The sequence below is a fragment of the Tinamus guttatus genome, unplaced genomic scaffold (genome assembly GCF_059628265.1).
Source record: "Tinamus guttatus ecotype Peru unplaced genomic scaffold, ASM5962826v1 Tinamus_guttatus_pri_ptg000327l, whole genome shotgun sequence".
In the NCBI taxonomy this organism is placed as follows: domain Eukaryota; kingdom Metazoa; phylum Chordata; class Aves; order Tinamiformes; family Tinamidae; genus Tinamus; species Tinamus guttatus.
Genome location: NW_028288861.1, coordinates 7,121,141 through 7,409,498, shown reverse-complemented (window position 1 = coordinate 7,409,498; position 288,358 = coordinate 7,121,141). Strand labels below are relative to the sequence as shown.

At 37.8% G+C, this 288,358-nt stretch overlaps 3 protein-coding genes across 3 annotated transcripts; 1 reads left to right on the top strand and 2 right to left on the bottom strand.

Annotated features, from left to right (window-relative positions):
• Positions 1–24,994: 24,994 nt before the first annotated feature.
• On the bottom strand, positions 24,995–80,109 carry TTC6 (tetratricopeptide repeat domain 6). The gene is given in 33 exon segments (XM_088529231.1): positions 24,995–25,133; positions 26,176–26,401; positions 27,854–28,024; positions 28,199–28,351; positions 29,731–29,941; positions 31,629–31,702; positions 33,732–33,851; positions 34,851–34,906; positions 34,909–34,944; positions 34,947–34,962; positions 35,543–35,683; positions 36,214–36,363; positions 37,640–37,774; positions 39,783–39,943; positions 40,670–40,746; positions 41,832–41,914; positions 43,262–43,412; positions 44,536–44,656; positions 45,130–45,299; positions 46,904–47,040; positions 47,461–47,636; positions 50,012–50,141; positions 52,062–52,545; positions 53,524–53,951; positions 54,679–54,751; positions 56,690–56,778; positions 57,834–57,938; positions 58,383–58,533; positions 65,119–65,328; positions 68,529–68,668; positions 73,432–73,518; positions 74,299–74,382; positions 79,288–80,109. Coding segments are annotated over 33 exon segments (5,505 nt in total). The 3' UTR covers positions 24,995–24,996.
• A 10,720-nt stretch (positions 80,110–90,829) lies between these two features.
• FOXA1 (forkhead box A1) lies at positions 90,830–94,652 on the top strand. The gene is made up of 2 exons (XM_010212796.2): positions 90,830–91,097; positions 93,271–94,652. Exons 1-2 carry the CDS (start codon positions 91,026–91,028, stop codon positions 94,531–94,533), a joined length of 1,335 nt encoding a protein of 444 aa, XP_010211098.2. The 5' UTR covers positions 90,830–91,025; the 3' UTR covers positions 94,534–94,652.
• A 26,285-nt stretch (positions 94,653–120,937) lies between these two features.
• Positions 120,938–264,467, bottom strand: MIPOL1 (mirror-image polydactyly 1). The gene is made up of 11 exons (XM_088529291.1): positions 264,387–264,467; positions 252,239–252,431; positions 250,172–250,301; positions 247,840–247,945; positions 236,139–236,268; positions 230,163–230,196; positions 229,733–229,903; positions 209,372–209,479; positions 164,644–164,738; positions 140,353–140,583; positions 120,938–121,328 (listed from the first exon to the last, which is right to left on the bottom strand). The coding sequence occupies exons 1-11, from the start codon at positions 264,403–264,405 to the stop codon at positions 121,262–121,264; spliced, it is 1,284 nt and encodes a 427-aa protein (XP_088385417.1). The 5' UTR covers positions 264,406–264,467; the 3' UTR covers positions 120,938–121,261.
• Between the last annotated feature and the right edge of the window lie 23,891 nt (positions 264,468–288,358).

Sequence of the window (288,358 nt, the reverse complement as noted above, 5' to 3'; positions counted from 1 at the left end):
TCTATTCCAGTCCCACACAGTCACTGAGTGGAGCTGGTGTTGGAGCTACAAGCAGTTAACCCCATGACATCCAAGCACCCACTGCCCAGCCTGGGGACTGGTGTGGCAACAAGGAGATCAGACATTCAGGGAGAGCAAAGTTAGTGCCCACCAGTAGCATCATGTTGTGCCTCTGGGAGGGCCCCGTAATCTCCAGATAAAAGCTTACACTTGTTGCATCCTTGCCACTTCCAAGCTACCTACAGTTTATTCATTTCTCTCCTGTCTCCAAATCTGTTGGTATACATCCACTAGGGAGACAGTCCTTCCAGAAACCAGGTATTAGAGGAATAATATACCATCAGATTTACGAGAGAAGCCAACAGCCCTACTGGCCATCACTGATGGCTCTTTCTTCTCATGCACACAAAGTAGATAAAGCAGCAGCAGGGCAGTTGAGGCTATGCATAAGAAAGTGTCTGTGCTTAAATGCTCTGCTGAATCTGAGCCTTGAGAATTTTCCCCAGACTCCTCCTGCCTGTCTCCTAGATATATCTGTTTACTTTCTGGGATGCAGATGTAATAAAAGCCATAGGTGTCATAGGTACCTCAGTGCCTTAGACTTAGTTCATTTGACACCAGAGCCCAGGAACAAGGAAATAAGACTGAAATAATGCATGTGTTTCACCTGGATATGTGCTACAGTACAAGGAACAAAATACAGGAGGTCAGCAACTTAGTCAACCAAAGACTTAAGGCTCAAAAATGAGCTGAAATCAGTGAGCAGAGAAGATTCAATGTAGAGGCTGCATCAGAAACACAGGGAAAATTTTAAGGTAGTAAAAATATTTCTGGCTATCATAGAAATAGTGCACTATATACACCTATAAAAGGTCATTACTGCATGAGTCTTTTTGATCAAATGCTCCTTTAAAATAATTTAGATGTAAATGCAAGGGACACGACCTAAATCCTGACAGTGCCTTGCCACTTTACTGGTTTTGCAATTCTGTTCTCCGAGTGAGCAAGAAGGCAGCTTCCTCTGCTATGCCAGGACAAGCTAAAGCAAACATCACATCCAGCTGACTGTTTCGTTAAGAAGTCACAGAGGAATAAGCTACCTACAGAAATTCTGAAAGCTGTCTTTCAGGAAAAGACCAACTGAAAAATAGAGGGGATAGGATTTTCACTTGAAAGTCTCTGCTTAACTCATGACTTCCCAAAGTGGCCAGTAAAATACATGGAGAGTATCAGCTTTGTTCTGGCTTTTCTATGCGGTCCCTATGGGGAAAAAGAGTACAGATTGCAGATAAATGACGTGTGCTTTACTCTAGATGCTTATAAAGGAGAGGTCGTTTTAGATTAGATTTCTATAAAATCCCTCTCTGTGGGAAATGTCATATTGCAATGCCCCCCTTCCCTGCCCCCTGTAGCATTTCATAAACCCTCTCTGCAGGAAACTATGTGTTTCAGCTGTCATGTTGTTAAAACCTCTCAACCACTACGTATTTTAGCTCGATCATGATATACCCAGCTAAAACTGTTTTGTTCAATATAATATGTTTTCTTGTTCTTATAGTTATATGTTAATTTTTCAAATGTCACATTTTGCCGGTAAGAGGAATAACATTAGAATTGAAGTTGTATTATGAGAACTATGGTGTCATTTTCCAAGTGGATGGAAAACCAAGTGCAATAGCATGATATAGAAGGCAGTACTTCCCAGACTGCTAATAGTGCCTTATATTCATTACCAAAATATTAAAGTTTGCTGCCAAATTTATTGCTACACAAGAATATTGATATGTCTGCTATAACTTATAATTTAAGATATGCATTCCTGAATTCAAGTAGGCCACTGTTTTTCAAAATAGCAGATACAAAGAAAACTACCTGCATGTGGACAGTTATCTTTTGCTTTAGTCTGTTTTCTAGAAATTATACTCACGCAATGTAAATATTTGCTTATTTTCTGACATAAAGGTAGCTAAATAAAATATTATTTGAGAATCTCAGAATTTTATTTTTAACTCATTTCCTAAACTGCACTTCACATTTTGGGCCTCGTCCCATTGCATGGATACCAAATATATCATAAAGGAAAAAAAATCGCTACTTTTCTATACCTAATGATCCATCTTCCCCTTCTCCACCTTGAGTATAGGCTCTTCCTGCAAACATAACTACTGCTTGAAGAACATTCCTCCTCAAAGCTGACACAGGTCATGGACACACAGAGCAGGAGTCTGGAGGCACTGTATTTGCTGCCCAAAGGAGAGAAGAGGGATGCACCACTGATGATACCTTCCTCCCTTCAGACTGTGACCTCTGCTCAGTGCTTGCTCATTTTACATAATTTTCACACTCATGTATTCTTGGGCATGTTATTCCCTTCGTGACCTACCTGGTCATCTGCATTTGGCCGTTCCCAAGAGCAGTGACTTGCAGGCTTCAATCCAAAAGACCCTCTTTGTCTTAGTGTTGCTTCATTCACTTCAGTCACTGGTTAAGCAAAACTTGTCCACGATGTGAGTTTTTGGAACTGTTGGGAAAAGAAAATCCATCCTGAGGCTCCAGTCTCCTTTGTCTCTTGGGTAGGATTCCCACTCCACCAAACCAGAAAGAGATAACCAAAGCTGTACTTTTGTACAGGGGACATTGACTGTTTTGGGTCAGGATAGACACTATCATCTCCCGCATGCATGAGTTGTCATTGAGCCCCTGTTTTGAACTGGGCTAGCTTCAAAGCAGTGACCTAGCAGTGACTCATATGTACTTTTCTTTGAAATGACAACTTGCTACTTTCACCAGATGAACTGTACCTGCCTGAGTGCTCCCCGCCATTGAAAATGCCTCGATGTAAGTGACTTTTTAAAAAGTGCTTTTTACTCTTGTCCCATAGTCTGAAAGCCCATTCATCAAATTTTTCACTGTTTCACCTTCATCCCATAAATCAAAGTGAAAGGACATGAAAGACAGTCATCTCACAAGTAATGCTCTGAATTGGGCTATGATCCTTGTCTATGAAGAGATGATGGATTATTGTACTTCTGATTAAGTGATGGTTCAAGAGAGACAGAGTTATTACATGTTACACTTCCTCTAATGGTATTGAAAGTGAAAAATATGACTCCAGACTATCCCAAGGGCTGTTAATCTCATTTAAAAACAAACTAGTCATTAAAAGCAAAAAAAAAAAAAAAAGAATGAAATTTCACATCCCATCAGCTAACATCAATACGTCTTTCATAACAATGTTCCTCTGATATGAAAATCCACAGGCAGATAGCTGAGAAAATCCTCCATGACAACTTAGTTTTCTAAAAGATTTTAAGGAAGTAATATCCTTTTGGTATTTTTTTAAAGTTTCTTTTTATTCCCCAGTCTGTACAATTCACTGTCATTTACAAGCAGTGCCTTGTATTCAGCTACAGTTTCCATAAAAGTAATCTCCAGGACATATCCGAGGTGAGTTTTCAACTGTGTTTTCAGTTTCCTGTCCTTAGGAACCTCTCCTAAGGTTTCAGGAAATCTCTGACTTCTCTACAATATCTCTGATTATAATTCACCTCAGAGCATCAGTTGTTTTTGTCTCATATGTGGAGAACAGTTTATTTCCCATCTTGATTCTTAGCACATTGACTTAATTTGCGGAGGCAAATCAGCCAAGTGTAAAATCAAATTATTTAAGGAAGATTATAAGATAATAAGGTTGTCAGCATTATTACTCTAATCATTGTAATGTGCAGAATATTGCATACTTTCCATTTTATTGCAGAAAATATGACCATGTGTTAGTAAGTAAACTGACTAAAATTTTCCAGTGGCAGAAATACAGTGGTCATACATTTCCCTTTCCTAAGCATTTCTCCCTTTTAAACTGCATACAGAGAAGGAAAATTCCAACATGCAATTGCATCAAAAGGCATTGATTTACAGGACAAGGTTTAAGTGACTTTGAGTCATTCAGAGCCCAGTAATAATAAGTCAATGAAATGGCTCTCATTGCTTTTTTGTATGCCTGAGAACTCATTACAGAAAGTAGATCCCAGTAAGTCTAGGGTCTGATCTTGGAGTAACATTTCGAAGTTTCAATAGGGCATCATCATCACAACGAATAGAAAATGCAAATCTTTGAAACTTTGCTTCAATGGAATATCCAGACTGAGGCCATTTATAGCATAAAATAGAAATTTCTTAACTAATATTGGTTGCATATGACAGTAAACCACTAAGGAATAGGTGAGGATAAAATCATAGAAACAACATTTGCTGCATAAATAATGAAGTTGCATTGGATTTTTCTGTAAGATGTCTCACTTCAAAGACTAACTATAAAAATGTCATGAAAAAATAATTGATAAAATTAAATATATGAGGGTTCAAATCACAACCTTACCCACACTGACCTTGTTCGGTTGAATGCATGCAAGATAATCCTGTATGAGAGCTAGGCGTTCTGTTCTCTCACAGATTTATTGTTTTGTCACAGACTGATATGGCATTTTCAATATTTCTATTTTGGAAGGACACAAAGCAGCACAGGAAAAAAAAAAAAAGCAAAAATTTTCATTGAGAATGTTAATGCAAAAGTTCCCATTCCAGCCATTGGCTCCCCTAGAGATACCAACTCTCTATTGAGGTACCATACCTCTGTTAAATGGTTTGCAGAAATTTTTCATGGTGTGCATATTCACATGGGTGAATGTGAATGTCTTCAGTTAGGAGATTTCAACATGAAGGACTTTCAGTGGAATTTCAAAGTTGCTTAAAGTCACTTTATCTTACTCACAGAGTCCTCGCAAAGATTGGTTTTCACCATAGATGCTTTGGTTAGTGAAATTAGCCAGACTGAACCGTTAACCTTCCTAGCTGCTCCTTTTCTTGTACTAAATAGAAAATTTCTGTGTGCAATAGAAAATTTGCTGTGTGCAAAACATATGAGAATGCCGTGCTCCAGGCTCCCTTCTTTTCTTTTTCCTTCTTTCTTCCGTGTTTTATAGAAAATACAATAATATATCAGGGCTTGATGCAAAGTAACAGCAACAAAAAGGCTATTTAAGCCTATCAGAAGCATCAGGTATGATGGTATACCTGCCAAACAGCATGAAGCAGTAAGAGATCAGAGGTGGTTAGAGCCAACACTTACATTTAATAACATACATGATTCATTGGGCCAGAGATGAAATAAATACTTTGCTCGGACAGTCAATAAGTAGAGTCAGACAAATCACAGCACAAAGCTAATTTCTAACTAGAATTTTAAGTAATTGCTGTTTATCGTTTTGCCAGCCACAGACTCTAATATCTTTGGGGCTTGTCTGAAACAAACAAGTGATCAATCAACTGCTACCCATAACAAATTATTTGCTTTTTATTTGTAAATAAAATTTGGGTAGGTGATTCACCAGTCACAGAAAAACAGTAAATATCATGAAATCAGGTGCTATCCTTGCTAGCTTGCTTTGCAGATCCTAGATCTGCCCAAATTGCAGAGCTATTCTTTCTTATCCTCTGACCCTTCCTGTTATACTTTTTAGGCTATATCCTCAAAGTTTGACCTCTGGACAAACACAAACCAAGCCAGTCAGGAAACCCTTCTAACAGAACTCAAAACCTTCAAGAAATGGATCAATTCAATCCCCTTCTAAATCAATGAATAGGTTTCCCTTGATTTTAGAAAGCATTAGATCAGTCCTAGAAGTCACAGTCCCCATCTGAGCACTCCTCCTGTATGCTCAAATCAAGTAGCAGTTAAACTCCATCTTTCCTGTCCAAAGGGAATGTCCAAGCATACTCCCAAGTGGTGATACCTCTTATTGAATCATTCAGCAATTAGTTTTTCTAAGTCACTTGTGCGTACTTCTAGAGACTCTGATGTGGAAAGGAGAAGCCTAATGGAAAATTCCTTGTGGAAGAAAAGAAATGATTAAATATCTCCAACCATATGCATAAAAACATCCATTCCATAGTAAATAATCTAACAAAATATTACTATGTTCCCAGCTATGTAATTCATTGAACTGGAAAGATAAAAGATCATGAGTGTTACCCAGAAGCATACGTCAGATATATACAACTGTTTACACTGAAACTCCTGTTTAGTCCTACAGCAGGAATTATACTAGTAGAGAGAAATTAAAGGAGTGTATAATAAGTGGGCATCCCTCCTGAAACAAGAAACAGCGTCACCTCATTGAGACTATTACAATACTACCTATACTGGGAAATAATACACTCTGCCACTAAAATAAGATCCTCTGGATCTTTGCATATAACCTAAACAGAGAGTGTTTTTACTTCTATCCCTTGTAAAGTCATGAGATAGAGTTACTTTATCCTATGGTCTTTCAGGACAGTGACAACACAGCTTGTGACAATAAAGGATTTCAGTGCCTTGCACCCATGTTTTGTCTTCGCTGCAAATTTTTTTTTTAGTCTTTCTAGAGATTTCAGTCTTTGCTCTAAAATCTCTGTAGCTCAATAGGAAGCACCCTCCAGAAGAAACTTCAGTTAATGGTTAGAAGTACCGACTTTGCCTAATTTTCCCTCTTCCCTCTACATCAAAGAGACAACACAAAGGCAAAATCTTTTTATTGCAACCATGATAGTCTCATTCGTTGCTGGAACACAAGCATTTGGAATTCTTTAACAAGCCATTACCACAAGGCTGTATGGAGCTCAGCTGGAGTAGCTGCAAGTACATTTGGAAAGTACATTTAAAAATTCCAAAGTTTGAAAGCATGTTTTGGAGATTATATAAGCAGTCTGGTGAGGTGGTTGTAATCCCTTTGCTTCTCATGGCAAGAACATGCACCGTCTATTTCTAAGGGCATTCCTGCTTAGTGTCTGCTCTGTTATTTTTAAGTAGGTTGCATGTTAAATGGTGTGGGTATGCTCCACCTATAGCTTTCAGTGCTCTTCAAGTGCATCTAGTGTCACAATAACCCAATAAAAAAAACTGAGGTAAACAGGTCTAATTTTTCAACATGTGAAAGGCCTAACCAAAGTACTTCTGACTGTTGGGTCATTGCTTAATATAATCCCCATATGAAAGTGGAAAGACCTTGGTAATATTCCTGCTCATTGTATCTATCTTATTCTCCTCTTACAGCAGGACACAAAAATGTGAGGAAAGATGAATTTCTGTTTTAGTCTGAGTAAGTAGAATGGGAGATGAGCCAATATCATTATCTAAAAATAAGAGGTTTGGAAAGTTTGTTTAAAAATCAAGGTAAATTCCTAAAGATATAAGAATCTGAATGTTTTATCACCATCCCCTAAATAAAGGAAGCAATAGAGCAAGAATTTGTTTGGGCTTTTCTGAAACTAGATTTATTTCATCAAAGGAAAAAGAATGAAAAAAAAGAAAAATGTCTGTTTTGGTACAATTCTAAAACTTTTTTCATTATTTTCTTAGTATAGTCATTGTGCTAAAATAATTGTTATTTTACTACTCTAGCCAACTCTAGCCATCCTGCTTCTAAAAATACTTTTTTTTTTTTAATAAGAGACCAAAAGACAAAACACTGGTGATAGTTCAAAAGTGATACCCAAATTAAAAAACTATAATAATCTAAGTGATTCTCTAAAACCCTGTAAAAGACCAGTCAAAAAGAATCCTCATTTATGAGTATTTATAAGGCTTCAGAGAACTTCATGGTATCTTTGAAGCTCATTCCATGGATGTTGCCATCTGAAATCCCAGTATGAGTAAGACATGTGGACAGATGAAGTTGGGTGACTCAACATTAAGATTGGATTACTGTCTTTACTGATGACTTGAAAGATATGATAAACTGCCTGTTAATTCAATCCAGAGAACTGGAATTTTGTAGGTTGGAAAATATAAATGAATCACATCACACAAACAAAGCCACCTTTTCAAGGCTCAGACTGCTACCTCTTGCCTTCTTAAACCATGTGAGGTGCAAAGCACCAAAGCCCATTCCCATCATGTGGCCAAACATGTATCTCATGTATCAGGATTATAGCATCATAACAGACTCATTCAAAATGACTGTGGCAGGCTATTACAGACTACTACAGTGACAGAAATTTAAAATATTCAAGAATAGGAGTTGTAGTAAATAAATGACAATAGCGAGAGGTGAGAGTTTCAAGTTCACTTTTCAGATCAGCTACAGACTTGCTAAATAGTTTTACATAACTCACATAAACTGATGTTTTTGAATTGGATGTCCACACTTACATGTTAAATTTCACAGCTCCAAAGTTAATATTTCTGGATATCTAATACCCACTGCATTTTGAAACCTCAAATACACACTTAGCAATGTAAAGTTAAAGCAGTTTTACTTGAAAAGGAGTGTCTCAGCTTTCATGCTAGACATCATATATAGAAACTAAAAGATCTGTTGTGTTGGCTGAAAAAAAATGATGAATTAGTGATGATAATGGTGGCAATAATGACAAAAAGATAAAAACATAAAAATGAAATAGTGTACCAAAATGTTAGTATTATAACAAGCATCACACCGAGGCCCTGAAGAAAGATCATTCTATTTGACATAGCATTAATGCAGCCATTAGAATGGTAATTTAAATTGTGTTTGCAGTACAATATTTTCTGCTGAGAATATTTGAAAGTGTAAAAAATACACCAGATGCAATATTTATTTAAATGAACAAGTAACTATCTAGATGAAACTAGAAGGAACAAATAGATGTACATAAATGCATGCATGGACAACTTGACATGCAAACATAAAACCAAAGCTGAACACTTACAACCCTAGAACTGCCTAAATATAATCAATTGTAAGTCACACATCATAATAAACAGCTCTTCACTCACTAGACCAAGAGAACAACTCAGATATTTTCTGATTTTAGACCCTAAATTTCATAGCATTATCCTTGCCATTCCTCAAGTATGCTACATCGGTAATGAGAATAAATATATTAAAAATCAAAACACATAACAAGTATCTTTGAAATGCTGACTATGTAATTGCTAGAAGGAAATCTAGAAATATATATATATATTTATACATACTCTGTATTCATAGTCAGGGAACTAGATACTTTGCTCCTTCAGGCTGTTCCTCCCAGAATTTCTCATACAAGTAGTATTAGAAATCCCAGCGATGCTCTGCTTTGATGATTTGCATTTGTAAAATGACACTGTAATAGGTGTGCTGACATCTGTCATTTAGAGAAACTCTGAAAACACCTCCAGATTTCAGTGAAGGTTGTGAAACCAGCCTCTTGCAGCACCTGTAATCATGAACACACAAGCAGAACTAAAACTGTCTTTGCATGTCCAACCTCCTCTTTGGTTATTCCTAGAAAATATCAATTAAGCAGAGCTGACCTATCCAACTTATTCAAAAAATACTAAAAAACTCATATACTAGAAATCAAACATTTTCTCTTTTTCGCAAAAATAAATTTTATGGAGTTTCAATGATCTCCAAATAATTACAAATACTGCTAGCTTAAAAAAAAAAAAAAGAAAAAAAAGAAAAACAGAAGACAGTGTCACTATCTTTTTCAAGTGCATTAGGATTTTTGAATGGGAACCTGGATGTTTTGTCAAACTTTTATTCCTACTGCCAATAGGAAAAATTGATACTTAGAAATCAAGAATGTTCACATGAAGAGAGCGGCACAGTTTTACACCAGTAAGAGATCCAGTATTTTCTTTGCCAGAGTCTCTGAATTACGTAGCATGCAAGACAGAATTTATCTTTACATCTGCCCTTTCTGCAATACACTGCTGACACATTCAGAATCGCTCCAGCAAGTACTCAGCTTCTTCCCTGCACCTGTATTTATTGCCACAACAAATATGCCCTTTGAGCCCACACAGTAGTTGAAATCTTCCATATTTTTATCTTTATAAACCCATCAATTTGTGCTTTTTCTAGCTACTTTTTCCAAAGATTTCCTCTTCAGCCTGCATCCACTTCAAGTCTCCTTTCTGATCATTTTTGCAGCTTCTCTGCCATAAACTTTATTTTTTTTTCGTATCACTACTACTTCCATGTTTACTTCTCAGACAGGTGTATTGCAGAGTGCAGCTTATGTACCTACATCTTCCTTTTGCTTCCATTTCTGCTTTGAAAACAATTGTAGAAGGTCATGCAGACATTTTATCCTCCCTTTGAATCTGGATTGCAATATCCCCATTCCCAAAATAATATAAAGATTCCATACATTGCCCCAACATCTGCTCTTAAGTAATAATTTTCTCTCTTCTCAACAACATTTATGAATCTAGTGTCTGAAAGAAACATGCTACAGTTATTCCTTCTAGGCAAGTTTAACAATCCTTTCTCAACGTTGGGAAACACTGACTGGAATTTAATAATAGATTTATCAGAGTAGAGTTTAGGTCTCTGCCCAATGCCCTTTCTTAGAAAACCTACATCATTTTTATCATTTATGTGCAAATCCTATGCATCTACCTCTCCACACCCCACAACTCTTCTACTTTATCCTCCCATGCTCGCAGCCAGAGATCATCCTTTATCTAGGTCCTTCTGGGACCTTCCCTTACGGGAGAAGCTCTGGTGCTACATGGCAGCCAGAGTTTGTGCCTTTAGTGGGAACCTACTTAGAGGACACACAGTTTTCACATCATCCACAACATTGACCATCACACGATAGAGTCACTGCTGAACTGCATGTGTCCATGCCTGTGTGTGCCTTGTCTGACTTCATTTCACTCTCTAAAAATGGCACCCTCTGAAGTTATCATGCAAGCTTTCTTTAAGCTTTACCTGAGAATTGGAGCTTCCAATACAAGGCAAGTTCTCTTGTTTTTAGAAAAAGCAAATTGTTTTCTTTTGTACAGTAGATTTCTTCTTGGTTGAGTAAAGCATCTCTGGGCCCTCTTAGAATTCTTTGCCTTAACTGATGTATCCTATTTAAAAAAAAAAAAAAAAAAAAAGGCGCGCTACCTGCTGTGACTAAAGCTGCAATTCCCACCAAGAGGATTCCTCTATATTCTTGATTTCAAAAGCTTGCATAGATTTGGATATTTTAAGGGGAGATAGGCATGTCAGCAGTTTAAAGAATCTCAGTAGTCATTTCTCTTCACCTTTAGAGACCTAAATACTTTTGAAAATCTGGATGCTGTCATTGTGCTCACATAAGCAGGTACATTAAAGTAAGGTAAGGTAAGAAGCCTATCCAGTGCAAGTACAATAGCACGTATTTCACAAGCAGAGTAATTGAACACAGTGATTTTCATGTTATTCATGGTTGTTAAGGACCAAGATGTGCTTCATGTGCCACAGCTGTCTCCTGACTCATGTTTTCAAATAGTCTTTGGAGTACTGAGATTTCTTTCTCTTTGCATATCTCTAAAACATTCTGTTGTCTTTGTAGATATGCATACTACACACAGAACATCCTTGGTTCAATGCAGAAGATATCTGTAGTGTAGAAACATTCATTTCGCCTATTTTTAAGAATTCCAGATTTGTTACCCATATTTATTTCCTGGTGTAAATTAAGATAAGCAAAGTTGTCTAGAAAATAAGGAATTAAAATAGAAAACCAGCACAAAATCACTTATATAATTGTGCTAGAATGGGCACTACATATCAGGATGAGGAAAGTGTTAGTTTTAAATTTGTTTTTGTTCTTCAGTTTTGGTTTTATTCTTTCTCCTAGATGATTAATGGTTTCAGAAAGAGTCCAGTAAAAATCTTACGTGCATCTGTATAGCAAATGCCACTATGTGTGTACTCTTATTAAGAGACCAGACTTTATCTTTTCGGAACCCAGTCAAGAGCATAAAGGAGCCTTCAGAAATTGAGATTCTGAGTTGCTGAAAAACTTCGGAGGTGATGCAGAGTGAAAGACCCCTGGTTCACCACCTGCACAGAAGCACTGGAAAAATTCTGATAATTAAGTTGAGGGATAAAAACAGAGCAATTCTCCATCCCTGCCACTGAAGGTCTGCAAACATTAAGTCAAAGAGAAAGAGAGTCAGGTTTCTTTTGGCTAGAGGTTAGGGTACTCGATCACAATCATTGCTCACCAGTTTCAGTACATAAACAAGCAATTATCTCTAAGTACATGCTCAGTTTATCTCATAGCCTATCTCCCAGTATTAATTTTTCACTGTCTTGAGTCGTTTGTGTTTAATAAGGTTTAGAATAGCTGCTCATTTGGATTTTCCTATGAAATTATGTCTTTTTTAGCGAAAGCTATCTTTGGTATAGTTACATTAATTGATGGCCAATTGATTTGCTACTCCCCTTATGTCAAACATCTGTTCCATTAAAAGATTTTTCCTGTATGTTAGATACAAAGTTGCCCATTTCCATCTGTCTGTCTTACTCTTCCAATTCCATCAGTGACAGATATACATCATTAGTTTCACTTGATGATCCAGGATTGGGCAAATAGAGCTATTTCCAGAGATGATTATAAGGAAAATATTCAATGAGTTCTGGTGCTGTGAGGACACCTAGTGAGCCAGTTTTGCATCAAGAGAAAATAACTTCCTCCAATACACACTAAGAACATAAATATTTTCATCAAAACTTTTATTGCAGCAAGATGCTATTATTGCTGTTTGTACTACAGCATTTTTAGAGTGAGATACCAATTGCAGCACGCTCTGGAAGGTCTCTATATGCCTTTTTTTTTTTCCCCCCTCTTCAGGAAAAAGAGAAATCCGTGTCTCAAAAGCTTACAGTCTAAGGGAAAATTAGCTCACTCTCGCACAAGTATTTGTACAGTCTCTAGGGACATAATTTCTTCTCCTTGTTTTACAAATTTATCTTAATAGTGTTTCTGTGACTACCACAGCACTATGATGGGAGGTTTCTCTTGAAACAGGAGCCTTCTGGAGGGGATCCTACAGTTTGTCTAAGCGACTCTGCTTGTGACCCTGGTGGCTGCCAATGGGGAGCACAGAGTAACAGAGGCCATTGACAAGCAGAGCAAACATGTAAGACAGCCCTAAGGTAGAGGGATGGAGCAGATCACATGAGCTTCATGCCAAGTGCACAAGACTTGACAAGACTGAGTTTAGGAGGGAGAAAAAGACAGCGGTGAGACCCAGTGCATCATGTAGCAACCTTCTGAATTCAATTAACAGGGCATGTGATAAAGTGCAGCTTGTACTTCATTGCTTTTTGTTTTTGTTCTGTTTTGTTTTTCTGAGCAGAGTGTGACTACCATAACTTAATTTGGTTGTCAAAATAAAACGTGATTTTGATGACTTAGCTCTATTTATTAGAATGAAAAAGAGGCAGAAAGCCATAACTTAATAAAATTTAAGAAGGAAAACAGTTGAAAAAAGTCTACTACACTGAGCCTACTTGCAGCAGTTGAGAACTTAAAAGTTTGGAAAAATACTGCATTCAGCTTTTGTAGACAAAATTTCCTTTTGTACAGTACATAATGTTTTCATTAAATTGTGTACACAGCTGTCCTTCCCTAATGTTCTTTTTGTTCCCTACCCAGGCTGTGAATGTATCGTTGAAATACTGCATAAGAGGACACCTGAGACTCTTCTGCATTAGTAACACTCCAAAGACTCTTTATGGCACAAGTATTAGGTGATAGGGCCTCCAATTTCCACCTAATTATTGTGCAAGCTGATTTCCCCAAATCCTCACTATTTTTTTTTTAAAAAGTTGCCAGATAATGCAACAAGCTTAATGAAAAAGAGAAATTAGCTTCAGAAAGAATTTTTGCCACATTCATGGCATTCATTCACAGAAATCCTGTGAAAGGAAGAGCACAAATGGATAAATGCTTTGCTAAATGCTATGACCTAAGAGTTTACAATTCTTCCCTTTTTTGAATCACCCAGAGACACTTTCAAACAACCACTAGCTTAGTAAATTATATATCTGCCATTATTACTTATCAAAATCACTTATTCTAGATATATACTAAATGTACTAGTATACTATTAGAGAACAGATGAGTTAATTTATGCTCTTGAAAGAGTTAATTAGATATTTCTGAAAAATATCTTTCCTAATATTTTATGAAAACCATTCATTGAATAAAGTGATATGTATATGCAAATAATAGACAACAGCAAATAAGGTATAGACATTGTGAAAACATAAATTTTCATTTCTAGCATATAGGAATTTAGTATTGAATATTCCCACATGCTTCCTTACCAGGATTGTTGGAAAGCATTTTGAGAAGCTTTAGAAAAAGGGATTGATATTGACTTGATTTATGCAATTATGTTAAATATCTGAATGACATTGCCATGGTATGTTATTTGATGAGTTATTTTGCAACCAGCAATCTAAAATAAGCTTCTATTATGGTACTGCTTCTAGACCAAGTCTTTAAAGATCTTTAAGATAATCTTTAAAGATTATCTGCAAACATTCACAATTGCTTGAAGAAGGTAATTGTTGGGAAAGAAGAACACTTATGAGAATTGTTTCAGAGATACCTTTGGCATGAATTTTCACACCAGTAGTCATGATCACTTAGATCACCCAGAAATGTTAAACCTATTGCTAGTATAGAATTATAATTAATGAAAAGCAAAGATTAAAAAGAAGATAGAGACAAAATTAAAACACCTAATTCCCATATCATCAACATTCAGTGTCTCCTCCCAGTTTGTTAAACGAAGTAAAACCCCCACTAACCACCATCAAAACATCCCAGTCTCTACATTATCTGAAAGAAACCCAATAGATTCAAATTCAAACCTAATCAGCTACCTAAGTTAAGCTGGCCAGTCCATTCCTAGAATGTTGGTTCACTCCAGCACCATTACTATTTTAAGTAAATTCACATCTGATTATATCAAAATACTTATATTCCCTCTCTGCTTTATGAAACTACTCACCATCAACCAAACATCCCTTAATACCAACCACTGGAAGTGGAAGCATAGAGCAACAATTCTTTTCCAAAGATGAATGCACTATTTACTCTTTCAAAATTGTACTAAATTCTGTTGTAAAAAGAATGGGATGCAAACAATAACCTTCAAATATACCTGCAGTATGCAATAACATTAATCTCCTGTCTATTTGTTATTTATGAATGCAACAGTCTTAGGATTTCACTAATTTCATTAATTTTAATGGAGAAATCTTACATTCAAGTTACATAGAAACCTCAAATTTTTCATTGCCAATGCCCTTTATCAAATTTTAATACTTCTCTTTGCTGAAATAAGGCAGGTAAAATTCAAACAGGAAAATAACTGTGCTAGATTTTGAAGCAGCTTTATTTGCTGATGTTCATAAATAAAAGCAAATATTTTCATCAACATAAAAATCTGCTTATCACAATGCAGTTAGTTTCGATATCCCATAGATATTTCTCCCTATGATGCAGAATTCTTACTGTTTTATTTGTTCTTGTCACTAGGTCTCTTCTCATATAACCATGATTTTTTTCCTATTCACTACAGCTAATTTGCTTCATTAGCTCAGACTCAGAGCCCGAGTCTGAAGAGAACCATCTGGATCACAAACTTGAAAATGAGACATGAGGATAAGCATTGAAAAAAAGGAGGAGCTTTCTCAAACTTCAGACGGGGCTTTGCTTTAATATTTCTCCTTCGCCATAGCCATATTCTAACACAGGGAAAAATAAATTGTCCACAGAAAAACAGATATGGTAAAATCATATATGCCTAAAAATTGCTAGTAGAATCAATACAGAACTTAGTGACACCCCATCACCACCCCTAAAACAAAACAAAACAAATAATAAAAAACCCCACACACTCACAATACAGCATCAAGAAAAATAAAATATTCTTTGAGCATATGGTATAAAAAAACCATAGGTTTGAGTAAAATATTTAAGAGAAACTAGTCCCACAGTTGAATGAAAGACTTTGTTTTTACGGAATATTAAACAAGTTTAAAAGCTTGCAACAATTCAGAAATTAAACAGAATTATTAATTAGAATTGATAATTCAAATGAAATTTCATTTTATTAGACTAACATTTACTTTAGTACAAACCAAAATATTATGCAACTTATTTACACTCCTTAGAACTTTTTCAATAAACTATCACATATCAAAACAGAATTGTTTCAAAGAAAAGTCAAATCATCTTGTTTTGCAAACATCAGAACAGAATGCAAATGAAATGTTTTACTTTGTTAGGCTTTTTTCATCTGAAAAAGAACTCATGGAAATGGGCATGCTTTCATAAAATGACTTGTTTTTAAACAAAAACATTTTAGATAGGAATTTTGTGACAAAGGTTTTTCTGATTAGGACTAATCATATTGTGTTTTAATGAAAGTCAAATTAGTAATTATCTACATACCAGATTTTCAGATTTATGTAGGCATCTAAACACACAGATAGTCCCCAGCTGGGATATTTTGAAGTACATACATTACTTTTGAAAATGAGAATTACCCTTCTAATCCATTCAGGTACTTTGGAGAATTTAAATCTACTTTTATTATCACATTTTGAACTATCCTAGTTTCACTTTAAGCTCAACAGTTTATTTTTTTAATTATATTTTGCTTGAAGAAAAATTGCTTTGGGAAATCCTGGCAACTGTGTCCAAGGACAGAAGGCAGGAAAGCTTCACCATTCATGTTAGACTGCATTCCTACTTGACAACATAAAGCCACATCAGTAGCTGGACTAATGGATCATTAGGGAATGGCTGGGATATCAGCACAGTTGGCTTTGCAATACTCTTGGCTTCCTTGTTGGTTCTAAACAAGTAATCCATCTGTTGTTATTTCCAAAAGTTAGAGGAGGAACTAATAACCAGAGCTTGTGAGCTGCAGTTGCCATGAACCCACTGGCTGGACTCAGCTGGCTGCTCTACAAGTAATCCTTATTCCTGGCCAATGGACAGAAAACGCTGCCAGCATTCCTAGAATAGCCAGTTTGGCTCATCTACATAGGTTGCTATGTTTCTATTTTTGCAGTATTTCAGAGCACCTCAGTCATTTTGAGTGTAGTAAGAATATCTTTGCAGAAAGATGCAAAAGTAAGTTTTGTTACTCTACAAAAAAAAAAAAAAGAAAAAAGCTATAGCATAAGGAATATCAGAAAATATGGCACAAAATTTAAAAAAAAATGATGGAAGAGAGAGTGTGTGTTAATATTATAAATTCCAAGAAGAAATATTCACCTGCATCTGCACAGGCCTGTATGTCTTCGTTCATAAGCCAGCCACAGTGTTCACACCACTAACTCCATGTTCCTCTTGTAGGTTCTGCTGGTGTGCAAAGCCTCATAATTTAGTGTCCAGCCATCTTGTTCCAGCCACATCAGCACACATATTAACATCTGCCCTTGCCATCATAACCCTGTATTTCTGCATACAGCCTGCATGACCTCACCTAGACAGGTTATCACCTCTTCAAGAGGACACCCCACTGGTGTCCTTCCATTTGCATTCACTTGCCTTTTCCAGAAGGAGAGCTACATGGTCACCAGCAATCAAAAAAGGTCAGGAGTTGGCTCTGTGCCTCCCTTTGATTTGGTACTGACTCCGTGAAACACCACGCAAAGCTTACCATGACACAAGTGCTTTAGCTGATGGAGCTGAAGGGCTAAAAGCACAGAGGTCAGGAATGGACAGATGTTCTGCCATCATGCACTCTGAAATGATTCACAGAAAACAACTGCTTAGAGAGGTATTAAGGATGCACAATTTCAAACACCTAAACCGTGCCAAACTGCAATACTGTTACAGAGGCAACTACATGGTTGTTGGAAATGTGGATGCTCACAGTCCCAAATCCCAGACAACAGCAGCAAAGAGAAAAAAAACAGTCTGCAATTTGTCAAAGGTGGTTACGCATAATCTGTGTTTAAAAAAAAAAAAAAAATCCATCAACTGTAACTACAAGCAATAAGTCAGTCCTGAAGCATCATCCAAGATCTCTGCTGTGAGAGAGTGTCTCATGACTTGCTACAAGCATCTCCTGCCCTATCTTAACATATCAACCTCATTGGGACCTCCAGTCCTTGTAAGACTTTGAAAGATAGCTACTGTCCTGTACACCTGCAGCAAAAGAAAACTTCTCCTCATTAGAATTATAGCTGTTAGATTCCCCTTCAGACCTTTCACACAACCTTCTTCCAAGAATTCACACTGAAAAAGGAGAGTATCAGTAGAAAAATGTTGACTAAGTAGAGCGCAGTCACACCCACATTGCTTGCAGTGATACCTTTGACACAATATTTAAATTGTCACAAAAAGAATTCTGTCTCCTGCCCATTTCTTACACACATGGTGTTTATCTTTTGCATATGCATTAGAAGTTTTCCATTTAAATTTTAAAAACTGAGAGGCTCTTTTCAGCGGCGCCGATACAGAAATAAACATTACGTTAACGAGATTGGACAAGTCAGAAAATTTACTGTATTGGTAGAGAATAAAAAGAAGTTTCTCACCATGAGCTCATGAAAACAACCAGAAGAGAAGCTCAGAATATGAGATAATGCCATTACCACAAAAAGAAGCTAATGGTTCTTGTACTAATTAGCTATCTATTGATACTACCTTAAAACATTTGTTCTGTTTGACACACAGCTTTGCATATAAAGAGCAAATCTTCAGTGATTCAGGTTTCCTTTCTTTATTTCATGGCTTTTGAATAGCTCTAATCACAGTTCAAATACCATTTGGAAAGCCTCAAGATAAATAATTTTTACTTTTGTCCAGATAACTGGTTATTTAAAGACTCTATTATGCATTTGTCATTAAATCACAACACTTATAGTCAATAATTTCATGGGCCACAAGCTTTTCCCATCCATCATCACATAAACTGGGGCTAAACACAAGGCTTAATATGCACAAACTGTGTTTTATTAGTACTTTTTCATCTCTTTCCTGATGGAGACTGGCTATTAATATTATTCACTTTAGTGCTGACATCTCCTATAGCTATAGTTAATATCATGCTTCTCTTTAATCACTGGTTGCACCAGTTCTGTGTAAATTTGGATACTGGGAAAGTCATGGAAGAAGGTGTTCCGAGTTTCCTTTTGCAAACAAGAAATTATAATTTATCTCACAATGAGCAATCCAGCAGCAAGGTTAAACACATGGAGCCGATTTTAGAACAATTTCTCATCAGCTTTCTGAGGAAAGAAATCCATTACTAAATCTGGAAAAATGCAACCAAATGAGCTATAATAAACCTATATGTTGAGTTCTATATGAATTTAAAAAGAAACAGCGCCAACCTGAAAAATAGATTTTTGAAAACCTGATCATTTGTTGCACAAGTATCTGCTGTGCTGGATACAGTTAGGATAGAGGAAGATCCCTAAAAAAGCATCAATGACCAGAGAGAGGAATGGCGGATGCAAGAATAGCACTCTAGTCTTCAATACTTGAAATTTGGAGAGGAAAGGGATAACTAGAAATAGCAGAATTCTTCTCTGCCCATGGAACACGTTCTTCATCTCTTCTGTGCACGATCTTCTCTATAATATGCAGGTCTATTTTGGGAAATAACCCTCAAGTAAAATAGCATATGAGCTTCTACTGTATTTTCTATTTCATAGGTACTAAATGAAGTTGAATATGCCAACCAGTAAAAACTCTTTTAAGAAACTTAATGCCGAGCTATTTCTATGCTATAAACTCACATTGCAGGAATAGGAAATAAACTCCTTGCCAGTGTCATCACTACCAGGTCAGATCAGAAATACCTCATAAATAAAAGGTCATTTCCAAAGGCAGGTCAATTACAACATCCTGGTTCTCACAAACACAGGGGAAAAGAGAGGAAAAGGGAATATTTGTTACTTCTCTATGGCTTGTAGGGATGACTCAAAATTTAGTGTTTTTGTTTGCCTTTTCCTCTCTCCGCTGAATACAGTGAATTCTAAATCAGGCTTTTAAATGTCTTCATGCACATTTGTACATCTCCTTACCAAGTATATGATACGGCTCGTCGGTTAAGGCTGTCACCCAGCAGAATATCTAGGCAGTTCTAGAAATACCTGATACCTGCTCTCCTTTTATTAGATTTGTCAAAGACTCTGGAAGGTCACAACCTCCAGTTGCTTCTTTAAGATAAAAGATGAAAAGCTTTAAGCAAGAGCACTAATCCTTTTCTACTTTCTGCAAACAAGGCATTGTTTCCACTTGGAGAATGGGACAAAAAAAGGGCAAGAGAGGGAGAAAGTCCCCAGGGTGTGGCCATTTTTTTTTCTTTTCTGTTTGAATTCCGAAAGAGAACAAGGATAAGCAATTTCCCTTTGCAACAAAAAGAATTCACTGACCTTTTGCAATGACTCGCTGTAAAATATAGCCATGGGGAGCAGTTGAAAGGTTCCACAGTTTGCCTTCCCTTTCGGAAAGCCTCATTTTATCAAAAAGTACCTCAAAACCAGGAGAAAAACCAAGACAGGAAAGGTGCTGCTATTCAAGGCTTGTGCTGTGCATTAATCATATTACCTTGTGCATATAGTGCATGTGTGTGCACGCATGCACACGTGTGTATGTTATTATAGATATATGTAATCTAAGAGCTTGTGAGGCACGATAATCTGTTATTGTTTTTATATAAAAGAATTCCATATAACCTATGAAAACGGAATAAGAAACATCAGTATACAACACTACCTCCTTGGAATACTTATTAGATCCAGCAACTGCTGTTTGTAACTACAAATGATATCGCAAGGAGCAGTAAAGCTCTTCCACTTCAGATTCCAGACTGCCATCTGCTGATGGTTTTACTTAAATTCACACTTGATCAACGGCCTAGTGAACAAGGTTACTTAATACACCTCTTCATTCACAATATCTGTTTTTCAGAGCATATTTTTCATGCACATTTATTCCTGTATATTTTTTTCCCCTGATACACTAGGAAATGACTCAGGCTGCACAGACATTGCATTCAAGGTTTGGTCCATGCTCAGCTCAAATCCAACATCAATCCATATCCACACAAGCACTGGCACAAGCTTTATGCATGAGTTGGAGCAGAGGATATAACTTGAGTCAATACTGCTTTTAGCCAGAAATATACTTCGCTTCAGCATGGTAGATGAAGAAGAAAGAAAAATACAGGTTTCTGAGGTATGCTTTTTAGGGGGAAAAAAAGTGTTCTTTGACATAAATATAATACAGAAATTAAGGTTTTATTCATCTTCCTGTCTACTTTAAAACAAATTTCACTTTTATGTGCACACCTAAAATACAAGACTAGAAGCTGAAAGCTCTCCTCTTGAAAAGAGTCATTAAAAGATCATAGCAGCAGCTGTAAGACTATCTTCCTCTATGCAGCATAGCTGTCAGTCTTTCCTCACCTAAACGCACCAAGTCAGCAATGCATTATCATTTGTTAAGGTCTTGAAGCCCAAGGAAAGTTATTGAAACTCTAAAAGGTCAGATGAAAAAGAGACTATTTACATTCATTACATATTGACAAAGCAGTTTCCTAAATCATCTTTACTTTTTAGAAGAAAACCTGAAAGTGTTAATGTAGTGCCTCTGAAGTTAATTTTCTATCACAGTAATACATAGCTTGGTTTACTTTCACTTGTTTTTCACTTCCATCCGTAGGTCAATCTCGTCAATTGGTGTCTCATCCATATAGACTTCAGTGCTATGAATTCATTTTGTGAAATGACTGCTCTTACTGTAAGTGACTCATTGGGAAAAGAAATTTATCTTTTTCCTCAAACTTCCTATCTCAAAGTCCTCTCTCTCTTTGGAAAACAATTTGATACATACAAACTATCCAAAACTAAGAAAAGCAACTGACGCTGACGTTCAGCTTTTTGTTCTGTATGCTGTCATGAAAATTTCTAGTATGTCACCTTAATTTTAATTTTCTTTATTATGGTCTTTCACAGTAAGCTGCAAGCAGGTACGTACATCTCAAAGCTGAGCCTAAATATTTTCCACCAAGAATTTTAAAGGATCATTTTATAACAAATTTTTATCTAGTCATTTTATAAAAACAAGAGACCTTGGAGGCACTGGAAAACCAGTCAATATTCATCATTTACAGTTTGTGAAAGAACAAAATGCAAAATTTGAATCTCTTCATTTTTTACTCACTGCATACTGCACACTGATTCCCACGTTCCCCTCTGAGATTATGTTATTAAACTGGAAATACACTACAACTATTGATTTTTTTTTCCTGATTTGAGTTATAAAGTACATTAGATTTGGTCTGATCTGAAACTAAGGCCTGATCAGTAACTTCAGACAAAGGTCTACTAAATAGCAAATGAAAAGCAAAAATTACTTCCCTAAATTTAAAATATTTTCCCTTTAAGAAGTACCACTTTGTTAAAATTTTCAATGGAGGTAGTGAAAGATCTGCTTTAGCACACTTTTCATGATGCATTCCATCCAAAAAGACATAAATTTTAAAATATTTAAAAAGAATGTTTTAACATTTCAGCTGAAATGTGCATACACATAATTTACTATTGTGAGAGATTATTACAACTCCCTATTTACTTATTGGGAGCCAAATGAAAATAGTCTCTTTGGTCCTTGCTTTTATGACTTCTTCCCAAGGCATCTAATAGCACCTTCTGCTAAGCAAACAGTATTATTTATTTTTCTGTAATACATCTATTATCAGTATTTTAAGGTGGGAAAAAGAGGACTAAAAGAAGGAGGAATAAAACAGGTTTTATAATAATTTAAAATAATCATATTTTAAGGATTAGGAAAAAACAAATCTACACTATCCAGAATTTAAAAATATACAGTTACAACAGGCAGAGGAGAGATGGCAAAAGCCCATTTTTTTTATATCACTTCACCAACAGTGGGTCATAACTGATTATATCATTTTGATAAAAGAGATTGTATCAGATTGTTCAGTTTTTAAATGTAAAGATAAAAAGTTTTTAACATTCAAGAAAAGTTAAACTAAAATAAACCTACTGAGTGATACAAGAAAAGAATTCAGCAGAAAGGTTTGACCTCTCTCCATTCTGATTTAACTTTGATGATGCACTATACATGATGAGGGTATCACTAGCTCACAACTCATCACCAAGTAATTCATAAGGAGGTCAAAGAAAGGAAAAGGCCATAGAATCATGCATAATTTAGCAATTTCATCAATAAACAATTCTTCAGATAATATAAAACTGAGAGAGGAAGGTGGGGAAGTAGAAAAGGAGCAAAAATACCATATTTCTGCATGACACTGACATCATCTTGCAAGCTAACTTAGATTATGTGTATATACAGGAAATTAGTAAATACTCCCCAAATTGCATCAAAGGCAATCACACACAGAAGTATAGTCATATACTTATATACTCATATACTTATACCACATACTCTGTCCATTAAAGTTAAACCACTTGGCTATGTCATGATGCCTCAAAAAGATTACAAAAAAAGAGAAAGAAGGAAATGAATATAAAAGACGGGAATAACAGTAAACTTATTTATAAAATTATCCTTGGGTTTCACAAATTTAGTTTTAGTAGCAGAACAGTCAACATGGAAGACACAAAAGTAAAACTTCTGAAGAGTAATATTCATTACAGGAAGGTGTGCAATTACAATGGTTTAATCAGACCTGGCATAGTTATTCTGCTTTAGCTCTGGAATAATCACAAATAATTTTTTCTATTGTGTATCACGGCCTACCAAGATTTCTCCCACTCCAGTTATGAAGTGTGATAATACTAAAACTTCTAAAGGCTATTACTAGGAAATATTTTATTGCAAATTACTAGAGAACAACAACAAAAAACATTGCTTTTTGATCTTCCCACAGTCACACATTATAATTTGGTTTCAAGAAAAAACTCATACCAAATAGATTTCTAGTAAGTAAGGCTCTGATGCATAATACTATAGAAGGAAATACTAATATGTAACATCCTACGACCTCTAAATATTTTAATTTAGCTTTTAAATTTCTACTCATTTTAAACATAGAGATACTAAGCATGAACAAGTAAATAGAAAGTAATTTTAGAACAGATATTTCTAGTTTTCATAGATCTTAACTACGAAGTATCTATTTCAGTCAACCATATTATGACGGATCTTCTAAGTCATCATGCTAGATATTATTAAACAGCAAGATAAGAGGGGAATCAAGGAGAATAGGGATGGAATCAAATGCTTTACTGGCTCATCACCTATGATATTCTGAATTTCCTTTCCATAGCAATTTTTTTCATTCCAAATATCATGGCTGGTGACAGGCATAGGAACTTTTACAATGTAATGGGATAATACAAATGTAAAAATTTAGATATCAAAACAAAGCTAAGATTCCAATCACTATCTGTCACATCAGTTAAACATACATTGCATAGGCATGCGAGAAAAGGTATTATACGGAAATAGCATATAAAAATGTCCTAAACAGAGAAAATAAAAGGCAACTCTTTGTCCAAAGCAATGACAATTTTTTTTTACTTCTCAATAGCAAATAAATGAAAAAAAATATAGATTTCGAACAGTACAAAAAAGGTCAGTTATAAAATTATATGGACCTATAAGATTCTTAGATAATCATTCCATATGAATTAGATTATTTACTTCTGATTTTATTGCAAAAGGGAATAGGAAAGCTTATGAAGAGGAGTTGGAGAAAAATCACGAAGAAAGTGAGACCTGGTTGCTGGTCACTAGCATTTGGCAGCTGAGCTGTTACTTCCCAGGTGTTTCTGGTGACCTGGAACCTATCAATTACATATCAATCAAACTATCAATGACCATTACTGTAAGCATTTACATTTGAGGAGAATTAGTCTTTTTCTTCCTTTTATAATCAGTATAGTTGAAGCCTTTTGCTTATAAATTCCTCTCACCTCGCCTTCATTTTCTGCATGACACAATCAATTTTCTCTTGGCCTTAACAAATAAAGAATGACCTAACACTCATAAAAATTAAATGCAGCATCTTAAATAACTCTGGCTGGTTTTGCACTGAATCAGGAACATTTAGAAAAATAAAATGCTTATAGAATATATGAAAATAAAGTTAGATTATTAATTTTTCTTTCATGGAAGATTTTTTTTTAACTGAAAATCTGAGAAATCAGTAAATTGAAGCCACATTGTAGCTTCAATAACTTTTCAAATGGAATTAATCTGTTCTTGAATGCTGATTGCTTGTTTGTAGTCATCTATAGCTTCTTTCCTGAAACCCAGTTTAGCACGGATATCAGATCTAAATTTATACATCAAGGCATCATTGGGTTGAATTGACAATGCTGTAAAAAAATAAGAAAAAGATATTCAGGTATTTGTTTTTACATTATTATATGATTATAAGGTAAGCATGTACTAGACAAAAGCTCATGTCAGAGCCCAAAATCTTTCCAAATAGGTGTTCATAGTCAGACTAATTAACTTTACATAAAGAAGCAGACAACTTTGTTATAATATTTATACTTTTTTTTCTTTTTTCTTTTTTGATGGTATTTATGAAACCCACTTAAATATTTCCCCAACAGTAAAAACTATGCTTTCCTTGAAAGCAGGTGCAAAATCTAAGAGCAGAAAACTATAAGTATTAATTTCTGGGATATAGGGAGGAATCCTTGGAAGGTAGCTGAATTTGGTGCTAATAGCAAGGCAAGCAGGAGTAATGGGAGGAACATAGCTTAGTCATTTGAACTAAAGATTTGTATTTTATTAAGACCAGGATAAAATTTTATTTCAGCTATTGTTCTCAAAGAAATATGTCTAATCCCAATATAAAAACCTCACCTCAATTATGTGAAAGGCAGTATGAGAAAGAATTGATTCATGTTCAGATACTTCATAAGAATATACTCAAAATAACTCTAGCTTATAGAAGCCAAATGCTATTAGAAAACTTGTTACACATAGAACACATTCACAAAATCCCACATTTGTATACAAAACAAGCTATCTGTATGTTCTCTTCCAGTCACCTAGATTTTTCAACATACCCAAATTCCCCAGACGTTTTAAGCACAGTGTTTTTCCACAACTTCTTGATACAATTTCATTTAAAAGCAGGATTCTGTTCAGCTGCTATGATACACATTATATAAATTGCTTTCTCTTCTATCCTGCATACTCTTATTAGTTTTGAGAATCAAAAAAATATCAGCAAATTTACTTAACTTCCTCTTTTTAATAACATCATATTATCTTCTCATCATAGCTAGAAAATATACTAAAAAATAAGGCTACTTTCTAAACTATGAAATAAAGCCAAGTAATTTGTTCTCATAATTGTTAGTATGTTACCAAATGTAATTAGGTCTGGTAAATAAAAATTACCTGTTGAAATGTCTTTCTCAGCTAGCTCATATTCCTTTAATCCATAATGGAGATGTGCCCTGTTAAAATACACTGCTGCAGAGAATGGACAGAGAGAAACTGCCTTCTCAAAGTCTTCTTTTGCTTCTTTAATATTTTTTAATAATGTATTTGTAATAGCACGATTCATAACAGCGGATTCGTTTCTTGGCTCAAGTTGTAATGCCTTGGAATAATAGCCAAGGGCCTACGAAATACACAAATTAAGGATAAAATACACTGTTAAAATCAAGGAACTAGATAATGTACAATGTCTAAATTCTTGTTTATTTTTTAAAATTATTCATGCTTATAAATCTTTATTCATTCTGCTTAATGCTCTTTGCGCCTAGAAGAGAGAGGCACGGCACCAGCATGTCTATCTACAAACAGGTCAATGTACTATCAACACCCAGATGGACTTCTGGGGAATATATGCTCATGCTGAATTACAATTATATTGCAGGAGAAATGAGCTACATACTAATACGATTTGAATGTACACACTATACAACTTGAATTAAGTTAGAATATGAATTGATAACGCAACACATATTCTTGAACATCTTCATAACCACACAGCTTCTTGAGTGGAGTAAGAAATCAAAGAAGCAGAAGAGCAAGAACAGCCTCTGGAAGACCAATCATGGAAAAACAATCATGGATGTAGAAGAGAATGGATGTACGGCAGGGGAAGCCATATGCAGGGCACTGAACATGCACTCCTTACGTATTTCTGGTTCAAGTCTAATCCTCAAAGAGTCTGACTCAGAGAAAGTTATCAGAACATAAAACTCTTCTCCTACATATATCTATTTCTTTTGCAGAATGAAGACGAATTACCTACATTTAGAGTCTTTTGTCAAGCATGTACATAATGCACACCTCAGTACATATACTGCAAGCTGAATTGCTTACAGACGCAAAGCTGGGAGAGAATTAATTTGAGTAAATGAAATGTGCTGAAGCATCAGCACCCGTCCTGGGTTTCCACAGCTGCTGGACCACAAAGTTCCAATCAAATGAAAGAGCAATACTCAGCCGAGGCCCGGGAGTGTGGCAGGAAGACCAAAGCAGAAATCAGTGCTGAGACTTCCTTGGATAGAGAGAAATAAATGGTCATTGCCTTCAAGCAATTTTCCAAGCCTCCTTGCAAGAGGAATTTCAGTATCCAACTCTTTTGTATTTGAATATCCCCACTGTATTTAAGCAGAATGAGGTAATTTAAAAATGAAATTACAGTGGCAACAGGAGAAGGATCCAACTTCTTGATTTAAGCCTATCAGCAGAAGATTCTTTTCATTCTCATGGTGCCGTAGCGAATCTGGGAAAATTATTTAGTCTCAATTTGCCATAATTTAAAAGGCAGCTATGGGACATAAGCAGGTTTTACTGAAATAACAAGAGAGTTTACATATCTCAAATATTTATAAATTTTTGAAATGCTTATCATAGCTGTCATGAATTTCAGTTCATGTATAGACATAATAAAACATCCAGAGGTAGGACAATTATTTGTTAATAATTGCTACAGATTTCTTAATCTCCCATTAGAAGATAAAACTATGAAATTCAATGAAAGAAAAATTCAAGTTAATTATATTTATAATTAGTTTGGTATCAAGGAAAGCAGTTCTGAAGATGATATAGAGAGAATTACCTGTGAAAACTGTCGATTACGGAAGTAGATATTTCCTGCATTGAAATAGGCTAAAGCATAGTCAGGTTCAACAGCTATTGCATTTTGATAGTCCCTCATGGCACAAGATAGGTATCCCATAAACTGGTTGATAACACCACGATTTGTTAGCAGTGCAGCAGTGGTAGTGAGCTGAAAGACAAGAATGGACACATAGTTATTTAGTTCACATTTTTACTCTAACTTTGTTTCATTAAAAATGCAATTGCACCTTCTAATATAAATTGTCAGCTCTTCATATACAGCATTGTCTGGCTTTATAAGAACTGGCTCATTTTCCTAAAATCACGTTAACCTAATATTTACCTTTAATGCAGCATTTGTATCTTGAAATGCAGCAAAGGCTTCTCCCATCTGAAGACAGACCGAAGCTCGTCCATCATATGCAGCATGGCATTTTGGATCAATGTCAATAGCAATTGTAAATTGGTTCCAAGCTTTTTGAAATTTTCCAAGGGCCTAAAATGAATTGTAGTATGTCCATAATAATAAAGCATATGAAATGCCAAACAACATACTAATTTAGAGCAGAAGCATGTTTGTATGCACAAATGCACTTAGCTAAAATACAGGAAAATAATGCATTCAAATACCTTGTTAATTTTGCAATACTCATTCTCCTTGTAAGTATACATCTGCAACAACTGCTTTTGCTGCCATATTACATCCTCTCTAGCACAGAATCATAGAATGCTTGAGGATGGCAGAATAAGCACATTATTCAAATTAAAGCACATGAAATGGAACTCTGGCACACTATACTTCATGAAGAATGTTGCACCATCAAGAAAGTGATAGATTCTGGGAGCATAGGGCTCTTGGGACCATAGTCAAAATGTAAACACTTTACCTAATTTACAAGTGGATTAAGTTAAGGGGGAAGGCCATCTTGTTACCTACAACAATATAGATGTTCCTGTATTTAAGCTACAAAGGCACAATCAGGCTAAAGAAAAGGCATTAAGCGAGTTTAGGCACCTCAATTAAGCACATACCACATTATTAACTCTCTGGGCTGCCCCCTGCATCTAAGCTGTCCAATTCCTACCTATGTCTTGTTACTTACCAAGGCAGTAACTATAGGTTTTCTATTACTTAATACTTCATAAAACACTGCAAAAATATTAATTAGAATTCAATTGCATTGGCAAAGCTGTAAAATAAAATTTGCATGAAACCTATTCAAAATGACCCAACAAAAGACACTGGAATTAGTCACTGACACTGGCAAAAATTAATTCACAACAATATTCACAATTCAAGACATTTCAGGAAAGCAGGTAGTATAATGCACAGTAAGAAAACCATAGGAATTATATATGGAGCAAAAAAAATTGTCACATGATATTACATACCCCTCTGTTAATACAGGATTGATCATTTTTGAATATATTAAATAGTTTTCAGAGATTATTTTAGATATGTCCTTTTCCAAGGAATTTTAACAGATTTGCTAGCATTATATTTTGTAAGGTTGTTTTATACATAGTTTTGTCAAAATTTTGGCCACTTTTTATTTCAATAAATAGCTCATAAACACACAAAAAAATCATAGTACTTGATCAGAGGACCATATAGGTGAATCAAATGAGTGTAAAGTAACTTGATATGTCATTATTCAAGAGCAAACATCCAACAAGATTAGGCACAAATGTGAAAAAAGAATAATAGTCTGATCATTTACTTAAAACCAAAGGAGCCTCCACAAGAGTCTCCATTTTACATATGGACTATTTTATCCTATCAATCCCTTAAATCTTTTACATTGTATAAATACATACACACAAATTTATTTTTATCTTCTTTGATTATGCATATTATTGACAATGAATTTTTACCTGCAAGTTGTATCCTAAGCAAATTCTGGCTTTCACACACTTCGGATTCAAGTGAAGTGCTTTCAAGAAGTCTTTCTGTGCTTGTTTACGATCAGGCTCTTGTCCGTTTTCCATGTACGAATTTCCTCTTCCAACATAGGCATCCACATAAAGGGGGTCTAGTTTGAGAACCTGGTTAAATGACTTCACAGCTTCTTCAAACTCATTAATTCTAAAAATAGAAATATGACTATTAGGTCTGCTTACATTTTTACCTATTTTATAAGATCCTCAGCTTATGAATTATCAGCAAGTACTACCACATAAATACCTCAGAAAACAGCTCAATTCTTACCAAGGGACAAAACTTTTTCTTTTTCTTAGTTTTGTTTTCTCTATATGCGCTTCCCTGATATTTATTAGATCAGTGAAGGCAGAGTCTAAGATTTTGCATTTTGAAATCCTTAGTAAGTCTCATTAGCTTTTGCTGGGCCAAGTTTTCACTTTTTCAACATTTCTACTCAGCAGATTCTAATGCAGACTTTATTCATGCTGTCCAAATGTCATGACCACACATACTTTTTTGTTAGTTTATTCAGACACAGCTGTTCTGCCCATAAAAAATTTATTTCTTGTATATGCCTTCTGTTTTTTTTTTTTTTCTCATACCAGCTCTTGACCATATCCAAGCTATGATAACCTTGCAGTGTAAAAACAGCCGATATTCAGACATAGACCATTCTGCCTAAGAGTAGCCAACTATAGAATTCTGTCCTTAGCCTAAGATACGAAACACATTTAGAGTATACCAGCCAGGAACAAAAAGCATTTAACAAATTAAATACCAAAGAATGCTAGTATTTTTCTTCACATATAAAGCAAAGATATTAATATGTACACAGTCATTTAACCAAGAAGACACTGAAAGATAAGAATGTGTTTTAATATAAGCTAAATTTCCAGATTCTAACTGAACCACAGTTGTATTTCTTTATGAAAGGAAGAAAGATTGAATTCATATGGCTAACATATAGCTTTAAGGGTTATAAACCAAAGGCTTTCTTCGAACACAGCACTTTACACCAGAATAAATCAAGACATCACGCTAAACACGTACATGGACAGTGAAGAACATTAAGAGGTTGTGGGATGAATCTCAAAATGAGCTGTGGCTGAGTTGTATGGGTCTGCAGATGACATATATGCAGATGATAGATGCAGAGAAAATCTATAATAAAATAGATAAAACTAAACTAACTGGCACAGAGATATGAAAATTTCTGTTGTATCATAGTTACTGTTTTCCAAGATGATCATTTATGGACTCCAGCTGCCACCATGATAAATAGGCTAAAATACTGATGTACTTAATTCAGCCAAATTTTATCTATTTTAATAATCTAACAAATATATTTTAATCTTTAATAATAAATTTCATTTTGATGAAATTATATTTTGGAATGTCAAAATAAAAAATTAATGCAATGAAAAACCCTGAGGCTTTCGCTTTGCTTTAAAGCATGAAGTGCAGATCTATTCAGAAACTGTATCCTAACTAATTTTGAACAAAGTAACACAACTTTATGTTATTTCCACTCTGCTTCAAGGGCAAGGATTTATGTCTCTCCTTACCTCCCATAATTCTTTGTTCTTCAGTAATTTTCCTGGATCTATTTTACTGCTCTATTTCCTTTTGATTCTACCAGAAGCAAAAGCTCCAAAAAGGGAATTTTAATTCTAGTTGTTACACTTGAAAAGTACTCAATTTATTCTTCTTTTTCCATTCCTCTTAGATACTCACTCTTCTTCCTGTTCTCACTGTGCTCAAAATCCAGTTCTCAGTGTGCTGAACTAGAGCACCCAGTGCAGCAATTGCACCCTATCCCTACTCAGCATCAAACAAAAACTGCCTATATTACCTGTGATAGCAGATTCCAATAGCTTGGAAGATATGACTATCAAATGGACTGTGCAAAGCTGCTTCTTTGAAGTCCTGAAAAGAACAGACATTAAAACATATAAATCATTACCTAAGTCATTATTTTTAAGTATACATATTGACGTATTCAACTATATGCTATTTCAATATAACTGTTGCAGTAATAAAATTATCTAGGTACTTTCACGATAATATTTTCTGTAAATAACTTTTTTTCAAGACTTTTTCCTTTTACTAACACAAAGAACATTTCTCAAAATGAATGCAATGTTAATGTATGTGGTTCAACACAAAAAGTGTACAGGTACTTTTAAAAGCAATACTTCAGTTATGAATAAGGAAGCACTTTAGGTCGCTACATGGCAAAGCAATCAGCATGTAACAGGAGTGGTTTAGCTGATGTATCCATGATTTACAGCTACAAATATTTTTTATTTGTTCAAATTAGTATGGTAAAATAGCAGGTCTGCCGCTGAAAAACTACTGAGACGCACTGCTCCAATCCACCAAAGCCTTTCAAAGAATTCCCAGCAAAGTGAAGAGGATTATTCATATGTGCAATTTGAACTATACTCTCTGCTCTGCATAGAGAGCAGAGCAAAAGCAGAATCCAAGTTCCAAAGATCAGGTGTGGTTAACTCTACCCAAAGGTGCTATTCTGACAGGTTACCCCACACTTACCACAATCAACCAAGACAGGCAGTTCCATTTAGCAACTCAGTTTTTCTATAGATTAAATTATACTTTTTTTCTGTTTCTTCCAGTGCACCCAATTCATATTAGAATATATTCAATTCAATTAGCATAAATCCCTGCTTAAACAATTATATTTTAATTCAACAAGCACTATACATGTATACAGGCATATTTCTTGCAATAACATATTGAGAGAATTGATTGAGAATGCCTTGTGTGCCCAGCATATTTATCTCTGCTTCTTTCCTTAAATTAGCTATAATGGTTTTGTGTCTACTGTCCAACTATCTGTTTGTAAATTTGCCTTTTGTTCAAATAAATTTTTGTTGATTCTAGTGGTTCTGCCCCATTTCCAGAAACCCCCAGTCTTCTTTCACTGCTCTTTGCTTGCATCATCTCAGGCTCTCATCTGAACTACTCTGATCAATTGCATCTTGAAGTATGAGAGAAAGATGAATAAAACAATAGCTCTATTTCATTTATTTCTATGCAAGTTCTATCAGCTGCAAAGGGCTCTTGTCATGTATATCCAATGGAACATTTCTGGGTCACTGGAATGGGATTCATATTCATTTTTCAATCTATATTTGGAAGTAAGAAGTATTATTCTATTTTAGGCTGCCTATGCTGAAATTCATGGTATCACAAAGATATCAGAATTTAGTTATTTGACCACAATGGAGGCAACAAATGCCTCCGTTTTTCTCAGCTCCATTAAGAAAAACGCACTTTGCTTTAAATGAAATAAAAATTCAAGCTTTTTAAAATTCAAAACTTTTTAAAATTTCAAAAATAAGGAAAAAAGCACAGGTTTGAAAAAGTGATGCTTAGCCCTGTTACATTTGAAGACTGCTATTGCTATACCCGATGGAATTCCAGTAAGTGAGAGAGTCACCTACATTGTGAGCCAGTTTCAGGATCAAATACTTCAAGAAAATTAACTCAGGGTTTTATCCTTCCTTCCTTTCCAACAAAAATGGTCATTTATCTCCTCCCCTCCACACACACAGAGAAAGGGAACCGGCCCACTTAATCTGAATCCTTCTTTTACAGAGGCTTCTGCTATGAGTTTGTATGCATTTGCACTAAACATAAATTACTTCAATATTAAAAAAAAGAAGAAAAATCAAGTTCTTGCTTATGAAGTTTTGTACAATTTCCATACATAACTCTAGCCATATAATATTATTGCAAAACAGGTAAAACTGCAGTATTTTTGCATTCTTCACTGCCAGAGCACCGTTAGGTGTTTAAACAAATAAGAACTGTGCACAGACTGCTTCTGAAGAAAGCAAAAACCAGCAGATTGGTCTTCTACTCAGCAACGGAAATACAACTGATAGAAAAAAAAAATCTAAATATCCTGTTAACTAGAAGGATTCCATACCTCACATGCATTAGCATAATCACCAAGTTCCACATAGAGCAGTCCACGATTAATTAACACCTTCAAAACTATTTCCTTATTCAGTTCAAGCAAAAGAAGAATTCCATAATCTTTCAAAGCCTAAGAGATAAAATGTATTTTAAGCAATAACTTTTCAGGGGGGTGCCTGTCTGTGTTTCTTTTGTGCCTTTGGCACAAGTAAAGCCAGAAGCAGAAACATTTAGGGGCAGTCAAGAGAAGTTGAAATATGTGAATGATGCTCATCAAATCACTACTTTGATAAAGTCTTCTCCTAGATCTAGTCCTCAGATTTTTCAAGGGATATCAATGTCACAATGTGTAATTAATATGACTATAAAGAAAAAAAAGAAGAAAGGAAGGGAAGGAAGGGAAAGAAAGGAAGAGAGAAAAAGAGAAAGAAGAAAGAGAGCAAGAGAGAAAAAGAGAGCGAGGAGAGAGAGAGCGCGAGAGAAAGAGAGAGAGCTCGAGAGAGAAGAGAGAGAGAGAGAGAGAAAGAGAGAGAGAGAAAGAGAGAGAGAGAGAGACAGAAAGAGAGACAGAAAGAGAGAGAGACAGAGAGACAGAGAGAGACAGAGGAGAGAGAGAGACAGAGAGAGAGACAGAGAGAGAGACAAAGAGAGAGAGGAGGAAGAGAGAGAGAAAGAGGAGAGAGAAAGAGAGAGAGAGGAGAAAGAGAGAGAGAGAGAAGAGAGAGAGAGAGAGAAAGAGAGAGAGAGAGAAAGAGAGAGAAAGAGAGAGGAGAGAAAGAGAGAGAGAGAGAGAGAGAGAAGAGAGAGAAGATGAGAGAGAGAGAAAGAGAGAGAGAGAAAGAGAGAGAGAGAGAGAGAAAGAGAGAGAGAGAAAGAGAGTGAGAGAGAGAGAGAGAGAGAGAGAGAGAGGAGAGAAAGAGAGAGAGAGAGAGAAGGAGAGAAAGAGAGAGAAGAGAGATGAGAGAGAGAGAAGAGAGAGAGAAAGAGAGAGAGAGAAAGAGTGAGAGAGAGAAAATTCTTGAGAAAACAATTTCTTTCAGGAAGAGATTGAAAGAGATTCGAATTCTGATTAACTGTCAATAAACAGCTATTATGAACATGAGTGATGTGAACATGTGGAATACCATACCTTTCTGAAATCCTTTATTTGATTATAAGAGACTGCTCTGTTATAGTATGCCAAATGCAGGATTTGTTGAGGTCTATAGTTTTAGAAAGATCTCAATTGCAACCTTATATGTCTGCACATGTAAAAACAGATTGTATAAACTATAATTCACAATTCAAAGCACTAAATATTCTTGCTTAAATAATAGCCTATTGTAAAATTTGATTTCATAGTTTTGGTTTGCTTTCAGGATTGGAAAGCATTCTACTTTTTCAGGACATTCATTATGGACTAGTTATTGCAGTCCTTTTCAGTGGGAATGCTTTTGCAGAAGCTCTATCTAGACAAAGCCAATATTCTTAGTATTTACTTATATCATATTCATTTAATGCAATACATTATCAATCATTCATTTTACTAGGACAAACAGAAAGTGGCTTCCAAGGGAAAGTAATCGAGTTAGAGTTCAATTAAATCAAAAAGTTAATCGAGTTGAATTTCTTCCTTTCAACAGCAACACTAGTTTGCCAAGCTCTTACCGCTATTTAGGAATAAAGTAGGATAGATTATCCAGATCCTAAGGGAGCTACAGACACCCTCCTCTATCACCATCCTATATCCATGGCACACTCTCAATCCCTTATCCCCCATCATCAAGATGAATTGAACTTGTGTATTACATTCAAATATAGAACACTAACCGATATTCCTACCTTGTTTTGATACTTTAAAGTTCCTCGGTAAAAATAAGCTCTCACACTGCTAGGATTAATTTTGAGAGCCTCATTACAATTCAGAATTGCCTTAGAGTATCTGCCTTTACTTCCATAGTAAACAGCACGACTCATATATGCCTGTAGAAATAGAGACAGAATGTGGTATCGTGTTGAAAAGTTGGTTTTTTTACAGCAGACAGATATTAAAGTAAAAAATTGATCTTGTGAACTATATTCATATGAGAAAAAATGTAGGATTATCAATAACAGTAATGAAAAGTAGCAAGAATATTGAAGCAAAAAAAAAATGTGTTCAAATAAATGAGCTAAGAACTGAATGAAGGAAAAGTCTTCAGGTTTGAAAAAAAAAATCCAAAGAAAGGATATTACACAGGCAAACATATACTAAAAAATAAAACCCAAATGATGAGTAAACTATTTCTTAATGGAAATCATTGAAGCTGCTTTGAAGCAAAAGCAGTTTGTTACAGCAAGATGGAGTATGTGCTCTGATATTCTTACATCTGACATTCTGAAAAAAATAAAATGAGCAATATGCCGGCTGGCAGATTATAAGACGTGTACACATAAATGCAGAATGTGTCATTCTTTGAACTCATTCTAAAGTGACTCACAGAAACAAGTTTTACCAGGAGTCTTGATATTACCTCAAAATGTGATGGGCAAAGTGCAAGTGTTCGATTGAAATCTTGGATACACTTAGCTTGTCCAAGCTGCATTCTACAGAGCCCTCGCTGATAGAAAGCATCAGGATAACTTGGATGCAATCTGATCGCCACACTGAAAGCCTCACAGGCCTAGATGGAAGATATATCATTTGGATTAAACATGATGCTTTCATACATAGTTTAAACCAGTTGCTTATCTGCCTAATTTGTAGATAATCCTAATTTATGCTGTTGAAACTCAACATAGTGCATTGCTTTTTAGTGTTTTCATCTGTTTACTACTACTAAAATTTTTATGATATTTAATATCCCAAACGACAAAATCATAATCACACTGTGGCACAATCTAATCAATTTAATAATCTTCTCCTCAGTGAGACTGCAGAGGTTTTACCAAACACGTGGTCTTCTGCCTGTGAAGAACTGGAATAGTGAAGTTACTTATTACAATGGACAACGAATTGGCTAACCTACATCTCTTTTAAAATCCATCTAGATTGTTTTCTCCCCTATACTGCACATTAGCTTACAAAGTCATGGTCTTTTCTGGGATCTACAGCTATAGTACTAGATCTATATTGACACAGAGAGTCATCTTTTGTGATTGTCATGTGCTACCACATTAGACATTTCAGATGCTTCCAACAAATTTCTTCCAGAGGAATATTATGACTGCCAAATTTAGAGGCAGACAAGGAAAACAAATGGTTCTCCAGGCCAATGAAATTCTGATAATTCAAATATCAACATAGAGCTTTTTAATAAATAAAAAACTGAAACATATTAACTAAAATATTGAAATAAAAACATTGGCATGAACCCACATTTGGCATTACACTGACAGGCTTTCAATATGACCTTCAAGAAAGAAGTTTAAAATATTTATTTTACTAAAACTAGGTAAATATATTTTTCTTAGGAAATATAAGTAGGCATCATACGTAATATAAGTAGGTATATTAGGTATCATACATTAGATGAAGGCCAAATAGAACCAAGTAGGGGTGTTTTGAACAACAGCAATATAGAAAACAATTATGCAATCAGTGCTGTAACTCAGAGAATATTCCAGGAATCTTCTTGTCCAAACTTAGTGCCAATTCACTAAACTATTCATACTCCTCCATAGACAGTTTTCTGTCTATAGCATCTGTGAAAAAATAGATACAAAGGTAAGAAATTCATGCTGTTTTCTGTTCCATCAGAATGTCAGCAAATGATAACATTAGTGCTGGAAAAATGATTCACAAACCTGCAAGACAGTCTACTGTGATCCACAAGCAAAAGGTTTGTTAAAGGCAGTGGAGACTGCTTAATATATTAAAATCCTTTATTCAGCTTTTGTAGCTGTTGCTTACAGATAGTAAATTCAAAGATCAACAAAGTCTTTATAACTGATACTAACCTTCAATAAGTTTACTTGCTCTATATAACACAGGCCTATAAGATAATGTACTTCTGCAGCCTCAAATGTATTAGGTAGGGTTCTTCCTGAGGTAATCAGAAGCTTTGTAGCAATTTTAAAACTTTCCATAGCATTCTGCAATACAAAGTGCATAGTTGTAAAGCACTTGACTAAAAGTCTGCAAAGTCAGTTATTCTTAATTCTGTTCAAAGGTTTTCTTAGTCTTTGGAACATTAACCTATAAATGACTAGTCTGGTGCTCCCTTCGTGTTACTGGACATAGCAATACTCTAGATGCTTCATTTAAACAACAGATCAGAAAAAAAAATCTTCATTTATATGCTGCAAGGAACTAGTGTACACAACACAGAAATAACATTATTCATTTATACGGTTATTTATAAAAATAATTAAATATAACTATTCATTAAAGAATTTTACATATAATATATTTTCTCTATTCAGGAAGAGGTACAGCTTTTCATGGTGTCTGGTAATAATGAATATTTGATGCTAATTTCCTATGTAAAGACAAATTATTTATTCCATATACAACTTGCAGAAATTTATTGTCCATTAAGAAACACATTTAAAAGATCAATCTTGCACAGGCATTAAAGCAATTTAACTTAAGATGGTAGCATCTCAAAACCTTCATGCCTCACAGATGTGGGCAACAATTTATGAATGGTTTTGGTTCAAAAGAGATTTAAGGAAAACAACCAACACATTAAAACTAGTTCAAGATAAGCCATTCCTCAAGGGCCAACGGCAGGGAAAGAGACCTCTGAGACAATATCTTTTTGGACCTCCCAAAAATAGTTTTGTCCAATGGTTGAAATTTTAAATACCAAGAAGTGTAAAAGAATTATAGCATTTTTTCTTAAATGAGTCTACCAAAAAAAAGGTATTTGTTCAAAAAAAAAAAAAAAAAAACAGGCCTGAAATCCCCATGCCTGATACCTGCAAATAATACACCTGCCTAAGTTGTTATCAAGACAGTTTTAAACCATATAGGTCAGCATTTCCTGTTAAAAACCTTTCTCTTCCTACTCTTAAAGAGGTCTGATATTTTAAGAAACAAAGAACTCTAGATGCTTGAACTCACATATGATTCTACTGGCACAGTTGATTCTCAGAGCACTATAGCCTTAAGTCTGAAAATTTTCCCATACTAGAAGAATTCTGAAATTCTTTTCTAGGAGAGATAACAGTGCAGGTCTTCACGTCTGGGAGAAGCACACTGAGAAATCAAGAAATGGCTCTCATACACATCCTCTTAACCACAGAAGTTGAAATGGGTTGGACTGAAGGGTATTTATGACCGCCATCTGAAATGCCACCTGACATTCTTCTCTCAAGGACAGCAGAACCAATCAAGTTCTGTCATAGTTTTAGATATTGAGATATATAAAAAATCTAATGTATCAAAAAGACTGAATGGCCCAAGAGGTTTTATCTGGTTTAAAAAAAAAAAAAGGAATTTTTTTTAAGTGTATACCTGACAACCATTTTAAAAGAAGTTGTAAACACAGGTTAAGAGCAAAAAAAGAAAGACGGTGCAAGCTGAACACATAACTCGATGGAGAGGTGGAGTAAAGGCTTTCTGAAACTAGCTCTTGTTTTTTTCTATTATATTTAGAATAACAGGGCTCTGTACATTTTTTATAAAGAAGTAGGATTGCACCAAAAACAAAGGTTAACTGCAGGAGCCAGATGAGTGACAATATTAGTTAAACTCTATGACATAAGAATTTTAAAAAGTTGAGAAACTAGCTATAACTGTACAACACATATTCAGTTTACACAAACAAATTAAGCATTTCTACTGCATTTTATTACACAAATATGCTAGACATACTTCTGCATCATTTCATTTCAAAAGAAGCAGAATTAGGATATATAATTGACATCAACCTACATAATTATATCTTTTAATATATCTTCTTAAATGTTTTAACATTAAAATAGCCTAATTATGCTGAACGATTAATGTGCGTGATGGAGTCTTACTTGCCTTCTATAACTTAAACAGATACTGCAAAGTCTTACTCATGTAATAAGTTATCCCATAAAATACTAAAAGAATACAGAAACAAAACACTGACTTTCTTGGCACATGTATAATGTAAATGTTTCTAACCTTAGTTTTCTTGGCTTTCATTTGTATTTTTCCTAGGAGAACATACATGGAAGGCTCAGGCTGAACTGCAATAACTTCACATATACAGTCTATTGCTTTATTCTGATTTTGACAAAATGACTGAATGAGAGCTCGCTGAACAGGCTGAGACTTGAAGGATTCTGGAAGAAAACCAACACTGTTTGCCTTAGCAGTCATAAAAATATTAACTAATTTCATACAAAAGTTTGAAAATTAATAGTCAGTTACCAGCAAGTGCAGTTCAATTGCTAAATATGTGTACATTTTTACCTTTATTTTCCCATATATAAGAAGGCTTTCTCCACAGAAGTAACACCATGCACTTACTTTGCTTTTACTTTTTATTTTGTCTTTATTTTTATACCCTGTGTATTCATTGCTGTTCACTACCAGAGACAGGAAACTGTTTGACAGAGTGTGTTGCAATATGGACAGCACATAACAAAACAACTATACTGCAATATTTTAATTGTTCAAATGCACTGAAAAGGTTCAGTCATAAATCTATGTCTTGTCTTGTAAGGAAAGATTACATATAAGAACAAAAGAGAATCCTTACTCAATATTTCTTTATGTTAGGAATCAGGAGGAAATAAAAAATGGCAGACACACAAAAGGTACCAAAAATTTGAAATCACACATGATACTGCTGGTAATAATGTACAACAATATTATTTTAAGGCTCTAAACATGCAAACAAAATACACTAGAGAACAAGAATTTTAGCTGATTCATGGTAAATAGCCTTAAGTTTAAATTTTTAAACAATTCCTTGCTTACATGTATGCCTGGTTCATACATATATGATTCATACACAGAGATTCATGTATACATGGTTCACAAATCCCTAGGCAAATTGACATTACCTTCATCCATTTCCGCAACTTGGTGAATACATAATCCTGACAGCTCATATTTCTTCATTTCCATTAAGTACTTCCCCCTATAATGGAAAATTTGTTGGCTGCAGTTAGTAAAGCTATCTCCAAGCCCTTTTTCCAAAATTCAAGTACTGCTGGAATAGGTAAAAATCTACAATTTGCTTTCTTTAGTATAAAAAGAAAAAATAACGTCATCAAATAAAAAGAGGTTTTTGTTCTTTGTTTCCTTCATGAATATCTTTTCAATTTTTAATTTCTTTTTAACAACACAATGCCAAGAAATTACACATGTTTCTATGTATAATTCCATATAACTTTCCACATTGTGAGAGTTACAAAAATACTTTTTTTTGGATTCCATCCATCAATCCTTTCAAGAATTGTCACAATAAACTTAATTTAGCTACTTCCAAAATCCACCACAGACTGACAGCTGATAGATACGGCTGATTTCAAAGAGCAGCAGAGCCTGTTCAGATATAACCATCAGTAGAAAGTATTCTGCTAGCCAAACAACAGTCCTGGAGACAGCTGAGCAATCCCACTTTTGAAAGTGGGAAAGGACAGCGTTATGGACTGAAACTTAATAAACAATGCTCTCAATCCACCAAAGGAATTACGTTCAAGAATTTCCTCTTCAGTTGTTCTGGTTTGTCAGGGTAGGAAACAGCTTTATGTAAGCATTTTTAAACTTGATACAAGATCAATTCTTCCCACAGGGTCGAGATTGGGGGAGAAGGGAAAGAAATTTAAACAGACCTGGACTCAATCCTTCATATTCTTTTTATTATGTGGATGACAAATCAGTGAAAAAAATCTATCCACATAAGGAAAACATTTAAAATTATTATTTTTTTTTAAGTTCAGATTTGCAATACTGACTTTATGACTATTTACTTGCTTTTATATGGAGTCTATATGCACTTTCATGAGCAGAATAGTGAATATAAAACAAAGCCACTTCCTCAAAGTTTACAACAGATATGAAGTTCTTCAGGTTGAAAAATGCATTTTTTGTACTCAAACATACTCAGAGCAAATTACAAAGGATATGAGGGCATTAACCAATAAGATTCCAAACTGGATTTTTTTTCAAAAGTGAGAAACCTATGAAGACCTGAACCAATTGCTTTAATCACTTTCCTACCTTAATATGTATAACTGTGATTTGTTTGGATAAAGATGAATGGCTCGATTTATATCCCTCACAGCATCTTTTAAATTATGAATCTGTAATTGAGAAAGTAAAAAAAAAAACAACAACTTGATTGCTAATATAAATGCAGTTTGAAGCAAATTAACACAACAACAACAAATTAATTTGAAGCAAATCATGGCTCTGCGGGATACAATGTACACATGATACTAACTCATTAGGTACATATGTCCTCTGCACAGAAACTCAGATTTGTTCTCGCTAAAAGGTCCAACACAGGCATCCTGCTTATTTCTATACACTGTCACAGAGCAAAACCAAAAAACAGTTCCTTTATGGTTGCAAAATCTGAGTATGTAGACTCTGGGCTACTGGGAAGGACATTAGGTTTTAAGATCTGCAGGTGCTACATCCTGATGAATCTTGGTTGCTGCAATAAGCCTAATCATTTATTTCCAAGTGGCTGTGCATGAAGTCCCCATCACTTTCATTTAGATGCTGAGCCAATGCATTCCCTTATTACAATGAAGGATCCGAAGACTGACACATCCATCTGGGATAACTGCTCTTCAAAACTGTCATCAAAGCATATATAATGGAATGCACCCACTGAGCTTTATTTACCTGCTATATTTATTTCTGTTATCTGAACTCTGTAAATATAACTACCAAAGCAATCTGCGTGTTGGTAGATGACTTCCAACACAAGCTATGATTAAAGACCAAGAAACCAAAAACAGAGATAACTGATCAAACTGGATGGTTGAGCTACTCAGAGCTAAAAGTAATTTCTTTTAGATAGGCTATGAAAGAAAATGAACAGTCCAAGCAATCTCTCCAAACATTATGGAAACAAATTAAGCATTGTGAGGTACAACAGTTTATTCAGTTCTGCCACAGACAATCTCAGAAATTGTCACACTTCATTCTTTGGACTCCTGTGGATCTCAAATAATTGCTAAGAAAATCTGTTCTGAAATCCTATGCAGGAGTGGAAAACACTCGGGTTCACAAGAATTTAAAGTTTGCAAATGTTTTCTATTTGTAGTGAAACAGATTTAACTTTCCTAAAAAATAAGAACTCAGAAGAAAAAAAGTTTAGAAAAAAATTAATTTCAAATATTTTTATTTCAAAATGTCTTTTATATTTCAAAAATACATCTTAAAGCACCTTAGATGTACACTGACCTAAAAAGGTAAAATTAAAGAAAAAATATCATTGCTATATCATTGCATCACATCAACAGTAATTTACAATAGTTACAATATGTTTGAATATACAACAGTGATGATGACTACTTGAAACATGTTCTAATATCTTTGTAAAACCGAGGCATAAGTAAGTGTCAAAGTACTCACACAACAATAAGTACAAATAAAGTAATACTGAATATCAAACAACAGCAAAATGAACATCTTACCGTATGATATGCTTGGGCTCTACATATATAGGCTCGAACATTGAGAGGATCAACTTCAATGGCATCAGTAAATAGCTGAATAGCTTTGTAGTACTGATCCAGATGTAACAGCATTATCAAACCAATGCTTAGGTAAGCTAAGATGACAGATCTAAAAATGGATTTTTCCTTCTTTTGTTAATGATATCACATGAAACATCAGTGCATTTGCAATAACTTCAACCTTTATGCCCTTTACAACACATATATTTTATAAAGCTAGACTCTGAATTGCACATAGCTCATGCAGCGATCACAAAACACATTACTATCAAATACTAATGTAAGCATATATACATAGTGAATGACAATACCAGTATTAAACCACCTCATTCAGACAAACACCCATTAGAATAGCTTCATTACAGGCTTTGGTAAGTCTGTTACATTTGACTACATGTTAGACACTGATCACCAAAGCCAGCACTTCAAATGTGATTTGTGAGGAAGGGGTGACAAATTTGTTATGATATCTGGACCTGGAATAGCTCTAGTTGGTAATTTTATAAGAAAACACCAAGAAATGCTGAATTCTTCAACAGTAAAAAAATCATTTTTGCTTCAGAAGACTCTAACAAAACACAGACATCTTCCATCTAGCCTGCTAATTCCTTTTTTGACATTTCACTTGGCTGGCTGTTATCAGTCTGTGTTTCTAGGGTCTGCAGCAACTTCTAAGCCTCCTCTAGCAGAATCACCCAAGAGGAGGAGCTGAGGGCATTTGGACCAGCCCAAGGCCTAAAGATTGGACATGGAAGCCATTCAGCTACCTACTGTCAAAGATTGCAAGCAGTAACTTTTATTTCAGCAACACCATCTATTTGCTTTTGCTTAACAAAATATTGTGCCATTTTATTTTGAAATAACATTTGGCTTTTTACTTACATTGCAGAAAATTTCTCTCTCGAAAGACTAATAAAATTATTCAAGCACAAATGATCAACTGTAATGAGGAGTTTTCATCTTTTGTCTTCCAAAACTTAGTAACTTACTTGTCATGTTTTCATATAAGATAAAATAAAGCTAAATTTTAAAATAAATTAACAAATATTTTCATTTACACAAAAGCAGATGAGGCAAAGATACTAAAATAAGATGACATAATTGTTTATGTCTGCACTAATTCTAATCTATTTTCAGATATCACTTATGATTCTATTTTCCTTTAGTATTGCTTTTATGCTCCCAGTTGATCAGAATATAAACAAAATATATTAAAGTTCAAGTCTAATCACCTGTCCAATGCCAGCACGCTTTCAAAGTCACAGATTGCAAATGACCATTGACACTGTTCTGCATAGATGACCCCGCGATGAAGAAAAGAACAAAAATTTTCCTGAGTGTCATTGATGAGCACTGTAGGAGGAGAGGAATAAAAATAAGTGTTCAGATATTCATATATATTTCTGTTATTCTATATAGCTTATCTGTACATTAGTTCTTAATATATCTTAGGAAAAAAATCATAGATAAAGCATTTTAAATCATAACACAAAACATTTAAAATGGCATAAAATGCCTTCAAGAACATAATTACACTTTCCAGCTACCTCCACTCAAAGTGCTAAAGAGAAGAAGGAACGCTTCAGGGAGCCAAAGGGAAAAGAACTGAAAGGGTAACAATGGCAAGAGCCAAAATTCAATAACAATCTTAACAGAAATCAAAACAAGCAAGTTACTACAAGTGCTGGGTGGTTATAGTCCATTTCAATACTTACGGCAGGAAATAACTGCAATATTTTTGATATCAGAATGTAGTAAATATTAGCAAATAGTCATTTCTCTTTTAAATAATTAATGCATTCAGCACTAGAAGAAACACATAATACCAGAAACACTGAAGTCCTGCAGAGCTCTTTTTGGATCAACGTGTCGTAGTATGCAGCCTCTGTAGTAGAACGCTAACCAACAGAAAGGGTCTAGATGAAGTGCTGCTGATAAGTCTTCTATTGCATTTCTGTACTGCTGCTGTTTAGCATATGCCCTTCCTCGATACAGCCTAGTTAAAAAAGATTCTCTGTAAATACAATTTCCCTATTCTTCCCTGAAATTCAAGGCACTAGCAATATATTTAAACAAGATGAATCACAAGCTCAGTGGAAAAGTGTAAGTAGTGTGAATAGACAACAGGTAAAAAGCATGAATAGACAACTATTTTATCAACGCAAATTATAAAGCTTACATTTTCACATTGCTGAAGTTAGTTTTCACTGTTATCCAATGTGCCTTAATGCCACATCCCACTTCTACATAGAATTGTTACATAAATTTATACTATTCCTTTTTATATACAACATAGTAAAATCAGTTCTTCCAGAATTATATCATGTGCTTAATTCTACACAAACACAGGGTAATGACACTCTTCACAGAGCCCATACATGCACATTTGAGCCTCAGTGAGTGCATGAATTTCAGAAACTTCACTGGAGCTTCATGATACTTCAAGATACTGTGTCCTTGTCAGAGTTTTCAGAAGCATTAGTAAATTACATTAGTAATGCAAAAACCGTACGTCAGAAGAAAATTTTGCCCAACTCCGAGGTTCCCCATGATGAACAAGATGTACTGGCAAGTAACAGATACCCCTGAGGGTGTCCTTCACTAGCCATTTACGTTCAGTTTGGATGGGATTCAGTTCCCAATTAAAACATCTAAACTTAATTATCTATTTGTAGATGTCTATAACATATGTTAGGTGTCTGACTTTCCATTAAAGGTGATGAAGATTGAATCATCCAAGAAGATGGGAGCAATTCAGTTCATCCAAAAGTTCCCCCTTTGATCAGAAGAATACAGCTTCAAGCTTTATGGAAGAGCCTGGACACATACTCAGGCTATCTAGAATCTAGTGACTATCAACTACATTGCCCACAACCATAAAGCAACTCAGAAACCTACATCCCAAAAGACAGCATGTTGCCAGACAAACTGAGGTATCATAATCTAGTACTGAATCTCCATTTTCATTTGTACTTTGCATTCATGAATACAGCTTGGAAGACGGAAAGAATGTAAATCTTTGCAGGAACGATTTAAAAACGAGTTATATTTATTATTGTCAAAGTCATAAGAATTTTTCTCAATCTGTAAAAATCAAAGGCAAAAACAATGTTCTAACTAAATTCTAGGAAAAAAAGATAATTCCCATTCACATAATCAAAATTTTCACAGAAATCATTAATTCAGCAAAATGCTAGAAGTGTCAAGGCAACTAATGGAAATTAGGCACAGAACCATTTAATCCTTAAGGACATTCTTCACTTTGAGTATGTATTTAAATCCAGTTCTTCCAAGGAAAGCATATATTCATGTACATAAGTCCAAAAGACTCTATATTTGCATAACTCCAGTGGGATCTGAGCACATGGTTCTGTGCTTAGCTAAATTAAGGTCTAGGGACTAATCCAAAGTCATTAAAGCAATACAAAGATTCCCCAATGACTATGATGGCCTAGAAGTCTTATTCTATTTCTATTAGATATCTCTTTAGAAATGCAGTTGCTTTATTATGATTTAATGCATATTCAATCTTCTACATATTAATATTATTGTAATAATCCACTTAAAATTCAAATACTTCTGTCAAGCTATATATTATACCTTGCCTGAGCATTCATAGGGTCTTCCTTGATCACAGCAGTAAAATCCTGGATAGCTGTAGTAAAAATTGAACGGTCAAAGAAATATATTCCATGTTTCATAAGTGCATCTGTTCTTTTTGGGTTATACTGAAAACACTATGACAAAAAAAATCATTATTTTATTCATTATTATTTCTGATGATTTAAAATCTTATCCAACAACCAAAAAATACATTCTTTCATTCTCAGATTTCTGTTTTTATTCTCTTGTTCTTTAATTTCTTTTCTCATTTCTGTTAACTGTAAAAGTGAAACAGAAAACCAATGATGCTAGTTTATAACTGCCTCACAATTTGTAGACATTCAGTAATTTACTAAATTATCTGACAGGAGTAACAGAAATTACATATTCATATTTACTCCACAGCATGATATTTTTAAATTATTTTTGAAAGGATAACTGTTCTCCAAACTACTTGCCAGATATATTCAAATGCAGTTAAATATATTAAAGTTATTGCACTAAATTACACAAAATTACTACATTATTGTAATAATACAAAAAGGTGAGCTTACTTTGGCATAATCATCCATGGCCAATAATAAATCATCTTCTTCAAAATACAACTCAGCTCTCTTGAAGTAAGTATCATCATCGGTGGGGCTGCATTGTATTGCTGAACTATAATTGATGATTGCCAATGTATAATCCCCCATTTTTTTATAAATTTCAGCCTTTGACAGGTATGCATCTGAAACATCCCACAAACATATACAAGGCATTATTTAGCAGTCACAGCAATATGTCATCTCCTTACAGGGAAATGAATACAACTAATAGAAACAGAACAATAAGATCAGGAAGCCCTGTTTTATTCTGAGCAATAGATCCCAAAAGTTTGGAGCTGTGTGCTCAGTCCTTGAGCCCATAGAGCTCAAGTACCTGATAGCTCCTGTAGGATTCCAGGGCACTCTACAGAATCCCAGATATTCTCAGACATTTTAGGCTGTGAATAATAGGGCCTTTACCACAGATCAATATAAACAAGAGATGTAGTTTAAATGGGCCCACAAAACAGTAGTATATTGTGTATATTGCCAACCACAAGCTTTTCCAAACCTCTTTTAACAAACTTCTAATGAAGGAAGATTAGAGTAAAAGCCAAACTTGCAATAAAAATCAAACAGTCATAAAGCACAGAAACAGACCAGCAGAGATCAAATGCATTAGTATTCCTTTAAGTGCTAACTTTAGCGAATAATAGAAATTTTCCAAGTGATCCACAGAAGTAGGACAATCCCATTTTCATGTTCTATTGTAGGCCACACTCAGTACAGAATATGACAAAACACAGAAGTACCCAATAGACCCTGACAATTTGATAAACAGCTCTTCCTGAGCCCTGATCAAGGAAGCCTGGTTCCCTATTGCTTTAAACCAAAGCATAAGCGGGACCTGTCAGAGCCCTGGAACAAAAGAATGAAAAAAAAGTCTCTCTGGTCCTTGCAGGTAGTTAGCAAGAACCCTGATGCACTGAATTAACCTGTAACAGATGCAGTGCAAGCAACAGTGACAGAGGCTCCTTTCCCTCCCCATCAGTATGGATCTGACACAAGAATCCCTACTGCAAACATAAATTCATATCTTCAGGAACTCTCCCTGGTGTAAAATTCCTCTCATATTATCAGTCTCTATTTTAGGTTCCTTGGCTCCATGACCCAAATCAGAAAAACACTCAAAACTCCACTGAAATAATGATAAGCCATCTTGTAATTTCCAGCCTATGTTTATTCATGAAAATTTATAATGATTTCATCTTCTGCAGGTGTCCTTCAATCTATATATTTTTCCCCTTCATGACATGTACCTGACAATGTGACCTTTCACAAAAACATTTATCTACTACAGCACCAACTGACTAGCTATAGCTATTTAAACTACAGATTGAGATTATTTAATAAATGAACTCTGTTCAAAAGAGTAATATAGCAGCTTTAAAACTTAATATATTGCTTAGCTATCCTTTGGATGTTCTGCACTGAGAAAAAAGGTTTCAGTAAAATAGTATCAGCTTTGAGTTATTTGAAGAATCATTAAAAGACCTCTTAATGTTAAGCCACTTTCCATTATCTCTGAAAGGTCATAGAGAACAGGGCTGATGCCTGCTTGATCAGGGAGGTTAGACTAGATGATCTCCAAAGGTCCTTTCCAACCTTAATCATTACTCTCAATCCTCAATACTTACTCTCAGGCCTTACCTTCTCCAGGCTACAAAACTAATCTCCCTCAGTTTTTCCTTATATGTTACATGTTTCTGGATCCCAGCCACTTTAGTGGCCTTCTAATGAACTTTCTCATTTTTCTCTCTCTTGTACTGGGAGTCCAAATTGAATACAGGATTGAAAGTGCAGCATCATGACCATGAAAATATCAGAGAATCACTTTCCTTGACCTGCTGGCCACATTTTCACTAATGCATCCAGTGTAGAGTTAGACTTCCTTGCCACAAGGATGCACTGGTGACTCATGTTCAGCTTGCCCAGGAGGATCTCCAAGTCCGTTCCTGCAGAGTTCCTACCTAGCTGCCAGGCTCCAGTCCACAGCAAACATTCACAACACTTCTGAGAGCCGGCCTTTAGAAGCTGGGGATCAAATCCTGTTCTTTTACTTGGTCTGTCAACTACATGGGTTTTTTTTTCCCCTTGTAAGCTCCTCCTTCTCAGTTTAAAAGATACGGCTGAGCAGAGCTGAAAATATACTTAATATCACACTGCCTCCATTACAGGATTGCTTAACAGCTTTCTGCATTAAATTAATGGATAAAATTGCCATCAAGGTGTTTTTTGTTTTGTTTTGTTTTTTGGCTTTTTTTTTTCCTCTTGGACTTTTTTTTTAAACACACTATAATTAAACACCTATTCTTGTCCCAGAAATCTAACTTCTGTCCTAAACCTTTGAAGATTCCTGTCTGCTTTATAATCTTTCTATAATACAGATAAATTCACTGATACAAGGTTAAACATGTGCAAAAGTATTTGCAGAACTGGGACTAAAGACAACTAGAGAGAAAGCACTGTGAAAAACAACTTGCTTTAAAAGTTTGGTTATGCTTTCATAGAAACTTGCCTGCATTATTTTTGTTCCATTTGCTTATGAAATTCAGGTCATCCAAAGCAGCAGAAATTTTTTCTTGAAAGAGGTAAATCAAATGTCTATGCCAGTAAGCATTAAGTAGTAATGGTTCTAAGCTTATAGCCTATAACAAAATATGAAAAGTAAATTATTATTATTTAAATTGTGGAAGGAAGTTTTAAAAGTGGTCAGAATAGCACACTGGAAATAAGAAACTAATTTTCGCATAGATTTTCTTGTTGTTGTCTCCAGAAAGGTCTAGACCAGCGAACTTCTGTTAAGCCTAAGTACCTAACAAGTTTGACTGATGGCATTTATTTAAAGAACTCGTACTTACCCATATGCAGATTCAAAGTCTATGCTACCAGTATATTTAGTGCAAAATATGAAGGAGCCTTGGATATTATCAGGTTTATTTCTTTATCTGAATTACTTCAAACTGTGCTGTTATGATTCTTTTAGAAACTATAAATACTTCCCTAAGTATTTACATACTCTATATAAACTTTAACAGAAAACACTTGATGGAGATATTATGATTCAAATAATGTATTTTACATACATTCATTATGCATAGAATGGACATTTACCAGGCATGTGGAAATAATATATACCAATAAATATATATGGAAAAAAACATATCTGAGACTAGTCTGCTACAACAGTAATTCTCACATTTTGGTCTGTGAACCGTTTGTAGGATCCATAAAAAACTGAATGGTGTTTATATATGTTCTTGAACAGAAAAAGAAACAATAATGTTTTCACTACGATATGTGACAGCTTAGAAAAGAAATGCTTGGCCCATTGGTCCAAACAGATTGGAAGACCATTTAGGTCTGGAATTTTTAGCCTTTCAGATACTTTACCATCTCTTTCTAAGGTTCTAGGTAAATCAAAAGAAGCAAGAAAAATCATTAAGTTGCTATAAATATGATAAATTATCTGGCCAGATAGATTCTGTGACAGATCATGCAGATTACAAGTGCATAAAATGGGTACCTACATCCCTTTATAAATAAATAAATAAATAAGGATTTATCTCCAAGAGAAACATTAACAAAAACAGTTTTATAAAAGAAGAGTCCATTGCAGGGCAATTTTGAGAAAGAGTAATCAATATGAAGCCAAGACAGAATTAGATGCAGCTATATTGAATGTCATTCCTCTGTACATTTGCTACTGATTTATTGAGCTTTGCATTTTAACAAAACAAACACTATTTAGTTCATTGAAAGGTGCTTTTTGTAAATGATGTTTTGAGCAAGATTGACAGTTCATTGGCATTCTACTCCCCAAGAGCAATATCAACACAAAAGGACTAGTTCAGAGCCGCATTATCAGGTACTGCTGGCCAAGGACCATGAAACCCAAAGCAGCTGGTCCCCCACAACCTCCCAAAACACCAAAGGCTGTGTCAAGAGCTGATACCTGAAGATGCTGGCTCCAGAAGGAGGACATCTTTTGCTGTATGAGGTTATATACAGTATTTTGGGATGCCTATCTGATTACATCTACCTTTAATATAGCTATCTGTTAAATGACAATGAAAGTATCAGTCCCAAAATACAACACGTGACTTCTCTGCACCAGCTTCACAAAAATATAGAATTGTACCATTGCTTAGAGATGCCTTTGAAAGCTTTCATAGCTGCCACTTTCACATGATATACTTCAAAAATATTATTTTCATTACTGTTTTTTCAGCAATGTTTTTATCTTGTTTTGCTTATTTTTTTTTCTTTAGCTGTGCAGAGTCTCAGGCAGAGGTAATGTCAGGTTTTGCAGCACAATAAAGGAAATTTAAAAGTGTTAAAAAAATAAACACATATACGGAAGAAACAGCATTATTGTATAAAATACTAGCGTGCAGTGATATTTTTAATTATGCACTAGAAACACATTGATTTTCAATGTGAAGGACATTCAGCTAGTTACCAACTCTCTTATGATTCTAATTACCTCCCCAGGGAGAAGTCAAATGCTCATTTTAAAAAAAAGTCTTGATAGGAGAAAAAAAAATGGCATTAAATTTGCAACTTACTTTTTCCAAGTCATCCATAGCCGACTTTAATTTGCCTAGCTTTCTTTGTATTGCTCCACGCCGACAATAGTGAACAGCCAGGGGTTGCTCTTCCTTTTCTATTAGCACTGTCAGGCGTCTTACTTCTTCCTCTAAATCTCCAACACTAACCATTGCATCCTCAAGCAGAACAGGCTGTATTGAGTCAACTAATTTGCCTTGTAGATCTGCTTCTTGCAAGTCCACCTTCTCACTTCCTTTGAATAACTTAATACTGGTCTCAAAAGCAGTCCTACTAGCAGGGAAAGTCTCCTCAAACCAGCAGTTCCATATTTCACTGACCCATTTGTGAGCAGAAGTTTCTTTTGGAATCCCACCCCTCACTTTTACAAACTTTTCAAAATCTAAGATGCAAGGGATACTGGCACTACGATATTGTCTGACTGCCAAAGATACCTTGATACTGCATTTATCATGAGTAGGGAGTCTTCCCAGGGATTCACATCTGAAGGAAAAAAAAATATTAAAATTAATTAAAGGTTCCCAGAAGTATTAACAATACCAAATTGCAATCTGCCAGGCAACTATTCAAGTAACTATCTTTGCTATGTTGACAATAATTTTCTAACTTCTCAGCCATTTATGAAAAAAATTACAAAAATCGTGCTGAGTGATTCACGTTTCCATTCAGCATTTACTGCACTTGCATACTTATCTCCTCTGAAAACTTCTAATTTAGGCTGACAAGGACAAGGCTGAACCTAAGAAGGGACCAAAAAGCTAGGAGACCTGAGCATCAATGTAAGTACAAGGCAAACATATAACATATTACTACACACATAGACAGCATCTGTTTTTCTCTGCAGCTCATAGGTCAAGCACAATTATTTAACACCCCATGCCAAAAAAAATGGCAAGAGCATTAATGTTATCTTATGCTTTTCTAATACCTGATTACCTTCTAAGACAATGTCTTCTTTATGTCACAGAATCACAGAATTCTGTATCCCACATGCTAACACATAAATAGTAAGTATCCACTAGGAAAACATTTAGTATGATACATTCAGTATGAACAAAAGTAAAAAACCATGTTTGATATGAACTATGCAGTTTGTGGTACAAAGGAGGTTAGTCCAGCCTAGCATTTAAGTTTCCTAAATACTGAGAATTTCTCCCTTGTCTTTCAAACAAAGCTTGAACATCTTAATCATTCAATTTTGTTAGATCTATTTCTGTTGTTGCATGATGTAACACTTACTGTTTAAAGTGCAATATGTACTAAATATCCTATAACCCCTTGAAAAGTATGTATTTTTTCTTTTCACTGAAAAAGAAATATCCTAAATAACTAAACTATTATTACTAAATTTAAGGGTAATATTTAATATTCAAAAAGATAAAATAAAATATATAATTAAATAATATCACTATAAATTAAAATATATTAGTTAAAAAGCAATACACATTATTTAAAGAAAACCTTTTAAGAATCCTTGGGGGTTCACTTAATTTCTTAATGACAGCTTCTAATTTTCTAGGGTCTATTGTTTTCTTTGATTTCTTTGTTTTCTTTCTTCCTGCAAAAACAGGGTATTTAATCCCAGTCTTCTGAGATTTCTCAGCAAGAACAGTGGCATTCTCACTATCTTCTTGGCCAGTTGAAGCAGGTGTTTTTTCCACTGGTGTATCTGTCTGCCCTGACTGCAGATCATCACAGATTTGTTTCAGTAGATACGTGGTAGGGAAGTTTTTTCCGATGTCTGTCTCAGCCTTTGGCTCAGCTATTTGTTGCTTCATAAACTTCAGCTCTTTCATGCTGGTTTTGAAACTAGCTGACATCTTTAACATAGTGTCATCTTTGAAAGTAGTCATCTCTGGAGCAGACACTGACCTTCTAATAAAACTTATCTATTAGAAAAAAAGGAAACTTAAATTATTTATATGGCCATTTGAAGTAAGATTTATGTACTACCTTTGTTGAGCTTTAATAGATTGGATTTTGTTTTGCCGTGGGTACTACACAGCTGAAAATAACTTAATAGCAGGAGGATGAGGGAGGGGGATGGCAGAGATCAGCATACCTCAGGATACGTGTCGAAAATAGACTCAAAATATTAATTCAGTGTTATCTGAAGCTGCAAAAAATGGCTAAAATACATCTTCTCTAAAAAATATCATAGCAAGTTTGAACTAGAAGCCCCTTTATAGGAAAGCTGAGTTTTAAAAACAAAAATGGGTGCCATTGGTAGTGCCATTTACAAAAATATGAACTGAGATATATTTATGAAGTCAGAGGAAAAGATAGAAATACTCCATAAAATGCTTAGAATTACAGTCGTGTTGTATGGAAGCAGAACTAAAGTCTGAACAGAAACATTCACCCCTGTACTTTGTGTCCTCTTCCCGCATATAAGGCCTATATTCAAAAATCTGTAAATTTAATGGGGGGCTTCTCAGTATAGATGTTCTCCTATTTTGAAATTGAGAGATTTAATATAGCAAATCCACTTGAAAGAGATCTTTGAGGACCTGATTTTTGCATTTAGTAAGAAAATATTAAGTTCAATTCAGTGGAAGAATTGCTTCTACAACCACCATAATTTGAGAACGTATATATGTGCATATAAAGCAATACCTCTAACTTCTCACTGTCAGAAAAATCTGTCAAGGAATGGCTTCTTCTCAGAAGAAGTTTTGCCTGTAGATAAAACAAAAAGTGAAAATAAGTCTGAATTAGTGTGAGTCAAGTATCATACAGCTTTCAGATAAACTTGGCTTTTAAGGGATAAGACTACTAAAAATAACGTCCAAAGAAATCTAAATTTTCCCCCTACTTTGGCCTGAATGGAGTAAGAGTGCATTTATCTATATTTCCAGATGCCTTAAGCCCATTTCCATTGCCAGATGTCCAAAAATCCCAGACACATCCAATGTACTCATACAGACTAACCCTAGAGAGTAAGTGCAGTCAGCTGGATGCTTTCAGGGGTGCCCATGTTCTATACACACGCTGCACAGATACTCTGTGCATGCACAGCAAGTTCAACGACCTCAGAACACACTGTGAACATGCCAAACTGTTGATGACCTAGACTAAATTTACTGGATGATGTCTTTCCAGTTAATATGTATTAGGCAAAACAATTCCTGAAAGTGCTAGACTCACTGAGCATTGATTCCCATTACTTACATACACACATTTATGTTCTCTAGAGAAATGGCTACCAACAGCCTTCAGCTCTGCTGCACAGTTCCAAACCAGTTTATAGTTATGAATACAGCTATAGCATAGTTATGAATATAACTATAATCTCCTTGTGCCTGAAGTCAACCACGATACAAAATTCCAAAAAATGTTATATAAAACAAATTTTATTTTGCAGCTTCCTGGCTGCAAAAGGAGATAAGCAGAACCACAGAACATTTTATTTTTGATATATTGAATAAGGTTCTCATTATTTCTAGCCAACATCTACAAAAAGTGTTCACACTATCAAGTGTTATTTACCATTATCAAATTTATTGTTCTGCTCCCATGCCATCTATAAGTCACATTCTCTTGAATGAGAGATCTCAGATATTCATAGCCACTATTAAACTTGATTTCAAGGCCAAAGGCAAATATGCCTTGCCCAGAATATATGGCCTTCAAATAGGAAACGTTATTCAATTACCTGGATAACTTAGCTGCATTAATAGTCCATCACTGCAGATGAAACTCCAAATTACAACAATATTAAACAGCACCTTCTTTCATTAAAGCATATCTGGGGGCTCAGCAGCAGTAACACTGTGCTAGCCTCGATTGGTCCAATTCTGAATGCAGATACATCCAACTGTGTATTGGTCTTCCACAGTTCCAACCAAGGTCGCAGTAGCACCTCCAGTTTCAAGGTTTCACTTGTGTTTTAACTACAGAAACACTTAGTTCTACCTCAAATTCGCTAGTAAAGAAAGATTCTCTGTTTAATTCTCAGGGCGTCTGGGTAAGCTTCTACCACCTTTCAAACTCTTTTGATAGAAACAGCTAGCCCCGGGTAAACACATTTAACAGCATAATTTGCCACTTGCATGTTCTCTGTGGAGCTTATGCCCATTCCTACATTGCTTCCAAGAACTAGATCTAAGGTGTATGAGATGATCAGGATTCTGTTACCACAAATACCCAGACTACAGCCGAAAGCAACACTTCAACCTGCCACTGGTAAATCAACCTTGCCTATCCTTTAATATTGCATTCTGAGAAACTCTACAAAAATTCCACATAATGGGAAACATCTCTTGTGCTTCCTGATTCTCAGAACTTTTTAGACGATTGGGTAAAGTTGAATATCCAGTAAGCCACCCTGTTAAGAAATGTCATGTTCCCAAAAAACTCTTACATGACAAACTTTCCTCCCAACATAATGCTATCATATTTAAAAATAAGAAGTCTTTAAATATGCAATGATTCTTTCTACATGTGTATCTTCCTAAGTCTTAAGGGATATCAACACATGGCTAACATCAGTAGGCTAATATCAACATCAGTAGAAGTTCCAACATCCTAAATTAAGTATGGTCTCAGGTTTAAAAGGAAGGTTTAACTTTTTCCATTCAGAAATTAAGAAAATTTAAATATACTGTAATACAATACCAGATCAATATGGTAGAAATCATGATCTCCAGGTTTGAACTCTTCATCTTCCTCATGATCAGTGAAATCTTCAAATACAACACCTTCAATAAGATTGCTCTGAAATATTAATATATGTACATATTTGAAAATGTAAAATACCATTACTTTAGCCAGCTATAAAAAACACAGCAACATATTAATAAGTAAAGCCTATATTTGGGCTAAAGATTTATGACGATCAAGTCCAACATTGCAGAAGTCAGGTATTCTGCACTTCTGGCAGACAGACACTGGGGTATATTCTTTAATGGGATCAAGATTTACATGGTGCACAAGGGGCAAGAACATGAGGGAAGCAGTTATTGCTATCAGATTCTCTAAGTTTTCCCCTGAAAACTTGGCAAATTATGTCATCTAGCATTAGTCCACACAGCAACATCACCACAGCTCAGTGTAGGTATAGCAAGGCAAGGAGATGGTGGTACAGCAGAACCATGTCAGGTTACTCCTGCTGTCAGTTCATCCATGCAGAAGAAAAAGCCTTTTTTTCTCTTGCACCGGGGAGTGAAGTTGTATCAAAATATAAGTTTCTCTGTAACCTTTCCCCTGAGAAGGTGCAGAGTGCTACTAATACCTGCACTACACAGTAGGCATGCCCTTTTATGTGTCTGAGCCCCCGCTCATCCAATGTGATCAGATGTGATCAGAATGGAGATTCAAATCATTCCAAAAGTCAGAAACAGTATTTTTCTAAAATGGAATTTACTAAAAAGGTAAGATCTTTTTATCCCATTTTAATAGAAATCACTGTCAGCATAGCTGAAGAGAGCCATTATGTAAAAGTAGCTCTCTGTATGAAGAGACAAAAGGAGAAAGATGTTATTTACTTCAATTAATTAAAATACAACAAGTAGGCATTACACAAGAAAACATAATAAGAATACGTACTACTAGAACCTTAATTTGCATTTGCAGAAAAATATACCACAGCAATATTATTCAAAGCATTATTACAGACTGCACAATGACTTACCAACTGTGCTTACAGAATGCAGAAATTTTAATAAAATAGCAGGATATTATAAAACTGCTAGAGATAACAAATATGTTAAAAAAAAGATGTGTAATTCTGCCAAACATGAGAACACTGAAAATACATTTAAAATTTTTACCTTATATGTAGGAAATAAAATTTCCTTCATGTAAGAAATGGGAGCAGCAAATTTTGGTGGAGCTGGAGCCCAAAACATTTTTAAAGCTTCTGGATAAAGGGAAACCTTCAAAAACAATACAGTTCAGTTACCAATTAACAACAAACCAATTTATAAATTTCTGTATTAAATATGAACACAACTATCATGGAATAAAATTCCAGTCATTACTAAATATGATTTTGGAAAACAAACAAAACAATCATCACATGTAATGAAATTTTGAAAGGTACAGGGCTTCTCAGCCTGAATCAATTACCTACCTTGCTCTTTTCATTTTTAATTTGTTACTAGTTAGCATCTTAGCCTTTGTTGTATTTCAGAAAAAAAGAAATAAGACCAGACACACGATATTCTCCATCATATACATTTTACATCACATGTTGTCAAATGCAGAAAAATCAGTAGATCTTTATTTTATAGATGTTTCATACAACAAAAGAACAAAACCAAAAAAAAAAAAAAACTTTTCAGATTTTGTGTCACACATTTATTAAAAATATTTCTTACTTTCTCTCCTAGCAGTTCCAGTTGTGGCTTTTTAAGACAATGTTCAGATATTTTTTGCCATTCTGTTCGACTTTTTGATGTATAAGGGGGAAAGGTATGGATGGTATCCTTTTGGAATTGCTCTGAAATAGGAACACCTTCATAACAAATTCTGCAGCAACAGATAAGATAAAAATAAACCTTAGATGTCAGATATTAAAAGCACAGAAAATATTTGCTGTTATTTAAAGACAAAATTAACTGAAATTTGAATCAAATTGAAAATAATTAATGAGTAAAATATTTTTTCTTAGAAGAGAAAAACTGAAGAACGGAATGACTTAACACACAACAGTAACCTGGTGCTAAGATTGTAATTCTTAAAGTTACATTCCAAACAACTTCCAGAAGCCTCTCATAATCAGATCCCAGGTGTACATTGCGCAAAGCCATTAAAAAAAAAAAAAAAGGCAACACTAAGGTCTAAGTCAGCAAGAAAAGTATTACAGAAGTAACTTCAAGCACAGTAAATACAGCATTTAAGTACTTATGATCAACTATATACTTAAATACCAGGGAACTTATTTCAGTAGGAATATCTGGCTGCTTTTCAATAAGATCTTTTGTGATTACACTGGGGATTGGATTCTGATTCTTTTTTGTTTGCTCATTTTTATAAACTTACTCAAGAGGAATATTTCATATTCTAAATTTACAGTATGAAGTAATTATACATCCTAATTTCTTAGCTACAATTGTTTCAAATGAAAAAATATTGAAAACATTTTTACACAACACTAACTGATAAATGCACATATACACACACTTACACATAATTATATAATTATTCCTTTTTTCTTTTACCTCTATTTCCTTTGCTACCGGCATGTGAAAAGAGAAATTTAGATGTGAAGACTATTACTACTACTAGATCAGTAAAACTATTTTAGAAATTAGAAGCAACAAGTCTATTAATATTCATCATCTGACAAATATTTTTTACAGGATTTATGCACAAAATGGTAACAGATAGTTTTACTTTACAGAGAGTAGAAATTATGTTTATATTTTTTGTCCTTGATTATTTTATAATACAAAAAATACTTAAGTTTTCACTTATATACTGTCTTTACTGTACCAGTAACTATAAGCACAGAATATAATAAATGGAAAAATACATACTACAAGCACTCACTTTCATTTACTCAGGTATCCGTAAAACTAAAATACATTTTACATTGAACACTTGAGTTTTCTCAATACATCAGCATATGCCAACAGTGACATCTACTGGCGTTATTCAAGTTTGGGGTAGTTTTTCTTTAAACACTAATAATACTAATAAAACCAATAATAAAGTTTTCTTTCTGCTTTCATGAAACAATGGGGATGATTTCTATTGGTAGTAAGATCCTTGTCACACGAACACCTGCGATAGGGGACTGGATTTGCATTTACACTAAGGGTAGTGTATTTCCTTTGTAAGACCTATTTAAACTATCACAGCGGTGTATATGAAAGGGGCAGTGGTCTCAACATAACAAACCATCCTTTTTAGCAAAAAAAAAAATGCCTTCCAAATTGAAGTGTGTTTTAATTTTATAAATGAATCTTTTAAAATCAGCAGTAGACCAAAGAGGTAGTTCCTGCCAAAGCAGGAATCATCATTTTGGAAGTAGTTGAGCTGCTTTCTGGAATGCTCAAGTGGAGGTTGCAGTAAAAACACCTACTACCTATCAGAAACAAAAACAAGAACTGAGAACCTAACTCTTGGTAAGTGGCCTTTCTAGTTTTTCCTTTATGCCTAAGTCCTTAGAGGTTCTCAACTTCAAGGTGGGAACCTGCATAAAAGGAGTACCAAGTAAAATTATTTGAGATATAAAAAGGTAGAAAACAATTAGTTGAAAGATACGTCAGCATTTGGTGGTAAGTGATTTAAGTGACAAAATTAAAAAAGACTGTCTATTATTTAGACATTTTTGTAACAAACAGTTTTTAATTCAAAGAGTCTATACTATGAAATAAAATGCAAGCTAATGTGAAGCAACATTCAGACTTATCATTTCTGGGAAAGAGAAACAAAATGAAGGAAAGTTCCAAGCAATAATAATATTGACCTAATATTCTGATCCACTGAGCCATTCTGTTTTCATCTGTTAGCAAAAAAAAAAAAAAAAAAAAAAAAAAAAAAAAAAAAAAGTAAAATCAGAATGTCTCAGGAAGATGCGGGTATTCTGCTAAAGGGAATCCTTCCAAAAAACATAAAGCCCCCAAGTCTGTTAAAATTATCTGCTTCTGACAAATATCCTGCAGTTTGACTTTCCAATTAATATCTTCATAAAAATATATTCTGCTTGCATTTGTGTTCATAACTAAAAAAGTAACATTTTTAAACTTCAGATAACTGATGCCTGTAAAATATACCAAGATAAAACCGAGAACAGAAACAAGGGACTTCAGCTCAACCCCAGGACAGAGACACTTGCAAAGTTTGCATTTTAACAAATTGATGCACCCTGCTCTGCTATATTTTTCATAGCAAAGACAAAACCTTAAAGCAAAATAATTATTGCTTCTTGATCTCATGGACTATAAGGTCCTACCATCACAGGCTTGCTTGGAATTTGCTACAACCAAACAGATCTCACAAATCTCAGAGCTAGTACTGAAAATCTAAAGAAAATAGATCTACTGCTATTTAAATAGCAAAGTCATTTGAATTTTACTACCCACTATACAAATATCATGCTTAACCCTACTTAGATTATTTGCAGTTGTGAAATTAGCCAAATGCAGGGAACTGATCAGTAATGAAATGTGGACAGCTACATTCTTAAAGATGCCTAAACTAGTGTCATATAAATTATACCTGTGACCTTCAAAGTTTACACAGGAAGCCCGTTTTAAAATTAAAAGCCGATGAGACTGGAGTGCCACTAGATGGCAGTGCTCCAAAGAATTTAGTTTTCTAAACTCCGAGTATTAAATGAATTCAGTAAAGGAATTTCAAGCACATGCATCCTTCTTAACTCTCTTCATCGGAGGACAATGCAACTCTCCACTGAAACTTTTCTTTCCAAAATCTCTAGTGAATATTATGCAAAGCTCAGATTCCTCCTCCACTTCCTTAACCTGTTGGCTGCCTCTTGAAAACCAAACCATTTTCTTCTGGATATCCTGTTCTACCATAGCCTCTACGGCCCTTCTCTCCTACTTTTACTCACCTTTAACTGCTTCAGCTTTCTGTGCATTTCAAGGGATTCTATGCTCCAGTCAAATCCCTTCCTCCTATACTCTATATTTCTAACAATGTTGTAGACAAAAACCATAAACAGGTATCCTCTCCATGATTATGAATCAGAGCACAACCCATTAATCCACTCCGTACAAACAAAAAGTCAACTTATCTTCCTCCTGAGATGTCTAGATGCCAGCGCTAGCTCAGCAAGGCTGAAATATAATGATCTCATGAGCCTTTCCCTTCTCAGCCTCCCTCGCTACGGCATCCCCTCACACACCCGAGCTCAGAACCTGGGTATCATTCACACATGTTAAAGGCTTTTTTAAATCATCCTAACAAGCTAAAAATCTGGTATCTAATTTCATATCTCAGTTGCTGCAGCTTCCCTTCCTTAGTCTAGTACTAAGGCTAGTATAACTCTTCTGCTCACCTCCATTCAAAGTGCTATTGCAAAGATCATAGTTCCTTGCTTTGAACATATCATCCCATTGTTTGAAACAACCAAAAAAAGCAAAGCTAATTCAGATATAAGCTGCTTCTCTGCTTTCAAAACCTTCACAACCTTTTCTTTTTCTATCATCTCTAGACCAGTAGAGATGTCACCTTCTATTTTTGAGTGACTTCTGACTCCATAACTGATATCCTACATATCTTTTTTTCCTCTTGTTTTTAACATCTTTTTGCCTTTTCCCATGCTGCCTCTCACACTTGAGGAAAAACTTAAAAACTTAATACAGCTTATTCGCCCTTAAAATGTCTCTTCCACTGTGACCTACAAAATATTTAATGGAAATATTTAATGGCTGGATCACTGCTATGCTAAAAATCCTGTTCCTAATACTGATCACTGTCCTTATTACATCCTTATACTTTATCTGTATCTGTCCAACAAACAAATATGTAAGTAATGCAATGAATGATATCCATATGTACCCAAATTTCTGCCAAATATAGATATTCACATTGACCAAAAGGAAACATCAGTGCATAAGCCTTGCATCCTTATACAAAGTCATGTTTGTTGGGTAGGCTAATCTTGATTGTATTAAAGGAAATCAAAATCTACCAACTTCTGTATGGCAACTTCACAGACTCACATCTCAACGTCAAAGAAAAGCATTATGATCACCCAACCTGACCTTTTGAATAATACAAATAAAAGAATTTCACCAGTGTTTCTGCATCAAGCTCTTTCTTCATCACTATGGCTTTATCAGTATCTCTGGTTGAAAGTCAGTGTACACCCCAGAAATACATCCAGGCTTGACTTAAAGGCTGCAAGTAACAACTCACCCATGAGTGAGCTATTCCAGAAGTTGCTCCCTCTGTTATTATATATCCAAATCTTCCATCTACTCTCAATTTGCCTAGACTGAAATTTCAGCTAGCAGTTTGCAATGCTTTTGTCTAGCAAAACTTCTTCAGTCAGAAACAATATTATGCAGGTAACAAGTTCATCTCAATATCAGGCAGGTAACATCTCAAGCCACCTCTTAAATCTCTTCTATAAAAAACAACATAAGGCTCTTTTTCAAGGTCTTAATGAAGGTATTAAAGCAAAGGAGAAATAACACATGAGTCAATGCTTCTGTTTGCTCCACCACAATGCTATTTGGACCACATTAAGCATCTAGACTCCACACTAAGCACAAAACATTCCTACAACTTGCATATGGAAGAAGAATCACAGATTTAACCCACAGGAAATCTGTTGCCCTTCTCTGGAGCTTTTCAGGGGCTGCTAATGGAAACATCCTTCTATTTCAAATCCAAGGTAGATGCCTCCATTCTTTCAAAGAAGGGCAATGGGATTTTTTTTCCCATTGCAGGACAGTCAGGGTGAGCGGGGAAAAAACATGTGGCAATTTCTACCTATCTATGATAATCCACTATTTAAAAGCACAGACAGGAAAAGAAAATCTGTGGCCTATCAGAGGATTCAAACCTCAGTCACCATTAGATTATTTGACCATTGTGGGTAGAGGAAGTAGTAGAATTGAGCAAAAAAGAATGCAGAAGTTCTGCAGGCAAGAGAGAGAACAAGTGGTGGCATGACTCTGTATCTCGCAGAGTGCTAGAGCACTTGCCAGGAATAGAGGAGCCCCGTATAATATTTCTACTTCGATTTTTTTTTTCTGTTGTAGCCAATATTTTACCTTCTGTATTTGAAGCTAGCTAGTTCATAAAGTTTGGCACAGCCATCTTCAGGCAGTTATCTATCAGACCATGAAGCTCCTCCTTTCGGGATACAATCTCCCCACCTACAAAGCATGACCTCTATTCCCTATTCTTATCCTTATGACCTTGGATTTGTCTGCACTAAAATGCATGTTTTTCAAGTGAGCCCTATTTAACAAGCTATTCAAATTGCCCTGTAAAACAGACTATCTTTATCCTTATTTATCACTCTACCATACTTTGGGTCACCTACAAATTTTATGAGCAATTATTTTATATTTCTGGGGCTGGTGATATACAAGAAATTAAGTAGCAAACTGTCAACCTGAAAGATCACGGCGAAAAACTTAGTGCTCTCATTCTATGGATGAATTCTCAAGATGAATTCAACTAAGAAAAAGAAAAAAAAGGCAAAACATGGACTCAAGTAATAAGCAATGAAAAATGAATTATTCCTTATATTCATTATCCAGCTTTATTTCACACTATTTTAGTGCAAAATATGTCAAAAAAGACAAAGATTGAGAAATTTGTAGGTCAAATATAAAAATTGGCAATGGAATAATATGTGAGTAGGCATATTCTGTCAGCAAATTTGCTGACAGATCATCTTGTCCGATATGTTGCATTGACATTTTTAATGTGATTTTTTCCACTCAAAAATAACGTAACTAACGTTCGTCTTATTCTAATCCAGTTCCTGATACATTAAACACATAGGAGCCTACAGTTGTCCCATGGGCACCCCTTCTCTATGCAAAGAATACCAGGAATCTATCCAAGGCCCCAGTTTTGTATGTGCTTAACTCTGTGTGTGCTTTGAACCCAACAAAACTACACTCAATTACCTAAAGCTATGCTGGTTCCTAAGTGCTTGTAGAATCAGGCTTGATGCAAATGGTCTCTGTGATAAAGGGCTAGTGGGTCTGGACTTTAAACTTTTTGCTTTTGCAGAATTTGACATTCACAGAAAACCTCTATTTGTTCAGCATTTGTGATTTCAATGGGACTTCTCACGTGAGTGGAATGAAGTATCAACATTCATAGATTTATAACCTAAACCATGACATATCTTTTAAAATATAACTACAAAATATGATTTATTTTAAAAATAAACAGCAGACCTTATATTCTGAACAAGATATAAGCCTTTTAGCCTTAAGGTTAGTACTAATTATTTTAAAACATACCTGCCTAAATAAGGCAATCTTTTTTTTCAGTAATTTTCTTTGCCACTTCTATTAAACTACTAAATATTGAACAACCAGAAAAGTTATTTCTTAACAATTAGTTCTTTACAAAATCAAAAAAAAAAAAAAGAAAAAAGTAAGTTCATACCTTTCCCTTTCAGCTTGCTCTTTCATATAAATATTTTTTGAACAGGTGGGTTCTTCTTCCTTACTGTTCAGATCCTCTGCTGTAAATACGACATTGTGACCTCTTCTGTCTAAGGTATGACAGATTCTAGAAGCCAATTGCAAATCAGGAGGCAAAATAAAACTGGGAAAAGCAGTACAGAGACGATGAATCTCTGGATGATGTTGACCTCTAGAAAGGAGAAAAAGAAACATCTATATATTATAAATTTCTATTACAGATGGAGAAGTTTGTTTGTTTTTACAAAAGACAGAACAAAACATAAAATGGTAATTTTAACATAAAAAGTAAATACAGAAGTCAAAATTTTACTTTTCTAACTTAAGCGCATTTACTTGCTACATTGAACATTTAGCCCAAGTACATAATGTAGGTTTATGGCTTAAACTGGGTATGTGAATAAATGTCACGTTAAAATGTTACATGTAGGTTCATCTGCAAACTCTCTCCCCTGACCAACTACCTTGTAAATACTCTTAAAACTCTGAATTATATTTATGACATGCTATCGCTTGAACTTTTTCTTAACTTTTCAATTAAGCTGTTGATTTTAGAGGAAACACAGTGTCTTTGGCTATCTTTGAAAATTTAAAACTAAAAAAAATCTACCATTTAACCCTCCAATCCAAGCTGCACTAAAGGTGACGAAAGTCTATTGACTTCAACAGGCCATGGATCAAGTTCTAAAAACAGACTCCAGCTACTGTATGAACTCTACAAAGTTAATAAATGTCTAACGTGCAGACAGTTATGATATGAAGAGCAGCATATGGAAAGTGTCTGAGATGCAAAAAAATCAGCAATGCATCCCCAAATATATCCTACTTTTAATTAAAGTTCTTAAATGCCTTCACATGTTAAGAGAAAATACCAAATGAAAATGGTTAAAATTCCACTTTGAAATTACACTACATAGTTTTCCGGTTTAACTAGTTTTCTAAGGTTCTCCAGAAACAATGACACTTTCAAAAACTTCTTTGCTTTTTTTTTTTTTTTCCTGAAGAATATGCTTTGTACCATAAAGATATGGTATAAAGGGGAGATCAGCAAGAATTCCAATTAAATAAGGAAAAATACAAATTGAATTTATTATGTGACACCTATTCACACTACAAAAATAATATTTTATATTTGCTTGCCTGAATAGAAAACAACGGTAAAAATTTGACATGCAAGGAGGAAAAACAAAGAAAAACAATGTAATGTAACATATTCCTCTCATGCTTAAGAAATTTTCCTATAAAATAGAGATGAAGGGTTTTTAATGTGCTTTTTTCAGTAAATTTGAGGTTCACTTTTCCTTTCTTGAGAAATACTTTTAAAATGCTTTTTCTTAAGCCATACAGCTTAATAGACAGAAAAGAGCACAGTTACTTAGATCTTCAGCAAGAAGCAACTTGAACAGATCCTACAGTCCAACGCCTGCTAAAATCAGTGCAGTCTTACCTGAATAAGGAGAACAACATTGAGCTTAGGAAATAAAACGTAAAAGTTTTAAAAATGAAATGTCCAGTTTGAAAAGCAGGTCATTGCCACAGTACGCAAGACTGATTACGAATTAAGGTAAACTCGCAGTCATCCCATGTAATTCAATGGATAATTTTTAGGAACTGATTTCATACATTTTGCAGCATAAATGGAAATAAATAACTTATTTTACATGGAAAATCAGAGATTATCATTTTAACAAGTAGATCACATTCAATTTAAAATTAGAAAGAATATTTTATACACATTTTTAAATGGAAAAAATATGCAATCTACATATATGGTATATGGTGTTTTATCTCATGCTATAGCAACTCATTTTACTTTGTCTAAAATACAATTTCAATGTAATTAAAAAATAAAAATAGACAGCAAACAGGTTCCTAAACCTGAATTTTTCACTCAGAGTGATTTCTATAAACAAAGGCATACAGGATTATTTGAAACCTACGCAAGCACTTTTTGTCCACTCTTTTATTCATTTAAAATAATTAATAAAATCAGTAAAGTTTAAATGTATCCTTAATTGGATTGTTTTCTTACTACTTTTGCATTGGAGTTTATTGTTTCATTGAATGAAGAAACTAAATGTTTTATCAATGTAAACTATTTAGGGCATGCTGCAGCTAAAGGTGAATGTTTTTACAGCACACACTCTCCTAAAACAGACTATTTATCATTCTTTGAAAAAAGGGGACATGAAAAAACAATACTATGTGTGTGGCCTACATTGCCTTCACTTAATGCACTAAATACAGGGTTTTTTTAGAAAATCATGCAGTTTCTGCACTGTTGATAATGTGACAGTAACTATTTATTGAAGGTAAAATACTCATTGTCTGTTGTCAGTATTTGTTTTAATATATAATCTGGCTAACCAAATGATCTTTAAGCAATGCAGATAAGCAATGGCATGCAAAGGGTCACTTAAATGCCAATTTGACCGTTTCATAAACTTAAGCATTCTTTTCCCATGACTATTCCCAGCTACTTAATTGAAAGTATTATCCATTTACAAACTTTAGACCTGCCATAAAAAGGCTCTCTTCTGTGTCCAATAGACCTTTCAGGACCCTAAGAACAACAAAAGCTAATAATTAAAGCTTCTTCTTTTTTTTTTTTTTTTAAACCTCAATAAAGAGAGAAGTGAAGAAGCAACTTATGGTACATCTAAACAAAGCTAGTCATAAAGATCTTACTAGCACAGAAGATCATAAAACTGAAGAGTCTCCCTTGACATGGCATGGACAAGATCAGTTAAATTGGAGCACAGTCTGTACTACTTTTCTGATTTGCACTCCTACGGCAGAATGACAGATGCCACCTATGACAAGAGCAAGGGAATAAGCATTTGCCCTTAAATTATAGCTCTCCAAGTAAAACCTCCTGAATTTCACACAAGCACTGACTGTAATACAAATTCAAGTTAATGAATTTTTAATACATCTTGTCTATTTAAAGATGATAGCTTACAGCTGGCATTGCTTATATTAAATTTGTGGTATTTTCCATTGTTTGTTTTTAATTATTTTGATTAGATTATGCTTGGAATTGTATGGACAAATTCAAACCCCCAGTAAGCAACTTGGATTTCTGCTGCAGTCAAGTAGTTTCATCTGCATACACCAGGACTGAATAGGCACTCCAGATTTTACAAACTGTAGATCAGAACTATTTCAAAGAGATAAAGATCAAGTTAAAATCAGAGATACCAAAATGAACTTGATAGTTTGTATCAAATCATGCTTAAAAACTGTAAAGTGTTCAGACCCAGAGTTCTGAGGGTGGCCTTTCTTCTACTCCAAACGTGTCCATCATGCTGAATTTTTAACTTAATGTTTAATATTATTTTCATAATAATGAAATAAGATTTTTAAAATTACTTGACATTTGAAGTTTGAGGAGGCTGCAAAGGTGAAGGTTGTTGTAAATGGTGTTCCTCTTGTAGCTGTCTCTGGTTTTCCTGAGATTTCATGTTCACTATTCTTCTTCCTTTCACTTGCATCACATTTGAGAATGGAATCTAAAAAGTACATGAAGAGAAAATAAAAAAGCTAAAGAAGCTATCTAAGGTGTTAAGTAGCTTCTATGGATATTTTCACACCCACTGTGCAGGAGGACCGGGAGTGAAGGCAAAAAAGCAAATTTGACCATCTGAGAAAACAATTCAACAATTCAGCTAAACTAGAGTAGTTCAGATCCATTGGCCCTGTAGAGATCATTGTCTGCTGCAATTCAGGATATAAGATATACAGTAAAGTAAGATAAGCAACATTTCCAAAATTTCACTTCCGAACAGGATAAAACAGAAGCTTCAAGTAAAATTTAAGCAGACTACAATACCCCTGTAAAGACGGTGCTTCAATTTTCTGAGGTCCCTGTTTACTTTCTACATTCTTCAAAGTTGCAAGGAATGAAGTGTTTGTTTCAGAAAAGAAAGGAACATTTGAAAAAGACAGTTGAGATTCAGATTCTTGAATTTGCAAATCTTGGGAAGACTGATGCATCATTTTTGAAATCCAGCAAGAGGGAAGGAGGGAAGTAGCGAAGGAGGAAAGGAGGGAAGAAAAAAAAAAAAAAGCAAAGCAAAGGGAAAGAAAACAGTTAAAAAGTTTGATAGCCAGGGTGTTAACATTGCTAAAATAAGCATTGTGAAATATGTTAAAAAGAGGAAAAAAAAATCAAAATTATGCTACTATTCAAAACTACTCAAGTTAAAAACGCATGAGTCAATCTAAAATTTTCTTCCATCTTTATGCAAACTCAAAACAGAAATATAAACCATTTCTAAAAGTTAAAACTCCTCAAGATACATATGGTTTAATGGATGAAGCTTTCAGAAAAAAACTCCTTCAGGGCTATGTTTATTCAACACAGGAAGTTCAGCAGCAACAGAGATGTAAGGAATTCCTACTGCTTCCACCTACAGCTGCTCATTCCTATTTACTAGAGCTCCACCTGCTCAGCGTGCCAAAAAAAGTTTTTCACACTGCAAACCAGGTCAGATAACTGATCCACGTTGAAAAACCTAATGCCACCACCCCACCAAAAAAATGTGAGGGGGAAGGAGGGAGAGAGCAAACCAGGTCCCTACCTTTCTTTATAGTGCCTCCCCCGCAGAGATTTTGTCAGGAGGCAGCTCACTGTAGTCCAGGGGTAAGAGCAAATGGCAGGAGAAAGGAACTTCTTAAGTTGGAGTTGCTGCCAGAATGACTGTGCCATAAAACCCAGCCTCAGAATCTTTATATCTGTGATATTTTTTACATATTGCTTTCTGAAATCTGTTAAATATCTTCTTAAAACAGATAGCAGTGCCACTGACATTCTTCTAAACTGCAGTTAAATGCTTGCAAACACAAACTTTACAAAAAATAAACCTGCACATGCATGGCATAACAATGAAAATTATTTTTAAAGTGTTTTGTCTTGAAAAACTTTTCTCTCTCAAAATTAAAATTAAGTCCTCTTTTTGCCCAGCGCTCCCTGATAAATTCAGGTTATAATTCAGTCAGCTGGACTCACAGAAATGTATACAAACCCAGAAAAAAAAAACTGTTTTTTTCAATCACATATCTGGTTAAATTAATCATAAAAGGACAAGACATTACTCTTTGTCCACTCACACAATTTAGAATAGAATAAAACCAGGCATACTGTCTATGTTTACTGGTAAGTTCAGCAAGATCTTCATATCAATCAATTCATGAAAAATATGGCAATATTCATCATTCATAAAGAAGAATATAAAACAGCAAGTAAAAGATAACTGAGAAGTATAGAAGACATCTAAATATATAATTACCATCTGAAAAGGTATACTTAGACTGTTTTAATGTATTAGTTCATTTCTTCCATTGTCTGAAAACACCACCACTGGTTACATTAGCATTACACTTACATGAAGAAATTCAGACAATAGAAGTCAGACATTGGCCGCTTACTGTAGAAAATGGAAGGTGATCAAAATCAAATATAGAGAATAGTCTAACAAAATAAGGAATGTAAAAAAAGTGAAAATACTACTTAAAAACACACATGCTTAAATGGACTGTGATAATAATCCAAGAGCAGGACTATTGCTTGGAGATTTTGAATGCCAGGTAAATGTTTCTGTCATGATTCTGTCGTGCCCAATTAAAATAATAATAATAAATATAAATATAAAATAAAACTTCCCATCAAGAGTTTTGGAATGCCAAGATACTCCAGTACTTTGAAATATGCCATGTAAATTATATAACAAGTAACGGAAAATCCTCAGCACTCGTCTTGATGTATCAGACATCAATGTGACTAATAAAAGGCTGCAGAACAAAAACTACTGTAGCTGCTATTTAAAAGACAAAAAAAAAAGTTCCGTTATCTTGTATTTTCTGTGAAACAGACAAGTAACATGCAAAATTATAACAACTAATGAAAAAGTATGTATTCTTTTGGTATGATTTTTTGTGTATAAGCAAGTTCTCAAGATCATCAGCATAATCAATCGATCTCGAAAATTGTATGGACCCTTCAGCCCATTAAGAAAAGCAAAATTATTTAAAAAAAAAAGATAACATTAAAAATGCCTTTGAATACTAAAATGTATTAAATTGCTCTCATTTCTTATATAATTTGTTCTGCTAATGATGGGATAGAGCATTTAGTTAATACGTATGGGTTCTGAAACACAAATGAGTTTTTTTCTTTCTGTACTACTGTCTTCATCATTATTTCTGCATGTAATAGGGAAGGCATACACTTTCAAATTAAGTTAAATATTTAAATTGCTTAGTACTTCTGTTAAGCAGAACCAAAGTACTCCTGTTAAGTAGAACCAAACTTATTTTACCTTTTCAAATGCCAATCCTGCAAACCACTTTCTGTTGTTAGATCAATGAACACACACTAATAGGTGTTGTTATAACATCACTACTGTAGTACAGAAGTGTCATGCTGCCCAAAATAGTACTGTCTAAAACACATGATCACAGCAGCCTAGGCCTGTTGAATTAACTGTGAAAGTGTTCCACTGGCAGAAAGTGTATAACTTAGAAGTAATAAATAATCCAACTGTTTGAGAGTGCTACAGAGCCCACCATCAGTAAGGTTGTACTGTGTCTGTTTACACATCATTTGGCGTATTCATTTTAGTAACCAATAAATGTAAAGGTACCATCACAGAGTATAGTCTTAGAACTGCTTACATAAAAGATCATTATAAATATTAATTATATGGAGCATTATAGTTAAATAGAAATGGCACATAGGATTTCAACTACTCAATGAAAAGTTACTGAAGGGTTAAAAACACTTATTTTTGGACCTGTAGACATAAAAATCCTACATAGTATTCTTTTTAAAATTTAGCAGATTTTAAAAAAAATATTATAATTTTATTTTTAGTCAAGTCAGTGGAAGAAAGCTAAGGAATCCATCTAGCAGAAATAACCAAGGTAGCACTGCCTGAGTGCTCCTTTGGGAAGGACAGACTGACAGCAGGACTGCCACCATCCCTCCGCCTCCCAGGCCATGTACCTCCTCCTGGGTCTGAGGTGCACAACCCAAGGGAACTGCCCTGTGGCCCCATGCTGACACGAACATCGCGTGCAGTGGCAGTGGGTTTGGGTTCACGCAGCAGCTGCTGGGCAAGCCAGATCCTTGGCTCCTTGGCAGAAGAAGAGCAGCCAACTGGAACCGCTTCGGCTGTTATCACCAGGTCACCTCAGCCTCCACTGCATGGTCATTTTAGCCTCATCACAGAAAGCAGCACTGGAACTAACGTTGATGTTGTCCTGCAAAACATTCTCATATCTCCACAGTTCCTTAGCTCTTCAGAGTAAGGGGCATGCCTCCTAGGGTTTCACTAAGTCTCACTTTGATCTTACATTGACTAGCCCTTGAAACAACCTACTCTGCAGCAATATTACCACCAATACTTTCAGATCTTTTTTTAAATCCTTTATTCATTTGGTTTCTATTATGACTTCTTTTCAAAATCCACATATGCCTTTCCATGTAGCTTGTACTCCTCTCATTTATTTATGGTTAGGCCAAAACCATCTAGTATTTCTTCACATATAACTATGTGATACAAATATATGTAATTTTTGTTTTTCCTTCACATAATGTTGTAGCAAACTGCAGTACTTTTGTTTTGCACTGACCATATGATACCCTTAAGGTACAGCAATCATTCATGTTAAAAGTTGCAGAAAGAACCAAACTAGGGTGTGGTTTTAGTGCCTGTTGGTCCTCTTGAAATACCAGAACCCCAGGAACTGACAACATTCGAGAAAAGACATTACTTGGCCTTAGTAACAAACTTGTCATCAGTAGTCCTGTCTCTCTAAACTTGTACGTGCCCTCTGTTAAAAAAATAATAATTATTATAATAATTAAGAAAAAAAAGCTCAATAGATTCAATATCTTATTGACAGTTTTTCTAATGGGTAAAATACTGCAAGGCAAAAGAAAAAAAAAAAGGATGTTGAGTACTGTGATATTTTACAGGAAGGCATCCAGTTGTTAAATGTAGATGGGAGTCTATGTTGTTTCACTTGTAATCTTATTTCCAATCTCATAATTAGAAGCCTAACCCAACATCTGACCGAATGAACCTTAATTCGTTTTTTCCTCTAAGCTTAAGCTGCAGGACCAGTATGGAGACCTGTTTTATAGGAGAGTCTTCTTTTAAAGGGCAGGTGGTGAGAAAAAAGCTTGCAGAGCTCTACATACTCTAAAGCATCAAAACCTTTAAGCATGGGAAAACTATTGCACTCTCGCAATGGCACTAAACCAGCTTACCTGTTTCACTTGCTTAATATCTGTTGACAGTTCCTTAGGCTGAGATTCATTTTCTCCTGCTTGAGATTCTTTTTCAATTACTGGTGTCTTTTTAGGGAACTAAAAATTCCATCGAAAAGGGAAAAGCACAATATTTTGTCAAAAAACCCCTTTGTCCTACCTGGCAAATTATTCATATGCATATATGAATATATATTTATTGATAAGAAATTATTCATTCACTGTACACATGTATTTTACGGTGCAGCTGGAACACTGCAACAATTTTATCTTAAGCCAAATGTTTCCTCAATGGCCAAATGTATTTACACAAATAAATACAGTAAAAGGCAATGATTAACACTAAATAATAATATTTATAAAGATTTCTTATAAAAAAAAATCTAGTCTGTTTCTCCTACAATACTTCCAAAACATAAGTAGATATACGCATCATAAATATATATCAAGAAATACATGATCCTTTAAAGTGAATGAATTATTAGTACCTCTAAATACTGCCCAAGCACCAAACATATCTATTTTTAAGTGTTTAAACTTAAAAAACAGCTTGAATGCAAGGCATAGAATGACCAGCACTAGCGTGTATAAGTATAGATGAACTTCTCTTGACTCCAGGGCCCTAATCCTTGTACTACTTAAGCGGAATTCTGCACAGGTAGAGAAACAAAAAGAAAAACAGGAAAGCAAGAAAAAGAAAGGTATACTTATGATTAATGAAGTACTAAAATATTTTGAAGCACAATTTCATTTCCCTCAGTTTTATCAGTTTAAAATATGAACTACCTATCTTAACAACACTGCAAGTAAATAGAAGAACAAATAACGTATTATATTTTAACATTCCTAGATAATGCAGAATGTTACCAGACTTGGTTGGCGAAAACTTGGCAGCACTCCTTGGCTAGCTCGAGGTTCAGTTTTCTCTTCCTGATGTTCAACTGGTGCCTGCTTTACAAGCAAAAGAAGAAAATTAGCATTGAACAAGAATGCATAATGGATTATTCACACTACCTTACAGAACAAAATGCCATCAAAACAAAATATATGCATGGTTTAAAGATTGCAGTCTTCACTATATATTTGGTTTGAAAGCCTCAGCTATATTCATAAACAAATGACCTTCAGCTCATATTTTGCAAAGATTTACACACATGCTTAACTCATTACAGTTAATGACTTCTTGCTTAAAGTCGGTTAAAAAGCAGACTGCAGTGTTCTGTTATTCATATCCTCCTCAGGAGGAAAACAGTAACTGCCTCACTAGGAGAAAAGCTACTACAAAATTTAGAGTTGTTCTCAGCTCTACTAAGTACTGCTATCCCTGGTCAAAGGAAACAGTGCCCCATGTCCCCTTTTGGCTCCAGTACAGCAATACTAAAAAAAAAAAAAAGGGCAACAAAACCCCACACCAGCTCGCCAGCGAGATGCCAGCTGTAAGGGCAGTGCGCTTCCCGAGCGCGGCCAGCACACACGCAGGTGGCTCAGCACACACTTTACCCTTTGTGCCATGTACTGCCTTGCAGAACCAAGTGCTCAAGATAGCAGCAACAAACAAAAGCATTACATTTATAAAGTTCTCACAAAACTGCTACATAAAAAAAATTCTAAGTATTCCAGTATTTCTAGGAAAAAAAGAAAATCACAAATAAATGCAAGAACTCGTTTAAGATGTTAATTGAACATATGCTGGAAATAATCCGTAGCTTCCTGAAAGGGAAAACTTGGGCTGGCACTGCAGTTTCATTTGCCATTTCCCTGTGAGAACCTTCACTGGATTTCTTTTTCTATTGAATGCATTGTGCACCTAAAAATCTAAATATCAATTTTCTTAATGTCTAGGATTTTTTTATGTTGGACTAAATATAACATACCACATAAAAAGCATATACCAATTCTTAACATTGCAAGTTTCTCTTGCATATTACAAAATAAAAAGGAAACAGAAAAGGAGTGTTCAAGACGAGAAAAAAAAAAAAAAAGATAAGTGCATATACTACCCAAAATATGTAAGCTAAAATACAGAAAAAGATGTGGTCTTTCAGAATGCTGCATACACTGGCATCTTTTTACCCAAAGCCTTAGTAATTCATCTACATTTGGCAGAAGAGCGAATAAGCAGAAAAGCTCATACAACATGTTCTTTTAATCCCTGTGACATCAAGGATAAATAAATACAGTAAGGATAATAATCCCTCAGCCTTAAAGGAATAGATTTGATGATACTATCTCAAACTATAACCTTCCTCCTCTTTGCAATATGTGTTTCAAACATGGTGAACGCCATAGCCTGTTAACCATCCCCTCAGCAGCCTTTCCAACATCCAAGAGTGTAGCCAAGTGTAATTCTTGCCCTGTACATCTTATCATCCTGCTTATCGTTCCTTTCGTCAACCGCATCAACTTAGTTTCTAAACCATGACAGGATTTGTAAGTTACAACCTTATTTTTGTTGTTGTTGTGTCAAAACAGACTTATATGAACAAACGATGCCTCCATCCTGTTTAAGACATTCGTGCGTGTTAGGTGACTGCTTCCCTTTGCTGGGTGGGGCGTTTTCCCTTTTGTCCACTCCCATGGGAGAATTGCAGGCACAATGCCACTCTGTTATTTTAATAAAATTATGTGTACTGTGCATATATGTACTATGGGCAGTGTGTTTGTATTAGCAAGGCCAAAGAGATGTGATCTAACTTCTGGAAAGAAAAGCGTTGAGAACTGCAACATCTCTTGATTCCTGTGGGAATCTGTTCTAGAGGGTTCTGCTGATTCTTGAGGAAGCTGTTCCCTCAATAATTTAACCTAATGATGAAAAAAACGACCTATTGTGCTTTAAAGGCAGTTTTATTTGCCATAGGCTTCCTCCTGTGGGTTTAAGAAGGTAAGTACCTTCACGAGAAAATGCTCTTATTTCATGAGAAAACATTTTAATATTTCAAATAACATTAATGTTAGTGATTGTGTGTTTGTTGCTGAAAATATTCACTGAGAGTCTTCACATACAGAAAATTAATATTTAATAACTGTAAATATATCTCTCAAGATATTTTGATCTAGTATTTCTTTGATTCCTCATTTAACACTTGCACGCTATTACAATGAACAATTTTCCTATCTGTTTTGATGATAGAAATCTGTTACCAGTCACAAAAGACCTGATGAATGACAGAAAGCAGTCAGTCTAGGTATATGAACCTGCAAATTACTTAAAACATTTCTTTATCATGGCAAACTTAAACAGATTATTTATATACATGCGTACATAATGTCTAAAAATTACCCTTTACCCCTTTGACAAAGCTCTGGACTCTGGGAGATTGCAATCCAGCTGATCAAAATCAATTCATTCTCATACTATAACAGCACCTCACTGACCTAATCAGGATTAGGCCTCTTGGAAAAAAATAAAATAAAATAAAATAAAAATAAAATAAAATAAAATAAAATAAAATAAAATAAAATAAAATAAAATAAAATAAAATAAAATAAAATAAAATAAAATAAAATAAAATAAAATAAAATAAAATAAAATAGGAGCAATGTGAGTTAACCGTTTCAGAATTTTTCATTCGACTGAGATAGGTGGGGTCCGCTGCTGAGGACTGAGCAGCTCCCTTCAGCAAGTGGCAAGAGACCATCACACTCCTCTCTATGCCACAAGAAACCTTCCTGAGCCCAGTCAGCACTGTGCACTTCCTGAATTCATACTGGAAAAGCTGCCTCATAATAAAAAGTATCATGGTCTTGATCTAGCTATTTTTTAATAGATGCACGAGCATGCCTGCAAGAAGTACATTCCATGAATCCACTGTAAGCGAGAAATCAGAAAACTAATAGGAAAAAATAAAAAGATCTATTAGAGAAAAAAAAAGTCTCAGGTTCATGTCCATGAAACTTAGAGATGCAGCTTAGAGCACTTCGAAGGCAAAAACACACAAACAAACAAAGAAAAAAACTGCTTACCAGAAAGTAACATATGATCTGTTACACATTTTAAATCTCAGATGAAATATAAAAGCATACATAGCAAATACTAACTAAATAAGATTACACTAATGAATAAATACGAACAAGTCTGTCTCTTCTTAACTTTTAACAATAATTAGTTTTCATTCAACCACACTTGAGGAGGCATTAAAGGAAAAATCTCCTTGAGCCCTCACGCTAGAGCGTAACTGACAAGAGCTAGAGATATTTTTATATGAAAAATGAAACTATATTTTATGTTGGCTTACAGCTAGCACAGTGCATTTCATAGCTCTTATTTAACAGGAGCGTTCAATTAGCTGCTATTTTTCCAAACCAAAAATATTCTTCTAGTTACCACCTTCACAAGCTCATATGAGCTACCAGAAAACTGATCTCTGAAAACAATAAACTAACTAAAGATGATGAGCTGCAGGATGTTTTAAACTGAAGACCATGAAAATGCATTTCCGCAATGAATAAAAACTCACTCCTATGGGTAATAAAGACAACAGAGCAAGTCCAAACACTGAAAGAGATATTACAATTATGATAAAAAATGTACTTTCCAACAGAAAACATGGTGGGAATCATTATTCGTAACTGATTTCCCTCAAGGTTACCAAAGGAAACACAGCTAAATACTAATGCCCCGCTGAGCTGGGCATTATATGTGAGCCACTCCTCACATAATGCTCTTTTCTTTTCCTATTTCTCTATTCTTTTCCTACATATGTCTGTCTCATTTAAAATAATACATTTCTTACTTTTTTAGAGAAAGTAGGTCTTGAAGCTCAGCGTAAAGTAAATAAATCATGCATAATAACAAAGGATAGTCAGATTCTTCATTCCATTTAAAAAGGTCACTTAAGTTCACAAGATAGCTGCTGCAAATGCCCTTGATTAAAAAAAAATAGTGATCAACAAGAGTGTGATTGATTCTCACTAATGCAGAGAATGAAAGCTACACTTTACATTCTTTTATGATCATGGAGGATCTCGCTTAGATGATATTTTGATAGGAAACAATGTTCACTGTTCTTTCCTAAAGCACAGGCACACAAGCTTTTCCTCAGTCTCACACACTTCCTTGCAGAGGCCATGGCTGCTCAAAAAAAGTCCTTCAGTCTTCATGGGTCTCATGGGTTCACCCCATGGCATCTCTATAACAGCAAATGTTGGTGTGGATAGCAAGTGCAGTACTGTTTCTCACGACACGAACTTCAGCCCTCCTGGAAACAGAATAAAACTATCTATCTTGCTCAGAGGGGAAAAAACAGACACCTGATAATAAGTTATAAGTCTAGATACAAACGGAATCAGTCACTTCCTGGTGAAAATCTTGGACAGTCTTCTGTAACATCAGCCCAGTGCCTAGTCTTATTGATAGGTCCTGCTGTAATTAATTGAAAGGACAGCAGTTTACAGAGTTTGCTTAACTGTGACAATGCAGAGTACTCTTAGTAAGACTTTCACAAAGGTGAACGATAACAACTAAAAGAAGGATACTCTATATTCCAAATGTGTTTAATGCACTTCTTCAGCTGTCAGACTGAAACACGTCATCTTAAAACACGGGAAAAAATAATAATTGGGAAGCAAAACAAAGCAAACAAACAAACAAAAATTAAAAAAATAAAATATAAACAATAGATTACAACTAATACCCAAAAGAGAACATTCATACTGGCCAATTTTCTTTTTAGGGGACATCAAAAAATGCAGAAGAAACAGTGAAGCGCATGCTATGATATATTCCTGTCTTTATCCATTTGTTTTGTCTGGCTTCTGTGTTATAACACATTGTAGGAGTTGAAAAAAAATATACAACTCTTATAAAAGTAACGTTTACCCAACAGAAAAATATTGTTCTTGTTCTGGTTCACCTACTTCCATTTTTCTGTTGTAGTTCTGGCCAAGAACACTCTCCGGGAGTTCTTTGATCGCCTGCTCTGAAGGAGAAGGAGAAGTAGACTGCAGGGAAGCAATTATTTCATCAATAGACCTTGCAACCACTTTCACAGGCGATGCTGGTGTGGAAGTAGGCTCTTCAGGTTTGCTCTGCTGGAAGTTCTTCTCGTATATTTTTGAAGTGTCTGGTCTGGTCACATCTTTAGCCTCTTCCAACTGTTCCTGAGCGGACCTCACACTTGGCTGCTTGCTTCTTTTTCGCAACATTCTGCCTGATTCACTGTCTAGATCGTGCTGATTTGCTTTTGAAACCTCCGCACTTCTCTTCTTACAGTCTGCCTTGGTTAATTTTTCCTTTTTTGAAATATTTTTATTTGAATTAGAGTCTGTAAAACTAACTTCATGACTACCTTTAATCACAGTTTCTATTTCTTCAGTTCTACCGCTTCTTAAATTCTCTGGGTTCATCTTCCGTATATGCACTCTACCCTGTACTTTACTAACAGCTTTTGTCTTTTGTAATGAGCTGGGGGAGTTATTAATTAACGGTCCTGCATGAAAATTAGATCTGCAATAACTCTGCTTTCGAGGTGGTGCTGGGTGCTTAACCATAGTTATTTTTTTAGTGGTACCTGCTAACGATGCTATTACTGGCAGCTTTACAGTTGTACTTTCATGGCTACAGCTGCCATTTTCTCTGCTGCCTTTTTCAGAGCTACTCCTCTGATTTTTATCAGCACTATTCTCTTCCATAGACTTAATTCTTTGAGCCATCATGCTAAAATTGGAAGTTTTTTTCATGTCTTTTACTTCAGAAAATACCCTTATGAACTTTCTGTGAGCCTCAGAAGAACCAATGAATTAATTAGGAATATTTTTATTTGTACTCCTGCTAAGCTTATGTGGACTCTTTGACCTCAGAAGAGGGGCACTGTTCTTAACTGATACGATTCATCTGGTGTTAGATCTTCCAGTAAGTCCCACCGAGATCCCCTGCACGCAGCCTCACACTCCTTAGTGATATTCAGCCCCTCTGGACAACTCAGTCCGAAAGCGCTTGTGTCCTCCGGGAATTTTCTCCTGCTGTCAGTAGCCTGTAAGATAAAATACAAACAGGGCTTTGTGTTACGAATACAGCACCCAATCCTGCAAAATGAGTTCATTTGGGTAAGGACCCCAAGGATTTCAACAAGACTGGGCAGAGGGTGTATGATAAAGCACCAGGAATGGCCACCAGCGCTTTGGCTACACAAGCCACCCAGGCATTTCTATCCTGGGGAGCCATACCCTGTAATTCAGACGAATCCTTCCAGCAGAGGGGCAATAAGAAAGGGTAACTGGAAGCCCTTACGGTGGGGATGCCCCCTGCAGACACGAGGACCGCGGGCCCTTCCACGCACCTCTCCCTGAGCCCGCCCAAGGCCCGACCCTGCGGCGGGAAGCGGCCGCGGCCGCCGCTCCCCCGGGCCGGGAGGGGCAGGGACGCGCTCCGTCACCTAGCAACGGGGCCGCTCCCGCCGCCGCAGCGCCCCCGGCAGGCGCGGAGGCCGCGGGAAGCGGGCGGCAAATGGCGGCGCCGCGCGGGGCTCCCCCGGGGCTGAGGCCCGGCTGGCCGCGGGGGACGCGCAGGGGGAGATGAGGGTCGGGGAAACGCTCGGGCTTTGAGATGTGTGTTGCTAAAGACCAGCGTCTGGAGGGAGGTCGTTTGCGCCGCGATGGCCTCATTTCTGTGCATGGGAAACGTGGTTCTGCTGGTGGTCACTGCCTTCCCAAGGCTTTGCCCTGAAATCTGGAAATATAAAGTGGCATTGATGGGATTTTGTGCATCGGGCAGTGCAGCCACTTCTTTGCAATTACATCTATTATTTTTCCTAATTGTCAAACCTGAAGGCAGAGATTGGAGTTGAAAGCCAAACTCAGGTAACTTTGCCTCATCATCGTCATCAATAAAGTTTCTGTCATTGTGCTGTAATTTAAAGTGCTCAGGATTGCTCACAACACCACAGACTTCATCTCAGGCTCCATAAACTGACCAGATTTGCAGTGTTGACATGAGCAAAAGTCTGAAGTTTGTTTTGTGAGTGAAATTCTGCATCTTTCAGTTTTACTAGCCCATCCTTCAAAGAACAGACATATTAGCTATGCCTGGTGAAAGAGCTGTGAAGTGGATGTGGACCAAGAAAATGTGCAACCATTTCAGTGCCCAATAAATTTAGGGATGAATGCAGAACTGCCAAAGCCATCAAACTTTATGAAAGAAATAAAAATAAAAACATTATCCACTTATGTCTTTCATGGAGATTTAAATATTTTTTTTCTTTTTTCCTTTTTTTTTTCTGTTGCTACAAAGCTAACTGATTAAAGCTTTGTAACTCGTTTGAACCAGGAAGCCTATGTAGCTTTTTTTTCTCCCTCACATTTTTCTTTTTCCTTTCCAAAAAGATCTGTTTCAAACTCCTTAAACAGTAAGTAATGTCTAAACAATTACCTAGAACAACACCGATCAGTCCCAGAAGAGAAGGGGCAGCCTGGAATGTCAACATGTCACTATTCAGACAGCACATTGTTGTTTTCTCTGTTGTGTTTCAGTGACACTGAGGCTCTCCCTACTGTTGGTGACCACCACTATGAGAGAAAGTAAAAAATATGAGTTACAGTCCTGCCTCATTCTCTCTTCTTAGCCCTGGTTTTCATGTCAAGGTTTTAGAGAGATGGTTCTATCCACACAAAGTCAACTGCATCACTAAAGCTCAACCGAAATTAAGATCTATCTGTCTTGCCAGCTGAGCTTGGTTGAAAGCATTCAAAATAAGAATGGCTCTGGGGAGGATACCTGTATAGGGAACATGAAAATGTATATAAAAGTTAAAAAAAAAAAAAAAAAAGCTTAAGATGTTAAAAGATAGAAATCTGCAAGGAATGGATAAATGTAAACCAAGTTATAAAGGCACAAGCAGTGTTACCGCCAGCTTATAACTCTGCATGTGGAATGACAATCACAGCTAGGCCTACTGTGAGCAGATCAGCAACAACACAGACTGTTTGCTTTGAGACATTAATTGTGAGTTCATCAGCTCTAGGTATTTCCTCTTGCTTTCATTTCTAAGAGCATGGGGGTGTCTTCCATCTCTTTAAAGGGCTGACATTCTTCCACTGCTGTTTGCTAGGCTGGGATTTTCCTTCAGTGCAAGTCAAGCAAAATGATTGCTGAAAGGACTCCACGAGGGAAAACATATGTTCATGAATATAAGACAGCTAGTAAGACTGACTGGATTATTGCTGAGAGAAACATTACAAATTTAGGAATGATAACACAAATAATATTCCATACCTCCTAACTCTGAGCTGAAGAGAAGGCATTCTACCGAAATTAACCAAATACCTTGAGCCAACTCTCAGAATTAGTGGAGAGATGCTGGAATTGACTGCTTCTGGGAGCAGGAAAGAGAGTCTGCAAAATAAACGACTGGATTAGCAGCCAAGCAAAAGAACAAGGATAAGATGGATGGAAAAGTCAAGAGCAGTGGTAGTAGTATTGAGCTGTATCTATGTAATACTAATAAGCATGTCAGTAGGATCAACTATTGCGCTGTCTGGGTGGTAGCAAATGATTACTGATTCATTTCTGAGGGAAAGAAGAAAAATGGCTGTAAAACATACAGCTGAAATGATAATCACAGAAGGTGAGTTTCACCTAAGTCAGTGTACGGTGGGAAAAAAAAAAAAAAAAAAGGCAGTGAATAGTTAGCAATCTTCCTTCTCCCCCTCAGAAACAGATTTAATTTGGGGGAAAGCAGAGGATTTTGCCAACAAGACTGACTCCGCTCTCAACCTCATGTCACACAATTTCTAAGTGTGACTGCAGCCACACAGCTGCACACTGTTTTTATCTCCCACTGTGCTGCTGCAAAGCCTTCTCCTTTGAGAGTGTCACTGTGTTCATCTCCCCTTGCACTTCAGAGATCCTTGCGTAAAAAGTCCCTAGTGTACAGGAATACAGGGAAAGCTTCTTGCTTTTCCTCAGGTACTAGCATGTGCTGATTTCTTAATCATCAGAGCGATGGTTGAAGCCTGGTGTATCTTTATTAACATGAAGTATTTAGTTAAATGGATTAACTCTTCTCTCTGTAGCTTGCAAAGTCCAAAATTTAATCAGTTGCTGAATCCTTATATCCAGAAAATGGATCCAGATTTGGAAAACCTTCTACATATTTAGTCCCTAGATACACATTGTTACTCTTCTTAATTAGGCCTCATGAGATCACTAAGCCTTCTAATATCACATAAATTGTATCATCTAGGTTATTAGTCTGTTATTTTTACAAGGAAGGTTTTGTTCTTTTTAAGAGGAAAAGTGGCTGTTAAAAGATTGTTCAGCTGATTGGAGAAAGTCTGAAAACACAGCTTCTTTCTGCCTAGACTGGCTGTGGTTCACACTGTGTAGAACGTCCCACCCTGGTGCACATCATTGACATGTCCCAAGTTCATGATGAATGAGATATAGATGCATGTAATCCTGCCCAGGGTTTGGAAGGGAAGTGGAGCATACAGTCAGGAGGAGTTGCAGTGCTCTCCAATAGATACCTTGATCCAAGCAATTACAAGCCAGGATATCAGGGTGCGTATGGAATACGTACACCCTGGCACGGGCTGTCCAGCAGTGCCGGAAGAGTCCCTGGAATGCTAAACAGCAATCATCTAAAGGAAAAGATAGTTAAGAGCATAGCTGCTTTGCTAGTTTGCCTGTGACTTGCAATGGGATCCTCACTAGACGTTTTACCCAGCTTTGGCATTGTTCCCCAGCTGGGCATGAAATCTTTTTCAATGGAAAAAGTCTAAAACCCCAATAGCCCCTCTGAAGGATACTGATCTTACAGATACAGATACTACAGCCAAAGTGCAAGTCCACTTGTACCTCAAAACCGCAGTAAAATTCCTCAAAACCATTCACCAATGCAACAGTTCTAGTTGGGCACACTTACACGAACAGTTTCGCCATGAGGTCTAAGTAACATTGTCCCATTTTAGAGACCAGGAGGTGGAACACAAATAGCCTGACTGACTTTCCTAAGGCCACAAGCAGAGTTGGTGGTGGATTCAGAACTGAATTCATGACTGTTGTTCCAATATTTAAATAGAAAATCCAAAGTAGGAATGCTCAGACTGCTGTTCGCTCTTTGAGGCATTGGCATGATTGTTTTAATATTTTTGGCACATATATATGTATATATACATAGAGAGAGAGAATAGCCACAAGTACTCATGGGAAAAAAAAGCAAATTAATTAATTATTATATTATAAGATAAAGAAAGTGAATGATGAATTATGACCCCTGAGCATGTAGGACACAAATTTTCCTGCCAGTTACCCTGTGATGATGGTAATCTGTAGCAGAAAAGCAAGGTAAAAAACTAGAGTGCACTAATCTCTTAAATCAGTCAAGATAATTACTGAAAAAAAAATCCAAGGATTTGATCCAACTCAAATGAAGCAAATACTATTTTTTCCCACAATAATCAACCTGTATTGAATCCACTGTGCAGCAATAGAAAGGTTTAGTACTGTAAATCATACATTCAATCACCTTGTGAGTGCTCTAAGCGTTGTCATTCTCCTAACCACTGTATCGTCTTTGATCCATAACAAATATGCTCACCCAGCCTCTGCTAATCTCCATTGTGATTGTAAGATATCCTTATTTGCCTGCACTATACCAGCAGAAATAGTTAAAATTTTCATTTTTTTCCCATGATTTTGAACTTTGCTTTATTTTGTGTGCCAAATTAAAACACGTTAAACAATGTCATTTATTTTAGAATTCAAAATAAAAGGAGATAAAGAATTGGAAGCAAGGTGGTACCCTTTCATTTTCAGATGTGTTTGTAATAAGAAAATGTGAATATGAATCCCAAATATATTTTTGGCATGATGTAACTGTAATAATTTTAGGTGTGTGCCATGTTATTACACAATCCAAGAGAAATTATGTGAGTTACCTCTACAAGCACATCACATACAGCCTTAATTATCAGCACAAGGTCAGAGACACTCCTGGCTTTGAAAAAAGCTATAAGCAATAAACGAAAAAATACAGTTAAACACCTGCCAAAGTCTTTGCTGGGCTCAGCCCTTTCCTTGCTTTCATTTTAAAATTCAGTCTCATTATCTCTGCTCTTCACTGTCTCACTTCGACAGGTTTCCCAAACAGCTATTTTAGTCCACTTTTCTATTCTCTTGGAACAACAGGTTAACTATGGATATATAGATATTTATACAGGTGTTTGTAGATCTCTTGGATTCACACCTGAAAACTCAATGTTGTGGGATATAGGAATCCCATTTACTCCTCAGGAAAATCTTTGTATCTGGGGAGTTTCTTCAGCAGAAAGGAAATGTCCTGCAAGGAGTGAAGAGAGGCATTTGCTGAGGCTGAAATTCCTGGAACGTCTAAGGGGAACATTAAAAAGAATTTGGGGATTTCTGGCAGAGGATGAGTGGTGAATGATGATAATTCTATGGAAAGAAAGGAATTTTTTATTCACCAGCTCAGAGGAGAACCACCTGCTACTGATATGAAATTGTTGGGATGGAAGAAAGGATCTGTGTCTTTCAGAGGAGCTGCTCAGGTGCTGGATTTCCTCCTGATAATCCCACCAGTCACCACCTAAATAGGAGTAAAATTGAAACTACAGGCACTTTAGACATGCTTAGGTAGTTACCTTGCTGGTTGTGGAGATAAATCAAATCAGCTTGCCTTGATTCTGCCTTGCCTGGCCAGCTAACAGTTGCACAGAGAAAGCCTGGTCCCGCATGAGGGCAGAAGGCACATGGTCTAGTAGGTGACCTTCCTGATGTCATTTCCTAAAATTTGCTCATCAGGAACACTTACCCATGCAATGTTTGGAGCAGTACAAGGAACCCAGGCCAATCACTGGGAGGAACAGCCACTCTCCACGATGCTGAAGAGCTGTTGCTGCTGAGGAGTTCAGGATATTGCTCCAGTTTTTGTGCATGAGTCATCAGGAGAGAGTCCTACGATGCTGCCGAATACAGCCTTTCCTCTGCCTTCCAGAAGAGACGAGTTGACTGTCCTATTTGATAGGTTTGCTTATGATTTTGATGATATCAGTTGATTCTCACTTTCTCACGTGTCAATGAGAGGCTGTCTTAATGCGAGCATATGTTATAGAGGGCCTCCAAACATCCCATTCTGCGGCAAATGGGTTGTAGACAATTGCTCAGCTCTCTATTTCTTGACCAGGACAGTGATATGTGTTTTATGTTAGTAAAAGAGACGTTCTCACTGAGAACTTGCTGAAGCTTTTAGAGGGGCAAGACTCATGGAGAGCAGAAACACTTTTTCTACAAAAATCTGCATACATTCAGAAGGACCACATATGTGGTTTAGGTAAGAGTTCATGGAGTGGTTGCCCTATCAAAATGTATGCATTTATCCCTGGGAATAACAGAATTTACCTCTCATCTGATACTTTCTTCCATGCCATATTACTACAGTTACTTTAAAACAAAGCAAAACAAACTTTAAAACAAAACAAAACTTTAAAACAGTGATTAATACTATCAGCATTGGCATACAGGATGAAACAAATGACAGAAGCATTTCCATTTGTGTTTCTGCAAAACACAACATAAATGATGTACCCAGTAATTGAAATAAACACCTATTTTGCAGTTATTATACCAAATGAGAAACATCATATGGATTTTAGAGTCATTGTTCCCTATTTTAATACATTTCCCCAATGACACACTGCAGTGTGGGCATCTTGCCAACCAGAGTTCTGCAGACAGCATACACACAGTTAGCCGTGTTCATATAGAGTAAAATAATTGTATATATTGCATGTATCTAGTTAAAAGCTATTTTATTCTCTAAAAATATTAAAAAAGATAAATTAAAATCAGAGGCTCCCTTACTGTCGGGGTATTAATTTATTAGTAGTTTTTCATTTCTATTATTTGTGTTTCCTTCTTCTTTATCTGATCTATTGGGGCGGGGTGGAAGGGAAGGCATTATTTCTTTTGAGGTCAAGAATATCGCTCAGTACCTGTATGCTAATTAATACATAGAAAATGAAATGAAAATGAAATAAACGAATAAAATAAAATAAAATAAAATAAAATAAAATAAAATAAAATAAAATAAAATAAAATAAAATAAACCCGTCAGTGCAGAGCCGCAGTGTTTCCAGAGCCTCACACGTGCAGCCGCGGGAGCGGCCTCGTCACGACGGGGCCTCCGCGCCCCTCCTGCCGGAGCAGGGCAAGGAAAGGGGCGGAAAAACCGCGCTCGGGAGGCAGGATGCCCCCTCCAGCCCTGCCGGGAGGATGGCGCGGCGGGCGGGTACGTTTGGGCCGCCCAGGCGCAATCTGAAAAAAAAAAAAAAAAAAAAAAGCCAGGAAAGGGGAAGGAGGAGGAGGAGTGGGGAGGCGGCGGGGAAGGAGCGTCCCCGTCCTGTCCGAGCTGTTGGGGTAGGGGGTGTCTTGGTCGTCACGGCCGGAGATAGCGAAGTTGACGCGGCAAAGTCTCCAGAGCAACTGCGGCCCCCACGAAGCGCCCGCCCTGCCCCGGCACGGGTCCCCGCGGGAGGGAAGGAACCGCGGCCCCATCGCCCCTCACCTGCGCGGGAACCCCGGCCGGGCCCGGCAGCGGCGCCGGGGGCTCCGTCCTGCCCGAGGGGACGCGCTGGAGTCCCCGCCGCTCCCGCGGGCTCGGCTGTGCCGGTGCGGGGCTGCCCTCGGCCCGCGCTGGAGCCGCTCCCGCCCCGTCCGCGGAGCCTCCGCTGCCGCCCGGTCCCGGCTGCCCAAAGCGGCCCCTCGCTGAGCGCTTTTACAGGGCGGGACAGTCTCCAGCACGGCGCGGTGGAGCCGGGAGCTGCGGGTCTTTAGACTGGGGGAAACGCAGCCCACCCCAGCCAGCACCATCCCCCCTGAATAAAGCGGTTCCAGAGCTTGATTACACGGGCACCACTCCATCGAGATTTGGAAAAAGGCTCCGCACCAGAGGGACCGGGGCTACCGTCCTGGGAAAGGCCTGAGCAGGGAGAGGCGCTTGGAGAGCTCCTGCCGGACCTCGCTCCTCTCCCCGCTAGGAGAGGCCTCTCCTCGCCCGTCCCCGCGATGCGGAAGATACCGACACACCGCGCTGGACGGGGGCGCCCGCGAATGGCCCTCGCTCTGTGCGGCCGCGGCGGCGCCGCGCACCCGCTTCCGCGCAGCGGGCCGGGCTCGCAGCGCGCGGGGCTGGGCAGGGGCTTCCCGCGGCGGCGGCTCCGCTCGGCCTTCCTCGTTTGTGCCACCAGGCGACGGGCTCCCCGGGCGCGGCGGCGGCGCCGGCGGCGGCGGCCGGACAACAGGAGGCGCTGCGAGGTTGCACAAGCCCCGCGCGCGCGGCCGGGCCGCGGCCGCCCCCTCCGCAGGTGCGGAGCGCTCTGCGCGGCTGCCGCGGGCGCTGCTCTCCCGGCCCCGCGCGCGGGGCTCCCCACGTGGCTCCGCTACCGGAGCGACGAGCGGCTTCCGAGCCCCGGTTTAGGGTCCCTTGCATTTCCCAGCGCCTTTTGCTCCTGTCTCCATTCGTGTGGCCATATGAAAAAGTGCCTTTCCAAGCCACCGCTTTTACCTCTTGTAATTTGTTATGTTCTCAGCGACGCAGTTTTATTCCTCGTTCCTGCCTGCCGATTTCGGAGTTTTGTTTCAAGGATTTAACTTAATACTGTTGCCAGAATTAAAGAGGATAAAGAAGAAAGAACAAAGAAAGAGATAACAGAAAGCGTATTTAGAGGACACCTTAAAACCTACTCCATGATAGTCTCTATCTCATCAATTTAGTGTTGAGTCTCTAAATAAGAAACATTCTTTTAATCGTGTTTGTGACGATGACGTTTCTGCAGATCATTCGAGGACAAATCAATGTGGACGCAACTGTGATTTTGGTGGCTGATAAACATATCAAACAGTAATTCAGACAAAGCTATGTATTTCATTTTGGGTGACAGGATTTGCAAGCGTTTTGTAAAAGAAACTCTATTTATTTTTCTAAACTTTTAGAGGCCCATCTCCCGGGAAGTTGTTTGGGATCGAGGAGGGGGGTTGTTTATTTGTTTTGTTTGGTGCGACATTTAAAAAAATGTTCCAAAAGCCGGATAGGGAAAAATAAAATAAAATAAAATAAAATAAAATAAAATAAAATAAAATAAAATAAAATAAAATAAAATAAAATAAAATAAAATAAAATAAACCACGGGGAAAGTCAAGAAGAGTCTGTGGTCGTGATATCATGTAGAAGAGCCGTCCAGGGCAGGAACAGGAAAGGGGGAAGTTAGAGGCGGCCTGCAAAGGCTGACAGAGCCCCTCCATCCACATCATGAAGTGCTTTGACCCGTGACTGTTTGTTTTTTTGCCGTTTTGCTTTTCCACCTCTCAGCCCGTTTAGATTCCCGCATTTCTTGCAAGAAGCTGGATTGTGACCCAGAAGTTACTAATGAAATATCCGCTACCTCTTGCTGCTGCTGCTCCTGCTAGTCTAGCTCTACAGGAGCCTTCTGGGCCAGAGGTTTTTACCGTAAAGATATAAAATGGTTCCAGTGACTCACCTGGTGTTTGCCAAGCGGAGCTTAATATCAGCGGATCCGCATTCAAGCCTCTGTCCGTATTTATTGGGTGGCTCTAACGTTACGTCTCAGCGCTGTGACTCACATGGTTTCTAAACGTAAAGCACCAGACAAGAATTATCATAATCATCATCATCATCACCGCCATCGCCATCATGCAGCCGGGCCGGCAGCCCGGTATGAAGGGCGAGATTTAGCCTGTGCGGGACTGTGGCAGCTGGACCCGAGCCCCCGAGCTGGCAGCCCGAGTGCTGTCCCTGGCCTGGAGGGCGCCGGGAGCAGAGGGGCCGCTCAGGGTCCTGGGGCCCCATAGGAACCTGGCACAGATAGTGGCTTTGAAGTGAGCCGGGGAAGAGGGGGGGGCGGAGGGGGAGGCATGTTGACTACAGGACTCGGGACTTTGGAGCACGTCCCAGCCATCAAGTTAAAGAAGCATCTACTGGACTTCAGTAAATAGAGCCCCTAATCTGAAGGCTTTAGGGCTGGATGGCCTTTCGCATTCTATTCAAACACAGGGGGCTGCCCTTCCCTTATCTGCCTCATTTCATTTCCACCGACCCTCCTAGCATTTGTCCCGGCCGCCTCAAAAGGGAGGGTTCCTCCCCCCCTGCCCGCCGCTCCCCCCGTCCCCTCTTCCACCTCCGTCTCTCCTTCTTTCCCCACAAGCTTAAACCAATTACACTGCTTGGCAAATAAAGTACCGCCCCGGGGGGGGCGCGGGCAGGGGGAGCTGCCTTGTTTGCAGGTGCATCTCCGGCTTTGTAGGTGCGAACGCCTTTGTGCGGCGGGCAAATGGGGAGAGGAGGAGGAGGAGGTGGGTACTTGTGCGACGTAAGATCCACATCAGCGCAACTCCACTCACATCCCGGCCGGCACTTCCTCACTTTCTCAACTGTCTCGCCCCACGCCGCTCCCTGCCTCCTTTTTTGGCGTATTGTACAGGAGGATTGGGCACCCCCTTCCCCCGCTTCCCGCCCCTCCTGGAGCCGCCTTCCCGGCAGGTTGGCCTCCCGGGCTCTTTTCCTGCTGCCCGCCGCTCGCTTGCAGGAGGGCTGGATGGTTACACCGGGCAGCTGGGCTCCATAATGTTAGGGACTGTGAAAATGGAAGGGCATGAAACCAGCGACTGGAACAGCTACTACGCCGACACCCAGGAGGTGAGTGGATCCCAGGTCTGGCTCCTCTGATGCCCCTCTGCAAGGGGGAGGGGGTCGAGGGAGGGCCAGGGGCCTGGTGGGGGGGCAGCGATGGGGGGAAGCAATTTGCCCTCCAGATCCTGCCAGTGCAAACGTGCCTCCCACACCCGCTCCGGCTACCCAGGCTTCCCCAAGGAAACCCGCTCGGTTCTTGAGGCGCCAGTATCCGCGCAGCCCTGGGGCTCTTCCAGGAGGCGAAACCTGCGCTCTCGGTGGGCACAAAAAGCGCCCGGACACTCCTGCTCGGGGCAGGGGAGTCGCGGCTCCTTCCCGGCGTGTGGCGAGGGCGCATGGCCGCAGCTCTGGGCGCCGTCGCGGGGCCTCACCTGTTAGAGCGGCGCGGAAAGAAAGGAAGGAAGAAAAACGAGGAAAAAAAAAAAAGGCCGTTGGCCCGTACTTGGCAAGCCGGGCGGCCGCGTGCGCTGCGGCGGCGGCCGGGGGGCGGCGCTGCGGCCAGCGGCCCCGGAGGGAGCCCCCGGAGGGAGCCCCGGGCCCGGCCGCCTCTCGCCGCCACCGCGGCACCCCCGGAGCCGGCGCCGGCCGCCGCGCGTATTTACACCGGAACGGAGAGAAACGGCCGCAACGGAGAGAACGGCGGCGCAGGAGGAGGGCCGAGCAGCGCGCTCAGCGGCGGCGCCGTCCGCGCAGCAAAGCGCGGGGTGCGCGGTGGGTCCGCGCTCCGCGGAGTCTCCCAGAGCGGCCACGTTGCCGGGGAGAAGCTGGCGCCGAGCGGCCCTGCCAGGAGCGCTGAGGACGAGGAAGGAGCCGCGTTGAGGAAGTGCTCGCGGGCGGGCGTGCAGGTGCGCACGGGCGCTGCACCAGCGCGCACGGACGCGGCCCGCGCCTCGTCTCGCTCCGCGGCGCTGCGCGGGCCCGGGGGCACCTACCAGCCTCCTGGCATCGCCTACAACACCGAAACATCGGCTGAGGGCAAAGAAGGGTCATCACCTTTCCATGTCCTTTCCACAGTCATTTATCCTCGCTATACTCAATGTCCGTGAACAAAAAGTTCATTTACTGTTCGGTAGTTTCCGTCTTTTTCCGTCCCGCACTATTTCATTTAAAACACTGCAGGGATGGTGTGTGTGGAACCCATCCTTGCTCTGAGATCTCAAATGATTATTATTAAAGTCTTTTTTCTAACTCCGTAGAATCTGTAGGAAATACTGCCAAATATTACAGTGCCTTTTTAACTGTGGCTAAACATGCTTTCCGTTTTGCCTTTGTTCGAGGTAAAATGGGAATACATCTGCGACATGTTTCCCCCCCGCTATTGAGTCTGCATTGGGAAGCATTCAGTCTCTCTGGTTCTGAATTTCGTAGCACTTCTGTTGGGAGAAAGGGTGCTACAATATATGCGCGTTAGGTGATAACAGCACATCAAGAGCAGGGAAAGTTTCGTCTTTTCCTACTTTCGTAAAGTTTTCTAACTTTAAATGAAAGATTGACTTGATAGAAAATGCGTAGAAGCGAGAAACTTTCGTCGGACAAAATGTGCGGCCGGGAGCTTTTTTTTTTTTGTGTGTGTGTGTGACAAGACACTATCATATCTTGGTGACAGAAAATACATTGAAATCCACAGTGGGGAGGAGAAATGTGTGATATTATCTCTGAGAAACTCCAGGCAGATGAATTTCGTCTTGGCGCGAAGAGAATATATCCACAATTTCCAATATTCCGATTAGTTTTGATAATATTTAGCTAGCAACATGAGACAGAAAATAAGCAAACCCGCCGGTAAGGAAACCTCCTTTTGGGCCGCCGAGCGCGTGGCCCGTCCGCAGGGACGCGGAGGTGCCCGGGGAGCGCTGCGAGGCTCCCAGTGATCCCGCCTCAGCCGCCGCTTAAATGGGAGCGGGGTCCGGGCCAAGCAACCTCTCACTGTGTCGATATTTTTAAATAGGTCTACATACAAATTAGCCTTTTCTTCCCACCAGCAGCCCTTCCGCGTGAATTTTGGGAAGCGCTTTCCCGGGTGCCGAAGAAGCCCAAGGTCTCCTTGGGGAGCGGCCGCCTGGCCAGGCCAGGCCGGGCGCTCTCCCTGCAGCGCGGCTCCCGGGAGGGCCAGATCCGGCCCGGAGCCCGGTCCTCCCTCCTCTCTCCTAATCTCCTCTCCTCCGTCTCGCTGTCCTAGGCTTATTCCTCGGTGCCCGTGAGCAACATGAACTCGGGGCTGGGCTCCATGAACACCATGAACACCTACATGAGCATGAACACCATGACGACGAGTGGCAACATGACCTCGGGCTCCTTCAACATGTCCTATGCGAACCCTGCGCTGGGCGCTGGGCTGAGCCCCGGCGCGGTGGCTGCGATGCCCACGGGCTCGGCGGGGCCAGTGCCTGGCATGGCAGGCGGCGTGGCCACCATGGGCTCGGCACTCAGCCCCGGTGCCATCAACGCCGTGCCGGCCCAAGCGGCCCCCATGAACGGGCTGGGCCCCTACGGCAGCATGAACCCCTGCATGAGCCCCATGGCCTACACGCAGTCCAACCTGGGCCGCGCACGGGACGCCAAGACCTTCAAGCGGAGCTACCCGCACGCCAAGCCGCCCTACTCCTACATATCCCTCATCACCATGGCCATCCAGCAGGCGCCCAGCAAAATGCTGACCCTGAGCGAGATTTACCAGTGGATCATGGACCTCTTCCCATACTATCGGCAGAATCAGCAGCGCTGGCAGAACAGCATCCGCCACTCACTCTCCTTCAACGACTGCTTCGTCAAGGTGGCCCGCTCACCTGACAAGCCGGGCAAGGGCTCCTACTGGACCCTGCACCCCGACTCCGGCAACATGTTTGAAAACGGCTGCTACCTCCGCCGGCAAAAGCGGTTCAAGTGCGAGAAGCCGGCGAGCAGCAAAACCCCTCAGGAGGGCAGGAAGGATCAGGCCGGGGCCTCCAGCTCCAGCTCTAATTCCCCCCTGCACAGAGGCCACAACAAACCAGCGCAGCTGGACACAGCCACCTCCCTCTCCAGCTCCAACCCGTCCACCAGCCCCCAGTCCATGGACCACAGTGGATCGAGCACGGAGCTAAAGACCTCGGCCTCGGCCGCCCCCTCCACCATCAGCTCCGTCCCCTCCTTGGCCTCCGTCCCGCACCCACCTCATTCCTTAGCCCACGAACCCCAGCTCCACCTCAAAGGGGACCCCCACTACTCCTTCAACCACCCCTTTTCCATCAACAACCTCATGTCCTCCTCGGAGCAGCAGCACAAGCTGGACTTCAAAGCCTACGAGCAAGCGCTGCAATATTCCTCCTACGGGGCGAGCCTGCCCGGCGGGCTGCCCCTGGGCAGCGCCTCCATGGCGGGCCGCGGCAGCATCGAGCCCTCGGCCCTGGAGCCCTCCTTCTACCAAGGTGTGTATTCCAGACCCGTGCTAAACACCTCGTAGCTCCCCCGAGGCGCTCCCCCGTTCCCTCTCGCCCTTTCTCGCCGCCTCCCCCGCTCTCTCCCCGACGAGCCGCGGTGTTTCCGCACGCTGCGTGCAAAGGACTGTTACTTTCTTGGCGTCTCGCAACGCGCTGTGTATCCTTAGTAGCCAGCACGGCCTCCTGCAAAGCGGCCCGCGCCTCTCTGTACATACCCCATCCCCTGTAGCCTTTGCAGGATGTATTGAGGAGAAGACAAAAATTGTTAAGCTTGTAAACCACTTGTTTGTGCTTTCCACCTCGCCCCGACCTCCCTCGCCCTCTCTGTGCTGTATAATCTCATGTAAGTTTACAGGTATGTGGCAATACTTTAACAATACGGAGATGAAGAAGTGAGTAGACATTTAAGGCTTTTTTAATTAAAAAGGCTTTGAAGGACAATACTGCTGTGAAGTAGCAAAACACTAAGAGAATCTCTAAGCAACAAGAGGACTATTTACTTTCTAGGATCATCCTTTTGATACTTGCAAAATAAACCTTCAGCTGGTACAACCCGCAGACACCCAGATGCTGCGGGCCGGATCCTGCACTCCCGAGGGGACCAGCTGGAGCTTTGGAGTGCAGGATGCGACCCTCCTTTTATTTTTTCCAAGTGTTACCTGTCTTGGGATGTAATATAAAGTTACAAGAGGTCACAGCTAGTTGGGTATTTTTTGCCTTACCATCTGTTACTGAAGATTCCCCCTCATCAGGAACTCTCTTCAACATGTGGATGACATGCTTATTTAATTCCAGTGTCTTTTCTACCACCTAGAGCTCTATACGTATAACAAGGTTCTTTTCCCCCGGCAAATATAATCTATATAACCAACATAATAAAAAGAGGAGAGCTCTTCCGCTCTCTTCTTTTTCTAACTTAATACATTCCACACCCCAGAATTGTTGTGGCCGTTTAATTATCGCCATTTTTAGCTTGTTTCATCCAGTGTTAATGCACTTTCCACAGTTTTATACGGTGTTAGCATAGCCAGACGGGTTTTATTATTATCCCTGTTCGCTGTTTCAATGTTCTTAATTTATTGCATGGTTTATATTTTTTCTTTCTTTACAGCCTGAAATTGCTTTAAATGACATTTAAAAAAATTACACGTGAATTTGAGAAATTTTGTTAATTTTATAAATGTGATTGTAATTGAAAAACAATATTTTGATTTAAAACGATAACTGAGAATTTAAGGCGTGAAGTATGTTTTTGATCATTTGCAGTTACAGAATTTAAATAAATCAAATGATAACAATGAAGGATTTCTCATGTTTTCGTTCAGGAAAAAAAAAAAAACATATTCTTCGTGTGTGTGTGCGCGGGTGCGGTTGAAGGCAACCTCCGGCGTGCGCAGCGCACGAGCGGCAGCTCCGCGGGGTGCGCGGGGGATGAGCCCCGCGGCAGCGCTGGGGGCTGCTGCGGGCGGCCAGGGCCGCGCTCACCTGCGCAGTGCGCGCAGCGCCGGCCGCGCCGTGCGCGGGCCTTTCCCTCCTCGTTGTGCATGTGCATGTGCATGTGAATGTGCATGTGTATGCGTATGTGTATGTGTATATTCCCCTCACACCGTCTCGCTTCGCTTTGACACCGGTAACCGCAGCGGCCGCGGCGGCGAGTGCTGGTCCGGGGCAAGCGGCATCCCCGGGAGGCGCTTAGCGGTGTCCCCGCGCTCAGCCCCCGCCACGCGAGAGAGCCGTGTAATTGCCGTAATGATCACATAATTGCCCCCCGACGGCTCGGAGGCAGTGGACACTAACTGCATGTAAGGGTCGAAGGAAAAACGTAAGCAGAAGAAGAAGAAAATCCCCACAGCCTCCCCTGCGCGGGTTGAGTAGCCCCCTCGCCGGCCAGGTCTTTTGGAGCCCCGCCGAAGCCAGGAGCAACTCCAGGTTGCTCGGCACTGAATGCAGGCGGATCTCATCTAAAGCCCCGCTGCTTCTGCCAGAGGCAGCGGCGTGCGGATCGAGACAGGATAAGGCCCGTTTCGAGCAGGACTTCACTCGCCCTCCGCGGACTAGTCTATAGAGAATATTCCTCCTCCGAGCGGGTACATTGATTTAATGCCTCGGGCATTAAAACACCCACACAGAAAACACCCACCGGCCGACAGCGATAAGGCCGCGGGCTGCACATATCAGCCGGGGAGCACAGCCCGCGTGTAATGGAAATACTCGAGGCGTGGGCAATTAAAGGGTTTAAGTGGCCCGAGGTGGCTCCAAACCCGTGGCAGATAAAGAGCGGAGCCTGTCACGGATATAGCCCGTGCCCCAGCGCTGCCCGCCACCAAGATTATTTTCTTTCCCTTGCTCGTTTCAGGCAAACGGTGACTTCGTGGCCGAAAGATCCACGGCCAAGGAGGGCAAATGGTTTGTGTGAGCCCCGCGGGTGCCCCACGCAGCAAGGGCACCTTACTGCGCTTGGCTAAGGACGGGAAAGTCAATAGAGCGGGGGAAAGTGTCCCCTTTTCAGCCCCTCTCCGAGCAGCAGGACAGCCTCTTTAATCCTGTGCCCCTGGCAGCAGCGGAAAAATAAACTGGAGTGGGATCGCGTGAAGGAAGGGAGCGAATGACCCCCGTTCAGCGGGCAAATGCGGAGGGCAGCCCATGGGCGGTTTTTTGTCAAGCGGACGGATCATCCCGCCGGGATGGACGGGACGGGGTGGCACGGGACGGTGCCCGGCCTTGGCCCAGGGCAGAGGTGGCGCCCGGGACGGCGGTGGGGGGCCCGGGCGGCCGCATTTGCACGGCGGCAGCTTCGCCTCTCGCTCCGCGGCCGTTGTGGCCGCTTGGCCACGTGCGAGGAGGCGACAGCGGCTCCGCTGCGCGCAGACGGGGACCGGTGAGCGCAGGCGGCGGGCGAAGCGCGCGGAGCTGCGCGGGCTCCCTGCGGTACCTCCGGGAAGCGCCTTCTCCGCCCAGATCAGGAGAGTCGATGCAACAAACCCCATTTATTCACCCAAGTTAAGGGGGAAATAAGATAGTGACAACCCCCTCGGGCTGTTTTCCGAGCCCGAATGGACATCGCTGTCATCTACAGAAACAAAACCGTACAAGAGAGAACGTTTATCGCGAGGAATTTGTTTAAAATTACCGGGTAGGAAGATGAGAGGGAAAAAAAGAATTCTGTCGTTTCTTCTCCATGAAATATAGTCTTGTAAATAAAATAAAAGAAAATCCTAGAAGTACGGATCAAAAAAAAACACTTCAGTCTTTGGCTTAGCTTCAAATATTATTTTGAAACCTTGAGGAGAGTCTGAATACTTGAACTGGTCCGTCAACGCAAACCCGAAATAAATGAATTTCCTCGCTGTAACTCCAGCTAGCTTTTAAAAGAGCTGTTCTCCTGGTTTTAATTTAACAGCGATATTACAGATAAAACACTTAATTGCAATAACCATGCACGCAGTAATATTTCATCTGCGTTATGATAAGACGGGCTCTAGGCATATATCTGCGGGCTTTTACTTTAAATCACGCCCCCCACCGCGAAGAATGTTATTTTAAAAAACAGACTTGATAAATACAGTCTTTTAGTGTCCGTTCAGGTCGATCATTTGAATTCGTGAATAAATAAATTATCCTCATATAAATATGGGATGTAAAGTTCCCTCGGCAGACATATAGGTAAATATATTGGATATATTAACATATATATAATTAATATGTATTTGTTTCCATGGGAGACAAGTGGAAATACACGCAACATACAATGACCAGGCGAAAATCATATCACAATAGTGTGCGGAAAGGGACTGGGATATGGAATATGTACACGCAGGTCTCCGCAAAACTCCCACGCTGCAATATTGTGTTAAGAAATATTGGATAGTACCTAATAGCTAAAATAACAATGCAATTAGTCTGATTATTGAAATGCCAGCTGCGGTATTGTAAAAGGGGTCGTTTTTTCCCCTCAATGCGAACCCGGCCTTCTCAGTCTACTAGCGAATGTAGAATGATAACTAATAAAAAGAGAATGAACATTTTCTGCAATTTGCGGGGTCGAAAGGTCCTTCTCAGCTGCAGAGCAATTTGAGGGAAGAGAAGATTGGAAAATGGAAGGCGATAAGAAGAAAACCTGCCTTTGTTCTCCCTGCTTATTTTCTACTAATTATTCTGCCCATTGTGACAAAGTAGCAGTTAAGGACAGATTAGTGTAAATAACCTCGCATTTCGCTCCCAAACACAGCAACTTGCTGGCCCAAGCCGTGCTGTGGTGTTTGTGTTTCTCCCCTTCCCCTCAAACAGAAACTTATTGAGATTTCAGATCTTTGAACTTTGGACGGATCAAACTGCCAGCCCTCACCTTTGTCTCCAGTCATTAGGATTAAAACATATGTAGCCTCACGATAGGATCCATTTGGCTCTAAGTAAAAAAAAAAAAGAAAAAAAGAAAAAAGAAAAAAAAAAGAAAGAAAGCAACGTCCTCACTCCTTCCTACTTCCAAGCCCCCGTATTTAGCTTAATTCATCGAAATGACCATTTCTCGGGACGCCGCCTCTGCTACGGGGACATTGGTCAAACGAGCTTTGCCAGGACGGCTTCTTTTAGAGAAAGCTCGCCGTTTTTCTCGTTATTTTGCCACTACCGGTTTATTATCAGCAATCCAATTTCCCCACGAAAGCTCCGCGCTCATTGCTCCAAAGGGGAGCTGCCAGCAGGACGGGAATCACAAGTGTTGGGTTGTCGCTGTCGTTATTATTATTGTCTTAATCTTTTTCCCGGTGGAACACGGGCTGAATCCCGCGTATCGCCAGGACCCCGCGTCCCGGGCGGGAGTCTCCGCGGCGGCGGGACTAGCCGGAGGCGGCGGGTCCGGGTCGCCCCTGCCCGGGCCAGGCTCTGGGTCCCCAAGCCCGCCCCGGCTCTTGGGCACAAGCCGCGGTTCCTGCGCAAGCGGCTCCCAGACGTGGACGGGGCTCTGGGACGCGCCTCTTTTGCCTTCCCTGCGCAGCGGACGCGGGGCGTAGCAAGGGACAGGAATGCCCGGGTGAACCTGTCTGAAGTGGCTGCACTTCTTACAAAATCAACTTGGGTCAGACACCTCAAGGGGAAGAAAAAAAAATGCCGAGCCCGCCGGGAAATATCATCCCGCTCAGGTGGGCTGCGGTATCTCCCTCTAATGGTCGAGGCTTCGCCAGGAGCTTGGCTGGATGCTCCCGGGGGGCTCGTACCCCGTGCGCTGCCCTCGGAGGCTTCGCAAGGTGCCCTGGGGCTGCGGGCGGCCCCTCGGCGATTCCCCCCGCTGCCCGAGCCCGGCCGGACTCCTGCGAGGCACCGGGCCGAGGAGCGGGGTCCGAGGCGCCTGCAGCAGCCAGAGCTCCAGCGAACACCGCCCGTGCCCTGGGCTTCCAAGTGCTCCCCAGTGAATCATCTGCATTTGCAGGCAACTGCGCAGTAGCTGAAATATATTTGCCTCTTTATTCCTTCTCTTCTCAGAGCCTGCCCGGCAGGTTGCTAACGCACATTTCCTCCGGTTATGACCGGCGGAAAATGTAAACATGTCGGTAACTAGGAGGTGGGCCTCATTCTGAAAACCGGGATCTCTCCATAGTGACTCTTAGTAATGACCTTCTTAGCATAAGAAAGCCCCGGGGGCGGGGAATCTATGAACTGCGGGGCAGGAGATTGGAATAAGAGCATGTCTAAACTTATTCAAATGTATGCAACAAGTTTTCCAGTTCTAAGGTTATCTGATGTGACGAACAAACACTTTTCCCGCTCCCTTTTTTTTCCTGGTAGGTTTATCTAAGGAAGTACTTTATAACCTACACATATGTCCCTAAGTTGCGTGAAAAGGAAAGGGGAAAAATAATGCAACAAAATCAATCTCCTGCGTCGGCATCTAGTAAAGAAAATGGGTAAAGCTTCCAATTTAGAAAGGAGAGATGCCCCTGCCTCCAAATGCACGCGGCAGCAGCCGCGGGGGAGCCGCGCACACCGAGATCACCGGCAGCATCTTCTGAGGCTCCCTTAAAAACACCCCCATCGGGGACATCGGTGTCCAGAGAGGAAGGGGGGGAAAAAGCCGCTAGCCGGTGCACAGCACAGATCCCCCCCGCTCCGCTGCTCCCCCCGGGCAATTGTTCCCTTGAGCCTCTATTAATGCCGGACATATGTTATCCACAGGCAGGAGGTAGCGGCAAGACTTTGCCATCTAACTTGTTGCTCAACTTACGAGGCGGTTCTCATCTTCTCATCAAAAGCCGCCGGTCTTTCTTCAGCCGTATGGACAAAAATGTGACCAACAATGCCCGCCTCCCTTCACTTCAAAAGCTGCTATCGTGGAGCCTACCCAGAGAATTTTCTCCCTGCCTTTCATTCCCGGGTTGAAAAAAAAAGGCACTACAGGGCCAAGGCGCTCCTAATACTCTTTGATGGGGATTGAATTCATTATCTCCAATAACACAATTGTGCTTGGCCAACGAAAAGAGCAAAGTAATACTCATCTAGAATTAGAGAGCGGGGCTCAGAAGAAAGGGAGCAGGAGGGTGAGGGGGCTGGGGGCATTTCAAAGGGAAAGGGGGGGATGAGAAAACACCTATGTCGAAAAATCGGCTTGGAAGGAGGGGGTCCCCAGCAGTTTAAATTACAGAAGTGTATTAAGTGGTGCATTGTAGGGATCGAGGCATGTTGGTGGTCTGAGTGCCCTTTCCTCTCCTCCCTTCTCCGGCCAACACGGCACCGACTGCGCTGGAGGTTCTTGGCGTTTCCCTTCTCGGGATGGTCCCGGCTCCTGCTTGGATGGCCCCGCTCGCGGCTCGGCTCCCTGATGGCCTCGAGGTGCCCCGAGGAGGCATCAGGCTGAGTCCCTCAGCCCCACACGCCAACGCTGTCCGAGGCAACGTGCAAACAAACTCAGCGAAGCTCCGGCGCCTACGGCCACGGACGGGGAGAGCGCGGGTCACCCTCGGAGTGAGGGCGGTCGGCGGAGGACAGAAGATGGGCGAGTGAATGAATGAAGGAGCGAGCGAATGAATGAAGGAAGGAAAGAGCGAGTGAATGGCTAACACACGCACAAATAAATAACCTAGCCCCAAAATCAACCGATTGGAAAACCACTGTGTTAATATGAGTGATAAAAATATTTGTCTGTTTGGCTTCCAGCGTCAATGTTTTCCATCCGCTGTTAGCCAAACAGGCTAATTTTCAAAGCCAAGCGCTATATGGCACTGGGTAGTTAAAGGCAATGCATGCGGGGCGGGGTCGCGAGCCACCGCGCGCGGGTGCGCGCTCCACGCGCGGGCTCTGGCCCACGCGGCCGCGAAAAGGGGCGCAGGGGACAGAACTCGTGGCAGCCTGTGGCTCTTTATCCTGCTGCTCCCGCCTCGGCGACCCCAGGCCCACCAGCGGCCGGTGCGGAGGCCGGGAGAGGCGGCGATGGGCGCGCTGCGGAGCAGAACCCTCGGGGAAGGCGCGGAGCCAAACGCCGGCCCGCGCGGCGACGTGGATGTCCCCGCGGGGGAATCGGTGGCGAAACCTGCCCTTTCTGCAGGAAAATCGATAGTGCAAAGGACGGAGCGCTCCGCGCGCCTCCTGCCCATGTGAGGACAGGCCTGGGCTGCACGGAGAGGAGTTGGGGCCTCTCTTCTGCTAGCGACGCCTGAGGCCGTGACAGCGAGAAAGAGTGACATGGGGTGTGGGGCTGGGGTAAGCAGCGGAGCCAGCCGTCCCCAAAGCGCCCCCTCAGTCCTGCGCACGAGTCACTGCGCGAGCGGGTGCGCGGCTGCGGGGACCCCGCCAGGGAGAGTGCGGGGACACTGCGCTCCCGTCCGCAGGCTGCGCCTGGGGGCACCTGGGTGTCATGCAGGAAAAAAGCAGCAGCGAGGCTCAGTTCCCGTCTTTGGGGCACTGGCACCTGGTGAACGGTGTTTCTCCTAAGGGATTTTTTTTTTCCGTCGCAGGAAGGTGCATGGATGGATATCAACAGCCTGTCAGTGATCCAGGGGCCTCTCGAGTCTGCTTCGGGGTTCACCCCGATTCCCAACAGCCAAATTCTGCTGCGGGGAGCCGGAGTCTCCCGTCTCCCCTCGTGCCCTTCCCAGCCTGCGAGAGCCTAACCCGGAGCAAGAGTCCCATCGGCGGGTGTTCTACCCGAAAAAGGGGCACGCTGGCCAGACGGGAGAGAAAGAAGCAGAGAGATCAAATCTCCCAGCCCTCGTGAGGGTTTCCTCATGTGCAGTAACGCTGACCCTGTTGCCTTTCTTTTCACAAGGCAAAGCTGACCTTGACAGACCTGGTTTATGTGGACCCGCACTCTTTTAAACACTCCCTGGAAGGAAGGCTGTGCTTGCCTGCTTTTTTTTTTTTTTAACCTTCCTTCCTTCCTTCCTTCCTTCCTTCCTTCCTTCCTTCCTTCCTTCCTTCCTTCCTTCCTTCCTTCCTTCCTTCCTTCCTTCCTTCCTTCCTTCCTTCCTTCCTTCCTTCCTTCCTTCCTTCCTTCCTTCCTTCCTTCCTTCCTTCCTTCCTTCCTTCCTTCCTTCCTTCCTTCCTTCCTTCCTTCCTTCCTTCCTTCCTTCCTTCCTTCCTTCCTTCCTTCCTTCCTTCCTTCCTTCCTTCCTTCCTTCCTTCCTTCCTTCCTTCCTTCCTTCCTCCCTCCTTCCCTCCCTCCCTCCCTCCCTCCCTCCCTCGCTCCCTCGCTCCCTCCTTCCTTTTTTCCCCAATGAATGTGGACTGAGATTACACGGACCTCAGCAGAGTCCGAGGTTCAAGGATTGCAGGATATTTCCCACTTTGTGAAGTGCCTTAGGGAGATATTTTTATTTGGGAGGAGTGCGCTTGTTTGTTTAAGTTTTTTTGTTTAAATATAGGGGGGGAAAAAAGACGCTTCTGCTTCTCCATAAAGCGGTATCAAAACATTCCCATCTTCTGCAGAGATAAGAGGGAACTTCCTACACTTCCCTTCCCGCTGACGTCTATTTAGACCGAGCATATGTGTTAAGGGGCTAACTAAGCATTTTACTGCGTTTGCAGTTTACCTCCCCGCGCATGGTTGCGCCATTCAAACACCTATTCAAAGCATACGCTAAATGACCACACACTTGATGTCCAACAAATTACTTTTTTTTCTTTTACAAAACAGCTTACCTTAATGATCAAAGTGTCATTTATACTTTCACACAAAAGACTTTAACTGTTACAAGGGAGCCCTTTGGTCTATAAGAAATAATTTGTTTTGTGCTGTAGCACAAACAGGGGATTAGCAGTTCAGGTAAGGAGTAAGCAGTAGCAACAACTTAATTCCTAGGCAACAAAGATCCTGCTTTCATGCCAAAGCTCTTTCTAGCAAAACGCAGGGCATGGCACCATGGCCCCATCCTCAGCCCGATGGTCTGCTCAGACGTGAGCTACTCTCGATTTCTTTCTGCCCAGGTATTTCCATCTGCCTGGGCCAGAAGTTGGGTATAATAATAGTCAGTGCTAAGTAAAAAATAAACATAAGACAGTAGCCAAATTAAACATAATTAGTAGTTTTAAACATCATGATTTAACAAACAGAGTTTGAAGGAAGCTCTGTGTATATATATATATACATATATAAACATATATACAACAGGCCCATATTTCCAATTAAACTGATACAAATACGATTGGATTTCGATGAATCATTTTCACTTGTATTCACCATCATTTTTTTTTCTTCCTTGCAAGCACTGGAATATTCCCTGTTTGGGTAGGGACAGTAAAGCCCACCCGGACTCCACCGGACACCTCCGCCCTCCCCCTCCTCTCTTCTCCCTTCTCCTGTCTTTGCTCTGGTGCTTTTTGGCAACAGTAAAGGGGAAAACTGCTTGCTCACACCGTGCTTCCCTTAAAATAACTAAATAGTGAAGCAGAGCCCTGGCATTCTCATGCTGATGCACTGCAGGGGGTACCACACATCCCAGGGAGCGTGAGCCCCCTGGGGACCAGACAGACAGGAGAGGGCCAGGGAATGTCCAGCCATGTCCCAGGGAACACAAGCAACATCTATCTGCCCCCTCTTCCCTTGAAACCACCTTCTCTTGAGTCTTGCCATTAGGATGAAGCCAGCTGAGACGATCTAACACCTCTAAGCAGGCCAGAGAGGCTGAGCAGGCACCTAGGAATGCCCAGAGGGCTGCAGCTGCTCTGGGCTGCTCATTGCTTCTGCTTTTCCATTCTCTGTAGGGTAGAAAACCCGGAGGGGTTTCCTGCTTGTAGAAGTCTGGGAAGAATGGGCATATTGGTGAGTGTTTTCCTCCATTTGGACCTATTCACACATACACAGACGGACCCCAGGGCGGGGGCTGTATTGAGACAGGCGCCTAGGGAGGCATCTGCGGGGCCTTCCCGTCGCTCAGGCCGAGGCTGGAAGAACCTCAGTGGCAGCAGGAAGGGGCCTTATGAGGCTTTTTCAGACATTGACTATCAGTTCTTTAAAACTGCCCTTTTACTCTGTGCTGCAAAGCACATGGCCTCCAAACCACGCGGAACTGCTGGAATATAATAACAACAAAGTAAACAACACCTACCTAAATAATGACAGTTATGAACACCTCTCAGAAAGGCACAGCACTTACTGCAAGAGCCACGCAAATACTTTTTTTAGCATCTGCTTGGATTTTTTAGAGTTCAGGATGTATGTGTTTTCAATCTCATCTTGATGTTAAGAAAATATGTATATTTTAGTTTTAGAACTTATCCGGGAATTTAAATATAAAGAGGGTAGATCCACAAATTATCTGTCAGTGGGTTATTCTTCCCATAGTAGCCCCCTTTTTAGCAAATATGTACTGATCTGAGAAACTAGAGAGTTTCCCATTTGGTCTGCCACATTGCCAGTCTTCACAATAACTTTGATCTCGAGTAACATGCAATGTTTTCTAAGGCACACATGTAGTTCCCATTGTATATATTGCCTCCGTTCTAGAAAAGACGGAATAAACTAAGCTATAATGTGCATTTTCCTAAAGGAAAGGCGCTCTTGGAAAGGAGCCATTTTCGGAACGTTTGAATTTGAGAAGAAGAACGGTAGTTGTCCTCACCCAGCTAGATTGTTTGTGACAGGGCAATTTCAGAACCAAGAGTCAATACCGGCTGTGGATACAATAACTTCTTAACAGCCAGATCCTCCAGATTGCAACCAAAGGGCTGCACGTGCTGATGAGGTCGTTAAGTGCAACAGTCCTGTTTCCATGCCAGTAACCTTAGACAGGAATAAAATAGGAGCGGGAAAACCAAAGAGAAAACATCAGTTGTCATTACATCTAAAAACATAACAAATAAATAAATAAATAAAAAGGATTTTTTTCTCAGTTTTCGCCTGGAAGTATCAATAACTCCTTTCACTACTGAGCGGCAAACCGCAGCCAAAGCGCTCTGACAGTAGCCCGTCCGGAGGCAGCCGGAGACACAGAGCCCTTCAGTGTGCGCAGGGCGCAGCCCCGAGCTCTCCGCGTCTGCGGGGACCCGCGCTCCACAGCTCCCCCAGCTCTGCGGTTTGGCACATGCGGCGCGCCTGAGCCAGCGCGAGCGCGGCGGGATACTCGGGAAATTAAAGATCTACACTGAAAAGAAAAAAAAAGCTTTCCAAAATAGCCCAGGTTTAATTAGAGAATCATCCCTCGCTTGGGCTACTAAACCCAGGGGAGCCTCAGAACCATCCCAGGAGGAATTAAAGCACTTTTTAAGGGTATTTTCCAGGACGAAGGTGAACCCGCTGTGCCCACGCCCTTGGCAGCACCCGGGGACTTCCCCCTCCTTTCCCCTTCCCCGTCCGCGCTGCTTCCCGCGGGCGCGCAGCGGTCCCGGGTGTCCCGGTAGCCACCGGCGGCGCAGGGATGACCAGGAGCGGGGATGGCCCCGGCTGCAGCTCCGCAGAGACAGGGGCTGGCAGCTCGGGGCTCGCCTGAAATTCCCCCTCCTCCCCAGCTCCTCGGAGCCCTCCTCGGAGGGGGATCCCAGCCCTCGGAGGGGGATCGCAGCCCTGGCGCTGCCCCTGCCCAGCCCGCCCCGGTGCCGCCGCCCGCGGAGCCCCCGCGGCCGCGCTCCACTTCGCGCCGCTCCGCGCTCGCCGCCGCTTTCCCTTTTCCTTGGAACCACTTTCGCTTCCAGCCCCCGGGCTCCGGCTCCCGGCGGGTGGGGGTCTGCGCAGCGCTCGCCTTTTCTGTGGGCTCTCACTTTATTTATTCATTGATTTATTTAAGCACCAGCAGTTCTATTGATCGGTGGGTTCCCTTACAAATCCTAAAAGGACTCGTCTAAATTCGTCTCCGATGGAAGCCGATGGTCCCCGTAATAACCGTGAAATGAGGCCACCCCCCAGCCAGGGCTCATGAACACGCTTGTCCCGTCCACGCGGGCTCGGAAACCCGATCTCGCCCCGGGTTCAGCCGAGAGCCCGCAGTGATTCATGCCTGACGGTGCCTCTGCGCTATTTCTTATTCCAATTTTTCCTGCTTCCTCACCGCTTGCTCTCTCCTAAGAGACCTTAAAACACTCGAGCAGTGTCTCAGCGGTGCCGCACGCAGTATTTCCTCCAAGAGTTTTATTTTAAAAGAAAAGCAGCCGGTGGTTGTTAAAAGAGGGGAGGATATATGGCAAACTGCTGGAGCGTTTAACAACATCCTCTCTTTCCTTGTAAGCTGCACGACATGTCGGTTTTATTTTAAACAGTCATCACGAATGACTCCTGTGTTCAGCTGTGAGGCATTTGCTCTCCAGCCGGCTGGCACCTCTCCTTGCTGGGCAGGGGTGGCACCACCCACCAGGTGTTTGTCACATCTGCCTGCAGGTGCAGGGACAGCACGTGGCAATAAGGCCCATGGGGGAAGGCAGCACAGGATCCATCTCATATGAGAGCTGGGGAGGAAGGGAGAGGACCCACGACTGCCAGAGCAGGACAGTAATGGGAATGGGAATGTTGAGCATGAGGGCATGGAGGAAATAGGATGTGGAAAGAAGGGGTACCAAGCCAAGGAAGCAAGGGCAGAGGAGGGCGAATCAAGCAGGAACAAGTCAGGAGAAAGTGAGGGCTGTTGGGAAAGGGAGGTGACCGCGCGGAGCAGATGGCTGGCAGGCGATAGGGGACGGCGACAAGGTGGGCCACACCTGGGGCAGCTGCCTGCCTTTTCTAGGAAGCAAAAAGTAATAGCAAAGCCATAGACAAGCTGTTCCCCCCAGTCCAGAAGACAGCAGACACACAGTGGAAGTCCGCCCTTACGCAGCAAACAAGGAAGCTTGCTTTTTTATGTGTGTGTTTAAGGGTGAATTTTGACCCCAAGCTGACGTCATACAAATCAAGAAATCTAGGACTGGCTGCTTCCCTCTAATGGCAGGAGAAACCCAAGGAATCAAGCTAAAAAAGGAAGGAAAAAAAGTTATTAATGTTTAAATACCTCGTGGTTTGGGGGTGTGGGGGGGTGAGGCTGACTCAGGGGTTTCAGAGACTGCTGTCACGTCTGCCAGCGGTCAGGAATAGCAGTGCCTGTTTATTTGCAGTGCTCACCGGGCCCTATTTAAGCCCCTGGAAGGACAGTCCCTGACACTGCTTTGCCCAGTCTAAGGACTAGGGCGATAGGATCACCAGGGTGTTTCTTGCTGTTACAATGTCACACTGCCTCCAAGAAGTTCGTTTTCAAGCATGTAAGAGCATGTGGAGCACGGGGCTGCAAAAGCTCCGCGGCTATAGGCAGCAGAGGCGAGGGTTAGATAAGGGGCTGGCTGGGTGGAGCTGCTGAACAATGCACGAAAGTGCTTTTCTTTCACCGATCTTGGTTCAAATTAAGGTTAAATTCCAAGGGGAGTGTATTTTCTCTCTCTCTTTCTCTCTCTCCAGGAAGAGATTTTAAAGGACATCATTTTCATTTTCCAAAAGAAAAAAAAAAAGTCTCAAAGAGAGATACATGTTAATACAAATGTAGCATTCCACAAACTAGAGCTAAGAGCTGATCGTGTCAGCTTGAGCACCTATAACTTTCATCCAGCCAAAGCAAGTTAAGTCTTTTTAGCACCTGGCAGCAGCAGGATTGATCCTGCTGTCAAGAGACGGCTATAGCAAAAGCAGGACTTTATGCAAGCCAGAGAGAGTCAATACAGAAAGAAAGCTGACACACAAGGGTCGAAGGGAGGATTATGAAAATAATACATACAATTTAAGTAATTTTAGTATAGTGGCTCAGTTCTTACTTTTTATTGTTTGGAAATGTGAAAGTAAATTAAATCTCATTTGTGCATGTATATGACAGAAGAAAGTTGAATATGAAACTTAGAATTAAATCTATGCAATTGGGTGCCTTCCCCCGCCCCCCAAAGGAAAATGTCAAGGCTCCCAGCTGGACTCTCTGAGACCTGGTTTTGTTGAAAAAAAAATTGGATCAGCTCTGCACAAAGCAAACTTCATAGAATTTGTTTTGCAACCAATCCATCACTAGTTTTCCACTTTAGAGTCGATGTTCCAGGGCACTGTAAGAAAGTGCAATAGATTCAGTGTCATTCAAAAATCTGAAAGCAGAAATGCACTCTCTCCTGTGATAAGAGCTCCCCAAAGCACAGGGGCAAAGGTGGCACACATTTAATGCTGGCTTTTCTTTGGTATGACAAGAGCTCTTCAAAATCAAAGGGGAAATCTATGGTCTTGATCCTATGAGATAGTAAGAGTTTGTGAGGGGGGGAGCTCTTGGCTTTCAAAGGAGTCAGGCTACAAGGAGTCCATAGGACCTTAGCCTACACGCTGCTCTCTGACTAGAGGGGTGCAGGCATTTGCACCACACAGTGCATCTTGTCAGCTGCATGACTGCATCTGCCTTTTAAGAAATAAAATACACCTAAATATGTCACATGCCAGAACAAGCATCCCTCGTTAATAAGTCCTTCTTTGCCTCTTAGACTATGCATAATCCAGAAACACACACAAAAAGCCTACCTTTTCTGAGGTACTTTTTCCTTCCCCATCAAAACAAAACAATAAGTGTTCTTAATACTGACCTCGTTGGCCCTCTATTACTATAAGAAGCTTAATTGAGGACTTAATAAGTGATTGCTTCATGCATCTTATGTGATTTTCTAGTTCAAGGTAACTGTGCTAGGTGTACTTCAACAAAAATGTTAACATCCCTAGCAATATGGCAGTCAGCAATTCCTTTGACTTCAAGCCACTCCACCTACACGGTATTTATTTTGAATGCTGCAGAGCACAGAACTCTGTCTGCTCAGGTTAATTAAACAGTAATAATTCCTAAATTCCTGCAGTCCTTCAGTGCCACTGTTTTATGAATACAGGTGGACCTGAAATCTAAGTTGTCACCAGGTATGTGTGAGGGACACCGCTGTCAGGTGTGCCAAAACTCAAGTGAAATAAGGGTACGGCCTCGTGTGTTTTGTCTGCCAGGGACAGCAGGTTCTCAGCTCTGGCATTTGGCACACTGCAGTTCTGTTCTTGTCATATCCTTCCTTACATCTTGGAGCCCTCTTTTTGACCTCCTCCTACTTGAACACGAGCAGTGCAGTGTTTCTCAACCTCTTTTTTCCATGGTCATTGCAGCATCACTCTTCCTACCTACGGGCTGTCATCCCTTGCCGCCAGCTCTTGGAACGGTTCCCTGTCAGGCTCGTGCCAAGAACAGCCTCACCCCCTCCCCATGAGCACAGCAGTATTCCTGCCCATCAGATCTGTCCCCAGAATCACTTCTTTCCATTCACATTCCACTAACCTCCACCCAGCCGCTATTCTTACCAGCCTAATCATCCTTTGACTTAGCTCAAATTACAGTGTAATTAAAATCACCATGGAACACAACTAAGCCAACAAGATTAACTACACAATCACTTAGCTTTTATGTAGCAGCCTTGCTAGACACCTACCTGGCTTCAACTCTCTTGGATAGTTATAACACGGACCTGTCTCACGACAGGGATCTATCTCCTTCCAGGGAAGATCAATGGCCAAGCAATGACAATATAGGCAAGAGCATTAATGCAGCAGAGTTCATTAAAATGAGCTTCCAAACTTTGGCTTACCACTTTTTTCCGGTTTACTCTGGAAGAAAAACTTTTACTTGTTATTTCATTATTTCAAGTAATAGGTGATATGAAATCACTGGTCTATTTTTTTTCCCTTGGTCAGAACGTCGCTTTGCATTTCATATTCATACAGTGATTTCTTCTCTCAGAAGGTAGCTTCTTCCCATTATCTCCTTCAGCCACACTTCAATATTTCTCTCTTTTTTTTCCCCTCCTTTCCCACCCATTCTTGGCTTCTCCTTTGTAAACCCTCTCCCCTCCTTCTTTTGCTGTCACCCCATTATCCTTTTCTTCATTTAGATCCTTCACAACTTTCTCTTCCCTTTTCCTCTGTATTTCCCTCCAATTTTCCTCTTAGCCAGGCAAATTATTCTGACTCCAGACATCGACTGGGAGGTTCATTTAACAACAGAGACGATTCAAGCTGAATCAAGAATATAGGACACTTAAAAAGTGGCAATCTGCATCATGGGGTGCATTGGCTCTGAAATGGACCTAGCAGACACCCTGGACAATTGACAGGGCAGAGGACCCTGGCGTTATGCTGAGCCTTAGAGAACTAAGACAGTCCTTGGGCTCAGGAAAGAATGTAGTAAGAGCTGGGAGAGATCAGCTGCATATCGAACATGTGTGAGCCCAGGACAAAGAGTATCGTGTCCTGCTCAAGCATCCTTGATTCCATAAAACAGTATCCAGCAATATCTGAACAATATCTAGCAGGTGATATCAGAAGCTCACTCTCTTCAGTTTATCCAAGAGAAGATTAATATCATCTGTTCATAGTCTTCAGTTATCAGAAAGGGGAAGAATTTGGGTAAATGCATCCTTAAGTCACATTTATGTATGTATGTATTTATTTATTTATGGGATAATTGTATTAGAAAAGCAACAGTAGATAGAGGAGAAAGCCTGTCACATGATTTTTTAAAAAATGTTGAACCATTCTATCAGGTAGGGTTTTCCTCTTCTAAAATAACCAACAGTTTTCAAAGACAAATAAAACTCTCTTTGGAGTGACTATACCACATGCATATATTCTAATCACCATAAAGTGATGATGACTAGTTAGCATTGTTGTATGGATCACTTAGGATCCATACAACACTTAGGTGGATCACTTAGGTAGGAATGTAGGTAGAAGAAGAAACAAAGATATAATTTGCCGATGTTGCTAGTGGAGGGGTGGAAGGAGAGAAAAGGACATGTCTATGATAGGTGGTGGTTCCTGTGTCAAGAGAGTAACATGTGGCTGATCTTGCCAGACCTGGGCTCTCTTTGCTACTACTGTTTAGCAGTCGTTACTTTACCTGGCTAGACAGCTACAGCAGATGGCTTGCGAAGAGTCCTAAGAAGATAAGAAGTCAGTAGCACTGGGGACAGAAAAAAGAAAAAAAGGCTTGTAATGAGGTAGTAGGTAGCAGGTCACTGGATAAAAAAATGGTTGTCTATACAGGAAATGAGGCTGTGCAAGGGTGAAGTTCTGTATGAGACATTTGTAACACACAATATTAGTCATTTGCTGATCAAATCTCAATGACTGGAGAATTAAAAGGATAATGCCATTACTGAAAATCAGTGTAGATAGTTACAACAGGTAGCCCTGGATTTGCTATATAAGAATGCTGAGAACGGTCCTGTGGGATTTGACAAAAACACACAATGATGAAAGCATATTTTCTCCAGGCACAAGCCGTTCAGATTTATAAGAGTTTTGCTCTAGTGGCTACAAGAGCTCTTGGGGAAATAAAGTTATCACGGACAGACAAGCAAAATATGGAGGAAGTAGGGCATTTAGCCGCTTAAAAAGCAATTGAGCTGACTTTCCCTAATATGTGATCAAAGAAGAGCAAAACTGTGAAGCTTTCTGGCCTTCATTCTAATCTGTGTTATGGTGGCCATTGCTCTATTCAAACGTTTGATGCTATATTTGTGCAGATAAGAGTCCTTTTCCTTCTGCACAGATATTCCTGCTCACCTGCAGTACAACACCTAGTCAATCCTTTGCTGGATCCAGGGAATTTGTGCAACAAGCCACACTTCCAGTTAGCTTCATTTTCCATGCTTTGGGTCACATGCCAGTGCAGTCTTGATGTGCTCAGGACACCACAAGGATGGTGTGAAAGTGGGAGATGTGCTCCCACCACTCAGGTGAACAAAGTTGAACTCTGCTGCTGCAGCAATGGGAGAAAAATAATTAGGATGACAGAATTCAATTTTGCTGTCTGGAAATCTCTAACCAGCTTGAGAGACACTTCCCTGGCCCAGGAGCTGAGGTTTGTAGTACCTCAACTTTCAACAAGACTATTATTTTCCTTTGAGGCTGGGATATTCATTTTCTATATACAAAATTTGTCTTGCACATATGTTTGTTAATCTGATTTCAAAACCTGACTTAAAGCAACTGCTGAACCAATAAAGACACATTAAAGTATGATCACTACATGAGAACTTTGCTGTATACATGGTCCTTGCTTTTATTCACCCAGTGGCAAGTCACAATCTTGGACTAACCCCGCTAAGAAAAAATCACTCTGGTCAGCCAAGACCTGCAGTCTGTCTCCGATCAGTTGGGACGGAAGAAACTTTGTAATCTAGAGGGTGGCAACCGCTAGAAATGTCACTGTGATAAAGAGGTGTGGTTGGCTGAAGGAAGTATTTCACCAGCACACCTCAGCCAGAGCGGGACCTTCCCACCTGCGCGTTATTAGGCACCAGTAAAGGTGGTAGGAACTGCCTAGAAAATTCTTCACCCAGTATAGCCAGTTCCAACCAGGCCCTGTGATAAGGGGCAGCATAAAATTAAATGCATATTTAGGGATTTTTCTTTTGCCAATCTAGGGATGAATATAATTATTATTTACTTTCCTTTTAAGTGAATGGTGATATTTTACATGAAAAATTTAGAAGAGATCAGCTATTATTAATCATAATTCAATATCTACTCTTTTTGACATTTTAATATATTTTTACTAAAAAGGCTTTGTTGCAGAAGAGTTATTTCTGTTGATACATTTATGAGAAGTAGAGGGGACACTGCCAACTGTACAGATTGATTATAAAGTGATCAAACTAGACAAATATGTATTAATAGTGTTTTTATTTGAAATTTGGAACCAGTTAGCTTGCCCTAACAAAGGAAATCTAGTAAAAAAAAAACAAAAACAAAAACAAATGTCAACCTGCCTTACAAATTTCTTAACCTTATACTCACACATCAACTTTAACCTCAGTGGGATGGACACCTGCATTCAGAGATTAGAACTGTATTTTACTCAACTTCCAAGTAGTTTTAAAGTCTTCTGTATGCCTGCAAAGCAAAATATTTCTGTCACTCATAACTGCTTTTCTTCCTTTTTAATATCTGAAGCAGACAAAGCTTCCACACTCATGTGCTTTGGTCTTTCCACAATTCCTCTCCTCTGTATCTTGCACTTTATCTATTATGCGGCTTTTGGAGCAACAGAGAAGTCTTGATGTAGTGATTTGTATCATCTTCCTTGTCCAAAGGGAAGAAAAGAGCTAAGCTATGATTTTCCAGTATTTTTCTCAATTTGCTGACTCGATCACCCATTGAAAGCTCATAACTTTCAGCCCAAAACGTATGATACGGTGTTTTGCTTATCAATCAGCTCTACTTTTCTGGATTGTGAGCCGAGGGTTCATATCAGTGAGAAGAACCTCCAGAGGCAGAACTGGTCTGACATACTGCAGTCACAGGTGGAAGCGTTCCATTTTCTGCATTTCCATCTTAAAACAAATTGATGTAACAAATTCCATGGCTGCTAGCATTCCAAATCTGCATAGATTCTTGTGTTACCCTCTCTTGCTTAACTTCACTGCTCATGTTTAACAACTATGATCTCTAATGTTGCTGTTTTGCATGCATCAGTGGAATGTTAGCGGTGAGAATGAAATATTTTCCTATATGAAAGAAACAAAGTTGATAATTTTGCACCAAATATAGGGATCTTAGTAGCATGCGCATGTGCTGATGGAGACTTCCCACTGTTTGTTATTCCATTTCCAGTCTAGTATAGTTTTACAGAGCTGCATGAGCTGGTTAGCTGAGGATGTTCTCAGAGTAACCTAAACATTCATCCAAGTGAAAAAAATAGTTAACTTTTTGAAAAAGTGATTTTTTACTCACTGCAATCTTGTTCAGGTACCAACTTAGATAGCAATAACCTCATTTCTCATAGACTGATTCTTCAAAACAGTTTATCTGTTTGATTGCAAAGAACTTGTGAAATATTGGCACGACATCAGTGAATGTCAGATACCAATGAACAAAGTCCTGAGGCCTCAGATCACAAATAAGAATAGTACCAAAATACTTTTTACTTTTACTTCCCTTTTTTAAAATTTTTCTTCAAGTTTAGCTCAGAAATTAGTTCTGCTAATACTTATTTTATGAACAAATCCGCCAGTTTCTGTTTGAATCGGAATCATTTTTCAATTTAATGTGAATTTTTCCACAGATTTTTCAATTTAATGTGAAATACAGTGTGCACATTCATGCATTGTGTACATTGTGAATTCACACGGCCAATGCTGTGGGTCTTTGCATTTTGCACAGTTATATCCTAACACTGCTTCAGCCTGCCTGGGAAGTTGTGGTGACCAGTTCCTCCAGGTGTATTGATACGTTACCATATGGTAAAGTGGATCTGCTCCTGCTGCTTTCGCAAGCCATGTGCTCCCGTAAATGAGACACTTTTGGACCTTTGGCCCAATGCAACCATGGAGGAAACGTGCCAAGCTCCCCCTGAAGACAACTTCTCAGAAATTAGCATGACCCTTTGCAGCTGGCCCCTGACTGGGCAGCACACCAAAGCACTGAAAGGGGTTTCTGGCAGGATTTAAACAAAATATGGTGGCTTCAATTTACGCATTCTCACCTTTAAAGTTTCAGTACAAGTTTGAGATTGAAACTTAATAGAAACTCAAAGTTGAAATACATATATATACATTTAATTAAAAAATAGACTAAATATCCTCCTCCCTTCCTTCCCATCCCCCCTTCTTCAGCCAAGGGAAGGAAAGACCGAAAAGAAAAACAAAAACTTGAGAAGAAAGTTAGCTTTTCCTAAGCTATTCTGTTTCATGAGTTTAGTACATCTTCAGGCTGTTTCCTTTATTGTCTGGTCCTATATCCAACACCACGGTTAGTACTTACCCATCACAGTATACAGCATGACTAAGTAAGTGTAAAGCACTGTAAGGTTTGGACAATTTTCCTGTAGTTGATTAATTTTACAACCAAGTCTTGGCTACCAACAGAAACCATAAATTCTGAAGACACTTCTGGGCTTGAGTTTCTTATGTTTCAGTTGAATAGAGTTACCAGGCTAACCTAACTATTAAGTTAATGACAATATTTTACCATTATCTAAAACTCACTCCTTTTGCAAAGACTACTTTATTAAGGGGATTATAAAATACAAAAGGGAGACAGGTAACCTGAGATGCAATTTTGGAATGCAAACTTTTAGTTCAAATGTGCAAGCTCAAACTTAACAAATGTTTAAAATATTTGAGTTTTTTAAACCATGCCAAAATAAACCATGTCTTTTCTAAAGACTACATATTTAGCTAGGCACTGGCAATGTAAATCTTTCAACCATTTCAAGTATTTGTTTAAAAGCTTCCCAGAACACGTGTGCTCCCAACAAAATTGAAGAATGAAATGTTTAGACCACTGAAGCTCAACAGCTGACTTACTTATAACCAACCTAATATGAGAAGAACACTGTGGTTTTTTGGACTTGTGAATACACTTTATTTACCAATGCATGAGAAGAACAAATAGAGAAAGTCCAGTTTTTCAGACCTCATGTGAAATGGTAGAATGATAAGAGCGAGTACATGTAATGCTGCGATCGTAGCAAGAACAGTATCAGAGAAACTGCCAGACAGTTTCCAGTGTGCCTCATGGTTTGCACTTGTACATGAGAAAAATCTTGTGGGGTACAAATGAAAAAAAAAAAGAAAAAAAAAGGAAAAAAAAAAGAGCAGTTTTGAACTGCAATTATCCTGAAAGAAGAAAATAAAGGCATAGCATAGAGAAACTTTGACATTTAGATAGCAAGTTCATTTCTCTAGGTGGATTAAGGATGTTACAACTCCTGATCACCTTATAAGAATAATTTCTAAAGACATTTTAATTTGAAAATTAAGGTGAATGAATATCTCACGAAATGTCCTGTGATTTGGAATAAACACATAAATAAATGTTCCTGTGAAAACATATTGACATTACTAAACTACTTCAATATGATGGCTTATTTGTAAAAGCAGTTTTAATATTCCCCTACATTAATGATTAACTAATGACTCTTACTTTCTTGTGAATATATTTAAAGAGGAATCAAACTGATTCCATCTACAGGATTCCATTAACAAGACTGAGTTGGCTCTGAACTTTTCAAATATCAGCAGTTTTCCTGACACTAGTAAAGAAAACCATGTTATCAGTTTTGGGCTGTGGGCTGAATGAAAAACAGTACTAAATGACTAAAGGTCCACAGTTCTTTTCTGTTAAAGTTGATTTGTCACAATATTGTTAATTAGTGAGGGCTTAGGGAAGGCTTACTATGAATATAATTACAGTGCCGAAAAGCATTAATAACACTCTTATCCGAGACAACGTGATGCTATTTACATATTTTACCATGCCATATATCAGAAATGGCTCCCAATGCATAACTTGCTGCAGGATCATCCAGAGAAATACACAAAATCTCATGAGGAGAGAACATTTCTGAGTATCTCAGTGTTCTTCAAAACTACAGGGATACTAATTTGACCAGTAATTACAGCCATCATAATGACTGCCTTTGGTGAGCCACCTTTTGTCATGAACTGCTGTTCCACGGGGATGCAAATGAATTGCTACTCCTATTACAAAATCTGATGCAATCTCACTCTTCTGCCACAAATTAGGAGAGAAATGAAAATTGTATTTGTCTGCTATATAGTGCATGCTTTTTTTTTCTTCCCCACCTTCAATCACTGGACAGAGCTCTCAATCACTTTACAATGAATAAATCATGTAATAAAATCCACATACGATGATATGAATGAAATTACCCATTTTCATATCACATACAAATGATATTAACCACATGTTGAAAACTATCCCAAGATGCATATGTATCTTTTTAGGGGGTTACACACCTTTTATATCTGTTACTATAGGATTTATCAAAGACTGCACACAGAATTATCAGCAAGGAAGAATTAGAACCCAGGTATTCCCAAATCTTTGCCTCTCAGCACAGTGAATTTCCCAAGGTGCTTCTCAAAGAAGACAAACATATCTAGTTGAATTTTAAAAATCAATACCTAATTTAATTATGATTCAAAGTCATTTAACTTAAGGGTGACAAAAAATGTAACTGAAAACCTCAATGAATTTCAGCCTACTTGGTACAAGATATAATATAGAGTCAGGAAATATTTTTTTTTCCCATGAGGTACAATGCGGCATGGAAAAATTAAGAAGCAAAATCATCATCTAATTTTGCAGAATCGTGTATTATCCACAATCAGATGTATCTGATATTAGGACTGCTGGATTGCTTTTGACTGGCTGATCCTACTTTCCTAGACAGAGCTGGCTAACATGAGAGGAGGGAGGTCAAGCAATCGTGCTGTATGAAACCTGCATCACAATATTAGTTGCTCAGAGAAGAAAAGAATCAGAGGAAGAAGAGGAATTCTAGATACACCTAGGTGAAGGAGGAACTTAGTCCTTTCATGCATGGAAAATATGTCCTGATACAGTAAACTTCATCATTTCCAAAGCAGCAAACACGCTTCCTCATTAAAGCTGTCAAGAGTTCCTTCTTCCTGGGTAAGTAAGCAGTTAAAAGTTAGATGAAAACTGAGGAGGAATAAATGCATCATTTCCACAATGGAGCAAAGTCACCTTATTGTCCTACAGGGATCCTTGCTGGAGTAAGCTGCTCAATATACTCCGAAATCACCTTGAAAAAGGGGCTAATCTGGAGATGGTGATGTTTGCTGAAGATATGAAGTTACTGTGGATAGCAAAGATGAGCTATGAGAAGAGATGCAACAGGAACTCATGATATTCAATGAATGCATAATAGAACAGCAGATGAAATTCATTACCGACAAATGCAAAGTTATGTATTCAGAAAATAGTCCTGGTTTCGTATACTCTATAATGAATTCTGAGTATTACAGTTGACAAATGAGACCTAATTACTATGGAAAAAACCACAACAGACACTAGCTGCCATAAAATAAAACCAATGCTAGAAATGATCATAAATGGAGGACAGAAACATAAAGCATCACCATTCCGGTTGACAAACTAATGTTTGTCTACATCTTGAATTCCATGGGCAAATGTGGTTCTGTCTAAGTAAAAAACATCACAGAATCAGAAAAGAAGGAGATTAGTGCCACAAGACCAAAATAAAAACATGGGACAGCCTGTTTACAGGAGACTAACGCTTCTGTCTGTAAATGAGATGGTAGGGGACCAATGTGAAATACAGAGAATCACTAGAAGCATTAAAAAGTATGAACATAGAATGTTTCTCCACTGTCTCTTTTAACATGAAAACTTGGTGGTATCAAACTAGTCTAGCTGTTTCATAATGAAGTTCCCCCTTCCTCAGTCCTACAGGACTGCTAGTCATAGGACAATGTAGATCCTGAAACCTTAACTGGATTAAAAATTGGTCACTCACACACACACCCATGAAATAAAAGCTCTTACACGGTATTAAATACAAAGACGCCACCTCTGACTAAGAAAGTCCTTACAAGACAAATTGCTGGAAGTCAGAAGACTCTTCTGGAGAAGGGTCACCAGCATCTGCTCTGATTTTGTAACCTTATAACCTAATCTTCTACTACTGGTCATTGTCCAAAGCACTTTTTGGGCTAGTTGGACCTTTGGTCAAACCTAATACGGTAGTCCTTATATCTTCGTTCTTCCTTGGCCATTTCCTTAAATGAAAATTGTTTCAAAGGCACTAACAGCTCAGGAGTTCTTGTCTGTGCCCTAAGATTTAGTGATTACAGTAAGGAAAAATTTTTTTAAAAAAGCAGTAGTAGAGTCTTCCAAGCCTTGGACAGCAGCATACACCAGAAGACCAAGAATTTGGAAGCTGTGAGTTGACAGTGTTCAGATGAGGAAGCATTAAACTTTCCTCTTGCTAAGTGTCTGCCTGTTTTGTGCACTTTTGAATTTTCTAGAAGAAATTCTAGTAAACTTGGACTGAGGAATGCTACAAATTTCCATGCAAGGGGCAAGACTTGGTGGACTGAAACTAAGAGCATCTTAGATGGTTAGATGATGAAGGTTTGATGTGGAAGTGGTTGAAAGGAAAGAATAGGATCAAAATGTCTCCAACTAGCCTAAACTGAAGTTTCATTTTCTTCTTCATTCTTTGGCTAGAACAATCCTTTATTACATTTGTATAAGCAAAATTTAAGAGAGAAGACAGCATAACAACATTAAAGGCAAAGCAGAGGGCCCAAGTAGAAGCCTTAGCAGCTACATTCACTCCGCTTAAGATGGCCATCCTAGGGGTAGCTTAAAGCCCATTGTGCTTCAGAAAGTCACTACTGAATTTGGGCTGCTTAGAGTTTACACCTGCCTTTCTTCAGCAGGGTTTTAAGAGCACTGAGATGACCTCTCTATTCAACTTCAGTCATGTGCCAAGGACAGGGAGAATACATGGAGGTGTACATATGGAGGCCACATATATAGCTCTCTGGCTAACTCCGCTGTGTCTGTAAGCTCTAGAACATACGTGTACCTGATTTTTTTTCTCCTTACCCTTCTGTTTTCCCACGTCCTTGTTGCCTTCTATTCTTTAGCCTTAGAGTTCACTCTGAGGGCATGTAAGGAGCAAACAAATTGGATGGTTGGCAGTCTGGCCTCAGACCCAGTCCTGATGCTGCTCCTGCATCAAAACTACCAGTTTCCACTCAGAAGAAACTCTTGCAGGAAAGAGGCAAGACATTTTACACTGAAAACATGAGTTTTGACTCTGTAAGGTGGATCTTGAATATGTGAGAGATTTCCTCTCATGGGAAAGGGACAGATCAACAGCAATTCAGAAAAATGTCCACTGTTTGAGATACTGTACAAGGTTATGAGGCTTTCGCACAGCAATATATGAACCTGTTTCTCCAGATATAGCTGCAGTTATCAGCCATAATTGAATGGGCTATGAGTACAGGGGAAAATTTCTAAGATACTAATCAGAGACATTTTTGAATGTGAACCTACTTTATCAATTAACATAGTTTATATACAAACACTGGACTGTTAACAGTTTTAGAAATAACACCAGAGATTTAAAATTGGAAACTGCTTTTTAGGACTTTGCACCTGAAGCACAAAAATATGACCAGGCTATGTCCTGCAGCAGATTACAGTCTAGTAACACCGAGACAACAAACAGACTGATAAAAAGCATCCACATCATTTTTCACAGTGCATAGTGCCACAATGCATCTGCTTAAAAACAAATATATATTGCAGTGAAATATTTTGACAAATGACAGAACTCAGCAGCAAAGTAGTTAAACATTTATGATTTGATTTTATCTCGGCTTGGAATGTCGCTGGAGTGTCCCACTTCTAACAACTGTTTGCTAAGTTAAGGCTTTAGTGTTTACACAGCGCTGAATGAAGCAGCCTGGTCACCAGATGTGAATGCTTCCTTAGACTGGAGCTTTCAATCAGATCACGGTCCTAATGGTCCCCGCTCCAACCTTCTTCCTCAGGACGTCCACCAGTCTTTCCAACCTGCGAGGGGGCAGGGGAGAGGAGAAAATAAAGAAGCGAACGTCAGGAATGCTCTGGCTGAAAGAGACAGTGTTTGCACTCAACCAAGCTGTCCTGGTGGTGGTACCACTAAGAAACAAAGCAGTACTGTAAAAGACAGACATTAAGGGAAAATGCAGACAACTTGCAGAAAACTTTTAACCTATAACCCAGCCCCTTTGCAGACAGTGGTATCTATCAACTTACCTTTTCTTTTTTGTAGTGTATACTGTATCTGAGGTGCTTATACGGATTTAACGCAACCCTCTAAGCAGCAATCTTGTTGCACATATACCTTGTTGTGCAAGCACTACATTCTGCAGTTCTTAAGGAATTGAGTGGTCTACGGCTCCTGTAAAATGTAACACTTGTTGTTATTCCTTAAAAAATATCCTGCTCGTTATTCCATGTGCAAGATACTTTTATTGCATTGTATAGGTGTAAATTTACACCCAAAATGTGTAGGCTCAAAAGCCTTTTCAAAATGCATGACAAGCTAGATTTTCAAAGATGCATGTGAAGGCATTTTGAAGGTGGCCTGCATGGAGGCCAACACAAATACAAAACAATTTACCGTCTAAATAAGGTAGAACAAAGAGTTGCCTCTTAGGTTTAATACACATAGCATAAGCATGTCCAGCATCTCTTTGGCTTATTTGTTCTTTCTTTTGTATGTAGGCAAACTCAAAGCACCAAATTTGAATAGGGTTTTCCATTTGCACATATTTAACTTAAGCACTCCAGTAATCATGTAGTCAAGCTATTTCTTCATTTTATCTATATTTTATGAAGTTCTTCAGTGACCTCCCCCCGCAAAAAGTATAAAACTAGACCCTGAAGATAGCAGAGCACTTTCAGAACCAAGCCCAGCACGATAGTACACAACTGCCACAGTGGCAAAGAAGAACTGCAAATTCAAATAGCTGTATTCACTACTGCCAAGTTCTGATCTGAAAAGAGGGATTTAAAAAATATTTTACAACATGAGGAATGTAGATAGGAAATGTAAATACTACAGCTTTATCAAAGCTGTAAACTGCACTTCATCTAATGGATGCATTAATAAGTGCAATGCAGGAAAACTCGCCACCACATCTTGGATTTATTGGCACAAGTGACTAATGCACACTGTATGCATTGAAACACTCTCATTTTCCAGGAACCACAAGCACCGTGAAGCTACACCTTTTATTGTACTCACCAGGTGACATAATTCCTGAAAGGAGATTAAGAATTCACCACCCCAAAGCCACCTCTCACACACCAGGAAATGGATGTGGAAAGTTCAGCGGGTTCTAGTCATTGCACGGGGACACTAAAGAATCATCTTTTAATGACTGTCAATTCCGCTTTCCAAGCACAGGTATAAAACACTTCTCCTCACCCTCCAGTTTTCAATGGATAGCTTTTATTTTCCTTTTTCAATTTTCCTTTCTTTTTTAAAGCCAGTAACACTTTTTTTTTTTTTAATTTTTCCAAGATACAAGCGTACCTGCTCATCTCTGCGGAGGCAGTATCCAGACCGTAGCTTACTTCAGTCATTCTACACAAGTGACAAGTCAGGGATTTTGTACCTTATTTACTCCCGTTTGCTTTTCTGCATTGGCTAAATTAATCTCTCCTGGATTCTAAATATTATGACTTATAGTTACCGTTTGGTCATATTTTCCTCAGACCCTGCTGCTGAGAAGCTTATGTGTTAAATCAGTTCTTAGCCCATGTGCAACATTTTAGAAAGCAAGGAGAGATCAGCCCTCGCTTGTAAGAGCAGTGAGGACCTTTGACCCCTGGGTGTTTGGAAGCACCACTCCAGCTTTCGCTACCACTTTAAGCATCACTGGAGGTCTCTCTCTCAGTAGTATCTTCCCTAATGCTCTCCAAGAGCAAATCTCTCTCCTCTGAAACATAAAGGGTGAGAGAAACATGTCAAATACCTTGGACAAACAGAAGGTTTGAACTGCAACTGCTATTGTTTTCTGAGAGACAGCAGAAAGAAAAGGTAAAATCATAGCTCATTTAAATTGTAGTTCAGTTACAAAGAGCTTCTGCGTGGCTGATACATGCAGGGAAAAATAACTTCAGCAGCTGAGGTGTCCTTAAGGGCGACGTGGGTCTGAGGGTCACCGCTCAGAGTCTGCCCTGCACCGCGCTTCGACCTGCACCACCGTGAGCAACCAGCGACGCTGCTCACCCGGGCAGAGGAGCTGGCGAAGAGCAGCCTGTGTTTGAAGAGAAACACCACTGGGATGAAAGTTGCTGTCTGCTGTTTAACCTTGGAGCTGTCAGGCCTCATTGAAAATAACGAGGCTTAACAATCATAGCTCCTGCTTTTCAACTGAACGATGACTGAAATCATCAGCCAGCCCCAAGTACGAGCCGTGCACAGCTTATTTGCCTTTTGTTTCAGCCATGTGTGGATTTGCAAATTTATTTATTCTTTATTAGAAGAAAGAGAAAAAAGCAGTGGGGGATTAAGAAACCATACCTTTGAAAAAGATCTAAACAATAATGTAAAAGAGAAACTGAAACAGCTATTTATAAGACAAAATAACAGAGGGAAAAATTCACCCCTACCCAGACACAAGACCCAATATACCACTGAAATCCCACTTAAGCCTACAAAATAATGCTATGGGCTGAACCAGTAGTTAATAACTCTTGATACAGGCCTCAGGGGGCTTTTGGGAACGATAATCCCAGACTCTTTGTTCACCAAGGGTCCAACTCTTCCATCCTGACTCACAATAAGCACCATTTTTGCTTGGGAGCAATAAAAGACAGCTAAGAAGGCTGCTTGTGTCAAGGAGGTGCTACCTGTGAGGGATGAGGAAGACCGAAGCATCCCTTACAACTCGTATGTTTGTAATCTTTGCATCGAGCCTGGTGGGTTACTGCAGCTGCTCTGCTTGGGAGCTGGGCAGTTCAGCCTCAAGATCAAAAGTAACCCACAAATGCATTGGACTAAAACAGCAGAATAAGAGGTGTTGGGAATTATCCTAAAGTTCTCAGTTTTTGCAGTACTTTGCAGATTTTTTTTTAAAGTTTTCCAGAACTTCAAAATATAGAAGATATTGACTTGAAAAAGTAAACTTTTATTATGGTTTGTCCTTTCCTGTCATGAACCACCAAATTTTATTTAACTGAAAGGAACACTGACTACATTAGACTGTGCCCTCAGACACGGATTTAACCAATAATATCTGTTTTTTTTGTTACAGTGGCTCTTAGGCTGAGAGAAAGGGCCTGGTGAAGGAAACATTCCTCCTAGTACAAACTAAATGTGTAACATGATGCTATCCTCTCCCAGAAAATAAGTCTGGATGCTCACTGAATTGCATGTGATGAAGCAAGACAAATTCTGGTAATCTCCTCTGGTTATTTAAGATTGTGCTCTCTTACCTAGGTATGCATATGGCAGAATGCTTATGAAGAGCATATGCTGTTATACAGAGTGCTCTTACACAGCTCCTAAACAGCTTGACTTCCTGCTTTGATTTTCAGTAGCTTTATAGATTGCCCTTCACCAGTGCTTTTTAGACTACCACAGCCTGAAGCAGAGTTAGAAATCCTCAGAGACTATTGTCTCCTTTGCGTATAAATCATTTTGGTTTTACAATCACTCTTATAAAACAGACTTACAATTTGTACTGACAGAAAAGTTAATTCTGGGAACCCAAAAGCCCTGTAACTGTAGAAGTGTTACCTACTGATCCAACCAATTCTTACAGTGCACACTGGGTATGTGCATTTTTGGCTTGGTCTCCTTCAGGAATTTTGCTGAAGAAATGTAGCTTCAATTTGGAGCGTGGACTCAGCAAAAGCTCTACTACCGCTTAAATCCAAGCACATCAGCACATACGGTACAGTATATCAGATCACACTGCCCCATCTCCGGCCTAAGTAGCTCATTCTAAACTAGAGCAGTGGCCTTAAACCACATAGAGTTATCACAGATGGATCTTCCACGGCATCATGCTTCAGAAAGAGCCAAAATGCCTACCCAATGGAGAAAGAGAGAGAGAAAAGAAACACCCTTCAAGCAGCCTAATGTCCTAATCTACAAGGCAATAAGGAGACTTCCAAAACAATAGTTTCTACCTGAAGCTGGAGGAGTTATAAAAACAAAACCCTCCTGGATTTTGAAACACTATATAAAGGCTTATAAACCTAAACTATAACCCTTGGTTATCTTTCTAGCAGATTAGATTAGGCTTGGGCTATGAAGATGGCCTTATTTGCATGATTTCTGACTTCTTGTGGAATGTGTTTTGTTAACACTAATTCTCTTTAGAAACCCAGCATTTTAAAATATACTAGGTAAATCAAATGCATTGGACAAAAGCATTACGAGTAGCTTAGCAACAGGGCTCAGTGAATAACTGACTGTCCAGTGAGTGGTCACACAATTTTACCTAATTTCATCTTATAACTAAAAAAGATCCTTTCCCTTTCCCTTTCTTTTCCTCAATTTTCTTTTAGGATATATATCCTCCAATCAAAAATGGAATACTTCATTTTCAGGCATTTTCAGTAAGAGTCAGGGGAACAAATGACACAGAGAAGACATGTTGCTGTGATATTAGTACTAATCTCATCCTGAAGCCAGTCATTTGGACAGGATCATTTACTCAAGAGGCTGGGAGAAACTAGTTTAATTCTTTTATCTGTACAAGGGAACTGGAGTCCAGCTGTTTCCCTGTAAGGTAGTAGCACTTTATAAGTACTGGGTTCTGGGGTGAGTTGTTTTCAGCCTCGGTTATTGCTGAGGTGCTCTGCATTGAATAAAATCCTTAAATACTCACTGGACTGAAGCCTGGAATGTGACGTATGACCTGGCAGGTGACGGCCTATCTACCGTGCTACAGAGGCATTCTTCCTCTTACTTCCCTGCTGCTCACTTAATCTTTAGTTATTCTTATTCCTAAATTCAGGTTTCATTTTTGCCACCTGAAAAAAAACCCTACCTTTTCAACTATGCATTTTTTGATACAGTCACTGAAAAAAACCCACTGCCTGGCTGCATTTAATGGGTCCTCTAGCAGTCTATAGCAATTCTTTCATAAATGATCTTTCTGGTACAGACTAGATAATGATTTAGATGCTTCTGTTCTGCCAGGCAAACTTCTCTTTGTATCTTATGTGTTTGAGAGCAGGCATCATTCTCAGCTGAAGCTCAGCAGTGGTTTTGAAGCTGGTGCAGGAATTGCTAAGTAAAATCCTGCATCCAGTGTTAGACAGGTGTCTGGAGGGAATGATATTAATGGTCCTTTCTAGTCATAAAGTATGAGTCTTAGACACTGATTCAGCAGCATCAACTAGCTTGAAACTGTGGTACACGAACGTACCGAATCTAATTACTCCAGGCACTGCGGCCAATTCCTGCCTGCCCAGCAGTGTTTGCAATGTCACTCCAGAAAGCACGTTTCATTAAACTTACAGGCCTGCAATTTGGCAGGGCAAGTCATTCTCCCTCAGAAAAACATTGTCACAAAACAAGCATTCCTATTAAATCCCTTTCAGCATCTTCTCAACCCAGAAGAGTAATTCTGTATATGATTAAACTTAGAAGTAAATACAGCCAGTTGGGCTCCTGACAGCAGACATATTTCAAAATAAACCTGGCTTGCACAGGCCTTGGCTAAAATATTAAGCCTTTATCTGTGGTCCACAATAACTAATCTTGTCAAATTGTTTGCTTTCTACCTTCTGTTTGGAAGATTATGAGCTAGCTCACCATTACTATTCACCTTGTGCCATCACTAGCAGCAGGAAAAGTGAACGGTAAACAAAGTTGGTCTGCTTTGACAGCATTTCACTCTGCTCTGCTTTGATGTAAACTGCGACGCAGGACAGAGTAACAGAGAATCAAAATTTCTCTATCTATGTTGGATTTAATGCCAACTTGTGAGAGGTACCGCTGCTTCTTTGCTTTAAAATGCTTTCTCAGGACAGCATTCACCTTTTCTTTCTTTTTTCTTTTTTTTTTTTTTAAATAAATGAGCTAATGAAAAAAGAAAACAAAACCCTAAAAGCACTACATGATCTACAATATGTTTATCATTTAGACCAGACACTCTTACTATTGGGAGGACTGTTCACATCTGTTATGTTGTTGTTATTAAAGAGTTAAAAAAACAAGAGTAATTGAAATGGAGGATAGGCGAACATACTTAAGGCCAAATGATACCTCTCAGATTGTTTAATCAAACAACAGAATTTTACCTAACTACTCCAGCTTCAGTCAAGCAGTTTATATGCTGGTTTCATGCAAAGTTTATTATTTCTACTTGCTCATAAAAAAACATTCACAAAAAACCTCCTTCTGAAAATGTGAATTACTTCTAGCACTCATAATTACAGTCACCTGGTTCCACTAGTCTCCTTTATAGATGAAATCTTGACACCTAAACCTATTCCTTATAGTTACAGCATTTTCACAATGTTTGTGCTGATATGAAAAGGGAAGGGTCTGTTTGATTTTCTGGCTAAATACTTCCTAGAGCTTTCTGTCATGTGCTTAAGAAAAACTAGCAGTTTTACTTTACAGCTAATACATCTTCGCCATAGAAAGTATTTTGTCGTAGTATTTATTCATTTGGAAGGGAGGAAAAATATTACTTCCAATCAACTCCCCCTCCCTTTGGGATCATTAGAGAGTCCTGTATTGCAGGCAGGGTCACTCTGTCTCTGAACAGTTTTCCACCTTTTTCTCAAGATCAAATCTCTGAAAAGCAAATACTCTTTCCTTTGAACACTCACAACATGGAGGGACAGATGGTCTAACCTTGATGCAAGGGGAAGAACTTAATGTAAAAGGAGACATCAGGTCTATGTTGCATGACAGGTATTTTGCATGTGGCAACAGAGTATGCAGAGAGGTGAGACAACTTGACGAAGCTCAAGCAACCATGAATACTGTAAAAGACCCCCCAAAATTCTTTTTATGCTTAGTTTTATGTATAAGTAAGATTGAGCAGAACTGGGTTCCTCATGCATACAAAAAAAAAAAAAAAAAAGAAGCAAGAAAGCATAGACATAAAATGCCTGCAGAATTAGAGACTGGAATTGCCAATAGAGAAACCATTACTCTCAACTTCTTAACCCATGCTCCACGCCACATGGGCAAGTAATTACTAGCCAGTTCACAACTTACTTTTTGGAGGATTTGTTTAGTTCTAAATCCATCTTCAGGAATACTTAAAAGCAATGTAAAAATTCGCCATCTGAAACAAATGGTATTTCAGACCTCCTCAGAACATATAAGATTGCTGGTGAGATGCAGGATGAACAGACATTTGGGGATCTGTAGGGAGCGGAGACTCCAAACAATATTCTCCAATAACAGACTGCAAAGGATCAGCCTCAAACTACCACGTTATTCCTTTCTGCAAGGTTCAAGCAAGACTTCTTTACAGATCAGCTCTGAATTTCCTTGCTGCCTATTCCAAGTCAGTCCCAGTCCTTCTGTGCCTGCTCTAGAAGAGTCTTATCTACAGTGAGTTTGCAAAATCTCCAATACCTAAGTACCATCCAGGCTGCTTCTCAGTGTATCCCACCAAAACACAACTTCGGCAGATTCCTCTTGATAACATAAAGACAAGATTGGCCTTTTTTTCTTGATTCCACAAATATTTGACAAAACCTGATGCAGACTTGCTGGCTCTAGACAGCTCTCAGTTACCTTGTGCCTCCCAGAGGTGGTTCCACCCTGGTGACCAAGAGTAATTCAGAGCTTGTGGACAGAAAATTCCTTCATGTAAACCATCATCAAATCCCTCCAGTAGGCATTAAAACTAATTCTTTTTACATAGATTTGATTTATTTCACTAGATTTTCCTTCTTGGCGTAACTGACCTGATGTTGCGTAGGCTAGAATGAGTTTTATGGAAATACAGTGATTAAGTAACAATAGAAAAGGGTTTAGATGTAAGAGAAAAAGTATGTAGTCATGCTCCCACTTGTGATAACTTCTTCATGATTGGCCTAGGCTGGTAACTGAACTCTCCACCCGTCCCGTGTAATCCAGTGGCATCTACCTAATGTGTATCTTATCCACAGAATTCCCATGGATTTAGAGCACTTCATACATAACTATACTTTGAAAAACATTTATAGAAAAAATAAGAGCAGCCTTTCCTCAGTAACGGAGAAAAAAAATATTCATGGAGGAAATATTCTCCCTCCCTTAATGTTTAACAAATACAGATATATGTTATTAGCTCTAAGCACGTCTCTCATGATGATCTTGGGATGAGGTCACATATGAAGAGGCAAAACCAGAATATGTGCCTAACTGCTCACTTGCATGCAACAAATCAGTCTTTAAAATATCCACTGAGAATTAGCACCACAGACCAAGGGGTGTTCTACACATGCACAGTGCTCCTTAAACCACTACACAGACCTTTCACTAACTTATCAGTCATTTAAGGCCACTAACATAAAAAGTCTTTGCAGTTTTAAGCTTCAGTAATCTTTTCCATCAGTAAGCATACGCACTGTCCCTGAATTTCCCTTGCACCACACTGTCAGGACAACTCACATTAATTTCTTTTGCGCTGTCCTTCTGTTCCATGTTACCCACTGGGAAGGAGTTTCGGTGTCACTTTTCTCTCCACCTGCTCCTATGAGGTCAAAGGATTCTTGCACAAGGCTGATACAGGAGAGGAACAGGGGACCTTCCACACGGTCTGGGGACAGCTTTGATCCTCCCGAGCCAGCACGCTGGCAGGCTCGAGCCTTGCTGCAGGGCTACTTGGTAGTGACACGGACGACAAATTGTAGGAGAAAACCTTTTATTTTCCAATGATAAAAACTTAAGGCTTAAACCACCAAAATTAAGGAAATTCTTTAAAAGCTTAGAGTAAAATATTTTCTCAGAGTTTAAAGCTGGAGACTTGTGAGATGTCTTTTGTGTTGCATTCACAATCTAGGACATCCTTTTTACTGGATGCAAAACTATTACATTCTTAAAATTATTTACATTATTATTTTACCAAATAAAGGACTAAGCCAATGATAGAAAAATTATGTCATATGGGAGATGTAATAAAGTGCTAAACAAATCCAATTGTAAAATACCTATCTTCTATATTTACAGTGTCCTCCATTCAAAGGTTAATTCTGATATTTTCTGTGGGCAAAACTTCCACAAAATATAGAAAATATTAGAAAAATAGAGAGAATATAGAAAAAATTAGAAAAATAGAAAAGAATAGATATATAAAAGATAAAATTACATCCAAAAGACTAATGCTGCACAAACAACTAGGTGTCCATCCTTTTACCTCATGTATAGCAAAAACCTGTAACAGGAAAGGCAAGCAACTTGCCAATAAAACAGTGGCAATGATGGTGTTAAAGCTTTTGTACCTAAAAACACCGTTCATGAGTTCCACATAGTTCAGTTCTCTACACAATTACATTAAAAGAAATAGTAGCCACACGAAAAAATCTGGTTATTTCTTTAATAACTCAATATTAGATTAGAAAATGATCTGTATTTTTTTACTTGGAGAACTGGCTTCTGCTCCAGTAAAGACATACTTAATTTTAGGCAGTGAAACAATTTCAATGATTTTAAGTTTGCTTAAAATTAAATGCCTTTGTGGATTGGGCCTAATCAGTTATTTTCATTTGATGTTATAAAGAACTATTCCAGTCATTCTCTAGAAATCAGAATTAGAAATAGGCAATTCAGAAGCTTCAGCAAGTCCGAGGTCTTAGTTGAGCTTCTGCACATTCATTTATACATTCAACCTTTTGCATATGTTGAGAAACAGTATGAGTATTAACAGAAAGAATCACAATTTATTTTTATTCCTTCAGCCAAGCCACAAATAAATGACTCTTGCAACAAACCAAATACTATTTAGTAGCAGCAATGTAAATGCCATGGATTTATTTTATTTGGATATAAAATGTGAATGTAAACAATTATTTAGTGTGACACTCATTTTTTTGGCTTAGGAAAAAAAAAGCAAGTTTCAAAAAAGGCTTTCCTACCATTCTTCAAGGAGCACTCAATCTGCTTTTCAAAGATTATTTAATAATTTGTCACAGCATGGTTAGTTATATGCTTACAAATAGTATGTCAGCATGCTTCTTCCTATTGGGCAAACAACTCCAAAATCTAATTTGTTTGTGTTATTGGTCTTACTAAATATTAGCCTTTGCAAGTCTGGTTTGCACCATTTATGTTAACTATGCCAACATTGTGATTTTGCTGTGAAGTATTCCACAACAAGCTGATATTATACAATACAAGACCAAGAGCTGGCTGATCCAGTTTACTGAGTATACTCAGTGTATTTTGCTACTGATAAATCAATAAAACCATGTTGTAATCTACAAACTTCCATCTCTCTGAAGCAGCTATAAGCAAACTGTAAATGAACACACAGGTCAAAAACTGGGATGCTGTGATTATATTGACTCTGAAAACATTTGACTTTCACAGAATACATTCTAGTGTCTGACAGATGAAGTTTGAGCACTGCTTATATTTTCTTGAAAGACTGAGATGATAAATATTCAAATGATGATAAATATTTGTGCTTATATTGTAACTACCTAGACTTTAAGAAAACAATAGCTGCACTCCAGTCCACAACTTACTTATAGAGGTTAAGTAAATGTAAATCATAGCTACACAAAGAAAGTAAATACCTGACTTTTAGACTGTCTATCTGCTATATTTTGCATTCTTCATCCATGTGAAATTCTCTGCAGCCAGTGGATGTCTTGAGTGTGCAAGGAATGCACAGAAGACTTATCTGTACTTTCTTCTGGCTGGGATTTCCTGTCTTCGTTGTGCTAAGTACACCACTGAACATAATGCTGGCAGTGATCATAAGCTGTCAGATGCTTAAGGCCTCACTACAACTTATGACACCTAAAATATCTGTGAAAAATGACATTCCGTGATCTGCTGTCAATGGAACAGATTGTAAGTGTATGAGACTTTTGGTACAGATACCCTGAACTGATCTGTTAAGGGTAGTCTTAAAGGGAAAATAATTAACAGTCATTAATCCTACAAAGGGTCTTAGCTGTAGTAATTTTGAACATTTGCCAGATCTTTCAGGACTCCAACACTCAGAATGGGATCTGGAGCTCTGAGCATGTTCTGTGCCTAAGCGTCTTCCTGCAGCACATGGAGAGCACTGCAGCTCCTTGGAGTGGGATTTGCAACAAGTGGCACAAGAGAAAGGCACCGCTAAGCTGGCCAAGGAGGATTTTATTGTCGGTGCTTGTTTGTTGTTTTTCATCTTAGCCCCTCAGCTTGTCTCCCTCCAAGCTGCCAAGAGGTCCCCAAATTGCCCTTCTCTAAAATGAACCCGAGGTTACTTGTTTCTTGCAAAGATGGCAAACATAAGGGTGGTGCTAGCACTCCCTTTTGAAAACAAGATAAAAAATCCTATTGCCTGCCAGGTAGAATACTCAGACAAGTGGAAGAAAACTATCTTTTAACTTACATCTCTGACCTCTGAGGCAGCAGGATCTTCTCCGCTACTCATTTTGAAGCTTTGAAATGTTATTAGATCTGAAGTTGTGATTCTGTGGCTGGCGACAAAGGGCCCTCACTTGGAAAATGAGAGATGTCAATGACAGATATCATTTCCAATATGGTCTCCATATTTGTGCTCGGTAGACATTGGATAAAACTGAGAAAGTCCTAGAGGAAAGGGTCAGACCTCAGCTCTCAGAGGCAAGTAGCCCACTCACTGCTCCCATCTCTGAAGCCGCCTTTATTTTTTTGCTTCCACATAAGGAAAGGAGAGGATCCAAGCCAAACCCAGGCAGCTAAAACACCCCCTTAAGACATGAGTGATCTGAATGAGGATCTCCCCAGACAGAAGTGGAAACTCAGCTCCTTTCTGTCACATGAGCACTCTCATTCCCAAGCAAATGCTTAGAGAAGGAGGGAGGGACACAGGTGCCACAGAAGCTTCTGAAAGGACACGGCTGAGGACACACTGCTGTGCGTGGATCTCAGCACAACCCTTGTGCATTACTCTCTTTCTCACATTTCTTTGAGCTTGTGCCTCCAAAGAAGCTTGGAAAAGACGACAAGGTTGATTGCTTTGTATTTTACAATTGCAAGTTTTCTGTTCATGCTAATGTGCATTCCTTCTTCTTTAGGACAAGAAGTAACTGGTATTAATGGTAGGCAGCACCAGCCATTCCCTCCATCACAGCCTGCATATTCTAACTGGACCTTAACTTGAAGTATTCGATTCAATTTGGCAAGTGCAGTGTTATCCAATTAAGATAATATAATTTAGTGTGAAAAATATATTGAAGTTTTGCACAAGTGATATATTTCCTTTTGTATGTCATGAATAATACCTTAGGCATACCAAGGAAAACAAGATCTGCCTAGTGACAGAAAACATTGTATATCTCAAACAGTCAGATCATGCCACAAGCAATTTAATTTGTTCAGCTCTCCTCCTCAGATTTGAACTCCAGTCCAGTAAATTATTTCCTCCACAGAGTTAAATAAGTTTCGGGTTATAGCTTTGTCGAGTTCCTGTGAAGTCGAACATAATCTCACCGATTTACTTGGTTCTTTTATTACAACAAATAGGTATCTCTGCACGACTTAATAATTCATCTTGTTACCATGCATACTAGTGCAGTCTAAGGGGAATTTTTTTGAGAGTCACTGGCTTTACTATAAAGTTTTAAGTACCTAAACAAATTCTGTCTGTACTATGCACTGCTTTCAGTTAGATCACACACAACTTCCTTCATACGTTTCAATTAGTTTTAATTTCTCATTAGACTTAATCCCTAAATCAGAGTATCTCCAAACCTACTGCTCCCAAATCCAGTAATTTCGCACTGCCTGTCATTGCTACTATAGTTAATGATAATATTTTCATATATGACATGAGGTGATTCTTACTAGGGTTTTTGTTTCAGACTTTTTCATGTTCCTTTTAATGCCTCGCATGCCAGAGAAACTTTGCATCAGCTGTGCTACACTCTGCGGAATTCTTTGGGGTATGTGGTAGTTTTGCGTGTCTGGGAATCTTCCATCTGGCTAGCGTGGGTTTCCTAAACACTATAAAACCTCGCCTGTGGAGACTGTGTATCTCTTATGGGCCCCATGGAGCTCATAATCTGCTTTTAATCATTGCATGAAGCAGCCAGCACATCAGTCCTCATGAAGCAGCTTTTTTTTTTTTTTCCCGTATTGAATCTCCTTTAAGAATTTCTGATCCAGTTCCGAAAGTCCAGAACTATTGCTAATTTTCACTGGTATCCTAGACTGCTACATGAGTTTCCTCCTTCTCTCTCTCTCACTATTTTTCTTCCACAGAGACGCTCATAACCACCGACTTCTCACGCTTTTTATAACAGTAAAAGATTATTAGCACTTTGCCCTCAGTTGTCTTTTGAATATACATACCAGCAGCTGTTTCACAGTAAACTACAGGTCAGATCCTTAACTGGGACAAATGAATGTAACTCAGCACAATAGAGCTAAGCCAATTTACTGCAACTGAGAAACTAGCTTTATAATTACATTCGTCAACAAAACATCAGGACAAACTTACTATTTCAAAATGCCAGCACCAATTAAATTATTCCCTGTATGATTATTAGAAGATTACCAATTATTCAGCCCCTGCAGAAATTCACAGCAGCAGACAGCACAGGGATTTTCATTAAAAGCAAAATCACTTTTGACATCTACTAAATTATCTACTGACACAAATCAGTGAAACTATTAATATCTACAAAGTCGTACTTCTCGTCTCCAGCAGCTAATGTGTTGATCTAACATTCTCCAGAACACACCTTTGTAAGGAAAAAAAAAAAGGCGGCAATCTGATTTTAACAGTAGAGTCTGAATATCTGAAGGTATTAGCTTAATAAAGCAACAATTCAAACTACATTTAGTGTTTTAAAAGATGAAAACTACACAAACACATCTCTAAAATTTAAAATAAAGTCAACCGAGTTCTCTAGCATTTGGTGCTTCCTCCAAAACAAACAGCTTTGCATCTCAGTGAATGTAGAACTTATTTCTTTTGTGCAGTGCTTCTGCCTGCAATTTCTAATTAACTGGCTCCATTCTTATTTACAACAAGTGACTGAAAGCATACAAGCTACGATGTATTCTTCAGGCAAATATATGTAGGTATGACTTTAAGGGGGGGATAACGAGTTAACAACATTTGCATGGCAGAAAGCAGTTCTATCAGTATAATAATTCAGAAAACTTGCTTTTAGTCCGCTCCCCACATAGCTATGCTGTACTGAATACAATCTGTACATTAAAGATACCATGTTTGCAGTTAAAAATCTCCAGGGACTTTAGACCTATATATAAATATACTCATTTTACTCTTTTCTGAGACACTGACCTGTATCCTCATTTAAAAATGAAGCCCACATCTTTATGTTATTAAATCTTTGTTTTGATCTATTAGTATTCACCAAAGTGCCATTTTATACAACCCCACACTGAATAGGCAAAGCTGGAGGTAACCATCTGCAGCTTTAGAGTCTGCGTTTGAATTGATGAAAAGAGCTTTGTGTTTTCATTGCCAAGTTTGATTCTTCCAGTCATTAGATATTCCCCTCAGATCGTATCAATGAAGCGGACTCTCTTACACCCATGTGTTAAATTCTCTTCTCCTCATGGTTTCCTTTGCCAGCTATACTCCAGAAAGACTACTGGGTCTAAGCCACATTCTTCTCACAGCTGTGTTAAAAAAGAGCATCAGAGCGGCTTCCCCAAGCCCATATGTGTATCTGGTCAGTCCCCTGTCGGAGGGTCATCTCACATTGTGGTGAGATTATTCAAAGATTCTTTCTTGTTCTTGAACTACACTGCTCAGATCACCCTGGGGAAGATTAGGCCCAGCAGCGGGCACTGGGGAAAGTCCTGGCCGTGGATGCGGAATGCACACAATTCCTGTCCTCCAAAGGCACATTTGCTTTACCTTGAAGAAGATGACGATTCTAACCATTTAATAAATGCTCTGGCCTTATTTCTTTTCATTTTGGTAATCTTTTCAAATAAGCAAAATGCTGGTAAAAATGGTTTATTTTTGTCCGTCTCACTGGTGGACTTGTTTAACAGAATCAGCTAAAAAAAAAAAAAAAAAGAAAGAGAACAACTAGGAAAGCACAGAGAACATGTTCAGAAAAGCTGGAGGAAACCAAGACCACTCAGAAATAGGTAGGCTGTCAAAAAAAACCTGACTGCTATTAAAGGCAATATTTCTTTTATGAGAGACAATAATTTCATTTGATAAAATTATCTACTTATCCACAAGATAGCTTCATTTCCTCTTGTATTTCATCGACTGAAATATTTTATCTGCATCTACAACTTCCCTGACTTCCTCTTCAAAACAAATAAATCCAAAATCAAAAGAAAAAGATCTTTTCAATAAATAAAGATATATCAAGCAAGAAATTCTATTTTACATCACTTTTATATTTTCTTTATTGACAGTAAGAATTAACTGGGCAAAGTGTCTAAGCAGTATACTTAGCACATTTGTGCCTATTTCTATATATGTATATTCTAGCATTGCACTATTATCTTGTGGCTCTGTGTTTGCTTTTAGAGGTTTACATAGAAATTCTATACGTACACCCTCTGCTATTACACAAGCTATGTGAGTGCAAGCATGACAGAGCTCACATACACCAAGCTAAATTTCACTGAACTAGAACTATTGGACTGATAGACAAAATAAAAACCTTGGATGGAAACATTTTGTTCAGGTGAACAGAGAAACTGCAGAATTAAGATTTCTTCCAGCTTCAAAGCTATTGTTCCTGGAGAAAAATACATCAAAAATGGCCTCCACCTTTACTGATAATTGGCTAATATTGATTTAGTATCACACTGTAACCTCCTCTGATCTCACTGACACCAGTAGCCAGTCCTCAGTCCCAGAGGTTGCAGCAGGAAGGACACTTTTAGAATATCTCACTGCGTCTTCCAGCTCTTGCTGGCAGAAACACTAATTAACTCACAGGCTTTTCCAGGCAGGCACCTTCTCCAGGTCAACCCCATTTTCCCTTCTGGGGCTGCACCAGCTGGCTCCAGCCTTCTCCAGCAGGACAAACTTGCAGGGGGCTTGTGGCTCTGTGCCAGCACTCCTGGAAAATCGCATGCCACTGCCCTAATCCTTTATTTGTAACAGATATGCAAACAAAAACAAAAAATATAGAAAATTACAGTCATAGCAACTCCGCAGAATATATTACAATATTAAGTATCCCACAAATTGTTATAATCTTCTACTGAATATGTGTATATATGTATATATACACAATATATCTATTAGTAAATATGTATATTTTTACAAACATCACACAGTTAAAATTTGTACTTGCGCTCTAGTTTAGAGAGCAAATATTAAACTACATATAAATATACTAAATATATTAAACTACAAGATTGCTCTCTTCAAAGTCTGATACACATCCTGTTAATTATTTAAAATCAAAACAGAGGTACAAAAAAGCTGCTCAAAGCTGTGTGGCCACTCTCCGACCAAAACTATTTTCTCTTTCACACCATCACCCCTGCTGGCACTGTGAATCATCTTCTCCAGCGAGAGTACACAGTTGCAATTTACTTATCACACTGCCATGAGCTGCTGCGAGATGTTCCCTCTACTTTAGCATAAACAGAATTTTACTATAGCGAAGTTCACTGTAGACAGATTCCAATATATCCCCCTTCTGGCTCACAGCTGCTGTTTCATGTGGGATGAGATCCAGAAATTTTTTAGATGCTTTGTGCTCTTACGGAAAACACAGGACTGCTGTTCTGACTAGGATCTCCCACTCTGAGAGCAACGACTGCAGTAGGTAAGTTCCTTACCAAATGGATAAAATTATGGCAATGCCATGGAGAAATTACAGCTCTGTATTTCAGATCGCCATATAAGCACTATAAGCCCTGAAGTTTTTAAAAAATATTTAAAAATTTCTTCAGTGTGGTCGGAAAACAGATTATCAAAGGCATAGCAAACACTAACAAATGACACAGATCCCCACATAGAGAGTACGCTGTCTTGAAGTTTTAAATCATTCTGATTATGCCCTTTTTTATTGAAGTTCACAATTATTTTTGTCTTCTGCTTTTTAATTGTTAGTGCATTATTAAGGTATTTGAAACTACTTAACATAGCGGCTAAAATACTTGCTTTATCTGTCAAAATCAAATTTTGCTTGGTCATTTAAAAAAAAAGGTAGGCCAAGAAGACAGACATTTTGAAACCACATTTAAGCTATGAATTGGAGCTTCACATTTTAAATCACAGTAAGGACCCTTTTAAGACAGTGCTAATAATTAATATTATTGCAATTAATTCCAAGAAAGCCTTTCAGCTGAGAAGTTTTAAAATTTTCAGTTCCTTTTGAAATGTAGAGCATCCTACATCTTCAAAATAAAAAGCAAAGCTAACAAATGAGTTCCTGCCTAATTGCCAAACACTGATTCGTATAAAGCAGTTGAGGTTACAAAGAAATTGGGAATTCTCAGCCCGGTTTCCCCGCTGATGAGTAAGAACTGTCTGTGTAGTTCTCCCAGAGGTGTCAGAGGAATCTCTATAGTGTCACACAAGGGTTCTTAGCTCAAAGTAAACACACTTTCCACAAACTCAGCTGCTTAATCTGTTTGCAGGTTGAATTATAAGATGGGGGTGGATGACTCTGGGTGCTGGGAAGACGCACACAGCATTTCCACAGCTTCTTGATAAAAAAGGCAGGCTATTGTCATCAAAAGACTTCACTCAATTGTTTAATTTCGCTTTAGGCGCAATGGCCTGATCTTAGAAATAATGAAAACTAACCTGACCAAAATTTTCCCAAGTAGTTGAGCATATTAAATTACATAAATACTTCTCGCTATACCAGTCCTTCACAACTACTTTAATTCAGGTTTTGTCTGCACTTTTATTAAGCCACCCTGTTTACATGGGATTAAACAAGGCTGTTTCCCTGAAAATAAAAAAGGCAAAAAACAACTTCTCTTCAATATTCCGAGTGTACTGTTAGTGTATGTTCATAAAGAAAATGAAATGAAACAAAACAACTTTAAACAGTGCGCAGAAAAAGTAGAAAGATTTATCCATCATTATTATTAGTAGCAATATAATTTAATCACAGCATGACTTGATGATTTTAATCACTAATTTAGGAAGAAATCAGTAAACTGTTGTAAATATAGCTGGAGATACAAATGCCTTAAGCACAGCTGAAGATTCTTCTTTATCACACAAAGCATTCAGGCAAAACTCAATATATAATCGATCAATATAAACAGCGGATAGATATGCTTTCATAATTTCTATGGCTAGGCTTTCTATTGTAGGCTTATTTTAATAACCATGTTTAATGCGTTTGGTGAGTTTTCAGCTATTACTAAATGATCAGAATATAGAGTTGATAACTACAAGGGATTTTAAAATGATGGCAAAAACGCATATATATATCTTAACTATCTAGTTACAAATAAATTAACGATATTAACTTATTTTTGTTGTTATGGATACACTAAGCAGTTTTTTCTTTTAAACAGCACAAAGTTTTTGGTCATACCATATTATAGGCCAATTTCTAGCTGCTCTGGAAATTAACTGCAGACATAAAACTTAACGACAATTATGAAGTGATGGAAACATTTTGTTCAGGTGAGCATCAACAGTCTTGGAAGAGTCTGAAAAAGGTATTTTGTAGTTGATGGATGAAATGCGGCTATAAGAAGTGTCAGTCTATGAAAAAGCAAGGCCTACACAGTTGCCTATGTCCCAGCAACCAGAATTTCAAAAGTTTATATGCTAGTCATAACAATTATGACAATAAGGACTTCAGTACAGGAAGCTGGAAGTGTAATAGCCTTTTTTTGTAGGGAATCTCATGATGGGAAAGAGCAGACAGCCCCTGCAGAATCCCAGCAGAAAGAATGTTTCATTTAGTTTCAACTGAATTTTCTCCCAAGAAAAGGCAAATGACTTACTTCTGAACTTTGTCATTGGCCTCCCGTGAAGCCTCCAAGGCTTTCTGAAGCTCCAGCTGCGTGTCCTTCTGCTGCGACTGGGCCTGCTGCAGTTGGGCTGCCAGTTCTTCGACTTGGCGATACATGAGGGCCACAACGTCCTCCCCGCCTTTCAGAGCACTTTCAGAAGCACCACAAGTGCAGTTAAACTGATCCTTCAGACTCATTCTCTGAGACAAGGACTCATGTAAGCTGCAAAAACAAAATAATATCTTTTATTAACTTACTGATTAATGCTGAGCTGCAAGAGTATTACATTGAGGTTAATTAGCACTTTTAATATTATGATACATGGATTCATGTGTGCCAATACGAGAACATGCTTTATTTCTAAAGTGATAAAAAACAAAGGTTTTCATAGAAGACCCTGCATATAGCATATAAGAGCTATTAGAATTAAAAAGGATCAAAAAACCTTATTGCTAAATGAAAACTTAAAAAGCAGTACTTTTCAACTGTAACATGGTAACATGTTCCAGAGACAATTTCTATCGAATTTGAGCACTATCTTCCTAGGAGATGCAGCAACAAGTAGGTATTGTGATTTACCTGAAGTTGAATTAAGCAGTCTAAATTACTGAGTGTGTTCTTACCTCATGTTACACAGCACTTTTAGTGAGCAGATTCACCACCTACAGAGGGTTTATTTGCAAATTACCATATTTTTCAATACAGTGATAGGAATAAAAGTGCTACAATGTACTAGAAAGAAGTAATTACATTGGCTGGATTTGCTTAGAAATGCAAATGAATTGAGCATGCTAATCAATTGTCAGTATTTTTATGAAAGGAAACTAATATTTCTTGATGGTGTCTTAAATATACTACTAACACCTACGGTAAAATACACCGTGTCTTAAGCAGCCTCTCCATAATAGATATAAACAGGTTTCCTGCCAGCATTAAATTTTTACCACTGTATCCTTTACCATAATAACAACCATTTCTTGCAAAGACATTTATAACTTATTCTTTTAGTCGCACTCAAGCAACAAGTGAGCCACATTTACCAACTACATCACATAAAGTGTGATAGGTGTATATCCAACCAATTCAATTTTACAAATGATTTTGAGGTATGTTCATGGAGATATGAAATCATAAACCATGAAACAAATAATCCTCCATGGTATAAACAATGAATAGTCGTACAAATTAGAATACAGACTTGGATGTCTTGTACTTGAATGCCAGAAAACTCTGGACAAATCGAAGGAAGATCAGAAATTAGAAAACAAATTGAATCAGGATCTGAAGCAATATATTTATAAGAGTAAGAGAAATATATATGCCTGGATCTGCTAACTATAACTATGGAAAATGTGCAAAATGGAAGATTTTAGACAAACAGGTTAAACATTAAGTAATGAGAAGAAATTGAAAAAAAAAGTAAAAAAAAAAAAAAAAAAAGATTGAATATCAGGACCCCCTCCTCCCCACAAAAAAGCCTATTTGACCATGGAATTATTTCTGAAGGTGTCAGTAAGTAGCCAAATGTTTGAGTTATTACAGTAAAATGGAAGAATTTAACAGATAATTACTAAGCCTCTACTAGCAGACTCTGTGGAATTAGCAGTAATTGTTTTCCATCTCTAATGCCCATAATTTTATAGTGAATTTTACACCACTAGAAAATGACATTAGTACTTAAAGAAAAGAAATCATGGAGAATATTTAGAACAAAAGTGATGGCAACAGAATATCACAGTAAGCAGCAAATTTAGAGAAATAATTGAAGCTATTCAATACAACTTAATCTATAGCAGAAGCTGTTGCTGCACTAATGAGTATGACTTGTGACCATCTCTGTGACTGACCATGTAGATATGGAGCATTATTTCAAGTGTGGTTTTCCAGAAGCAGTGCAGACTGGTTATAATACTCAAGACACAGTCTGCATAATGGGTGCTAGTATGTAATAGTATATTTTCTTCCTTTCCAATTTATTAAGCCTTTTGTATAGGAAACACCCTTCATTCCACAAGCCTATACAGGAAAATCATATATAAACAAAAATACAATATACGTGTACAAGCAAAACGTGGATGAACTAATAGAAATCTAGAAGCTCAAAGGTCAGAGTGTTGATATGTCATTACACCTGCTACCTGAGGTTGTCTGAAAATAATGCAAAGAACCTTTCAATTAAATGAAGACATATTGAAAGTATAAATATTTATAAGGGGACAAGGAAATGCATAGAATGGATTCATTAATATTAAAAATATTTTAATAGCTGCCCATAAAATCTTCAGTGGATATATGGCTTCCTGATTTTCAAAAAAAAAAAAAAGAAAAAAAAAAGGAGAACACAAATATTCCAACTTATTCATTGCCTTGTGCAGCACCTTAGCATTCTTTTCCAGAAGGTATGAAAAATACAGATTTTAAAAATATTACTTCTGCATGACTATGACTTGGCTTCTTCAGGAAGTCTTGGCCCAAAACAATACTGCATTCAATACTAGCATTACAGGTTTTATCTCAAAATGATCACAGCTGAATAGATTCTGATGTGAATTATTTTGCAAGCCAGCATGATTCACTCAGATAAAGGCAAGTTTACGTCTGCTTTAATACCTTTTTCTTTCCCAAAAATGTCTAGTCACATGGTATACGTTTTGGTGAAATTATTTTGTCACTTTTGATATTTATTAACTTGAAACTCCTTCATAAAGTCCAGCAAATTAATACTGTCCAGCAAAACAATACTGATGCTATAAACCAAAAGTAAATGTGAATTCTAGGCCTGAAGAACAGTTCATAAAAGTAACCAGCCTTTTGGCTTTCTAGGGCAATATGGGTCTAACTCTTTCTCCCTAGAGCTTGGATCTGACAGCTTCAGTCAATGGGCCCACCTGAACTGTGTCCAGGCAGGTGAAGAAAAAGTCCTGCATGATCAGGTCACTGAGGCAACTCCTGACTAGCCAGATAGCCAGAGGTTCTTCAGCCCCCAAAGCAGAGCAACTTCATGTCTGCTATTTTTTTTTAACCAGTTAAAAGTGTTCCCAAGGGACTTGATTTTGGCTGAAAATCAACTGTATGAAGTGCTGCTCTTATAACACTTCTTTCCTTGCCAAGCATACTTCTGCTGGAAGGTGGGAAATGATTTTCCACCCAAAGCTATTACCAAACAGCTCAGAGAAATCTTTCATCTAAAGGCACAAAAAAAAAAAAAAAAAGGAAAGAAAAACAACATTCCTGCTCTCTCCCACACCAAACCCAGTGACAAACATTACACCCTATGTTTCCAAAGGCATGTAGGTTTGGCCTTGGTTTTCACCACAAACGTGTCTGATACTCAAGCTTCTGAGACCTCTCAGACTCCAACCTGTCCCAGGGTGGTTTTGAAGAGGAGGGCATGAGGGCTAGGGCAGAGCAGCACTGATGACTTGGGAACAGGGCCTCAGAGGTGCTCTTAGCAGATACTGAAGTGAGACAATATCCCCACCCCCTCCCCCCCCCCCAAAAAAAAAAGCTCATACGATCTACAAGGACTTTGACACTAAGCTGGCCTTGCTGCACAACACAGCATATATAACGGTGGAGTTCGCATCACATGTGAGTGCATTTGACAGCTGTTAGACAGGCAACTAGATGGAATTACCCTACCATAGACAAATATTTTACTAGCCTGTGATTATGTGCTTTCCTCTGCAATTACAAGCATTAAGGTCACATCAACCACCCGAACATCATTCACTAATTCAACCAGGCAGCAGCAGTTGTGTTAGACTCCATTACAGGCAGAGGCCACACACCATACAGTACTATAACAGTAATGTACATCATATACAAAGAAGAATATGTTCTGTGCATTCTTAGGGTCCATCAGAGAGTCTTTATCTCACATGTGGTGAATCCACATATTCTTACCCTGGAATAAGCTCAGGTATCCTCTCTCTTTTCTATTCTTTCATCAGACCCAAGGATGAGCCCACTACTGATTCTATTTTCCATGTTGGTTGGTGATATAAACTAAGGATTTTATAGGACTACAGGTTGATATATGAGAGCCAATCATGAAAACCCTTGTGCATGTCCATACCATCCAAATTCAGTTACAATTGAATTTGGACCAATGGTGAGCAGTAAAGGATTCTAGTCTTCTCCACTGACATGATCTGGATAACACATGCAACCTGTGTAAGCATACAAAGAGTCTGGACACCATCTAACTTAAGCATAGGCTCAATATTATCTACAGTGTGAATCAGAACTGACTATCCTCTACCTTAGAACTTCTACTCTTCAACAACTTCAGATTAAAGCCATTCAAAAAACATTTTCCTCAGTTTTCTTGTTTTTAAAGTGAGGACAATTATACTACTGACCTTTGCACGGTGGTCTGAACTCCACTACTGAAAAAAGATACTTGTCACTGCTAAAACACATAACTTAGATGCAGCACAATAGAGTGTGGATAAATAATGAAGGTGAAACAGAATCCAAGCAAAACACAAATGATGCTGATAAGCAGAAGGAAGATTTTTAGAGATTTTTGCAGCTATCTCTTTGTCTGACTGCACAAAACCTTGATAATTGTTTGTAGCTGGGAAATGTTCCTGAATTTCCCAAGAATGTATATGATGCTTGCTCACACATGAGGAGATGCAACAGCATCCAAAACCAAGGCCCTCTACAGCCTCTGGTTGATTAATTGCTAATGCGGTAGAAGACAGCTCAGCTAGAATAGCTTTTTTTTTTTTTCTCTACACATCTGAATTTAAAGAAGAGACTACAACAGACCTTATATTTTAATCCTAAACACGATTTATGTTAACATTAAGCATATGTCTTCATAGTTCCATAGTGGAGGTGTGTTAACTGCTTCACATACTTATTCACAGGGTCTCATTATTTTCCACAAATTAGGAGACTGCCTTCTCTTCAGTACAACAGCAACTATTGCGGATGCTCTTCATAGTTTTATTAGACTGCACGTTAATCATAAAACCAAGGCTGCAATAAAATGTTCGTGTCATGCTTTGACTATATTTTAACCTAACCATTCACATTCATCTATCTTTGAAGCCTTGCTTATAATGATATAAAATTAAAATGAATCTGATTTTTTAAAAATAGGTTCTGTATTGTACAATGCCTTCTTTAGCACACTAGAACTTACAGGAAAGAATTCAGCTATCTTTTACCTGCTCCTTATTGCCAATTCATATACTTTGGTCATCCTTAAATATTTGCCAATGACTTTAGTTAACAAAATAACTTTAACTTAGTATTTACAATATTGTAGTTATTCTCTACAGTAAGAGATTGTTTAGGTAATACTGCAAATACGGAGGCAATCTTATCTATTAATCGAAGACAGAACTGGTCATCAAGAGTGACCTCAGTATTTGAATATAAAGGATGTTTAAGATGGTGCCAACAATTCCGCACTTTGCAGCATGTCAGGAAACCCTGGCCATTTTTCCTGGGAAGTGCTAACTGCAAGAGAACAGGTCGTGGCTCAGCTGAGCGAGACAGGCAGGAGGAGGGGCACCGATGACTCCAAGGCAAGACCTTGTCCCACCTTCTCTCCCAGCTGCCTGGCACCCCAAGCCTCTCTGATGGCTGCTAGAGGCCACTCATTGACATGGGTCACTGCAGGGCTGTGGGAGGGGGGTAGCGATTCTGGCTATGGGCCAGGAGGGAAAACAACCAGGTCAGGGATTTGCAGAAACACAAACTGAGACTGCGCAAACCCAGACTGAGGATTTTGCCCGAAAAGTTAGAGAGGGCTACTTTTTACATATTGAGAATGTTTTTGACCATGTTGGTTTTTTAAAAAAAGTTTTTCTTTTTTTCCAAAATGCTAAACATACATAAGAAAAAAATAGCTCTTTTTGTGAACCTGAATAATACAGATGTTTGTATAACTAAAGCAGGTGGAAAATAGACACTTTAAGGATTACCTTTTCATTTTTTGATGATCCTTTCCAAAAGCTTCATTCTGGATACTGTCTCTTATATGGAGACTATGATATTAAAGCATAGATGAATACTGGGCCTTCTGAGTAGGCTTTGCAGGATCAACTTTTTCCTTTTACAGCTTTGTCATTAGAAATGACAATGGCCTCTGAATTCCATGTCACAAGTCACCTACACACAAACTTTATTTTTTAGAAATGAACAAAATCCTCCTGCAAAATCTACTGTGCCTATACAGGTGATTCACCTGTTGTACCAGATAAACTGCAACAATTCAGATAAAAGGAATAAGAACCTTGAAACTGAAGACTGTGACTGAAGAAAGGTCTGTTTGGTGAGAAGTGATATTTCATATGCGCATCCATATAGATATATATAAATCTAACAGTACTGATATCTGTCATAACACAGGGACCAGAATCACTTGAAAAGAAGTTCAACATAATAACTATGTGATATTGACTTTTATTTTTGTCTCCAGGGAATACTGTTTACTTTGCTTTAAAATTTATATGAGTCATTTTGTTATGTGCCTTTTTTAATTAGTTTGAAGGAAACAGTAATTTGAGAAAGAGAGCGGAAATCAATTCTGATTCGATACTGATAGCTACTGTGCGATGCAAGCTGTGTGTTCTTTCTAATTAAATGTAAACACGTTCAGTTCTAAAGTCCAGCAGCGATGACAACAACTACTAGAAAGGATTGCTTAAGCGCTGGTCAACTGATTCTTCTGAACCTTTTGTTCATACCGTAGGTGAGCTTGTGCAATCTGTGGCAGGGTGAACGCCAGTTGTAACTGACTTTATTTTAGGTCATCTTCAGAGAAAAGACTTGACAAGAATGCAGAGTGCTCTGTAATACCTCAGGTTACCCATTAACTATGTCCTTCTGATAGCTAATCAATAGCATTGCATGGAGCCAAACACACTGCACTAAACTGCCCCTCTTCCAAAAGCCAAGTCTTGGTAAATATTTAATGGCAGTAAAGGTGTTTTGACTGTTATCAATCTGATATGTTTAAGAACTCTTGAAAGAAACTTTATCTTGCTTCTCTCTGCATAAATAATTTGTACAGTCACAATTCTAGTCATATGCAAAAGCACTTAAAAACATAATTTGTTAAAATCAAGGCTTTGAACACAGAACATGTAGTTTCACTCCATATACCACAAAATAAAGGGAAAGCAAAATTTATTTCCTTGATAAAATGCCAGCTATAAATATACATCAAGGAACCCAGCCCTTTATAGGGCAGTAGTAGATACTGAGCCAGACTTGCTCAAAACCTGTTATACAAGTGCACATTTGAGATTTTCTTACATGGCTTCAGTTTCTGTAAAATTCCTAACTCTCACTCACATGAGATGGCCTAGGATTTTAGCTTCTTTTAAACAGAAGAAAATGACCTGTTTAAATAGCTCTACTAAGAACCAGGGACTTTTCACTACTGTGAAGACACTCATCTTAAAACAGGTATTTCTCAGCTAATAATCAGTAAATAAATTCTTAACTAATTAATTTTATTGAGTTTATTTTTCTATTTTCTATTATTTTTCTATTTCTTTTCCGTGCAAAGCAGTTTGTCTAGATCTCTAAACAGACAAACATTTTCATACTTATTCTCCAAGGAGGTCCTCCTACTCATGAACCTCCCTGCTACAGCCAGGTAGATCCAAACATCTCCCAGGAGACTACACAGACTTATTTCAGGCCTCTGTTAATGTAACAGGATGTAAGAACCCTTCCCTCAATGCAGTCTTCCAGCACTCTCTGCATGAACCACAGTATGAGCCTTCGTACATTGAAGAAACTGATTCATCAGTGGATGCAAGCTTTTTCTTGGAAAATAATTTGGGAATAAAACATTGATAGTGTTTCAGTTTCCAAAATGTGAATCACTGAAAATGTTTTCTCAGAAGTATAAACATTATTTTTTTTCTCAGTGTTTAGAGGACCTCTTTAGTTTTTTTGATGCCATTCAGCAGATTTCAAAAATAAAGACTGGAAAGTAATTCCCAATTACAAGTAGACAAACTGGCCAGCGAGGAGTTCTCAAATCAACAGTAATTGTTTCTGATGAACATAATATTAAAAAATATATATGAAGGCATAGAAATCAAGCAAGCATTAAAGCATGTGGCACCAGCTGAAGAAAGCCTGTTGCTAATAACCTCAGAAAACATTTTTTACTTAATAGAATGTTATCTTTATAAATCAGACATGATCATGAATTTTATGGCTGTCCTGATTTGCTATTGTGATTAAATTCCCCATTGAACAAGAGAAAAGAGATGGATCTATCTGCACTGGGCTGGAAGCCAGCTCTGCCTTGTAGCACGGCCAGAAACATCCAGCTGAGTAGATGGAAGAGAAGAGTGTCTCCAGGAGAATGCAATTAAAAGAAGTATAAAGAATGGAAATGTGTTTCAAAGACGGAATAATCAAATACATATGGAATTTCAGAAAAGGATGATCTCATGGATGAGCTGAAAAGTCCTAAGGTACGAGCTCTCTGTGAAGCTGACTTGGGAAGGAGAGTCATGTGTGTATCTGCTCTCTTATCATTCCCTTTTTGCCTAGTGATTCAGGTGGTTAAAAATCCCTGGATGATTGTTTATTTTAAATTAAAATATTTTTTGGGGGGGAATACTTCCCCCTGCTCCTGGAAAATAAAACAAAAGACATTTGAACATTTTTGTCCAATTTTTGCCCCAGGTGTTACTGGGAGATATTAAGCAGCTCTGATGATAGCCAGAGCAGGTGTCTTGTGGGCCAAGAAGTGAGGTAGATGGCTGAATTCTAGGTGAGTGTGCCTAGCACATGTGTTCACATGTACCACTCCAAAATTGCTGATGAGTCACCGCGTGTGCCACAGTTTAAGAGCCCTCATTCAGACTAGTATACATGTCTGCAATATCTACTTTAAGGTATCATGGCTTCTTCTACATAACAATGTGTTGGTCCTTAGACTACTATGCAGATACACCCTTTGCAAGTCACCTCTTTAAAGACTAGTAACTGATACAACAGCAATGTAGTGCTACTCAATAAGCCACGTCTTACGTAGCTGCTCCTGCCAAACCCTTATTCATATAAATCATGCAGCTCCTTGGACAGTTAAGAGCTATGAAACAACACAGTTAAAATGACGGCTTAAATGATAAAGGGAACGCCTGGGAAATTTAATATGGGGGAAGTCTGCTTCCCCATTGTACCAATGCTTACTGAAGCAACTGGGCAGACTTGTCTGGGCCATTCTCCTTGCATGAAACAGGGCACATGCTGGGGGAATGATTTAGTGGAGTGGGGATCAGAGCTCTGTCTTAAATTCCCCATTCTATTTCCCATCTTCTGTGTGGCACAGAGCACGTCACAACATGCAAACCGCAGCCTGCCATAGTGAAACTGAGAGTGAAGTGCCTTTCCCTCGCTTTTTTTTTTCTTTCTTTCTTTAAATTTTAAGCTTTTGGGGCCCAGGATTACTTCTCATTTTGTATGTGTAGAGTACCTGGAAATGTGAGGCCTCCATCTTGGTTCAGGCCTTAACACAAATTATTATTCATGGAAAGAAACAAAAGAGCTGATTCACCGCACAAGTGCGTTGGCAGCACACGTCAGCATGCCTGTCCTCAGCAGACAGATCCAGGCTGGGGAGTCTTAGCGAGCAAATGCTACAGTTTCTGCAGTAGAAGCAGTTTCCTTCTCCCCACTGCGATGTCGGCAGCCATGACCACCAAGAGGCATAAGCAGTTCGCAGCCTCCTGGCGCTCTCTTCACCTAGAGGTAGTCTGGAAGCTTTGTTACCCAAAAAGTTGTCCTTTCCTTCCCCTCAGCTTAAAGTAACCACTAGCTGTATATGGCACACAGACTGCAAGCTGAATCGCATGATTCCATACGTCTTGAAAGGTGAGAGGTTAGACTAGCCATTGCTGGATAAAAAGCAGAGAAAAGAGAGCTCTAAAGTGTAAGGGTTGGAAGAAAGATCAAAACAGATGCTGAAATGAACTTGCATCCTAAGAATTTTAAATCAGCTTCTCTCAGCTTTCTTCCTATACCCTCATGAGTATTGAACATTGGTATAGTGAAAAATCTGTCAGTGTCACACGACAGTGAAAATCTATCAAAGAATAATATTATCATGCACTTTAAAGTAGTCTGAAGAAATAGGAAAACAGTTGTATTAACCACATGACGCTGGAATTCTCATGGAAAAGGGCATTTCTTTTCTTTTGTTGGCATATTGTTTCTCTGTAAGCAGTAGGTAAAAGTGAATTACTGTAGCAGGAAGTGCATTGGTTGCACTGAACCAAAGAAGTAATTATTTTCTCAGAACCTGACAAGGAAATTGAATGAATATGGGAACTCTTGTGAAATCTAGCCAACACTGAAGTATTTAATTCTTCTACTACTTTTTTTTTTTTTTTCTGACAGAACAAGATAATAACTCAGTATGAGTACTACCTGCTATACATACATATGTTCAATCAATACTTTAATTACCTCTGATAGAGGCAGTAACATGCTCAAGAAGAAAAACTGAATTCCTATATTATGATATTGCTAATTCTATCACTACATTCTATTCCAAAACTGAGGTGGAAGAAGTACAATAGGTTGGCATATGACTCTCTTGGATAAAAAGAGTAGGGAAGAGAAGCTAAATGGAAAAATAAGTACGTCAGCCTCTCTATTACCCGTTACAGAATATTATTGAAACCATCAGAATCTGAGGTTAGATGAGCCTGGATAAAATTAAAATCCTGTATACCCTAAGAAGTAAATGAGAAGAAAATCAGAAAATATGATTGGAGGAGAGCCATGTTCCCCATCCTTCTTCCTAATCCTTTGAATAAAGGACAAATTCATGGCACTTCACCTTCCTCCTTGGTGAGAGCTCCTCTCATTCCATTTCAATCTTTAATGACAGTGGACATCATTAGTACGTTTCCCCTTGAGAAAAGGATAAAGTTTCTCAGCCTAGTAAAGAATGACTTGAATTTATTTTTATCAAGAAACTATAGGCTGTAGTTACCAGTAGGTACTTTTACGCTGTTCTTTTCTGTGTCTAGTGCAATTAAATACTTTTCCTCCTGATTTCTGGGAACAGAACACCAGAAGAGAAATAATACCAGAAAATATTGCTTTATTAAAAAAAAAAAAAAAAAAAAGAAAGAAAATTTCAAGAGTAAAAGCAAGAAGTGAGCTAGATATTTGAAATTTTGTCCTTAACCTCCCTTACCTCGGTAACCATGGGATAGGTACGATACAAACCCTTCAGGGTGAATTTTGAATGCGATGTACAGAGTTTCCGTACCGAGAAATGCACAGATCATACTGTATGAATCAAGCTTATGATATGCCCCTAAGTTATTGTTTCATGGACAGTGGTGAACGGATATCATTCCTCTGTTTAATCAGGAGTTAAAGCATGTACAGTAATTTCTTATTTTCACAATATTCCTTCTGACAAAGATAACAACCATGAGAACGGCTCCCAGCTGGCTAAACCTGACATACAGGTTTTGTTAATAAAAAATGCATGACTTAATTAATGAAACGGATCTATTAAGACTGTCCCCCAATCTACTACAGTGGCCCCACCTACAGCTGAACTTCATATGACCTAACTTATGCAAAACGAATTGTAATAACTTGCACCAGAAGCTGCTATAGAGGAAAGGTTGCTATGAAAAAAAAATATGACTCATAAATGCATGCAATGCCCCTAGAGGAGAAAGCTTAGCATCTTCACCTTTAGCCAAAGTTTGCTTTTACAGTGAATAAATAATTGAAACAATTTTGTTAAACTGTGTAAAATTATTTCATCTTGAGTAATTATGTTTGATCCATTAGCACCTGATACTATCTATTGTCTAAATTGCTGGCATTCAATCCACAAATAATGTCAACAATATTAAAGTCAATTATTGAAGCAGCAGTGGAGTGAGTAAAAATTATTTGTGTTCCACATTTTGTAACCTGCCTCCAGAATAATATTCAAAAGAAATGTCATTATACTAACACCTTTTGAATTTTTAAAGGCAATTTTTTCCTTAAGTCTGCAAGCTTGAGTTCTCTAAACTCACAAACAATTTACCTGGTTTTCACAAGCCTAAATCTGTAGCCATCTACTAATTTGACGTGTTTCTCTGTTCCCACCTGGCTGTCCCATGCTAAATGGATATCCACATTTGCCTCATCAGTCTCGTCAGGCTCAACATCTCCTTTGCTAAACCAGTTCCCTCCGTCCCTCCCCCATCGTCAGGAGCTGTGCTTCTATAAACAGAAAGAACACTGCAACATTTCTGCAATAAAGTTCTATATGTATTTATTGAATTGACCAAAAGAAACCCCCAGACCTGAACTAATACAATAACTGGCCTCACCTACCAAGAAAGCAGGTATTTTTTTTTCCCTCTTACAGCATTATCTCTATTTCAAAGGGTTCCAAATACTTGCTGCCTTTTAGCAAAGGAAATATTCTGAACTCTTTCAGATTGCATTCTCACTCAAAGCGATGAATGCCACAGTATTCTCCAGAATAAAAAGTTACTTTCTCTCCTTGGAATAGTAACTTTACGGTAATTTAGAGGAAGCAGGAGAAACAGTTGGTGATTTAACATTAAATGTACTAAGGGGCCACTCACAGTATATTACTTGTCTGGAAAAGGCAATTCTGTACTTTCATTTCAAAAGAACTACCGCAATACAATAGCTACTGTGATATATTTAGGCTCTCCCCACTTAACATGTAGCAGAATCTAATAAAGAAAACTTAAATCAATGTATTTTCCAAAAATGTATGAGTAGCACTATTCACATTTTACAGCTAGGGGAATCAAGAGGCGAAGAAAAAACATTCCAAAAGAGGCCCTTCATTTTTACTCCCCAAACAGAGACCTTTAGGACTTGATATTTAGAACTGTCAGGGACTAATATTTCCAGATGAAAACAATGATAAATCAGAATACTCAAAGCAAGGGCCTCAAATCAGCTCACCAGCATGTAAAAACCATCCACATCTCCAGACTCATGTCATTCTTGAACTCCTGCTTGGTTCTCTTTAGCATATGGATGGAATATCCTATGAGAGTTTCTTATTAGGTGATGTTTTCAGAAATTGAGCTTCTGTGCAGCTCAGAAAAGAAATGACATAAGCGATGTAGGATTTTTGCTTGCTTGATAAAAGGATCTGTGTGTTCTCCTGAAGCAGAACAAAAGGTGAATAATACAAAGTTTGGCAAATCAGGAGATATGAAACAAAGTTCTCTCTAAGGAGAAAAATTAATTATTCACCCCAAGGACACTGAGAATATGTTCTTTACAGTTTCCTTTCTTAGTGCTAATTCTTTATGAATTATCAAACCTTAGAATTATGACACTGACGAAATGCCTATCTCCCTCCTTTGAAGTTTTAAGTAATTAGGGTGCTTTTTAGCTTACATCCTTAAATCTTACACAAGCCTCCAATAGTAACAGAGATAAAGCTGCAAGACGATTTCAGAGCACACAGATCGGTGGGAGAACCCCCAAGTCCACAAGAAACTATCTGTTCATAAGAAACTCCAAAAATGGTTCCATAACGACAGAAAGATGCAGACTGGCTACGTACTAAGCTTTTAGAGTAGATGTTTTGTATGAGCTATTCTGGGGAAAATTAATTAAATTGTTAGCTCTGCCATCATTAAAAAAAAAGAAAAAAGAAAAAAGGAAAAAAACAGTTTACAGGAATCTTAAGAACAGTGGTTGAAAACTTATGCCTAAAGATATATGTTTTTCAGGGAGAACATGACTTAATTCAAGAGTCATTTGTCAGGGTGGAGTAGATGACAGAACTGTTTAAGTGGCACCAAAGCTTTGGGACACAAAAAAAGAGATACTATACAGAAAAAAAAAATCCCTTGCCTAAATACTTTGGCTAAAGAACTCAGAATGTGATGCATATTTATCTGCAGAGAGTAACATCTTGCCTTTGTTTGCGGCCATTAAAATTCACTTCACTGACTGTTAAAAGTGAAGCACAGAAAAAAACTTCAGGAGACGATGGGAAAGAGAAATGGAGTATGACATTCCCTGAGTAACTATGGTGTGCAGGGGGAGAGCTCCCCGCCTGCCTCATCAGGGACTGACAAATGGAATGTGAGAACTATCCCGGGATGAAAGGAGACAAGCTGAACAATTCAGCTAATGGGATCACACTGGCTAATGGGATCACTATAACTTTCTTTGCTTCTGTTGGCGTATGTCAAAACTCTGATGTTTGTTTAAAATATATTCTCTTTTAGCAGGCAATGGGCTAAATCTTAAGGGATTTTTGAGAGACTGGGCGAATAAACATATCTTCAGATTTTAAGACTTATGTGGAAAGTCTTTGGGGCAAGAACACTTTAAGTTCAGAAGTTTACAAATTGTGAGAGCAGTCTTTGTAGCACCTCTGTCAGAAGAAGAAAAAGAAACAGAAGGCTTGGATTTGTTAATATTGTATTAAACAGACATTCATTGCTACTGCCCTCACTTTGCGGTGCAGAGGTTACAGACACTTTGCATTTGTACAAGCCCCTGGTTGCTATCCCTACCTGGCGTAGATGAGAGAATAAAACCCAAATGTGTTGTAACACCAAACTCTATTATGGCATATTTATATTTGGCAAACACTGACAACACTTGGGAGTGCTGTAAATAGTAGTAGTATTGCTTTCTAGAAGATCTCGAAAGGTTGCAAGTAAGCCAGCATTTGCGGTATGGTATACAGAAAGTATTCTGGAGATGTTTCTCTAGATGCTTTCTAAGTATCCAATAAGGTTTCAAAAATAAAACAAAACATGTCAAAATGATCAAGCTTTGGTGCATGGAGGTTCAGCGTGAATCAGTGAGGGACTGGCTTTCAAAACTGCACTTGCAAGTCCTCTTCCAGATCGCTAACGCAAACTCAATTGCCTGCATTATGTATCCAAGACTGAAAATTTTAGCCACAGGCCCAAATTTTGGCCAACAGACAGATCTGTTGGGAGGTCTCTTGTATACAGACTTTTTTTGAAGCCTTAAGTTAGCAGATAGATATTGGCACAAATCTAATCCACAACCACAAATCCAGAGAAATAGCTCAGAGAAAACCAGCAGCCTTATTGGCTTTTAAAGATTTCATTTTCAAGAACTCAGGACCCTTTATTGACTAATGAAAGGTTGGGTCCCCAAGCCCACAGACTGATGTTGCTTGAAACATATTTTAATCATTTCAGAGCGCTAGCAGCCATCTGTTGAACGAGCTTGGGACAGCACAAATGCACTCTAAACTGCAGTTTCCTCTGACTCCAAACCCTTCCCAAAAGTCAAACAGAACCCATAGTTACAGCAACTCTGAGACACAGTTCAAGAGTGGAGAACCCTCTGTTCATTAAACCTGAAGATCTGACAAGACTGCCATTATCATCTGGCATCATTATGTTTAATGACACTACAGTTAACAATAGATAACTTAAATGAAATCATTGTCATCTCCCATCTTGTAACAGTAACATCCATCCGTGTCTTCACTTTATTTCTACCCCATTTCTACTTTATTTCTACTTCTATTTTTAAAGAATAGTTAAATGAATAAAGGGATTTTTTTTGCAGCTGCAAGCACCAAGAATATTAACAAAACAAAACCATAATGAATGAATAATACAAAAGACAAATAAGCCCTCTTTCTTTTTTCACTACTTTTCTACTTTCTTTTATAGAAAGATGCAGAAGACAAGCAAACAAATCCCAAATAAACTAGCATATTTACAGTTTAGGCTAATGGCTGTGTTGGATAGATACTGTTTGCACATACTAGTCTAGTCTTATCAGCACTGAATACAAATTTATATTGAAAACACAACAATTCCTTACATGTCAATATTTACCAACAAATTTTACAAAATTGCCACAATTGCTTCCTACTCCGACTCTCGACATAACCTGGCCTTTTCAGAATCATTTTATGATGACCAGTGATTTCATCCTGGTGTCTAATGAATGGTACTGATAAGTCTCTGCAAGCTTGAAAGCAAAAATGATGTCATGCACGAATCAGAAATATTTAAATGATCAAATTCAAGAAATTTCTCTCAAAAATAAAGCAGCAGCCTTAATGACTGAAAAGTGGCAAGAGCTGCATAAAAATATCTCAAGACACACAGGTGAATTCCATGTCACAGACCATGATTTGCTCTAAGTGTCAGCAGCTTAAGTGGGCTCAGGACTTCCAGGTTTTTCTTTTTTTAGAGGTTTAATCTGTCCTTTTTAACTCTCCTAGGATGCAAGCCACAAGTTGACAAAAATTAACATTGTGCATCTCAGCTCAGCAGCCTTCATACCAACTAGGCAGCTAGCTAGCAGCATCCAGAATGTGAAAGGAACAGAGCCTTTATCAGGCTGATGGGTATGGTGAGAAAAAGTCCTTTCTGATCCCTAAACAGGCACTCGAACCTACAGCAGCCTGAAAATTAAGTTCATCTACTGTAATAGCAAGGAAGAGTGTTCAGGCTACTGAACAGAAAAAAACATAGCCCATATCCTCCTCTTTTGACTCAGTATACCAAGATTTTACAGGCTGCAAATATTTTACCTGCATTTTACAAGTATGACAATATTTTAAATATCCTTTAAATATTATTTAAATATCCTTTAGTAGTTTCTACTCTCTCACCTTCTGGTGCTTATTCCTGCTCTCATGTCACAGTTCACTACCACTTTTGTTCTGTTTGTGCTGCTCATGAAAACATAAGCAGGTGAGTGCGCTCAAACCTGTATCACCAAGATAACCCAAGTTAAAAGAAAGGAAAAGACAGAAGCTTCCAAGTAGGCCCCTGCCATCCCTAGAAAGGTTGGCCTTCACACCAATGTTTGAAGAATCATCCATGCCATGTAAGATACATATAATTATATTATTTTGGATCTAATGTTAAAAATCTTTAGCTTCCAAAACATAACCTTCTATCATATTAGCTAGAAAACACATTATGGATGGAATGGAAAATGAAAAAAAAGTTTCAATAAAAGACAACATTACGGACATGCATGTAGGAATTTAATGAAAGCTCTATCTTCAAAAAAGAACTGAATATAGGAAATACCTTACTCTCAGCTTATAAACACAACAGGTGCCTAGTCCTGAATTCTTAGTTGCTTGCTATCAGAAGTTTTCCATTGACTCACCTGGGAGGTTGGTTAAGCCAAAATAAAAACCAACAAGGTTGTGTCTATCATTGGCTGAAAATCTTTTGCAGGGAAAGCCTTCTCATCAAATTAATATTTTTCATTGAAAAATGTAAATTCCAATTAAAAAAATGTTGTCTTCCTTTGGAAAATTTCTAAATGAAATTTTTCCATTCACCTTGATAATTCAACATTAAAAGCTGCTTTATTTCAGCTATTTGTTTTACACTGAAGTAGCATTTACACTGAAAAACATGTCCTTTGCGAAAAATCTGCAGAAAAGAAATGTAATGAAATGGAAGAAAAGACAATGTTGTTACGTAATAATGTTACGTAATAATAAAGTATTTACATGACAAAGTGGATTTTTGTTATAGTTTTAGATTTTCTGTTAAAATTTTCATGAGAAAATTTGTCTTTCAAACAAATCTAATTATACACACTGTTTTTTGTGTATGTCTTTAACTTGCTATAGAGAAGGCTTCTGCTTATCACGTATCTGTTTGCCTTCCCTATTCATTAAGTAAGAGTAGCAGCATGTTCATCGTTCACAGACTCTAAGGGTGCTGCAGAAAACAGTAAAACTTCTTATTCAGTTTATACAAATAAAACAGCTGAAGCACAGGTGAGAAGATTCATCTGTGTTTATCCAGCTTTTCCGTTGCAGAATCAGAATATTTAGCACCTGTTCACATACTGCTCTTACCAGAAAACAGATTTCATAATGCTGCATATGCACTTTATAACTTTTCCCATGTGTCTTTCAAATAGTCTTACATTCTATGATTCTATGATTATAGGCAATAGATATTAACTCCACTAGCCTAGGCATCCTAATTTTAAAAATTATTTCTACAGGAGTAATATAGTTTGTATTAGTAATCAACTACAAACTATTGGTAGTAGTCAGTGGATTATTTGTTCTTCCAGAGACTTTGAATTTTCCTTGCAATAATTCCATTCTATTAGGCTTTAACAAATTTAAAGAACAATTCCTAGAAACTACAATGTTCTTATTCCAAAAGGCTTAGAACAAAATTACACTTAGACAATTCAACTCACTTAGAAACCAAGGAACTCATCACACAAAACCGCATAGCATTAGGGTAAAACCTGAGAGGAAAAGAATAGTCTTAAATCAAGAACTGTTAACAGAAAGTTAGCAGGACCATATAGACAGAGTCAAGAGACCATATCAGCATCAAATTGCAATAAATTCCTTTCTGTCATGCAAATCCCTGTTCTTAGAGAGGGGCAGAAACTCATCTGGTTTGCCTGACAAGGCAATCATTCTTCTAGTTCAAGTTACTCAAAAGTGGCAAATAGGAAGGAGTGCTTGCTCAAGTCCAATGAAATACAGTATAATCACTTGTGGAGGCCTTCTAGCTCTGGTGGTCTTGGGACAGCAAATGACTGGTTGATCGTTATGAACTTGAATGTGCTGAGCTTTAATTTAACCTACCCAATAACAGAAGCAGTAAGAATATTAATGCTACCAGGTTAAAATAGAATATGTGGAGCACGTCAGTGCATATTCACGCTGCCCATGCTCTACCTCAGCCCTGCTGCTTCATGTTCTCTATTGGCAAGGCACCTCTAAGGCCAATAGCCAGCTTGTGGAAACATTAGGCAAGAAAGTTTTCATAGAATGTAGGTCAGATGAATTCAGGCCTGATTTAACAGTAAGAAGGCAACTTGAGTTTACTGTAACATTCACCTCATTGCCTGCTCCAGGGATAGCATGGGCTAACTTGTTATTCCACGAGGCAGCTGGGATCTGTGACAGCTCACTAATTCCTCTCCCTCAAAGTTTTTATAAATAACTTTAGTGAAGTAGGAAATTATTTTTCTTTACTGCAGTTTTTTTCCCCAGTGGGATTGGAAAATCTTCAAAACAGTATCAGGAGAAAAAAAGAAACCTTCAAAACTATATATATACACACCTCCTTTTTTTTTTTTTTTTTTTTTTTTTTTGGTCTCTAAGTGAATGAGAGACAGAGAAAGCTCAGAGAACAGTTTTTGAGAGCTAAGACCTCTCTCTAACCCTATTTCTAACATCTCCCTTATTTGGAAATGGTTAAATACTATTTGGAGTATGGATGAGAATCTGGTCTGCCATAATCCCAAGGAAGTTCCCTATCCACTCTTACAAATTCAGTCTCTCTGGCAATCCAGCAGGGACAGTGACTGATTCCAGGCTAAAGGACATGAAGTCTGGGAAAGGGGTAGAGGGATATGGGTGAGAATAATAAGTCCATTAAAGAGTAAAATATATGAGGATAACAAGGCAGAGTGCGGCTTGTCTACACCTGAGCACGGAGACATAGAGCAGCCCTAGTACAGTTTTATGCAGCTGCTTTACCAATTAACTGATCTTTTTTATCCTCCACTGTTGCTTGATCCAGTTCATGGGATGGACCCCAAAACCTGGACTTTTGTCTCTGTAACACTGCAGGGAGCTGGGATAGGGCCAGCAAGAAGCAGACAAAGGGAAAGAACAGAGTGGGGGTTGCCAGCGGAGAAGGCATGTATAACCACAGCCCAGAATGCCGATGCTGGTGGCTGCAGCAGCCGCTGGAATGGGGCACAATAACAGAGAAACCTGAGCCTGCCGCCTCTGAATCCCAGGGGACTTTCCTAACTAGGGTGTGGGCTCTCCTGGCTCCCAGGAGTTGACTAAAATTCTCTGAAACACCCATGTTCCTCACAGGAACTTTGTTGTCAACCAATCTGATTAAAATAAAAATAAATCAACTAATTCCAGCAGCCAGTTCAATAAACAAACAGGAAGCACCCATGTTAAAAAAAAAAAAAAGGATAAACCTTCATTTCTTGCACATGCAAACCTGTATACAAAAAAAATAAACTAAGAAATATAATTTGGGTGATACCTGCTTTTTTTAGAATTACAAAAGACAAACAAAAAACTTAGTGTTCCCTTACAGAACTATTGTTCTCTTGGTGTTGGACTGCATCAAACTGCAGTGGATTGGGTTGCTTCACAAGAAGACATCGCACTGTGTTCTACATGCAAGCATTTCATCTCTGCTGTAAAAAGAAAAAGAATCGTTCTCTTGTTAGTGGCTGTGACTGACAAGATTTATGTTTGATGACAGATGTCTGGAATTCCAGGATAAAATAGGAATTGCTGCTGTAAAGACATAGAATAGTTCAAACCAAACTGTTACCTTCTCCTCTGATCTCCACAAAACTATTATGAAAAAATTGCAGCACGTTTACTAAGACATTGTACATTATTTGGTCATTCTTCTTAATGAACCTAACTAGTCACATTATTTTACATATAAAGCAAACCATTCTGAAACAACTACACCATTACTGCAGATTATTTATATGTATATATACTATAAATAATTATTGAAACACCTACAGATCACTGACATGTTAGACAGAATAACTTACAGCTTGCGATAGCTCTTGCAACTAGAACATGAGGAACAGTGTACCAGTAAGCATTATAGCATTAAAATCCACGTACAGAACCCATGAAGCATAGTTGAAACAGTATAATTCCAGTATTACAATCCACAATATGGATCATGAAACTATAAAATGGAAGTAAATTGATATGTACCATTGTATTCAGGCCCTGAATAGAACACAGCCTTTTTTTCCCTGGAGTACAGATGTTACCTTGCCAAGCATCTTTCCTCATCTATTTCTCCTGTTATAGAGTGATTTAGTTCTGTAATTAAAATGAAAATTGAGTTTGTCCCTGTGCTTATGTGTATTTCATTTGAGGAAATTACAAAAAAATAAAAAGATTTTTTGATTCTTTTCTCTTTCAGCAGTTGCATCTTCATACATACAGATACTCTGGAGCAAAATACCTTCTCTCTGACTGATTTTTTTTGTTTAGTAATAAAATAATATTCAGTCTTTTCTTGCTTTTACCGATGTTAGAGAAAAATACATATAAAAATATTAATTCTGATGTTACTATGTGCTTTCAAAAATAGTTAATCCACATGCAGCCATTATATTTATGCCTGAACCCCTGTAACGTAGTTGCACACGAAGGTAGGCCTTTACGTTTTCCTGACACACCAACATCAGCTTCCAGAATTGTCTTTTGCTTAAATTTCTTCCTCCTACATTAGATAACGTGGAAATCTCAGTTAAAACAAGGAAACAAACAAGAAAAGCATGAGAATATGTTTTTACTGAGGCTAAAAACCTAAAAGCAGAAGCAGGAAAGCTGACCTTTGCCAACAAGCTGACTTGTCGGCAAAGGTACCACAGAGGTGACACTGTGAGAAATGAACAGGGAAGAGACCAGCAGGCAAGGAAAGTGTCTGCCTTGGGTGCTACGATGTCCACTGCAGCTCTGCAGCGCACATGAGGAGTGCAATGTGGTGGGGTGGGCTGGGGGACTCGGGATCCAAATGAGAAATAACTCAGGTTAAAGCAGTCTTGAGCAGTAACTCATTCTAGCTAACTCACTTGGATCAAAGCACCAAAGTTCCACTTAACCTTTTTTATATCCCCTAACAGGCTGTCTGCAAACCATTCTCAGCACTTACTCTAGTAAGCACTTACTCTAGTTTACCACTGTGTGGCAAGTAGCAGCACACGAGCATTCCTAAAGCAGTGTGCACATACAAATAAGGAGCAAAGTTCTGGTCATCTGGGATACCCTTAGGAAATGCACTTTCCACTTTGTCATTCATGACTATTGTGGTCAATCGACATGGGGTCTGACATAGTCCCCTGAGCGTTACGCACGTATGTCATATATTCCTTTCTTCACTTAGCTTCCTGTCTCCAACTGCCTTTGGCATGTGTTCAAAGGTGTGTTACCCTGTCAGCTCACTGGATGACACAGGCTGCAGATGGTCATGCAGCATATGTTAAACTATAACCAAAATGCTAATATGTTCATAAGAATCTTCACAATAATGCAATTTATTTCCAACCCAGGCTAAAGATAGGCACTAGACCTCAAAAACAACAAAGAAACCAGAAAGCAAGGAACAGGAAGCCCCCAAAAGAGTACGTTTAAAATTTTTCTCTTGATGTTCTGCTGGTATGAAACAAGAAACTATGTTTAGAGTGCAATTTTAGCTTATATTCTCTCTTAATGATTAGAAATATAAGGAAGCATTGCAAATCAAGCATAGCTTGATGTTATAATTAAGGTGGCTGAAACTTGGAATGTAGCATTACTTGTTTGTGACCATCCTCTTCGTCTGCCACCAAATAAAAAGAAATAAAACCATACATCTAACAAACCTCTGACTCTCTAAGATTTAAAGTTTCTTTCTCAGAAAAGAGGACTGGTTAACCCATCATCTGCCCCCACCAAGGACCAGAGATTAAAATGTAGTCATTTTCAACTTACTTTTCAAAATCAATATATGGGTCTTGTCATCCATATTTTTACTTCTGCAAAAGTTTTAGATGAACCTAAAGATGTCTTCTGATTCTTTTTGATGATATATACTTATGCTTTAAAGTGCATTAGTAAGAAATACTCTCAAAGGTCAGTGAGGTACGATATAAAATTTCAGGATACAAAATCAGCATTTCAGATGCTAAGAATTATTATATTACTTTCATAACTTAGTATTGTTGCAAAGGTTGTTGCCCCCAGGAATATTCAGATATATATTTACACACTTAAGGAATAAACTTTGCAAAATGCCCTCATCAAACTTATAGTGAAATTTTTCCTGTTCAAAGTAAAGGCCATAACTTATTAAAATGGTGCATTCTAATGGGGAGTTACACAAGTCTTTATTATTGACATTACTGGGATTTAAAGCATTTGCATGAATAAACTGTCTGCTACATACTGTAGCATTTGTCTAATTTTATGGTGGAGCAAGCTTGATATACTATCTTACATCAGCTGCACGAAAAGTTGTCAAAAAACATCCTGCAATGTGCAGGCTCCAACACACCTGAACTATCAGTTTCTGAAATATCGCTATAAAAATTGCATTTCTGTTCTTAAACTAACCTACAAATCCCATTTAAGTGAGTAATAAAGAAACTATAACAATTTTTTTCTAGCCTAGCAAATCATACCATAACTTATGTCTACACTGAATGGTGACCAGATTAATTAAAAGCGATGATCAGAAATCGCTTGGGGTTTCTATTGACTATTAACAGGCTTTAAATAAATGCCTATGAGATTTAGGAACAAAAATTGTTTTTGAAACCTACCTCTGAGTTTTTAATAAACTTAATTGGAAGAGGAAACTCTAAAAATCTCTAGAAACCTGAGTATTTTTCACTCGCAAATGCGGAAACACTGAAAACATACACAGTTCTGCTATTGCAAATGCTTTCTGTCCAAAACTAACTACTTCTCTTTATTTCCAATGAGCATAATATTCAAACTGCATTTATTATTTGCCTCTGCAGCCCACATCTCTCATAACAGATATTCAGTCCCTAGATTCACAAATTTCTGCTGTGTTGATGCCAATTCTCTTGCCTTAAACCTGCTGGCAGCTCTGTATCCTCCTGCACCCAGGAGGTCAGGATGAAATGAGAGCTGCAACCCAACGTCACTCCATAAAACACCCTAACTCTTTCACTGGACCACACAGAGATTTTCTTTGGAGACCAGAATCCAGTGATCCATAGAAATATTCAGTGTATCCCAAAAAAATTAAAGAAAGAATGTCAATTTCTCTATTTACTGCTAAAGAACGTAAGTAATTAAAACATATATATTATGTTGGGGGTTGGAAAGGAAAGCAGTCTTCTAAAATTACAGAATTTATTTTTTTTAAATCAATGTTGATAAATCTAAGTATGTTCAAACAACCAAAGCTCTCATGCCAACTAGTCCTTTTGTCCCCATGTTTTTAATTAAATGCATTGCTCCAACATAGCCTTTCAGTTTTTGTTTTAAGAGAGAACTGACTAACAGCACCTTTTCCTTAAAGGAATCTAACAGAATACTTAGGCTATAAGAAAATGACTTATATTTCAAAGAGGTGGTTGGTGAGCAGTAAAGCAGAAATGCAGGCCTTGATTCATTGATGTCACCATTCCAACAAATACCTATTTGATAAGGGCATTTCCTCACTTAGAGTCATGACACAGTACAGAAAATTTCCCCTATGAGTCACTGAGTTACATTAGTATTAATTATTTTACCTGTAATAAATACGCAATGTCTGAATTTCTTCTTCCAGTTTTTTGCACTGCTGAAGAACAGCCTCTTTTTCTCGTTGCAAGTTTATCAATTCTGCCTGCAAAATGAGAGACAATGATTTATTCAGATAATTCATATGCTCATTTCAGTTATGCTAATAGTGAAATACTGTTTTGCAATACTGTCTACTTAACGCTAACAAAAAAATCCTTTTTTTTATACCATTATAACTGAGTTTTTTTTTGCCTTTTTTTCTTCCACCAGGATAATGCTTTGTACAGTTTCCTTCACATTCACAGTAAGCTTTTTGAGTGGCAAAGGTTAGATTTCTTCTTTAGTTTAACCAAGTGTTTGTCAACAAATATACTTCAGATTTTGATATTAAATGATCCTAGTGCAAGCTGTTGACCAGTGTATGCTAGACAGCTAAGCAAGGCACTCAGCTACAGTCTGTTGACCCGGAGCTCTTTGTATAGAATCACAGAATCATATAGTTGAAAAAGACCTTTAAGATCATCAAGTCCAGCTGTAAGCCCATCACCGCCATGCCTACTAAACCATGTCCATAAGTGCCTCATGAACATGTTTCTTGAACATTGCCACTCCACCACTTCCCTGGGCAGCCTGTTCCAACACTTGACTATTCTTTCCATGTAGAATTTTTTCCAAATATCTAACCTGCACTTCCCCTGGCACAATGTAGGGCCATGTGTGCATGTAGCTTTCCTGCTGTTCTTGTGCAGTTCCTCACGTCCTAGAGCTACATGACGTTACCAGCAGCTCACCTGAGGGCTGCAGGTTAATCCATGTCTTGAGCTGTGGGGGTTGTTGAGACAGGCATCGCTGCCTTGCTCGGGGATTGGGGTGCATTCCCATCCAGGATCTGCATTACTGGTGTGAGGGAATCCCTGATTAAGTGTTGCCATGTCCCCATCCTGGATGTTTATTCACAGCGTGCTGCGGGCGGCTCGTGACTCACAACCGTTCTGGAGATGGCTGCGTGCGCCGGGCCGGTCAGCCAGCCCTGACACGGCATCGTGCCTAAGCAGCAGGTAGGGGAACATGCACCTTTAGTATGTCTCTGCAGCTTAATCATCATTAACTTTAAAATGTTCAATTTCAATAGCACTGCAGGATTTCATTTAGGCTGCAGTTGCAATATTAATTATTTTATAATTAGAGAATAAATAATTGTTGTAACAACAAATAAGACTGCATTACAGAGCAATTCTCTGACACAGAAGGCTGAGTATTGGACTGGTTTCTATATCATTCCAGTGTTTTTAATTCATGGTGTAAGTTATTAATGTTACAAGTTGTAGAGATCCAAACCAAGAGCTACATGTGTGAGAAATGCTGACTGTGAATTCTGCCAACTCTTCAGGACATTGCTGCAGAAAAGTTTCTTGGTAAATTAAAGGCTTGTTATATGAGCTGGGAATACATGAAACGAAAGGCATAGAGTTCAGTTCCCGGCTCTGCCAAACTCACTATATAATCATGAACAACTTGCTCTCTGTGCCTCAAAATCTCTCGCTTAAAACAGGCTCAACACTTGCTTTTGTTTCCTGTTTGCCTATTAAGACTGTAAGTCTTTCAGACAGGTGTTTTACTGTTTATTGTCAGCTCCCAGTCATCTATGAGCTATTTATCCTGCTGGTTCATCAGTCGTGTCCACGTCCACATTGTACGGCTCAGTGTATTGAGCTGTGCCCAGGGCTTTGCACTATTGGGGTGCAAGACCCACCACCGTAATTACTCTTCTAACACATTTGTAAGATTTTTGTAACAGCAATTTCCTTTGAGAAGAAAAACAAACTATCGTACTATATTGAGCTTGAAAAGCAAAAAGTGTTAATGTTTAACCTTCAAGTGACAGTGTTTTAACTTTCTAAAACTGAAAACAATGTACTTGCAGCTGGCAAGCCCTAACTCCTGTCAGCAAGAGGTTAAAATCCTGTGCAGGTGAGCCACTCGCCTGGTGCTGCTTGCAGCCTCGCAAGCAGAACTCACAGAACACAAGAATGTTGGCCAAACCAAGCTATTTTCTATAATTATACTGTACTGTAGGTGAAACAACATTCTTAAAAATTGGAAAAACACGCTTGAATCAAAGTAGGTGGTTTGTTCTAGAGGCCAGTAATTAACATCCTTGCCAATTTTCAGTGTACTGTGAAGTGTGATTGAAATGGTAGACTGGAAGGAAATGTTTGCAGCAGACACACCTACTCACAGAGAGATTAATGGCTAGTCTCTTTGGAGAACTATCATAAAAAAATACACCTCATGTTCCACTTGCTTTTCAGGACAAAAGTCATAAGGTACTAGAGTCTGAGACTCATTTATGCCATTTTTGGTAGAGAAAACTGCACTGATTTGACTGGGTTGGCAGCTGATTTATGCCAGTAAAAATTACAGTAGAGTCGGGTGCTTTGGATTAAAATACAACACAAACTAACAAATAAACAAAAAGCTACAAAAAGCCCAAGGGGGCGGGGGGAGAAGAAGCATTTGTTGGGCTCCTGAGTAGCTGCAGGTAAGGGGGAACTGTGTGAAACCACCAATTTATGGAATTTATGTGCATGGTATGCAACCATACAACGGAAAGACCCATCCTGCAGGGGTAAGTGGTAAGTGCATCACTGGTAAGTGCAGATATGACTCAAATAGCCCCACAACTGAGAGATGCCTTCCTTCAGTAGAAGGAAAGCAGAACTTTGTCCATCATAAAGTTAAACTGCTAAATAAAATAACAGTGCCTGTACTATTATAAAACAGTTGGAAGAGTCCTATAATGTATACTGAAATTCATCCATAATGCACATGGCAATAATCCTAAATGAGCTCACCTCTAGTAATAACAATAGCTGTTTGGGAACTTTTTGACAAAATATTATTTCTTTGAAAAATGTCAGGATGTAGAAATCAGAACTTCTCACAAAAATGTATCAGGTTGGATTAAGTTTTTGTGGAGCGTAGGGGAAATAATGTGCGACAATAAGAAAAAAAAGCATTACACTCACATTGCTCTGGTTGTAGTTTTCTCTAAAAGAGACAGCTCAGTTGGGAGTCAATCCTTTGGGATATGGGCCACTGTAGGTGAAGACCTTGTTTAACCCTAAAAGCATATTCTATCATTGCGATGTGGTGGTCTTTCTCATAATTTTGTTTAGACCACAAGTTCTAACGCCTTCACACTTGTTTCTATGTGGATGGATGTTCCTCCCCACCCCCCCTTTTTTTTTTACAAAAGCATTTTTCTTTCCATAAATCAAAGGTAAATTAGCTAGATCTTCATTAAGAAATCTCATTACTGATCTATTCGCTGCTATTTTTGTTTCAAAATATTTAAATATACAACATTATGTGCTTAATAGTCCCATAGACTGGAAAAATAGAAGACTTAAGGAAAGAAAAACAGAGGGCAAACTGGCATTTATCCCTTCCTAATTACTCCAGAGTCACATCCAATACCCTCATCTCAATTAAGTCTGAAGAGGTATGAACACAAAACACCCTATCCTGGCAGGCTCCTTGCAGGTAAGAGATGACTTTTACAATGCTTTTAAATGGCCAACAGAAGGAAAAATATTCAATGACTTAGAATAAATAAGCATAATAGCTTTATTCTCTGTTATTTTTTATTACTTAGGCATTTATAGTGATCACATACATTTCCGCCTATTCTTTCTTTAAGTAGGGCAAATAAACACAACATTTTCTGCTACCTGTCAATAAGCAAGCACTCCATTCTCTTGATCAATCTGAAAATCTGTCTGACTGGTGCTCTGGTAGAACTACATCCTTATCTCCAGTGGAAACATCTGATTCATTTTTTGCATCTATTCTGCCCACAGTCATCTTCTGACATCTGTCCCTTTTCCTGTCTGCTGACACTACCCAGCTCACAACATTTTTTTCTTATTCATCCTTAAATGTGTGACCTTGTAGTTGTTACCATTAAATGTCACTCCTCTGCTTTTATTTTTCCAGTACTTCACAGTATTCCAGTCTTTCTGCAAGATATCTTGAACTTAATTTCTATGGCTAATACCTCCTGCTCCTAGTTCTGTATCACCAATCAGTTTCAATAGTACACTGCTGATCTTCAAGCCAAAGCTCTCAGTGACAACATTAACACCGTCAACTGGTGAGAAACTGGAAGTAAACTTCACTAATAAAATCCTTAGATTTACACTTCTCCTTTCTAAGATGTTTGTTGCTACCTCTCTGATAACTAGTTTCTTACTTGCTTTTGACTAATCTCTTATCTTCTTCGTGGGTACATGTTATTTTGCACAAAGACATGAGTTCAATCCAGCTATCCTTCCAAATGACAAATGCTACGTGAATACAACTAAAGCAAGTGCCATTTTTTAGATGAGGGTTGTGTCTGCTTGTAAAATAACAGCATATACATAATCCTTTATAATTAATTCTTTTCCATGTGACCCCATATCAGAAGCTTTATTTGTCATTGTACATATAGCTAATATACTTGTCTAAAAGAATAAAGGAGATTTCTTCTTGCATGATCTTGCATGGATGAAAATCACAATTCAATCTGCTGTTGATGGATCCAGTTTTTAAATATATTTTCCTTCCAGATTTACTCTGAAGCCTCACAATAAAGACTGAGTCTACAACTAGCGAGACGACTTTTTTTCTTTTCCTTTATAAATATAGGTATGGCCTCTGCTAACTCCTTGTCATACTACACTATCCACAGCTTCATAGGATTTATTGAAGATCTTCACTACAATTCATGCCGTGTCAGATGCCAGTTCAGACCATCTCATGTCTCCGTTTGAGCATAATAACCTATTGAGCAACTATGCTGTATTCCACTTCCATACTTGCACTTTTATTAACTCCTGTCCTTACAGCTGACATCACCATTATTACCCAATGCTGAGAGAAAAAAGAGCCCCATAGAGTTTCAGACCTAATCCGGATTACCCTTGATCTCTACACTCATTCTCTGAAGAATGGCACATTTCCTCTTTCCTTGTTCTCATTTCAGTCGTTACACTATTGTTTGTTCTAATTTCCTTTCAAAGGGCCAATTTATTTTGAATTCAGGCAATTTTCACTTGTCCATGTGTTTTCTGTTTTCTAAACCATAACTTCCTTGGTTAATGAGTCCTTTTCTTATAGAAGTCCATTTTATTCTTTGTGGAATTATACTTCACCCAGTTAGGACTGACACTGACCAGATTATTTGAGGGCACTTGTTAATGTACGAGTATTCCTTAACTCAGTAGTGGCTGCTACTAACAGCTTTCCTTCCACTGATCCAAGATATTCCTATGGATTAGACAGAGGCTAGATAAAAAGTCCAGAAAGGTTATTTCTGCACTTTATGGACTCAATGGTTTACACACAGATGGAGAAAGATGGCAATAAGGTATCTTCCCACTCCTTCAGTCCACTAAAATGGAATCTAGCTGTAGAAGGCCAGCTAAGAATTGCCTCACATTAGGGATATGTTTCTGATGACAGCTTGTTTCTATGGTAGCCTGTCAGTAAGAGGCCAGGTGTTTTCTTGGTGCAGCAAGAGATTGGGAGGAGATGCATTCCAAAAACTGGAATTGAAAGAATTAATTCTTAAGATTAAAACGTTCCTGAAAAAAAGATTAAACGTTTCTGAAAAATGATTTAAGAACATTTAAGAACATTGCAAACATTTTATTTTACCCTATTTCCCACTTTCACATTTTACCTACCACAACAATAACCCTAGCATGATAGATTAGATCATATTGTGGAATGTTATGACATATAACTTTCACCATTCTGTAATTTTTATATTAGCAGCTGCTATGCATTAAAGATTACAACACCTCATCTTATTTTCTAGATCAAAGTGTCAACATAGCAAACTGTTCCACAACAAGAGAGGCAGGTAACACTTTGATCTAGAAGAGAAGATAAGCACTTGTCTTACTAATTAGCGGATCACAGGTTTTCAGTAACAACAAAAAGACTTCAGCTAACACAATGGCACTGAAAATGCCTAGTTCTCTAATAACATGCCAGGTTATCACCTTTTTTTTCTTTTTCTTTTTTTTTTTCAAAGTGTTAACGTGTCAAGCTTTCATTACAATACAAGTAGGGGACAGTTTGACCTAGGAAATTAGATAAAATGTTTCAATCTGTGCTAAAGTAGCAGCTGCCCCTGATGACTTGAAAATACAAAGCAAAAGTGTGTTATACAAATTATTGACTGATCATCAAATATCAAACAACAGTAATAAATCCAAACTTAAAAAATAAAATTTCATTTTAAAAATAGTTTCATTTTTCCTGAAAGTAACACTCTGAGAAATAATTGAGATGAAAACATCTGGAACATTAACTATAATCATTAGAAAATCATGAAACAAGTGGTTTCTCAACACATCCTTTTCTAATGGAAATAGCTTTGATTTAAACTATTCTAATTTTCAACCAACTGTCCTGATGGATCTGTGCTGCTGTGGACAAACAATACAACTAGAAAACAACTCAAAAGAACCAGTGAACTTTTTCTGTGTGTGAATTTCCATGTAACAGTGGTGGTAGAAACTTTATCAGCCTTTAAACTACAGCTTCCCCGAACAGACTGCCACAGCCATACCTGGGTTGACATTCCCTCTGGGCACAAAGGAAAAGGATCTCAACAGCAAACATGACCTTTATGAGCTTCTTTCTGGATCAAGCAATTAACCATAACATGATTTTATTCTATAATCTAATACTCTTGTTGGTCAAAATAAATATCAGTTAATGAAACTTTCTTTTAAATAAAAAACATTGTTTCAGAAGAACAATAATGCTTCTGTGAATATAATTTAATAATATACTAATTTAATATACTTTTGGAGCTTTACAGAAGACTTACAAAAATATTTCACTAGCTTGAGTCCAGAATTTGCCTTGATTACAGAGTCATAAACAACAAATCAGACATGATCATACCATATGAATATTACTTGTATGGTCATTCATTTCTAAACAGTCCTATTTGAAATGACACCAGAAGACCACCAGGAACATCATCCAGACTGTGTAATTGGTGGTGGTGGTGGTGAGACCAAATAGCTTTCCTCTGCTCTATCTAAGAAAATGAATGATTTCAATAGCATTTTTCTAGATGGGCATGTCTGATTCATTTTATCACAATAAGAGAAAACTGAGTCTCTTTTAATTAGTTCAGAGAAATACCAATTGGACTATTGTGCCAAGACGTGAACACCTCAGTCTTCGCACCGCATGCTCACAGCACCGTGGGAAGTGCACTGCGCCAGGAGTATTTGGCAAACAGTTTGCCCTTTCGCTAATGACATGCTCACATTAGCCCATGCAGACATATTCAGTCCATTATTGCATTATGCGAAAAAAAGTCTATATGAAATGTTCACAATATTTTCAAGTAGAATTTGCTTAGGAAATTGCCCATCTAACCTTACACATACTGCTGATACAAAGTTTCCTAGGCATATGCACTATTATTTTGTAAAATTCTACACTTGTTCCAGGAAATACATGGAATATTGGAAATGCAGAAAAAAAATGGCAATTCAAGCCATCTGTCAAAAGTATGGCTATATTATACATGTTCAACTGTACAGAATGATTTAAATCACAGAGTGAGGAAGATTAATTTGAAATTCTTTCTCTGTGAGGCTGACCAAAAAATGCAAATGACTGCACAGAGTTAAGATATCATTTATGGTTTCTACTCATTGAAGTGCACAGCTTAAAAAATTAAAAAGAAAAGAAAAAAGAAAAAAAAAAAAGAAAGCCCAGAGATGCCATCACAGATAATCTGCTCTGTGGATATGTGTAACTACCTATGAACAACAGACAGTTTATTTCAGGAAGAATAAAACCATTGTGACAACAAAACCACTCTTGAATAATTTCAAGGATGATAGCTCCAAAATATAGACTCATAACCAGACCAAACTTTGCAGGTCAGTGATGTCATGTACAGGGATACTTTTTTAGCGGATTTTTTTTAAAGGAAAGTATTTAGAGGTAATTCTTTAAAATAAAATGGGGTGAGATCACCATATACAAACAAGTAGTTACTTACCTAAATGCTAAATTGTAATACAATCTATGAAAAAAAATAAAAAGAAAATAACGACCAGGACAACTTCATTATAATAGCAAAGCAAAAGCCAAAAATCACCATAGTTATTTTTGCATGGTAACTATGGCTTTAGGAACTGTACAATAAACATAGCATTTTAAAATATCAAAGATAAGTGGATCTCTTCCCTTTCCAGATTAAGGAATGTTTAGTGCTGTGGACAAGTGGAAAGGGCATTTTTCTTTATGCTCTGTAATTCAGGCTTGGCTTTGCTTCGGTGACATCACATGGTTTGTGAATCATTATAGAACTATTTAAAACTCACTTGAGAGAAAAACAATTTCAAAGAAAAAAACGGAAATACATCAACAATATGCAGAAACTTCTTCCTTTGAAAGCAAAATCATTAGAAGTCAAGATGGAAAGGACAGCGTAGGCTGCACTAAGATATATAGCTCAGAAGCTTCCTTCCAAGTTGTGTTTGAGGCCTACTGGCAGATTACTATGGGAAAGTTTTAAATGTCAGTACCCAAACCTGTTGCCCACATAAATGTCTTTAACCACTATGATATCAAATCAATACCTGCTACAAACAGTAAATCATCAGCACAGGATCCAAAAGGTCATGTTGTAATGTTGTCTCAGAAGCTTTACAATAACAAAGATCCTATTGAATAAAAAGAACATTCCCCTCCAGAAGTGTCCTATCCAGCTCAGGGCTGAAGTGAGCTGGCAGAAGAACAGAAGAAAGTTCATCTTAGTTAGATGTGTTTTTTTTTTTCTTTTCTTTTTTTTTTTCCTCCTCCCGTGCTATAGACAAATCAATGCGTACTTTCAAGACTCCCACTTTAATATGTTTTCAGGCTCTGTCAAGAGTCCCAAAATTGTTGATAGTAGTCACCCCTCTACTACTAACAAGAGCAGGCCAGAAACCTCTCTTTGGCCTTGAGGCATAGATGATTACATTCTGGTGTGCAAACCTCTGCCCTGATCCTATTTTATTTACTAGTGTAGATATAATTAGTTACTCTTGTCAGCTAATAAGGCCTAAATAAGTTTGATAAGCCTGACCTATCTTATGAGTTTGACTGACAATTTGCTTCTCTGTCTTCCCCAATAGGCAAGTGAGGCACTGCTGTCTGTTCAGCAGATCTCACCTGCTCACCACTCCAAACCTCCCAGAATAATTCCTGCTCTGGATGCACCCTTCTAACCTTACCTCACTTACTCACCTTACTCTACCTTACCTCAGAGAAGAGTTTGAGTTACGGTTTAGTTATGTGTCAATCTTATGGAATAGGAATTACTAGAAGGTAAACACACTCAAATTTATGTCATGTTTTCATACACACACAAACTCAGAATCAATGCAGGAGGCCAAAATAATTGCTGTACTTGAGAATTGAATAAATCATTGTTGAATAAATGTATCTGTTAATAGGAAAATGAGAAATAAGAATCAGTGTCTATAAACCAGAGATGCGTCCAGACTTTGAGGTACCAAGATGTTCTCAAGGAGACTTTGAACCTGCAAAGTCTATCAATGCTTTTTCTCACCTTTGATATCTAGAGTTCTTATCAGACTACTGAGAAAAGCATTTTGGGTCATTCCCCAGTTGGATTACTTTTGTTACTTGACACTTTTCAGAAAAAGACAAAGGTAGGTGGCTTGGTCCTCACGCTGCTGTGCTGTGTGTTATGACCTTGAATTACTATGAGTCAACCAGGGTGAATGTGAATTTCTGAGACACCAAACAACCTACTACCACATCTCCTGTGAATCCTGAAGGACATTTAAAACAGCTTCTGACAGTTTCTCTCTGTGCCATACAAGATGTGCAAAATACCCCTTCCATACTGAGGCTGAGTAGCTGGCTCCACTTTGATGATATTTATATGCAAGACAACTCCCTGAGACTTTCTTTTTCCAAATTCTTACTGCAGTGTTTTCCACCAAAACTCTGTCTGGTGATTTCAAATTGAAGCGTGAGAAGTGAACAGAACTATATGTGAGAACATATATTTAAGCCTTTGTATAATATGTCTGCTGGAAAAAAAGTACTGAAGAGGATTCTACAGATGACACTTTTCTATAGAATCAGCAGGGGACAAATGTTTCCAAAGGTTGTTACAGACTTGTACTTCGGATGAGTTCTAAGAGCTGGATAAGATCTCCTGATACCAGTGAACTATTTTCACTCAGTAGGTGCTGATACTAAATATTTCCAAACGTTTCTTGTATAACTAATCTACCTACTAATTTTCATATTAAGTAACTATATTTGCCATTATTGCATAACTAATAGATTTGATTCCATTAGATCTTTACCTTGGGCAACAGCACTGTCTTCATTATCAAGTGTAAGTTGCAGAACACTAAAATTTCTGTCACAGCTCACCCTAGACATGACTAAATTCCAGTGGGAAAAAGATGGTTCCTGATAATTCCTGTGATTTTTGGAGGAAAGAAGAATGCAAGAGAACGGAAAGAACTATGCATGTTACCCACATTCATTTTATCTTCAAAATCGTATTTTGCAAAATGAAACAAGGAAACCTAGAGAAAAGACAAAGATTTGTTATCAACTAGTTAATGCGCTATCTTCTTTTCATGGCATAATCTGAGGCAGAAGGTATACTTCTGCCAATCACCAAATTTCATAGCATACGAAAATTATGTCCTCAAAATCCTGATACAGTAAACTCTTCTTTATATATCACTGTCTTACACTTAGAATTTTAGACAATGTTTTGTTCTCATTTGTTCAATTAATATACATTTTCACTGCACCTATTTCTTTACTTAAACACCTGCTGAACTAAACTTGTCATGCCAGAATATTTTAAATTATGCAATCTGCATTCTGTGAATGGAAAGCACTTGTTGGAATTTCTTATATGCCTTTCAACATACTCGGCAGACAATGAAAGAACTCAACGTACAGACGTATTTGCCAACTGAAATGCTGGTGAAGCAAGTTTAATCAAGTGATCTTGACTAACTTTTAGCAAAGAATCACAGCATTTCATAATCAGTTGACTGCTTTAAAATACAGCTTTAAAGCTCATTTCTTAGAAAAATTTAATTGATTCAGTCTTTTAAACAACCTGCAACATATGTCTGACTTGCACATAATACTTGAGGCCACAGTTCTTTTGAGCATTTTCTTTTCATGGGTAAGAATAATGAATACCAAATTTGTCTCTAGCTTTTAAGAAATTTTCATCCTGCAGGGAAAATCCAGCTCCAGTGAAGCCAACAGAATTTTTGCTATTGACTTCAATGGGATTAACATTTCCCTGTATTTGTATACATACATTCTCTCTCTATTTAGGGATGAGTATTCCCATTATATGCTTGCTGTACACAAGCATAATACACAGAATAAGCCTAATCATGAACAATTATCTTTGCCTTCGTGTTTGCTGACAGATACTAAAAATATACAGATGCTTAGACAAGCATAGTATAGAACCTTCTAAAACTCTGTAATAATAAAACGGTGAGATACTTGTATCATGCAAGATCTCATCTGACATTTATTTTTAAGCTATCAATGCACATTGATCGCATCAAAGGAAGGAAAACTTCCACCCTGGATTCACCTGTGCAATTCAGTTTGTGAAGGACCTGTAGGAATAAAATCCTTCAAATAACCATCACCATTTCAGAATGATGACACCCTTTTTGGAAGGGGTGTAGGGCTATTGAACTCATATAGAGAAGGGGAAACCCACCATGTTCTTTTGGAGGCTGCTGGATTGGCAGCCCTATTGCCTAGGCATACTGCTGTGGATTGTAGCTCTTGTATGAAACTCCACATGCTTTTGATCCATTTTATCTTGCAACTTAGCAAAGAAATGTTGCAATAAGAAACACCAACAAAGACCTGAAAAACTTAAGCTGTGGATTACCATATTGTGTTCTCCTGCCATTCAATGCATCAAACAAAGGCCATGGTGTTCAAAGTAGAAAAAGAAAAAAGAAACTGGTCACAGAAAGTGCAGAGCACAGAGTAAATAATATTCCTCCATATCCCTACTCTTTCATAGATTTGTTGTTAAAAGAGTTGCAGCAATTAGGCTTTTGTTAATTACCAGCTGTTGAAACAGATGTGTTGACTGTCCTTATTAGCCAACAGCTGGGATAGGAGAACAATTGATGCTCCTTAAAACCAACAGCCAGCTGCTTTGCAGTAATTATCTCTAATCAATAACACAGGTGATAAAGGCAGCAAAAAGGTTATGAGATCCAGTAATGAAGGTACTGACATTGAATATTGTTGGAATTTATGGATAATTTCAGAAAAATAATAAGTTGGTATGTCTGATATCTGCATTGTGTCAAAGTCAAGCAACATGCAAAAAATATGGGGAATACAACCAGAAAAACATAACTTTCTTTTTTAACCTATACTATGTTTCAAATGTTTCACTGATCTTTAAGGAATGCTTTTTTTCTCAGGAGAGTTGCTGAATTTTATTTCATTGCAAACCTGTATGTTTTTTTTTTTTAATTCTATTTTATTATAAACAATTTTTGGAACATGTAAATGGTAATTACTAGCTTTTAGAAAAATTTATAATACAGCGTTAAGTCATGATATCTGAATTGTTGAAGAAGGAGCCACCCCTATAGACTCTTAGGTATGCCATCAACTCTTAACGAAATTTACTTTCTGAAAATCAGGTTCATTTCCACTAAAATGAGAGAACTATTTTATGGTGGTAGATTACTTCATGATAAATAATTTCAGCATACTATTTAAATGTGAAGCAATGTTTGTATAATACATTGCTATCATGTGAAAAAATGACATGCATTTCTAGTGTTGAGATATATCTAGGAATATAAAACAAATACTCTTCTTAGCAGCACTTCCAGACTTCCACTGGTGGGAGCCACAAACATAATTGGTAAAATCTAAATGGAACATATCAATGTAGATACTCAAATGCTTTGTACTTATTTTTTCTCCTGCTTAATTTATATTTTCTCATCTCCATAGCCTATTAAAGTGCATTAGAAAGCAAAGCAAATCAAAGGAGAGATTTCAAACCATTTCTATTAGCTGTGCATTTCATCTCAAGCCAACAAAAGACATGTCTACAAGAATCTACAACCATGTCTATTCACTAATTAGTCTGCACTTAAAGACACTGTCTTAGTGAAAACAAGGATTAAAGCTAGTTGAATACTCTCCCTTTCATAGACCTCCCTTATGTCTCTGTTGGGTCATCATAAGCAGCTTGTTCACTGAGGTTTAAGTAGGGAATCTGTGCACATCTGTAGCCAGTGGGCCTATTAAAGGAACTATCAACATTTTAAGGGATATATAAAGAGATTAGCTAGCTAAAAAAGATTTATTCTCAGGGATGAGTAAAAGAATATCAAAGTCCCAGGGTAGCTATGTTTTAAGAAGAATATATGGCAAGACACTTCATTTTGAACTTTGATAAAGAAAAAACAACTGCCAAAAATTTGCCATTCCCACTTCAGAAGTAAAAGCAAAAGTAAAACAAAACCCTCGTTATAGAAACAAAAATGAAATGGATCCCCGCACACGCATCCTTACAACTGTTAACAGGAATTCAGAAAATGCTATAAAAGACACACAGAGATTGAGCCTATTGATCAGATTCCTATTTAAAAAAATGCTAAAAAAAATACTTTTTCACCTATCATTTACGTCAATCTGTATGAGGACCAATTATATGGGCTAAGACTTCAAAAAAAAAAATAGGAGTTTCTACCAAGGAACTGCACTAAAAAGTTTTTCAGGGTAATGCATACACAAGTCAGTCATTTACTTTTGTTAGATATTATTTCATATGATTTACAACTTCATTAATGTCAAACTGAGCCAAAATCTTTCTAGAAAATACATTTTTTGATGCTTATATGATGAATCTCACTGCAAGAGAAAGCTGGAGAAAAGCAAGGACACATTCTTTCCTGTTTAAATAGTATAAAAAGCTGTTCTGTATTCTATTTTTTTCCTTCCTTTCACTTGCATGGAGCATTCATCTATCTCTCCCCTTAAAAGACACTGCCTGAGCTCTACTACAGATTTTATTTTTTTTAATAGAATTTGTTTGCAGCAGGAAGTGAAAAGAAGAAAATAATACAAGGGTCACAGACCTACCTGTCGCAGGGGAAGGAAAGGAAAAGAAAGGGTTTTAAGCAACCGCTCTTAATTTGTTTATTATTTTTTCTATCTTTTCTCTAGGTGCTTCCCTTTATCTTCACAGCATTTTTAGACCACCACACTGGGTTCTCCCCAGGAGGCGAAAGTTGGCTCTTTGCCTCCTGTTCGTCATCTAAGAATGAACTGGGGAGTAGGATGAAGGAGAGGCAGAGGGTTAAGTTTTGGACTGTCCCTCCTTTGGTCTACGAAAGAAAGATTAAAAATTAGACTACAAACTAGGAATAATGTGAGCAGTGGACAGGACAGGACAATTCTACCTTACAGAAGAGAAATCAAGAGAAGTTTTTATCCTCTCTAGAAAAATCTTAATTAAGTCAGGCTAAAAATCAGGAAATTCTTCAGCGCTGATGATTTGCACGTGTTTCCATGGCAGAAACTGCTGCAGAGTAAGTGGGAAAAGACTTGCAGAAGAAAAAGACAATGTTCATTGGCCAACACACACAACCCTCCGTTTGCAAATACGTGGCAACGGCTCCCTTAATTCTGCAGTTAGGATGACAAAATCGACCCTGTGAATTGATTACAACTGACACCAGGTCTCTGCAGAATTAATTACGAGAAGTTAATCTAATAGCAAAAAAGCACGGTAGGGTGTGCACTGTTTGGCCACTGGCATTCTGTCAGAGAGCTGAAAGGGCCTGGACTTTGGTCTCACTTCTTGCAACAGCCACAGTCGAGCAACACACAACTAGACTAGATTCACCACATAATTCTATGAACTCTTTTTGATTAAAAAAAAAAAAAAAACAGATCTAAGACAATCTGAATTAAATAGTGAAACTGACCCATTCTTCCTTCCTTCCGAACCTGCTCTGCCACAGCGGCAGGAAATCCATCCCAGTGAATTAAATCGAATATAGTTTAATATCTTAATGTCTATGTTGCTAACAAAAATTATACATTGTTTAGTATATCATCACAATAATCATTTGTATCCAAATCTACATTATATAATTTGAACATATAGTCTGTTTCTCACTTTTTTTTGTTGTTTGTTTTCTATAAAACATCTTGAAAGATTAAGGCCACTTCCCAACAAAATGTAAGCTTAAAGATTGCTGCCCAAAAGAAATCTTTTCTGATCACTCATAAAATTTTTGCAAATATAACAAACAAGCTCTCAACAAAATTAACCTGGCAACAGCTGCATTGAAACAAAGTTACTGCAGCAACCAGTAACGTCATAGTGTTAATAATTGACATGAAAAGAATGAAAAGGTGAACAAGGGATAAAGAGGACAAAGGAGAGATTTTAGTATAAACTTATGCTGGTGAGTAATCAATCAAAATTAAGATTGAAAAAGTCAGTATGAACGTTATGTTGAAAGCTGAAGTCAGTTTTATATCTTAGACTCCTGAATGGAGCTTGTAAAACTCCATTTTCTCGAACTTGGTTTTGCAAAATTTGACAGACAAATCTCCTGATGATTTGAATTGACTTTCATTCAATTTCCCAAAGAAACTAAAGCAAATGCTGGAACAGTAGCTTCTAATGTTTGCTGAATCCAAGAAAAATGCTGCTTGATTCCTAGTTCTGCAGGTTAAGGCAGGAATTAGTAATGTGGAGGCAATGAATTAGTTTTTTAATTTATAGAGTCTAACAAAAGAGTTCTCCTCTTTGAAGGAGGAACTACATCCTAGCGACACTCTTTAGAAGAAGCTGATTTGCATGACCAAGTTATCAATAGCCTCAGGTGAAATGAACTACTTTATTAATATCTATGAGTGCTACTGCTAGAGAGCAACACAGCAGGAAAGATTTAAAAGATTTTAAGAAACCAAGATTTGCTTCTTCAAAGCATGTTTCTGTTTACATTTCATAACATAACCGACTTTCTGATTTTGCACAGAAAATGAATGGTCATTCTTTCAGTCATACAATACTGTTTTACCCATTGCCAAGAATACTGACAGCTAGTAAAATTTATCTGTTTTCTATAAACTTAGTTGAAGTATCGGAGTTAATAAAATGGATAATTTTTACACTAAAATTAAATACGACAAAAGAGTGTACACACTGTAAAGAAATATGTAAGCTCATCCCCAAAAGGTACTGCTTTTCAGTGACGCTAATACTCATCCTCAATGTGCTTCCTCAGTTGTGATGACCTACGGAATTCCCATCATTCCTGGGACACTGTAATCCAGCTATGCCGCAACTCTTGAGGGATGACAAAGCACTGCACCTCACACTAACTCTTAAGTTTATGTTAACAACAGCTGAATAAAACCTTTTAGCAAAGCTTTAATGATAAATTGTGAAATGTAAATAACTAAAGATGAACAGTAACTGTCAAAATTATTTCCTAGATATATTTACAGTTCATTGGACTTATTTGGCCAATGCTGCTCCCACTGAAGTCAATAAAAGGTGCCATAGTAAACCCAGTAGAGGCAAGGAGTTTCTTTCTGCTGTAGTCAATAAGAAGTTCTCACCATTATCAGGAATTAATAAGCTTCTGTATTAACAACATTTTTTACTAAGAGTAATTAGTACTTCAGGCTATAAGAAAATGAAATTCTATAGCCTAAGAAGCATCATATAATACTCAAAGTCTGCTGTGGCCTCACAGGATGACATAGATTGAAATATCTATATTATTATATATTTATTAACACAGAATAATTGTATATAAAAATAAATTACTATGTGTATTTATGCATATATAAAAATCTATATATTTTAAAACTCACTAGATTAGATTTCCTTTTAATTTAGTGCACTACATTCTGAAAAACTCTGAGGACTTTGTTCAAGAGCTAGGTGATACTTAGCCTACCATGGAAAAATCTTCTTTTCGATAAGACTGCAGAAGAATTGCCATTTTTTCTGATGACAAGCATTTCCATATAAAAGGGAATTTCTACCCCTGCTGGAGAATCTGCTGGCTCAGAATTAGTAATTAGCAATTATTTTTCAATGCTCAGTGGTCACTCCTGAGACTGAGTTGCTAAGATCCCCCCATTGCTTGCTTTACTCTCTCTGAAATCTTTATTTTACAAATAATTCAATATATGTAGTATATACTGGCAGTATATTTTGGAGAACTGTAATCAGGAGAAATTGTCTCCTGTGGCTACAAACATCATAATCATAATCATTTACCATTTAGATTGAAATTCTTATTGCTGTGGACACTGAAACTGACCATCAGTGCCTCCAATAAACCTCACTAGTAATTCTCACTAGTGACTGAAAAAGCACTTTAGGATTGGATCCGAGTTCAATATCTCGATTCACAAACGGAACTTTAGCATATCTGAGGCTTGATTTAAGATATATTTTCAAGTGCTGTGAACTTCAAGTTCTCATACACTCTAATATGAGGTATAGCTAGAAGCTGACACTGTATATAGGTGTAGGTATGTGTGTATATATATATGTGTGTGTGTGCATGTGCTTGGGCCACTCCTAGCTTTCCACACACATGTGTACATAAATAATATACCTACAAAAATGAAACTCTAACTCCGCTTCCTTCAGTCACCTAAGGTTTGGGTGAATCAGACATATAAAAGAATATTTCAATCCGTCCTATTTTAGGCATTTACCTTTAGGAAGGAAGATCTGTTCTGTGGTAATATGTCTCCGATTTCGTACTAAGCACAAATCAAGCTTGATGAGAAGCCCACTGACAGCTAAATTTGAGTGAGCAGATTTAGCAGAATATTGATAACGTCATTAAGTCAAGTACCTAGATATTAGGAAATGCCAGGGTTAAGGCAACCTGTACACATGCACTGTGATACCACTTTTAAGCACGACTGTTATTTTTTCTCCACAGCACTCTTCATGATCGTTGCAAAGGATGGACCTAAACCTGAGAAAGAAACATGCTTGCCTGGTGTCTGCCCAGTGAAAATTATCTCTGTTATCTGTATACTCCTGCATACTCCTGCTTCTTTCTTGCAGCTACTAGAATGGACCCCAAGAGAACAAAAACGCTTCATTTGAATGTTGTTCAACAGAAACACAGTTCATAAGCAAGGCTTTACAGAAACTTTTCTGAGGGACTCAGTATGCACCGGTTTTCCGACTGTGCAAATAAGTCACTCATGTCTGCTCTGCAGAAGGGCAGAGCACTCACAGCTGTAGGTGAAGTCAATGGGAGACAAAATTGCCATATAATGCCTACAGGTCAGACATGAGATGAAATTACACAGATCACTGAAGGCTTCAAAATGTGCTGAATGCAATTGAAAGGAAAAAAAAATGTAAGCAGACGTTCACAGATATCACAAGCCACAAAGTTTATTTCCAGCATTTTCTGCCTGCCATCCATAACTGAAAAGAAGCAGACTTCAATTTTGTGAAACAGCACCTCAGTGAAAAGAAGGGCCTGTATGAACAGGATAGCCCACACCACACAAGTGGGAGCTAATCTTCTCAGTTGGAAACTAGTTGAAGCAGCCAGGATATTAAATCAGCAACACAAGAGGAGGTTATTTGGAAGGCAAATGAGGTACATGCTCAAATTCAGCACCTAGCTAGCAAGCTGAACCAATGTGGCGAGGAAGATAATGAAAATAGTATCTAAAATTGTTTATGTATTGATCCTACAAGACTGGATAAAAAGCAAGAAGAAATTCTCTCATTGATGATGAGAATTTTTATACAAATAGCTTATTCAAACTATGCGGACAACTGGCGTGTTAAAATCTCTTATCACTAGAAAGGAACAGAGGGTGATAAGAGAATATGATACTTAAAAAAGAAAACAAACACCCCCTATGTTTACAGTGATCAGTAATAGGGAGTCATAGCTCTTGAATACATATAGGTCAATGTGCTAACTAATATAACGTAAGAAAGATTTGCTCAGCACCAAAACCAACTAGGGCACAGGACACATTTTTCTTAAGTATGTATCTATAAGATTTGTAAATGAAAATAGTGATAAGGGGACTTCAGTTTGGAGCACATAATGCTGGAATCTCTTGTGGTCAACAATAACTAGTATCATAGTATTAAAAAAAAATTATTTACCAGCATTAATAAGGAAAATTTCATTATAACACAAGTAATGTTAATCACTGTACTGGAAGTTGGTAAATACTTAGAGATAAATGATCATAAACTGATCAAATTGCACATGGGAGAAAAAAAATCAGTCTTTATATGCCCAGAAACACTTGAACATAAAAAATATTTCAAAATTGAAAGAAAAAAGGATGTAAGAATACAGCAGAAAACTGAGGAATCCTTTAAGAGTAGACATAAAAAATATCTGACCTGACAGCAGTTAAGAGAGTCATTTCTCTTTCAGGTACAAAATAAACATACGTTAAAAAAATCATACAGATACAGAAGGAAAAAAGTACAAATAAGTAGAATTATAAAGCTATGCCAAATGATAATAGTAGCTAAACACATCAAGAAAAAACACAGAGTTGGAGAAAAAAAATGCAGAGTTGGCAGGACTGTAGTTAAGTAATGAAGTTTTCTTATAATGAGGATCAGAATACACCTTAGTGAAAGTGCGAGCGCTTTTCTTGCTTGAAACACCAATACTATAAATTGATTTTTTTCAGTGGTTCAGTATGTATGTCAGTCTTGTACGGAGAATAAAAAATACGAAAGATACAGTTACATTTTATTCAGAAATAGTAAGCCCCATTCAGTCCACTAAGCATCAAGGAGGGATAGTTATTATCCAGATAATTTTCACATTAGCTCTAGCAGAGCTGGTAGAGAAGATCTCTGACTGGATGATGCTCAGTTTTAATCAAGCTTAAAACACAAGGACATGCCTCAAGACTAGAAGGGCAACAATAGTGTATCAATAATAAAAAAAGGACTAGTGGGATTAAAACTGGGCCAAATAAGTTAAAACACTGGATTCAATTAATACAGAATTTAATGAAAGGAATACAATTACTCCCAGTCAACATGTTTTTATGTAGCAGGTCTTGTCGAACAAATCTGATTTCCCCCTTTGATGAGATTAGAAGCAGATGTAGTACCAAGATTTGTTAGGCTTTGACTTCTTATCACATAGTAGCCCAATAAAAAAAGCACTGTGTATTATCAAGAAAGCGCTCATATGGATTAGGGACTGTCCGACAGTTCTAAAAATAAAATACACACACAAAAACACCTCATCTTGCCAAAAGGTAATCATTGCTAAATAACACTGGTAGCTTGTGCAGGGATAAGTACTAGACACAAACCTTAGCATATCGTTCAAATACTTGAAAACAGGTAGACAGAATAATGCCCACGAAAGCAAAGAAAGAAAGTAAATGATGATGATGACAAAGCAATGTCCTGCGTCACTTAGTAATTAGGCCTATTCAAATCAAATGTATTTTAATATAGCCAGATGCAAAACTCTCATTCTAAGAGCAACGAACGCAGGCTACACTAATATAAAGAGTAACAGGATCTTGAAAAGAACTCGCTACGAAAAAGATCTCCAACAACCTGTGAATTTGTAGTCACAGTACAATGCTGTGTAAAAACTGGGACATCAGTAAGAAAATAAAAAGTACTTCTAAGAAAGAGATTAAGGTAATTCTACTGGATATATGGCACTGGAGAAAAATGCTTTAAAAAAAAAAAAAGATGGTGAAACCTCTCACTCGAAGTCTCAGTAAATGGGCAGAAAATATGGAATATGAGAGAATTTTTTAAATCTAGTTGAGCTTAAGTCCAATCACTATCAGTCTCCCCACCTCCTGGAATCTTTACACCAAACCTGGATACCATTCGGGAAAATATGTTTAAACGAACGTAAGTTACTCCTCCACAAACATATTTGCACATTGCTTATTAAACCATTGTTTTTTATAACATTAAATACCATGGAAAATACCCATGAGCATTAACAAAAATTCTATTACGAGAAAAAGTTTTGAACGGTATTTAATGCTCCTCAAGGAATAGGTACTCAAAATGAACAAAGAAGATATATGACAATATACTGACTGGCTGTTCTCTGGGTGCTGTGAGGAGCAAAGACGCAGTGAAATAAAGCACACATGATCCTGTTAGGAAAAATGCTAGCATTCTCTTTCAATAGAAACTGCAGAAAATGAAGATGCCCACTGAGAAATGCCAGAATTGATGTTCTCTTGATTAGTGGTCTACTTCAATGTAGCTTTCTGCATACTTATCAAATAACAGTGTACGCCTGTGAACTTGAATAATACTCATGCTTACTGTCCAAATAACTTGCCTTCCCTCCAAAAACAGATGTTCCGATGAATAACTTTGCAGAAAGCAAAACCATTTGCTTGCCCTGTCACACATGCCTTAAATCCCATGCAACTGTCATCTTTGAACGTGAAGGCCACCAATACTTCTCCAGGGGCCACCAATGAGCTTTTAACATCTTGTCTGTGTCATCCATTTTTCCGGTTGATTAATGAGGACCTGAAGTAATCATTTTGCTTCACAGAATAACTAAAGCCAATACACACAAAAATACCCATATTTTAAGTATAGCTCTTAACATGGGACAAAGGTTTTCAAGGATGTTCAAGCTTTTCTTGGCCCAGTGAAGTGACTGAGATAGATAAGAAAAAACAAAACCAAACAAACAAACAAAAGAACTAATCTGAAAAAGGAAGGATACATTACGAAAACAATGAAGAAAGATAAAAGAAAACCTTTTTTGATAAAAAGGAAATAGAAGAAAGCTCAGTGATGCTGATGGTATGGTGTTAAGTGTAAGAAGATGACAGAGGATCATCACTTTAAATGTAGCATAAAAAGAGCAACAGAGAAATGACTGAAGCTTTTCGCCTTGGCTATACTGTTATTGATAGATAAGATTTACAGCAAGATTTACAGTTCTGCTACTAGAACTTGTATGTTGAAATACAAGGAGAAGACGAAGAGAAGACGAAGAGAAAAAAAGGGAAAAAGTTATATTGATATTAAAGGGTTTATAAATGTTTTGAGGAAAGGATCTCTCTAAATAAATACAAACCAAAGAAGTTCTTCTGTACTAACAATACTAACAAAGCTTTCTTTGCTACCTTACAAACCCTACATTTTCCTCCTACTACATCTACTTCCTTCCCTCAGTAACGTCCTCACAGTTTTCCAAACAGCATCATAAGGTAAAATCCTCAGATTCTACTATGCTTTAGATTAGATTCTTAGATTCTTCTAAACCTCTGTCCTGCTTAGCTTTCTCTTACAATAGCTCCAAGCTCACTCTACTACATATACTTCCTCCTTTGGACACTAATTATGATACATTGCTGGACCGCTGTATCCTGCTAAACAGTAATGTTTCAACAGTAATTTATCTACTGATAAAGCTGTCCTTGCCTGTTCATTGAGTAGGACATTAGGAGTTTTATGCAAGTTATAACTAGATAGAAGAGAGAAATCCTGTTAGGGACTCAGCTGTTATTCTGTTAGATTTGGTTGAAAGTAGCTAAAAATCAGAAGCTGAACACTAGCATTGTTAAATTACATATACTTCATTTTCTTAGGAAACTAGGTTAAAAGACTGCTTTCTAGATAATTCAGATATAACCCCTCCTCCTCTTTCCCCATATTAAAAATAAGTTAACATTGTAGAATTCTCTCGAGAACTCATTTTCATTCAAAAGAGACTATCATTTAAAGAGAGGAAAGATGACTTCCAGTCACCCTAGTACAAAAGAGGAGAACAAAACAAAGGTCATCAAGAAAATGAAGATCACAAAACAGGAAACTTTTTAAAGAGTTGTTTCTGCTGGACTGTGGACGTACACAGTTGCTCACAGAGAGGTATGAGTGGCACAGCAGATGTGAATCTCTCTACCTCTTTCTTCTTGTTCAGAGCCTCTGACTGAAAAGTGGACAAAGCGAATGAACAATCCACAAGGTGCATTTTCATATCTTTACAGTGAACAGATAATGTATAGCTTCTAGAAAGCATGCATATAAGCAAAGACTCCAGAGGTGACAACTTTCCTGAGAAGATCAGAGATAGTAGCTGATGCATCAAATGGTTAAAAACTCAGTTTTCCTAAATCAATTACCAAATGTAGCAACCAAAACCACTGCATGATGTTTACAAGGAAGTGATTTTCAAATCCCAGATATTGATATATTTTAGAAACAAGCCAAATGAACTGTTTGTTTTTATGTACACTTCACCTTGAATCCTGCGGATTTCCTGTAGACTTCGTGGGTAGGACAACACCACTTTGCCCATGCAAAACCAGATATACAAACATTTGCTAGACTGCCTGACACTTGAACACTCGTCTGGTGTTACAGTATCTCCTAGAAAGACAATAAAAGGTGGCTCCAAGACTGATCAACCTATACCCTGTCTTAAGAAGATTCGTTACACCTGTACCAGAAAGGCACTGGTGAGAAACCAATACAGTGACAGTACACACTGAAGGGCATTCCATGATATTTCATCTGCAGCAAGCAATTCAAATCTGTGATCTTAATTAGGCCTGCATCTAACCTGAGCTGTATTGGGTCACACAAATGGCTTGCTTGTTTGTTTAAAGGGAGGGAGCACTGTAGACAGTGTCCTGCTTGTAGCAAATATTTATTCAAGGAACAATCTCCCCAAATTATTCCCCAAGGTAGAATCCATAGCCATCAATTATAGTGGCAGGGCTTCTGGATGAAATATTTTGCCCTTGGTTTTACAAGGCCAGTTCTACACAATTCAAGAAGTCATTACGCACTTTGTGAGCATTTTGGTTTTTGAATTAAACCATCGGAAGGCCTGGAGCAATTCTGAAATAAATTTAGGATGCAACATTGAAGAGGGAAGTGGAGGGAAAAGAAACATGGCAAAAAAGGGTTGAAAAGCTACACTGTAGCTTCTTTATTTTTGCTGAATTTGTCTTTTTTTTGTCTGTATTTTCTTTAGTAAGAGGAGTTCCTTCAACACTGTAAAGGAACACTCCTTTAACCATGAGGCAGCAATGTGCCCTTGTGGCCAAGAAGGGGGCAAATGGGACCCTGGCCTGCATCACGAGCAGTGTTGCCAGCAGGTCGAGGGAGGGGATCCTGCTCCTCTCCTCAGCTCTGGTGAGGCCACACCTGGAGTACGGGGTGCAGTTCTGGGCTCCCCAGTACAAGAGGGATGTGGAGCTTCTGGAGAGGGTCCACTGTAGAGCAACCAAGATGATTAAGGGACTGCAGCATCTATCATATGAGGAAAGACTAAGCGAGCTGGGCCTGTTTAGCTAAGAAAAGATTGAGAGGGGATCTTATCAATATGCATAAATACTTGAGGGGAGAATGTAAAGAAGATGGGGCCAAACTCTGGTGGCCAGCGACAGGACAAGGGGTAATGAGCATAAATTAAAACAGAGGAAGTTCCACGTGAGGAAGAACTTCTTTCCTGTGAGGGTGACAGAGCGCTGGAAAAGGCTGCCCAGAGAGGTTGTGGAGTCTCCTTCTCTGGAGATATTTAAAACCTGCCTGGATGCGACCTTGTGCCACGTGCTCTAGATGTCCCTGCAGGAACAGGGGGTTGGACTAGATGATCTCTGGACGTCCCTTCCAGCCTCAACCATTCTGTGATTCTGCAAACAGGAAAGTCCAAAGTTAAATTTGGGTGGATTCCCAAAAAGCTACTTTAAAAACTCACCACAAATGCCAAGATAAGCTCATTTTAAGAGTGTGTTCCCAGGTGAGATGTTATGTCTATTCTAACACAGATATCCACTCTAGATCAGAGCTATTGTGGTGCTTTTCAGAGCAACCATATTTCCATCTGGGACACATTTCCCAGGACAAGTGGTCTACAGCTCACATTTACTTTTCTTAGCTGATTCTGTTGTCTTACTTCAACAATGAATTTGTAAAGACTAGGGTATCTCAAAGAAATTTTAGTGCTAGAAGTCATCAAAAGAACAGCTACAGTGACTTACTGAATGGAATCTATCTTCAGTCTTTAGGAGGAAACAACAAGGTTTTTGACCCTTCTAAAACCAGGACGGTCCTGTTCCAGATAGAATCATTTCCTGATTATGCAACACACTGAGTAGAAGGTTAAGAAAGAGCCAGAATCTCACAACAGTGCTTAGAATGATAGATAGGAGAGAGAAAATTCTCCTCAGTCTCCTATCAACTCAAGAGATTGAAATGTGCTAAATGGAAAGGAAATTTAGTGGTCAAAAAAGGAAAATAGCAATCTCTAAAAGACAGAGTAACAGAGTGAGTAATTCAAGATTGCATTCTTCTACTAAGTTACTTCCATCAATATTTGGATTTCTTTTCAGTGTAAATCTCAAGCAGACTGAGATTCACACACACAGTGGTGTGAAAAACACATGGTTATGCCATAAAAAAAAAATGAGCCACGGGCTTATGCTGTTTTGATGCCACTTTAAAAAGACTTCCTCCTCAGTACAACCCGGGGGTGCTTTCATAGGAGAAGAAACTTAAGTCGCAAGATCAAGCGACATTGGTTTATTAACATATTTCAAAGAGACAATTTCATTTTTAAGGCCACTTGAGTTTTAACTGCTAGGAAATTGCAGTCTTTAATTTTGCTCTTATTTAATTATCAACTTTTACAGGGAGCAGGGAGTAATTTTAACAGAGGTCAAAAAGTGAACAGACAACCAGATTTCTCAAGATGCTTAACCAGCTAAGGACAGGTATTTATAGGCATTCAAAAATGGCGTAAGGGGATTAGATACCCGCTAAAGTTCATAAGAGGTAGGCATCAACACCACTTAGACACATGTAAATACTTGTTCCCTGCTACTTCTCTCCTTCTGAGATCTCCGTTTTGCCTTCAGAAAAACAGTTGCATTCATAAAGCTTTTTTTTTTTTTTTCCTTCTCCTTTCACATATGGTCTTTAACTCAGCCTGCTGTTAAAATTAATCTACACCTGGTAATTTGATAAATGTGAGAGTTGCCCTATGTTTTAGGCATATAATTTAATCTTGGATTTCAGTGTGTATATTCAGCTGAGGCTCTAGTTCATTAGCTCTTCTCTGTGTTCAAATCAGATCAATGCAATATAAAAAGATGGACCTTAAAAACAAACAAACAAAAAACCCCCCAAGATTTTCTATTTTCCTTGCAGTCAGTTGATACAGCACTCGGAGCCCTCTAAGAGGCAGCTCTCTCAGAGCATGCACCACTTGCATGCTTTTCCATCTTTTTTCTGTTAGTGCTTTCCTGTTCCCACCTTACTCTGTTGAGCCACCATGTTAGATCAACAGTAATAAAGTAACTGGGCTCTGGCTTAGGTATCTCTAGTTAAGGGGTTCATGCTGTTCATTCCCATACATGGGCCTTAAAACTATCCATTAAGCCTGCAATTCTAAAACAAACTCAGCCTGCAAGAGAAATCACCTGCTTCTACCAGAACTCTCTTTCCTTTTGCTCTTTCTACTTCAGAAGTACAAAAAAAGATTTATACCGAGTATTCCATAAAGAAAAAACATTGCAATTATGAAGGATATTTTTTCATCAGGAATATCATGCACGTCATTGACATCAGAAGGTAGAAGAGATACTAAATCAATCTAAAATAATAGAAAAAACTTTTTTTTTTCCTAAAGAGACAAAAAAGATTGTAAAACATGGAAAAAAGATTCAAAGGGGGCAACAAATAAGTATGAAGCACTAGCAATAGGTTTGATGCCACGTGCACATCAAGCAAATATATTAAATACTTACCTGAAAAATATTTTAACATTTCTAAGCAAGAAACACATTCTAACCACCAAAAACAGATGTGGCATTTTGATTTGCCATTTTTAAAAATATTGAAACAGTGAGAGTTGCTTATTTTACACTTAACTGAAGTCTATAACCTTCTGCAGGACAAGGATAAAATGCAAGCTAGCGCATTAGAAGACGTTAATATACATCAAATACATATAAATATATATTTTTGTTATTTAATTGGAATATGTGTATATTTCCAAATACCAGAAATAAATACCACTTTACAACAAAAATACCATTTTTTGGTGCTGAGAGGGGATCTAATCAGTGTCTATAACTACCTCAAGGGAGGCAGTGAGGAGGATGGTGCTGGCCTCTTTTCAGTGGTGGCCATCGACAGAACTAGAGGTAATGGCCACAAACTGAAGCACCAAAAGTTCCACAGGAACTTAAGGAAAAAATGCTTAACAGTGAGGGTGCCAGAGCCCTGGAACAGGCTGCCCAGAGAGGTTGTGGAGTCTCCTTCTCCGGAGATCTTCCAAACCTGCTTGGACGCAGTCCTGTGCCACGTGCTCTAGGTGACCCTGTGTGTGCAGGGGGGTTGGACTAGATGACCTCTAGAGGTCCCTTCCAACCTTAACCATTCCCTGATTCTATGGTTATTCTAATGACACACACACAAAACCCATAAGTTGACTTTAATTTTGCTAGAAATCAGCATGCTAAAAGTTTAGCTTAATAGGAAAAAAACACAGGCATGGTCTGATATCACATAAAAATTTAGAAAACTTCCAAGTGTTTCTAGCTAGGCACAGAAATGCTGTTAATGATTAGCTACATAACAAGAGATTTATCTCTCTTTTTTTTTTTTTTCCTCTCTCTCTTCTGGCTGCAAAGGCAACACATCCATATTGCAGGTTCCTCTGTGCCATTCTTAGGCCACTTTGAGGCAGACTGAGAAAAGCTGGAAAGTAAACACAGGTGTTTTAAAACTGGAGCTGCTGTCATGGACGACCACAAACACCCTTAACTCTGATGTGGCAACGCCTCTTTCCCGCCCTCTCTTTTTTTTAAAAGCACTGCCCCAAAAGAACATGTCAAATGTTTCACCTTTCAGCACCTCAAAATAACTGGGAGCTTATAGCATTGTTTGGCAAATCTCAAGCAAACAGATCATTTTTTCACTCCTTTTCAGATGTAGCCAACTACAAATCAGTCACATGAAGTAAAAAGCCATTGTATTTCTAATTATTTTATTTTCAGTATAAGTCTGCTGATTTACCTGCAAGCACCATGTTTCAGGGATGAACATTTCCTTCCTCTAAATAAATTGCTTCTTTTCATGATTCAAGTTCACCCAAAAAGACAGCAATGAGATTTTGCAGTAACTAAACAAGAGACTTAATCCTGTGGATAAGAGAATAAAATGAAAACAAAAAAAAACCCTCAATTGCCCAAACCTAAGGAATGAACCCTTTTGAGTGTGTGTGTGTGTGTGTACGCGCAGGCGCAAGAACAGATACAAAACTGAAAAAGTACTAGCTTGTAAATTAGCTGTTCCAAAAATGGCACATCCCTTTTAACAGCTATGAAGAAGTACTAACAGCTGGAGAAGTAGTATAGAAAAAAAAATCAGAAAGAAAATCGCTGGTAACTAACTATGCAGTCACCACTGATACAGCTGATGTAAAAAAAGAAAAGAAATAGAAAAAGAAAGAAGACTGTAATCACTGTAATCACTTAATAAAAATAAAATAGCTACTGTCAGTTACTACTGCATACTTGAAAACAGGTAGTCTAAACAGAGATGGTTATGCTTGGACTAAAACCAACAGCCCTAGCAACATATCTGCATATGTGCAATTTGGTTCATAATATAAGTATTAAAATCAGGATATAAAAAATATAGCAAGAATTCCTGAAACTTGATATTTGAAACTGTGTGCTCCTTACACCTATGCCAGCAATGGATCTGCTGCAAACTTATAGTACTGTTGCTAAGATAGTGCCTGTCAAAGTCAGGTATTACTTAGGAAAAGTTGTCATTTAAAATATCAGACAGCCTCTGGATTCCAGAATGATTTTTTTTTTTGACACAGAGACTTATCCACCCCATTTGAAGAAAAACAGATGCCAGACTGTGTCCTGTGTTCAAAGTTAAACAAACATGAACTACCTCATAAGATAGCGCTCATGCATACATTTATTTATGTTAGGACACAAGCAGGATTTTTTGTTTTTTTCTAGATTTTGTTCAGGACAGTTCAAAAGATCTGCCTGAATAGCTGTGAACCTCCTCATCCCCATTAGCTTCACTGAGCATTCGAAAACATTCACTATTTCACAAAATAGCTTCATTACGGATAAGCAATGGAACATAACTGTAATGAAAGTAAAGCAACACATTTGTCATTAGCCAGCGTTACTCTCAGTGCAGTGCATTCTCTAACAAATACTTAAATGAAATCTCACGTGCAAACACACTTAATCTACATACGTTGAGCCGTAACAACAAAAGCCACAAAAAGCAAGCCTCTTCCCTATTTTGCCTGATTTCTTATTATTTCTGTCCTCTTTCTTTAGCACATGTGACCAGGAAAAAAAATACACTGTTGAGCTAATACACATAATGGAAAATTAGATAGAACAATACTGGGTATAAATGAGCCTGGATATTAGTTTGCATTAAAAAATATTTCCATTAACATAGGAAGACTTATGCCTTAATACAATAATACAAAGCAATATAGTGTCTTTTAACACATTGAAAAAGTATGCTAACACACTAAGGAAAAAAAGAATTAAGCATTGTAATGGCAATAATTCAGAGACAGTTAAAAAACAAAAAGAAAACTTTATTGAAATAACCCTTTTTAAAGTGCAATAATTTTCCCCCATTTAAAGAAAGAGAAATAATGGTGTTATTTACTTGAAGATCTGTAAAGCTGTAGAAAGGTTGTTTTAAGCTAACAAACTGGGGTCAAGGGAACTTTATCAGACTACTGACTACATTAAATAGCAAGAATGAATTTACCCCTCAGCACTATTTTCACCTGCTGGCCAAAATCTATCTTGTCATCTTTCCAGCCTTTCATATTCAAAGTTACTCAGTTTGAAAAAGAGCTGATCTTTGGAATAAGAAACTTGAGTCCAGATTCTGAGAGATGAGGAGCACTCTCACCTGTAGCAAACTTCAAGAGAAGTTGGGGATACCCAGATTTGTGCATTTACTGTATGACGCACCTTTGGGGAACAACTCTTTTTCCTATTTATCTTCAAAGAACTGATAGGAGACATTTGGCAAAATTGTAAAAAAATTGTACTAAACTTTAGCTGAGAAAAATGAGTTGTTTTAAATGGAATAGACTCATTGAGAAGCTGATTTCATCTTTTAAGAGGTCTGTTGTTTATGGGGTTTCTTACTCAAAAATGGGGCCCCAGTTCTGCAAGTCTTACTCCTATGAATAATACGTGCTCACAGAAGTAGCTTCCTGCTGAAGGCTTACTGGATTAAGCCCCAATTTGTGAAAATGTTATTTCTGGACCATGACCTGCTATTCTAAGTTTCAGGCCGGAATGATGTTTTCAGCATGGAGCTTGTAAACCTTGAAGATAGGGGTTAGAATGGGAACAAAGTCAGGGTGTGAAATACACTGTTGTTGCTACAACATCAATTCTGCTTGGTGATTTTTTTCAAATTACTAAGAAAAGAAGCATGAAGCCTGATGTCATTTTCTTCAAACATAAACATATCTCAGCAAGACTGCAAGTTTTTTTTTCCCCCAAAAGAATAACTCAAAAAACAAAAATATGAGAAGCAGACATTCCTTTCTGAGGACAAAGTTAATAAAACATTTGGAAAGCAGAGACGATAAAATTGGAGTTTGAAGGTGCACTCATCTCTGTCCTGATTTAAATTTGACAGCACTTGTCAAAAGATGTTAAAAATTGTTTTGTGGTCCGACAAGTCACTCAGCAAGAATAATTTTTAAGCAGCTTTCCTTTTTGTTTCAGTTAAAATTAAAATCCATGCTGTCTAATCCTTGGAGTCAATCTGTAATTAAGGGGATTTGAAGAGAGACCACGCACTGCATTAATGATAAAATTTAATATCTGTTTTAATACTCTAACATAAGAAAAAAAAAACCCCAAGCAACATACAAAAAAAAGCAATCATGTTCCTATTTTATGTGAATGTAGCATATATGCATCATTACTATGCCTAGCAACAATGCCATACTAGATCTTAGCTTTTTTGTTTATAGACCAAATGTTTCAGGATTTAGCATATACACAGCTTAGAACTGCATCTGCTTGAAAGTTGGCACACAGACTTAATAGGCCAGATAAACAGATTTTATCTAGTTTGGAAAATGAGTATTTTTGTTGTTACTTCTGTATAACAATTCTAAATGGAAGCGGCTATCAGCAATATTCCTAAGGTTTCAGCTACTTCTCTCTCCCTCAAGATCCAAGGCAAATATAGCTCAATGGGAAGAAACAGGAACAGATAAGCTATTCAAACTGATTTATTTCATTTGACATTTTTATATACCAGTATTTAATTAATGTTGAAAAAAACCTTTCTAATGAAAAAACTTCAAAATATTTGGTACGCTATGTCTCCATTCTAAACTACATGCTTTTTTTCCAAGAAAAAGTTTGAGGTCTCTGTCTCTGCAAAATGCAGCTAGGTGGCACCAAGTAGTGTATTCCAACTGTTCACTTGGTGTTTAACAGTAGAGGCCATCACATTTCCATTTTTTAAACTAGGATCTATATTAAATAGTTTTATCCTTTTGGGGTATAGGATAAGAAATTACCCGGGCATAAGATACTTCATATTATTCACTCAGTAAGGACAATGGCTAAAGTACAAGATGCTCTTAATGACATTTAAGATGGATAGATTTTGAGTGATATGCTGTTTTTCATTGACAAAGGATAGTAGATTTTTTAATGTAGATGAAGATTTCTCTCATTAAAATGTTTTCTGGCATAAACTTATCTGAAAATTCTAGTGAAGCATTAGGAGATTCTTATTAGATGTAATGGCACCATGGAAAATAAACAGATTATGCCCCCCCCGCCAAAAAAAAAAGTACAGAGTTTTCGCTGGTCTCTGAGTATTGCCATTACAGCTTATGTGTGTGGCACAAAATCTTTGAAATCTGACAAATTTGAGACCTTGGCCCATAGATTTGAGACCTCAATCCTTGAAAATTTAAGTGCATGTAAACTTCACAAGCTTCTAAATCAAAGCAAGAAAGTGTCTTCTCTGGAAAATATAGATCTCACAGTAGTAGCCATTAGAGTTAGCAGGACTGTTCTCTAGCAGAATTCTGCAGAGAAAGAACATTACGTAACGTCACAACGATGACACCTTCACCATAACTGGTCTATAATGTAAAAAATACAAAAATCACTGAAATAATCACCTTAAATGTGATTCAACCTTGTCACACAAGGAAATGGCTAATTTATGAAACCAAATAAGATCTGAGCATATTTAGTAAGAACAGGTGCCTTCTTACTCAGTTTTAAGTGGAAAATCAATTTTGCAGGACGAAAAATCCTGTATCAATCAACACAAATCAGTAAAAGAAGTCCCAGCAGGATCTTTATATATTGAATTCAAGTACAAAATGACATTATGGTCGTTGAATTTAATTTGAAATTGCAAATTTGGCTGCTTGGCAGCTTAACACAAGTGCCAGTTCACATTAATACCATGTTCAGGAAATGTGGTAATACACTTTTTTACCATGCACAATACTATTTGTTACTTCAATATCCCATTCAGTGTTTAAAGGTAGCTCTTCCTTCATTTCACCTTTTTATTGCTTTTTTTTGTATATTTGTTTTCCATTCAAGAAGGCTGATTTTTGAAGCATCAAAAAAGCTGACTGTATTTTGAAGGAAATGGAAGTTTTAATTGCAAATGCAGTATTTTACAGGAGATATTAGGCCTTCATTGAAATAACAGACCTTTTTTAACCTTCTTTAAAGATAAATCTAATACACACTAAGTTGAAATCTTACTGCATTGATATACTTCTGCTATGACTCCCACTTTATACCTTTGAAGTCCTATAAACAATAAAGATTTCATATATGGATTTCTATCTGTGCTTGTGTTAATCAGTAAAGGTAATATTAATATGCTTTTGGAATAGGACTTTTTGGAATAGGAAAACAACTGGGCCTGCACAGTAATTTTACAGTTTATATCCAGAAAAAAAAAAGAGAATTACTGAATTAACACTGTCAAATTTACTACTCCACTCCTAACATATAACTAGCTCTAAAGTCCAGTCAGTCCATAATCTCATTACGGAAACTGTGGAGATCTACTCGAAGACAGATTAGGAATATTTTACTTCATAAAGAAAAGTAGAAAGACCAAAAAAAAGTCCATTATCTCCTCTTCATGACCAGTACGCTGCCACGGCAGAAATACACATCTACTGCATGCAAGGAGCACATCTCTTCCCCTTAGAAATCCTAATATGTGCCCAGCAGAACCCCCCCTTTCCTCCATACTTCCACCCTGCACCACACACAGCAACAGGATTTTGCTCTTACTTATGAGGAAAAAAACTTGGATCTTCACCAGTGTCTAATAGATCTAGGAACACAAATCTCTTGCTATCATACATGTAATTCTGCACCATATCGAGTAAATGGGTGGAAACTAAACAAGAGAGGAAAAGTGAGTCCTGATTCCTCTGAGCACAAAACTGCAAATTCTAAGTACGCGGTCTTTTGACAGGTTTCATTTCTCATTTTTGACTATGCAGTTAATTCTAAAAATCTAAAAAGGCTTCTCAGCAGGGAACAGAGAGGAAAAGATTTTCAAATTACAGCAGAAAGACTGGGAGTAAGCACGTAGTATCTTCTGAGCCAAGCCTGGTCTGCAGCCCTGAGAACATATTAAGGACTCAGATTTTAGTATCTTCTCTTGCCATCTCTCTCCCTGTGCTACACAAAGCCATACCTTAATAAGATCACTTGCATACAAAATGATGCAAATAAGGAGTTCTCCAGAACAAAATCTTGGATAAAATTACACATGCAAAGACTAAAGATTCATTTTTACTAAATAGGTAAAACCCAGGAAATTTTTTTTTTACCCTCTCTATTGTACCTGGTGTCCTGTACCTAGTACCTAAAGAAGATTCTATTAATCTGTGAGGCGTTTTAGATAGGAAGGTCATAGCTGGCTGAGAGTAAGACCTTTGCTATATAATGTTCCTGTAGGGTTTGCTTTTTGAACAAAGGCTTAGGCTACCACCTTGACATATTTTATTGTAGGACAATTAGCATGTGTCCATACACTCTAATTCAAGATTTTGTTTGTAGCTGCTGCACTGCTCAAACTAAAGAGAAACCTTTTTCTGTGTAACATATAAACCAAAGGTTGTACAGCAAGACATTGAGAAACTGGACAGAAAATAGAATCTACAACACTTTCCTCTGCATGCATGCATAAATGAAAGATTTTATATATAAAAAAGCAAGTTTTATGAAATAAAAAGCCAGTACCTAGCAACATAAATCTATCTCTTCTCTAAACATTCTTTTTTCTTTTTTTATTTTGCTTTGTTTTATTAAGGCACTACATTGATAGATGTTGAAAATTGTGCTAACGTAAGCTTTAAGAATTGATGCTGGGAACATCTCCTGCATTCTTTCAGTAAAGTTACAGAAACATACAGCTGTCAGCTAAGTTCACTTAAGATTAAGCGCATTAACAGAAAACAATGATACAGATTTCTTTAAACATTGCAGAAAGTAGTTATTATTTTATGCAGAGAACAGTTTCCGCTTTAGAATCACTTACCTAAGCCCCAAAATTTGTTTCATTTATCTGTTTTTATAGCACATACATCTATCTGTCTATCTATCTGTGTGTGTTACAATTGTTTTATAGGAGGAAGCCCTAGTTAGTGGGTCTGATGAAACTTTTTCTTCTGCCATTGCTTTGCAATTAGATTAACATGCCCTTCATTCTTGATCCATGCAATCCTGAAATGAAACTCTTGAATAAACAGAAAGGAGAAAAAACGTTTATATCTGTTTGAATGTCAGCTATATGACCACATGAGCTATATTTTGCAAAGGCTCACAGTACTACATCTATTGATAGACTGGGCAGAGAGAAAGAAACATGACCCCATGACTAGAGTGATAACTCCTACCAGAGGTGGTCACAAGGTTTATCTTTAGAGTTCAATTGTTTTTGTTGAGGAACTAGCCTTTCCATTTGAGTAACTTTTCTAACATGATTATGGTTGCTAGACTTAGTATCCACTTGGTTTATGCATCAGGTTCTAGGTTCTCTATTTATAAGACAAGGACAAATTTCAGTGCATTTTAGAACACACCAAATTTTTTTATGGGTTAACACAGGTGTTACCCATGAAGGCAAGGGGTGAAAGAACAGTCAGCAACAGGTACCTTTCTATATGGCCAAATGATGCTTGTACAGTTCTTAGCATCGTCTGGAACTTCAGGAGATCTGTATTTTCTTCAGAACATATATACCTGAAAAATGTTGAGATCTGTCCCAGATTTACAAAGTACTTCCACTTTTGAGGGACTTCAGCCCAGTTTAGACAAAAACCTAAATAATGTTTCAAAACATTTACAACTGAAAAAAAGTGTTTTGAATTTTATTTGATTGAAAGGCAAGGTATCAGTGTCATTAAGCAATGAAGGAACTTCCAGGAAGTCACTGAGACGGTTACTGATGGAATGAACCAAACGAGATGGAAACCAGCATGTTACAAGCAAAAATAGGTGTGTCAATGAGCAGAGTATTTGACAAAAACCCAAGAAGTCAATTTAAGATGTGCAGATGCACAGTTAAAGAATCATTAAGTGAAAAAAACATTGATGATGGCCCCTGTTAATAGAAAGTTTGTGGTCACAGATGCCTATTATCATGACAGATTATGCTTTACACACCAGAAGCAATGACACATAAGCAGTCTAGATCATGGAGAAAATGACAATTCAGATTCCGAATAGCTTGAAACCAAAATATTGCATACCAAGAGTTTGCTGCAGTCATCGGAAACAATCTTTTTGCTATCTGGAGGTGGTGATAATGACTGACCTCATGGGAAGTCTTTTTCCTTCTATAAAATAGAAGGCAAATAAAAAAAGGCAAAAAATAAAGAAAATCCAGCCAAGAAGTCTGTATAATCACCTCATCACCAATGACAAGTGGACATTTATAGTATATACAGAGAGCTTGTTGATGGATTAGATTGTCATAGGAAATCTGTTGCCAAAGACAGATTTGAAAGCCATGAAAAGTAACAGACCTCCAAGAAAGTTTTAATAAAACAGACAAAAGTTGACATAAAATATAAAGTGTGAATGAATAGCAGATTTCTTAAAGTTTAGAATTGAATTGATGTTCAATTAGTGTATCTGCCAGAACAGAAACTTTCAGCATCTGTTAACTGGACAGAAGGGAAAATTAGGCTCATCAGGCAAGGTGAGTAAACTCTTTTAGCTGTTGTTGAGTATATCAAAACACATTTGGTGTCATTCTTGTGCAGCTTTTTATAGTCACTAAAGTATACAATGTCCTAGAAAAGTACAATTAATTAGATGGATACAACTCTTCTGAGAATCATTTTCAGGATAAATATTGTTCTGCCAACAAACATTAACTCTCATCCACACATCACTTTGCTTTGGAGCAATTTGAATAGAGATCACAATAGGTGAAGAAGAATCACTGCATTCATTTGAATGGAGTTCAAGAAATCTCTAATAAAGGTTGTGCACAGAACAATGTGCACACAGCACTGTCTTGCTAGGCATTGCTGTCAACGAAAGAACAACCTTCCAGATACAGGACAGTGCTACAACAACTGCAAATTACCTAGCAGAGAAGAAGTAAGTATATTCCTTCAATTTCAAAAAAAAATCCAAAGCTTGAATGAGTTCAACATTCTGGCTCCCAGCAATGCCTTAGTGAATCAAGACCATATAAACTACATGCAATAAAAAAACAACCACTTAAGGACATCACAAAACAATCACTGAAAATCATGCAAGTACTAAAGTTATCAAGCATAGCTTCTCTTTAACTTCCAAGCAGATGTTTCGCATAAATCAGATTTATCACATTCTGAGATTCTGTGTTTCAAAAGGGCGTCTACACGCCTTACTTCCAGTGAAGAGTAAGTGTATCATTTATTTCCCATAATTTCCTTAGCGGGAAAATACTGTTTAAGCTTATATAGAATATTTAAGCAATAACTTTCAGCTTTTTTCATTTACTAAAGGTATTTTTGGCCAACAAATACATAGAAAAATGTCTTACAGTGCAAAGATGGGATTCTAATTGATACTCTATCAAGAACTAAAGAAAGTGTCAGCTTGGATGCCTGTAAAAAACATTAACAGAACTGGCTATTGAAAGTGACAGTAGTAGGTCAAATTCCTGAAACTTGCCCATTGACATATGGTCAAAGAGTCCTAAATTAGCCATCATCACCTTACATGGCATACATAAACTATTACACACTTAAATAATTATTACAGATAAAGGACAAATCACTGGCTGAGGATCTCAGGACTTGAATAGGTCAAGGCTATGATACCTGGCTCAAAGGACCTCCTGGGTTCACGGAAACTTCAGGCAACTGGCCTAAAGACCATTCGACCTGCGCTCATGATTTCCCACTGGGACTGAGGTAGAATGGTGGCAGCTGCAGGATTACATGACTTACTTTCTGTCCCTCCATATATACGCATGACTGGGTGTTTGTCAAAAGCCTGTCGCAATAGATTTGAGAGACTACAGCTCCAGCAGAAAAGAACACAAATTCAATGCCAGCAAAATAGCTGAGGTTGGAAGCAATTTCTCACAACCATCCACTCTAACTCTCCTACTCAAGCACAGTCAAGTAGAGCAGGTTGCCCAGAACCACCTCCAGTCAGGTTCAGAACATTTCTGAGGATGGAGACTCCACAACCTGCTTCATTGTACAACCACTGTCACAGCAAAGGGGTACTTATGTTCAGCTGGAATTTCCTTTCAGTTTTTGCTTTTTACCTCCCTCTTGTCTTGTCCTGGGTACCACTGAGAAGAGTCAGAACCCTCTTTTCTTTACACCCTCCCAACAAATATTGTAAACACTGGTAAGATTTTCTCTGAGCTGTCTCTTCTCCAGCCCAAACAGTCCCCCAGCTTTCTCAGGCTCTCATCATATGAGAGCTACTTCTTACTCACCTTTATGTTAAGATTCTTGAACAACTAGAATGTGGTCAAAATTACTTTTGTGGGAGTTGTACAAAGCCTCATTTTAAAGTTCACTTATAAAATGGTACACTGGCTTATAATGAGCTCCTCCTCTGTATTAAAGATACTGGTCACAAAGAGACTACTAATCTTGTTTCTAGCATGGGTAGGAGCTGAAGAGACTTGAGTCTAATCTTAGTGATATCCTTCAAGATCCTGTGATAAAAGTGTTGTTTAGTGCAACAAAAGCAAAAGCTCTGTTTAAGGGCAATAGCTCTATTCAAAGGCAATTAACATTGCACCTGTATCGACTCTGTTCTCTAGAATGTCTAGGAAGTGGCAACTGAAGATTGTTAAAGTTCCAAGGTTTACTGGGTTATTTATTTTCACCTCTAGTAGGCACTTAAAAGCAATGACTTCAAACTTCAACAATATTCCACTCCATTTAAATGCATGGACAAAATGCATTGTCCATATTTAAATGCAATGTCCATATTTAAATGCATTTAAATATTGCTTTTGAGTGTTAAATGCATGCATCGTGGCTTTGTGCAATCTGACTAAAGAACTCTTCTGAAGGAGGAATAATTGGCATCTCTCTTAGAAGACTATTGCAACTGCTCTTGTACCAAGCTAGAGACTGCAATTTGTCAGACTAAATCCTCTAGTATTGTATCCACTTGTAAGAATCATAGAGAGAACACCATGAAGAACACTTCAGGATTAATTTTAACAGTATTTTTTGTTGGAGGTAACCTCCAAGATGCTTATTAACTATTCCCACTACTCCTGAAATGTTTCTGTAGTTCTGGAAAATTGGCTAGAGATAAGAGGTAATTGCAACGGGAGAGTAGCAGAAGGGTGTGACACTCACCTCACCCGTGGATTCATCTGCTACCTACACGGTATTGGGAGTGATCAAGCAGTTTCTGTCATCCACAGAGATGAGGTGGGTAGTTCGAAGAGCATGGCTATGAGATGGTTGTGTTGAGATATCTGACAGCAGAAATGGCTGAAGTCAATAGAATGGTGCTCTGAATATGGCTGGGCTCAGTCATGCTTCAAACCTAAATTCCAGGTTTTCAATAAATCAAAAAGATCTCAGCTACCTTATTTAAAAATTATTATGGAAGTATTGTAAGGCTTTTCCAGAAGTGTCTTCTAAAATGCAATTAATGACTGTAATAAAATTTTAGAATAGTATGGCGAACTGGACTTTTCCTAGAAGAGACAAGATTTCAATTTCTCAGTTTCCTACACCCAGTTCAAGAAAGTTTCCCTGGATTACAGAAGTATATTAAAAGTGAATGGCTCTGTCAGAAACAAATCACACATTTTATAGCCATTAATCAGCTCTAGATCTATTAAATTTAAGCTCTGAAAACCACTAAAAATAAAAACAATGCTAGTATGACTTTTTTTTTTGCAGATAAGGGACATGGTTAAAGGCACATTATTCCATAACCCATATTATACATCTAAATAAAATGAATATTCCATGCTTTTCAAGGGGAGCAAGCATTTTAAATTTATTTTTCAAGGTGATTTAATATTTTTAAGCTCATTACAGCACTGGATTCTTCTGTGATTGTGCTCCTCGTGGATGATTGGTTGAATACTCAGCTAGATTTGTTCTTGTGGCTGGTGAAGCCAAGCAGATATGGAAAAATGGCTTCCACTCTAAGATTCTTAGAATGTCTGGGAATCAAAATAGAGCTTAGCACAATTTATGAGAGGCATCAGGGACTTCTAAATGCAAGTATTCTAGGGTGGCTTTGTGATAGGCATCATCACAACTGAGATGCTGTGCATTGTAGACTTCTTGCCCCACACGTTTCTTACGCGCAAGCAGAAAGCAGATGACAACAGCAATACACGCTTTCCGTCACTGCGATTTATCTTCTCTGGAGAAATCTCTGACAGCCCTTCAGATGCCTTTCATGTGACTCCATGGCTAATAAAACCATGGGAAAATGGAGGATGAATTCTACAGAAAAATCACAGCTAATAAGACTAGTTAATCAAAAAAACAAAATTAAAAAGTAGCCAATGATAGTCACAGATTAACATCATAACAGCTCTGAAGGGATGAATAATCTTTGCAAGTTCTAATGACATCACGCTCGGCTCATTAAAATAAACTCATTAAGTCATTAAAGGGCACCTGATTTGTGTATCATCATGGAACAGCCTCTCCTCCATTTTAAAGAGTTTGGCTTGGGCTTGAAAGTACATTAGTATGACTCTTTGGTGGGTAAGGCAGATGAATAGTCGCTTTAAAAAGAATGTAGTGCCTAATTCAAAATTAAATCATAGGCCTGTGGACAGCAAAAAACAAATCACTTACCTGTATGTTGCATTCAAATCCAGTTAAACAATTTCCACTGATTTTAACATTAAGTTTTTGTTTTCATAAGACATATATCCAGCTTTTTTCAATACAATAAAGAGGACATTCACACTGGAAAAATCCTTACTTTTATGAGAGTGTATTATTTAAAACTCTGTATTCCAAAACTACACACCATGAAGCCAACATCAACAAAATGATCCACAATGATATTGAATATTGATGAAAACCAGCAATTCTCATACATTTCTATGCTTAACTGAATCAGCTATTTCAGTATAATGTGGGAATACATTTACCAGAATCAGTAGAGACCAAATGTTAATTATGAAGGCCAAGCACAAATGAATAATCTTATATATAGACCCAGACACATTAGAACTGCAAAGCACTCCGTAGATCTTATTTTATGAAAAGGTACTAAGAGCGCAAATGTATAGGCCCTTTGGAAGCAATTATCCCTAAAAGATTTTGACATAATTCAATCTGAAATATTATAAGAGATTTTAAAAAATGGTTTCAGACAGAAGGGGATTATTTTCACTTTAAATACAGAAATAGAGGCCCACATTCTTCACTTAGTGACCTCGGTGTAGTCTTGGGCATTACATGGGGTAGAGGAGGGAGATTTGAAATCAACTTTTCATTCAATTAATATAATCCCCTATGACAATAAGAATATTAAAAAGTAGGAGCACCAATTTGGCATTGTGGAACTGTGTCACCACCACTGCATGAAAGGTTCTATTCAATACATTCATTAAATATGTGAATTTTAAATCCCATAGTACCAATATGCATGGCAGAGATTAGTTAAGACTGTCTATTTTACTAAATACATGGAGATGTTATATTTCACAGCAGGATGAAATTGCTCAAGTATATGTGTATACAGCATGCCTTGTATATCATATATTTTATTTGACATATGGTCCTCAAGTTAGACACAGGCACTAAAAAGTATGTTTAAAAAAAAGTATGCAAGAGCGCTTACACTGTTTTTGTGATCTGATTCACTGCCAACACTAAACTCCTTCCTAATCTGACATCCTAATAAAATCCTGTGAAGGGGTAACACTTCTGAAAAGCATTGCAGGAGTTAAGATTACTTGTGCATCTCCTAATATCTTAGGAGCAGTCATTCCACATCAGAAAGTACAAAGCATCCAACCGCAATTAGTACAGCAGAATACATTCACAGAAAATGATTTTTGTCCACCTTATGGAATTAGAAACTACATTATATTGTCTGTCACGTCTTTTAAACGAAAGAAAAATTGTTAGGTGGGTTAGAGATTTCTGAAAGCATTAAAGTACTCTGGAATTTCTATCTTTCCTCTTTCCAGCACTCCATACAAAAAGAGTCATGTAGAACAGTTGCCTAAAATAGCAGGAGTGAAACAGGTTACTTGTCTTGGTCTTACAATTTTTATTCTTTCTGAGCAACTCACTACTTTAAGAAAGATGATCTTGATGATCTTGGTCTACAGTCTTTTCTAACCATAATGATTCTATGATTTTAAAAAGTAAGAACGTCAATGCCCAGCATTGCTTAAGTGTATTTAAGGGCCCCACAGAGACAATAATCTCAGTTTTTATCACAACCTTTTATGCCATCCTGATCATCATATTTTCACTCAGTTAAGCTGGTAAGTATCCTTTCACTGCTTCGGAGGTGTACCTGTCTGTTGGTCTTTACAGCAAATCCATAGCATCACATTTTTCATTAGTCGTTTTTATCACAATACACTTTTACCACTTCACTGTGCCCCAATAAATCTTCCACCAAAGGTGATTGGTCATTACCAATTAAGCTTAGTAGACCAGAAAATATTAAACTTTTTTTGCTGTTAGAAAGAAAAAAAAAAGTTTCTTAATATAACATCCTAGGTGGAGAGGGAGTCTGTATAGTCATTCTTTATCCAAGATGGGTGTTTACGTCAGAATTGATAACATATAGTACAGTTTCTGATTAGCATGCAGAGATGATCAAAGTAAATGCAGTGCTCTGGATCACTGTAAAAACAAAAATAGCTGTGCTGATATTTTATTCTGCATGAGAAGGACAAACTGCCTGTCACAGTTCTTTGAATGAAAATGCTCAGATGACCTACAGGATGCTCTGTGGCTGACAGGGCTGGGTTCTCAGGCTCTACACGCGCTCTGTGCATAGCGAAGATTTATGATAGCTACTGAGAGCACATAAAAGCTTGGATGAGGTAGCTAAGAAGAAAGGGATTCCAGAGAAGAGGCACGTGCCATGATATGACTGTGAGTTACCTGGCAGTAAGATGTGAAATCTCTCTTAAGGTGAGCTCTGCTGCAGCTCAGCAGCATCAGCAGCACACGGGCCTCAAGAGCTGGGCCTAACAGGGTGCTCCATCGTACCCATTCCTAAGGAATCACTGACATGACTTTCAGCCCTGATAGCTGGTCTGGGGCATGCAAAAATATAGAGTATGCAAAAAAAAAAAATGTGACAAGCTTTTCATTTAAATGAATGTTTTAAATGAACTAGTTTGAACAAATATTCATATGCTGTATGTCAAAGCTACTATTGCGCCAGTATTTCAGGTGGATATTTTCTTGCTTTCAAGGTCAAGAACTCAACCAGGCAGCATTTTAAAAAGTACTTGGAAGACTCTGTCTTCACTGAAGACAACAGTAATATAAATTGAGACAAACCCTACAGAGTATAATATAAAAGTACGACTCCCCAAAATTGAAAAGCATTCCTTTCTTCCTCCCCAGACTCTCATCTCCAAGAGACCACGACCAATTAACCTCTAACTTTGAAAAATCAAAAATGCCTGTGACAGGCCAGCCAGAAATTAGTTTGTTTAAAGAACAGGGACTAGGAGAGTAATATCGGGGATAGGAATTAAATCCTACTCTAAACTACCAGGTCACTTCTTGCTCCGAGAGCATTACGTCAGACATTACTAAACACAAAAATCACAATGTCAGTAAAACACTGCTGTTTTCCAACATAAAGACTCCGTGCATAACTTTTCAAACATACAGAAAAAACAAATCAGTAAGAAATTAATTATAAAAATAATTATTTGAAATAGTTTTGCCATGCTGGGCAAATACTAACGTTTAGTGATAACATATTCAAGAAAATTCTATTCCTGTAGTGAGAAATAATCCTGGAAGGCTTATTATCTCTATTTTCAGTCACCTGAGGATGGATTCCTTTTTAAAATAGTGCGCACCTGATTTTGTAATAGTCAGTAGAGATTTTAACGGCAGTAAAAAGCCCAAAGAAGATACAGTATTCATGTGCCATGTACTGTCTATCAGTTCATTCATTGTACTTTTTTTCTGAGAAATATCAAACTAAACAAGGAGTTCCTTTAATGCCTACAGCTTGCATTGATCAAGTCATTGCACTAATACTGATGTTTTCCTAACATACAAAAAAAAGGATACAAAGGAAAATCTGCCTGGAAAATGAAATCTGCCAGCAGCTTCTCCTAAATTTATATAACCTCTCCACTACTTGTAAGAGATTTTTTAAAAACACAGTGCTTGAATAGGCAAGATGCTTGTTTATCTTACCTGGCACTTCCTTTTATTCTTGCTAGTGATGTGCTTGCTAGTTTTATGTAGTATCAATTTCATTGATGTTACAATACTAAAATACCACTTTTTCAAACTAAAACAGAAATAACCTGTCACTTTACACTGTCCTTTCTCTGACCCTCTCCCTCCTCTCTGCTCGTTTTTATTCTTATTGACAGGACTTATTATTCCTCTTCCCAATTCCAACTAGCTACCCTTTTGCAAATAGTGCTATCAACTATGTGGTCACTAGCAGTACAGGTCAACAATGTTATTAATATAGCACACACTGCTAGTAGCAGATCAAACAGCCACACTTTAAAATATTAGTTTTGTGAAAGTACCATGAAGCAAATGCTTGCTGTTTTCTTCACATTTTCAAATGTACAATTAAAATTGTAATGAGAATTTAGTATTAATTACTACAAGGCAGCTCAATAATATGGAATATACATTATTTTTTTCTTGCTGTTTTCACACAGAAAATAATACCATAACAGAAGGGTGCTGTATCCGTGTTTAAAGAAGGGGTTGTTGGCAAACACCATAGCTCACTTCTGTCGAAATGTACACAACTGATATATGCAGCCCAGAAAGCTGGCACCAGGGGCTTACAACCTTAATTTGCCTGCAAGAAGGACTGGAGATTTACCTTCAGAGCACGTTCTTGATTGTTTTCAGCAGTCAGATGTCTCGTGTTGTTTGCTGAAGTCTGGTTCTGCTCTTTCAGATGATGAAGCTCCTGCTCCAGCCGTTTGCACTGCAACGAGGAAAGAATCCCATTAAGTAGAGGAGTGTGGGCATATTTTTTTCAACAAGCCAAATGAATTAACGTAAATAACCCCATCGCTATATCTGCAGTAGAGGAAGCATCAGACAAAAGCAAGTTACAATCCAAAAGCTAAACGACTATTAGATCGACATTTTTATATGTGCATCATTATGCAGGTTTTTCCTGATCCAGTTGTATGCCAAGAAAACCTCCAAGTTCAGTACCAGATAAAGATATTTCATAAAACATTTTAAGAGGTATTAAAGATTACAAAGATATTGGTATTAAATAGCTGTAGGGGGCTTGTAGGAAGTATATCTACGCTTTTTTTTTTTTTTAAGCAAATTAAAGACCATCCTCCCAAATTCAGAACACATCACATTATTAGAAAATATATATGTAAATTTTATACTTATATTTTTCATACTAGGAGATTAATTTCCAAGCGCATATCACATATTTGAGGAAAAGAAGTTTTAAGATTGTTTTAAGTATTTAACTTAACGGCACAGAATTAAAAAATTAACATTTGATACTGTTTGCCTGCATACATGTATGGTTACTGTTGTCAGCCTGACATGTAGTCTAAAGAACAGGGATCTGCTAATTGTTAGCTAGATAATACTCCAGTTTTTATATTGACCGTAAGAAGCTGTGCCTAGCTTAAAAGAGAAAGAGCTAAATTAGTTGTTAGTTTAAATTAGTTGTCGAATGATAATCATTGTCTTACCAATAAAAAAAAATTGCTGCTAAGAAACAAAGTTAGAGGAAAGATACCGGGCACAAAGGTATCAGGAAATTATACAGAAATAAGGAAAAGCAAAAACAGGACAACACAGAAAAAAAAAAAAAAATGAAACAGAGGGCAAGTTGTACAATGAAGAGCATAGGCAAAATCTATTCTGCTCTCCATCTCACTCCTGTGTAGGCAGAACAATGAAATAAACAGTAGCTGGGGGATTCCTGTATCCCACAAGCAGACAGAGTGCATAGGATAAAGATGCGACAGACGTGGCAGAGTGCCTGCCCGCCTGTCTATCAAGAGGACCTGGACACAACTACATTAACATCGATATTGGTAGCATATCTTAATTTACTTTCAATTTCATTTTCACCAAAAATGCTGATACCTGAAAAAACCTGCGCATATGGAATTGGCATATTGCTTGAATCCACTTTGAAGGTATCATTGAAAGATAAGGCAACCCGACTTAACCTTCGTACACACGTGCCTTAATTTGCTAGAGACAAGGCTTTAACAGAAGAGGCTCAAATGAATCAGGAACGAAAATGTATTTATTTCCAGGGGTCTAGGAAATCAGATCTTAAAATGTTTGTGAAATTATTATAATAATACTCTTACATATTAACAATTCATATACCTTACAAAATTTTTATCTTTACGATAGCTTTATACCTGAACTACTTTTTAAAAATGATATTCTATAAAGGCATTTTTTTTAAACAAAGGTCAAAAAATTTCTATGTAATCTTGCTATACAGAAAGAGCTTTAAAAATAGAGTTTTAAACAATGCAGTCCTCCTATTCATTTCAGCCAACCTTATTTGAATTCTCATTGTTAGCAAGGTCCAGTAAAAATAGATGTTCTTTAAAAGAACCTGTGTTTTTACTGGTTCCCTCCAGGGCTCCAAGAGGCCAGCAGCCTCAAGAAATTGGATTTCCTTCTGAAAACATATATAAAAATACTTTTTGGAGCCCATTGAAGAGAAGACATCATCCTATTCAGTACTGACAAACAGGACAAGCCAGAGGGATCCCGTAAAGAAAGCTGAGAGCTAAAGGAAGTATTTCATTTTAAACATTATAAATACCTAAATCCTTTTATCCCAAACTTGCGAAAATTCATACTTGGGAAATATTCAAATATAATCCTCCTAAAGTCAGAGACAAATTAAAATATTTTTACAGCAACACAGGTTGCCTAAATGTTCTGATCTGAAGCATAATTGTGCACTTAGACGGAACTTTCCATGAACTTAATACTCTTGAAAGATGGGATGGTAATACGGAAAATTGTTTCTTTACTGCAGATACTATGAGTACATCAAAGAATATGAGAGTAGCGTGGATGGATGTCAAGGAGCATACACCTGGACCAAAGCCCTGAAGACTTAGCTAAGAAAAGGATATTAAAACCTCCAAGATGGCAGCATATCATTTTATAAAGGTTTCACAGAAACGATTCACCCAGGATCGGCCTCATCACTAGACTCCTGGGTGCACTCAGAAGTCTGGGGCAGTATTAAGGAAAAAAAAGACACTCCCTTCTTCTCTCAAACCCTAACATTTGTTCACCTACCTGCATATACATTTTCCTTTTAAAAATTCCTCACCTAAGTTACCCTCACTTATGTTATATAATCAGTGTCAGACAGTCAATCTCTTTAAGCCTACTACAAGCATCAGCAAACATCAGTGTCCATTTGTACCATTTTCATGGGAACATCATCTGTTCCCAATACAGGCACTCAGTTTTCCTTTACGCCACCCTGACGTGGTGCAACCCACCTGTACTATTCTAAACGCACCATTTTTTGCGAACAAATACTCCCATACTCGACAAGTAGCTAAAGCACAAAGCAAAACTCAAAGCAGGTAACTGACCCAAAAGATAGTATGAGATTCAGAAAGAAAAGGAGAGAAAGAAACCAAATATAGCAGTTCTTCACCCCTTCTCATTTAAACTATGAGGTATTAGCGAGCCCTCAGACTGCTTGGCACCAGCGTAAGCTAATGCGATTCAGCAGGATGAGGATGTTGGTGAGAGGCTGCAGCTCAGGCCACGCTAACTGCTGATGACTTACTTTGACGTGGCGGGTGCAAGGCTCAAGAAGGCCAAGGAAATGATAAAGAGGACCGCCTGCCAAAGTGGGGACACTGATGAGAGGTCAAGAAAAGAACCAGAAGACCATGGGGTAAAATCTTACACAGGAAGAGATTGTTAAAAGATGGCCTTACTTTCTGGTACATGAAAGGAATAAGGACGGTTTAGAATGAAGTGAGTATTTTAGAAGATAGAAAAATCAATGCAGATAACCACTTAATAATGTTTGGCCTTCACTAGAAAATGAGGTTGCATTAACATATCAAACATAACTTTAGCGCTTGTATAAACAAACCATTTTTAACATGCTCCCAGCTTATCAGCATTTTCCTCCTCAAGTTGTACCTACAACATGTTAACATGGTGCTCTAGTGCCTGGCATGTCTACATACACTGCTGAGTTACTTTTTGATCATTACTTCACATGATTCATCCATAATGTGCTCTAAAAGTAAAAGCATTCAGCAAAGACTTTACACAAGTGTAAAGAAAAACCTGCAAGGAATTGGAGAAATAGTATTAAAAAAAAAAGTCAAATTCTGCAAAGTGTTAGCACTGAGCAGAGGGGAAGGCCCCTTCTCCCCTCAACCATTTGGTACAGATCCAAATTAATGCTTACATGAAGACAATACCTAGTACAGAAGAATATTTAACACTGAGTTGCTGAAGTTGATGAGACTGCTCTAATGCTTTGAAATAAATGTTTTGCTACGCTGGCGTTCCTAGTTCTCATCTCGGGGAGCTAGATAATGTTGAACAAGCTACCTTTTTAAATTTAGTTTCAGTGAAAATTTGTCCTAGAGGACTGTAACACCCATTTGTCAAGGAAGCAACAGAATGGCTGGGTGAATGAAAAACATGCAGAATGTAGCAGAGAACTGTAATACCTACTTATTATAAATTCAGTTTTCATGGCATTCTGTTACACGTATATTTGCTTTTAATATTATTGTATAAAGTGCAGTGTTTTCTATAGTCTTTCATTAAAAGGAAATAAATTAACCCCACCAGAAGTTATGTCAATACACTAGGGAGGATAAAAAAAACAAAAGGGGGGGGGGAGAGGATCAACACACTATTTCATTCATATACTTGCAAAATAGAAATTGTTTTGTCTTTGCTAAAACAGATTTGAGGGTCAAAGTGTAATGAAACAAGTGTACCAGCACAAGAAGGAAGCCAAATTCTGCACTGCCTTATTTCATTAATTCCGAATTACATTCTGCTGTTAATATTATCCCACTACGTCTAATCCAATTAAAACATACAAAAGATCATATTTTATGAAAATGCATTCATTCCTAAGAGGAACAAATTCTGCAGTCCTTGTCAAAACCCACAATCTTGTAAATCAAATCTGTATGAACTCCACTGATGTGCCTGCTTAAAAAACAACCGAACAAACAAAAAAAAACAAAAAAGCCCCCCAAAAGGTCGGTTATACAACAGAAGCACTGTCCTATTCTGTTACTCCTATTCTAGCACTCTTCCCTGCAGTCTGGACTCAGGCTGTGAGTGGTTCGGAGTGACGAGGTTGGTGGATCTTTGTTCTGGTCTGATCTGATTCAGTCTCATGCAGTCTCTGTCCATTAACAGCAAATCCTGTGCATATCTTCAGTCCCTCACCAAGGCATGGCAGCATCGGATAGCCTAATTCTCTCACTGAATTTAAAGTTTTAAAAATTTAAAGATACTAATTTTAACTTTAAAGTTAAGATACTTTTATTTGTGTCAGATGAAAATCAAAAGTCACTAACTACAGGTCAGGTGGTGCCTAATTACTTGACTGTGTATGAGAGCCTTTATTTTAAGCAGTGAGCAATCCAATATATTCTGGGTAGACTTTTATTCATGAAGACCTTGCTGAACTGGGATCTCAGTTAGCAAAGTAGGGAAAATAAGTATTTCCTACTAAATAACCTGGGGAAAGGGTTTCTCTCCTCCAAATCATGGTAAAGTAGAGGTTCATTTGAACGAAAGATGATGAAATACTTTACAAAATTTTTACCTTTATGCAGTTACAGCAAAATGTTTTTCAGCAAAATAAATCACAAAACACACAAAAAAATCTCATATTTTGATGGAAATGTATGAAGCCAATGGGATACTAAGATCCTACTACAAAACATATTCCTTTTTAAGCGACAGTTACGTACATTCCTAATACATACATTCCTAACAGTGACATATACTGCAACAAACTATTATTCTGTATAAGGCAGAAGAATATGAGAAAGACACAAGAAAATGAGAAAAGTAGAGCTACTTTTTCATCTGTTATTTTTCCAGTCATCACTTATGGAAGCATGAATACAGTTAAGGAGACCAATAATTCAACTGTTTTTACTCTTATAATCTGCACCTTACCAACTCAAACAAGTCTAGTGAAATGCAAGTGTTCTCAATTTATCCCCCCGCCTTTTTTTCTTTTCTTTTTCTTTCCTCCTTTTTCTTTCTTTTTTTTGTTATTATTTTTTTTTTCTGGAACAGTCTGCCCCTTGTCCCAAATTCATCACAATTTCTGGAGAGGCAAACATCTTGCGCCACTTGGATGCTACACAACTCTTTCCTTTGCAGACAAAAATAATACCAAAGTCTTCCAGTCAAAACACAAACCAACCTTTGGTGTCACTGTGAATTATGTACTTTGAACTGCAGATGTTTGGAAGCACTTATATTTATATAAATAGATTTCATTCTTTTTCATACAAAATCTTTTTCTTTTGCACAAAAATATATGAGTTTCCACATAATAATCATAAGAAGGCTTTTTTTCTCCCCATTAAATTATAATTTTGAATTAAAGTTTTTTATCAACTGAAAGAAAAGACTTTTCTTCAAAGTTCTGGCAAATGGTCAACAAATGTGTTTAAATGATTATTTATACAATGCCCAGCAGCTTAAAACTACTGGGATTTCATGAAAAGAAGTGCTTTTGTAGAGTTTAACTCTCAGAAACATATGTATTTAAAAAAAATTAAATTCTATTAGAGAAACACTTAAATGTAAACACTTTCTTGCAGCATTGCAGTGGTGTCCAGCTCCATCAGAAGTTGTCAAAGGAAACATATTAAAATACAAATGAGATATTTTTGTCTTCCTTACCGGTGTGCGTCACTTGGAACCTGCAGCATTAGAAGAGACAGATAAACTGCTGTATACATGATTCGGTTTCCTCTCACTGTTACTCTCCCTTTCTATTTTTGAACACTTCAAAACACAGCAAAACAAGATTTCATTTATTTTCATTTAACAGTTAAAGTAACTAAAAGAGCATATATAAAGGTAAAAAGGTATAAAGGTTCAGAAAAGTCAGGCACCAAAGTTTAACGATTTCCAGTCTTTATCAATCTTAATGCCTGCATGTATATACACACTGAAGAGCAATTGCTGGAACCACATTCCCAGTTGCGGTTTCCCCAGTATAAAATCTCAGTTCTCAGGATGAGAACTTTATCATTCCAGGCTTGATTCAGCTGCCTCAATAGCAGTGACCAACTAGGGCCATTTGGGGAATTTTAATGGGTGCTTTGGAGTCAAGGGATTCAAAAGCAGGATGCTTCCTACTGGTGCCCTTAAAGCATTGCTTTGTTGTCAAAAAGTATTTAAGCATCTAACTTCTGTCTTTCACTAAACCTAAGCAATGGCGAACCTGAAGTTCGATCAACTTTCAGAACCAGAGAAAAGATTCTTCAAATAAAATAAAAAACTTTTTAAAATGGAAATATCAGATAATTTAGAGTAAAATTTACCCTAAAAGTTGATTTGGTTGGAAAATTGCTAAAATTTTATTTCTGATGGATATTTTTTCTTCCTAATTTCTACTTTTTTATTCTCAGTGATACACTGATACATTGAACTTTCAAATGTCATTATTTTTAGATGTAGGAAAGATGTATAAAATCACAATCAGACTCAATGAAAATCTTGAAGAAAAATAATACATATGAAAATTTCATATTTGGGAAGAGGGCAACATTTTATTGCTGATTATTTTAAATCTTAAGAGTGTTTTTTGAGTATTCTTAAATACTGCAGAAAAATAAAGTCTTAAAACTTAAACTAGTCCTCTGTCAGAATTTATGCATGTACTTCCCTTTAAACATGTCATCCATCTTACCAAAACAGAGCTACAGCAAAGAGAGAATAATCTGCCTATTTTAAAAAGTGCACACCTTTTCTATTTCTCATGTAGAGCATAACCTCTACGCAGAGGTTATATTATTTCTAAATTTGTTCTCTTTCAAAGTTCTTATGTTTTGTACTTTGTTATGAAATTCTTTACAGTGTTTCCTCTTTACCCAGTATAATTAGTCACATTCAATGAGGCTGAACTCTTTGAGATCTAAGGCTTTACAGATACTTTTAACTGTTTATACTCAGTATTCTTATACAGCTTGCATATACCTTAGACACTCAAAACCCAGGCAACCCACAGATCCTACTCAAAACAAAAAAGCCAACACCATGGCCAAACATCAAATGAAGCTAGAATAAGTGAGCACTTAATGCATTGCTTATAAAATACTATTTTTTTATTGGAGTCTTTCTTATCTTTAATTTTTCTGCTGCATTTTCCCCCAGCACCTCACCTCTGCTGCGTTCTTCAGAGTTATTTCTAATCAGAACATAAACCAAATAACCTGGAGTCCAACATTTACTCATGAAACTATAGTAGTTCTAAAATGAAGCAAAAATGCATTCAACCAGTCATAAAGGGCCTTTTTTTTCCCTGAACACCTCTCATATATAAATAAGCAATTTCTGTTTTACATGGAAGTCACATTATTCATTCAGTTTTTCTAATTTCATGCCTATAATTCTAATAAATAATGTATTAACTAAGCACGTAAGCTAATAAGTAGTATGCAAGGTAATAGGATAGTATGCTTGCTCGCACTTTACTGTCTTGAGCTAATTTCCCACCGTAGAATTGTAGAAACACTAGAAAACAGCATAGTACAGTGACCTTCATATAGTTCAGGCATTAGTGTATTATCCTGAAAACAAAAGAAATTACCAATATCTTCCAAATAATTCAGCAATTGGAAAATACAGAAATCGGCAAATTTTAAAAGCATCGGAAATCAAAACTTCTTCTAAGAGAAGAAAAATCATTAGAGAGCCAAGATTCTCTTTTAAAACTAATGAAAAAAATAAAAATCATGTAAATCTTTGCTAGCTAACTCCAAATAACTGAATAAAGGCTTTTAAGTAGAGTAATACTTAGAATAGGACCAGTTTTACTTTCAATGCATTGCAGCAACTCCAGGAAAGCTATTCAGGAGACAATTTCAGAGTAAGAACTTATGAAAAGAAAACAATTCAGAGTAACTAACCCCGAAATGCTAAAAACACCTAAATTCATACGGAAACAAAAACATCTAGGCATAAATTTGTCCTCAAAGTAGAGCATATATCAGTACGGTCCTTGGAAGCCAGCCAGCACTGAAGTATTCTACCTACTACCCATAACTGTCATACACTGGCTGAGTAGCAAGTACTTTACTTCCAAGAAAGGTCCCAATAAAGTCCGTGTGACCAGTTGTGCAGCAAAGTACTATTTTGACCTTCCTTTGCTAAGTGTCTCAGCATCCATGCTTTATTTTCCAAGTCCAGACACCCCCACATACTTGTCTATGCACTATTTTGTCAAGCAGCTTTGCTTGTTCTAAATTCTGGTGTTGATTTTTGTGCAATTTGGTGGCACAAAAAGCTGCAATATTATAAAATGGGTCGTTACAGTCACAATAAGTAACTCAAGTATATACAGGTCTGTGCATTCAGCTGCAGGCAGAGGCATGGTTTTAGAAAGTACAAACTTTTTAGAAAGCGTAAACTTTAAATTGAGCACAATTAATATTAGTTGACAAGAAAAACTAAATTTGGGAAACAATCTGTCATTCTGATGAGCTGGTTTTCAAGTAAGCATCAGTGAAGTGTCTTAAAATCCACATGCAAGCAGACAATTGCCCTAATGATAAGTTGGCAATTACTGTGTGAAAGGACAAGAATACTTCTGGTACATTTTTAAATACCATCACATTATTTCAGTATCAGGGATCACTACACAGAAACCACAGGTTATTGTTTTGTTCAGTTACTGTAATCACAGGATCATGGGTATTCTTGCAGTATACACTAACTGTTTGCCCTAATAAATACGGTACACTCATTTGAGCCAACAGTTGCTTAAGGCGCAGTTCCTGAATTTTCTGTTGAGTAATCACTGTTCCGCAAATATCTATATATATATAACATATAAAAAAAATCAATTTAAATGTGAGAGGATAAGTTAAACATCTAATTAAGTACATGAAAACTCTGCAGATAGGATAGGAATAGGAAATACTTTGGAATAAATGCTCTGAATCAACAGTAATGCTCTTTTCTTTATGGAACCAACATACTGTTTTAGGAAGCTGGGATAGAGTAGCTATTGCTCTAGCAGCTCTCACTAAAAGTTACAACCACCTGAAAGCAATACTAATCTCAGTGTTTTAACTGCCTGCACATAAATGTTAAAATGGAAGAAGTAACTATAAATGCTACAGTGAAATCAGTTGATTGCATTAACAGCCACCTAAAAGTTCTCAGATATCTGAAATGCAGAATCACTTAAGCCTAAGCTCAGTTGGCTGCCTGCAGTACGCCCTTGACACGTGCAATTACCAACAACGTCTTCATTCATCTCAAAACTTCCATCCCTTGTGTAGAGGGAAGGACACCAAAAGCAGAGAAATTTTAAGAAAAACAGAAAGACAGAAGAATGTTATGACATCTCCTGAAAGCAAAGTGAGGGGACTGCCTGCCAAAACAAACAAAACGGGTAAATGCATGACTACTGCTGGGAGACGTCTGGATACCATAGAAGACAACACACAGGACATAAAGAGAACATGTTATGAAACACACAGCTGCGAGCTAGCCCTACAGTGAAAAGCAGATTGATACCACTATTTTGTAGAAGGGATTAACAAAGATCTTGGTGTTTTTTCTGTGAGGCTGGTACTGGATGCTTTTAGTTTCCCAGTGAGATTTTCAAGACTAGTTTTAATGGGACCTCAAGCAACAAGGCTGAAAAAACGCCCATAGATTGAGAAAACAAGCTTTGTCTCAAAACTGCAGAAGATGAAGGCAGCAAACTCACACAGAGAGGGAAGTGTTCACTCCTGTCCTGAACACAATCTTGCAAACTTCTCCTACTTTTTTTAAATGTATATATAAATATAAACTTCAGTAATACTTCAGCAGAGGTTTTAGAGCTAACTAAGAAATAAGTAACTCTTAGTATAATTGAAAATTCACCAGGAATTGGAGCAGAACTTTGATATATACTTGTTTACACTATTCTTCAGTCTTTTTTTTTTTTTTGTAAATAACGAAGAATTACAATTTTTACACTTTCATTAATAGACTGGCAGAGCTTTATTGTAACTCGTACTAAATAGTTTCCTGAATTAAATGGACTTAAATTTTCCTTTCTATATTTACATAATTTATCTAAAATTCTCAATGAATTTCATATATTTTCAATAAAAAATGCGATTTGCATACTACTTGTGCTGCCATATTGGCAGTATTTAAATTTCAGTTACTATGGAGTGCTTATCAGTGTGCTTAGATTAGTGCCTCCATTTGCACCGTTTTCTGTGCTTTAGTTTGCAACCCGGAGGGCGCTCTGACAGACTGCAAACAAACTCAGAGGTGCAGTTCAGGAGCACGCCCACTGCACTCCAGCGAAAACGGGTATTTAGTCCATAGGCCAGTCCAAAGCAAACAAAATCCACCCTGAAATGTATAAATGTGGATGTCAGGTGCTGAAAATTAACTGTTTCATATTCCAGAACCACTCCCATGCGTTCACAGTACTTGCTAATGCCGAGCAAGCAACATTTCCAATTATAAAGTTGCAATTGTGAATGTTCAAGAACTGTTAAGTGGCAACAACAAGGAGAATGAACACACAGGTCAGACACAGGAACTCTTCCAGACCCTATACTAAAGACAAATATAAAGCAAAACAATTTATTTTTATCACTTATCAAATATAATCTTAATGTAATGCTGTGTGGATATCCAGAATAACAGAGTATTTTTTGCAGAAAGATTTCTTAGAAAGTTACCTAAGAAATCTTTTAAATATGAAATCTATACATGGATATATATTTTAATTTTTAAGAAAAATCAGAGGCATTTTACTCAAGAAGTGTAAGCAAACCAGAACCTGATTCAGCATTCAATATTTGACTTCAAACTGTGAAGCATTAAGCACCCTGAAAACCCTTACTTTAAATACTTCTTAAATGATTCCAGCATCTACAGAAGTTATTGAATGCACAATGACTCTATCTCCTCTTTCCAGTGAATACTGCTTGAATTCTGCTGCTGGTATCACATTGGAAATTTCCTCTATGGGTTGTTGCTACTGAAAGAGGCCATCAATAAGCATACAAAACACTTTTTCTCTCTTTCATCCCAGCGTTTTGACATTAAATATTTAAATTAATTCTAGAAATTGGTTTGGAAGTTTAAGCTGTGTGAATCCAGAGCTTAGCACCATGATAGATGAGTCAAATAGCAATTAATCAAACAAGCTTGCATGCAAATCTACTGTCATTTTGAAAGGGGTGAGGAGTTTCTAGGTAGCAAAGAGAAGATGAATGTTCTACAGGATATTCATTAGAGTTTATAGTTAAAGATACAGTGGTAGATCATGCTCTCAAATACGATTCAGACACGTATTTTCTGAATTCTGCACTACACAGTTTGCACAAGAACAACAAGTGATTTAACACTGCAAACAATAATGCATCTCCGGGCATCATTCAGCCAACACCTTGAGGCATTAAAATACAGAAAATGTAGTATCAATTAAAAAACTTGTTTCAGAAGTTTAAAAAGACAAACTGTAATCCCTGTTTTCAAGGAAACACTGCATTCACATTTATATATTTACTCATATTTAACATTCAAAGACTAAACATAAAAGTTAAGTAGTAGAGCTCCATAAGGCAATTACCTTCAGATTCTCTACTCCCAACCTACCAGCTGATTAAAAAAAACCTAAAACACCGCACCTCATGCAATCAAAGCCTGAGGTAAAACTGAGCAATAAGCCATAAGCTATTTCACAAGTGAAATTCTGACTGCAGTGAAATCACAGGGAGTTTCATTCAGTACCAACAAATATCCGTCTACAAAAAAATCACAACTTCTGCTACACCAAGGCAACAGACCAAATGACACTACATATACCTGTTCCTGAACCTGTTCCCTACTTTTGGCTCTTACCACTCTGCTCAAATATCCTGTCTCTCCTCAGATTGCTTTACTTTTTGAAAAATTAGTTATAAACAGTATCAATAAAAACATAAAATACCATGCTGAAAGTTTGAATAGCTGTTACTCTTCTAGGAAACATTTTACACAAAATAAAATACCCAAAGCAAAATATCAAGAGTTGAGCTAATTTCCTATTGAACTCTAGTGGACTATAATTCTTGCTTAAGAAAAAAGTACTCTACACATCTTCTGAGCATAGTCAGATATTTAACTGGGCTTTTCCCTGGAAAATGTCCATAATTTTGGTAGAACAAATATACCGAAGGTAAAGAGTTAGGGTACATCAAACATTTTACAAAGTAAGAATTATTATCATTTTTCTACTCAAGTATGAGTTTATCTATAGAAAAGAAGTGGTGCCTAGTAGGAATGAGCCTTGTCTTTTGTGAGATACAAAAGATTTAGTATCCTTCAGCCACAAAGTGACTAGCTCTGCTCATCACTTCTGAAAATTCTGTAGTCAATGAGATTCATTAAGTCTATGCAAAGAAGCAGCAACATAAATATGGATTTAACTGCTCTAGTGTAACCTAGGCTTCCTAAAATACGGATTGAGTCAAACTTTGCAAGGATTACCTTTACATACATACTCAGAGAATAAAACGTGACATTATAAAGCACTTGCCCAATGCAATAGGATTAATACAGCTCATCATAACAATTGCTCATATGGTCTGTTTGTTTTTTTCTCTTCTTAGGATGTATTTTATTCAACTTTACCTTCAAAGTGATGTCTGTGAGCTTTACCTGAGACCACCAGCATAAGTGATAATAAACTCAGCAATCTTTTTTTCCAGCTCCTGCTTCCTTTATTCCCTTTCCCCACAATAAAAAATGCATTTTTAATGGTAAATCTTTAATTTTTAAAAACTTTTCTACTTGGTATTTTCCCCATATCACTATTTATTTTTCTCAGGGTTTAAACTAAATTTGAACAGTGAGAGGGGCAATTTACAGGCAGCTTTTAAAACTATGTCTTCTATAACTTCTGTGTGTAAGAAGTCAGGCAGAGGGGGCAGGAGACCTGCATGGATGAGTAGGGAGCTTGTGGCAATGCTCAAGCAGAAGGCAGCGGTATACAGAATGTGGAAAAAAGGACAGGTCCCCTGGGAGAAATACAGGAACGTAGTCAGGGAATGCAGAGATGCGACAAGGAAAGCTAAGGCGTGTTTGGAAAGCAATCTGGCAAGGGATGTTAAAAATAACAAGAAAAACTTATTCAAATACATTAACAGCAAAAGGAAGATCAGGGAAAACGTGGGTCCGCTGGCAGACGGGATGGGCACCCTGGTTACAAATAACACAGAAAAAGCAGAGTTGCTCAATGCCTTCTTTGCTTCGGTGTTTACCAAGGGCAGCCCTTTAGAGCCCCAGGCCCTAGAGACAAGAGAAGAAGCCGGGGGAGAAGAAGACTTGCCCTGGGTAGAGGAAGATTGGGTCAGAGAGCACCTAGGAAAACTTGGTACCCACAAATCCATGGGCCCTGGTGGGATGCACCCCAGAGTGCTGCGTGAGCTGGCAGAGGTCATAGCTAAGCCGCTCTCCATCATCTTTGAAAGATCCTGGAGAATGGGGGAGGTGCCGGAGGACCGGAAGAAGGTCAATGTCACACCAGTCTTCAAAAAAGGCAAGAAGGAGGACCCAGGCAACTACAGGCCAGTCAACCCCACCTCCGTCCCCGGAAAAGTGATGGAACGGCTCATACTGGCCGTTGTCTCCAGGCACATGGAGGACAAGAAGATGCTCAAGAGTAGTCAGCATGGATTCACCAAGGGGAAATCTTGCTTGACTAACCTGATAGCCTTCTATGATGAAATGACCGGCTGGATAGACGAGGGGAGAGCGGTGGATGTCGTCTATCTCGACTTCACCAAGGCTTTTGACGCCGTCCCTCACAACATGCTCCTGGGCAAGCTCCAAAGTGTGGGATAGATGAGTGGACGGTGAGGTGGATTAGGAACTGGCTGGATGGCAGGGCCCAGAGAGTGGTGATCAGTGGTGCAGAGTCTAATTGGAGGCCTGTGGTTAGCAGGGTCCCCCAGGGGTCAGTCCTTGGTCCAGTCCTGTTCAATTTATTCATCAATGACCTGGATGAAGGCACAGAGTGCTCCCTCAGCAAGTTTGCTGATGATACAAAACTGGGAGGAGTAGCTGATACCCCAGAGGGCTGCGCTGCCATCCAGAGGGACCTGGACAGACTGGACATCTGGGCAGTGAAAAACCTCATGCAATTCAACAAGGCCAAGTGCAAGGTTCTGCACCTGGGGAGGAATAACCCCAGACACCAGTACAGGCTGGGGACCGACCTTCTGGAGAGCAGCTCTGCAGAGAGGGACCTGGGTGTCATGGTGGATGACAAGTTGACCATGAGGCAGCAGTGTGCTCTTGTGGCCAAGAAGGCCAATGGGATCCTGGGCTGCATTAAGAAGAGCGTCTCCAGCACATCGAGGGAGGTGATCCTGCCTCTCTACTCAGCCCTGGTGAGGCCACATCTGGAGTATTGTGTCCAGTTCCGGGCTCCACAGCACAAGAGGGATGTGGAGCTGCTGGAGAGAGTCCAGCGCAGGGCCACAAGGATGATCAGGGGCCTGGAACATCTGCCCTATGAGGAGAGGCTGAGGGAGCTGGGCCTGTTCAGCCTGGAGAAGAGAAGGCTGAGAGGGGATCTGATCAGTGTCTATAGGCATCTCAAGGGACGGAGTGCAGAGGATGTTGCTGGTCTCTTTTCAGTGGTGGCCACTGACAGAACTAGAGGAAATGGCCGCAAACTGAAGCACCAAAAGTTCCACAGGAACTTAAGGAAAAATTTCTTGACAGTGAGAGTGACTGAGCACTGGAACAGGCTGCCCAGAGAGGTTGTAGAGTGTCCTTCTCTGGAGGTCTTCAAAACCGGCTTGGACGCAGTCCTGTGCCACGTGCTTTAGGTGAGCCTGCGTGTGCAGGGGGGTTGGACTAGATGATCTCTAGAGGTCCCTTCCAACCCTAAGCATTCTATGATTCTATGATTCTATGTCCTTTAGGCTTCTGTCTCATCTCTTTCTGCTTAGCTTTCCTGCTAGCAAGTAACTTCTCACTCATTTATCTGCTACTTCTCAGAAAAAAATGAGGGCAACTGGAACTTGCTCTTGCCCTCCCTAAGGAAACCAGGCAGAAGAGAGAACTAACTTGGATCCTCAAATAACAATAAACATCCACTTTACCTCCACTTCTCTCCTCAAACAAGCCTGGGATGAAAATCATCAATACCCTACAGCAGCTGTCAGGTTCTAAAAGAATTGCGAATATAGTGTCCTACCTCTCCCCTCTTTTCCTGTCTTTCCCGAACATTAGAAACAAGGGAAGAGGTTGTAGGGAAAGCAACCCAGCAGAGCAGCTAGCACAATGCCAAATGTGCTCTTGCCAAACAAGAACTCAATCTAAATCATTAGCCATGATGTACCACATGGAACCAAAAGTACAGAGTTTAAAACTGATGGGCTAATTCCAAGCATCATTGAAAAACAGTTTTCCAAACCATGGTTTGGGCTGAACAGAAATTATCTCTAAGATAAAGCACTCAAGCATCATTGCAATCTTCACTGCCATATTCCCCCTGAAATTATTTGAGATTTGTAAGTAATTTTTTTTATTTATATATTTTTTGTTTTCACATTTATACAGCTTCTGGGTTTATTACTTTAGTAAGGGCTGCTCACTCACGTGTGCGGAGAATGCCTTAATGTTCTGGAATTACAGGTAAGAGGGCTCTACATCTCCTTCAGCTACAAGGAGGAAAAATTCTTGAGAAGCTAAAAAAAAAAAAAAAAAGTCAGTGAGAGGCTGGCTTCCTGCAACTGCTGACATTTATCAGTTATTAGTCATTAGTCGAAACCGATAATGATGGGCAGTCAAGCATAATGCTTCTCGTCTTTTGTTTTCAGCAACAATAAATTGCAGTTTGCTGCCAAACAGTGCCTCGAAATGGCGAAAAGTACTTAAACTTGCTTCAGATGAGCAACTGGGTGCACGCCAATTTCTACATGAACAGTCATATGCATGTTCCTGCACAGCAGGATGTGATCAAACTATTCAAAGCTGTAAAACCAGGTTTGCTTGCCAGTTACGTTATTGCTTCAAGATCAGGGTATTAGAGATGACACTTCACTGGCCATGAAAACACTGCTTTTCTTTGGGAAAAAAAAATCCTACATGTTTAATATTTAAATTTTTGTAGAGTATCAGACTGCTACCAATTACAAAATATCTACAGAACTAAAACTAGGACTGAAAACATATCAAACGTGATCCTCAGAACTATAAGGCATACTACTATTTAGTTTCTTTAAAACCACTTCCTTCAAGCTGTACCAATTAAAGGGTCACTTTCTGATACAGTAGAAAAGTTATTTCGATGACTTGCTCAAGTCCCCAGATTTGGCTGCCAACCCTTTAATCATATTAACATTCCTGTCCATAAGGTGTGAGGGGCGGCTGCCAGTGTGAGCCATTGCATTGCATTGCCTCCTGCTGGAAACCATCCTCTCAAGCATTTTATGAAGATCATATAATGCAGCTATGGCCATATTTAATCTTTAATTTTCAATCTCACTAATTTGACAAACATGTTACTCAACATTCCTTTGCTCAAGCAAGGAATACTTTTGAAGGCAGACAGAACAGCAATACAATCCACTGAAAAGTTTTTTTTTTTTTCCATTAAGACAAACCTTAATAATATAGACAATAAACTGAATTTTTATTTCTCATGACAGTCAATTTCTTACTCCGTTTCCTTTTCTGATATCAGTCATAAAACAGGCACAAGTTCTCCAGTATAGCACAATATCTGTTCACTAACAAATATATCTTGGCAAACATAACCAAACAGTTGAGTTTGTTTTTTTAAGGGAGTTGGTACAGGAGAAGATGGATGTCAATGTTTAGCCATGCTTTAGTTGTTTGTTTTCTATTCACTTGAAAATACATACTAAAAGTAGTATCAAATATTTGAGTTTATACCATTTTATTTGTTTTCACACATACAAAAAGTAGTTTGCATATTTGCTCAGCAATGTAGTGAATGATCTAAGATTACATACACATGTGCAGCTCAATACAGTGATAATAGTGCCTCGAGCTGCTCCAAACAAGACATGATATTCACATGTCAAATACCAAAAAAAAAAAAAAAAAAAGGTAGTGGGGCTTAGGTATTATGATCAGAAAGAATGTATTCATACATTTCAGAGACATGGACAGTGCCTTTTATCTTTTCAAGAACAATAAAAAAAGAAAAAAAAAGAAAAATAAAGGAAAATAAAAAGGAAAACTCCAACAAAAGAATCACAACTAATTAACTATTTCAAAGCTGTTGTACAACAACAGTCCAGTAAAACATAACTTGGCATTACAACCAGCAGAGAAGTTACGGTAAAGTTATACTTCAAGGACTCTTTGAAGACAGCTGTATTTAGTTGGTCACAGGAGACGCAGAGATTAGAGAATATGGATTCTTTAAGAAAGTTAAAGGGTCCTTAGCTCAAATGAAACCAACGAGTTAGAGCTGCAAAGAATTCTGTATTATTGTTGTTTACAGCAAAAAAAAACATAAATCCTACAAGATACAGCCCCCGAACTGGATGCTAGCTGTATATTCATTGTGCTTAATTGTCAACTGCCAGGTTATAGTAAAGAAAACCATAAGATAACAGACAAACACAGACTGTACAAACCCTTATTTAACAGATAACCAATTCCATGAGAGAACTGCCTATGTGGGTCACCCAAACAGAATTGCTGTCCCAGCACTGTACAATGGCTTGTAGAAATACATCTTACAAAATGAATCATGAAGCATTTAGCTTCCACTGCCCAATGACTTCTAAAATGCCAATTTCCAGAGGTCAGCAACAGCATGTTACGGTGTACTCCACTTCTGCTTTGTCTCAACTTATTCTTACCAAGACTCCATCATTATTTGATGTCACCTCCCATGAAAAGAGAAAGATTTTAACTTGCAAATGTTATGAATACCTGAGGCTGCCTTGGGTGGAAATTCTAATAATTTACATTTGTTATGCTAAACATATACATCCCCTGAATTAGATTCAGTCCCTTTGTGGTCTAACGTAGGAATCCCTCTCCCATTGTTCTTGCTGTTAGCACTGTAATAACTACTGCTATTGCAATGTTAACAAAAGACTACTAATAATTCAAGTATGGTACAAATTCCCAAGGAATCATCATGCAAGAAATGCAGGTTGAAATGGTAGCTTCAGTTCCCAGGATCTATTTTATGGATTCAATAGCCTCAGTCATGAAAGCATCATAGTTATAGAAACACAATGCAAGCTCAATAGAGTCCTATTAGTAATAATTAGTTTAAAACAATTACAGTTTGCAATCAGTATCAATCAGAGCAGTCCAACATAATACCAAATGCTGATAAAAGAAATCTTATTTGAGAAGTTGGGAGGCAGGAAGAAGGGGATGGGAGGAGGTTAATATTTTATTTATTTTTAACTGTACCTTGACATTGTTACTTGACATCATCTGTGCATTTTCTGACATTCAAGGTGGGTATGCTGTCTGTGGCATTTAAACCATTATGTAAAATACTGATCTTTTATTAATTTCCATACTAATTTCTTGGAAAAAGTGACTTTCACACATATGTCTGTAGATTACACTACATGCGGATGGTTTAAAAATAAACCCAATTAAAATATATATATAATACCCTACAATAATATTCAGAAGCTAACAAAAGTTTTATGGTCCAAATATATCTGAAAGCACATTTGGAGGCTGAAGCAAAAAAATGATAAAACTTGAATATATCAAAAGATCCTTCTTCTTTGCTGAAAGCTCTTATAAGCAAGAAATTTGGTCAAAATTAAAAAATGCATAAAATTTTGGCAAGACTGTTGGATGTTCACCAGTAACCAGACTGGTTATCCTTATTATAGAAAGCAAAAGAAAGCAGAGTGAAAAGATGAAGTTGCAACATTAACAAGCTTTGCAGTGGTTTAATGCATAAATCTTTTTAAGCACCAAGTGGAAAGGGTTTTCCGGTTAAAGTAGGATAGAACATAAAAATGATGATTGCAAAAAGGCAAAAATTTCAGGATGTGAAAAGGGGATTCTTCTACCAGGTGACTTCTTGATATAATGTAAATTTAACAGAAGTTATTTAGGTGTGGGCAATCTTGGATATTTACACTGAAGGAAGATTTGTACTTTCTATTTTGAAGCAAGAGCTAGATGAAACTTCTCGCTTGGGATGAATGCACAAGGAGTTTCACCCAGTCTGGAGTCTCTCAATTCTATACTCCCTGTCCACTCTGCTTCTTCCTACAGCTCATTCCCATGGAGTCAAATTCACTTTTTTTTTTTTTTTTTTCCAGAAGACAAAATCAGGAAGAAAGAAAATTGTGGAGAGAAATCCAGAACAGCTCTGCTGTGAGACAGAAGCACCAAGGAGACTCTCTCCACGATGAGAATGAGAATAACATTCTTTTGGGAAAATAAAGGGAAGAGAATCAGTGATCTGAGTGGCAGAAAGGACATCAGCTTTTAGTAGCCTATGTAGCAGAGGCATGACACTCAAAAATGATTACGTGTCTATTTTCCTGCATATAAAGTAACCAAGGGAAGAGTTGCTTGTTTTGCTGCATACAGTATTATCACCTTTTAATGCAATATTTCTAACACTTATCATTTTAACCCTTTACAACTCCTTGAGGTCCAGTTTGCTGGGGTCCGATGCTTTACAGAATTATAGCATCCTGCAAAACCAAGCTCTTTGTAGCTTTTTGCATTATCAGTATACTTAAAGCTATTTTCTTTCAAGAATCGAGACAGTGATTGCATGCAAAAAACAAACAAACAAAAACTTGCTTGTGAAATATATTTACAGTACTTTCACGGGCACTCCTATCATGCAGAAAGCATAGCTCAATCAGCCACTTGCCATTAGGGAAAATAAAATGTAGCAATTTTCCTCTCCAGAAGGAAAGCAAGAAAAAAAAGTAATTTTATATTGAGCGATTATATGCTTGTAGAGACTTACTTGAGACAAAGCAGCATCCCGTTGCTCTATCACTGCATTCATTTCCTCAGCTACTATTTTCTTTTTACGTTCTTTCGTCCTGTGTATTCGATTCAGAATTATAGCTCCATTCTTCAGTATATCTACGCCAGTGTCTGCATTGTTTATTCTGTTCAGTAATTCCTGTAATGTCTACCAACAGCATTATATGTTAGTCAGACATGAAGTTTTAATATATTTTATTTAATATAGGGTTTTAATTAATAGGCACATGTGAATTGTAAATTGACTGAGTGAAGTTATTGAATTTTCATATTGCAGCAAAGATGTACATTATTAGTGTGTCAATTCTTCTTTTTCCCACATCTTAGTTCTTGAAACCCACTCAATTGAACTTAAGCCTCTAAGATATAAGACTGACATCAAGAAATCTCCTCAGAGAATGGCTTACCATGTCATTTTCTTCAGGGTTAATATTTTCTAGCCTAGAAAAAAGGGACACAGAAAGCCTGATCAGTAGCATTTCCTTAGTGCAGCAAAATGAGTTCGCTTTTTAAATCTTTAGAACCTCAAGTAATTTCATTCTACTAGTCTTTAGAGTCAACCATGACACTGAACATATTAAAGTGCCACCTGCTCGACTCCATCTTTCAATAATGCTCCATATCTTCAGCACTGACTTCAGACTGTTAAGTTATTAATGTTTACTGCTATATATGACTACAAGGATCAATTGTTCATATGTGCTTAGATGAAGAAAGTTCCCTAGTGATAGAAATGACTGATGCTTTTATTTTATTTATTTCTGGACTTACAACTTCTGCTTGACGCTGTGTTTTGTTTTCATTGCACCCCAAATGAAACAGGACAAGGCTTTAAAAAGAAAAGAAAACAAAATATTCTCTACAAAAGTCATTTGCCACCTCCTCCTGCCAAAAGGAGGAAAAACAAGTAGTTAAAAGTTTCCTTTGAAATATTCTGCTTTAACGTTTTGCATAAAATAGCACATTAAGCCAATTTTCTGCAAGGCCATCTTTTAATTCTGCCTGCATTTCCCCACTTTAATTTCAAGAGAACTTGTTCTTAACTGTTAAGTATAAAGATGATATGCAGAATTAAGTCATATGCAATAGAACACCAGCTGTGCAAAAGCAGTGAGTTATATAGCACAAACACCTAATAAATGGGTATGTATTTTATTTTACCAAAGCTATACATGCAGTATGTTATTTATAACATTTATGTGCATTTTAAAATGGAAGAGACCTCTTCAATATTTTTAATCTGTCTATTTAAGCCTATTAAAGAGCTACAATTCCACTTCATGCTAATTAGCAGTGACATTTATTAAAAGTAAGCCTGTCACAGACTAGCATATAATATTTTAAAAGACAGCAGTCATTGAACAGCAACACAACTCAGTGTGAGAGTTGCTGCTCTAAGGCCAAGATTTAAGCCAGCAAACATTGTACAGGGCTTGATAGCACACTAACATTTCACCTTAAAGTGTCAGTTACCAGTTACTGGTCCATATGGCATAGTAAATCAGCCAATACAGAAATCAACCCTTTCAATCAAAAAGAAATAACAACAATGTACTACCAGTGTATGGTGGTTGGCATATTTACAGAGAGCTTGCAAGCAGCACCTGCTTCCAACACATCCAGTCACCATTAGACCTAAACCAAACAAAGCGAGAGCTAACTTTTGCTCGTGTTGACTCATATTCATAAAGTAGCACAAACCAAAAAGCAACAGACACTTGAATTCAGATTCTCACATCTGAAGTGGCTCCTTACAGAGTTCCTGCTTTAGGAGTAGAGCTTATCTGCTCTGTTCTGATATCCACTTGTCATTGGACTTAACAGGGGTCTCTGCCTAGTCTGTATTTACAGTGAAGTATATTTCTTAAGCTGGTTGGCAAGATTCACCAGAGGATTTCTCCCCTGCAAAAAGCAGGGCCAACCAAAGTGGGTCAACAGAATACCTCAGCTAACCGTCCGGCTGAGCGGGGAGGCTAAAGAGGGGGAAAATGGGGAAAGGAAAACAGAGCAGGAACTTCCATCTCCTGTCACAAGACTTCTGTCTGTAGGCATACACACACACACACACACACACACACACAGATCATCTTTTTTTAGTTCTCTCATGATATGAAGCAGCAATAAGCAAGGATACCTCTAGGGGGTACTTCAGGGAAAAATGTAAAAATAGAAGAAAAAGGTGACAGGATTGAAAGCTTTGGCTGTTACAGCTGAACAGTGACACCAGAATTGCTCTAGCAGGGAATTTAAAGGAAGCTTTAGAGCACTCAGTGAAGGCTGGCAGGATGCCTAACATTGCCCTCTTGTAAAAATCTCCGACTGGAACAAGTCCAAGCAGATGGGGGAAGTTCCTGGGGTTGTAAAACTTGTCAAGGGTGGCAAAACTAACCAGTGGACTTTACAAAGAGCTGCCCTATGTGCTCCATTTGATGTTCTCTGAGGTGAGAGAGGGTGACTGCCAACAACCAGCACCAGGAAGGAAATAATGGTGAGTTAGTTTCTAGTTCCAAGATTCCGGAACAAAGCCAAAAACTACATAAAATAAACTAAGTTCCTCATGGTTCATCCCATCACCTCTGCTGTTTCCAAAGGATTAGTAGAGAGGTAAGATGGACTCTAGGGAGAAAAAGAAAAAAAGAAAGAAAGAAAAAAGAAAAATGCAACAGCCACACTATGAAACTATTCACAATAAAGAGTCTGAGAAAAATATTTTTTTTTCCTGGAATTCACTCTCCTTCTGAGAGGTTGGCAGGTAAAAATGATGGTTGCTTAGGCTGAACAGTGAGACATACTTCAATGGTAAGTTAGAGGTGAGGTTACTCTACTCTTACAAATACTGCAGATGTCAAGTGACCTTTAAGCACCTCAAATGCACTCATCTTGAGAAACTAATAATAAGCAGAAAGACATAACAGAACAAGGTGCTAGAGAAGCAAACGTTTTAAGCGAGGCTCAAGAGGACTACTGATATTACAGAGTACATGAACATATCTGAATGCACAAGAGGTGATAGTGACTGATAGAAATATTGTAGTTTTTTTTTTTTTTTAATAACTGTAGTGAATTCAGCATATTTGCAGCACAGTCCTGACTTGCTCTTCCCATTGTAAGATGCCAGTCATCCAGACAGAAGTAGAAATAAATATCTTGCTATCTCAGTTGAAAGATCAGCACAGTTAGCAAAGACACAGTGAAAAGCCTAACTAGCAGAGCTTTGTTTCAGTAGCAATTCTGGCCCCATTGTAGATCACATATTTCTTCTTTACAAGGCATACAGCTGCATGAACATAAGCGTCCTACAAGCTTCGAGCAGCTGAGCCTGAAGGAAAGCAACCAAGCCTGCTGGAAGTGAGCATCCATTCTCAATTCTGAAATCCTCAAAGGTTTCTAAACAATGAGCTTTCTTCAAAGAAAAAGAAAACAAAACTCCCAAACTAATAATCACAATAAAAAAAGCTTTTCTGTATTCTATCATTGCTCTTTTCTGAAGAAAGAAGACCACTTCTCATCTGAAAGGTCCTGAGAACTGAAATGGGAGAGGGAAGAGCGTAGGAAATAGTGAATAGTGGTCAGGGTGCGGAAATGGGCACACAGTTGGTTGAGGCAATACTGATCACAAACTCATGGAACAGAGGAAGACATCTCCAAAGTGTCTTATATTGTTGGATGTGTCTTATGACATTCCTATCAAATTTCCAGTTTCACTGAAAGGTTATTAAGGTGCAAAGAGGTCATTATCTAATATCCGATACAGTGAACCATATGATTACCACAAAGTAACTTCTTCCCTTTAGGAAACTACATACGGCTGTTAATGCCCCAAAACTCATTGCCATGAAGTACTTGCCACATGGATAATTATCAGATTTTAGAGTGGAAAAAAATGCAGCTTTTGGACTTTGTGCCTTTTCTCATTTAAGTTTTTATTCCTGTGGACAGTTTTAGTGCCAGTCATCAGAGCAGTAGAATAAAGGCACACAACATTTTTTCAGAATTCTTGGGCAACGTATCTTTGTGCCCCAAGGAGTGACATAAATCTGTTGGGATCTGCTGGAAGATTTTGTTCATTTCCAGGATGTTCTCAGCGGCAGCTGACAGGGCAGCTGGGATGTGAAAGACTAGGATGACATTTCCTGACCACCTGCCATTGCCACAGCCAGTCTCTGTAAGGCAAAATAGAAGATCCTGGGAGCTACTGATTTTACACTCTTCCGCAACACAGGCAGATTGGCAAGGAAAACGCTTTTGAATGAAATAGTTTTTGTGCCTTGACTTGCATGCTGGTATGGGCTGTCATTACAGTAGATGTCACACAGAAACCTGACCTACACCCATCTAGAATAAGCAGGAAGAAATAATGGCTATAGGATCTTTAAGACGAGTCACTGATTTTGTAGAAGAAGAATGTAAATCAGATATTGACACAACAGCAGCCGATTAGCCCATCACAACTTCTACCTGCGTTGGGTTGGGGTTTTCCACATGGAAATTCCCAATTCTGAGACAAAACACGAGGAAAAGTGCACAAGTGGGTGAAAGCAATAATAATTACTACTCTCAGAGTGACAGGAATAAGCTATGATGCCTCAGCTCCACCACTGCTCTTGTACCTTTACCACCGAAGCGAGTTACCAGCTATTCCCTTGGAATCCCCTTTATCATTACCAGTGTATCCAGTGCCTTCTGCAATGACGTTCCTTTGAGGAAGGAAGCATGTGTTTTTTCCAAGAAAATAAGATTTTCTTTCTCTTCTCATCTTTTTGCTTACAACAGAGTTGGCCTTTTAATATACGACTGAAGCGCAGAAAGGCATGGAAACAAAGCAGGCAATGGCTGATTCATGTGTGTTAAGACCACAGTAAGGCCATGGTTTTGTTTGGGGATTCCACTGCAGAGATTGCAGCAAAAAGCCCATCAGGCACTTAATAGGCCTGTGATTTCTTCCAGAAACACAAGAAATCGTTGCTTATGTGAGTCAAAGAGAATAATTAGTTTGCTGCAGAACCACAGATCTTAGTATTTGATGACTGGGACCATACGAAGCTTGCTGGCTTTTTTTTTTTTTTTTTTTACTCTCAAAACATACAAACTAGAAGAGTGACAGAAGAAACTGGAGAGAAGGTCACAGTATTAATGCCCTTTATGGGAACATAAAGTATTTTTGCATATTTCTTCAGACAGTGCCAATCAAAGCAAAAATTCAGAGCCCACACCTATAATGGGCTCTGTAGGGCATTACCTCTATCAAATTGTGCATTAATCTTTGTGGGTCTGGGTGCTCCTAAACTTGCCTTTGAGTAATACTTACAGGCTGAGACAAACTTTAACATGCAAATTCCACAGAGTAAAGGTGCACAAACTATCTGCACAGATATGGGAATTTAGCTGGAAAACATTCTCTGAACCAACCTAAATAAATATCCCAAAAGAGGGGAAAAGTGTTCTTACTAGAATCATTTAAAAACCAATTGCTTGGCATTTAAGTGATTAAAAAATGTGTATATTCAGTTTCTACTATGATAAGTTTGTCTTTATTACAAAATCAGCAGAATTAAATCATATGAAAATGTGGTAGAATATTCAAGCCATTCTGAAAAACAGAATCATTCAAAGACATAAAAGATCTTCTCTGAGTACATCACGTTTTTAAAACCCAAACTGACACATGATCCAAAGCCTTGACTTTAAGGAAGTAGCAAGATGACATAACCTGGATAGAGAAGAATTACATGTAAAAAGAGAACTGTAGCTTCAAGGCTGCTTGTATACTAAAGTGATAAAAGAAACTGGTTTTGATCTTTCTCTCCTAACTTTAACATAGTTTAACAGTTCAGTTTTACATGAGACGGCCTGATTCTGCCTTCCTGTGTTAACACCGTAAAATAATAATTTTCAAAAAGTTGCCTTCTTGTCCTACAAACTGATCTTGCACTAGAGATAAAAAGGAAAACATATTTTTACATCACCCACATAATTAGAAATTTTGCTGAAGGAAGTGTCTGGTGGGCTCAAAGACTCAATTGATTTCCTATATAGTGCAACTTCCGACTGACATCCTGGTACTCCATGTCAAAAGATGCCCATTTGAAATGTCACATTCCCCTGATTTATCCCTGAATAAATCAATAGCAAAGCTTTTATTTATTTATTTGTCTAGGTAATCAGTCACTCACCTTGCTTTTAGTCACCTGAAAAAAATACATTCTCACAGACTTCCTAAAAATAAAGCCTAACCAATGGTACAGTAATACTAACACCAACCTAGTAATTCATCATAGGGAAGCTCATATTAAGATTTTCAACACAACCATTACCAAGCAGTTCCTGAAAGTCAAACTCTGACAGGATGATCTTTTTGCACAGAGCAGTAAGCACATACTTACTCTTTGAGAGACTGTTCTAAATGCCGCACTCGTAGAAACGCTTCATCTCTCTCTTCATTAGCTAATCTAAGCCTTGCCATGACAGCCTCATCACGTTCTCGTTGAGCAGAATAAACTTCTTCCACCAGAGCTGCAAAATAACCAGTACGTTGACCAAATAACCATTTTGACAGAGAAAGACAAGATTATATTTTTAGGTACACCTTATGTGGAATTTTGCCAGCATCTCCTAAAATCAACATTTTTCCTCTGACCTTGGATCCTCTGGATAAAGTCTGTGCTGCTCTTTAGAAACAACATTAGCTTGCCACTGCTATAACTTCAGGAATGAAAATAACACTAAGAGTTTTCAAATTCATAATGACACAGGGCAAGGAAGTGTTCTGCTTTAAATACTTACTTCATGGAAAAGTAATTTTTAAAGCTCAGAATCATATGAGATGCTAGAAGGTTTCTTTATCTATAGCACACAGAATCAAGAGTATCGATCCACTGAAGTGAATTCTATCATCACACTGCTTCCTATTAAGGTGGCACACTAGCTCATTCTAATATTTTCATGGCAAGTCTATCTCTAGAATCACAAAAGTGGCAAGGCTGGCATCTCCCCTTCACTGTCAAAGCCTTTACTTTATTTTGTAATATACTGTTATATTATCTGTTACAGCATACATGGAACTTAGAGCATTAAGTGCCAATAAACTAAGATTTACTGTCTATCCTTGGTAACAAACTAACATCTTCAAGTCATTCCTTATTCTGAGCTTACGTTTTCCTCCTGCATCTTCCCTGTCAATATGTCTAACACAACCCCTGGAACATTGCCAGAATCTTTACCTCAACCCTGCCTCTGCTAAAATCTTTAATTATACTTTCATTATTTCCCTCTCTAATACTGTAAATCTCTCCTGATAGTCCTCATAAAGTCTACAGTCAAAACTTCTAGGACTTTCAGGATGCTATAGAGAGTCTGCTGTCATTCCAAGGCAGAAGACTGTTTCTAGCATCCTCTCTGATTGCTGCAGGCATCTCCAAAAATTAAGCTAAGAGTGAGGTCTACAGGTTCCAGAATTCTCCACACTCCCTTTCTGGTGTGCCAGGCTGTTTATGTTTTTTTTCTTTCTCTTGTTGTTTGCTTATTTTTTTAAGCCTAACATCAAGCCCCAGCCTCTACCGAATTTTGGCCACTTTTACCATTCCTTTAAAGATTCTTCTGTAACAAGCTGTTACTGCTGTGCTTATTTCTTCAAAATATCTGCCCTTCTCTGAGCTACTGGAAAAGCCATTAAGAGCTCAAACAAATGCTTTCTGTTCACTTTTGCCTAGAGCCTACACTGCTGTTCTTTCTGCAACCTGACAACAGCTTTGCTGCTTTAAGAGATTAGTTTTCTCTACTCCACCTTTGTATATCATTATATAAAACAAAGTTGATCTATGTAGTATGGTATAAAGGACTATGGTTCTTCAACAGGAATGGAACAATATAAAAGTAGTTGGTTTTAACTATCTGGCTGGACACAGTACATCAATACTGAAAGGGGGGAAAAGGAAACACAGAATGTAGCAAGTTTCAGTGGAGTGCACAAGCAGCTCTGATAAGCAAAGATACAAGGAGAAGATGAAAAGAAAGGAATCCGGAAATATGAATTGGGTAGATGTGCTCAAGGTAGAAAAGCAACCCTCTTGTTAACCTGGAAAAAGAGGGTTTTTTTTGCAGATCTACCAGAAGGGCTAACATTTGGAACAGTAAGAACAGACCGCACAAAAGAAGATAAGGAAAAATTACACGTTTTTGCCAGGGGGGCAGTCCTCTGTCTGTCCTCTCACAAATATCTCCAGAGAAGCAAATCTTGTGATCAGCGTAGAAATGTAAAATTTGTGCACTAACAAGAAAATAAACAAAACTCCAAGACCAATTTAGTTCTCTCTTATTTGAATATTTGTTTCATAAGAACTTTTTTTTTTCTTGCAGATCCATTTGCTCTATTTGCAACAGGAAAGCACAGCTTAATATGGAACAGAAAAATTAAGGCACGAGTAGAGCAACTGTGGGATTGTAAACAGACAACTTGTAAGCAGAAGATGAATCCAGTACCTGTTAAGATGAGCAGCTTGAAAAGAGCAAACACACACAGGTTGTAGTAGGATAGGAGCCGATTGAGATCTGATGTTTTTCCATGGTGCATTGTTTAATGGTGCCAAAAGTAGAGAAAGTCAGTACTAAATGACTGTGTAAACTAGAGAGAAACCAGTGGGTTCAGATAGATGTGGAATACACAAGTAGTTTAACTATATATGGTAATTGTTATCTAGCTGTACCTTAAAGTGTTTGTTTACTAAAGGCTTTTTTTTTCTCTCTAGTAAGCTGTCAGTTTATCTAGCATCGTGCCAGAGAGACAGCACAGAGAACCCTTACACTTTCCATCATGTTTCAATGAGGCTGCAAGCGGAAGCACTATGCACTTTTCATAACGAAAACAATTCCTGAAATGAATAAAAACTACAGAGATGTCTACAATAACTACAGATATGGCAATAATTGCTGTTCAGAAGTTGACATTCTCTGGCACTAAAATGGATGGATGCTGTGTATACAAGTATACTTAGGACTATGCTACATTATAACCTAATTCCCTCTCTAAACACCTATGCCCAGTGGTAATAATGACTATACTTGGTTTATAAACCAGACTCTTGCTTGCATGTATTGAAACCAAACTGTTACATACAAAGTAAGAAAAAAACATTCAGAAAAGAATAATTTGAGTGACCTAAAAATCCTGCTTATCTGCAATGTAATCACCCCTGATAGGAACAGAGAGGCTGATTGCCTTGAACAGTGAACCCTCCCCTCCCTCCCTACCTCCCTGCAAAGATCCATTACAAAACACTGTTTCCTAATTAATGGTTATAGAAAGTAACTTGAGCAACTCTATTTCTCCCTTCCCCCCTTACTCCATTAAACTAATGCCTCCCCCTCGCCACTGAACTAAAGGCATGTCCCTATGATCAGATGCACCAATTATATTAATACATTTGAACAGTTCCACATCAGGTATGACAGTGTTTTTTTTTTTTTCTGTTTATATTAAAATAGATTAGAAAGACTGTAGAAAAACATAAGATACATAAAAACAGGATGTAATCTGATTTTTAAAAGGCCAAAAAAGAAGTGGCACTTCAGTGTTGTGCGGCAATACACAGGAGTGACCTGTGGGAGTGACTATAAGAAATATATAATAATAATGATATTTTTTCCAACCAGTTATTGAAACCTATACACCTCTGGCTCGTACAAGAAAACATTTTATATCATTTTCAGATGTGTACTTGAAGCATAACGTGTCCAACAAAACATGGAGAGATGCACAAAACATTCTCTATTTTAAAACAAGTAATAAATATCCAGATCATCACCCTTGTGCTCCTTAAGAATGCCAAAAGAAAATAAAAGACAATAAGAAATCACGCTCTTAATTTCCATTCAAGGTATGGCATATGCTGCAAGCCACTAGGTGCCATACTGGAACACTGACTTTATGCCCGAGTCAATGAAAATGCAACTCAGCTACTTAGTCACCACAAGGTTTTTCTTGGAGACCTTCCAATAGTGTACCAACAAGTCCTATCCTGTTTATCCTGCGGCTCGACTAACAAAAAATGGGAATTCTTATAGTACTTATGCTTCAAGTAAGAATGTGACACACAAAAAAGAAGTATTAATAGTCAGATATTAAGTGGAAATTAATTGTGTCATTTAGTAAGTCATATACATATAATGATAGAGTTACATTTCATTCCCATAGTGCTCAATTAAAAAAAAAGAATGATTTTTCCAATGCTTATAAATATTTTAATATATATAAACAAGACATTGCTATTTAGCTGTATAAACTTTATTTGCTTTGGAATAATTTAAAAACATCTTTCTCCTTGTAACTAAACCTCTTGCCTACTCTGAAAGAGCTCTTTACTTTAAAAGAATCATTATGCTAAACTCATCAATTCTAAAACATTTTTAGTTTTTAGTAAAGAAAACAATTGTAAACAGAGAGCTTTTGTAAGGTAGATAGCTATTACAAAGTTCAGTTAGAAAATCAATATAGCATTTTAGCTGGAATTTGCTCATTAAACACCCACAGCTCTAATGCAAATTATGATGGAATGAATAAAGCAAATACATATGCTTCTTTCTTTTTATTAAATGTAAAATCTACTGTTAATTGCATCTGGTATGTCATATAAACTTTTCTCCTTAACTATTAAATGGAAGCTTTTACAAAAGTCATTAGAGATTCTCTTTCTTTGACTTGTATAAATTTCAATATTTGTTCAGTAAAGGTTCACAGCAGTTAAATTACATTAACAAATATTATTAGCTACTATGTAAGCCAACTAAGTAAAATACTTATATTGCAGGTAAAACAAATCATTGGGTGTTTACAATAATATTTGGATATGTCCATTTTTAAACAAGCTTATCAAATATCATGTAATTCCTAGTCAAATGGGAGAGACTCAGAGTAGATTTTTTCTTCTCAAATACTCAAATTTGTTTAGTAAGCTAATTGTTTTCTAATATGGGCAAAAGTAAATATGAAGAAGATGAACCATACCAAGTATGAGTTTACTGAGTCAAAGTAGTGTACATATTTTCTTAGTTGAACCTTATTGTTTTGGCAAACCCGTCTTCTACACTTTAGCTTCCTCTAAAATACAGTAGTAGTAAGAAAGGGTGGTGAAAATCCTTCTAGTTTAAACACTGGTTCATGATCCTCTAAGCCACAAAACTTTGGGAAAAGGGAAGAAAGTTTGGTTCCCTAGGGGGGAAAAAAAAAAGTCTATTTGCTGATTTCCTCGAGATCATCTGTTCAAACCAAGCAGGAAAGGCAATAAAGAAGAAATTATTAGGATTTAAAACATCTATCTCAACAGAAAACACTTTTTTTTTTTTCCTCTCTTCAAAAAAAAGGACTAATGTTAAGGCCTGAATAAGTAAAGTAAGGCCTTACAAAAAAAACAACAAACAAAAAACCCACAGCACTATTCAGAACATGTAGCAAGTATTACAGCACTGTAACAATTGACTTTCAAGATAATTCAGTGCTACAAAAATCATACCTACATTTTTGATTTTTTAAAGTGCTTGACATTAGTAGATGCGATGAAATACCGCTTTTTGCTTTCAACTACTTGAAACAAAACTATCCAAGAAATACTGCAATTCACATTTTTTCTAATTATTTTTGTTACTAACAGTAGTTATAGTAATCATCTACTCAAAGAGACAGTATCTTTTCCTGTCAGAAATGATATATTGTTACTCGGTGTGAGAGTTCTGCAGTTTAAGATTTACTATTCTGGATTAGTGATTGCTGAACTCTAAGAGCCCTGAGTTTTGCTTCGGCATCGATTCTGGTACAATTAAAGTTGTTTTAACAGTTACTCTCATCATTACAGTAGCAAGATACACCAATAAGATGATGTTTTTATAAAAAGGTCCCACAGCATTTCAGATATTCCATAGCTGATTGAAAATATAATCATTCCAAAACCTTTTGCTGCATGACTTGACTTCTGTTTCCTATTTTTATACAGTTCCATCACTGCACTAATAGTTGAATTCATGAGTGGGGAACAAAATAATCTGAGTTTTTAAGGTGCATTATCACAGTAAAGGAAAAGCAAAAGCATGAAACAACTTGCTTGGACAAGCCATACCTAGATTACAAGATTCCTGTAAGGAGTTTCTTTCTTTTCCATCGTTTCCATGAAAGATCTGTCAGCTGAAATTTTAATTGAAGCTGTCTGAGATTTTTCCTCCCCATCCCCTGCACTTTGGATTTCTGAGGAGCAGCTAGAAGAAGGTGAGGAATGTGGGAATGCTATGGAAAAGAGGTACAAAGAATACCCAATTTTTCACTTTCATTACCCCTCCCAACCCAATCCTTCATCACTCTCTCTCTCTCTAAACATGGGAGGACTTGGAAACTAACCTTTCCATTTCCAAATAGGCCACTACTACTAGTTTTATTTAACCATATGGATATACACTTAATCTTCTTAAAGATAGAAGATGCATACATGCATTTGTTACCAATTCATTCAATTTTATCAATATTCATACAACTGTGGAAATCGAAATCCTCAGATCCTCCTATTAGATGTAATGACTGGGTTCACAATTCTAAAATAAAAAGCCAATCTTAGAGCCAAATAAACCAAAAAACAGATACTGCTACAAAAGTTTCTGAAACATGTCATTAATCAATCTTTGTGCACACAGGTTGCAAAATGCAGATAATCCCTGGAAATGTTCAAAGCCCTTATACAGCTCTCATTCAGGTTAAAGGCAAACTATCATGAGCTCCAGGGCTGACCATTGACTTAAAAACAGTGCTGAAACGTTCTATTATGAAAGAGACAACTTGAGTTAGCTTGTTTTTGAAAATTACCATCCTATGACATATAACTGAAAAATAAGAGTAAAATAGTGATAGAAGATCACAATAAAATAGTTCAGTAGTTTTGACCAGTCTATACCAGGAATTATAGACTACAAGTTATTCACACCTAAATGTGCCTTTATAGATAAAGCATTCTGAGCAAACACTGATAAAACACACTGGACTTCTTTATGGCTTTATGTTTGCTATACATATTTAGAGTGCAGCATTCAGCCGCTCCTACATTTCCAATGCTATTAACACAGTGTTTTTAATAAAAGGCTAAAACTGCTGAATAGCAGCTACGTATAGAGTTTTTGTGTACTCAGATCCAAATTCAATTAAAAAATAAATTGAGGCACAAACAGGGGAGAGTATTATACAAAGACCTCAAGCTGGTGCTTGTGAAAGTCAGTACCTGAACAACACAGATGGCTTCAAAATTTAAACATTAATACTTTTTAACTTTTTCCAATAAATAAATTGCTGATGACTGAGTAGTCACCGAAGGAGAAGAGCTATGAAAGTTATATATATCTTGTATTAAAGTTTGCAAGGTTTAACTTGACAGGTAAGTGGAGCTCTGTTATTCCCTGCCCAATTGCAAACGCACACAAAGAACATACCCTTATTTTTATCTAGTCCTTGCCTTATTTCTGTCTCCCAACTCCCCACCACACGCATACACAGAAAATGGGGGGGAGGGGAAAGAAATGGCCAAATTTGCCATAGAACACACAGGAGACACCAGCTTGTTTTTACATATAACCTCCACCCATAAACAGCTCAATGATTTACATTTTGAAACTATTCCAGCTCATGATACATCACACTTCAAAGCGCTGCATTCTACTTTTTGACAAACTACCACCGTAACAATCTGAAAGTAAAATGTGTCACATTAGGCCACCAAAAATTAAGCCAAAAGATTAATTGCACTCCCCAATATTTTCCCCCTTGCTTTAAATGGATCGTCTGCCTTCCTATACAGAGTATTCAAGTTCTACTGTTATTCCAAAATTTTTGTTATTGATCAGCATATTATTATAAAGAAAACTAGACAGCAGACTTATATAATGAAACATTATACAGATGATCAAAAACTCTAAGAATCATGTAGACTACATGTACAAATGAATTAAATACATAAAACTGAGTTAGTGAAAATATATGCCTTACTTATTTAAACTCTAAATTATCATTCATATTTACGTTTATAAACACAAACGTTGGGAATGACTGAGTTCTGGCTAAAGCCCAATATTGGCCTAATTTCAGTTTAATTGGAAGAGGATCTTGAATTCATCTTCTCCATGAGATATCAGGAACCTGGATTTCTGTTTGTACCAAAGGTTAATAAGAAATGTGTCTGCAAAAGTCAAACAGCATTAAATACCAAAAACTGATTATTATTCCACAGGAGTTGTTCTGTCATTCATAATCTCTCCATGCTCCAACCTTCCACAGCTAATCTTTAATGGATGACATGCAAGAATAAAAATAACATCTAAAGTGAGCTTTTAAAAAAAATGGAAAAGACTTTTCCTTGGCGCTGAAAGTTATTACCACCCACAGTTAATTACTGCAAGATTACTTATTTCCTCTTGCTTTATGGGATGTTAAATCAAACTTTAACTTAAGCTAACAGACACTTGTATATTTGTTTTCTTTTTGGCTACTCAAACTATTGCATATGCAGTCAGTATTTATTTTTCAAGCTAATTCAGGAAACTTTAAGTAACGTTCACGAACAACTCCACACCACATTTGAGAATTCAAAAATGTCACAAGTGTTAATTACACATGTTCCTGCATGAATACACTGAAAAAAAAGTACTTATAGTAGTTTTACTGCTGTGAGACTGAAAGCTGTTTAACAGGTACAAGAGTATTAAAATGTTACTTTCTTCTAACCCACATCTCCTATCCTTACCCTGGCCTTTCAGGGAGCTTCTGTCTTATGCTAACCCAGTTCTCAGCCAGGGGTAACACCCAACCAATCTGGCAGAGCTGGCATCAATCTACTTCTTGCTAAGTTGATCCTGATTAAAAACTTCCTTAAAAATCATTCTTTGCCCCTGTAGATGACAATGTAATGGCAACACAAGTACACCTTAAGAGCTGAGTTTGTTGTCGTCACATCTTGGGTATTTGTTACTGCAATGGTGGTAGTAACTACCAGAAGTTGAGGGTCCTGGTATTTCCCCAAGTCTACATGACTATGGTCTATCATCTATTTCCTCTAAAAACTTCTAGGTACTTCTGCATATTTTCTTCTGCAAGGTAAAAATCAAGTTATTCATTATGGTGGCTGCTATCTTTGTTGGCCCTTTTAAAAGACTTGCTTGCTTTGCAGCACCTCCATCCTTACTTCCCAGTCTGTATTCAGAGAGCAGATTCCTTCTCCCTTTCCTCTCACAGCAGGAGTGCCTTCTCTCTTCAGCATCTGAAATCCTTTTGCACTCTAGCATTTCAAGATTTATTTTTCTGTTTTCACATGTTTCTGTGTTCTCATGTTCACTTTTCGTTATCTTAGTCCTAGTTCTTTTATGATTTGCTCTTCCCTTTATTTCCTCAATGTTTTCTCCTCCCTTTTTTCTTTTCAGCAGGTTGCGCAGTGAAATTAATGGTACCCTCTGACTTACATGAGAGGAAATCTGATAGAAGAATAGTGAAGAAACCGCAAGATATGCAGCATGTGGCAACTGTGATCATCACCAACAGCCTCCAATGGTTTGGAGGATGCAACTGAAATGGCAAATTCCTTGTTTTGCCTAGCTTGAAACATATGACACAAAGTCATGCACCCAAAGCTCTGCTAAGACCCATTTTCCAGTCTAGTATAAATGAAATATGAAGACATGCCAAAACTAAGTTCATTACAGGTATTATTAAATTCCTCCTACATCAGGTCTCTTTCATTTGCGGTATTCTCTCAGGATTTATTTCAGAAACTTGCACTTTCTCTTTTCACTTCTTTTCTTGAACAAAAGCAAAACAATAAAACAACAAGCTTTGCTCATTTGCTGCTGAGGACTGGGGCAGTTTCAGTCTTAATGGTCTCTCTTCTTCAGCTTTTCTGTTCTAGCCACAGGGGTTGCTTATGTTCCCTCAGTTAGAGGGTCATATTTTAAAATGGAATTGCAATATCCCTCAAAGCAGAAAACATTTTTTATGGTGAACCTTTCTGATGTTTTATACAATATAGTTTTGTATGGTCATTTTCTTATCATAAAGCCAGTACTAAGTAATAATAAAAATGCAAACACCCATATTTACAAGCTTCACTCTACCATGTGTTATACACTGCAGTAATTAAACATTAACCAGCATCATGAAATGATACCGGCATGTGTTCTCCTTTCCTCAAAAGACTTAATACAAGGAGGACAGACTTCCCCTAAATATACAAAGTCCTTTTGGTTGTCCATCAGAACTCTCCTCAAGGCTTTTCAATGACAGAGATGCAGAGATATCCACAAATTTGGTATGGTAAACATCATGCCAGATTTCAGAATATTTATTTATTCAAACTTCTTAAGATTCTTAGAACTGTGCAACATGTAGCAAAACAATCATGAGATATTAACAATACTTTCTGTAAATACCTTAAATAGTGAGGAATCTGTAACAAAATCCTTTAAAAGTTGGGAGAAAAGGTACTTCCTGAACTAGCAAACGCAGGGAAAAAAGATGCTGTTTTTCTGAAAGGTCATGCTTATTACAAGTTCAAATTCTGATTAAAATTTGACTTTGTATAGAATATGTTATACATATCCAAATTCTTGTGATATAATTTTGGAGAAGATATTGTTTAGGTTTTAACTAGAAAGTTTAAATAATAATACCAGAGAAAATAATGTATTGATTTGTAAAAAGGCAAAACAAACAGGTTTGACACACGTTATGTCGTTTTTCCAGGTTTTAATGAGCAGTGAACACCTTAACAGAACACATTTCTGCAATATATACATAGAAGTAAAACACTGTGTAAACATCCAAGAACAAACACACAACTTGGAATTCAACCCAAACAATTTGCATAGAAGTTCAGCTGCTGTATAATCAAGATGTAATTATGATATTCAATGCATTTTTTTCTTCTAAACATGCAGAAAACAGTTTATGTATGTAAAAAGAAGAATAAAACTATGCCTATGTTATGCCTATTTGTTTCACGGTATCTAATTTCTCCTTTCCCTTTCCCCAACACAAAATCTAAGAACCCTCTCTTCTATCCAGCTCCACATAATATCAGTCTCCTAAGAAAACAGAAGTCAACCATCTGTTTCTTCAGTTAGAGAGCTTATTTTTTTCCTCCTAGTGACAGTTTTCCCTCCTTTCAAGTACCAGTATTTTAGGGACAAGTATCAGTCCTACGCCTTACAGCAATCCTATCACAGGAATTGTATGGGGTCTAGGACGACACAATTTTACCTACCTTACACTTTATTCAGTTACGAACAAACTATAAGTTGGTTTTATGAAAGTGCTCCCGTTAATATTTTGAAACACTTGGAGAAAGATGTGAGAACATTTTCATCCAACTTAAACATGATACACACAATCATTTGCTAACAGAAGTACGGGTCTACAAAGGCTTCTGAAACCAAAGAATACAAACGAATTGTTTCCATTCTTGTATTTTTATCTAAAAAAACATTTAATGAGAAACTAAAGCATCAATTCATTTTCAACTACAAAGCCTTTCATTTAGGAAAACAGTATAAACCTCATTCTCTGGAGACATTATCAACAGATAAAAATTCATTAACTATCGGAAGAACAGATTTTTCAAGAAAAGTGCAGGTCTCCAGTTGAGGTGAATGTGCGACTATCTCCGTACACAGGGAGGGGGTAGTACTGCTCGGAACGAGCTAAAACAATAAGTGGTATTTGAACTGCTGGTTGAAAGGTAGAGGCACTGGTAATCATTATTTCCCCTTGTTTGTTCAGGACCTTCCAACAAAACAAACAACCTTTTTGTGATTGGATTGACATGGTGTTAACAATGCATTTAATGCCCAAATCAGTTTGAATACAGGTAAAGCTCTTGCTAATACCAGTACCAGGATGTTAAAGCCACCTATTTTCTAAGCAACTCTAAACAGTCACATAAAAAAAAAAAAAAAAAAAAAAAGCCAAACCTTCCCTCCTTTAGCAAATACAGCTAACATTCACTAGGCCACGTCATATAGCAACCGCGAATACTGTACGAGTCATACAGCCATCTGTTAAACGCTCGCCTACTATACCTGCAATCCTCTCTGCAATCTTAGCTTCTGTAGCTCTGTCTTGCAGTTCTAAGTCCAGTTTTATTGTCTTCAGCTCCTTCTCCTTTTCAGACAGCTCATCCTGAAGCTGAATTGAACAAATGGACAATGAGATTCTTCTCAGATAGAAACAGTCAATCAGCTCATTAAACCACAGCAAATATTAAATAGCTCTCCTCCTCGTAAAACACCAACAGTAGGCAACAGAACATGAGTTCAATTAATTATACTTAAAGAAGAAATATGCAACATACGTATTTTTAAAAATCAACAACTTTATATGGTTCTGTTAGACAAGCAGAAATTGGAGTCATTTTTAATTTGGAATTTTCCTCTCTAGATATCATTAACTGAGGTCATTCAAAATTACATGGAATGAACAACAAACCCTGTTCCTCACCGGTATCAGCATGAGTCGCTTCTTTCTTTCCAAGAACACTGCTATCGCAACCTGGGGTGTAAATGAACCATTTTCCATGTGCCTTGTCAAAGAGAACAAGGATATTCTTTTAGTTGTTCAGGTCTTTACTTGGGAATTCACTGAATCTGTCCTTGGATGGATATTCAATCTTGTCATTGAATACTCAATAAAACTTAATAAAGAGATTAGACTTTTCCTTTGGTTAGGCACATGCAACTGCTACTGATGCTATAATCAGCGCAACTGTTCAAATGGCATAGGACAATCTTCCTCCCCTCAACAAGGAAGGTATACTCTATATTCACTATATGGAACACACATACAGAAGCATGAGTTTCTATTCATGAAACTGTTTTGTCTTTTGTTAGTCTTCAAGAGCTGAAAAGGTTGTCATGGACTGCTGGGCCTTCTCAAGTGGAATGTGAAGATAAAGTATATCCTTGAAAGAAAGTTTCAAACTAAGTCAAAGTTTCATCATTAAAACGATTCCATTGTTTTAGAAATATTATACTGAAAAAGCTGAAGCCCTGTACTCATTATATAAAAAGGACTAAAGAGATGAGACAAGAGCATCAGAAGCTAAACAAATTCAAATGGCACTCAAAAAATACAAGCTGAGACGACTTCTGGTAAAGAGCCAACTTCAGAACTGAGTACTATCTCAACAAAAGAGGCCCAGAAATCTTAGGGAGATTACTCTGCTAAAGACAGAAGGCTAAGACAGCCACTGAGAAGATACATACTACTTTCAATTGAATGCATGATGGACTAAGATATCCTAAAATAGCAAAAATAGGCAAAAACGGATACAATTTCATTTCTGGTATCATGCTAAATTAAACATGAAATAAAGGATGGAAACGAGTATTAAAGCTTGGAATTGAAAAAAAAAAAACACACACACACATGTTGTGGTATAAATGACTGTTTCTGGGACAGAGGTGACAAACTAGGGATCAGTATCATGAGGAAATGCCCCCTGAACTGTAACAAGAAGCATTTAATAAAAAATGGGAAATACAAATTTAATGTCTTATTGACATTTTAACATCTATACACCATAACTTTTTTATACTAAACCACATAACCATAACTTTATATAATTGTCTCATTGTTTACTATCACAGTGCATTATGTTTTTAGGACTGGGCCTCAAAGGAGTTCGTTATTTCTTACAAGCAACATGCACGCTATAAAACAGTAGGCTTTCCTCTCTTAACAAGTATTTAATGCCCTCTCTCAAGATTTCATCTACCTCTAAGCTTAGAGGCTGCATCTATGAAAATATTAAATTAATGCACAATTACTTTTTTTGTGAAAATATATCAACATACAAGTTTAATGAATTCCCATTGGTTTTGTATGGACCAATATGAATTACCAATTTGGAGAGCTTTGTAACATGGTTGTGATTTCAGTCATTACTGTGAATTGCTATTTTATTGTTAATACATTTATTATGCTATGAAACCATTTCACTGTAGACTTGGATCCAAAGATTTTTCAAACCAGTGAAAACCTTTCCAAAAATTTCAGTGGCTATACCATTTCCAAACTACATCTGTTTTTTTAGAGATATTTTGAGACCCCTAAGAAAATGGTTTTAAAGGTGATTTGGGCAATTCATTTGTTTCTCTTCTATGATGCAGGAACTGATGTCACTGACTAAAAAGGTCAAAGATTGGGATGAAAGGTGTTTTTTTTTTTTTTTTTTTTTTTGTTACTTCCATAGATGCAGATGTTAAGCAAATACTACAAATCTAAATGACAAGAAAGCTATTGATTAGTACACTAAAATAAATAATAAAATTAACTTAGGAACAGTTTAAAATGTAAGTTTTGTAAGGCAACAAAAAAAAAGCAAATACTGTGACTTGAATATCTCCATTTTACCTTTGTATTTTTGGCCCTTAGAGTGTCCAATTCTTTTAAAAGGACTGCAGTTTCTGTCTTTCCACCTCCAGCATCTTTCCATGAAGATATAAAGTTAGGGAGCACCCTTTCACTCTTTCTTTCTATAGAGCTGTTTTGGGAAGGGAAAAAAAAAATCTGCTAATATGAAAAACCCAAGCAATTTTAAAATATGATTAAAAACCATAATTCTGAAATAATCTGTAAATCTGAAAGATTAAATATAGTATAACATTAAGGTATAAGACAGATGAATATAAATTCAGCTATGACACCTATAAACAGAGAATTCTTAAAAGAAACAAATATTAAAAGCTTTGTCTTATCCTAGAGAGACAAAATAATGAGACAGTGGGGGAAGATATAGATGCTCAGATGTCTTTGAAGACAGAAAAAAAATTGACTGAAAAAATCAATTTCTTTAGAAAGATGGACTGCTATATGAAATGAAGTGAGAACTGTAGGCATCTCTAGATGTTGGAAGTTACTTTATACCATCCAGAAAGTCTTATGGTCATTTGTTTAACTACAAGCAAGGGAATATAATACCAGATTAATTCAGGTATTTTTATAAGGAAGAAGGTTGGATTTAGCTTTTGAAACTTTGTTACAAAAATTTTGCTATTAATGGGTGCACCAACTGTTGACATACTGACAATTGACTAGTCTAAGAAAATGACACAATGTGTAAGCTTCAGCAACAGAAATTTAACCAGGGACATAAGAATTCTGTCAAAAAAAAATCTCACTTTAAATTCGGAGCAAAGTAAACAGATTCACAGATTAGAGGCAGGTATGAGTCTTAAGAAGCATCCAGAGAAGAGTTACACCACCTGAACTTATATTTTAACTATATGCATTACTTTCCTCATGTTATCTGCATTTCTAAATCCCATGTTAGGAAAGTGAGAAAGGAGGAAGGAAAGCTCTCTGCTGATACGGAGTCATTCTCTTTGGCAGGCACCCAAGTGTTTGCATTTAGCTACTCCTTCCTTCCATTAGTTCCCTTTCTCCACAGCACATGCAGGTTCTTTAGGAAAGGACTTAAGATCTGCCCTCTGTGAACAACTCTAACAGAAAGCTTGAGAAGTCACGTCGATGGTGCACTAAGACCATCACCTAAAATACTAACACTGACCCAATATTTCCTTGGTCTGTCTTCATCAGGACATCTTCTCAACTTATATTCTGATCATAAATGATTTTGGGAAGGACAGGTTTTGTACAGTACCTATCACAATGAGATCTTGGCCTATTTTGGGATCCTATATGCAATAGTTACACAAATGAGAGATGGCTCAACATGCTGACAGCTGCAGGAGGTTAATCTCAGTGTTGAAGACCAGCCTGATGGCCGGTCTGAGCAGCACTAGTGACAGTAGGAGCAACAATCCTTGGCTGACCCAGCTGTACATAAGCACTTGGGAATATATTTGGCTGTGAGAGTAGGATGCATTGCCCAAACAGCACATCTCAGACTCTGATGCAAAAAACAACAATCCAGATGGAAAGGTCTCGTGGACTGTTTTTGGCCTAGTGGGTCACCACTGGATCATACTAAAGATAACAGGAACAGGAATAGAAGCTTTTTTAGAGAAGTGAAGAGCAAGAGTAAATTTTTCAAAAACCTGTCACAGACTCCGTATCCCGTTTTTAAAACAACTCTTGCACTCTTCAGATGAGTGCTCCAGAAAATCGAAATCACTCTAAACTTACTCGGTTTCCACGATTAGTTGGCTGTACCTGCATTTATTATATCATAAATATAACACAAATACATTTTCTAAGACTGTAACAGAGGACTATATCTCAGGAGATAAATTAGTGACGGCATATAGCCATTAATTATCAAGAAGAAAGTCTTTAGTGACCATAGTGTTCTTACTAATGCACATTTTTTTAAACAAACAAGGATTTTCCGGTCTAAGTAAAAAGCTGACATATTAATCATCTGCTGCAAACCAAACTTCCCTATTTTTATCCCCAAATCCATATGTAGATCTTCTATACTATAAAACAAAACAAAAAAATCAGAATGTTTATATTTACCTTGACTCTTCTGGACTGGAATTATAATCACCACACACTTTTGGGGATCCCCCACTTTGAATTGTAATTGGCAAATCTAAATGATGCAGGGCTTCAGCTTCTGCCTGGATGAAAAAATCTGCTTTTTTTGAAAAATTTTGACGAAATTCGAATTCAGCAGAGTCTTCTCTTTTCTGTTCCAGAATATGTATTTCTAATTGGAAATGGAGATCAACATAATGATTTTTCATTTGGAGAAAGAAACACAAACTTCAGATTTCTTATTCTTAAAAAGGCCTCCTATATTCTTATTTACAGCAGAAGGGAGAAAGAATTCTTTTTTTTTTTTTTTTTCTTCAGACTCACAGCAAAGCACAAATTGAGTCAAAGGAAAAATTTAGCTGTTTAAAATGTGATATGTGTTTTCCTAAGCTTGGCTACTAAATATTTTCAGGATGTATTTCTGATATGGAATGGAAGTTATGTATACATATCATTAATACTCTTTCATAAAGTAATAACAACTATTTAACCAAATAGTTACATTAGAAAAACAAGGCAGAAGCATCCTAAAAAAATGGAGGGGGGGGGAAAAATGCTTATGTTCTTCATTCTTTCATGGAGGTTAATAAGCAACCTTAACACTGGACTTCTTACCCCTTTAAGGAAGTTATTATTGCCAAACATTTGGGATAAGTTAGATCAGAGAATGTATAGAATGTAATTTATTACTTCCACCTCCAAATGCAAGAAATTATCAATGCACCTGCAACAGGCTGCAAATACCTGGCAAGATCAAGAAGATGGCAGCTGCATCCATTTCGAATTGGAAGTACTCTGCCCAATGACAGATATGTTTAATAGAACTACAATGCCCTTCCCCCCGCCCCCAACATATTAAATCCGTGTGTGCTTGCAATAGAATGGCCTTGAGGAAGATTTTGTGAATACTGTCAGGTCAATATGCACAGTGAATTTTTATAATTTCACTTGAATCACTTTTGTCTCCAAACAGCCTACGACATAGGGCCTACCACCCATTCTACCCCCACTCCCTGTAAAGTAATTTAGGCCCTTGGTGCACAGTAGTTTCTTGTCTTGCTGTTAAACTAAGCAGCAGTGTTAATCAATACACCTGAGTGCATTTCTTCAAGGTTCCTACAAATTGTATTGCACACTAATTACCAATGCTGCAGAAACACACTGGGGAGCAAGTAGCATTTGCAATAATCGGACTGCATAAGGAGCCTCAGGAAAAGCGTACAACAGTCTTACAAGCATTGGAAAAAAAACGCTGCAGTTTTCATTATGTGATATTACCACCATTGATTTTGGTTCTTGAGTACGCAAACCAACTTATTTTCCATATAAAAATAGAACGAGTTCAGGAGCCCCAGATTAATATTTCACCACAGGGAGAAGCTAAACAGCTGATCTTCTGTTTTATGTATTTATCTTGAATGAATAGCTCATTCACATTGAGGAAAGAAAGGCAAATGTTAGGAAGAAGGAATATAAAGACACTAGAATTAAGGCTGGGAATTGATTTTGAGGGAAGTAGGGGAAGCTAATGCTGTAATGGTTTGAAATAGTAAAGACAGAAGAGAATTTAATAGTGTTAACCTGACAGAGGTTAAAAAGTCCAGTAAAAACTGAAATTATTTATACATTAATTATTCCCTTCCCCTGCATATATATCGCTTTTATCCCATTCAAGCTATACGCCGCTTCTGTGTTCAAAAGCGCACAACACATTTTTCAGGCGGCATCTGTTTTTCAAGTCATCTTTGAGGAAGGGATAGGCACTAAGAGCTAGGGAAACAGAGCCCTGTATCTACATTGATAATATGAAAAGTATTATTGAAAACACAAGTGTACAGCAGATTTGTGTTCACCTGGAAGGCCTAGGAGGCAGTAGCTTCCCCTGCATACAGTCCTGGACAGTCAGGAACCCCCTCAGCCAGCAGAGGCTGGGCAGATGCCTGTGTTGCTCTGTTTTTAGCTTTGCAGCCTCAAGTCCTGCAGTCTTACAGCACCCCACCAGCCAAACTGTGGAGATTATCACAGAAGTTTGCAGGGGAGCTCTGAGGAATAACAATAAAGGCAGAAAAATGAACAGAACACCCACGTGGCGCTGCGAAGGACGCGGCTGACTAGCAGGCCTGCCTGCAGAGCAGCACGGGCACCTCGGAAGCTCTTGCCAATGCTCCCTGCTCCCATTCCAGGAACACGAGCAAATCTGACCACAGAGTCAGTGTCTTACCCTTCTTAAGCAATCACTCTCAAACGTGTTTGGGGAAAATAACAGCAAAATATGGTGCCACATTCCTCAATTATTAAAAGTCTCCCAAACCCAATGGTTAACAAAATCTATAAAGTATTATATAAAATATAAAAAATGTATTTGTTCTTCTCAGTTTAGAAAGCAACATAGCTTCAGTCTCAGTGCGATTTCCTCTGCATTTGTAGAGGACAAAAAACCTTGAAATTCAAACACAGAATAAATGTTTCTTTTGAAAAATAAACAAGTAAAGAGCTACTCAGTGCCTAGCTCAACATGATCTATTCCCATTGGAATAAATGCACACACTTATGATTTAAAGATATTTCTCCTTACCCTGTGCTAAAAACCACACACCTAGGTGAACTTGCTGCAGTAAACATCATATATCAAAACATGACCTGGAAAGTCAATCTTTTTATTTTTGCTATATTAATTGGTCTTCTTCATTACTGTCTTTCCAATTCTGCAGTAATTTTTCTGCAGTTTCTAAAAAATTATATTTTTCAGGACAGGTGTGTATGACAATACCTGCACATCCATAAAAGTTCTAATAAGCTGTTAGGATTAACAGCAAACAATATCTAATGACTTCATGTGAAAAACAGATTACAGAATTGTCTTAAGTTCATAGCATCTAATGCCACTGGACCCAAATATTATTTTATAAATAACATAGAATTTAGACTTACATATATTAGATGCAAATAAATATAATAGAAGGCTTGAACTTGAACACCAACTTCTCAAGCTATGCAAAGGGAACTCAGTACTACAGCTGAATGAGCCAAAAATGATTATGCAGCATTTTTACCAAAGACAAACATTCATTCAGTTGTATAAGTACTGGAATTTCTACGAAGCAGAAAATCTGTGAAAGACTGATTGCTCAACAGCTCAGCCCTTACTGAATGATTAAAAGACATAACTCCTGAAAAGGAAGGGAAAAGTAAAATTAAAAGATCTTATAGGCAAAAATAAGCAAAGAAGAAAATGAGGCTAGGACGTGATCCTACTGCCTGGCATAAGCGCATAGAATAGAGTTGGTTTGGCATGTATACGTTTTTGCTGTGCTTAATCCTTCTTCATGCAACACATGAGTTACCTGCAAACTGCAACAAGCATTTACTGTTTTCAGTTTTTGCAAAAGACCTGCCACACATTTTTCTCACTGTTTTACCCTTTTCCACATCTGCAAACAATCTTTCAAAGTCCATACCAAGAAAAGACCCAATACTAAATACTCAAGAAGAAAGGAATTTCTATTTTTCCCTGGAATACCAGTTACAACTGTCTCAAAACAACAAGTATGAGGTCAATACATACTTCCTCTGATAGAGGTGCTCATCCTAGAGCTTACAAGAGGTTTAAGCTGACAGTTACTTAGGTCCCTTCAAGGTAGCACAGTGTAGTGTACTAACAACTAATAACTGACAATTTTTCTGCTGTTTAAAGCAAACTGGGCAAATTCACATGATGATTCATTAGCTCCAAGCTAGACCTGACTAAAGCAGTCCAGGAATCTAATGAAAACTGAGCTCAAAGTGTAATACAAAGCCAATCCCTCTGATTTCTCAGTGTTCTGCCTAGCCCAAATCTCACATCCGAAGTGCCAGGCCCTTGGCACCCTGGTACGGATGTGCTGCAGGGTGAGTGCTCCAGCTGCGCAGAGAGCAGCAAGGCTCAACCGAACCGTCCGACTTCGATGGTTCATGGTGGGAAACAGAGACCACGGCCATTGGGAGAAATGAGGTCTCCCAAACCAATTTATAAACTCTATCCAGAAAGGTCCCAGAATTTAAGCTGAAGTAGGACATCTCTTATTTCAAGAGCCAAATGAAAGAGGTCCTATGAAATAAGCCAAGAAAACCATCTTTTCTGCATTAATTAGTGACTCTTGGATATTTTAAAGAAAGTATAAGCACTGTGATTGCCATTTTCAGGAGGGCAAGACTGAGACACCACAACAAAATAATCAGATCCAGTAAACCATAACAGAAGCCAAGCTCCTTAAGCCCAGGGCTCCTTTTGGTGTCATCTCTCGTAGGCTCTGCTGCTCCACTTGCATCTCTCCTTGCTCCTGATCACAGACCTGCCTGGCATTTTCTCTCGTCAGAGCTGATTTAAGCAACCTAAATACAACTCCACTTCAGAAGGTCTCCAAGAAAAAATTACCCTTTAAAGCTATTTTTAACTATCATTTTTAAAAAGATAAATATCCTTGGAACCTACAAACATTAAAGAGGAATTTCAAGTAATTTGATTGGTATCCTTCCCAACTCAATTTTGTTCATAATTTGCATTCACATGACAGACTAGTAATTCTACACAGTATTTACAAACCTGTAATTTCAACAGTACACAAAAAAGTAAAGCCACTTTAGTTGACTATAATTCTAACAGAACAAACCTTTGAACAATAAAAAATGTTTTTAAAAATCAGTGAGCCTAACAGAACACTACAATTCATCACTGTCTTAAATTAATCACTTCAGGATTCCAAAATCACAATCAAAAAGAACAATGTCTTCTTACTGAAAATTAATGAGAAAGTTCTCTGTGAATAAAGTAAAAATGTAAGATATATTCTGAAATAATGCCTTAGCTTAGCCTATAACCAAAAGCAGGAAGAAAAAAAAGAGAGATTCAGAGCAGTTAGAGTTATTGCGGCAGGAAGGCTATTTTTACAATTCTCTAAAGATTCTGGTTATTTTAGTAGCAATATTTCCCTCATCCCTCTCACCTTCAGTCTTTTGCCATTTTATTTCTAATACAAACAGCAAAAAATATATATTTAGTGAATAAAATAGACAGGTGCTTCCAAGACAAAAATACACGGCCAATCATTATTTTGGTATCTATTGCAGTTGATCATGATGCATTATTTAATGCGAGATTTCACATGTTTTCTTTGGCTTTCTACTGTCAGTGATTCATTAACATACTGTTATTTAAAAATATCAAGTCTCTGAGAAGAAAACAGATTTCTACTGGCTTGGTCCCACACTTGGAAAAAAAAAAAAAAAAAAAAAGAAAAAAGAAAAAACATTTCTAGATTCTGAAGATATCAAAACAGCAGAATCTCCAGTCAGATCTTAAGTGGGATTCCCTGAAACACAATGTTAGTTCTAATGGATGGATGATTGTGTTTGGTCTTTTGAAACTTTGAAGTATAGGTAAGTCTTGATCACACAAATTAATAAATCCTAAAGCTGGAGTTAACAATAACCATTACACCCAAATTCTGCAGCTTAGCCCAGCCAATTTTTCAAAAGGTCAGGTTGTGAACTGCAGAAGATCAGGGAGGTCCACCGCATAGCTTTGTTGCCAGGCATCTCTCGTCTGGATTGTTGCAGGCATTTATTAGTATTCGTCAGCAGACTCAACAAAGCAAACAAGAAATTCAAGCACGAATAATAAAATGAAATGCTGCTATATAACCCTTTGTCATTCAGCAAATATGGGACTTTTTAGCTACATTGTTCCTAAACCTGGGTTACTACTTTAATTTTTCTCCACAGTGCTGACTGAATGAGTATGCATGTGTGTTAAATGCAGAGCTCCCTTAACAACTGCAGGACTGCCATTTAATCTGTTGGTAGATGGACCATTTCCTGTGGGAACTCTAGCTATGATTTCCAGATCCACCAAATAAATCTCAGATTAAGATTCCAAATGAAACCTGCCTTTGGCAGATAAAAAATGTCAAGATGGATATAAACAGTAAAATTATAAATTATCTAGGTGTTGCACGATGACTTGATGTGCGTTTTTTGTTTACACTTTCCCCGATATCACAACTATACAAGGCATTCATCAAATGTCACACTTTCATAATATTGGAGGCATCATTAAAACTGTTTGGCTAAGGACCTTGAAGTGTTTAAGCAGTAGCTCAAAAGTATATTTGTGCAAAGTAGAAGAATAAATTTACATATCAGCAGCAGCTCATAAGGGATGGGTAAATATTCTGTTTATCTCTAATTGTAATTCAGGTTAGTTTAAATACAGGGTTTTGGGATATCATTACAGCCTATATGGAGTTATTACATAATTTCCAAACATAGTGTCTGCTAGGGTTTTATTAAGCATGCTGTGTTTATGTTTTCTAAAACAGTCAAAAACAAAGTAAACTCTCCCATCCCCTTTTTCTTTTGCTATAGTGATAGCAGACAATTGCTTCTTACATATAATGCCTTCTTACATATAATGCCTTCCATTATCTAAATCTTAATTATCCAGAACTCCCTTTTATCCTGGCAGGGTCATGCTTCCTGATGCCCATTAATTATGGTGAAGATTCTCTTAGCCAAATGTACTCAACCTCCCTTACCACATACAAATAAAGGTGGCTAAATTTAGATTTCCAAATAAAATCTAAGAAAACTACATCTTTATAATATTTTTCTTAATACAACTCTAAGTGCCCAACATGAAAGGTCATTCTGCATAAAATGCCAGTTTAAAACAAAAACAAACAAACAAAAGAAACCACCACCACCAACAAATCAGCATAAATGATCTAAAGTCACATGTGAACTCTCTGATGAGAATTTACAGTGTATTCCCTGGAGATACAGGGCTGCTTTTTCAATTTTTTTTTTTTTTTTTGGTGATGTCTTCGTTCATCTCACCTGTGCTAATACAGGCCTGTTCTGGACTTAAGTTTCAGTCTAGTTACTAACATAAAAACAAGGAGGGTTTCTAGAGAAAACAAAGAAATATCCTCCCTCCCCTCAAATTCTTTTACTTATGTTACATCTTCCAAAGCAACTTTGAAGCACTATATTAAAAGTTACTGTGGTAATAAATGACACTTCTCCAAAAGGCACATTTCAAGGCCTTCTGAAGATAGCTTCACTCAAATTTTAGATGCTAACATCATTTGAAGTGCAGGATTTTAAGCTGTGCCTTCTTGTCACCCTTGCTGCTTGCAGAACAGGGTGCAGATAGGGAGCTACACGTTTTCAGTGTAATGTAAATGCTCCAACAAGATAATTCTCAAAATGTCCAAGGTAGCTACTACAGACAAAGTCGTTCTTCTGATAAGGACCCTTATTCCATGCAACTTGACTATAAATACTCTGTATTTAACCATTCAACATGTATTTAGAAAAGAAGGGGGTGGAATAAGGAAGCATGAAAATTTATACACATGGAAGAGTATCTGTACTTGGAGGGAAGGCCAGCTTTTGAGGATTATTCAGTTATTGTTATCCCTTCCTTTCTGCCAAAGTCAGGGCTCATTATTCCCTCTTTCTCCATGCAAGGATTTTTTTTTTTTTTTTTTTTTGCCCACCATCTTTCATACTTATCACTGGTGGTAGCTACCACCTCATCCTCCTGTGTTGTTTTACCCCCTACATGACCATCCACCTCCACCTGTCTTCTGCTTCACACACTGTGCAGAGGCACCTGGAGCTACCCACATCCCTTCCCTTCCAAGGGGGTCTGTGATGGCCAGCACCCAGTGAGCAACCCTGCTGCCAAAAGCAGGGCACACATGGAGAACTCTGCTCAGCTGAGCCACGTGCGTGAACAGAGCAACACCTCCGCGCGCGTGACCCCCGTTCCTTTGCTTGTTCCCCTGCAAAGCACCCTGGGCTTCTTTCTTTCCCAAATAAACAGCTTTCCTGATTGCTGAAAGGAGAGAAGGAACAGGCTCATAGTACCTTCTGTTGAGGCATGTAAAAGACAAAACAGACTCCAATATGACAAATAGTTTATTCTGTCTCTACTGCAGCCTTAGAAGAAGGGATTCAGGTTTACTTTAGCCAGTGCCTACAGCTATAATGGATGTTCTGAAGAGGAAGCAGCATCTCTACAATGCAGCTTATCGAGTACTAGCACATGACATGAAAGGAGGAAACATCCATACCATATTATTCTCCAAGTCCTCTATAACCCTTAAGATTTTCAGTTTGCTATGTGATTAGTGTGAAAAGTCATACTAACAGTATGGAATTCCAGACAACAAGCCCTTACAATTACACAAGATTTACAAAACTAAACCCATAAAAACAGCATGTTAAAATCATTACAAAACTTGAAAGACTAATTTATCCTAATGAGATAATGCATACGTTTGTGGTGAGGAAGAACTTCATTTCTTGAAAGTTAGCTAAGGAAGAAGGGAAGGGGGGGAAAAAAAAAAAAAAAAAAAAAAGGGGAGCAAATAAAACTACAAACAGAACAAAACTAACAGAATTACACTCTCCAAAGTAACACACCACACAGCAAAAGAACTCAAGCATTTCTGTAAATCACACCACACTGACATTTGTCACAATCACGAGGACATAAGAACAGCTCCGGCCGGGTCCTTAGCAGAAGCACCACGCGCTCATGCCAGCCAACGGCAGGAACACGCGACGTGATGAGGACGTCTTCCTGCAACGCACGCACATCCACATGGGCAGCTCACACATACACATGACTTGCTAATCGGGTTTGCATCTCTGTTTTCGTCCTCTGTTTTTCCCTAGTGGGACAGAACTAGAGAACAGCAGCCTGGCACCAGTAAAAACACTCGTCAAGTTTCCCTGCACAAAAGCTACTTCTGCCATTCATTTTTAACCTACGCTATCACATCTCTTTCAAAATAGTCTCTTCTGCACCATGGTTTCCAGGCATGCAATTTTAAAGTATTTTCATGAGCCAGACAAATATTTTTCTAAAGGATAACACAGGTTATAATGAAAGTGAATGCACTGACCATAACTAAGAGTTGACATCAAATTCTTACAAGTGAAAGTGGGTCACTGACATAACCCTTCACTACCTGCTTTAAGCAGTGATTTAGAAATATGTAGCTTATGTACATATATCTACATTCTCACACACATACATCCTTACTGGAAAGTATAATTACTTTTCTAAGCAAGCAAGCCACTTGGCCCTCAAAAAATAATCTCGTCTCATTTTAGAAAATTCAAAACAATTATACAATGCTTTTCATTTGAGTCAGCAAAACTGCAAGTTTTCCGTCATGATAGAGCAAACACTGTTTAATAAAGGCTTCACCTACTTTCTGAACATCTATGATTTTTCCACACGGGGCAGAAGTCTACGCAGGAAAAAATATTACAAGAGTGAAAAGACAACATGCTACAAAAGAATTATATCTGCACCCATTCAAATAGAGTCAACACTAGTCAAATGAGACACAAATTTACCTGCAGTATTTGCACACTTACCGCTTTCCTATTCTGCTAGTTCTTTTTGAAAATCAACTTATCAAGTCCTGCATGAATATGCAAGTATGTAAAGCACCCAGTATGGATTCAAGTCTCCTCATATGTTTTTATTGCAGTGCTAGCATCTGGGCAGTTTTTGCTATGCATTTAAAATCTGGAAAGGTAACAGTTCTTCACCCAGCTGCAGTGTGTATCCTATCCTCTCCCACAAAGCACAAAAGCTGTGCTCGTGTTTGCCACTGTAAGTTTAGTTTTATAATAGACCTTAGTCCTAGGCTTTCTAGCTTGGAGTCTGAACCTTTCATTTGGAAATTACAGTCTTCCCTGGCATGCTGCCATTGCTCCAGATCCTTTCTCTCGAGTATTCTTAGAGAGAAATGAGAAAAGTCACTATGCTCCTATTAAAAATGAGGTCATGTGGAGATAAATAGTATGTTTAAATTAGGTACATATGCAAAATAACAATTCTTGCACACATTTCTAATATGTGAAAACAGACACAGAAACCTGACTTCCATCCACACAATCGTATTTGTAACCCAACGATTCTGGAAAGTTAAAACAACACATCCAACATTGACTTCAGATACACATTGCCTTTCTTTCAAGTATTTTATTTTACAACATTTATTAACTGATTACCCCACATTATGGTCATAAACTGTGACTTTTCTCTCACTTTTTTTTTTTTTTCCCCAATTCTCATTGACTGAATTTTCATTTAGTCAACTGAATTTAATTTCAGATATGTTTAAGTGTGTTCAATTATTTTTGACACATAATTTTATCTCTAAACTTTTAGTGTGCTAGGAGACAAATTTTGAATCAATAATTATGGATTTTCCTTTAAAAAAAAAGAAAAAAAAGAAAAAAAAAAAAAACACACACACACACACACCAAACCCACCCACTCCTTTTAAACTTCCACATGGCAAGCATGGAATAACTAAATACAGTACACTGACAGTTGCAGAAAGGAAAGACACCCTGAATGGCAATGAAAGCTAAAGAGAAAACATTTCAAAATTAGACACTTAGAAAAAATGTTAAAAGTTTGCTGGCTTAGTAGCTCGACGAGAAAATGAAATATCTCCTAGAAGTACATAAAGAACACCATCCTATGAACATCATCTAGTTGCAAAAGCTGGCAGTTGGCAGACAAATTACAGCAACATAAAATAGTTAATGTCTAAGCAAAACTTCAGAAAAGCATTGCTTCCTTGTTCAAAACATGTGACATGAGGTTTATATGCTCCATATCCCCACATTTTTAAACTCCTCTACAAGTAAAAACATGATTTTTAATGATTGTGACAAAAACCAAATAAGGATACCAGTTTTTATTTCAAGCTTTTTTTTGTATGCCAAGCTTATTAGATTAAGGGATTAGCTTGGGAACATTAGCTTGGAAGACAAAGCATTCTAAACATCACAATATATAAACTTGATTTATCAGAAGAAAATGCACATGAAGCTCATGAATTAGCCTGTTTTTAAAGTGGGTGTGAACTGTAGAAGAAAACAGTTTCTTGCAATTGGTCAGGAAATATTTGACAAAGAATCAATCCAAGGTATTCGCTGTGAGCCTACTTCGGAAAAAAATTAACCTTTTGAACCATTCTTAGGGTATGCTGACCCCTAAAGGTCTAAAAATACTAAATCTCAATAAGCAATAACACATTGTAAACAGAGTATAAGTTGTCAGAATATTATTTTCTCCTAAGTTACTACACTGTGAACACTTTTCAGTGTGCCTGATTCCAAAACACTTTAATTTACCTTAGTAAAGGCTCAAAATCCCATGAATTAAAAGAAGTCTTCAACTAATATTTTATATAGGATAGCATAGGCACGATTTCTTTTACCTTAGTAGGAAATGTATCATCATCTCCAACATGGAGCATTTTTGCCCTTTTCCTTTAAAGATCAGATGATTTTTCATGACAAATTATAACTTTATTATCTTCTGAAAAAGTACACATATGATAAAACTCCAAAAGAAGAGTTCATCAGGTGCTCTGAGCATCTGATGGAGCAGCATCTTTGAGACTGACATACCCATTCATTTTTTTTGTAGTTTGTAGAAGATCCTTCATCCCGATGGGGAGATCACAACTTGATGAACCACGCAAGGGGCATAAACCCCTCAGGCCAAGTTAACCAAGAGCCTCTTTGTACCTCAAAGCCTAACCTTACTCTCTATATATGGCTAAGGTCATACTTAATATTAATAGATGAATTACTTTATCATACTTTAGCCAGGCAAGTATAGCTTAAAAAGTCACTGTAAAACACACTTCAGGATTTTTGTTAAATATTAAATAAAATTTGAGGAAGTAAAGCATAGTACACAGGCTAAAAATGCACCTAAGATGTCTCAGAATTATGACAAAATTTCAGTGGCCAAACACAGTGAAAGGGATGATTTACATCCTTTAATTTGCCCCCTCATACACAGGGGTTTAGAAGAAATCATTATTTGTAGCTGCTTTCATGATACCAAAAAATTTTCACCCAAAACAACAGCAATAACAACAACAAAAAAACCCAAACCCCCAAACAGCAAAAAAAAAAAAAACCACCCACTACCTCTTAAGTTGATTATATATCGGCAAGAACAAATACATTCCAGGCACTGCCTAGCACCGGTACAACACCTGAGGTTCCCTATCAATATCTTAAAAGTCTTTACCTTTTGACCAGTCCTCCATTTGTTCTTCTGAACTTATTTGATCTGGCACTGACTCCAGTTTTTGCTCCAAGATTTCAGAGCTAAAATAAAGCAAACTAGATAAATAAACTCAAAACAATATATCATAACACACCTATCCTATGTCTTTATTTGACAGAGAATTTACAAGAGACAAATGATTTAAAAATATTTATAGCAAGACAATAAAGCCTGTGTACTCTAACAATCAGAGCTAAATTATATTTCTCAGTAAAAGATTTTTTCTTCACACATCCAGTTTATATAATGGTTTTGTTCAGCTTTTGGTTGCAGGCAAAGGCAGCGTTGAACAATTTTTAGTTTGCCTGTTTTTTCTGGAGCCCCATCTTGCACGTCCACACCACAGGGCACATACCCAGACCACAGTGAGCAGCCCCACTTGAGGCAACGAGACCGCTCACTTGGCTTGATGTTACAGATGGCAGGACGTGCTTCGCTTCCTTCAAACACCCTTCACCTGCCCGAGCTCCAGGGATAAAATATCAGCAAAGCGGCCTACAACCATTTCAGCCCTGAACTTGCAGATATTTGATTAGCTTTCCTAAATAACCCATCTCAATATTTGCATATGGGTCGGTTCATAGGAAACAGTTAATTACACTCTCGAAACATTTCATTACACCCAAGAATTTCAAGAGGCAAATTCCAGTTCTAATAAATAATATCTAAAATATTAGGTTGGCCATATAACATTTTGAATGTTTTAAAAAAAATCTTCTCCAGTACATTTAATATAATTGAGTTTTTAACATGTCAAAGTTCTAATTAAAATATTAAAATTAGTGCTCTTACTAATTCAGTAAGTTTACCATGAATTTTATTACTTACGTATCTCCTTTAAAATATTTTATACAGAGAACAATAGTCTATCATACACACCAAAGTGTATTTTTTTCTATATTTATTAAAAAATTACAACACATTCCCTGAAGAGACAATGGCTGGGCTATGAAAATATCCAGGGTGGTGTTCTTGTGATAGTACATGTAAGAGTTAAAAATAAACATAAACATACACATATTTTAAAACTCAAGGGTATTAGATTAGGGTGTATCTTTTAACAAATAAGGCAGGAAATAATTTGTCTTTCCTATATTACTCCCAAAGTTGTACACATTTTCATTTTTAACGTGCAGATTATTTTTAAAAAAGTAAACACCTAAGATTTAAGGCTAACATTTATATTAAGCATTCAAGAAATAAGCTTTATATAAGCTTACATAAGATATAAGCTCACATTTGTGGTTAACTAAGTGCATGATAAAAACGAAGTGTTGGTATGCTTAGTTCTTAAAAATAAAAAAAAAACTTCACCTCATATCATAGAGCACAGAGTCCTTACAAAAGTCCTCAAATGAAGCTGTATGCTGCTGCTTTTTCAATTCTGTGTCACTGTGTTGATTTGGAGTTAGCAATCTTTTCTTAAGTTCCTCATTTACTTTTGGATTAGCTGAAAATATAGAAGGTTATTAATATCAAGAAATAGGTTTCTCTCAATGAAGCCATTTCCCTACATATTGCACAAAAAGGTTCATAATAATTGCACTATTTTAATAAGATATTCATATAGCAAGACATGAAGAAAATACGGTATTTAATAACCTCTGGAGTATTTTAAAACATGTCTTAGGGCCTTAATGTGCCTAGTAATGTACTATTTAAAACCATAATTTTATCCCTGCACAATATACAGTCATTCTTCCTCGCCATTTACCCAGCTAATGAATGCCAGCAATTAGTAAAATGTAATCCCATTGCACAATCATTTTAATGCTTTTAGCACTCAGGAAAGTAAACACCAAATTAATACTGCTCAAGCCATATCAGATCCTAGTTGGAAGCAAGCAATTATAGTTCAGCTCCTCAGGTGTAATTAAATGATTGGAATGATTTAGTTCCATAAATGCAAGTTAATTCATAAGCAAGCAACAAATATACTGGGAGTAATTACAAGAAACATTGACAGTCTAAGCAGGGCTTGTCCTTTTATGTACCTGCTGTAGGAAAATACTGCCCTCTCTTGGAAACAATAGAATATAACAAGTGAATAATAAACAGAAATGGAGACTTTGTGGTCTTCAAAATGAAAGATTTTCTGCTAATTAATTGTAATTGTTCTTCTTTTCAGAAACCTAAAAATAAAAATACTGTTGCAAACAGATTAGGGAACCTATTAATCAACATAAAACAGAATCACCCTTTGGGATTAAGTTTCTTGGGGTGCTTCTGCTATTATTATTAGAAATAAAGCATAATTAAGGAGAGTAAAAAAAATAGTCCATGCACTAAATGGCTATGTTACTCTGAATGCAAACACAAGTTAGATAGTTAGATACACTGGATGCATACTTCAATGGGTATACAATGAGTCTAGATACAGGCTTTCCTCTCTCTCTCTCAAAAAAAAAAAAAAAAAAAAAAAAAACTTTGCCAAATCAAAAATCAGAAGTTGATCATGATCATGAAGGTCTTCCTAGGAGGAATCCTCAGAAAAAAAATAGAATTTTTATAGCTTTTATTTACTCTAATTTGAATATAATCTGCTACACCGCCGGCATTATTGAAACACATTTACAAATTAAACAGTTTTCTAATCAATTTATGATATGACATACAGTTTAACATAAAAATCCGAATAAAGTCTATCTGGAGATAGATTATATTGGTGGAAGACAAAAACAACAACAACAAAAAACCCACAAAGATACGGAATGAAACTGTGACCCACAATCCAGAGTTAATTAAATTATTATTATTATTATCATCCATTTTTACTATCCATTTTTTCAATCTATGGTTGTGTTAAAGACTACCATTTGTACATCAAGCAAGGAAAGCTAAAAACCGTTTTTATTCGGCAAATATATAGAACAGCCATGTAAAACTGACACTACACATTTAAGTACAAAAGCTCCCATATGCATGAGTATAAATCAAGCAATATTTTCCCACTACTAGCATGAAATTCCTAGGGTTGCCTATTTTCCTCCCAGAAAAAAAAATACAGAAGGAATTAATGTTTCTCAGTGAAACTTACAACCATGTGTGTAAAGAAAAAAATAAAAAATAAAAAAGCCAGTATATGCATGTTTTCCATGCAGAAATGATTTACAGTAAAGAAAGCTAGATTCAAGCAGATATGTTCACCACTGCTAAACTAACAACAGCACTTCAGAGTATCTCTTTGGTCCACATCTTAACATACTTCAAAACTAAAGCCATATATAGGTATCTTTACTCTGACTTTCCCTACTGTGGAAATGGAATAGATTTTAAGAAGCCACGTTATTAAAAGTTTAAAATGTATAGCACATTCGCTTTGTCCTTTGATGTCACAGTCCTATTTTCCTATTCAAATCTTGTACACTGTAAGTTAATTGCTTTTGGAAACTACTTATTATTCATGTAAAAATTAATGTGCCAATGTGTTTAAATCCTTTTAAATGACCATTCATGCATCTTTCTTCTTTAAGTACCAATGAAACCTGTCAAAGATATCAATGCGAGATGGTCTTAGACAAAGTTCTAATAAAGATTTTTTCTGCTAACATAAGATTTTCTTTTTCGTCAACTTTACTTAAATTCCATTAATTTTTTAAGCTGCTTTTAATAAATTCACAAGTAAAAAATTTTAGGCCCCTATAGTCTGTCATTTGTGTTCCAGCTGACTTTATGAATATTAATAACAGTGTTATCCTGATTAAATAGGCTTCATATGAAATCCCTGTGAATCCTATAGCTCAGACATCTCATTTTTCCAACTCTTTATGAATTTGGATTCAGACATTAAAGAGGAAAAAAAAAAATCTTAAAAAATAGATTTAACAGTACCTTTGTATATCCTTAAGCAAAAAAAACTAGATGTTCTAATGATTCAAATAATTAAAATTGATAGGTCCACATAGATTTCAGGCTTTCTGTAAACATGTAACATTTTACTTCTAATGAAAACTTCTAAAATATCTCAGAACAAAGGATTAATAATGTATTATAAAATACTATCTGTCCTCATCCTCACGTTAAACAACAGACAATATCATCTGAACTCCTTATACGGGGAGTGCCGACTTGCAGAAGCCGATGCCAAAGAGAAAGAAATTTGTGGATTCTTAATTACTTAAACATACATATGAAATACAAAAACATTTTAGTTCAGGATGGATGTCCTATCCAAAAAAAAATAGTATTAACTTTTAATTGATTTATACTTCAACAAAACAGCCTCACTTTTCCTGTGGAAAGTCATGTCAAAGCACACAGGAAATTTTTAAATTATCCAACCAGACTCATACTATCACATTTTCAAACACCTGTATTTTTATGCTTACAGATTGGAGTTATTTATATCAATGACAGATAACAAGGGAAAACTAGAGGCAAGGCCCACTCCTGCCTTATTATTCTTCAAATTCCTTCAAGTAAAATTATTATTTCCCTTCTTCATTTAGGGATGCATTCCAAAGCAATATGCTTTCAATATATTATTCTTCCTGGTATTTTTAAATCTGAATTGATTATAGGAAAAGAAAAAACAACTAAAATAATAGGTTGCTTAGAAGGAAGCCACTCCAAAACCAGCTCCAAGTACTCATCACAGCAAATACTTACTCTATCCATTAGGGATAAGAAGATGTATAAAAATAGCATAACATTTGCAACTTAAAAAACACACAGTGCTTTATTTTCACATTTCTGATTATCTTTTCCTACAAGTGCTGTATTATTTCCACTTTATTTGAAAAAAGCCACAGAAGGGGCTGGAGCACATGTATCATGCAAGTACCCACCACGCAGCAGTAACAGCCTCTCAGTGAGATAGAGCCAAGGTGCTTGGATCCCTGCCTGTCTGCTGCAGGGCATTCTAGCACCTTCTCTTGCAAGGTCAGGAAGATCAGTTTTTAAGGTAAGCCCAACTCTTGACTCCCCTCCTTGGGAACTGAATGGCCATTCACATTCACACCATCCACAGAGGGGTTAGAAGCATTGGGGTTCCCTATCTTTGCTCTTACCTCTACAGGTTTTGAGAACAATTACCAAGTCATAGACTTCACCACTATAACAGGAAGCAAATACTTGGTGGTGTTGACAAAGTTGACCTTTTCTTAATGAAAAGCCCTAAGGTCTGGGAAGAAATTGCCACAGAGGGCTGCCCTATCTGCTCCGCCTCTGGCAAAAGCAGACACCAACTCCCAGCACTCGTAGGAATGGCACCAAGCCAGGTGTTATCCAGGATGATGGCACAGTTGACAGTCTTCCTGGACAGTGTGAGAATAGAGCTATGCTAAAGATGTAAAGCCATACACTTCATGGAGAGGGAAATAAAGAAAGAATTTTAGTATTATTTTCATAAGATTAGCTAGATTACCAGGATCTCCTAAAATATCCTGAAACGTTTTGCTTCAGGCCAAGCTAAACTAAATGGCACTCTAGGAGGGTGCACTGCACACATGAAAACCAAAGCTAATTCTAGGAGTTTCCCTAGGGAACAGACTATTTTCTTAGCTTTAGGTGGATGCCAGGTTTTGCTGCAATGATACACTGCTCCACCAAAAAAAGTCTTATTTCCTCACTGTCAGTAAACCTTCTCGGTAAAGCATAAAACAAGTTAAAATTAATTAGAGCAGTTGTAAAAATAAAAGTCAAAAAATAACTAATATAACTACTGCAAGCATTTAACAAACATGGAGTGAAAGTCAAAGTTCCCCAGGCACTTAAATTGTGAAATAAACATACTTTGAAATTAAGAAATATTTAAAAGTAAAACAAAAAACTAATGCAATAAGATAAAACGTTCATGAAAAGATTCTCTTTTCAAGGTAAAATAAAACACACATAAGAGTATTAGTGCCATGAACGGATATAAACAACACACTGTGCCTTAGCTTTGAAATTCCATCACTACCACAAAGACTTGAAGATTTTTCTTTATAGTATTATCCACACTATCTGGAAGCTTAACATAAATATTTGTCCCAGAAGATGAATCAAACATTAATCCCTAGTCTTTCTCCATTAGTGATTCTTGGCCCAAAAGGGGATGAGAGACTTGCATTAGGTTCAGAGCAACCTGTGCAAATTTCTGTCTGGAGAACCAGGCTCAGATATTTTTCCACTGTGTTGCTGCAGCAGCTTCCTTACATTCTCAAGGAAGAATCTGCTTCTGATGCTTTGAACAATGCATATACTAAGTCATAGGGCTCCCATCTTTGCTGCACTTGTCTTGGCTTTGTGAGAGGCAAGAGAGGGAAAGCTCTCATGTAGGCAGATGTCTCTTTCTAAATGGTTCACAACTAGTCCTCTTCTTGTCCTTGTTGAGACTGTTGTCTTCTGAAAGAACTAATGAAAGCAAAACACAGAATAGCCATTGAATCAGCACTACAGCCTCAAGGTGATGAGGGATAACTGCATGTTATGTTGACAAGAATACAGCCAGCAGATCAAGGGATGCAGTTACTCCCCTTGATCAGGCACTTAAGAGACTGGGACTCCTATGGACATACCAAAGCAAATCCTTCAGAAAACCATCAAGATGATTAGGGGATTGAAGCATGTGACTTACAAGGAGAAGCTGAAAGAGCTGAGTTGGTCAGCTTTAAGAACAGAAGGCTAAACGGGCATTTTAATCAGTCTTCAGCTACCTAGTAAGTGATTAGAGAAGGCAGATACAGACTCTTCTCTTGGAGACAAAAAAACTCTAATTAGGTATCAGCTTACAAAAAACAAAATCTTTCATAATGTGTAGGGTTGCTCAGAGAGGAGATATTCTGGAGATAGTCAAGCATCATCTGGATATCACCCTTACCAACTTCACCAAACACCAGAGGTGACCATGGTCTGAACTGGAACATGATTCAAACAGCCATCGGAGGTCCCTTCCATATTTTATTATTCTAATGATTACAGCAAGACAAATATACTGAAGCTACTAGCCATATAATACACCAAAATTCTGAAATGCTTTCTGCTTTACAGGATAGAGAAACTGAATAGGGTCAGACTGTAGGAAAAGCAGTATGACACAGTCAAGGAAGACCCAACAAAACAGGTTGGGGAAAAACGCAGATGAGAAGAAAATGCTGCAACACAGGTACCAGTATAGCATTTTGAGAACTTCTTGTCTAGAACACCACACTTTTTTCCCCTCCAGCTTGCTATATATTTGGAATACATAGTTTGCTCACCATCTTGCAATAAGCCAAATTGAATCAAGAAGCAAGAGCCTAAGGAGATCTGCACACAAATACTGGGTGTCAGGGCACTAAAGCTGTCAAGAACACTCCAAATCGAAGAGAAACCCGAAGAGAGGAAACCCACACACTTTCACCACCACGAAGCTTTGTATGGCATCCTTTCCCCACACCAACCAAGAAAGAAACAAGCTCGAAAGGAGTCTCCATGGAGCCCAAATGAGTGGCTGGCAGCAGAAATGGCAAACAGGAAGAGAGAGGTGTTAACTATTAACTTGAAGAAAAGTTTAAAGTGGCAGGCACATTTTCTTAGCTTGTGAATGAATGCCCATAGCTTCCTAGTAAAACTGCTACAGTTATTTTGGTTTACACTGGGAAAACAAAATATTTTTCTCTAATCCCCATTTTGGAAAACAGCCAAGCTCTTGTAAGGCTGGAACTAACAAAAACTTTATCTTCATCCACTCTGAGGAAATACCTACTGTGAAAAACACCGTCTCCACTGTTAAATATTTTGCAAGAGTTATAAACAATGGAAAGCTTAGAGAAGTGCCTCTTTGGAAGAGAGGTAGGACAGCTTTAAGCATGAACAGAACTATCACATCCCCCATAATGAAACTTTACTATTAACTCTGTCATTTCTTGTTCAACAGATGAAATATTTCAACATTTTTGGAAATATAAGAGGAAAAAAAAAAAAAACAACAAAAAAACACCTTCAAACTATGCTTTGAAGAAATGTCATTTTAAAACCTTCATAAGGACATTAACTCACCCAGAAACAAGAGAATAATTTAGAGTGAAGAGCTTTAAAAATCCCTTTGAGGACATATACTACAAAGAGGTTCAGACACATTGAAGCAAAATTCTTCTCTCAAGGTGTTAATAGAAGAAAAACAGAAGGTCAATATTCTTTTCTTGCAACTTCAATATGAACGTAGACATCTTATCCTAAAAATTCTTTGATTTCAACCACATTTAAAGAGTTTTAACTGCAAACACACTTGACACCAGAGGTAAGAAGAAGATACTGAGTTTGGTTTCAGAGAGCTGAGACATCAGTTGAATCTTTATAAAGTAGGAGGGAAGAAGGGAGAAAGTCTTTTGGAATATTTCTTACCACATGCATTTTTTCTTTAAGATTTTGTGACCCTATGCTGGCAGAAGCAAACCTTAATATGTTTGTCAAGATTGAATGTAGAAGAGCCATATTTTTCCAATAAAGTTACATAGCTATGATAGGGCTCTGAAAGGGGACTTCAATGCACTTCGATTTCTTCAAAACTTCAAAGCCATAACATCTAACCAACTACTTTCCTTTGTAAAAATACACGCCAATGGATTACAAATGTCCTTTCTTTTCTGTTCCACCATACTTCCTGTTCTTTACCTGAGCTGTGCATCTACTGAGTAGACTGCTTTGGAAAAAGAGGCACTCTGGTACGCTGGCAGGCTTTGCCTTCTATAATTTACCTTATTAGAAGGTGTTGAGCCTGTCTGAAAAGGGTTAAGTTGGTCTAATTTACTTAGCACATTGAAATTCACCGAGACTGTTTTCCCTCCCTTTTTAATCAAAGATACTCCCTTCAGGAAGTTAAATCTAAGAAAAAGGCAGTTTAGCACTTAAGGGTTTTATACCATCAGGCTAAAAACACAGCTACTTCCAGGCATCCATTAACAGACACCTCCATAAAATCTTGTTTCAGTAGACATTTGAAAAGACCAGACACCCAAAAATGACCAAACTATTCTTCCCACTATAATTTTTTAAATCATAAAACTACTGAAAAAAGTTTTGTTTAGAAATATTTCTGAGAACATTAGTTAATTCTCACAAACTTATTTAGTACTGAGGTTAAACATTAGTCTGAATGGGTTTCTGACATTGAAACAAAATTCTACTTTTTACTCAGTACCACATTCTGACTAGTATCAGAAGTGCTTCAAAGGTACCAACTATTCCTTAATTTGAGTAATCTGCCTGAAAGGCTAAATGACATTATTATTGGAAAAAAAGTAAAATACATAATACTGAATATGTTCTCAGTAAAGTATTTTTTTATTTTTAGGATATACTTGCATATATCTTAAAATATGCATATATTACACCAAACAGCAAACAAGGTACAAGACATGTAACTATAAAGATAGTTTGATTTGATAGTAGCCTATGTTAAATTGTTTTTAACTCATAATTTTGTGCCATATTTTAAAAACCTCTATATAAGTTGCACAGTGAATACTTGTCAAAAGTTTTAAAAGCAGAAGGGTTTTTGAAATGGGAATGAGATTTTTAAAATATGACGAGAAATATAATTTTTGCATAATACTTAGTAACCTTCAGATACTGAGACTCCACTTCAGATCTTGAAAAAACATTCTGGAGACAAATATTAGTCTATCACAGGATAGTGAAGAAGAACAAAATTACATTTCAAGGGGAAAGTATTTTAATTAGTTACCTTGTACACCTGCACAGCAGTCACCTTCAGTGGAGTGTGGGAAAAACTGTTACACCCCACAACCATGTTTACTTTTTGCTACCATAAAACTCAGTCCACAAAGCAGCAAGCTAAAATGTTGGCTCCAAGCCATATTTCTATCACCCTACTTTCATGCTACTCTATTCCAGCAAACTACACCCTTATAACACCCTTAACAGCCTGACTGTACATCGCAGGATATGAAAATCTCCTGCTACAGCAATTATATTGTAATCCATGACCTTTAAGATCAAGGAATCCTTTGGGAGGGTTCCAATTTTTATACTGTCAGGAGGAGTCCATGCCAACTATTCTTCTAGTAGTTGTATCACATTGTAAATGGACTCACCATCCTGAAAGAATTCCCAGAGCATCAAAAAGGAAGAAAAGGCAGTAATCCACAGGGAGCTTCATTTTCATATCAGCCCTCCAGAAGTTTCAGTGTTTGCCATTTAGGAAGAAAACCCAGTAGCACTGAAAAGCAAACAAAGACCCTTTAAAACCTCAACTTTTAGTTAGAAGAGCTTTCCAAGTGACATGAGATCAGTACCGAGGCTGCCAGGTCACTATGCATTGCCACTAGACTCCAACATGACCTAATGCAGGTAATAGCAACAAGTCAGAGACAGTAGCCAACAAAACCTGGAACAGCCCAGAAAACCTTAAGCCCACAGCAAGTAACAGATGTAGAAATTACTACTTTTACAGAAAAAGTGCTGTTTATAAAGACATTACTTGGAAGCCTGTATTTCCTAAAAGTGTCCAACTCGACAAAATATTTCAGATCTAATTAGGGTTTTGGTCAAGTGGATGACATCTTCAGAAGTCTATTTCTTATCAGTAAACTACTCCAATATGGAAAAAAACAAACAAACAAAAAGAAAACATAATTATAAATAAGTTGCAGCATTGTTATTTGTGATTGTGATAAATTGAGTAGCAAGCCATTTCATTTAGCTATCCATCTGTTTGGAACTTAGGCTTAGAATTTGGTTGGGCTAGATTATCTCCAGGAATCCCTTCCAACTTCAACCATTCTGTGACTTAGAGCCTCTCTCCTTCTTCAGGTCAGATGGCTACAAATAAGAGTCAATTGAGGCACTAAGAATGAGCTATCGCCTCACAGGTTTAAACTGCCTACACAGCGTTTATTCTCTGTGAGGACCTAAGATTCATTTTATTATCCTGCCAAATCTGAAAAATAAGTTTCTTTTTCCTTAAGACATACTAGAGATCTAATGGATCTCTAAAAAAGATCATGTAAAAAGTCTTCCTAGCAAGAGATGCACGTAGGCCAACCTTATTACACTTACACACACAATTCTGTTAAAGTGATAATTTTTGCAATACAGCCACCTGAGCTAGCAGATATTTCATGCAGTTGACCATTGTGCGTGCCAATTTACTTTAGTTAACTTTAAAAAAAAAAAAAAAAAAAAAAAAAAAAAAAAACTATTTTGACTGAAATTATTATATGTAAAATAGGTTCTGCCACTACAACGGTGTGGAATGGCTTCATGATTGAAAAAGAGATTAGCGTATATTTTGAGGTTGGAGAGGGTGAAAAGAGAGAAGGAAAAAAAGAACAGAAAGAAGTCTAAGTACTGTCCTATGGCTTGCAAATAATGTCTGAGAATTCTCTCCACAAGCAGCAGCTCTTTCATGTGAAGAATTACAGCACAGCACATAAAAAAGACTTACATACAGCTGACATAAGAAAAATTCTTTCATATTCGCCCTTGAGTTTTAGTTTTGATAAGAATGGTGCCTTCAGAGGGAAGTTTCAGTTCCATTAGAGCTGCAGCACAAGAGCTGTAAATCCTTTCCCATTGTTGCAGCAAGTTCTTACTGGTTTGCATTTTTGAAGTTCTCCGTATCAGTAAATGGAACAGAAAGGTAACAACAACAAAAGTCCTGGTTGCCTGTGCAGATAAGGCTTAAAATCAGTTTTGCTTAATGAGGGGTTTCCTGTAAACATCTTTCAGATTATTATTTTGCTTGAAAGAGTTTATACACCATCACTATTATTAACAGTTTTCATATATATGTTTGACCTACGTGAAACACTGTGAAGGGTAAAGAGGTTTCAAACTGTTTTTTAAAAAGGTTAAAATTTGCTAAAATACCATGACAAAACAAAAATATACTTCAAAGACTGCATGTAGTATTTGAACATGCTTCCATTAAATTTTTAGACTAACCCGCCCCACAGATACCTCCACCAAAAAAGAGTTCCTGTAATTAGTTGCAAAATAGATTTCTTAAAAAATATTCACTAAGCTATGCTGTTAAACTGCTTCTCAGCTTTTCTGACTGTAGAAAGTATTCCTGAATATGTATCTGTGGATAACAACATATGATCACCTTTTATTTTTAGATGTTTTCTTGTCTTTATTTATTGAGAAACTACTAAAAACTTTTCTTATTTATGGAACTCTACTTTGGTCATGAACCACTTAACAGCACACAAAAACTGAAGTTACAGTAAAGGTCTATTTAGTAAAAGAGGAAGTTTTCCCAAAGCTTGGAACAGAGGCTATTGTGTTCTAATTACAGAAATGGGTTCTTAAATAATGGGCTCCATACTCTACATATTTGGAACCCATCAGCTGTAGCTCCTGTACATAAGGCTATTTGAACACGCAAATCTAATTTCTTAATGTTATCGCATCCATACTAACATGCTCAGTTGTAGCACTTCAGCAATTTTTTTTATCTCTTCTCCTAAAGGCATGTTACATGGCTCCCTGTTACATGTGGGAGGACACCAGGAGAAAATGCTCACTGCTTTGAGAAACAAAAAAATATCCAAATGTCTCTCATTATAGTGAACGTAAAGAATATATAATGGGAAAGGTGGTGGTTTATTAGTTTCACTTGAGCCACTACATAGTTCCCACAGAACTAATGTATTGCAAGGGAAAGTGTTTCCAGCTACTGATCTTGGCATTCATCAAGACCATACTGTGATTTATATCAAGAATTCCAAGCCTTTATCTGATCTTATAAATAAATGCAAAATACATAAAACAATTATCATAGTATAAAATTGAATTTTATCTCTCTGTAATTAGCTTTTGTCTATACTACATATACCTGTGTTTGAATACAATTCAAAATTAATAACACCTATAATTTATTTCCTGACTTTTCATTATCTTGACACTTTAACAATTTTTTTTTAATATACTGGGGCTTTAATTTTATCTAAGGCTTCACCCCACAGTTGATTTTTAGACATGCAGAATGTATTCTCAGACTATTTTTTCAAGGAATAAGCCTGTTGAAAGAGTATATTTCCCATTTAGCAGACCAAAATACAGTAAAAGAAATAATAGAATTTTCTAAAAAAAAAAAAAAAAAAAAAAGAGAGAGAGAGAATATGTAACATTGCATGCAAATATGCAAATGACAAAAAAAAAACCTGCAACTCTTAGAAGGAATATCAAGTTATAGCAAAGTCTGTTAAAAACTTGTAATGACTCTTTTGAGAGATTCTTTGCTTCTGGAAGCTGTATTAATCGGTGACATAAGCCTTATCTCTAATATACCAGATATATCAGTATACCAATACATATCAGTAAAAGCGCATATAAGATTTCAAAAGGTGAATGAAATTCCCTGATGTTCATTTATATAAGAAGCAACTGGAAGGGTCAGAAGAAATCAGCTGTTGGCAGACCCTGGCTTGTAATTTCAAAATTCTGAAGATTTACATGTCTTCCAAATCTTTCAGGTATTGCTAATATAATAGGGCTGAAAATCTAGTAAAATAGCCTTGCAAATACTCTGATGAAAGCACATGAACTTCTCAAGCTGACCGAGGAAGTTACATAGCAGCAGAGCGTGCATGTTGTGCCTCATTTAGAAGCGCTCATACAACTGTATTAAGTGCTTTGTCCCGTACGTCAACCCATTCTTTACCTTCTGGAGCAGAACTCTGAAGTTGGCAACTCTGGAAAATTACTAACAGGCAGCGTAGACATTTGCTATTACTGAAAGGGACAACCAGGGAGTTGTCTCCCATTTTCCGCCATTACTGAGGGGGCACAACTTTGAACTGAATGCCACAGCATTAGCAGCTGGTCATAGAGATTGGCCTAAACTGGATGCAAGTCTTTTAGCGGTTCATAAAAATCACTTAATCAAATTTAAGACCAAACAATAGCTAAGTTGCACAAATATATCAACCTAACAGTTTCCTCTTCTTCTTTAGAGCAAGTGGGCATTAACGTATCTTCTACTAACCATCCCTGATGTTTTATCATCCTACTAGATACACAAGTTGATTTCAAAGAGTCAGGTGTCGCAAGTCAAGTCTCGCTACCGCACTGGTTCAAGCACTACCATAAAGCAATAGCTATATTTTAAGCAAAGCAAAAGGCCCAGGAGAAGAGATGATGATGACAAAGTTCTCTTATCCAAGGAGGCAGATCCAAGTCAAGTTTGGATAACAAAACCAAGGATGCCAATACAGCCATGTCATGTATATACTACACACAGTGTAGTGCTATTAAAAAAAAAAAAAAAAAAAAAACACACCCTGAAGAGATTTTGATAAATAAATATGAAGAACAACAGAGCTGTGTAGGCTGATGGCAAAGTTGCGACTTTGCACACATGGCAAGCAGAACTCCAGGATTGCTACTCACCTGCATAAAAGGAAAACTGGTTACACGAGGGCCTCACAGACACAAACAGTGAAATTCTTTCATTTCGGCAGCAAACGAGGCCGGTCACTTGGCTTTTGTCGCTACAGGAGGAGTGTCATAACCATGGTGGTCTAGTCTGCCATGAGTAAAAACAGCACAGCCCAAAGTGAGTGTCCCTGGGTCTAGAATGGGCATTGGTCAGGATGAGGCATGTTTAGGAAGCTGTCCTTTGAATAGCTTGTAATAAATGTGAGGGGAGAAAATAATATGAGAGAATGGTGCAGTTAACTGAATAATAGGTTAAAGAAAACAAACAGTATTTTTGCAGCTTGGTATTTGTCTGTGAACTGCTGGTGCAACTCCATGGTTGACAGAAGAGCTATGAAGCTCTTGGTAGCTTGACAAGACAAGCTATGAGCTTGAATGAAATGTTGAGCTTAAGGCGTTAGAATGAATCTGCTGACTGATGTGTTACTGAACGTGACAGGCTGTCATTTGTTTTAAACAGGATCTCTGCTAGGATGTACTGAAAGCACTTTCCCCCCAATCCTTAAACACACTAAGGGCTTGTCCAATGAAACCCAGCTAACCTAATAAGACAAATGACCTATTCAAACTATTGCCATTTAAATGAAGACAAAATTTATTTCCTTGATTCACACTGACATTAGACTTCTGCAGTTAATTTACATCTAGTCAACAAATGTATGCAACGAAAGTGATTACTTTTCCTTCCCAAATTACTTTTTGAAGTTGTAAGATAGGGAAATTAAGTATTAAAGCAGGTTACCTAAGACCTAGTCTTATAGAGAGTTTCATATACGGAAACATCAAATTGTTCAGCCATTCCAAAGCAGTTACTTTTCCTTGTCAATTAAGAATATATGTATTTCAAGTAGTATCTTTTTCATATTACCAGCAAATTTTGTTCAAAAAGTAAGTATAAATGTCTGCCAATAGCTTTTACAAATTAAGAAAAGCTGACTAATGGAAGTATTACAGTGAAACTATACTGCAACAGGTAACTAGAGACAAATTAAAATTCATTAAGTCTAGCTTTAAATCTGTTCAGATCCTAGAAAACACAGTTTAAAATACTAATAAATGCATGCATTTAAATATTTTAAATATAAATATACACACATACACACTACTATACATTCTAAAATAAATAAAAAAATCATGGGGGAGGAGACTTGCACTATTTTAAGAAACAGACATACAAGCAAACAACTTTGAGAGAAGAACTGGACTAAACTCAGAATATCCTTCCTGCAATAGACTACAAAATAGCTGCTGAACTAATGACTGATACACATCATCTCCTTCTGGAGGAAAGGATCCAACGCTGTCCTATGAACAAGTAAAAACAGTCAAAAAGGTCCCCCCCCCAAATGGAATCTGTGCCTTATACAGAGAGAACTCGCAGAACTGGCCGTGCGGGAGCAGTGCTGACCCTGTCACTCTGAACTGCCCTACACTGCCAAAGCCCAACAGGGAAGCAAGAGCAGGAACTCCCTGCTTTGTGTAACCTGCTGCTAAAGGGAAATGAGAACCACCACCAAATCCATTTGAATTTCAGAAATGGCTGCATGCCACAGGAGTACACAATTTCATAATTTTTTTAGCTATTGAGTGAATTTCCCTCTTAAGCAGCTGATTTACATACAATCAAATACACATCACACCTTTGGAAGAACAGTATAGCCAGTCTGGTTTACCCCATAAATGCCATTATCAGACCAACTTACTTTACACGCTCCCTTTCCTTCTAGGCAAGACTGCCACAATTAGGGGTAATCAGCACAGCAGAAAATCTGTTCCTAGACATGGGCCAGCTTATAAGTATACACTGCATGCATTTTATTGCCAGTACAGAAGAACTGACATTCTGAAACTTACTTTGTACTAAATCTAGCACACCTGGGTGTCTGAATGACTGCTAAATCTTGAATATTAAATCTTAGCACTGCTCCAAAATATGTGGTACTATGTTTGGAAATGCTTACCCATACCGATACAGCTAGCAGTAGCCTCATTAAGACAGCAGGGAAATTATCAGTATGGCTATGAACATTTTCTAGGTGCATTTTCTTTCTCCTTCCACCTCAACTTGCCGGAATGCGCTCCCAAGAGAGGCTCTGCAGCCTCAAGGAAACAGCCCTGCTGCTAACAGGAGTCCCAGGTGGGGATAGGTGAAGCACAAGGAAAAGGACCAGTACTGCAATTCAGCTGGAAAATCAACTACATCACACAAAACAAACCCACAAACCACACACACTGAATTGCTTCCCGCAGCATTAGAGAGTCCCCTGGAAAGAATACTAGAAGAGCATCAAGATCTACTGAATCGACTATTGCACCCAATAGTCATTTTCTCTGGTCTTGAAACTGAGGTTTGTATAACATTTACTTTTGTTTTAAAAATAATGCAAACATGGCTATTTTTTCCAGCGACTGCTGCCATCACTGGGTTTGAAATTGTGAGAAACCCCAACACCTGCAGGAACCATCAAAAGGCACACACCAGTTCTCAGGTGTTCATGCTAGTGTTCTCCTTCCTTAACTTTCATCTTTGAAAGTGGGACAGAAAAAAGCCCAAATCTTTCCAAACTCTAGCTTTTCACATGTTAAACTGCAAAGGCTTTACCAAGAATTACCAAGATGGACAGCTCAGAAGCTAAGACACATATTTAAGCCATAAAAACCTCAGGGGGCTCAGAACAGTCTTACACAGAAGAGGACAATTGCTCAGGTCTTCCTCCTCCCCATCCTCACTTGCATTCAGAAACCACTTGGCCCTTTTCAGCCAGTTGCTGTGTTCTCGTGGATCAATGCAGCGGATCTCAACTCTCTGCACAACACAATTTGTTGTGTTTTGCATAAGTTCTTTAAAGGGCTCAGTTCCCATAACTTCTTTCCCCACTTAATGTAACAGATTAACAACAACAACTAGAAATGAAATCTCAGTTTACTTAAAAGGCAGTCATGAGCAGCTCTTTGAGGAGCCCTGAGCAATCAGGTGAAAAACTTATTAATTCTGCTTATAACAGAATCTGGAATTAAATTCTTTGGCTATCCATCTGAGACATTCTGGAGCAAAAGACAATCCTGGATACTAGAGCAGCTAGAGTTCCACCAGAACTAGCACACACAGTCCATAAGCCAACTAGCTCCTATTATCTCCTTTTTGCATCACTCAGGGATGGTACCTTGGAGCATTTATTTATTTATTTGATTTGCCCATCATGAGCATGCTACTAGAATGCATTTCTGACTGTTTTTTTTTTTTTTTTTTCCTCTCTCTCCAATGGAAGTCCCTTTACAGCAACAAAAAAACCCATAGTACGATGGGCATTTTCTACCAGAGTTCCTCAGAATGGGGAATTCCTTCAGCAACCACTTTAGTTTGTCCGCCCTTACTGAAATATGCCATTCATGCCCATTGCTAAACATCTCTGCATGGACGCTGCATTAGATTCTGGCAGTTAGGGTAGACCTACACTTTCCTCACAGCTCATTAAACCAGTGAAACATTTTTTACCTCTCCCTTGCCTGTCATGACATACCACACGTTGTGGCAGCTGTCTCAACCTTAGCAAAGCCTATTTCTATAGCCTGTAACACCCCATTTTTATTTTCTAGGTCTCTTATTGTATGAAATGGAATCTCTTTGTTAAAATTTCATCTAGAAGCTCTGGTTCTTCACAAAGCTTCTCACAATTGCTGGTCACACATTTCTGTCTTCTCTACGTCAAAATATCAGACCTTGTTATAACCTCCACTGTTAATCATTTCTTGCATTTCCCTGCCAAACACTTCATGCACGACCTATGATCTGAATGGCTCCCAGATGAAGGGGTGTTGCTGCATAAGGTAGGCTGCACACACACAGGTGGCTCAACTCTTGTCAGACAATTGCCTAATTCTACTGATGCATCAAGCCATAGAAAAATGTTTGTCATCAGTCATTTTTCATAGGGTTCTCCCCTTACTGGCAAGCACAATTCTTCTTTTAAGAGGGAAAAAATGTTAAGGCCAACAAGTTAAATGAATTTTTGAATATTCCCTGCCCCCCCCCATATCTTTTAATGAGCAATGCGCTCATCCTGTTAATACTTTCAGTCATCTTATATTTCTTAATAGATTATCAAGCTCTTCTTTTGCTAAGTTTTCAGGGCAATGTGGCTTTTCATCTTCACGCTGTATTTTACTGAAAATTTTCCCATTTACTCAGACTTCCTCAAACAGTTCAGTTCTCTCTTCCTTCAAAGAAAATGCTCCTGTAAAAAGGACATGACATGAAACTTAAGATACATATAAATTTACATCATTTCCTTGAATGGTATAAAATTATTAAATGAACACGCCAAACAAATCTTTATACTCTTCTTTTTGTGCTAGTATCACTGCTTCTGGCACCATGCTGGCTTTTACACTTGCCCAAATACCACACATTTTACCTTGCTTTAGGTAGATAGTACTTACTTCTACCATTGCACTGTCCTGTGCGCTATCCCTAGTGCCATAATGTGTAAATACATATATATACATATACACACACACACAGCTGATATATGAAAAAAGGCTGACAGCTACTGTTAGACCCTTGAAATTCTAGTGTTTTTTCCAACCGCACACTGCGGCAATAACCACTTTATTTTTCAGCAGGGGAAAAGCAGGTTGAGATAGTCGACCTTTCCATGTTCTTCCATCTAACTCCTTTCCTCCAGCACTTTAGTTTTTCCTATGTTTTCTTTAGTATTAAGTGGGATTTCTCTCCACACTGCAAGTTAAAGCCTACACCGCAAGATCAACTTTCATGGCAGAATTCTAATTGCTCTGTCAGGGTTAGTTTGGGGTTTTCCAATACCAACTGTTTTGGCCAGATATATGATCTCTTTTCCTCAAAACTGCCAAGTTTGTAAGACCTTTTAGCCCTAACTCATTTCTCCCCATGCTTCTTTGTTTTATTCATTCTACTCAAAAAACACATTATTCATCTGTTTCATGGATGGACTTCAGAACACATCAAGCATTTTAACCCAGTCATTTGAAGAGGCTGACTACATACAGTTGGCCTAAAGAACACATTTCCAAAGAATGTTCCAAAGTTACTTCAGACTGCAACTCAGAACTCATACACACTCCTCATGTACATTTGCAATCAACAGGAATGACAATTCTAGCTTTGGGATACGAGGTACTGCACAAAGCTGTTGGTGAGAGCAGCAGAGCTGGGACTCACACCCTTCCCGTTGCTTTGAAATGCAGACATAAGTCACTTGGAACTTCAAATAAGAAATGCTGCGTATTTGTTATACAATAATTGTGTACATGTTACCGTAAGAGAAGAGTTCTAACCTGACTTTTCTCATATAAATATAGACTTGCAGCTTAAAAACAAACAAACAAAAAAGCTTAATCCCTCTCCTTTTAAAAACATAATACTACTATCTCCATTTATTATTAAAGTGCATCATTAGGTTTTCCAACAAAATTAGCATCTTGCTATTTAGCAACTATTCTCACAGTGGCATAGTAACTAGTCTTCATACAAAAACTCATTGAGCAAAGTGACTCTGAAGACATTGTAAACAACTTGCATTATTTTGACTTTTTTAAAACAGTTTTACAAATGGCCCATAGGGATTTGTCAAATTAAGTCCACTAACGCTACCAATTACTTGGGCTGCATATCACAGGCTCTGGATGATCACAAGGATTACACTGTGCAAACTGTGAATATGTAAGATCAGCTACAGCTGATTTTGACTTTGTGAACTGTGCCATTCAACAGTTTTCAATATTGAAAAATACAGTTCCAATAAGATTATTAGCTACAGTTAGCAGTAGTGACGAGGGAAAAACAAACAAAACACACACACAATCACAAGAACACAAAAGCAAACCCCCAAACTTAAGTTTTAAGCTTACAAAGCAGAATGCTTTTAAGAGCTTCCCACACTCACTGTTCTCAATGTTTTCAGTCAAAGTTTCTCTAGTGACTAGCAGATGACCCTAAAACTAACTTGAAAGGCAAAAATGCCTTATGCACCCGACTGCTTAGGCAAGTGGTCACGTTCACAACAGTCTAACCCAGATCAGCACACTTCACCCGATCGCCGCCCCTGCTGAACACCCACCGGGGGGCCCTAAGCCTATTCACACAGGGTCCCTACCTTAACTTGTGCATTCAGTATTAAAACATTAATTTTAAAACCACATTCAACTATGACATATAAATAAAAAGTACCGCAGGTACTCTCCATAGGCACCGTTCAGAGGGGTGGCTGGTGGCACAAGGATCCATCTAGCGGTTAGCAACAATGAACACCTGTAATAAAAGCCCACTTCTTTTTTCCTCCCCTCCCCCCAACAGTTATTTCATTTTCACTCCACCGCTTCTGAAGAAAGCAATCGAATATATGCAAATAGGCTATATGAAAACAATATATAGGAAGCCTTTTATTATTTTCCAGTATTCTCAAAATATATCTCAAAGATAGTTCTAAAAAAAAAAAAAGAAAAAAAAAAAAAAAAAGAGAGAGAGAGAAAGAAAGAAAAAAAACACTATTTTTTCTCCTAGAAAAAATCCCCAGAAGAATCAACACACTCTGCTTTCCTGGTCCACTTGCCAAATCTTATTGCTCATACTTCAAGCAAGCAAATAAGCAAATGCAGGTAACTCAGAAAAAAAAAAGTGCTAATTGTTAAATGTTAATTACAGGTGATCTTCATTTTCCTCAGAAAAATGAATTCCTCAAGCCTACAGAAGTGGAAATGCTTCAGCAGGAGTCAGTCAGTGGTTGTCACCAAGGGTTTCCCCACCGTCTAGCAGCTGCAGCTCACATAGCCAGGGCATCTCTAACTTTAAAGGTTAATTTGGCTACTGATGCCATGTTACATACAGCATTAATGAAATTCAGTCATTTAACCCTCACCCGATTCACTTCACTCTGTCTTCAGGTCACATACGGTAGCAAAACACCACAATATCTTTTTCTTCTACAAGTTCCTCTGTGTTCATCAGCCAACCACATTTTATATAAGCCCTGCCACAGAACAGGGGTTGCAGCCCAGCGCAGCACTGCGGCTGCTACCTCTGCGCCTAAGTTCCCATAGTTACTGGAACCAGTTTTAAACGAGCTTACCAAAGTCAGCGTGCAGTGACAGCCAGGAGAGCAGGGCCCACAGAGCTACAGTCACATCTAGATGGCAAGAGCCAACCAAACGGCCCACAAGACACCCTGGTTCTGCTCTGCAAGACACAGCCACTACTGTCAGCAGCTAACATGACGACTAGGCACAGGAACAACAGGGTCAAGAGAAGGGAAATACTCCCTTGCTCTACTTATACAGTTGGTAGTGGGAAGAGAAAAGAGAAAATCGAGGAACAGCTGGAAGCAGCCAGGTGCTGCAAGGTAGCAGGACGGGGGAGTAATAGAGCAGAGGCACTGCAGAACATCCTCTACAGCTGTGGAGAGCAAGGACACCAGGGAGTTCACTCTGTTCTACTTGTGGCCCAGTTTATCCAACCTTTTCCCAAATTTCTTTGTCCCCTAATGCTAGTTGAAGATATTAGCGGACAAGTGTCCTACAGTGAACTGCAGTGGCAGAAGAGCTGTCTAATATCACAGAGTAAGAACAACATGCTTCCCTCCATCCCACCCTTAAGACATGAAGGAAAATAAAAATCTACTCCTTGAAGGTGATCTTTTCATTTCCTAAATTTTAATCAAAATGTACTTTAAGGTACAGCTGAAAATACCTCTAGGATTGCTCATGCCTCTTTAAGAAATGATGACATCAGTACAGGCTATACTTAAGAAGGATATAGGTGTGGAACCACATCCTTTTTCATCATATGTAGTCAGGTGCAAAGAGAAGAGCTTAACTTCAAGATTCCTGTGGTCTAATAAAAATAAATATCACTGCAAACAGAGCAAAGAATGTAGATTTATTAAATGCTATTTGTTTTTCTTCAGATACAGATCATATGAACTGAGATATTTAACTAATTCAAGATGCCTTTTTATCCTATCTTGAACTGTTGACATTATCAGCAAGCTTATGGTATCCTGATAAATAGCAAAAAATAATGAATAACAGAAAAAAAAAGTCAAGTAACATGTTTGAAAGTAGATTAAAAAGCTGAAGGGCTATTGCCTGTATCACTTATCTAATACTATTTGCAGTAAAGGAAATTAGCATCAGAAAATATTTTTATGGCTGTCAGGGAGATTACTTCACTAACCTCTAAACTACACCTCCTAAAATATATTTCAGCTGCCGTTCAACTAAAAGGTCAGTTTTACTAGTACATTTTTAGCTGCCCAATGGATATGAGCTTGGCGTATGCTATTTTTTACACTGTCTTAAGTATATACATATGCACATATCCATATATACATATAGGTTCTGGATAATATACAGGAAGTGTTGAGATTCTGGTTTATGTACCATGATCAACTAAAGGTCTAACTCAAACCCTTCTAAAATCAGTCTCTCACTTTCAGGATTTTGAAGGATAACTTTTATATGAAGTCCATATTGGTAACTGCTGTTTTGTGTTCTTCCCTGTGTTACAAATAGCTCCTTTCCCCATCATAATTAAAAAGGAAGAAACAAGCGCTGCAAAAATATAAAATTATGACATAAGAAAACAAACTTTAACTTTAATGGAAAAAAAAACCAGTGTCTGTCAAAATTTGTCTAAACTTTCAACAAATGTCTCAGAATTATGCTTTTCAGAAACACACAGATCTTGCAAAACTCAACAGAGAGTGTCACTTGGAGGCATTTTCAATACATATCAACCTTATATCATTCAGGGACAAACAGTGAAAATGGAACAGCCCAATGTTTATGCTTGGGCACTGTATACCAGGCGTTTCGGTTATAAGACATACTGAAGAACAAGGAAAAGTTCTGTTTGGTTTTCCTACTGCTGAGTAGGACCGTGAAGAAAGCAGCTGTTCCCACTACCAGCCAGAATAACCTTCCTTTGATGACAAGGATTAGCAGGTAAATTTTTCTTCAGTTTCCTTGAAGACAATCTGTGGAGTGACACAATGGCTCCCTGCTCAGAAACGGTGATGGGAAGCAAACAAGTTTTGCCACCTCATTAGTTAAAAGGAAAGGAACCTAGGTTTTCAAAAGAGAGGAGGGCAAATGAAGGACACATACAACAAACACTCTCTCTGCTCCTATAGCTCAACTGAGTAAGCTTCCAGCCATAATTATTACTATTTCTTTCTGAAAAAAAAAAAAAAAAAAGCTGTGATTTATCTTCTCTATAAGCTTTTCTGTGGAAGAAAGTTCTTAGAAGAACCCATTTTCTATACATGAGGGTTCTTCTTTTCCAATTTTTCGCTACAAAAGGAAAGAAAAGGTGATATTTTATTTCAAGTAGGAATATGCATCCAAAATAAAGAACTAGAAAAGATAGTATTACCTTTAAAGGTGTGGGGTTTTTTGTTTGTTTTTAGTCACTTTAAGGCCTGCAATATTTGTATTACTTTAAAGATCATCAGAAAACTTTCAATACAGAAGTTTTGCGGGAAGTCTTAGAATGCCTTTTCCTTCATAATACAGGAAACACCCAAGAC

Bases quoted from the DNA above. Each gene is read 5' to 3' on its own strand.
- MIPOL1 (XM_088529291.1), bottom strand. The intron at 250,302-252,238 runs GTAAATATAAAC...TTCCCAAAACAG, and splicing joins TCCAGTCCAGAAGAGTCAAG to CTCTATAGAAAGAAAGAGTG. The intron at 230,197-236,138 runs GTAAGTATGTGC...CCTTTTTTCTAG, and splicing joins TTAGAACAGTCTCTCAAAGA to GCTAGAAAATATTAACCCTG.
- FOXA1 (XM_010212796.2), top strand. From the start codon at position 91,026: ATGTTAGGGACTGTGAAAATGGAAGGGCATGAAACCAGCGACTGGAAC. The intron at 91,098-93,270 runs GTGAGTGGATCC...TCGCTGTCCTAG, and splicing joins ACTACGCCGACACCCAGGAG to GCTTATTCCTCGGTGCCCGT.